The 235370-nt window shown below is 32.0% G+C and overlaps 5 protein-coding genes and 2 long non-coding RNA genes across 39 annotated transcripts; 3 read left to right on the forward strand and 4 right to left on the reverse strand.

Annotated features, from left to right (window-relative positions):
- Positions 1 to 9422: 9422 nt before the first annotated feature.
- LOC134706757 (uncharacterized) lies at positions 9423 to 31029 on the forward strand. Of its 4 annotated transcripts, none has more exons than XM_063565988.1 (3): positions 9423 to 9626; positions 26186 to 26302; positions 29759 to 31029. In XM_063565988.1, exon 3 carries the CDS (start codon positions 29776 to 29778, stop codon positions 30925 to 30927), a length of 1152 nt encoding a protein of 383 aa, XP_063422058.1. In that variant the 5' UTR covers positions 9423 to 9626; positions 26186 to 26302; positions 29759 to 29775; the 3' UTR covers positions 30928 to 31029. The 4 variants fall into 4 exon arrangements, with proteins under 4 accessions (XP_063422058.1, XP_063422060.1, XP_063422059.1 ...); XM_063565990.1 differs by lacking the exon at positions 9423 to 9626 and adding an exon at positions 19048 to 19157; XM_063565989.1 differs by lacking the exon at positions 9423 to 9626 and adding an exon at positions 22795 to 22905.
- A 9541-nt stretch (positions 31030 to 40570) lies between these two features.
- On the reverse strand, positions 40571 to 69805 carry LOC134706758 (uncharacterized). 21 transcript variants are annotated; one of them, XM_063565994.1, is made up of 12 exons: positions 69624 to 69805; positions 63992 to 64173; positions 59389 to 60744; positions 58908 to 58985; positions 57395 to 57442; positions 56866 to 56889; positions 55534 to 55572; positions 54702 to 55070; positions 54339 to 54419; positions 53333 to 53416; positions 50227 to 51009; positions 44418 to 45006 (listed from the first exon to the last, which is right to left on the reverse strand). In XM_063565994.1, exons 2-12 carry the CDS (start codon positions 64053 to 64055, stop codon positions 44990 to 44992), a joined length of 2943 nt encoding a protein of 980 aa, XP_063422064.1. In that variant the 5' UTR covers positions 64056 to 64173; positions 69624 to 69805; the 3' UTR covers positions 44418 to 44989. The 21 variants fall into 21 exon arrangements, with proteins under 21 accessions (XP_063422076.1, XP_063422075.1, XP_063422064.1 ...); XM_063565999.1 differs by lacking the exon at positions 69624 to 69805 and adding an exon at positions 67069 to 67234 and having other exon boundaries at positions 59509 to 60744; XM_063566015.1 differs by lacking the exons at positions 50227 to 51009; positions 69624 to 69805 and adding exons at positions 45684 to 45764; positions 67069 to 67234.
- A 2269-nt stretch (positions 69806 to 72074) lies between these two features.
- Positions 72075 to 72491, reverse strand: LOC134705665 (uncharacterized). Its single transcript, XM_063564385.1, has one exon. The coding sequence runs from the start codon at positions 72489 to 72491 to the stop codon at positions 72075 to 72077; it is 417 nt and encodes a 138-aa protein (XP_063420455.1).
- A 13724-nt stretch (positions 72492 to 86215) lies between these two features.
- LOC134706760 (collagen alpha-2(IV) chain-like) lies at positions 86216 to 111125 on the reverse strand. Of its 5 annotated transcripts, none has more exons than XM_063566017.1 (5): positions 111003 to 111125; positions 103106 to 103189; positions 100134 to 101900; positions 87501 to 87559; positions 86216 to 86667 (listed from the first exon to the last, which is right to left on the reverse strand). In XM_063566017.1, the coding sequence occupies exons 2-4, from the start codon at positions 103164 to 103166 to the stop codon at positions 87534 to 87536; spliced, it is 1854 nt and encodes a 617-aa protein (XP_063422087.1). In that variant the 5' UTR covers positions 103167 to 103189; positions 111003 to 111125; the 3' UTR covers positions 86216 to 86667; positions 87501 to 87533. The 5 variants fall into 5 exon arrangements, with proteins under 5 accessions (XP_063422087.1, XP_063422088.1, XP_063422089.1 ...); XM_063566018.1 differs by lacking the exon at positions 111003 to 111125 and adding an exon at positions 103288 to 103306; XM_063566019.1 differs by lacking the exon at positions 111003 to 111125 and having other exon boundaries at positions 100134 to 101768; positions 101805 to 101900; positions 103106 to 103280.
- Positions 111126 to 127711: 16586 nt separating this feature from the next.
- On the reverse strand, positions 127712 to 234763 carry LOC134706762 (hemicentin-1-like). 6 transcript variants are annotated; one of them, XM_063566024.1, is made up of 64 exons: positions 234719 to 234763; positions 225610 to 225784; positions 221732 to 221961; positions 219668 to 219790; positions 218911 to 219085; positions 217617 to 217841; positions 216749 to 216933; positions 216020 to 216237; positions 215212 to 215333; positions 214535 to 214718; positions 204487 to 204578; positions 203361 to 203627; positions 202850 to 202974; positions 201737 to 201881; positions 201313 to 201495; positions 200505 to 200600; positions 199800 to 200072; positions 199033 to 199320; positions 195671 to 195943; positions 194005 to 194280; positions 193287 to 193550; positions 189214 to 189501; positions 188335 to 188616; positions 187455 to 187736; positions 186687 to 186971; positions 186169 to 186423; positions 184489 to 184773; positions 183742 to 184020; positions 183182 to 183460; positions 182398 to 182682; positions 180088 to 180266; positions 179207 to 179312; positions 176946 to 177230; positions 176187 to 176459; positions 175757 to 175924; positions 174452 to 174580; positions 173499 to 173688; positions 171906 to 171988; positions 170331 to 170521; positions 169954 to 170035; positions 169380 to 169511; positions 168571 to 168702; positions 165301 to 165488; positions 164460 to 164541; positions 163569 to 163740; positions 162954 to 163051; positions 162192 to 162362; positions 161168 to 161332; positions 160679 to 160822; positions 160339 to 160476; positions 158932 to 159087; positions 158080 to 158283; positions 157198 to 157260; positions 154707 to 154826; positions 154217 to 154351; positions 153836 to 153961; positions 151889 to 152008; positions 141305 to 141436; positions 140467 to 140595; positions 138731 to 138853; positions 138344 to 138439; positions 133891 to 134013; positions 129850 to 129976; positions 127712 to 128444 (listed from the first exon to the last, which is right to left on the reverse strand). In XM_063566024.1, exons 2-64 carry the CDS (start codon positions 225722 to 225724, stop codon positions 128069 to 128071), a joined length of 11517 nt encoding a protein of 3838 aa, XP_063422094.1. In that variant the 5' UTR covers positions 225725 to 225784; positions 234719 to 234763; the 3' UTR covers positions 127712 to 128068. The 6 variants fall into 6 exon arrangements, 4 of the variants coding, with proteins under 4 accessions (XP_063422094.1, XP_063422091.1, XP_063422092.1 ...); XM_063566022.1 differs by lacking the exon at positions 234719 to 234763 and adding an exon at positions 227711 to 227787 and having other exon boundaries at positions 127713 to 128444; XM_063566021.1 differs by lacking the exon at positions 234719 to 234763 and having other exon boundaries at positions 225610 to 225903.
- Positions 144686 to 147398, forward strand: LOC134706763 (uncharacterized). Its single transcript, XR_010105658.1, has 3 exons — positions 144686 to 145208; positions 145952 to 146020; positions 146781 to 147398. It is a non-coding gene; the product is annotated as an uncharacterized LOC134706763 (long non-coding RNA).
- On the forward strand, positions 148108 to 150030 carry LOC134706764 (uncharacterized). The gene is made up of 3 exons (XR_010105659.1): positions 148108 to 148174; positions 148688 to 148756; positions 149518 to 150030. It is a non-coding gene; the product is annotated as an uncharacterized LOC134706764 (long non-coding RNA).
- Positions 234764 to 235370: the final 607 nt, after the last annotated feature.

The raw sequence follows: 235370 nt of genomic DNA on the forward strand, positions 1-235370 counted from the left end.
CTGTTAATAAAGGGGCACAATAAGTGTCCATGGGAATACCTACGACCTGTCTTGTGCCCCAGAATTTTCGTTTATTTTTATCATGTTGCTGTAGGGCTAGGGTACCTGATGAGGATAATGCCTAGGTAATAGAAAACCTAAACCGAAACACCAGGTGAAATAACATCATCAAATCAATTATTTCTTACCAATATCTATGCGTGTATATGCGTGTATGATTTTACTATTAAAGTAATAACAAATAGATACTTGCCTACATAGTTTGGTTCAAAAGGAAACAAATAGTAATATTGACCGACTATTTCAAATATTTAAATACATGAAAATAAACTATATATGTATTTAATGATACGATAGGTCACTGATTCTCTGAAGATATATACTGTTACAAAAATAGAGTGTGTCCTAGAGATAATATTGAGATGTTTGGATTGCTCAAGGACTCGTTCTTATTTCAACATCGCTGAAGATTTATATTGTCACAAGAAAAGGAGAATTGTGTCTTAGGAGTTGTATTGAGATATTTGGATTGGTTAAGGACTCGTTTTTGTTTAAACATTAAACTTTTAATGTAGATGAATTTAGTGTAGTATTTACGGCATACCACCACCACATTGTTGGCTGCTTTGTCGGCCTGTACAAATACAAACCGCTTTGAAAATTCTTGAAGTTTATTTCTTATTCTGGAAATAGGTGTATTATGTACTCTATTATTTACTTCTAAATCATTTTCAAAATGTGATATTCTCTTATCTATCACATTCATACATTTATTCAAATAAGAATCAAGAGAATTTTTATCAGATTTTTCCCAATTACACCATTTTTTTCAAAACGAGGAAAGGGTATCTTTGGTGACTTGACGACACTCTTTCCAATCTATTTAAGATGGAGGACGATATTTTGGTCCTTTTTTCAAAAAGTTTTTAACCTCTCTGTCCTGGACGATATTGAGGTCCCCTGTAATAACATGGCCATAGGGAACATATCTAAACTTCGACGATTCGCAGTTTCAAGTTAAGGGAGTATTACTATCTATATTCACGTCTGATGTAACCGACGTATTATCAAAATTAAACTTCGGCTGGGTTTTTTGTATGTGTATGAAATTATAGGTGGTTCTATATTATCAAAATAGGGAGATATACAGTTTTGAACGGTAGAGTCATTAAATATACTAGATAAGTTGATAAAATCAATACCTCTGCTAATATATTTAACTTTCAAAAAAAATGACGTTTATGATTTTCAGGGGAACAACGTATGGTGGGAAAAAGCTGTAATTATACGAGAATATTCATACAGTGGGCTGAAGAATGAGATGGTGTCACACTCTTTGAAAATATCGTGTAATTTACTAATGGGTATTTGCCCCAGTTTACATAATAATTGATGCCTACCATTATTTTTAAATATAGATAGAGATTATCAAGTGTATAGTTTATACGATGTTTAACCCGTTGATTTCGATTGATACGTTTCCCATGAGACCTATTATTTCGTTGTTTTTTATCAATAATATTCATGATATCAATAGAAGAATTAGTAGATATGTTTCCTTGTCCAAGTATATTGTCATTTAGACCCAGGGGATAAGCTGTTTGAAGTCCAAGATAGTTCGATAATTTTACGGGAATCTTTAAATTGTTTATGCGACTGCCCTTGTTGTTTCTGGACCGTTTCGAGCGGTTGAAATCTAATAAATTTAATATTGTGGTTGTGTTTCCCTAAATGTTGATAAATTATGCTTTTGAATTTTTTAGGTTTTCGGAAGCGGTATAGATGTTTTTGTGTTCGTTTAAAAAAAAATCCCGTCCTGTTTGTCCTACATATTGTATACCACACTTGGGCTTAGTTCATGTAACCAGATAAATGAGGCTTTGGGTTTTTCATGTAATGTCACAGGAAAAGGAAAGCGAAAAAGCTCTCCCGTTCACTGTTGACCTTAAAGTATTACCAGAAGATAATCTAGAACTGGTTTGTCATTTTCTGGCATTGCACGGAAATATTTTTGGATATCCACGTGCATTTTTATTGAATAATCTGGCTGCAGCAGAATTGCCACCTTTAACACAGTTATAAAACACTGCTAAATTTAGATGGGGAATTTCGATTGACGGCGGTTGAATTAATATTAGGAATAAGGTTTTTATAGCACGTGAATATCCTTGAGGGATTGGAGTTGAGTGTTATCTTACCATTTCGTAAAATCATGATTATTTAAAGGGTTATGAAAAGATAAAATGAGGCCGAAAGTCATATCATTAAATTAACAGTTACAGTAACGGAATATATAGTCTATATAAACGATTTATAAAACAGTCGAAGAATTCTAATAAAAACTATATTAAACAGCCCGACAAACAATGACGTCATGTATAACAAGACAAACATGAAACAAATATAGATTCGATAAAACAGTTATGTTCTTAATTCATGAAGTTCAAACGAACATGATAAACCTGAAAATCATAAACGACATTTTCTCAAATTAAAATATATAAATAGAGGTATTGATTTTATTAATTTGTCTAGCATTTTCAATGACGCTTCTGTCTATAGCTTAATACCTCCATATTTTGATAATATGGAACAACCCATTATTTCGTATTCTTATAAAAAAAACCGAGCAGAAATTTGATATTTAATTATACGTCAATAACAGCAGACGTCAATATAGAAAATAATGTTCCTTCCACTTGAGATTGCGAAACATCTAGTTTTAAATATGTTCCCTATGGTCATGTTGTGACAGGAGACCTCAACATCGTCGATGACCGTGAAGTCATAACTTTTCTAAAGAAAGGACCGAAATACCGTCCTCCATCTACAATAGATTGGAAACAGTGTCGTCAGGTCATTAAATACGCTCTGTCTGCCTACTGTAAAAATTGGTGCAAACGTGAAAAATCCGATAAAAAATCTTTAGACAGTTATTTGAATAAAATTATGAATACTGTTAATATTCGAATATCTCATTTAGAAAACAATTCTGAAATTAATAATAGGAACTATGATATACCCATTTCTAGAATAAAAAACAAACTCAAGGTACTCGCAGAGCGGTTTGTGTTCGTACCGGCAGACAAGGCAGCAAATAATGTAGTGGTGGTGTGACGCATATACTACACGAAAGTTCTTCAAAACGAAATTATCAATCCCTCTACATTCAGGTCAGTGCGCACCACAGAGAGTCAAATCGTTAACAAGCATACCACTGCCACTACCCAGCTTAAAGCATCTTCCGAACATTTGAAAGTCCCTACCATGTACTGGTTACCGAAATTACACAAAAACATTTAAATTCCGTTTCATCTCCGCTTCGAGTAAGTGTTCTACTACTAAATATATCAGTGCTTCTAACTACCTCCCATACTACTATTAAAGAACTGGTTATTAACTTTTGTAATAAAGCTTATGAAAATAATGGTATTAATTATTTTTGGAGTGTTAAAAATTCTTTAGAGGTTTTAGATAAAATACATGCTTTCAATGGTCCTTACAATTTTGTTGACAGTTAAGATTTTTCTACTCTGTACACTACACTTCCACACAATCTTATAAAGAAAAAGTTTTTGTATTTGATAAAATGGTCTTTCGAAAAATCTCATTGTAATTTTATTTGCTGTAACTCGTTTAAGGCCTTTTTCTGTAACGAAAAAGGAAAGTATGCTATATACACTTACTGGAAATGTGAGGATATGATTGAAGCTTTAAACTTTCTGCTAGATAACATTTATGTACGTTTCGGCGATAAAGTGTATCGTCAGGTAGTAGGTATTCCTATGGGCACCAACTGTGCCCCTTTAATAGCAGATTTATTTCTATATTGCTATGAATCTCAGTTTATGACCAAACTCAGTAAAGACCCATCATTGTTATATTTGGTTGATACTTTCAAAAATACCTACCGTTATCTGGATGATATATTTTCGTTCTCTAAATATACTTCAGAAATTTACCCAAACGAACTTACTTTAACTAAATCTAACATAAACAGCAGCAGTTGTCCTTTTCTAGATTTAGACATTTCAATTTCAAACGGGAAACTTCACACTAAAATTTACGACAAAAGACGATTTTTCATTTCCTATTGTTAATTTTCCTTTTTTAGACGGCGATGTGCCTTTGGCTCCATCATACGGCGTTTATATATCGCAACTCGTTCGGTTTGCCCGTGTGTGTTCTGATGTCATAGATTTTAACGAACGTAAGCAATGCATCACTGGTAAATTGTTGTGTCAGGGATTTCGATACCATAAATTACTTAAAACTTTTACTAAATTCTTTCATAGATACAAATATTTGGCTATACCTGTAGAAAGCTTATTAAAAATGGTATTTCACATCCTAAATTTTATGGTAATATTGTACTTAAAGCGAGGAAATCACTTTGTGATCCTTGTAAACTCATCGAACCTTTAAACAAACTTATAAGTAAGGGTTATCGTACCAATATTGTAATTAGATCTCTGAATATAGTTCACATTGGCACTAATATTGATTTTGTTATTAGCAAATTAAAACATTACTAAATTTCATTATCTTTTGAGGCGAGATGTATAGAGACACAGACACGTTAATTTTTATTTCTTTAGAAGTCGCTCTTCACTATCCTACTACCTGTCGATACATTTATTTCTGGCATTGCAAAAGTCATGTCTTCTTTGACTATTAATGACGTTAAAATACTAAATCCCTGGGATCTGTTTTAGTTGATTTTAGTCTCTGATGCATGATTTTTTTATTATTAATTGGTTTTGGCTTTTAACTGGCTGTCAGTAACTGCGAGTACTCTCAAATCGTATTTTCTTGTTAATTCGACCTGTTGATACTGTTTATAATGCTTTTTTGTTATTTTTTATTTATATGGATCTTGTCTGTACACCAGCTTTGATTATTTGTAATATCTTCAATTTTTCACTTATTCTTACTCCATTTGTATAAACTTATTATTTTTTTAAAACCGGTTTTTTTCTAAAGTGAATTTTGATTGGTTAAATATTTCTCAGTGATGTCCTGCCATGGCTTTGTTTGAATTTGTTTGTTAGCTTAAATTGTTGGTCATGAATGTTTGTTTCTAATATTTAATTAACTGTGCATTTGTATTCAGATATCGCAGATCAAATTTATTCGTTCATTGTGTAATCATACGTTTTTTGATTGAGTGTGTTAAGTCTGCCAATTGATATTTTATCGTGTGTTTTTCTATGTTGTGATGTTATGCTATTGTTTCAGAAAAAGGGAGAAGGTTTGGATCCATTAAAACGTTTAATCCCGCTGCAAATGTTTGCACCTGTCCTAAGTCAGGAATCTGATGTACAGTAATTGTCGTTTGTTTATGTACTATATACGTGTTTCTCGTTTCTCGTTTTGTTTATATAGATAAGACCGTTGGTTTTCCCGTTTGAATGGTTTTACACTAGTAATTTTGGGGCCCTTTATAGCTTGTTGTTCGGTGTGAGCCAAGGCTCCGTGTTGAAGGCCATTCTTTAACCTATAATGGTTTACTTTTTAAATAGTTACTTGGATGGAGAGTTGTCTCATTGGCACTCACACCACATCTTCCTTTATCTATAACATATTTATGTGCTAACTTGCTCTATTTTTCTTGTACAACTCTGCTCCTAATTTCTGATCTAAACAGACTCATATTGTATATATGTATATAAATAAGACAAGAATAGTTCTAATACTAACAGGCACGGTGACCATGTCTATTTATTCATCATAATTCACAATCAACTAGTATTCAACTTTCTATAAATGTCTTTTCATTTCATTTCATCAAATAATCATATCCTAAACATCTCTGCATAAACACTTCATCAAATCTATAAAATAAACATTTATACAAATCAGTATACTATATATACACATTTAAAACCAAAAAAAATGTCTGCAAGTCGAGTGGTCACCGCCCAGCCTTCGATAAACTTAAAAACCCGTTTTCTATCTATTATATACCTAACTAATTTCCAGAACTAGTTTATTCTATTGTTAAACAATAGACTTAAATAGATCCGAAAATTCATACGCATACCGCACATAAATTTATTTATGATGTAGTGAATTTATCTAGAAAATAACAAAAATCTTTTAACAAAAATTAGCACGTGCTCGATACAAAAAATATTTTTATAGTGTGTGATAACATTGTGTGAGGGAATTCGACGTTTGCTGTACCACTGTTCACTCCAGTGCAATTTATGACAATACCACTGCATCAATCAGAATTATTTTTTTTGCAGTGTTTTGAAAAATGATTTTGCTTTGTAGTCGCGTATTATTTGAGAAACAATCAATGTTTTAAAAAGGCGAATTTTTTGTATAAAGTCAATGATTATGTTGACTTTTGAAGGCCAAACTTTCTACAGCCTTAAATACGCTTATGAAAGATCCAAAAACTATACCAATACATAATGACATGTTTATGAAATTATAACAAATCTATTGGTTAACAAATTTTTATTCGTTATTGCAAAATAATGTACTTAAAATTTCTGACATTTTCTCCCTACCCAGTTTACCCCTATACATTTTTATGATGTGGACTGGTCATTGTTATTGAATCGTAGGCAATTTGATTGGATTAAGTTGTTATTAGCTTACCTTCAAACTTGTTTATGCTTTTCATACATGACTATGATTGATTAATTAAAACGAGCACGAATGTGTACGGTAATTAAAATGACCTTCAGACTGGACACTGGACGAGTCAATATTATGTTTTATCAATGAAAGTTAAGGTATGAAAGGTAAGAATTGCCACTTCTTCTATTTTCACAAAATTTTCGGAATATACAGTTAGAAGGTCATTTTATGAAAACCTATTGTGAAGATTAAAGAGAAAGTTTACAAATAATACGTTTTGTTCCATTAAACAAGTCATTTTCGTAAGAGAAATGACGAAATATATTTTACGCACGACTACGGCAGGTAAAAATATTATTTATCATAATAAAAAAAAGCATTTTTCAGTCTCATTGGAATATGTTGATTACAATTAATCCCAAACTTAAGAAGGAAGTAAATAAAGTCAAAATATATCCGATCTGCCTATTTCTGCATATCAAAAGTCAATACGATCGTTTTAAAGTCAATTTCGTCTTCCTCACACAATCTTGTTAGGCACTATAAAGTGTAGTGTATTAGGTTTTGGGACACATCCTAATTTATGACCTTTTCAAACTGGACCAGATCACTAATTTATCTCAACATAAAATTACTATAAACTGTTTAGACATGTGATTTCCATTCCATATGACATAAAATATAAGAAAATAAAATTGAAAGGTGTATAACCAAATGTAAAACACTGTCGTATTATGGACTATATTCGTAAGACAACGAAAGAAGGACGATAACTGTGTCCCGGACCTACTAAAAGGCTAATACAAGAAAATATAAGAACTCTTAGTAAAGCCATAGAAAGGGGACAGGATAAAAAAAAATACAGTATAAGAAATAGATCATTAATTATGATATATAGAATAACCATACATTGTCTTGAAATATCAATGTTATTTGTACAAATTTTAAATTTGAAGCGGACGACTTTAAACTTCCGCGAACCTGTATGTTTTATTGACGTCATAAATAAAACTCTACGGAAACCCATTGTCAACGTCATAAACAAAGTGATATACGGTCATGGACTGTATATGACATATGAATATACAGTCAATGCAATTTGACTGCTCAAATAGCACAGCTGCAGTATATAATAGAATAAGTAGACATGAGTGCAGAAATGGATACATTGATATTATTTTCATTTACGTTATAGCTTTTACTTTTTTTAAAGATTTTACTGTAAATTTTCAACATAGCTGTTTGTTTTCTTTCGCATAACATGCTTACAGGTTACATTGCAGAAGGAGAAACTTTTGTTGAAGTTGAAATCTTAAGAAAGATAACTCTAACCCTACCGAATTGCCCTTTGGTTACACCATTGACTTTTAAAAAAATGAGACGTTTCCTTTTGGTGAAAATGTTTATTATAAAACCAACATACACCTTCAAAATGATTAAAAATGTTTGTATCTATTAAAAATCAATAAATAGCACTGTGATAAATTCTAATAACAAATGGAAGGAATAATAGTCATATTTCAGATCTGAAAGAATAAAATTTATAGTTAATTCTGGCTATATCCAAGGGTTTAAGAAAACATTCAGGATATTTTATTAACATTTCATATTGTAAAGTGTATATAGTGTATCACAAAACATTCATATATAACATATGCCAGTGTTATTTTGTTATATTTTGATATATTTTCATGTTTTTTCTACTTAAATACACCAAATAACATAGTTTTGCATGGTGGTTTTTTTTTGTAATAACCCAGGAGCGTAACGAGGACGTAGTAGCAACGTGAAAGAAACTAATTATATCTTGGGTTTTTTAAACGGATACTGCGCTGGTATTTTAGGGTTATTGCATGAATATTGGGGAATATTATCCCCAGTAGAATTTTATATTTCACGAGCTTGCGAGTTTATTACACGTATATCAAATTTGTCCATCTGGTTTGTTACACGGGTCAGCCAATCTTGCTTGCTGAACAAATTTATCACTAGTACATCGTGTTTGTTACTAGGGAACAGCAGTAGTCATTCTTGGTTTTACTCGGATATTACATCAGTTGATCTTGTTTATTATACACGGATATTGCGTGACCATCTATCTTTTTTGTAACACTGATATCACACTAGTACTGTAACATATTGTTTGTTACATGAATATATTTTGTCTATATAGCGAAGCTATGAAATATAATGTAGATTTTATTGATTTGTCTGATGGTGATAAATTTGTTTATTTATTTAAAAACATTAATTGTTATGATGTGGTTTCCAAAACCTGCTTTGATATTTTTAAGTAGAAGAAATACCTTTTTATATTCTTAAAATGAAATTATTTTAATAATCGTATGTATTTTAACTAGTTTTATATAGAAATTGTTTTACAGTCTCTCATAATTCTTAATAGAATGGTACTTGTATTTTATATTTGTGTACTGTCTGTTTTATATTGTGTATATACTCTGTATGTACTCACGGTATATTTATGTATTGCAAGTAGCGAGACTGTAATAAAATATTGAATCTGATTCTGAATATGTATCACACTTGTCAATAGTGTTGGTTTCACGAATATATCAGAATAGTCCATTTCTTAGTTTTATACATATTTTTTTTTCAAATTCTGACCGAAAACAGTTATGTAACTTATTCATATCATATAGCTTTAGATGATTTAAAAGAGAAATACCATATTTTACAATGCACAACAAATTATAATCAAGGGCCGAAAGTGCGAGGTCTTTATATATAGCCATTCAATGTATTTAATGTCAGAACAAACTCGGATTTATATACTTACTTATACCACTAGCTCCCACTAGCTAGGATAATATCGATTCATAACCGGCAAGCTTTTTTAAAGCTTAAACTTGTTAAAAACAAACATTTCGATCGATTTATTGTGGTTTACTTCCCTTTCATGAAATGCATTCATGCATTAATACCGCTATTTTAAAACTATTTATAAAGAATGGGGTATTGTCCTTGTACAGGTTACAAGTCTCTTGGATAATATAACATTATAGTCTTACCAGGTACGTTTTTAAATCAATTTTTTTTCATAACATAACCATATATATTGAACCATTAATTTATACATTATAACAAGGATCGGATTTTTTTAATGTAACAAAGCATAAGTCAACTTACTAAAACGCTCTCGTAATACGGTAATACGATCATGTAGATTTTCTTCTTTACTATTAGTTTCTAGTGATCCTTCAGTTGTTGAAAATTATACACAAAAATAAACTACTATTCTATTTTGAAAGTTGTTGGGAGCTTGGTCAGTTTTATACAATTTATCGCCTTTTTTAATACATTAAAACTACTTGTGTCGTGTACTTATCATATGTTTGAGTCATATGTAGACCTTTGAATCTAAAATAAATATTATGTAATACAGTTCGAAGGGACTAGTCCCATAAAGAAATCCAAAGGTATCCATAAGAGTAGCTTACCAAACACGTTTGTCTTTCATCTTAAAATTTTATCGGTACCTTGAAATATTTTTGTTTTTCACTCCAAAAATTATACCATATTTTTATACACAGTTCTTATATTTCAGTTGGGTAAGTGGTCACGAACTGTTTCGGATTTAGATTTTTGATGTTATCTTTAAATAGAAAAAAACTAACATTGGAAAAATTAATCGTCACTAAGGGAAGGTTTTGGATTTTAGCAGGTTGTATGTAACCTGTAAAAGAACGTCATTAATTTTGTTGTTGTTTGTTCAGAATTACAGTGTATAACCAGAGACATATAATATATGTCTCTGGTATAACTAACAATTTCATTTTTAATTTTGGTTATATGTATAGCCTGAGGTTTTTAAATGATATACATGTATTTATAATCTTCCTCGTCGACTCTACCATTAAAACAATTTATAGTTGACCGATCAATGTGAAAGAGTTGTGGTCAATTCCCCTCAAGTGGCATTTATTTGTTTAACACAATGTCAACACCATCTACTTTTTAAACTACAGAATTGTGAAAACTAAGGATTACATTTTAAAATATCAATTAAATTTTTCAGAATTGAAATGAAAATGCAATACAACGCAATATTTAGCTATTAAAGGTTGGTTTAATTCATATCTGGAAAATAATATCAGAACGTTTGTATTTTTTAAGGTATGGGCAGGTCATGGCGGCTTTGCTGTCGTCCTTTATTTCAAACCCCTCCCTTCGCTTTCCTTCTCTCCTGTTTACTGTAATGACACGGAAAATTGCCAGTTAACCCATTTCCTTTAAATTATTTCATATCCCTGCAAAGTAAAAAAAAATTATATATATAAAATAAACCTTAGAAAGGGCCCAAAGTGAAATCATCATAAAAAATGGGGAAATTAACAATGGCGAAAGGAATTCGTCTCAATTGTCGTAAATTCTTGTACATTGACAATTTCTCATATAATTCAATACTGCAAAGTGACAAAAGACCTTCCATTTTTACAATGTTTGGATTATTTCTATAATACTGTGGTAAATATCTGTTTCTCAAATCTACTACCTCTGCATTTTTACAAATAAATAATACATGATACTCATCACCAATATCCTCTTTGCATAAATTACATTTTCTTTCTGATTTTGATATATTGTACCATCTACCAGTTTTTATAGGCAATCGTAAGTTTGCAGTTCTGAATTTTGAAATCCAAATTCTAGCTGAATCTGGTAAATTAATAAGGTATCTTTCTATTTCAAAACTCTTTTTGAACAGTGAATAAAATTGTCCACGTGATGTGGTGTGTAAATCACTATACCATTTTTGAATGGACTGGTCACAAAAAAATTGTTTTACTAAAGCCTTTTCGCATACAGCAAACTGGTTTAAAAAAAATAAAGCTCATGCCTAGCTCATTAAATATAGATTCTATGTGGTTTATTAGGGAACTATGGGAACTATATCTTTATTCTCAATAAACCATATTACATAGGTATAGAGAGGACAAATGAATTATGTACAATATTTACAACAAGACAGAACAAACAAAATAGTTGCTAATACAATATATGAAGTCCATTTCAGCCAGGAGAACATACAACTGTGTTAATAATCTTTATGAATTTACATTCTGATTTTTTTTTTGAAGACATAATCTGATTGTATTTGACAATATTTGCATTTTTTAAATAATAATTTGACAGACAATGTTTCCTGTTTTCTTCAAAGTATTTACTTTCTAATATATAATGCATTTCATCACCAATATCATTTTTATTACATAGAAGACAAATTCTATTGTTTCTTACTATATTGTTCCATCTAACCTGTTCAATAGGGAGCTTGTGATTTGTGGTCCCAAATCTACACAAATCAATAGACATTTTGTTCCCAAGAATTTCAAAATAACCTTCTTTTCCAAAAAAATCTTTAAAAAGTTTGTAATTTATTGCTTTTGGCGAACTTTCAAGTAAAGAATGCCAGACTTGTACATACTGATCTTTAAGTCTAAGTTTGATGAATGAAACTAACCACTTACAATTTATAAAAGATTGCGTTTCCCATACATTTGGAATACCACATTCGTTCAGAATAGACTTTATTCTGTTTAACCATGAAAAATTCACATTGTCATTAATAGATATGTGATAACACAATTTACATAAAATATATGATAGTTATCCACTTGAAATTCACACCATGATTGCTTTTAAACATAACATTAACTTGTAAAAAGTACTGCTAAGTTTATTTTCATTTCATACTAATTTACTCCAAACAGAAATCATCCTAAATTTGACCCGAATTTCGAGTGGATACCTCCCAAGTCCATAAATGATGCAGTTGAATTTCGAACTTTCAGAATTCTCTTATAGAATTTCAAGTGGATTTGTTCAATAATTTTAAGGTTTTCAAGGCCCCACACTTCTGAACCGTACAATACAATTGGTTAAATCATAGAATCAAACATTTTAAATTGTAAATCTATAGGTATTGGTTCATTACGAAATAGTTTGTAAATGCAATATAACGCTTTTTGCTTGCTCAACAAGTTTTGTCCTTGTGTTAATAAACGTTCCATTATATTTGAAAATAACACCTAGGTATGAATATGTATCAACAATTTCAAGGTTACAATCTTGCAAAAAAAAAAGTAAAAATAAAATTCTGTCTCGTTTTTCTTTTACATAAAATTATAACTTTAGTTTTATTAACATTAACCTGTAGTTTCCATATATCACAATATGACTGAAAAATGTCTAGAGCTCTTTGCATACCTTTCATACTTTCAGACAGAATGACAGTGTCATCTGCATTTAAAGTAACAAATAATTTATAAAAAAATGTGCAACTCACTTTCGAGCTTCTCTTTAATAATATTTAGAGGTTCACCGTCTAATTGGCTGAAATAACTTTCTAGATCATTAAGGAATATAGAAAAAAGAAACGGTGATAAATTTTCCCCCTGCCTTACACCAGTAAATATATATATCTTTATTCTCGTAAACCAAAGTACAATGGTACAGAGACATATACAAATAAATTAACATAGTATAAATTTTAAATACAAATGTAAAAATAGAGACATACAGTGATTACCCAGGAGATTCTAGGCATTTAATAATAATTCTTATAAACTTGCACAAATTATTTAGTTCAGACGGGTTGCTACTATTCATGAGACCTTGAAATTTTAGAATATTTGGTCTGTTTATAAAAGGTTTCTTTAGTAGCAATTGTCTACTATCGTCTATTGCTGAGCATTCTAAAATGTAATGGAACTCGTCGCCAATATCACCGTTATTGCACAAAGTACAAATACGATTTTCTCTCTGAATGTTTTGCCATCTACCAATTTCGATAGGAATTTTTGTGTTCAAAGTTCTAAATCTACAAAAAGAAGCAATGTTTTTGTCATCTAAAATATCAAAGTAAGTTTCGAAATTTAAACTATTTTTGAATAACTTATAATTTAGAGCTTTTGGAGAATTCTGTACAGTAGCATACCATGTCTGTCTGAACTGGTCAGTTAGTCTTAATTTAACAGTATCATACAACCAGTTTTTACTTATAAAATATTTAGTGTTCCATATATTTGATAGTCCACAATTATCAAGCACAGATTTTACATTCTTGAACCAAGCTATATTTCCATTATAACTACCAGTAACAAGATTGTATAGAATAACAGGAAGTTTCTTATTTTCCCCAGTTACAAGCTTTTCCCAATAACTTATAGTACGTAATTTAATAAAAATATCCAATGGGAATCGGCCAAGTTCCCCATATATCATAAAATCAGGCGTGGACTTTTTAAGATTAAGCAGTAATTTACAAAATTTTAGATGAACACGTTCTATAACAGAGGTGTTACCCATTCCCCAGACTTCACACCCGTATAATAATATAGGCTTAACTACTTTATCAAATAGTTCTAGCTGGCTTTTAATATCTAAATTATGTAATCTCCCCTTTTTCAGAATATCGTACATAGCCCTTGTTGCTTTATCAGCTTGTGCCTTTTTTGCTTTTGTGAAACTTCCTGTTCTAGAAAATAATACACCAAGATATGTAAATTCTTCAACAATTTCTAACACAATATCAGCATATTTAAAACTAACATTTTGTAGTGGTCTACCTTTAGAAAAAATTACTATTTTGCTTTTTGGGATATTGACTTTTAATTTCCATGTATCACAATACTCCTTTAAAGCGTCTAATTGTTTTTGTAGATCTGCTTGTGTTTCTGACATAAGTACAGTGTCGTCTGCGTACAATACAACAAACAGTTTTAAATACATATTTAGCTCATTCTCTATCTGATCTGATAAAGATTTCAAACCGCTTATATTTTTGTTCTGAAAAAAGCTTTCTAAATCATTTAGATAAATAGAAAAAAGTATGGGAGATAAATTTTCTCCCTGTCTTACACCTACATTACATGGAAAGTAGTCTGAATATTCTCCATCACTGAAAATTCGTGATTTCACATTTTTATACATATTAAATATAGTGTTATACATCTTCCCATTCACTGTATGTAAAATGAGTTTTGACCAAAGACCAGATCTCCAAACTGTATCAAAAGCTTTAGCAAAATCAATAAAAGCACAAAAAAGTTTTTTCTTTTTTTGTCTCAGTAATTCAAATAAAATATGCAGAGTAAATATGCTGTCTATAGTGGAATAACCCTTTCTGAAACCGAACTGGTTTTCATTTAACAACAAATATTCTTCCAAAAAATTACTCAATCTTAAATTCAAAATTGACGTAAAAAGTTTACCCATACAGCTTAATATAGTTATAGGTCTGTAGTTTTGGGGATCTGACTGGTCACCTTTGTTTTTATAAAAAGGTATAACATTACCAACAAGCCAAAGTTCAGGCACTTTTCCAGTATCAAATACAATATTGAACAGTTTAACATAGATTGGCATGAACATCTGAGAGGTGCTCTTAATATATTCATTTATGATGAAGTCATCGCCACAAGCTTTGCCATTTTTAAGATTTTTGATGCATTTAAAAATTTCATTTTCCGTAATAGAACTGTTTAATAACGAATTAAGTTCGTTATTTTCATCTATAATAGTTTCTTCACCAGCGTCAGGATCTGACGAATTTAAATTTTTGAAAAATTCAAAAAGTATATCAACAGGAATATTATTCCTTTTTTTCTCTTTATACGAGTTCAATATCTTCCAAAATTCTTTAGAATTACTATTTTTTAAAACATTCATCTTTTTTCTCATGGCTTTTTTATGCTTATTAATAGAAATGTTCATTTGCCTCTTATATTCACGTTCTGTATTCTTCATCTCCTCTCTTTGTAAACATGTTTTATTGCATTTATATCTTCTTTTTGCTATTCGAAAGCACCGCCTTTTTTCCCAACATATTTTGTCAAACCAAGGTTTAATAACTTTTTTTCGACATTTCTTTTCATGTCGTTTATATGTAAAAGATCCAAACACCTTTTCGGCTGAATCCAGCATTAAACCATTTACAGATTCAACTATTTTATTAATATTTTCTTGAGCCAGTATACTGGTATTCAACATAGTTAAATCATTATTTAATTGATCGATTTTATTTCTATCGATATTTCTCAAAAATTCGGCTTCTTTTTCACAATCCCATTTTTTGAAGCCCTTTCTTTCATGGCATGTAAAATCGTTTATTAAAATGTCATCGCATTCGACGATGTTATCAATCGAGTTGAAGACTAGCTTACAGTTCAGAGGCGAATGAACATCGGAAAAAAGAGCAGAAAAATCAAGTACAGACATATTTACAATACATGATAACAAATTATATGTACAAATAAAATAGTCAACCACACTTGACTGGCGACATGTAAATAAGCCTTCTTTATCACCTTCAACCCTACCGTTTAAAATAAACAGATTGTTATTTCTACACATTTCTAAAAGTAGATTGCCATAGTGGTTTTTTGTCTTGTCGCAACTATTTCTAAAACGTGACATATGAAACTTGTGTAAATTGTTTGAAAAATCAATATTAAAATTATCTGATGTGTCATGATTGGTATTTGTTATTTCATAGAAGTCTAAATTGGCAGCAGTTCTGCTGTTAAAATCACCAGTAAGCAAAATAGACTCATGGTTTGCTGAAAATTTTAGAAATTCTTGTTCAAGTATATTTATTGAATCTGGTACCTTATAGGTAGAATTTTCGGGTGGTATGTACACTGTACCAATCATAACATCTTGTTCTGTTTTTAAATAATTGGCTGAAATTTTAACCCAAAATACTAAATTACTATCTGTTTCTATTGTTTGCACATAATTTTCTAATTCATTTTTATATCCAAATGCAATACCACCTGATTTGACTTTTGATTTAGTTTTTCTATTTTTCAATTTAAAAGTATAACCTGGTATATCAACATTATCAAAATCATCAGTTTTTGTTTCTGTCAAGCAGATAAAGTCATAACATTTAATGAGTTCTATAAATTCGGGATATTGCATTCTGGTCATTATCCCACAACAATTTAGCGACAATATTTTTAAGTCTAATGAACTGTTGACATTTTTACAGATATTTTTGTCATAACTTGTTTTTCTGTTATTTGCACATCCTTGTTTCTTCAACATATTAAAATCTCCATTGGAATCCTAGCTGTCTGGGTTAGGAGTCGAAGATATGCGTCGACGTCGTTTCCGGTTTTGATGGTGGTCCGGTGTGCGCATTTGAGATGCGAGACTGTCAGTAGGTTCTATGTCCGAAATTTGGTCGTTATACATTTCACCATCCACGTACAAAATGTCTCTAACTAGCTTAACTGTGTGTCCTTCTATGCGTTTCTGTTTCATGACTGGGTATAGGCTTTTGCGTGCTTGTTCAATTATTTCAGGGAACTGTTGATTAACCCCAAACGGTTTTCCTTTAAGCCTGTATGTATTTGAGAGCGATCGTGCCAAATCTTTGTAATATAAGAATCTGGCCACAATCGGTCTAGGGCGTCCGCGTCTGCCTGGTTTGGCACCATATCCAAATCTGTGAACATTGCCGAATTCTATTCTGTGTGTTATATGTAGGAACTGTTGTATAAATGTTCTAATAACTTCTTCAGTGTTTTCTCCTTCGGTTTCCGTCAAACCAGTAAAAACCAAGTTATTCTTCATTGATCTGCATTGAAGGTCAATAACGGTGCTTTGTAGAATTTCATTTTCTTGTTTTGCGTTTTTGACGACTGCTTTAATTTCATTTCTCAGCTCCAAAGTGTTATCTGCAAGGTCATTTGCTACTTTACTAATGGATGATTTAGCCGATTTTACATCTTTTACGTTGTTTTCGTGATTTACCAGTAAGACAAGGGGAAAATTTAGACTGGTCACCATTATACTGAACGCAAGATTTAATATCATGGTACATGTTAAAGATAAGCTTAAAAAATAAACCTGTAATCTCACAATTTTGTAATTAATTTTTTCCATAGCCCCGATCGTCAGACAGTGCCAAACGCCTTCCGAAAGTCGACGAAAGAACAATAAAGCTTCTTGCCAAACGAAAAATATGATAACTCGATTAGAGTATGCAATACAAAAATGTTGTCAACTGTTGAATATCCTTTCCTGAAACCAGCTTGTTTTCCGAAAATAAGACTCAACTCTTTACCAAAAATATCTAATCTAGAATTTATAACAGACGTAAATAATTTGATTGCCCTGAAATAATCAGGGTCAGACGGGTTACCATTGTTTTTAAAAACAGGTTTTATAATTCCACTTGTTCAGCTTTCTGGACTTAAAGATCAGTATGTACAAGTCTGGCATTCTTTACTAGAAAACTCGCCAAAAGCACTAAATTACAAACTTTTTAAAGATTTTTTTGGAAAAGAAGATTATTTTGAAATTCTTGGGAACAAACTGTCTATTGATTTGTGTAGATTTAGGACCACAAATCACAAGCTCCCTATTGAACAGGGTAGATGGAACAATATAGTCAGAAACAATAGAATTTGTCTTCTATATAATAAAAATGATATTGGTGAATTGCATTATATATTAGAATGTAAATACTTTAAAGAAAACAGGAAACATTATCTGTCACATTATTATTTACAAAATGCAAATATTGTCAAATACAAACAGATTATGTCTTCAAAAAACAAATCAGTATTGATTAAATTATGTAAATTCATAAAGATTATTAACACAGGTGTATGTGCTCCTGGCTAAAATGGACTTCAGATATTTTATTAGCAACTATTTTGTTTGCTCTGTCTTGTTGTAAATATTGTACATAATTGCATGTCTTCTCTATACCTATGTATATGGTTCATTGAGAATAAAGATATATATGAATAATACCAGTATCTAACACTAAATTTAAAAGCTCACAATATATTGAAATTAACAATAGAGTTGAATTTTTCAAATATTCATTTAAAATTTTATCTGTACCTGGAGCTTTGTTATTTTTCAGCACCTTTATTGCATCAGATATTTCTAATTCTGTTATTTTCCATTTAACAACTCATCATATACAGGATTTTCACAAATACTATCAATATTCAAACTAAAATCTCCCTCATCATCTTTACTTGCATTTAAATTTTTAAAATATTCAAAAAAAGTGTCAATCTCTACCTGTGGGTTATCTTTTCTTTTACTTGAAAATTGTGAAGTGTATTCCAAAATGATTTTGTGTTGTTTTTGATAATGATCGAAGCTCGTTTGCGCAATTTTCTTGGTATTTTTTATAATTCTTATTAAGGAGTTGTTGGTATTCTTTAGCCTTCATATTCATCAGTGTTTTGTTATCAGTAGTATTATTTTTTTTGTATTTCCTTCTTGCTCTGTGAAAGTTTTAAACTCATCACACATAATCTTGCATTCTTTTTTAAACCATGGTTTGTTTTGAGTTGATCTTTGACGCTGTTTGCCCGCTGGTCCAAATGCAGTTGAAGCCGTATCTAAGAGAGTACATTTCCGAGTTCACTAATTAGGTCATTGAGTGACCTCTAGTGGTGTAACAGATTCCTTTTGAAATATTTCGAGGGTGTGTTTGATTAAATTCAATCATCCGTGTCATCGCTGAGTACCTGTGTAAACTCGTGTGCCTTGTTTGTGTTCCGTCGTACGTAAGTGTTGTTTTTCTTATTTTGTTGATCAGTGTAATTTGTGTGTGTAATTGCATAAAGAAAAATACATCTGATTATGAGCATCAGATAGTGTAGGATCAAAGTCAAATATTTCAAATTCCATAACTAGATCAAACATATCAGGTGACAAAATAAGGTAATCAACAATACTTGCGTCTTTACAAGTGTTTTTTTCCAATAAATTTATCCTAATGCAATCTATCATTTGCAAAACATAATGAACATCGTATTCATATGTCCTGTTCTTGAGTTAAAATCACCAACAAGAGCAATATTATTTATATCATGAGAATACTTCGAATTTTCAGGAGGGATGTAAATACATTCAAATAGAAATTTATTGCTCATCAAAGTTTTAGTACAATTTAAAAAAAAATCCACCCACTAAACAAATTCTGAGTCTGACTTAAAAAATTTCAGGCAGTCAGAAAGTGATTTTTTAAATACAACGACTACTCCCTGATTTTTCACAAATTGTGTTCGATTTTTTGCAAAGTAGCTGTAACCATCTGGTCGAACTCATCAATTTTAGTTTCAACAAATATCAGAATATCATAATTTTTAATTAATACATCAAAATCTGGATTTACTTGATATATATGTATTTGATACCACATACATTTAAAAAGGTTATTTTCAAGGTACTATGAATGTCAGTTAAATGACCGTAATCAATGTCTGATGCGTTGTCCTAATAATCTCCATCATTATTGGGTAACGGTTGACCTGGAATTGTAGGCGGGGGTTCACGATGGGCGTCAGGGTTGTATACTTCATTATCTACCAGGAGTTTATCGTACACTAGCTTTGCGTGTCGTCTTTTTTGTTTGTTTGTAATTATTTTATTTTTGATGATGAAACATGTGAAATTACATACTACAGTATTCGATACACCTTTTAAAAATAAAGTAATGCTTGATAAATCAATTAAGTCAGTCATATGGATATAATAAGATATAGATATTAATATTACAAAAAGATTTTGTTAATTAATCAAATAAATTAAACAAAAGCTGCTTCTAACAAATGCCATTTCTGATTCATTTTTAACCGGATTTTTGTGACAAAAATGTCGGTTATTGATTTGGGGATGTACGGCGGGCGGTCGGTCGGTCGGTCGGGCGGGCGGGCGGTCGGGCGGGCGGCAATCAAATGTTGTCCGTGCATTAACTCATGAACCGTTCAACCAAAGCTTTTTTTAAATTTTAATATGTTGTTACTGCCAACTACTTGGAGGTCAAGTTCAATAATGGCGATTTTGACTTTTACCGTTCAGGAGTTATGGTTCTTGAAAGATTGAAAAATGGAGTTTCCAGTCGTGTCCGTGCATCTACGCCAGAACTGTTTTACCAAAGCTTCCCAAATTTTAATATGTTGTTACTGATGACAAAATGGAGGTCAAGTTCAATAATGACAATTTTGACTTTTACCGTTCAGGAGTTATGGTTCTTGAAAGATTGAAAATTTGCGTTTCCATGCACGTTGTTGCATTTACTCATGAATCATTCAACCTAAAAGCTTTTCAAATTTTAATATGTTGATACTGATGACAATATGGAGGTAAAAGGAGTTTGTTCGATAAGGTCCTCAAATGGCCCCCTTTTTTAGCGTAAATTTCAAATTCGGATTTATTGACCAATATCACGATAAATTATAGCTAATACATTGACTAGATAGGATATAAGCCATTTTGTTGAAAATTTTACGTTTCTGCGTTTCTTTATCACGTCACAAGTTGTACTCATATTGATTTTTCACGAAAAAATCAATGGAAATGGGTTAATTTCCAAAGATTATTTGACAGGAAACATAGAGCGCATACGTCGACAACAAAGATATTTTAAAATAATGTTTGTGAAGACATTTAACATGTTTTATTTGAATATAAAGCTTGTCGACGCCTGCGCTCTATATTTCCTGGTCCTTAATTTGGTTGAAATCCAGCTGAGTTTGTCAAATTTCACCAAAATCCCCTATTTTGACCTTTTTGGGATGTAAAAATCAACATGTTAGAATTAAACTTTGACCAAAACAGCTCTGTTTAACTTTCTCACATATATTTAAGGCAACTTAAAACAATTATTATCTTGTAACCATGAACTTTATAATTGGGGCCAAATATGGCACTTACCGAACTTACTCCTTTGATATTGACGATTTTCACTTTCACCATTCATCAGTAATGGTTCTTTTGATATTGCCAAGACACAAATAAATGTTAATAAATTCGGTTTGCTGTCGTTGTGACAGCCTCTTGTTACTTTTTGTACAGGGTTTGCGTGTCGTCTTTGCCTTTTGAATTCCTTCATTCTCGGAATGAGTTTTTTACGCCTCTCATTTATTTCACGCGGGTATTGCTGGTGTATAGAAAATGGTGGTCTGTTCTCTGATTTACTCGCAGCTGCTCTGTTAACCCGGTCACGTTCACTGAATCTGGTAAAACGGGCAATAATGCTTCGTTCCTTGCCGTCAGACCGCTCACCAAGTCGGTGTACATTTTGGAATTGTATATCTCCAACATTAGGAATTTCCATTTCTTCTGTATTTTCCTCATAATCATCTTGATTTCGTATACCACCAAAAATTAAATTGAACTTCATGGAATGAGATTGTAATTCTAGAAATTTTTCTTTCAACTCAAAATTTTCACTTTCCAATTTCAGTCTGTTTGATCTTTCATGATTCCTCACTGCTCTATCTTCGATGTGATGATGCCTCGGATGATTTTCTTGTTTACTTATTGTTTGTGAGTGTTTTTGCTGAACATTTCTGATATCATTTATTTCATTACTCATTTTGGATATGTGATTTTCAAATTTCTCAGCAAACATGTCAAGCAGATATAATTTAGACAGTTTGTCGTTCAGTACGTGTTCTAGACGCTGTAATCTGTGTTTGTGTCGTTGATATTGCAGTATACCATTTGTGGTGTGATGTTCAGGATAGCGACATAAGGCCTTCAGTTTGAACGGATGATGGAACAGAGGGTTGTAAAAATTGCATCGGAACAGGTGCTGATTGTTGATAATTAATAGATGATTGAACTGGTAGGGGTGCTCTGCAGAACTGGCCTGATTCAATTTTGTTGAAGTTGGTTAGTCTGATTTGGACGGCATGTAAATGTCTGATTATTGTTCACATTGTTGTTTATAGGGACTGCAGTATATGATCCATGTAAAGATTCATGGGCTTGCGTCAAAACTTGAGATAAGTTCTTCTTGGGACCTGTTTTATAAGGTGGAGTCAGACCTGATTTCGTATTATTACTATTTTTTCGCTTCTTTCCTTCCATCAAATATCTTATCATTCGTTCAATTGTTCATTTAAGTTCATCATCAATACCAATTTGGTTAAGTTAAATACTTTTAGACACCTTTACTTGCATTTTTTCGGGAGCTATCCCAAAGTCAACTTGTTCTTTCCGCCATATTTGATTAATCTAATTAATTTACTCTACCAATGGTACAAACAAGTGTAAGTGAGTGATATGTGCCCAAAGCTCACAGATCTCTTGATTTATTTTAATAGATAATTCGTTTCATTGTCACTTCAATGTTTATATTATAAGTAATTAATGACATCCCTTTGATCTTTCATTAAGGGATTAGTCTTTAAGTTAGTGATGTAAAGACTTGTCTGACTTGGAAAATTTAAATACATTGTGTTTTAGACATTTGGTGACACAACGGTGCAAAGTAATGAAAGAACTTTTATAAGTTTATTAATTGTGAGTATGAATGTAAATTGTGTAATGTTTGAAGCAGAAATTCTCTTCTTCTTTAGTAATAGTTCAATTAATAATATGAGTTACTAAAACGAATTCCACTCTTAATGCCAAACACTGTACTTTTGATAAACTAAAATTTAAATGATATTTTTTTTATATGAATTTCCAAGAGTTTATATGATTTCCTTGGAAACGACTATTCTTGCTAATTGCAGATACAGTAATCTGAGTTTTGGTACTAGGCGCATTAGCTTAAAATTAAGGTTATATCTAATTTTGAAAGGTTTTCTTTCTTTTTTTGCATAGCTTTGATACTGCTTTTTTATACTTTGTAAGTTCTTTTTATTCACATAACTTGAACGGCACTAATGATACGGCATCAGTAAACTTAATCCACTTACTTGTTTAACCCCGCAACATTATTTATGTATGTGTCTGTCCCAAGTCAGGAGCCTGTAATTCAGTGGTTGTCGTTTGGTTATGTGTTACCATATTTTTTGTTTTTCGTTCATTGTTTTATATAAATAAGTCCGTTATTTTTCTCGTTTGAATTGTTTTACATTGTCTTTTGAGGTAATTTATATACTGAACGACTTTAGAAACGCAACACTTGTTAATTTTTTTTACCAAATCTTTTTTAATTCTCTTACAACTACTTTTCATGCTTATCATGCTTCTTTCTCCTTACAAAAAATCAAAATTTGACTTACCTGTGGTTATTGAACATACCGAATTTTTGAAGTCGCACAAATTTCTTAAAGCGAAATTTTGGTGCCATGAAAGATTGTTTCAGTTTTTTTGCTTTGGGAAACAGTTCTTTCAATCCTTTGCCTTACTTACTTTTTTTTAAAATGTTGCATTTCCATTTTGCCAAGTCTGAGAAATAAAAAAAAACCCAGAGAACTGAATTAGCCCTTAAGAATACTGCAAACATGAAAACATAAATGTGCTGAAACCATACCGTATGACTTCAGAAACTCGTTCTACTGTCCTTCCGACAACGATACAAGTAGACAAGATTTGTTGCTGGCCATCAATGAACAGATCAACGTGTAGTGACAATGAAAGATCAACAGAATTTGATTATCAACGTCATTTGCCAATCATGTTTACGGCCGCAACGTCAACTGCTAACAAAATTGCCGAGTGCCATTGAGTACAGATTCATGCCATAAATGTTTCCCATAAACTGAATTGCCAAAGAATTGACTTAAGGAAAACGTGTAAAGCCCTCAAGTTCCAACCGCATAATTGCCAAAACCAATTAATGGGTTGAACAAATGCAAAATCAGAAGATGTAAAACAGAACCCCAAAAATGTCAGACAAAATTAGTTGACCTTTCTGACAATAATTTTGGCGTTAGTAACAGGCAGTCATCGCTTTTGACGTTGACACATTCATTCAAAAATAACACAAAAATAATGTAGTGTTGCGTTTCTAAAGTCGTACAGTATATATTCAATTCAATTCAATGTTTTTTAAAGTCTCATCTCTCAACAAGTACAATCAATCTTTATACATTGTAAAATAACACTTTAGAGTTGTTCTATACACAATTATAAGAGACTATTAAAATGCATAGATATAATATGAAATAAAATACTGTTTACAATTATATACAAATTATCTACGACCTTTTTAAAATCAAATGACAGGTTTTTGGCACACATACGTATCATATTTACATCTGAGAATAAAAACACTTACTTTTGGTTATCATCTCAAGTATTAAATTTTTTCATTGACAGTTTCAGCAACATAATATAAATGGTTTCTAAAATCGTGATGAAGAGGACATTTTAATAAAACATGAGCTTCATCTTCAATGAAAACGTCACATATATGGCACACTGTTTTCTTGAATTATATTTTCATATCTCCTTGTTTTAATCCTTAGAGGAGCAACACCACATCTAAATTTGGCGAAAGCACTTCTGTAACTGAAGAGTAAAGCTATTTTACAGTATTTCTCTGGTTCAAATATCTGTCAATGTTGTGAAAATTTAGTAAGAGTCCAAGTAAATATGATAAGAAACGTTCAGTATGTTTTCACAAACGTATCTAAGGTAAGACAGAATTGGTACTACACAAGATGAGGTAATTTATATATTCAAACTGTTGATTTTTTGGTTTTTTTTAAGCCGTTCTAAATATAACTAGTCGTCGTCCTTCGTCCTCACACAAAAATCTCTGAAAATTCTATGGCAAATTAATTTCAAAACTTGACCAAAATCAGCATTAGGGTATTTACTTATAAATTGTGTAGATACGAAACCGCTTGTCATCCAACATGGCCGACGTGTCGCAAAAAACAATACAAAGCAACCTCTCCTCTTTTCAAGCCCTGTAAATTTCTATTAATTGATGAATAACTGAGTATCGATTGTTTCTCTGGAATCTTTAGAGTTATGTTCAATGAACCTTTATACTGACTTGTGATCGGCATTGATTTATTATTGGAAAGTGAAACATTCATGATCACCATGTTTGATTTGCAATATACATTTGTAATAGCTATACTAGAGTCTTTGAGCATGGATACTGGCACTGTTGCAGTAATTCATTGAAGACTCTATTTTGTGGAACTACAATATTTTCGGGACAAACGAGAAGGTATGATAAAAAAAACATTTGTTGGTCTCTGATATTGCAGAAGTAATAAAATTACTCAAGTCTTTTAAGAAAATTTATGTTATTATAATTTTATTGATAATTGAACAGGTAAAAAGTGTCTGGTAAAAACCGTCCGACTTGGATCATTAAATTGTAGGAGGTTTATCACCCAAATAGCTTACAATCCGAACACATTAGCGCAGAATAGTCATTTGTGATATACATATGTTGAATTTAACATATTTGGCTTTAAATTGTGTTTTACACGTTAATAATTTGGATAAAAAAGATACGAACCAACGCCTTATACAAAAACAAACATTTTACACACGTTATCATTTTTGTGATATACATCCTGTAGCAAATTGTGTTTTTTTGGTAAAGTATTGGCATAGCATATAATAATATTTGATGACGAAATCTCAAAATAAAAAAATTTTGTAGCTTCTCCGTCTGTCGTCTTAATTAATTGTGCCGTCCGTTCGATTACTTTCCATATAAACATCTCTGGTGATACCAATGACTTGAATGTTTTGTCCTTCCCGGTGGGCTGACCTCACAGAATCAATCGAAAAGAATTTTTTCGTGACCCGAATATTAGGAAATTGTTTTGTCTCATTATTTTCCGGTAACACTGATAAATCTTTTTTTTTATTATTATTTCAGTAATGACAAAAAAATCTAGTCAGCTGATGATGTAAAAGTGTCCTGGCGAAGGTAATGCTAAATATAGAGCATCGAAATTTGCAGGGTGATAATATCTTAATCAAGATTTACTATTAGGTGAGTATGCACTGTACATGCTATAGAAGTAACAAAAATAATATATAATTGTCATTTTTCAAATGCACTCAAAAAATAACAACAGACGAAACAAATAAAAATGTAGAACAAAAATGTATATATATATATATATACAACTCGTCTAACCATCAACCCAACAATGTTAGATCTGTAAATTTGCTTTCATATATATATATATATATATATATATAGCAAATAATAATAAAGCAAATAATATTAATAAGACTCCAATATTTGAACTCTAGTAAATTTAAGCAACGTGCCAATTTTGTCCCTAATTTGATACTGAAGTTGTTTGAAGCTGTTTGAAGAAATTTCATATTTAATAGAAACATTTGGGGTTTTTTATTCTTCAAAATTCCATATAGACAACACATACTTTTGGGACTAGTCTTTTTGCAAAGTAAAACAAAAACCATTCTCCATTTTATAGACATTTTCTATCATCAGTTATTGTTTTTAATGCAGTATGTTTAAAAAGAAGAAATCATTGTGACAGATAACATGTCTAAATAAATCGTATATCTTTATTTACCAAAGTCATAACAACTATTGGCATACAACATATAAACTACACAAAGTATACAGATTCAGATTCAGATTCAATATTTTATTATAGTCTCACCACATACAAACATAAAATGAGATTCACATACATAGATTTAAAACATTAAAACATTTGCATTGCATGTACCAATCTTTTAAGATATACTATATACCTATAAACATATTTTTACACATTTAGAATTAAAAATTCTGACACAATATACATTTTTACTAAAACAGGTTAAAATGTTCATTAAAATGTAAAGCTTCATGTATCATGATTTGTCTTAGATCCACATATAATGGGCATTTTAAAATTACATGCATTTCATCTTCAACAATAGAGCTACAGTTAAAACATGTCCTCTCATGGACTTCTTTCTTTTCATATCTTCCAGTTTCTAGTTTTAGTGGAGCTACCCCACATCTAAATTTAGCAAATGAACTTCTGTTCTTTAAAGATATAATATTTTGCAAATAATTTTCAGTACAATAGTTATTTTTAAACAATTTGTAAGTTCTTAATTTACTTCCCTCTGCATATGCAGCAACTCTTGTACACCAGTTTGATTTAAAATTATCAAATACATCCTCCTCAATTTGTTTAATACAATTTTTGTTTAATACATTTGATTCAAAATTACAATATTGCTCATAATTATACAATTTTAACATTTCTATAACTCTAAAACTCCAGTTTTTAATTCTGGTATTACACTTTCGTATAGACCACTTAAAAATTTTAAAATTTATCCTGTGTGGGTCCATTATGGAACACCTAGCCCAATGTCTCAAGACACTTGACCATTGTTTAACGCATGGAGGTTTCCAGCCCATATCACCAGCTATGGCATCATTTGGTGTGTATTTGCCAACACCCATGAAAAATCTCATGGCCCTGTTTTGGACTGCATTTATGCAGGAAAAGTCTCTTGTTCCCCAAATACCTGCGCCATAACTAATAACTGACCATACCATTGTATCATACAGTTTAGAAAAAAATTTGTGCTGGAAACCACCATGCATTTTACTCTTTACAATTAATAATCCTAATGCTCTACTTGCTGACTTCGCTACTGCCTTAGCCATTAACTGATAATCTAAATATTCAGTAAGTAATAAGCCTAAATATTGATAACATTTTACACATTCTATACTATTACCACCAATAGAAAAAATACATTTAGTTTGTAGAACAGCTGGATTTCTAAAATGCATGATCTTAGATTTATTTATATTAACTGTCAGCTCATTATTGAGACACCATGTATTAAGCACATTCAACATTTTTTGTAGATCTTCTTCATTCTCTGCCATTAAAATAACATCATCAGCATATAACAATATAGCTAATTTTTCATCATCTATGTTAATACCAATATTCAAAGCATTAATGTCATCAACCAAATTATTTATATATATATTAAACATTATAGATGATAAAACACAACCTTGTTTCAATCCAGAATCAACATTAAACCAGTCAGTCATATTACCATTAATACGTACACTACATTCTACATTAGAGTATAAAGCTTTTAAAGAATACATAAACTTTGAACTTATACCTAGATTTTCTAGTTTGTTGAACAAAAAAACTCTATTAATTGAGTCATATGCTTTCTTAAAGTCTATAAAAGCTACATATGTTGATAATTTACACTTTTTCCTGGTTTCTATTATTGATGTTATAGTGCTTATATGATCAATTGTACTTTTGCCTTTCATAAAACCGTTTTGCTCGTCGTTAATTATCTCCCTTTCATCTAACCATTTGACTAATCTTTCATTTAAAATACTACAATACATCTTGTATGTGAATGGAGCTAGAGTTATGCCCCTATAAGATAAGGGGTCTCTAGGATCTGATGTAGAACATTTTGGTATTGGGGTTATAATTCCCTTATTCCATATATTTGGTACATTACCAGAACTGAAACATAAGTTAAATAATTTATGTAAAATAGAAATAATAGAGATATTTTTACAAAACTCAGCTTGAATAAGGTCAATTCCTGCACTTTTACAATTTTTTGCATTCATTACAACTTTATGAACCTCATCAATAGTAATTTCCTTATCTAAATCAATACAAATAATATTTTCTTTAAGAATACAATTATCAACCTTATTATAATCTGCATTTACATTTGGGTTTAATAAACTGTGAAAACTGTTTTTCCATTTACTTAAAACAGTTTCTAAATTGTTAGATATAGTTCCATAGTTACATAGATAGCAGAAGGTAATGTGATAAACATATTACATCATGTTAGATCGTAATTTTTTGTGCACAAAATATGAATTTACCCAAATTACATAATTCTTTAAGATTATTAGAACTCATTAACTGTATATATTTATACATAGAAGGTTTTCTCCAATAATATGGTTTTATAAAATAAGATCTAATACCTTGATAAGTAGGACATTTCAAAATAAAATGCATCTCAACTTCAGTGTCGTTTTTACAAAAACTACATAGTCTATTACTTCTTGGAATTGCAGAATAGCGACCACATTCTATAGCTAAATCATGACTTCTTAATAAGCTGTAATAAATATATTAAGTGAGAAAAGTATAATAACTTCAAACCCTACATGAAGCAATTTTCGGCACTTTTAGAACACTCAGAAAATGCTAGACGGAGTCTTTTGTAAAAGCATGCCGTCTCCTGATTTGAAGTATATTAAGTATATATGGTTAAGAACGGTGTACTTCTATAGTAGATATCCACGGAGACGAGTGTTGTATATCTACTTTGTTTTCTGAAAACAATATAAGTATTTAAAAGAAAAAAGACTGAATGATTACATCATATGTTGGCATCAATAAGTATAGTTTCATGAAAAACGCATAATAATTCCAGTTAATTATATATTTTTCAGGAATAGTCTCGAAGAAAATGAATTTGAAATATAGGAATTTCTTACTCCTTTTTGGGTTGGCTATTATGATAATTACAATATATCGAGTATATAGTTCAAAACATAGCAGTGAAAATGTACAGTTTGTTGATGGTCAAGGAAATATAGTGCTCAATAAAAATCAAATGCAGGCGAGGTCAGGAAATTCACAGGGACCATTAAAAACTGACACAAAGCAGACTGGTAATAAGCAAAACAGTGTTCCAGCAAAGGCTGCTGATACATTACCCCCTCAACAAAATCAACCTCTTGACTATCACGAATCTATTCCTGTTATTCTCAGAGATTGTGGACAGCTATGTAACACTTCACGACATGGATTACCAGGACCATATTTTGATCATATAAAAGCTCCAATTGATTGTACAGCGTTATTTAAAAACGATTATATCGATAGAGGACACGGCCTAAAAGTAGCACCCAGAAACATTCCGAAGGAGTTATTGAATGATTATACAATGAATGGTCGAGTAAGGGTTTCTAATTATTATTTTAATCAACAGTATTTAGGGAAAAAGGCAGAGACATCATTGTGGTCTAAAGAAATGATAGACCTATGGGTAGCAAGAGCAAAGAATGCAACATTGCAGGGAACTTATTATGCTGGTGAAACAAATGCTTTACGAGATGGATTACGACACGCATCATTAATCAAAGATGGCCGAGTTCTAGTCATTGGATCGGAAAACCCTTGGGTCGAGGCGTGTGCATTAGAAGCAGGTGCACGAGAAGTAGTAACTTTAGAATATGGACGTATAACATCAACACATCCCCAAGTTAAAACTTTGGTGCCTTATGAGTTTCGTATGATGTATTTAAATGGCACTCTTGGAACATTTGATGCTATAGTTACCTTTAGTTCAGTAGAACATTCTGGACTTGGTAGGTATGGAGATGGATTAAATCCTTGGGGCGATATCATTGCAATAGCAAGAGCCTGGTGTGTGACAAAACCTAAAGGTTCACTAACGATAGGTGTAATGTATAACTTCAATAACGACATGTTACAATTCAACGCTCACCGATATTACGGGAAGATCAGGTATCCTTACCTAACAACTAACTGGAAACAAGTTTACAAAGGTAGAGGTATACAAAAAGTTCACGTGTTTGAGAAAGATGACATATAAAATTAACCTATGCATTAATAAATATAATTGATACTATTTTTACAAATTTGTATTTTCATAATTGTTTATTAAAGTAGTTACATGTTTTACGCATGCACAACACTTCGATTTAAGTGTTCTTGTAGATGGATTTCACATGTTGCAAACTAGAAATAATTTTAGGGGTTCAAAATAAACGCAAAAACGTTGAAAATGTACGTGACACGTATTCAACCCAGTTTATATCATGTGTAAATGTCCGGTCTACGACTATGAATCCCGGACTGTGACTTACCTTTTCGCATCATCCAGGTTCAATCCGCTTTTTCGTTGAGATTAGTTTTTTTTGTAGTATTTTGTGGAATGCCTATTCATCATTTTGTCTCGCCTGTAACAAAAATGTCAAGAAAGCTAAACAAAGCGATCCTAAATTGTATTGCTTATTTTCCTAAGGAAGTGATTCCTTTTGATACTTTTCCCCGTTTTAATAAATTTTTTAAATTGTATAAAATTGTTTTCTTTTGTCTAGGCAAGCTTTGCAGAGTTGATTATGTTTGATTTGTACCTAATTAGGTTGTTCTTATTTGTTAACACTTTCCAAATCATTCTGTCGCTTTTGGTGGTAAATTAAATTGTAACCTTAAGTTATTGCACTATTTTAGAGGAACATTAGCCCTCACAGTAAATTATCTGTTAAGGGTTTCACTGATATTGAGGAATAATGTCAATATTGTCCCTCACATAAGATCACATTGCACGATCTTGCGAATGGAAGCAAATATAACATATTGCAACTGGCGAGTGACAATATTCCTTAAAGTTAATGCATGAACCCTTTCATAATATACAATGTAGTACCAAGTATTTTTGCAACATTGATAATGCTTCGTCTGTTTCGTGTAGTTCGAGTCTGCGCAGTAAGGATACGGTGTCCATTCCAACCATCATTTTTTCTCTCACATTTATTTGCGCTCAAATGTTGTTTTAATCGAAACCTCTCTAGTGCGTGATTACCAATCTCTAGGGTGAAATATGGAGTGCAATATCAGTTATAAGTGCATATATAGAAAAAAAAAACATAATTCCGAGGAAAATTCATTAAATGGCAAAATCAAAAATTCAGTCACATCAAACGAATAGATAACTAATATTTCAGACTTGGTACATGCATTTTTTATGCAAACAATGGAGGATTAAAACCTGGTTTTATAACTAGCTAAACTTCTCACTTGTATGACAGTCACATAAAATTCCATTATATTATACTAATCGCTATAAAAGAAAACAAAGAAAAACGAAAAGGCATATCGACAAGCACTTGAGCAAAACAAGACAAGAATACAAACAAAAATACCACAACACAATAACATAATGAACGGGATGTTTAAGAACAGAGCCACGTCAAATGGATATCACCAAAAATAGATTCAATACTAGTAGTAAAAGTAACATTTAAAAAGATAAGATGAAAAGGATATGAAAACTGAGACGAACGAGACATAAAATGTTTGATGAACTAATTAAACCGTGACTCTTTTAAAGTAAGGAATCATTTTGTCTTATCAATAAAATCATCAAGCATATTTTCGGGTTTTTTTCTTCACATTTTTAATTAAATCCCTGCTATATAGTGTTATATAATCACATGATGCATACATGGACCTAGGTAAGAGCACACAATCTTATTGTATACCGGCTAGTGAAACAGTGAAACTACTTAGACCACTCGGTCACCAAGCTCCTCTTGAAAAACAAACATTTTATTGATTATAACATGCGAGTATACAATTTTTTATTAACCAATTCTTTTATAAGAATGAGAAGTAGTTGTATGATGGCAAATGAGACAACTATTCACCAGAGTTCCAATGACGTGGACGTACTCAATTATAGGTCACTATAAAACCTTCAACATGCTTTGTGGCTTTTGTTTTCATGTAAGTTAGTTTTATTTTATGCTTTGTAATTAATGTTTGAGTTAAGCCAATTGCAATAGGTTTCTACAATTTGTACTTGTGATGTACTACTGCACCACCACTGAACCAGATTATGGGAAGATTGAGCGCTAATAAGTATATCTTGCACCGCCAGATTTTCGATGTGCCTATCTGAACCTAGCAGAGTTGTAATTCAGTGGTTGTCGTTAGTAAATGTCTGTCATTACCTGTATATGTCTATCAATATTTGAAAATGAATAAATATCCCTTTTCAACTGAATTTCATAGTTTGTTCTAAAGTTGTTCCAGATAAAAGGTGGTGGGGTTGGCACCTTCAAACACATTTAATCTGATGTTCAGTAGTTGTCGTATGGTGATGTAATTCATATTAATTGTTTCTAGTTTCTCGTTTTTATATAGATTAAACCGTTTGGGGTTTTTCCATTTGAAATGATTTACACTATCATTTGAGAGGTCCTTTGCTTGCTGTGCAATGTGAGCCAAGTTGAAGGCCGTAAGTTGACCTATAATGGTTTACTTTTTAAAATCATGACTTTTATAGAGAATTGTCTCATTTGGCACTCATACTACACCTTCTTATCTCTATTAACCTCACTACATGCTACATGTGTATGTTGTATAACCGAATCTTGTAGATCAATGGTTGTCGTTTGTTTATGTCTGGCATTATTTTTTCGTTTTTTTTATTATAAACTAGCCCGTTAGGTTTTTCATATGAGTTGTTTAAATTTTGTTTTGTCTGAGCCATTGAAAGCCGACAATACGGTATGGATTTTTCTCATTGTTGAAGGCCGAACGATTAGCTTTGATTGTTTACATCAACTTCATGTGAGTTGTGGTGGATAGTTATCTTAATTGCAACCATCTTCTATTTTGATACTGTTATTTAGCTGTTGTCTTGGTTTCTGACTGTCATATTTGTTTTGTCATAATTCAGGCCGGTTGTTTTTAATGGATCACACACATTATGTCATTTCAGGAACTATAATAGTGGACTATACAGTATTGGTTTGCTCACCTTAAAAGACCGTACAGTGACCTGTAGTTGCTTAAATTCGCTTAGTTCAAATTGTTTGATAGTGTTCTAACTGTTTTCTCGGACCCATATTTGTTTCTTGTCTGTCTTGTTATATACGTCATTGTTTGCCGGGCTGTTCAATATAGTTTTTATAAGAATTCCTCGACTGTTTTATAAATTGTTTATATATATTCCGTTACTGTAACTCTTAATTCAATGTTATGACTTTCGGCCTCATTTTATCTTCTCATAACCCTTTAAATAATCATGATTTTACGAAATGGTAAGAAAACACTAAAATCAAATCCCTCAAAGATATTCACGTGCTATAAAAACCTTATTCCAAATATAAATTCAACCGCTGTCAATCGAAATTCCCCATCTAAATTTAGCAGTTTTTATAATTGTGTTAAAGGTGGCAATGCTGCTGCTACGGGTCGCCGAATGGGACTCATGTGGTTTTGTACTCAAAATTCAATTTTGTATGGACAAAAGTGACTTTTGTTCAACAAAAATGAGTTCAGTTTAACAAAATTTGTATCATACTACAAATTTAAAATTTTGTCATACAAAATTATCTATCAGCGGACAAAAGTCACTTTTGTCATGACAAAATTCATTTTTGTTACACAGACTTGACTTTTGTTACCTAATTTGAAAATGGGGCGACAAAAGTCAATTTTGTATTCAAATTAGTTCAGTTTGGTTTCTGTGAACTAATTTGCTTACAAAATTGACTTTTGTTACACAAAATTGACTTTTGTGAGACAAAATTGACTTTTGTGAGACAAAATTGACTTTTGTGAGACAAAATTGACTTTTGTGAGACAAAATTGACTTTTGTGAGACAAAATTGACAAAATTGACTTTTGTCTCAACAAAATTGACAAAATTGACTTTTGTCTCAACAAAATTGACAAAATTGACTTTTGTCTCAACAAAATTGACAAAATTGACTTTTGTGAGACAAAATTGACCAATGTGAGACAAAATTGACTTTTGTCTCAACAAAATTGAATTTTCTCTAAACAAAATTGACAAAATTGACTTTTGTCTCAACAAAATTGACAAAATTGACTTTTGTCTCAACAAAACTGACAAAATTGAATATTGAATTTTGTCTCACAAAAGTCAATTTTGTCTCACAAAAGTCAATTTTGTCTCACAAAATTGAATCTTACCTCACACAATTGACTTTTGTGATTTAATTTCCATATCAGGTAACAAAAGTCAATTTTGTATGCAAATATGTTTATATCAAATATGTTTATATTTGCATACCTTTTAGACAAAATTGACTTTTGTCATGACAAATATGAATTTTGTCTACAAAATGAATTTTGTCCTCACAAAATTGAAGTTCTCACAAAACAAGTCTGAAGCACATAGTTTTGTAAGACAAAAATGATTTTGTTATGACAGAATTGAATTTTGTACAAAACCACAAGAGTCCCATTCGGCGCCCCGTAGCTGCAGCCAGATTATTCAATAAAAATGCACGTGGATATCCACAAATATTTTCGTGCAATGCCAGAAAATGACAAACCTGTTCTAGATTATCTTCTGATAATACTATAAGGTCAACAGTGAACGGGAGAACTTTTTCGCTTTCTTTTTCCTGTGACATAACATGAAAACTCAAAGCCTCATTTATCTGGTTACATGAACTAAGCATAAGTGTGGTATACAATATGTAGGACAAACAGGACGGGAGTTTTTTAAACGACCACAGGAACATCTATACCGCTTCCGAAAACCTAAAAAATTCAAAAGCATAATTTATCAACATTAAGGTAAACACAACCACAATATTAAATTTATTAGATTCCAACCGCTCGAAACGGTCCAGAAACAACAAGGGCAGTCGGATAAACAATTTGAAGATTCCAATAAAATTATCGAACTGTCTTGGATTAAACGAATTCAAACAGATTATCCCCTGGGTTTAAATGACAACATACTTGGACAAGGGAACATATCTACTACTTCCTCTATTGATATCCTGAATATTATTGATAAAAACAACGAAATAATAGGTCTCACGGGAAACGTATTAATTGAAATCTACGAGTTAAACATCGTATAAATTATACACTTGATAATCTCCTAATCTATAATATTTAAAAATAATGGTAGGCATAAATTATTATGTAAACTGGGTCAAATACCCATTAGTAAATTACACGATACATTGTATTTTCAAAGAGTGTGACACCCTCTAATTCTTCAGCCCACTGTATGAATATTCTCGTATAATTACAGCTTTTTGCCACCATAGGCCGTTCCCACGTATCGAAAAACCTGGAGATCATAAACGTCATTTTTTTGGAAATTAAATATATTAGCAGAGGTATTGATTTTATCAACTTATCTAGTATATTTAATGCATGACTCTACCGTTCAAAACTTTATACTTTCCTATTTTGATAATATAGAACCACATATAATTTCATACACATAAAAAAAAACCAACAGCAGAAGTTTAATTTTTAATTATACGTCGGTTACATCAGACCTGAATATAGATAGTAATACTCCCTTAACTTGAAACTGTGAATCGTCGAAGTTTAGATATGTTCCCTATGGCCATGTTATTACAGGGGACCTCAATTTTGCCCAGGACAGAGAGGTTAAAGACTTAAAGGACCAAAATATCGTCCTCCATCTAAAATAGATTGGAAAGATTTTCGTCAAGTCACCAAAGGTGCTCTTTCCTCATTTTGTAAAACATGGTGTAAACGGGAAAAATCTGATAAAAAATCTCTTGATTCTTATTTAAATAAATGTATGAATGTGGTAAATAAGAGAATATCACATTTTGAAAATAATTTAGAAGTAAATAATAGAGTACATAATACATCTATTTACAGAATAAGAAATACACTTCAAATACTTTCAAAGCGGTTTGTGTTTGTACCGGGCGACAAAGCAGCCAACAATGTGGTGGTGGTATAACGTAAATACTACACGGACGTTCTTCAGATTGAAATTTTAAATCCATCTACATTCATTCAAGTCCATCCGCTCCACAGAGAGTCATATAGTGAACAAGCATATCACAACCACATCAAAGCTTAAGGCTTCTTCTGAAGATTTGAAGGTCCCTACTATGTATTGGCTACCTAAACTACACTACATATAAATATCGTTTCATCTCGGCCTCTAGTAAGTGTTCTACAACTAATCTGTCAGTGCTCTTTACTAGTTCATTAACCACTATTAAAGAGCTTATCATAAACTATTGTAATAAAATATATGAACATAGTGGTATAAACCATTTTTGGAGGGTAAAAAAATTCTTTGGATGTTTTAGATAAATTATGGGCTTTTGATGTTCCTTTTGAATCTGTTAATAGTTTTGATTTTTCTACTCTTTACACTACTCTTCCACACTTCCTCATTAAACAAAAGTTTTCCTATTTAATTAAATGGTCGTTTTGTAAATTTGAATGTAGATATATTTGCTGCAACTCATTTAAAGCCTTTTTATCTAATGAGAAAGATAAATATGCTAGATATACTTACTGGAGGTGTGATGAGATGATTGAAGCTGTTTGAATTTTCTTCTTGATAATATTTACGTACGTTTCGGCAACAAAGTGTATCGACAGGTTGTAGGTATCCCCATGGGCACTAATTGTGCCCCTTTAATAGCAGACTTGTTTTTGTACTGTTACGAATCACAGTTTATGACTGAACTCAGTAAAGACCCGTCGAAATTGCATTTAATTGATAAATTCAACAACACTTACCGTTATCTTGATGATATTTTTTAGTTAAATAACCAAGAAATTTTTTCAATATACTGCTGAAATTTACCCCAAGGAACTTACTTTAAATAAATCAAATTTATTCGGTAATAACTGTCCTTTTCTGGATTTAGATATTTCGGTTTTAAAAGGGAAACTACACACTAAAATTTACGACAAAATAGACGATTTTTCGTTCCCTATTGTTAATTTTCCATTTTTTCCTTTGGCACCATCTTACGGTGTTTATATTTCACAACTTGTTCGTTATGCCCATGTCTGTAGTGACGTTTTTGATTTTAACGAACGCAACCTATGCATTACTGGTAAATTATTTAACCAGGGATATCATTACCACAAATTACTTAAAACCTTTACTAAATTTGTCCATAGATATAAAGATTTGGTTTTGAAGTTTGGTTGTACCTGTAGAAAACTTATTTCAAACGAGATAGCACATTCTTATTTTTACGGAAATGTTGTTAACCGTGCCCGGAAATTTAGAATTGATCCATGTAAGCTTGTTGCTCCTTTAAATAAACTTATTCTAAAAGGTTACCTATTCAACACTGTAATAAGATCATTGAATATTGTTTTTATTGGTATAAATATTGATTTTGTTATCAGTAGATTAAAAGCTAACTAAATATTACTAGTATGTTATATACATATACATATTCATGGATCTACAATCTGTCGATACCTGTAACTTGGCATTGCACAAGGTCATGTTTTTCTCTGGCTGTTTATGACGTCTTCACACTAAATCCATTGGATGTTGGATGTGTACGGATTGATTGTTTAGTCTTAAATGTATGATTTTTTATAAGTTGTTAGTGGCTTTGAAATAGCTGTCAGATAACTGCGAGTACTCTCAGATCTGTTCATTGTGTCTTTTTGTGTCGGAATGTATAAGTAAGGGGGGGGGGATCCCGCTAACATGTTTAACCCCGCCACATTATTTATGTATGTGCCTGTCCCAAGTCAGCAGCCTGTAATTCAGTGGTTGTCGTATGTTTATGTGTTACATTTTTGTTTTTCGTTCATTTTTCTTTACATAAATAAGGCCGTTAGTTTTCTCGTTTGAATTGTTTTACATTGTCTTATCGGGGCCTTTTATAACTGACTATGCGGTATGGGCTTTGCTCATTGTTGAATGTCGTACGGTTACCTATAGTTGTTAGTGTTTGTGTCATTTTGGTCTTTCGTGGATAGTTGTCTCATTGGCGATAATACCACATCTTCTATTTTATATTACCAAATGTTTCTCTAGATCGTTCTTTTTACTCGATTGTTATTTCAATTTTGAATCACACAAAATGGCTCTCACTCACAATTATCCGTTACTCCAACATATTTAGTAATAAGTAAGGATTTCAAACAACTAATATCTTCTTTAAAAAGAAACCAATTTAAAAAAAGTAAACAAAAAGAAATCTTAATGTCGAGACAATGATTTAAACTTCAAATAAATCGGAGAAAAAATAATCATCTTGTAGATATTTTTATCTTTTGATGTTAAAAGACATCTACCTTTCTTTGATGATATTGTGTACGAGGGTGTTTGTCTGTAAAACTGTCAAAAGAAAGCGTGAGAAAAATTGTTTCAATATGTCCTTTGATGATTTTTTTTTTATACAAAAAAACATGTAAAAAATTGTATTTTTGTCTTCAACAGCAATATATGTCTAGCTGATTAACATTTTGACTTCATTGATGAATATAATTTGTTAAGTTATTATTTCAGAAAGGACGCCGAAGATACCAAAGGGACAATCAATAATCAAATTCCATGACATAACAGACTGGACAAGTACAACTGACCACATCAACCAACATCACACACGAGGGCGATGATAAACATAAACAATCAGCAAAAGACAAAAAAACAAACAGTAGTACAAACACCAAATCTTGAATTGGTTCAAAGGTAAGCAGACCCTGCTCCAATAGTAACACCTGACGTGTTAATCATGACAATTGCATGTAAATTAGAATTATATGATGTCTCAATTCAGGGCATAAGAACAAGATTGTGGCTACGACACGTTGAATGTATTCATGGTCAAGATTGACACAGATATTCCATTACAGTAAGCAAATTAATGATGCCCATAAATTGTTCCAACGATGATTTAACTTTCCCAATAAAGACTTCCGGTTCATATCTTCCTTGTTAATTTCATCAGTTTTGTGAAGCTTCAACATACTCTTGTCGAACAGTTCAGTTCTGATCAGTTAAGATACATTGTGTATGAGGCAGACGTAACTCTATCTGTGGTATCTTTTTTGTTTCAATAGTCGGGTCAACAAAGTAGATGTTACTCAAAATATGTAAAAGGCATAGTGAATGGAAGGTTTTACTTTTCTTATAAAAATAAGGGGATGTAGTATGTTTGCCCTTCCTTAGTCTGTTTTGCATAAATTGTTTTACTTTTCTGATAACAATAAGTGAATGTGGCATGTTTACCGTACCTTAGTCTGTTTTGTAGAAATGATCATGTTAATATTACAAAAAGGTAATACTAGTAGTTGTATACCGGTGTTCAAATTAAGTAAGTGTATATTGTTTTCAGATACATTTAAATTGAGAGTAAAGCATCAGACTAGCATGGAAACGTTAAACTAATTTCTTCACTTAACTTTTATCAGTAGTTGTATCTGTTGCTCCTCTTTTATTGTAAAGAACACGTTTTGTTTCTGAATGCTATTTTCAGTCAATTTGCAAGTAAATGCAGTCAATATATCCTTATAAATGGCAGTATTTTCACAAAATACGTTTTCTAAAATGCTGATTTATCTATGAAAATGAGTTTTTAGTTTAAACCAGTTTGCAAATGTCATTGTGGTAATTTGAAGTGGATTGGTTCGGAGAAATAATTTGATATTGAAAATATTTAAAAAAAAATTGTCTTGTACAAAAAAATAACTGCCGTTTTTTTTATTTCTGACTCCGCCTTTTTATTAAAAAAATGAAAATTTGACATGAGGTAAAAGGTTCAAATAAATCATACACAAATAATTATGAATTTTAAACATATCAGAGCTTGAACGAGTGACATTTTTTACCTTCCCTGACCAAGCACATACATAGCAAATACATGTTAAACAATATAAACTACAAACAAACGGTTGTACAAAAAATATCTATCCGGGTATATCAACCCTCGGATGTGAAATTCCCTCTCTGTACAAAACAAATACATATCATACAATAATACAATAACGTAATTATCTATACTATACAACAAAACAATTCAACAGCATTGTTTCATCTGTTATCAATGATTCTACCTTACAAATCTTACAGAAATGTTCAATGGTATAATACATGTTTTCCTATTGTGTGTCTAGCATTGCACTTTGAATAACTTCTGGGATCGACACTTATCTTCATCAAATACATGTTTAATCATCTTTATAAACATAGAAGTCTTTTCTTTTTACACAATATGACATTGTGAAATACTATGTCGATGTGGACAAATTTGATTTCTTCAGCTTTGTTATCTGAAAGATTATAAGAAATGGTTGAACAATTTAAATTTCAGATACATCGAATTAATGTTTTACAAAATGAAAACTTGTTTGGGTTAAATTTCTTTGCAATTTTCCATAATTTCAACAACTTTATCCCTCTTCGAGTTATTTTTTTCCTTTCTATTATTTTTAAGCGAACATGAATTTTCAAATGTTTGTCGACAAATAACATCGTTAACGAAACAGCATTCCAAATCAACCATTTACGAAACAACGAACTGTTGTGCTACTTTATCTCTTTTTCACTGTGTGCATGTAAGTAACGTATTCCACAAGAAACTTACTATCACACTGTCAAAATACATTTCTTTATTCATTACTTGCATATATTAAACATTAATTGCAAAATGTATCGTATTGATGCATCGAACCTTTATGCTTATTCTTTTTTTATATTTTTGTTGTTGTTAGAGCAAGTATGTTTCCATTATCATTTGTATTTTTGTATATAAGGTACCTTTTTTTCTTATGAAATATTACCTTCTGTAAAATTTCTATCTTGCTTGGTTTAACACAGCTGTAAAAAGAAAAATAATTCTTCAAACAGTTTCTACATGCTACATTTCTATAAAACATTCTTATTGCGTAGAACTTTACATATGAAATCATCCTACTGCATTGTTTGTTTACCTGAATTATGATGGTTTCTTTGTCATTGTCCCCTCATGGACCTTGATGTAGAATGAACACATAATGTTTTGTATTGTATCGGCAAAATGCATACTTTACGGTAACGGAATGAAATTAAGAATTTTATTTCAGAAAAAATGATTGACCAATTGATTTTTTGTATAAATCAACAGCTAGTGTTCATTATTCAGCTTCATTCCACTTCTTTTGAACTTATTTTAAATTTACCCATGAAAGTGTTTTGGAAATGGTATGTTGTATTCATAATGTCGTTTCGTTAAAATTTGTTACTTTTTGTTTTGTGTTATATAACATTATTTTAATAACATTGTCACCTTTTACGAACATTTAGGATGGCTATAACAATTGAACATGGCTGGATTTTCTTTCACGTTATTTTTCAGTTTCATCATTTACAGAACGCATTACACATAATGCTATCATTTAACTTAACAAAACTTTGAAGTAAAGAACGTACGATGTTAATTATCATTTTGTTTGTTGGCAGCATCATCATGTCTTTATTTAATCATATGTATATGTGATAGCACAAATCTTTCTGTTGTGAAATCGTTTCTGATATCAAAATTATTTTGTAGGAAAATATCATTGTAATAATTTAGCAATACAACTTACATCTTGGAATAGTTCTGGCAAAATTGACAAAATCTGCTGGCTGAGCGTTGTTATCTATCGGGACTATTGCTAAAACTGGCCTCCTGTTGCTTGAGGTCCTTCCTCCGGTTTGTTCAACATTCATAGGAACTATGGCAAAATTGGAATTCGATCTACCACCAGCTTCTGTTTGAATTTGTTCTGGTAATGTTGCAGCTGTTCCGTCTATACCAGATGCTTGTGTATTCATTGTTCTAGAACTCTCTGCTCTTGTATTCCTGATCTCATTATTTCTATTTCTCCTTGTATCCTGTGTACGAAAAGTATCCACAGCTTGTACTTCGGTTTGTGTTCTACCACCAATATTCATTTCAGCGTCTAGAAACTCGCCTCTACTTCTTCTAGTATTCTGTGTCCGAGATGTACCCCCAGCTTGTAATTCGATTTGTGTTCTACCACCAATATTCATTTCAGTGTCTCGAAACTCGCCTCTAGTTCTTCTAGTATTCTGTGTCCGAGATGTACCCCCAGCTTGTAATTCGATTTGTGTTCTACCACCAATATTCATTTCAGTGTCTCGAAACTCGCCTCTTGTTCTTCTAGTATTCTGTGTCCGAGATGTACTCACAGGTTGTAATTCGGTTTGTGTTCTACCACCAATATTCATTTCAGTGTCTCGAAACTCGCCTCTAGTTCTTCTAGTATTAGTTGTGATAGGTATTCTGCCTGCTCTACTGATTTGTCCTCTTGCTGATGGTGATCTGCCTTGCTGAGTCCTTATTCTTTGTATATCTTCCCTTGTTGGCATGCGTCTGATTTGACCCCTCACTGATAGTGGAAATTTTAAAAACAATGAAATTTGAAATTTATTTTAATTCTGTTATTTACAGGGTATTGTTTTTTTTCGTGTTTTTTTTGTCAGAGTGTTTTTTTAATTCAAATTATATTTCTATTTCTTTCTCTGTTTGTTTCGATATTTTTTTGCAGTTTTCTTATTTGTTCTTAAGTTATAACAAGACATATTTTGAACGACAAATAAACATTAAAGAGCACGTTTTACTATATTAATTTAGTTCTCGTTTACCATAAAAGAGGGACGAAATATTACAGAGGAATAATCTACTCATTAATCGAAAATTAACTGACAACGCCAGGGCTAAAATTAAAAAGGACAAACAAACAGACAAACAATAGTTCATCTCACACAACATAGAAAACAAATTATGTTGGTCATAAATGGTATCGTAGAGATTGGCTACAATTATTCGATTAAACCTGATGACGATTTCGACACCTTTTCATTTTCATAGTGTTTAATTTGCATAAATACCAGTATGATGTAAGCATCAGACGAGAAGAAAAACGAGATGCATCGGGAATTTCTCCAGCTGCGCAGCTAGAACAAATAAATCTTGATATTCACGCTTATAATTCAACTAAACTATGACTCCAGTTTGATGATTATAGTTTTTCATATCTTAAACAGAATAGCCGCATACATGTACTTGAATACCAGCACTCCTCAATTTAAATAGCTTAAAACAGGATACATGGTTGTTGTCTCTTTGACATATTCCCCATTTCCATTCTCAATTTTATATTCAACACAGTACCTTTTTGTAAGGACCTTATATCTTTTAACATACAACTGATAAAACAAAAATAAGAACATTTTGTATTCATGCTTTTAACAAAAATATGTGGTCATGTCTCGATGTAGCACCTTTGAGAGCATGCAATGCCTTAGATAATGTTAACATATAGGTTCATCAATGTCATCTTTTTCGCGCTTCAGACAAAATTACTCGAAGACAAAAATATCAATGTTAATATTATAGTCAAGTGTTTTATATTTTGGAGCTACAACGTTTAAGACCTTAACTATTCTTTAGGTTCTCGCACGGTTTATTAAGCAATATTTATTTATACATCTGAGAACACAGATATATCTTTATCGTCTGTAAATACTGATTCTTTAGGACAAGCAAAATCAAATACAAATGTATCTATAAATTTTTTATTACCCTTTCGTATACAATACACAACAACTAATAATAATATGCTAAATGTAAAGTCTACTCTAAAATTTCTCATCGTTAATAATTGTTTCATTTTACATGAATAATTTTTCCAAAAGCACCTGACAAATAAACAGTTATTGGTTTGATACTAAAAGTATCTCTAACATTAAAGGTGTCATACATATCCTTTTGCTCTACATCTATTTCTTTAATATTCCTTAAATAAGAAGAGCTATTTATTTCGGTTTTCCATTTCAAAGCATACCAAGACATCTTTGTTCGACAATTTTCCACTTTCAAGCATGACAAACAAGCATCCAATCTAACCATTTAGATTAAATGCAAGTTAGCATGTATAGTATGGATTTAAATCACATTATTGTATAGATATAAATATCATATCCCACATAGTATAATTGTCACTTATTGATTTTGTTTTCTTATATATAATGAGCATTTTGAAATGCAAGTTCATATTGTATATCAGATCAATGATGTTAAGATTCCGTCTTTATTAATGTTTCCCACAACAACCAAATACGTCACTTCCATCTAACCTTGATTGGCTCCTATAATTAAAAATTATCAAATATTAAAAGTTGAACTCTCTACTCTAACAGAACCAGAACTTTTATTTTTTAAGGATGTAGCTAGGTGAAATTTAAAAAAGAGCGTTATTAAAAGAACAAATTAAGCTAAAAATATTGACCATTTATGGAACTCCTTTTTGCGATATTTTCTTTAAAAACGGGAAAAGGTTGATTCGGACATTTACCTTATATTTAGTGTTGGCAATATTTGGGTCTCAAATTGTGAACATAATTATAGATTCAACTTGAATATTGGCAATTTTATTGAGGTATTGGTGGTCTTCTGTGAAAGGAAAAGTGGGTGATACGAGCCAGTATCGTAGAAGTTCGAACACACAACAAAAAACTCATAAACCTGACCTAAGTACATCCTTAAACTTATATTGTGACATTCTCAATGATAAAATGTACGCAAACAATATACTATGATAGTTACAGTTTCTAAACATTATATATATTTTTTTCTTTTATTTGTTCTATTGCGACAGTCTACAAATTCAAACACATTTTTTAAATTCTAATGTGAAATGTTTCGTACGAATAATAAACAGATTGCCTTGAAAAAGTAGTTAAAAAAACTATTGCACAACGAGATCTTATCAACAGAATCCAAACAAACAGTTAAACACGTCACTGGAAAAGAGAAGAACTCTTACCGGATGTTCCAAGCGATGGCATTGTGAACTGTGGATCTAGTCCAAGAAAACTTATCAGTTCATTTTCTAGACTAGGTGCACCTAGAAAGCAAGCCAAAGAAGATATTAAAAGCAACTAGAACTGGTTAAAAAGCATGTTTATTCAATGGAAATCTTTTTCGTGTTAAGTTGTTTCCTATACATTATCAACTTAGAAAAGAGAAAACAAATTATTTGTATTCAAATTAAAATTTAAGTACGAAAGTAGAAAAGTCTGATATGTCTTTGCCAAAATTATTTTGAACAAAATAAGTTATCCGTCTAAATTGTTACTTTCTGTAATTTCATTTCTTGGTTCGAATAAATTTTTCTTTTCTTTACAGATCCTGTATTAGAGTTTGTTTATCTGCTGCTATAGCAATCAAGTTTTATTCAAACAATTCTTCAAAAATAACGTGATCAGTATCGTGCAGTCTTTGTCTTTTTAGTTAGCATTTTTTTCATAATCATATTTTTTTAAATGACCGAAACAAAGTTAAACGTTACGCTTAAAGTGTCCTTTTTTAAATGAATATGTATAAAATCAAAATGACATTTTAGCAGTCAATTTTTATGTATTCAAAATCACACGTAAAACCTTCAGCTACACACGTAATTTTTGCACATTGTTTTTACTTTTTTGACATAATTGAATTCAAAATTGTTCAGTACATATTTTTCGACTTCATTAGTATTTCTAAAGACCATTCTTTTAACGTTACAACCTAGAAATACGGAAAATATTTACAAACATAGAGAAATATAAGCGATGTAAGTGAGTTTATAAACCTTCGAACATGTTAATTGAATTGCATCTAGTGTTTAGTTGAATGTATTCACTTCAAAAAGATTCCATGTTTATATAAACATTAATTGAGGATGACAAAGGATGGATAAGGGTAAAAAATCTACACGTGAATTTGATATCAAAACGTGTTATATAGGAAGTGGTAAAAATCACCGTCAATCTACACGTGAATGTTAAATTAGACGTGTTATATACATATGATTACATGGTAACTGGTAAAATTCGCTGGTCAACTTGACCGCCAGTCTTCACGTGAATGGTACATTAAGATGTGGTAAATAGGTTGTGGTAAAAATTTCTGAACAAATTGACCGCCAATCTCAACGTGAATGTTAAACTAAGACGTGTTATATATATAATTACATAGGTGGTGGTAAAAATCGCTGTTCAAATTGACCGCCAATCTACAAGTAAATGTAAGTGATACTGGGATTGTAAACTGTTAGTATCTTATTTGTCATATGGTGATTCTTTGGATCACTGGTCAAATGACCGCTTCGACCCCCCCCCTCCCCTCTCCCAAATTATGTACACATACGCAAGTTAATTGTTATAAACAATATGTTCTGTCTATTGCCAGAAGATACAACTTTCTCTTTTAAAATTCGTTTTTATACTTGTTCAAACCACAAAATACATGTCCCAATCTGTAACAATCATTCTTAACTATTATATTAACTTTTATTATAAAAAGAATGTACAGTGACACTCATATATTCAACATGTTTAGCTATCATTTAAAATATATCAAGTGCATGAAAAGGTAACAGTTTAAATTAGGAGTAAAATGCACAATGGAGAACTCTAATCGCAAAAGTGCTTCTATGAGGCAATTTTCAACTATAGTTATTGAAACTATTTAGACAATTTGTGGGTTTTTACTGGCTATTCTGCAATGAATAGTGATATATATATATATAAATATATATACCAAATTGAAGCAAATTGAGATGCAAACAAAACATTCAACGAAACAATTTTGACCCCCCCCCCCCCCCCCATACACACACACAAATCATAGCTTTAAACTATAAGCAAATTCAATGCTCCCATTATCATAACCATACTGAAAAAGTGTTCGTTCTGATAGATGACAGAACTAGATGTTAGAAAACTTAGAAATAGGGTTCAAACAAGACCCACTGTTGTTGTTATAGGCGGCATTGAAACGTTTTGCTTCCATGAATGGATTCGTATTCATCATTAAAATAAGCATAAACAAATATTTGATAATAATTACGTCATCTGGGCGATGGTTGCCTCATTGGTAATCATACCACATCTCCTTATTTTATATAAGTATTATTATTTTTTTGTAAATATGAAAAAACTAACTTACTGACGGATCGTAGATAATTGTAACTATGATTGATCGTTATCACATGTTAACTAGTTAATATTTTTTCATGTCAGATTTAAGTATCCCTAAGATCAATTGCTTTTTTTTGTTAACCACTCCCATGATCTATGTAAGCTGATCCAATAAAACCATTCATAGTAAACATATTGCAATGATGAGACGACCTATGCAATAAAGGTTTTGAGACGACCTATGTAATAAAGGTTTTGAGACGACTTATGCAATAAAGGTTTTGAGACGACCTATGTAATAAAGGTTTTGAAACGACTTATGCAATAAAGGTTTTGAGACGACCTATGCAATAAATGTTTTGAGACGACCTATGCAATAAAGGTTTTGAGACGAGCTATGCAATAAAGGTTTTGAGACGACCTATGCAATAAAGGTTTTGAGACTACCTATGCAATAAAGGTTTTGAGACGAGCTTTGCAATAAAGGTTTTGAGACGACTTATGCAATAAAGGTTTTGAGACGACTTATGCAATAAAGGTTTTGAGACGACCTATGCAATAAAGGTTTTGAGACGAGCTATGCAATAAAGGTTTTGAGACGACCTATGCAATAAAGGATATGAGACTACCTATGCAAAAAAGGTTTTGACACGACCTATGCAATAAAGGTTTTGAGACGACCTATGCAATAAAGGTTTTAAGACGACCTATCCAATAAAGGTTTTGAGACGACCTATGCAATAAAGGTTTTAAGACGACCTATCCAATAAAGGTTTTGAGACGACCTATGCAATAAAGGTTTTAAGACGACCTATCCAATAAAGGTTTTGAGACGACCTATGCAATAAAGGTTTAAAGACGACCTATTCAATAAAGGTTTTGAGACGACCTATGCAATAAAGGTTTTGAGACGACCTATCCAATAAAGGTTTTGAGACGACCTATGCAATAAAGGTTTTAAGACGACCTATGCAATAAAGGTTTTAAGACGACCTATGCAATAAAGGTTTTGAGACGACCTATGCAATAAAGGTTTTGAGACGACCTATGCAATAAAGGTTTTAAGTCGACCTATGCAATAAAGGTTTTGAGACGACCTATGCAATAAAGGTTTTGAGACGACCTATCTAATAAAGGTTTTGAGACGAGCTAATCAATTAAAATTTCGAAACGAGCTAAGCAGAGTAGTACAAACAAAGAAATAGATTTACCCTAGACCCAAAATTATCGGTTTAAAAAACACGCTAAAAATCCTGGAAACTCGTCGAGTAATAGCTTTGTATATTATAAAATACTCTTCGGGTTATAGTAAGTGATTCGGGTTATAATAAAATATGAAGGATGGTGCAGTTATATAGAAACAAATATAGAAACAATGCCGTCCATGACAGTAAGTATTTAGACAAAAAGCTTATCACAATGTTTGTACGATTCCATATATGAAGATAGTATTATAGAAAGATCAGAAATACAGCACGCATGCCTAATATAGACAACGGTTATTAAACACAGTACAGCAGACAGTTTTTAAGTAAAAGACAAGAAAAAGGTTGCACAAAATATAGATAACGGTTGCACAAAATATGAATAAAAATGGCAATGTTACGGGAAGGCAGAATATATAAAACGCTGTTGGTCACTAATGAAAGAAAATAGCAACTCAGAACAATATCATTTCTAAACAGAGGATAAATTTGTAGTAGAGGATATACAATTATTGTGATTTGTTAGTAAAACAAAAGATCAATTTCTATCTAGGTATTGAAATGCAATATCAGAACTATTTTAGCAATTTGTAAGCAAGCACGCCTTTTTGCAAGAATGAAATAGCTTTCTTCTAGTTCTCTACTTAAAATAAATTACTAACACCAACTTAGTGCCGGTATACCGTTTATAGGTTCCTCGTTGTTAATAGTACTTTTACTTACTACTAAATATTTGTTAAGATTTGTAATACGAGATAACAGATGTATCGTACTCTAATGTGTTGACGGGAAACGTCTAATTTAAACGTCTCATTTTTGTTATTTATTAATAAAAAAAAAAGTGTAACTTTTTTCCCTTTATAGCAATACCGATACATCTGTATCCATAAACATTTTTCTACATTCGAACCAGTTAATTAATATGTTTCTAAATATCTCACTTAAATTAGAAATACTCCTTTCGAAAAGAAAATTCACTTGCTTGGATACTTCAAATTTTTCCAAAGATATATTTAAAACTGGTTAGAACATAGTTTGTGTTAGTATTATAATAAATTACCAAACATATTAGCCCTTCCCGCACTACCACCCATATTAGACATCATCGGTAGACTTCCCGCATTTAAGCTAGCTGAAGGCAGACTCCTTCCTGAAGCGCTAGGAAATTGATTCATCGCTGAAAATGCGCTTGTACCCATACCGTTTCCTGTGGTCTGTGCTGTTGAAGCTGCGCCGTTTCTTCCCGTTGTAGAACCAGCGCCCTGTGTACCGAATTGCATTCCTTGTGTACCAAATGGGTTTGCTCCCTGTGTACCAAATGGGTTTGCTCCCTGTGAGCCGAATGGATCTCCTCCCTGTGAACCGAATGGATTTCCTCCCTGTGAACCAAATGACATTCCTGCGCCTGGATTTGATCCCATTCCCTGCATCATTGGAGAAAACATTCCACCGAGACCCCCTAAACCAGGCATCATCCCACCGGAACCAGCAGTGCCTCCATTAGTTCCCGATGAGGCTGAACTTGCTCCGGTTGTTCCTGTTGTCGAACCAGTTGTTGAAGCTCCATTTCCTTGTTGTCCCATACCAAAGCCATTCATTCCAGGTGGCATCCCTCCAAAACCTCCCGGCATCATTCCACCCATACCGCCCATACCTCCTGGTGGCATTCCACCCATACCGCCCATTCCTCCAGGTGGCATTCCACCCATACCGCCCATGCCACCAAGCGGCATTCCTCCCATACCGCCCATTCCTCCAGGTGGCATTCCACCCATACCCCCAGACATCATTGGAGGTAAAAACATTCCATTCATTGGGTTGTTTCCTCCAAAACCATTGGTTGACATACCGGCCGCACCTCCTTGTGTCGCTCCAGACAGACCATTCATACCTGAAGTCATTCCAGACTGGTCTGACGTGCCTTGTGTCATTCCAAACGAGCTTATATCTGGCATTCCAGACCATAGATCATTTGAACTCTGTGCTGAAAATATGTTAATTTAACCTTTTTTAGTTTTTTAGTAATACCATCAAGTTATGCAAAGGTATGAAACAATAATTTCGATACCCGGAGAAAGTCGTGTAGAATCGAAAGCTCTTCTAGAAGTATGCTCGCTTTGTTTTATAAATGCATTACACGACTAATAAGATATGCATATGTCTGTGACCATAATATTTCTTTGAATGTTAATCAAGTTAGAATATAGAGATTTTGTTAATTCCCTCAACCTACTAAAACGAAAAGATGAACAGAAGATGTAGTATGATTGCAAATGAAAAAACTTTTCACAATAGACCAAATGACACATAAATTAATAACTATGGTCACCAGAAAGTATTGCTGCTCACATCTTCTTCCTCTTTTATTGTTTAACGGTGAATTAATGTTATATATCAATATCGGACTAGAATCACGTTCATTGTTTGCATTTTTTGTTATTTATCTGGCCAACCATCTTATTTTATTTGATTCGAGTGCCACTGACATGGACGAAATATTTGCTTTGCTTATATAAAAAGTCAGGTACCGTTGATGTATAATACGGAAGCGTTTTAGCGCCACACATTTTTTTTTCCTATGTTTGCGTTGTAACGTTTGCGTTATAACGCAAACATAGGAAAACAAAAAAAAACAAAAATGTGTGGCGCTAATACGCTTCCGTAGTATAATCCAATTAAATAGTACTTCCCATATCATAATTAAAGAACGCAGTTATAAATTGCATCGTACTACATTGGCATTTAAAAAATTTCTAACATCTTGTACCTATTCCAAGAGCTTTATGGGTTAAATAGATCAAAATATATGTAGAATTTAAAACAAAAGGAAGGAAAACTTGACTGTCTTAATCTGAGAAGACCGATGAATTACTTATTTTCTTTTGAATAACGGAGCTATTTCTTTAATTCATCATCTTTTCAAACTATTTATCCATAAACAAATCTCAGTTGATAAAAAGACATCAAATTGTAAAATTTACCGCATATATACCAACACAAATGACGTCATAGTCAACATTATAAAAAAAAATGCCATCAAATACTTTAAGGGCAAATAGAATAATATTTCATTAATTTTCTTGCATGGTACATTGTGTTGTATGAAACTAACAGTTTTGCATATCTTATTTCCCCATTTTAAAAAGGGGTTCTGGGCGCATACGAAGTAATACAAATGATTGTTTTGCCCTCCTTGTTTGTGTTGATTATAATTTTGTCGGAAAGCCATGATTTATCAGTCAAAGGTTTCAAAAATGTTAATACAAGATATTATTAACTAAAATTTAAACAGGTAGTTATGTTGTGGTGATGGAGGGGTCCTATAAATGACAACATGGATGGGGGGCAGTAAAAACATGAAATTGTTTTAAAAAAATGGACATTAATGGTCAGGACCCGTTCACTGAACTTGAGTTGGTTGACTTTACAATACTAACACTACAGTTAATATACATCATTTGGTTCATGGTCATGTCAAGAATGTCTGTTAACTTCTCTCATCCCATATGGAAATTACTGATCCCATACAGATCACTAGCACAGTATGCAACTAAAACTGTATGTATAATGTAGAAATGTATTCTGAACGTTTTACGGATTTTAATCGATTTTGCTAAATTTGGAAGTTGGTGGCTCTTATTAGGCTGGAAACTAGGACGTATGGAACTATAGTATTGGAAGAGAAATGGGACAGCTCACCACAAGAGACCAAATGATTCAGATATTATTAACTAAAAGTCACCGTATGGCCCTCCACAATGAGTAAAATCATACCGCCTAGTCAGCTATAAAAGGCCTCAAAATGTCAAATGTAAAATAATGCGAATATTTTTTAATTACGTGCCTAAAAGCTGTTATTTTAGTCTGAGAAGATGACGAAAAGTTTTATCTTGTGAATAATATCTTAATTATGATGTATATGTTTATACTTTATATTTAATTTTAATGTATATATATATATGTTGTTTATGTAGTTATCGTCTCACATAAATCTGTACATTTAGGAGTTAGTACCGCATAAAAAATTGTGTCTTATGTTATTGTTTTTATATATTTGAATGCATAAGGTGAAAATACAATACTGAATTGATTAATCATATTCACAGGTAAGGATGAGTCGTAGTTTGGGACCACTAGTTCTTACCAGATATTGGTTATACTAACGCGTATTGATATAAATGAAAAGTTCAAGATTTAATATAAGATTGCCTTGCATTTCTTTAATGAGTTTCTTAAGCTTTCAAGCAACATAATTTATCACTCTATACATCATAATTATTATAAATTTGATCTAAAAGCTTAATTACCATTAGTTCCAGCTGTGTTCGATGTTCCGAGAGTTTGTGATGGTAATTGAGTTCCAGTTGACGATGAGGAACCGGTGCTACTCCCTAATATGAATATGTCATTTAAATATATAAATAAATATGCCCTGGTTTTCTAACAAAATTAGAAAGACGCTTATTAAAAGTCGACTAAAATCATGCAAAACCATGATTAAGATTTAAAACTTTATCTTTAAGCAGTTAATATTTTGAAATTAAAAAACATTTCTGAGATTATTTCCCATGAATTCCGAAAAGTTATAAATGAAAGTTTTGAATTACAAGATAGAGGCACACTGTATACAAGTATGAATAGAAACTGATGCAGATATTTCAAACAGCAAAAAGCAACCCTTTCCCGGTTTGCACCCAAAAGCACTGCACATATTGCTAGTTTAAGGCGAAACGTATCAAATTTGCGTGTAAGCACAAAACATATTGTATTATAAATCTCATAAGTTGTATAAGCAAAGCGCTATAAATTGTAACAAAATTCCTTATCATGTTAAACACAATGATTTTCAAAATAATTGTTGCTTCAAAGCAGTAGCTAATTCAAAAAGTCTAATACGTATCATATCCATAATGTTTATGCATCTACAAGTCTTATAACTATGAATGATCATGCTGAACTATATTCATATATTTTTTTCTTATGTCAGTCTGTCTTTTGCTCTATTTGTAAGCGTTACAGTCCGTTTTGTTTCAAAACAAATTATCCACTTGAGATTTTCAAAATCATATACTTTTTTATCGTTATTTTCTATAGATAAAATATGATAAACTTTGACTTCTGAGTCAATGGGCTTTGAAAGAAATAGAAAAGTTATTAAAAAGTAATGAACTGATTATATTTATCGAGAAATGAAAAATAGAAAAAAATCATTTAGGTGGAATTTGACTATCTGTCTGTCATCACTTCTGTGTGCGCTACATGCCCGTCCTAAAATACTCTACACTATATTCTACGAATTTAATGAAGACATACACTCTGCATCTTCTTGTGGGTTGTTGGATATTCGACTCCATTCAGTAAAGGTCCTACTCGACATATTTAAATCATTTCTCTCTGTCATAAAAACAAACTGCTGTCATTTTACTTCTTTCTTGTCAATATCAAAATCAAAAAGAAAACTTTACATTTTTGGCGAAATTTTAAACAATCAACTTTAGAAAAATAATTTGCATTATGATTCTTATTCGTTCTTTATTGAGTTTTTGTTAATGTTATAGTGTTAAAAAAAATAATAATGATTCTTATATGTTATTTTTTTTTTAAAGGAATAGTAATCTAAACACGATCAAATGTAAAACTTCAAAAACTACATTTGAAGAACAACTAAATCCTAACCTGGTGTCATCATCTGTGTAAACGTTCCCAATGCATTACTTGGTCCAAATCCATCGGAATTTGCATTCGATAACATATCGGCAGGTTCTCTTTGAACTATTCCAACATCTTGACCCAAAGCATTTTCTTGTTGTCTTCCTATTCCAAAATTCGAAGGATCAAATGAATCGCCTTGTGCACTTACGCTATTTGCAGGAAAAAACGAGGTCATGTCTGAATTGGAAGAAAGTCCACTATTTGCTGGCAAACCAAACTCTGAAAGCCCCATTATATTTTGAAGTCCTGTAGGTGCAGTATTATCTCCTTGCATCGCAATTCCCGCAGGAAAGATATCAGGTTGGCCAAAGTTAGCAAAATTTGCAAGGTCAACTTCAATGGAAGCATATGCATTATGAATTCAGAAGAAAAGTAAAGAAAAGCAAACAAGAGCCTTAGAATAAAAAAAAGCAGACAATAATGCATATCGGCTATACAAGCAAAAGAAGCTGGACATATAATAATCCAAGGACAAGAACATGAACATGAGTTCCATGATATAGATATATAAATAAATAGATAAAGGAAAAGCAAGGTAATGCAGAATAATGTATGTATTCAATCTTCATTTTAAAAGTTTGTACTATCAAAGCTCTCTCTAGTTGAAAAAAAAATGATCAGGAAAAATGTATATATATTGAATGTTTTTCTTCTCTAACTTGCTTTAATGATTTAATTTCTTCGCTGAAATGCTGTATTCAATAATTTCTTTGACAATTTGCTATATTGATTAAGAGGCAGTTCTAATTTTATGTTCTAGAAAGCAAGTTCTAGTCAACTACATAATAAGTCTAACCTGTACTCATTGAAAGTGAGTTTGTTGGAAAAAGAAATCCTGTAAGTATATATAATCATGAATAAAAGGCAATGATGTATATGTGTTAAGAGACACGATACGATTATTAAAGAGAAATATTGGAATCAACGCAGAGTTAGCGACAAAACCATGGCAAACTCTAAATCTGTTTGCAGAGGGATTTTCCGTTAAGAATTTCCTGGGAGATCTGTATTTTTGGTATTCTAATTTACCCCACTTGTGTAAATCATTTTTGAATGAATTAATCAAATTTATCAAAAAACTGTCATCAACACCAAGTTCACCAAATAACAAACTAAAAAGGCTTTGTTCGACATTGTTTCATTTTAGAATTTTTGTAAAACAAAACATTCCGCCTTATGGATATTGATTTGTGATAAATAATGATGTTTGGATAACGAACACATCCAACATCCATAAGGCATTTCTTAACTTTGGTATGAACAATGGCTTCATTGTATGACTAACTTATGTTTGAATCACGAACAATGTCTCAATGACTGAAATCACCAATCATGGGATCATTTTATTTGCTTCACATTGGCATCAAAAACAATGCGTTATGGATGACACTGTTGTTTATTATATCTGTTTGGGGTTTTCATTTGACCATCAAAGAATACTAATTCCAATATGGTTAATATTATTACTATCCGAACTTGCTGGAGGTTGTTGCAACGAACAACATTGGCTTGAAATGGAATGTCATTTATATATCATCATTCCTGGGCAATATGGTTTTATATATATCTGCATTCCTAGGCAATATGGTTTTATATATCAGCATTCCTGGGCAATATGTTTTATTTATCAGGAATGGTTGTCTTTATTGACATCATGATGAATTTGACTTTTAACTTCGACGTCAAAATAAATAAATTTTACACACTTATTGTCTTCGAAAATGTTCACAAAACAATAAGACTGCTTTTAAAACAATTTTTGTTTTATATCATAGTTGTTTGGACTATTATTTTAAAAGTATGTCGTTTTTTTGGGAAACAAAATATTTTATTAAGCTTGTTCCATATAGATTTTTTCCCTCAATTTTAAATTCGCCTATAAATTCAGATGACCAGTGATGAACCTATATGAAGGTAGGCATTAATACAAAGGTTTGCAGGATTTGCTATAATTCCAGAAACTTAGCAACTGTAGCAATTAAAAAGTTTCTTTTAAAGATGATATGTTGATCGAAAAAATCTGTTAACCTCTTTTTTTTAAGCTTTAGTTTCTGGAATCATATTAAAAGGTTATTCGAGAGTATTTGAGATGTTAGTAAGTGCATGCTGTGAAATTAAGTTCACTGACCTGTTCCGGTGCCAGCGCCTGTTCCTAAAAGATAAAATATATACATATATGAGAGTTGTATATTGGAACCTGCATGACTTAACAATTAAAAGAAATGCATGATGTATTATGATTGCAGTAAATATTTTTAGATTGATCGAATTCGTATACAGTTTAACCTGATATAAAGGTCATATAAATTATCTTGTCCGTTGTCCCAATGTTGTCTGCAATACATGTACATCTATGCATTTATGACCAAAATTGAAATGTCATCTGTATAATATTGTCAGTTTTTGAACCCAATGGCGACCTTTATATTATGGTTTGACTGTTTCAGAATTGTATTTTTTCTCATGCAAACAAAGAATGCTAATGATATATTGCACATGTTACATAAAGCATTGATGATGTCAAAGGGCAGGATAAAGAAGACCATTAATGGTACTAAACTATCAGTACATTTGCAGAAAGCAGAGATCGTTTTATTGAGTGTCATTCTACAAGATAGTTTACAGCTGATGTTACAGGCAGCAGTTTATATTCTTACGTGTTCTTAAAGCATTCCGCCGCCGTGTGGCTAAAACTCGTCTTCTATCTAGAAAATAAATGTGGCTATAAGCAACAAGCAAAGCAATGAATACATTTAGCAAAACAGTTAGGCGAATAAATTGAGAACTGTAAAATATAGGAAGGTACGCATGCGGGAAAAAATGATGACTAGTATGTTTGATAAGTAATAAGCCACTAAGTAAAGAAGCTACTCATGCATTACAATATTTTTTTTATTTTATTTATCCACATAAATTCTACGTTTAAAGTTTTATCTTTGAGCAAACTCTTAATAATTTCTTAACCATATTAACCGAACTTTACTTGAACATATTGTCGTAGAAAATAATTATTTCAAACTTTCGATTAGACTTTTTACAAAGGTTTCTATATGTCTTATAACAACGAACATTCATCTTTTAGATTTTGTTTCACATGAATGGTTTAATTGTAAATGTTTCGAGAAAAAAATAGGGAATAAAAAAGGATATAGGTTGGGAAACAAATACGACAAAGCGTTTTGAAAAAATAAAATTTTCGTTCCTGTATGCCACTTACAAAAAAAGTGTTTGTCCCGATAAGAAAATATCCCTACCTAAAATTGAATGGTCGTTGTCTAATAAAGCCATATATTAATTATTTGCTAACAAGAAACAACAAGGTTCATGTTTATTCGATTTCGAGAAGGAAATAATTTCACCGGTGTACGCATATATATAAATAAAATTGCTAATAAACAGAAATTCTTCTTCGTGCTTGCAAACAAAATTCGTATTTCAAAATATCCGAATAAGCACAAAAATAGTGATCCATATCAAAAGTTACAAGGGTTAGATCATTACATTGATTCAAAAAAAAATATAGCAAACAAAATGAGGTAACTTTCAGTTATAGACAGAATTACCATCAAGAGTGCATTAGTTTTAACATGTGATTCTCACAAAAACTATAAAGAAGCAAAATTGCACATTTTAAATATCTATATTCAAATGTATTGTGTTACCAACAAGCACTTTGAGCATTTATCACCTATTTTCTTTGGCGTTTAATGTTTTGTTTTAAATCTAAAATTCTTTAATTTTGCATCCATTCTCATTTATTGTATTTGTTCTTTCTCTTATCCATAAGATCCGACTGATTATTAAAAAAACTGTCACATTTTAAGCTTTGAGGTTTGAACATTAATAATTGCTGGGTATACATTCAAATCACAAAATAAAATGAGAAGTATAAACAATCTTTGAGTTGATACTTTCTACATGTTTTAAATTATAGGATTTATGGATGAATGGTGCTAAAAATGTGCCAGACGAAAGTCGACTAATGACAGTATGTATAAACAATTGTTATTATAAGATTTATCAATACTAATAAGAGAAAGAACATATCAAATAAGCAAACATAATTTTATATTTTAATTACTGAAAAAAATATTAAGCACCAGAAAAAGGGGGAAAACTGTTCTAAGCAGTTGTGATGTAACTATGCCTTTACCACCACCAATAGCCTACTTGTAAATTGCCTTGGGAATACTCTTGTTCTTTGCACTGTAACACCCTGCCTGGGATCTCTACCGCCTCGCCTGAGTGCTATAAATATAGTCTGATTATATAAAGCTACGTTACATAGACCTAACACATAAGCTATGATGATACACACATGCAACTAAACGAGGAACACATAAAATCAATGCGTATTAGTAGCTACAATATATAAAAAAAAACATAAAGCAACTTTGAATATAGTTTGCAGCATTAATTGCATTATTAAGCTAAACGTGTTAGAGTTGAGTTGACAAAAGCTTAACAAATATTTGAATGTATGAGATAATAAAGTATATTTTTTCCAGCTTAAATATGTAACAAAGCCTAAAGCTATATTTTTCAATATTCTTAATATTTCTAAATAAAAAAGTAAGTATCTCTTTATTCCTTTCTTCAAGTCTTAGCCATTTTACAACTATCAGCTTAGATGTAATTACTGACGACAAACCTGTTTGCCCTCTTCGTGTTGCAATAGCATTATTGGCTACATCATTTGTCAGGGGTCGTACTCTGTTACCCGTTACTGGGTCAATTAACGTGGAACCTTGACCTAATTCTGTAAACAGACCTGTTGATGGTAAAGTTCCCACATTAAGGCCATTTCCAAATCCAAGCCCTGCCCCAGCTCCGCCAGCATTTCCTAGTGCATTTCCACCTCCAAATTGCCCTGTGGTTGACCCACCTCCGAACTGTCCAAGTCCTGCCCCACCTCCAAACTGTCCTGTTGGTGTCGCACCTCCAAATTGTCCAAGACCTGCTCCACCTCCAAACTGTCCTGTAGGTGTTGCACCTCCAAATTGTCCAAGACCTGCCCCACCTCCAAACTGTCCTGTAGGTGTTGCACCTCCAAATTGTCCAAGACCTGCCCCGCCTCCAAACTGTCCTGCACCTGCTCCGCCTCCAAACTGTCCTGTTGGTGCCCCTCCACCAAATGGATTCATACCACCGCCAGCAGCACCAAATGGATTCATACCAGCGCCGCCACCACCAAATGGATTCATACCAGCGCCGCCACCGCCAAATGGATTCATACCAGCGCCGCCACCGCCAAATGGATTCATACCAGCGCCACCACCACCAAATGGATTCATATCAGGACCACCAAATTGTCCAAATGGCGGTGGAGGTCCATTCATTCCACCAAACGGTGGAAGTCCAAATTGTTGTCCACCAAAAGGTGAAGCATCTTGACCATTGCCAAACTGTCCAGCACCGCCACCTTGTTGTCCAAATGCATTTGCTCCACCACCTGTAGTGCTTGTTTGAGTGCTTGGTTGAGTGCCTGTTTGAGTGCCTGTTTGAGTGGTTGTTCCTGTTGTTCCTGGTGTTCCAGTTCCAAATGCTGTGCCAACTAATGAGTTTCCAGCTCCTCCATCTCCACCAAACGCTCCTAGTGTACCAGCTCCATTTCCAAATTGTCCTCCTTGTCCACCCGGTGGACCCCCAAATGGATTAAACTGGCCACCTGGTCTGCCGCCTGGACCTCCAAAGCCTCCGAACTGTCCACCTGGTCTACCACCAAATCCGGGTGGAGGGGCTCCAAAACCTGGAGGTCCACCAAATCCAAATGGGGAACCCGGAGGACCACCCGGACGACCCCCCGGAAATCCAAAACGTCCACCTGGACCGCCTCCGAATTGTGCACCTGGTGGTCCAAAACCCCCGAATGGTCCAGCACCACCTCCTCCTGGAAAACCTCTTTGTGTTCCCCCACCAGCACCTGCACCACCGAAGGTAGTTGTACCGCCGCCTCCTGGTCTTCCTCCGCCAAAACCTGTCGTTTGTCTTTGATTTTGTTGTTGGGCTGTAAAAAGAATTTACAAGATTATTTCAGTCATATTTTTTTCCATTTAACATATTTTTCGTTGTTTTTTTTTAATCCCTGTATATGCTTTAATTATTCTTTCTATTCGCATTGATTATTTTTTGTATTCCTTTTTATTATTCTTTCTATTCCTTTGACTATTCTTTGTATTTCTTTTGATTATTTTTTGTATTTCCCTTTTACCCGGATTATTCTTTGTATCACTTTGATTACTTTTTGCATTACTTTTTGTTCTTTATACATTTTTTCAGTTATACAGACATTGGGTCTGGTGAAAAATTACACAGTTATATACTTTAAACGCAGCTTAAACGGTATTTTTTACTTGATTCACAAAGGAAGTTTTAGCATCTTATAACCTTGACTTATTTGTAGCTCTCATGATTGACTTATTTGTAGCTATCATGATTGACTTATTTGCAGCTCTTATGATTGACTCTCTGTAGCTCTCATGATTGACTTGTTTGTAGCTCTCATGATTAACTTTTTTGTAGCTCTTATGATTGACTTATTTGTAGCTCTCATGATTAACTTATTTGCAGCTCTTATGATTGACTTATTTGTAGCTCTCATGATTGACTTATTTGTAGCTCTCATGATTAACTTATTTGTAGCTCGTGTGATTAACTTATTTTTAGCTCTCATGATTGACTTATTTGTAGCTCGTGTGATTAACTTATTTGTAGCTCTTATGATTAACTTATTTGCAGCTCTTATGATTGACTTAGTTGTAGCTCTCATGATTGACTTATTTGTAGCTCTCATGATTGACTTATTTGTAGCTCGTGTGATTAACTTATTTGTAGCTCTCATGATTAACTTATTTGTAGCTCGTGTGATTGACTTATTTATAGCTCGTGTGATTGACTTATTTGTAGCTCTCATGATTAACTTATTTGTAGCTCTCATGATTAACTTATTTGTAGCTCTCATGATTGACTTATTTGTAGCTCGTGTGATTAACTTATTTGTAGCTCTCATGATTGACTTATTTGTAGCTCGTGTGATTGACTTATTTATAGCTCTCATGATTGACTTATTTGTAGCTCTCATGATTGACTTATTTGTAGCTCGTGTGATTGACTTATTTGTAGCTCTCATGATTGACTTATTTGTAGCTCTCATGATTGACTTATTTGTAGCTCGTGTGATTAACTTATTTGTAGCTCTCATGATTGACTTATTTGTAGCTCGTGTGATTGACTTATTTATAGCTCGTGTGATTGACTTATTTGTAGCTCTCATGATTAACTTATTTGTAGCTATCATGTTTGACTTACTTGTAGCTCTTGTGGTTAACTTATGTGTAGCTCTCATGACTGCCTTATTTGTAACTCTTATGACTGCCTTATTTGTAGCTCTTATGGTTGACTTATTTGTAGCTCTCATGACTTATTTACAGGTTTTTTTTAATTATATTGTTGATAACGTGTTTTGCCTTACGGTTCACACTACTACACCACAGTGCAGTATAGGTCTTATTCTTCTGACTTATTTTATTGGGATTTTTTAACTTCTCTTGTATTCCTATTTACTTTTGGGTCCATGTAGATATTAATCCATAAAACATTTAAATTCTATAAATTAATTTTAGACATATTATCGAAAAATGTAATGAACTCCAGTCTTTGTTTAAAGTCTGAATTTATTAAAAGGATTTAAAAGGGTGGAAATATAAACATCAACATAGTGTGGCATTCATACTAAACAAAATCATGAAGATAAAACTGCTTCCGTATAATTCGTCATCTCATTCCTCCATAGTTTTTAATTGGTGGTCCCGAAAGGCCTTAGTTAGTCAAATATATTTCATTTAATTAATGAAATTAAATTTTGGCTGATTTATAATATTTTGCTCAAGTGTTATCATATATGAGGTTATTTCAAAAACAAATATTGTATGTTCAATATATGTGTATGGTATATTTTCGTGCCAAGGGATGTGTATTTTTCGACCCAAGGTCATACATTAACAGAGGAAGATCTCTACTGGTTTCGAGGTCACCATTTCAAACGTCAATGTCGTAGTTACCATAAAGTAGACAAAAATATTTCCGGGTACTAAATTAAATATATCATGTGTGAAAGCAACCTTAATTTGATATATTGTTACAGAGATTGATGAGAATATTCCTATTGATGTTGAGCTCAATATATTCACGGTCAAGGTCAACGATACTTAAACGACAGAAATGTGTGCAGGAAAGATGTTTCCAGATGCTAAATCAAATATTTCTATGTGGTTGTAAAGTGAATGAGATATATGATCATACAACTAGAGAATTAAGAAGGAGGGAGGCTCTTTTGATTTGAAGTCTAAGGTCAGTGTCAAACTTTCTAAAAAAAAAAACAGGAATATATTTGTATATATATACATTTGTAGTATGATGGAAAATATTAGATTCATATGAGCACGGCGTGTATGGGAGCTTGCTGATTAAGTATTTGCAAAATTTAAGCAAACTTGATAAGAGTTGAAAATGGAAAAGGTAAGAAAGGATTGTGAAAGTTGGATTTAATACTGCAAAGTCATCATTGCAGTATTTGCCTTATAGTGGTTATATGGATTGGGATATTTCATTAAAATAAACTTAATGGAGAGCTGCAATTAGTTCCACAAAATTAGATGAATTGCCATTCAGGTAATGCAATTTTTGACTGGTTAGCGCGAAGATGTTTGTTCGCATACCTTTGCGCAACACGAATCGGTGTGTTCGAATACCCAAGTGGCTGATATTAATATAAGTAATTAATGATTGCAATCAATATTCCGTTATTTTTTTTTTTATGGTAATGAGAAAACCAATATGTTAACCTGGCTGAAAAACATTTCATAACAGCCAACTTCTAAAATCAGGTTTTTTTTCAAATTCTTTCATTTAGAAACATAATAGTAATTTTTCTATATGATATAATAAAATTTGTCGATTACGGAACTTGAAGCAATAAACCTCTTATATATAACTTTTTTAGTATATTTTTTCAATATTTAAAATAATAATAACATTTCGACCAAGTATTCTAACACTTCATTATCATTTATCATTATTTATTATCATTAATTAGTACTCCCATATAACTTTTAGAAAATGACGACTACGGTATATTACAGATAGAGATATTTATGCATAACAATATCATGGCTTTGAAAAGAGCTTAAATCGTATCAAATGTGCTTATGCTAAAAAACTGTTCTAATACTAAATTGACTATTGTTAATATTTACCTGCTATAGAAACGATAAAACAGAGAAAAATTATGAATTTCATTTTCTTCAGATGTTGTACCATATGTTGTCAAGTTCTTGTCTTCTGATTGTCTTTCTTGTTGTTGCCACTTTTGGAATTAAAAATCCTGAACACTTTCTTGGTTTTAAAGTGGACAGCGGAACTTGTTATATGTAAAGTGCTGAAAGGAAAAGGTATTCAATCAAAGATTTCACAACGCACGAATCCCCTGTAATGTTCTGCCATTTAACGAATCGGTAGGTTTTGTAAAGTGTAAAATTAGTAATTCATCAAGTTTTTATCTAACTTAAATTTAGTTTTTCCTTTGTTCAAGTAATGCATCATGTATCACGAGACTTTGAAATACACGTCATCACCGTCTGCTGTCGATTTTACCGCAAATTAAGGCATAATCATTAATGGGGGACATGTAGGTTTATAAATACCGAATTCAATTTTTAACAATTTATTATATTCCAAATCAACCATATACTCAAAGAGCATTTTTTTTTTTAATTTTAGTTATAATTATATATGATGGTTGAAATTGTAGACGGCGTTTTACAAACGAATTACATTTACGATGTACTTCGGCCATCATGTTCAGGAGAAAATTTGCGTGTTATTTGAATTTCATGATACAATACTGGTATTTGATTTAGTTGTTTATGTGCATCTTGACGAAATAAAACTAAAAATAGCAAGTTACATATCATAAATCAATGACATTTTTTTCACACTAGGTATTTCAGGTTGGGAAAATATATTGCTTTAAAAAATGATAGAAAATCTTTCACACTAGACAAGAATATTATACTTTAAACGTTAAATATGATTCTGATACTTCCAATCACTTGTAATGTCAAAAACAGTTTTAAACTGAGATGGCGCTTTATTTATCCCCATTTCAACTGGGTTTTTTTCTCTATGCCAACTCAGTTTTGTTGATTCACTTTAAAAAAATAATTTCATCGGTTCATCTCCAGAAATTTGACATATTTATGATTTCAATCTTCTAGAATGATAACGAAAAATAACCTTACCGATTGAACTGTTTAGCTTTCGTTGAAAATTATATAAGTTTTTATTTCTATTTATTTTCTTTCAACTGAAATGCTGGTAGTTTCCCTGACGTGGAGTCGGTTGGTGCGGTTATATTCCGATAAGTAATTTCTAACAATCATATGACTAGGTATATTTACAGAAGACAGATTGTTCCATTCAAGTAAAAAACAACAAGACATAAATAAACAACTGTCATTTATGTCAATTCATATAAAATAAGTATAAATCATCTATTTGTATATTTACAAAGCTTGTTAAATAAATGCTTTATAGTAAAGTTTAAAGATTATAAAAACAAGAGGAAACCAATAAAAAGAAGGTACAAGAAGGTGTTTACTTTTGGTTAACAGCGTTTCACAGTGTAACAACAAAATGTATGTCATCTAGACAATATATGATTGATCTTTGTGGCAAAATCAAAATGTAACAATAGTTAAAACATTGTATGTATTCATATAATTTGAATTTATACTGTTTCAGAAAAGAACAAATAGTAAAGACTCCTCAAATATCTTCTAACAATACTGTGATTCTTTTATAAATGTAGATCGTTGTCTTTTTCTGAGCATTCCTTCTTGTCATGATGCAAACATAATTGTTTTCATAAAAAAAATATTTTACCAAGTATCATTCAATATACAACGGAAACATCTAAACCTTGAAATTTTAAACTTTTAAAAAACTTAGTGTCGTTAAGTATATTTAAAAATCTTTGAAGATGACTTTCTCAACAAGGTTCTGAATGGAAAAGCCAAAGACGAATTTCAAAAATTTAAGTACGTTACGTGTAATTAATTTGGCTGACCATAATGGAATATATGTGTCACAGATGACCGCGGATATATTCCATTCGTCAGGTCATTATTTGGTTTTTCTTTCCTCGATGGGGACATCACCAAATTTTCCTTGTCATGATAAACACGGTATGTGCTAAAAAGTAGACCACTGACCCTTCATGAGCACATGGGTATAATTGTAATTCTCATTTGGTTAATTTACTCAGACGTCACTGTTCTAACACCTCAACGTCACATTACACTCAAGCCTTCTTTAGTAAATTAATAAATTGTTTTGAGTGCAAAAATGTTATATTGTCGAATTATGTTACTTTTTATATATATTTATCCCTTTCGCGCGAAATAAAGATTTTGTATATCAATAAAAAGCTTTATTAATTTTAAATCATTGATACTTTCAACAAATATCACGTGATTTCAAGATGGAGAGTCCAGTGAATTCGCGACATGACCGAATTATTTTTAACTTACCAGTACTTATTACGAGATAAACAAATGTGTCCATATTGACTGAGTTTATCTTTCTTAGAGTATACAAAACATATGCCCTGTTACTTTTTAACTCGAAATTGAATGTTAAAGGCTACATTGTATTCGGGTCTTTTCAATGTGAAAGATTAAATTGCTTCATTATGATTAAACAGATATAACTCTGAAAACTTTTAACCAAATAGTGTTAGAATTATAAATTTACATATTTAAAACATAGCATAAAGCAATTTTTACTTCAACTTAAACACATCGCTTCTACTTTGTCACTTTTAAAGTAATTAGACAAGGCTGCCAAATGTTACATCTAATATTCGTATATTACAAGCACTTACACATCTTGATACAAACAAAACTGATTTTTTATTTAAATGAAGTGCTTTAAATATGCTGAATTAACTGAGATAGTTATATGACTAAACATTTTAAAACTTGTTGTGTAAAACACGTGATTTTTGTCCATTTAGAATTCTAACTGTTTAAAATCGACGATGGTCACATTTATCTTTATGGATCCAGCTTCCGAAAAAAATAATTGTAAAAAATACTATTTTAAAATTATTCAATTATTATTAAATAAAATAAAGGTAATTCAATTTAAAAAAATGTTGATTTTTTAGTGAATTAAAAAAATCAACAAATAAACACAAAAAAATCGAAATTATCAATAAAAAAATTAAAAAAGATACAAATATCAATAAGTAAGTATAAAATTAGCATCTTACTGTTTCGCACGAACTTCTTTGAGGACACCAGGGACACTTCTGTTTCAATAAGAGCTAGGAGGCATTATTGACAAAGTGCTATAAACACGACATATTGATTGGGCGAAGAATGCACATGTCAATATCATGTATCAAATGTAATTTACTTCTCCTTTTTATGTTGTAATGTCTTTTCTGACACTATTTATCAAGTTCATTTAAGGACATTTAAATTGCTGTTCTTGATAATAATTGCCGTTTGTGTATATGAATTATTGACTTTTTTTCTTTCTAAAGTAAAACAATTACATTATGATCTCTCAAAGCTTTCATATTTTTAATGTAAATCTTGTGTTTATATATGAGAACATTCCAAAATGAAATCACAAGGTATATAACAGATTACAGTACCATTTTTTAAGATGTTTATTCTGCTTATCTTAAATGTGTTAGGCATGCGAAATCGTTTTGAAAGATAAAAAAAGCACCTTAGTGTCATATTTTTTCATCATAATAATCTACATTAAAACGAGGGCTGACAGGGTTAAAACATATTTTCATATAGAGATATAATTGCAATGAGACAACACGCCACAAGACCCCAAATACAATAGAAGTTAACAACTATGGGTCACTGTACGGCCATCAACAATGACCAGAACCCATACTGCGTAATCAACGATAAAAGGCACATAAAAGACAAATGAAATTTAATTCAACGAGAAATATAACGGTCTTTTGTATAAAATATAATGAACGAAATACGAATATCATTGGATATATACCAACAAACGAGGACCTCTGAATCACGGACTCCTGACTTAGAACAAGCACATACTAAATGTAGCGGGGTTAAATATGTTAGAGGGCGCCTAACCCTCCCTTGACCTTGGACAGTGGTGTAACAGAACAACATCTCCTCCGTCTTTGAAACCCTCTGTTAAATAAGACTTCTGTTTGAGTGTAAGGTTGCCTTTTGCTGTTGATCTTTTATATTATTTAATTTAGAATCATATATTTAGTAAAAGATCAAAATTTCAGTATATCTTATGAGATTTCAAGTTTCCTGAATACATGTACATCTTTATTTCATAGGCGAGTTGTGTATTTCGTTCTCACGAAAACATATAAATATGTCACCAGTTACAGAATTTTATGATATGATTAACATAAAGAATGGTGTGGTCAATGACACTTTCATGGCTATACATGGTCATTTCTAACAACACTGTACAGTTTGATTATTGCCAATAAATATGTTGGGGGAATCAGAGCCTGCTTTTATCTTACAATAGACATTTTTTTGATAGGACGTACATTTAATTGCAATAGACAATTAAGCGCTAAAAGAGGGACGAAAGATACCAAAGGGACAGTCAAACTCATAAATCGGAAATAATCGGACAACGCCATGGCTAAAAATGAAAAAAGACAAACAGACAAACAATAGTACACATGACACAACAAAGAAATCAAAAGAATAAGCAACACGGACCCCACCAAAAACTAGGGGTGATCTAAGGTGCTCCGGAAGGGTACAGGATCCTGCTCCACATGTGGCACCCGTCGTGTTGCTTATGTGATAACAAATCCGGTAAATAGTCTAATTCGGTAGGTCATATTCATAAATGGGAAGGGGGTTGTAGTTACGACGTAAGGAACATATCCGATATTATTTGTGAAACGGTTGTGAAACGCTAACATTTGTACTTTTCTCCAATCATTTTAGTAACAGTTATCGTTAACTGGTAAAACTAAACATTGGATAAAAGTAGTACAAAGTAAGGTAAAAAAAAAAGATGTCAATTGACCATGGGGCTCTATCAAACTCTTTATAGGTAAACTACCAAAGAACATTTTAAAGTTTGTTCTACTTGTTGTAGGGATGTACAATGTTATAGTTGTGCCCATAGTCTAAGTTTTGGCCCTGTGATGTGTGTTATAACCTTAGCTATCTTACTATTTATAAATATTTATATTTTCACGTTAAAAGGAATTGACTGAAAATTTATGTATTTAATAAAAATCCTCCATCTAAAAATCATTTTAATCCAGTTGTTTGGGATTAGAATGTCCAATATTTCGAACTGTTAACTCAAATTACTAGCCGATTGTTTATTTTCTTTGATTATTCTTATTTCCAGTTTAATTGGTTTCTACTTAATTATGGTGGTTTTTATTCACAATATTCATTTTCCTGCTGTATCGGAGTTTCATTTTACGTATTATCGTTATATCTTTGCGTTCCGAAATCATAGTTCACCTTCAAGAAATTGTGTAAAGCAAATCGATCATGTTCGAAAAAGTGTCGTATACTATTTGAAATAATGAAGCAACGACGTGCAAACTAAATAGGAACATACACTAAACATTGTTTTCATTGAGGTCAAATTTTAAAGTTAAATTTTCGCGAAAATTCTAAATATTACAGCAGAAGGGCTGATAGAAAACGGAAAAACATCGAGGGACAAACTTAAAGTTTAATAGAACTTAAGGTATTCTCACAATTATCTTATTCATCCGAAGTTATGAAACCGTCCAAGTAATTTATCATTGTCAAAATTGCAAATACTTACGAAATATCAAAATTTAATATCCATTAATTGAAAAATGATTCCTATGGCACAGTGGAGAACAGGTTAGGGACAAAACACTACTATCATCCCTCTGGACATAGAGTACGTGTTTCTGTCGTTATTATTTATGTGATCCTAAACCTTAGATATTAAATAGAATTATGATGACAGACAGGGCTATTATATTGACGTCGAGTGTTTGAACAAACACACATTACAGTCTTTTAACGACAACCGTGCTACATATTACATCAACTATTTATTATTTAGACAACTATATAAAGAAATATGTGTGTACATTATATAATCATATTGTTTTATAAAACTTCACACCTACTTGGAAAAAAATTTCAGACTCATTTCTTCATCACAGAATTGGTGATTTCACTTTTTGAAATTCACTCACTTCTTCAGTATATGTTGTATTTTTTAGCTTTTGTTTCCAGCCTGACACATGCAACTTCTCAGCAGGGAATTGGCTTATTCCCCAATATTTTTTTTTATCAATATTACTTTATTGCGTCTGTGTTTCATCATTAACTGATAAAGAGCAAAAGATGCTTAGACAGCAAATCAGATATAAAAGGTACCATCCCTGATTCCTTTCCAAAAAATCGTGTTTCTTTAAAAAAAAAATGTTTTTAGTTCTTTTAGATTTGTTTTTGGGTATCATATAGTTTGAGTTTCGTTGTATTCCATTGTTTCGGTCATTTTTTTCTCAGTTATTGAATTGTTCTGTGCTGTTCTGGCTTAAATGTATATTGTTATGAAATGTATGTATGTATTTTGCGCCTTCCCTATACGGATGTATCTGCAATGAGTCAAGACATGTATTGTATGTATAAAGTTTTGACGCTGATTACCCTGGTCATTTCACTTTACTTCTAAAGATTGGTTTTCTTTAACTCACATCGATTGATAAGTAAAGGGCGTTTTTAACATTAGATAATTGTTTATGGAAAAATAACACCATTCATATAATTGTGTGAAAACAAATACGTATATATATTAAATGATGGCGTTCTCATTTATTATTCAAGCAATAAAACAATCCTTCAGTGACTTTTTATTGATAGAAGTAGTTCACCTTATTTCTCACAAACACAAAACAATACTTTATCGAATGGCTAATTGATACGGCACATAAAACACATACATTTCCGATACATATGTCACTTCATTTTCGGGGTCAGAGTGGGAAAAAGGAAAAAATAGTATGCCGCGAATTTTTCAGCGAGCAGTAAGACCAATTTGGTTGCTTCTTTTGAGGAATGCAAACGACAAATGCTCAGAGATAATATTACGGGAGTATGAATACTGTCTGATGGCTAAGTTTTGCCCTTATTTAAAATTCATAACTAGATCGTAGATGAAATGGCTATTATATCTATTATAAGATAAACGATTCAAAACGACGGAGATTAAGATTAAATCGGCAAATTGTGAAAAAAAAACATGAAAGAGAAACCGTGTCCTTTGTTGACCGCATTTAACTTGATCATTTTATTAACAGCCTAGAAAGTTACACCTACACAAGGACGTTCAAAAGAAATGGACAAAACAATGTTTTGAATAACATAATGCAGTTATAGTAAAAGCCTAGATATTGGAAAATTTACTTTTTCATTGATTATCTGAAATCATTAACCGACTAGATAACTTATGTTGGTAAATGTTTACTATGCATTGCATGCCGTTTTTTTCTCTATGTATTGAATTAAAGAAGATATGATGTCAATGAGACAGCAAATCGACGACAAAAATTGCCAAAAGACATCTACACATTCAGTCTTAAAATAAATAAAAAGAAAATACAAACAGAAAGAGCTGCTGACGATGTACTTGTCTTGTACCAGGCACATAAAAATATGGCGAGATTAAAAAGCCTATGTGATATCTCATTCCTCTAATACATCTTATTCATCAGTTGCTGACTAGTTCATACAAGAACATTCATCAAACACCAGTACTCGAAAAGCAAAGAACTATAACATAACGGTATGATCGGTAACAAAAATCCAAATTAAACGAAGAATATGACCGTATCTAAGAACTCTCGCAGTTACTAAAAAAATATCATAGTATAAAATGGCCAATAAGAATCATAGATCTTCTAGACAGTGACTTCCTATGTAACTGTACTCTTAAATTTTATACTGGATAGTAGTTCCCGATTGTTTATATTTGGCTTTCTCGGAACATAAAATAATCAATTCATCAAATGTAATTTGAGGGACGACCATTTTAATTTCTGGGGAGGCGCGGAGGATTTTGTTTGTGGTGGAATATTCATTTGATCTCTTGATAGGCCGAATTACTTAAGCATGCCAAGGCAAACACACATTTATTTTCGATTTTGAATGCAATTCTTCTTACCAATTTGCATAATGTGGTTTTGTCAGCATTAGGGATCTGGTTGACTGTTGTCTTATTGACAATCACAACCTTACCTTAATTCTCTCCGCGCCAGAAGTCGCATAAGGCCTCCACGCTGTTTTTCCACCCTTTTCTATCTTTTGCCGCTGTTCTGGCTACGTTCCAACTTGTCCATCCTTGTTGGTTCCTTTCTTTCTCTGTTGTTCTTCTCCATGTAGTTTTTGGCCTTCCTCTAATTCTTTTCCCTTCAGGTGCCCATTGTAGAGCTACATAGCTGTTGTTGTCTCTTTCACGTCTTAATGTATGTCCTATCCATGTCCACCGTCTCCTTCTGATTTCGCAACTGATGTTTCTGGTGTTAGCTATTTCATTTACTGTTTTGTTCGATGTTTTACTTTGCCATCTTATTTTTAGGATCTTTCTTAGGCATTGGTGTTCTACAGTATTTAGTTTCTTTTCTTCAATGTTTGTTAATTTCCAATCACAACACATCTTCTTTATTTCATATGGATAAAGGTAAACAGAAATATATGCCGAATCGTTCAAAAAATTGGACTTGACATACGACAATAATAACATACCAATCGTCATCTAGAAAAACATATACCTAAACGGCCAACCAAATCGTAGTAACGTCCGTCAAACTTCCGAAGGGTTTACTTCAGTTTAACCTTAAAGAACCCTTGGTTTAATAACTTCCTAATTGTGTAAGCAACAATCTTTTGTGAAGAAAATCATCGTGACTTACAAGAAAAAGCAAGCTCTGGAATTTTGTATTAAATATATTTTTAATATCACAAACTTCTTATTTCTTTCGATTTTTAAAATACTAATTGTGAATTAATTAATTCTCTAATCAACTAGTCATGTAACATTCGTTTCATCTATTAGTATTTTATTTATTCTTATTTTATGTCCTAATTCTGTGCGCCGTGATATGTAAATACATATTTTGTTTCTTGTATATAAATTGAAATTGTTTTTACAGAGCAGTCCTGATGCAGTAAATACAATTCCTTAAAAATATGGGCAAAGCAGAGGAGAGTTTTTAAGGGAATTATACCAAACTTTCTGTATAGTTCAGCTTCTTTGTCTTTTTTAACAGCAGTGGGTATTAATAAATTATGTTTCTTACCAAAAGCGCGACAACTCATTTTAAAATAAACATTACATACGTTCCTTACTAGAACCACCTAAAAGAAATTATTTTAGCAAATGTACAGTCACCACACATACATTTATACTGTGGTTTCACTGACCGGAAGATGTGCATTTGTCACTTTGATAGATACGTATTATGGATCGTCAGACTCGCAGTATTTCAAGATGAAACGCACAAAACGCTTAATCTGGCGAATAAAATGTGACTTTTATTAAATACATGTGCTAATTATGGCAATGCAATCGGAAAATTAAGTCGAATTTGTCTTGTGATAAAAAATAAATAAATACTAGAACAAGTACATGATACATGAAACTGCAAAATTATGACGACAGTTGAATTTTTTGTTTAGAAATTATACAGATGCTTGTTACAAAGTAAATATACGCATAACTTTGTCAGAGGCAAACTATTTGTTAATTATTCGACAAGAATTAATTTTCACATTGAAGGTCATAATCATGATACATCAAATTTAACAACAACAACAAAAATTATTTATATACTTGAATAACTATGTTTTACTATTAGGCACCAGTAAATACAAAGTCGATGTTCAAAAACAAATCGAAGAAAATATGTATGTAAACAATCGTGGTAGGAATATAGCCAAACAGCAAAGTTATAATCATCAGTAATAACTGAAACAACTGAAACAACTGAAACATCTTAACCCATCTTGGATTTTTGAATAAATAAGCATATTCACCTGCGGAAAAAGGGGTTTATCATATACTTAGACTTAATAACATATAATTTTTACTGTATGATAATAGCATTAGATTTACGTAAATTCCATATTTTTCGAATTGGTCCTTAGCGGGCTGATATGAAAAGTTTATCACATGGTTCGATTGTTATCACATGCCTTTCCGTAACGTTATCGCTCATGGCATTCCGGTGATACTCGGCATATTCCGGAAAATACACCCCAATGCTACGTTTTCAGTGAAAAACATTACAAAGTAGAGTACAAAACAATTATTTGGATACTGAAAAGCATATTGTGATAGATAATAATTATATATAAAAAAAAAAAAATATTAAAAAAATGCATTTTTTAAAAGTTTCAAACCTAATTTAGAAAGTCATTTTTCCGTTTATTATACTCTTTGAACTTGTATTTAAGAACCACGTAAAAGGATCAATATATGACTCTGTTATTTTTCTCTATTATTGAAGCATATGATAAAAAGATCATAACATGTCATTTTTCATATCGCATGTATTATCAGCCCTCGGTCAATACCAGACCTCTAGCCATGCGGCTCTTGGGCAGATATTGAACCTAGGGCTGATAATACATGCGATATAAAAAATGCCATGTAATAAGTTTAGATTATTACATGGCATTTTTCATATCAGACCCTTTATCGGCCCAAGGTTATGATATCAGCCCAAGAGCCGCAGGCTCGAGGGCTAATATCATGAACGAGGGCCGATAAAGGGTCTGATATGAAAAATGACATGTAATTATCTTTTTATCATATACTTTAGCAGAAGAAATACAGACAAGAACTATTAAAATTTAATTTTGTTTGCCTTTTGCACTTTCAGATAACATTTACAGACAACCAAAAACAAATCTTAACTTTAACTTATTGTTTTTATTGATATTACAAGCATTTTATTTATCTTGTCACAACAATTATCATGTCTTCAATTATATTATCACCTTATCTATGTCTTTCAAAACATGTTTAACTTAATTCATTTTTGCTCCTCAACCATTTTGTGAAAAGTCTTATCCCTTGCCGTTTTCAAACAAATTTCCGGAAATACACGAAGTTGCATGTGATAAACGTCACCGAAATTACCGGAAAGGCATGTGATAACATTCCGGAAGCAGTCAATAAAGGTACCTTTATCAGCCCGCTATGGAAATTCTTAGTAATCTGGCTAATAAACCTAGTAATCCTTTTATAACCTTTTGATATTTTCAAATGTTATTGAACTGTAAAATTTTAGTAATATTTTATACAAGTATATGATAATCTGATAATATTCAGCACGTAAAACGTCGCGTCCTTTTTTTTGACTTTGGTAAAAAAAAACGTTTGGTGTACATTTGGTTTGGTAAATAATTTCCATTACATACATTTCTCTCGGAATATGGAATAAAAAAAAATATTGTCACAGTAATTGTATTATATCTACAACATGGCCTCTGGTCAGGTGTAAAATATCACGCGAAGCACAACTCCTGGAATTTATTGACGATACCACAAAACAAATTTGAAAAACGGAAAACGATCAGATCTATTTTATATGACTTTTCAAACGCTTTTGGCTAGGTGCCCCACACTGTATACCTTCATAAACTACATCATTATCATGTAGTGATTGAAAGCAATACGCCAGACAAAGTATAAGTAGAACCTGGAGTAACACAAGAATCCGTCTATTTCTTTCTTTGTTTTAATATGCATGCGAGCTTCTAGAAGGGCTTCACTCAATGGTAAGACTGTGTTCATACTGTTGTCTATTTGACCAATTCAACCAACAACAACTGCCACCTTTATCAATTTATTAAAATTAAACTGGATTTGCATGATCTAACAGGCAATATGGGAACGACTTTGGAAGCTAGGGTTCCACCCTGAAAAAATGCAGCATCCTTATAGTCACAAAACGAAAATCAAGTGTCATTATAAGTTTCACGGCCATACTCCTAATCATATAACATCAACTAAATCAAGTGTCATTACAAGTTTCACGGCCATACTCCTAATCATATAACATCAACTAAATCAAGTGTCATTACAAGTTTCAAGGCCATACTCCTAATCATATAACATCAACCAAATACTTGGGGTTGCACCGTCGAGAAAGAACAGCACTTCAAAAACATTACCGGTAAAGCCAGTCGAATCCTATGTTACTAACACCGACACATATCCAAATTAGCTCAAAATCATTAAAGGGGATGCCTATGAAATAAGTAAGACCACAAATGGAATACGCCATGACAGTATGGAATCCGTACCAGTAAAACCAAATGCATAAAAATGAAGAAGTAAAAAAAAGTGATTCGTCCTGAACATGCATACCATAAATGGTAGTCGACGATTCTGATGTCATGCGGTATGAACTAGACGTCCTAAAAGGGCTATCATTTGTTAAAGCACCAATGATGGTAAGTATCCTTAACCTGTAATTTTCTGCACCCTTTTCCTTCCTTAATTCTTTTTGTATGTATTGGTCTCGTTGACAAGCATACTGCATCTTTATTCATGAAATACTTAGGTACCGACCTTTTAACTTATAAGGGAGTGGTATGTCTTTACGTTTTTTTCTAAAACAAAAATTGTGATCCCCAATTTGATGAAAAAAATGTTCTATTCAAGCAGATGACAAATAAATATATTCTGAATTCAGATTTCCCCCAAGTTACAAGTTTCACGGCCATACTCCTAATTATATAACATCAACTTAATACTTGGGTTGCACCGTCGCAAAAGGACAGCACTTAAAAAACACCACCGGTAAAGCCAGTCGAAACCTATGTTTCTTACACCGAAACATCAACATTAGCTCAAAATCATTAAAGAGCATGCCTATGAAATAACAGTTAGACTGTATATGGAATACACCACGGCAGTATGGGAACCGTACCAACAAAATCACATGCATAAAAATTAACAAGTAAAAAAAGTGTCTCGTCCTGAACATGCATACCATAATTGCTAGTCGCATATTTTTATACCATGCAGTATGTACTATAAGGATTGTAGGGTTTGTTTTTGTTTAAAATATTGAAAGTATCATTCACCTGTAATTTTTGACATCCTTTCCTTATTTTGGTCTTTTGTATGTATTTGTCTCGTTGACTATCAAACCGAATCTTTATTCATGACTTTCTTAGGTAACAACCTTTTAACTTATAAGGGAGTGGTATGTTTTTATGGGTTTTTTTCTAAAACAAAAATTCTGATCCCCAATTTGATGGAGAAAAAAAATTCTATTCAAGCAGATGACAAAAAAAATATATTCTGAATCCAGATATCCCCCATATCTTATAGTGCTAAATGGTTGCTCACTTATTTTAGCAAAAATATCAATTTTGCCGTAACTTTCTCGCTGCTTTTATGAGTTGTTATGCTTCTCCCAACAGAATACTAGTACTCAATGCCACAGTTTCATATTGGCCGATAGCGCGATGCATTGTCCATTTATCGTTTTGAAGGGGCATCATAAATAAGAAGAAATGAATATGGTATAGCAAATTTCCTCTGTATTTGTTTCATTGAAGGAGTCGAAATCAGAAATGTGTTCAAACTATCTCAAGTTGAATATTCTAGAAAATATTGATATACGTGTATACCAGTTTTGAATATTGTAAATTCACTTATATTGATATTATGCATCAATCTTCAGAAACAGTAAAATGACGTATTTTCGTGGATATATAATGTATTTCGTACTTTGTCAAAGTCTTGATTCCAACCTATAAAAAGGAGTAGTTCGCGTGTTACCTTTACCTAAGAAATTCACGATAATTAGTAGACCACGAATGATAATGATAATAGATTATATCCATTCAATCAAAATGTGTTCAGAGCGTTGTACATTGCTTGTGTAATTAAAGATTTGTCACACATTTTTATGTTTTTTATTAATTTAAAATCACCATTAGCCCACGCGAGTTGATATATATCTAAAAGACAGAACATAGTTTCACAAACGGTAGAAGTGTGGTTGTGATTAAGTATATTTCCCTTGTTGTACATTAATGGGATAAACACCCCAAAATTTCCATGATCCATCAATTTTTCTCTTTTAAGGCACCTGTTGGCACTTATAGCTTCATTATATGGCGAGAAGTACGTTATTATATTATAATCATACTAAAACCACACAAAAGGGAATAGTGTAAATTTTGATAAAGATTGGACAAGACATTTATTGAAAATATGTGAAATAAATTCGGAGTAATTAGCTGTGTATCTTTGTTTTCAAAAAAGTTCTTAACTTCCGATTGAGTTTAGTTGTCTTTAAGAAGTCCTTCTAATCTTATTCGTATAAATCATTTTAATAAATACTCACAGAAAATAGAAGAAAATCTGTCAATTCGATATCTTGATAATTGTTTACTGTGATATAAATGTACAAATGAATTTTAATAGTTTTTTTCTAATATTAAATTGTATGGTTATTTTCAAATACACGCTTTGTCTTACACGTTTAAGAAACAGACAATTTGTTTTGACTTTGTTTATACATGTTACGTGCTCTTTTACATGCACTAGGTATTCAAAATTCAAATAGAAAAGTGCACATTTTACTTTTCATCGCGATGTCAATTTTTGATTAAAAGTTTATAGACTTTTACGATTGTTCGCAAACAATTCTTCATATAACATGTAACAACTTTATGTATTTATATGTTGAGACGGATTAAGGCAAAGGACATTTGAATACCATTACAAAATACAATAAAGTAGTCGATGAAGAAGGCGTTATTATTTTGTTACTTCTTCCCATGTGGGGGGGGGGGGGGGGGGGGGGGGTGGATGAAACAGACACAAGCAAGTCTGCACCTGTAGAACATTTATTTCAATCAGCATACTAGAAACACATCCTAATTTTGACGGTTATGTCGTCTACCGGGCGGAATTTTTAAAACGATCCGGTAAAACATATATTCTTTAAGAGGGGCGAAAGATACCAGAGAAACCTCAAACTCATAGATCGAAAATAAACTGACAATGTCATGGCTTAAAAAAAAAAGACGAACAGACAAACAATAGTACACAGAAAACACAACATAGAAAACTAAAGACTCAAAGACTAAGCAACACGAACCCCAACAAAAACTGGGTGATCTCAGGTATATCTATTTTATCGGTCAAATAAACTTATTCCATAAAAACACAAATTCAACACTGTAATGAGATCTTTCAATATTGTTTTATATGGTATACATATTGATTTTGTTCTCAATAAATTAAAATCATACTGAATATTATAGTGATACATGCTATATATATATTATTTTGCACACTCACAGTACTTAAATCTGCCGATATATATAGTTTGGCATTGCACAATAATATGATTTCTCTAGCTTTTAAATCCGTTTGATGTTTGATGAGTTCGGATTGATATTTAAGTTTAAGATAGGTGCATTTTTTATCAGTTGTTATTGGCTATGAACTAGTTACCAGTAACTGCAAGTATTCTCAAACAAAACTTTGTGTCTTTTGTGTTGTAAAGGATGTTATTAGTAACATCAGAGACATATAATACATTGTATTATATGTCTCTGGTAACATAGTGTGCTAGTGCAGTATGTTGCATATGTGGTGAGAGCGAGTGTGTATTACAGTCCCTCCTAGAACTCTTTTTAGAATGAATCTTTTATAAATTGAATTTTTATTATTATATTGTGTTTTATATCCAATGTTTTAAAGGGGAGAAACTCTTATAAAGTTGTTGTTGTTGCTGTTGTTGTGTTTTTGTTGTTGTTATTGCATAGTTTACATGTTTGTAGTTTTCCTCCATTTTTCGTACATATTCCAAACAGCTAACAAACTTTTATGAATAGAGAAAGCTTATCATGCAACACCTCGATAAAGAATTAAAGTAATCAAAGTGTACCTGCAACATAATTAAGGTAATTTTGGAATGTGTACAACAGTTATTTCGAAAGTTTAACTAGTGTAATGCTTGATAAACAATAAAAAATGTTAAATAAAATTCGCAGACTAATACCATAGCATTTGATGTAAGACAATATACCTTTAAAGTACTGTTCAACAATTATATATAAAAATAAAATTTTTCATGTTTTTGAATCTTCACAAACAAAGGTCACAAACAACATAAACGAAGGCCACAGATCACCTTCCTTGTTTTAGATCGTGAATCATATTTCAAACAAATTTCATTTTGGTAATTATAGTAAACCGTCATGTCATGTACTGTACGCATGATTTGTTTTCTGTCCATTTATTTTAGATTTTTCTCAATAAAATAAAATTTATTTGAACATACAAAGTTTATAATGGATGTTACGTTTTCATGCACGCTTACCTCCATTTGTAACATTTACCTAGATTAGTCACTTCCCTCTCTGTTATATAGTTACTTATCAAATATAATTAATCACATCTCACTTGGTTTTTCGACTTATCATTTTTTTACTGAGAATATACTGTACCTGTAATTCGGCGGTTTTCGCTTGTTGCTGTGTTTCATATTTGTCTTCGTTCATTATTTTGTACATAATAAGGGTTAGTTTTGAATTGTTACAGGTTACATTTGCCCATACGGGGCATTTTATAGCTGATTATGCAGTATGTACCTTGTTCGTTGCTGCAGACCGTACAGTAACCCATAGTTGCTCATTTCTGTGTTATCTGGTCTATCGTGGAGAGTTTTCTCATTGACAATCGTACCACATTTTCTATATATATATAATCTGTTTCAAGTGAGCCGCTACAAGGCATCACTCGCACCTGCAAAGAGGAAAGGGATTACAATAAGTTACAATAACTTGTTTCCAAATCAACTATGAACGCGGTACTATCAATAGATATGTTTAAACTTAATGAGCCTGTATCTATATTGATTTACTCATTGCAGTTCTTCTACAACCATGTTTGCCTTTCTATAGGAATCAAACATTGATTTAAACAAGATATTTAGCATTCCTGTTGCATTGCGTTCAAATTGGCTTGTTTGATTTAGAAAATGCAAATAGTCTAACAACGGTCGAATGGACGGCCACTGAGGAAATAAGACATTTCAAAATAAGAATTCCCAATCCCCTAATCTTGTTCATCTGGAAACCTCGAAATTCACTTATTTATCATAAGTCGATGATTATATTATAATCACTAAAACGTTACTTGAGGAAAACACTCATTAACAGAAAAAAATGCATTTTTATACTGCATTGCTTGAGCATGACAACATGTATAAACCAGAAGTATACATGTATATAACTAAGAAAATGTGGTATGATTGACAATGAGTCGACTATCCACCAGATACAAAAACAACATAGATGCTAGCATTTATAGTTCATCGTATGCCTTCAACAAAGAACAAACCCAATGGCGCTGCAGTAAGCTATAAAAGTCCCCATAATGACAAGAAAAATCAATTGCTATTAAAACACAGCTTCATACGCCTACCACTGAAATTCAAGCTCCTGACTTGAGGCAGGCACATAAAGAATGTTGCGGGGTGAAACATAATTACGAGCGCTCTTCCTATCCCCTAACCCAGGGCAGTGATCTAACAGCACTAGGTACAGGAATACCTTTTTGGTTATTTTTTATCTTTAGATATAACATATTAAACCAAACAATATTCCAAGCTCTAACTACGGTGTTAAATTGATAAACCTTTAGAATAAATAAAGTTGAGACTGGAAATGGGGCATTTGTCAAAGAGACAACATAAAAACAAAGTGTAAAAAAATAGTTGGAAAAGGCTAGACTCAGCAATTCGACAAAGAGCACAAAACAGTAACAAAAAGACACAATGTACTTCTCTTTGATAACTTACAGTTGCAGAAATCTAGTTCAAAACCAATAACTAGTAATATGAATTACAACTTATAATATATAGAGAAATATAGGAAGGTGTGGTATGAGTGTCAACGAGACAACTGCCAATTTCCAAGTCACAAATTGTAAAAGTAACCCATTACAACTTTATGAACCATATCAACAAACGACAACAACTAAACATCAGGTTTCTGACTTAGGACAGGTGCAAATAAATGCAGCTGTTTCCAAGAGGTGATTTCTGTACATGAATACCTTTTTGGTTATTTTTTTATCTTTAGATATATCATATTAAACCAAACAATATTCCAAGCTCTAATTACGGTGTTAAATTGATAAACTTTTAGAATAAATAAAGTTGAGACTGGAAATGGGGCATGTGTCAAAGAGACAACAACCCGACAATACAGCAAACAACAGAAGGCCACCAATGGTTCTTATTTAAAGGATTGATGAACATGGTCGTATCTTAGTTTACGGGCTCTATACACAACATGACAGAAAATTAGGATACGGTATGCTGTTATTTGAGTCATTTCCCAAAGCCAAACTTCCAAACCAAATATTTGCATCTATCAAAAAATTAAGAAGTGTTAATTAAGTAATTTGCGGTTACGAAATCCCTGCCTTAGTAATTGACTTCAACATATTTTGAGACATCTTGATGTAACAAAAAAAAATCAAGTTTAAAATAACAGATCTTTACAAAATAATTTTACTATAATTGTTATTAAGATGAGGTCCAATGTTTTTCAGAGTTATAATTTCAAAGTTATGGAGCTTTAGTATTTTTTTAATAAATTACAATCAGGAATCGTAGTTACTCAAATTGAATAAAAATGTCACCCGTTATGGAATTGTTTCCCAGCGCTCGGAGTCTTAAAACAAACTATCTTTTTCCCCTGTTAAATTCCAACAAAATGCCACATAAAAAATACCGATTTCGATTCATAATTTATCTTTTTCTTTTTCTAATTCTATCAAGAAATGCCACTACAATTGTAATTGCATACTCCCACTAAGTTACTGATGTCAAGCTGGTAGTATTTTACTGATACATATGTTCAGTCACCATATCAAAACATATAATGCTAGTACACTCAAACATGCCTGTCATTTTGGTCTTTTGTGGATAGTTGTCTCATTGGTAATCATACCACATCTTCTTTTTGTCGAGCCTTCGACTTTAGTCGAAAAAGCGAGACTAAGCGATCCTACTTTCCGTCGGCGTCGGCGGCGTCGTCGGCGGCGTCCACAAATATTCACTCTGTGGTTAAAGTTTTTGAAATTTTAATAACTTTCTTAAACTATACTGGATTTCTACCAAACTTGGACAGAAGCTTGTTTATGATCATAAGATAGTATCCAGAAGTAAATTTTGTAAAAATAAAATTCCATTTTTTCCGTATTTTACTTATAAATGGACTTAGTTTTTTTTGCGGGAAAACATTACATTCACTCTGTGGTTAAAGTTTTTAGAATTTTAATAACTTTCTTAAACTATCCTTGGTTTGAACCAAATTTTGACAGAAGCTTGGTTATGATCATAAGATAGTATCCAGAAGTAAATTTTGTAAAAAAATAAATTCATTTTTTCCGTATTTTACTTTTAAATGGACTTAGTTTTTCTGCGGGGAAACATTACATTCACTCTGTGGTTAAAGTTTTTAAAATTTTAATAACTTTCTTAAACTATCCTGGGTTTGTACCAAACTTGGACAGAAGCTTATTTATGACCATAAGATAGTATCCAGAAGTAAATATTGTAAAAAGATAACTCCATTTTTTCTGTATTTTACTTTTAAATGGACTTAGATTTTCTTCCAGTTAACATTACATACAGTCGGCAGTTTAAGTTTTCAAAACATTAATTAGATTCATTAACTATCCTAGATTTTTACCAAACTTGGACAGAAGCTTCTTACAATCAAAAGATAGTATCAAGAGGATTTTTTTTATTGATTTTTTTCTTCATTTTTTGTTGAGCCTGCGATTTACAGCAAAAGTAGGCGAGACACTGGGTTCCGCGGAACCCTTACAAATTTTTTTTATACTTACCAGTCACCTCGTTGCAGCGGTCATCTGATTCAAACGATCACTTGCAGACCCTCATTCAATTTGAACGTTTTCTCTATATAATTAACTCATTTCAGAGGCCACATGTCTAACGCGGTCAGCGTTCACCTTATTTATGTACGAAACCTGTATTTTATGAAAAAGTCTAAAATGGTAGGATTTGACAAACAAGGCTTCACAGATTGGATCATATACCGGTATTGTTCAATTTAGAATGAAGTGATCAAAGGTTTCCCTTCGCTCTTTGCACTTGATTTTTATGTATTGGTCTCTGCTGTTTATCATTTGTCACCTAGCATCAAATTCAACCTACCTATTGTATTTATTGTTGATTTGATCTCGACCTGAACATCAATGAGCCAGATGTTTCTTTTTGTTTTCCGATACATATGAAATCTTTAAGACAACTACAAATGTACTCTCGGCACGGATTTGGTCATGGTATACGTATATCGGATTCAGTGTTCTGTGTTCATAATAATAATTCGGAATGGAATATTTTGCCTTTATAAAGACTCGGTACTTGGTGTTGTTTTGTTGTTGGGATGTACAAGTACCCGGTTACGTCCACGTGGTTTTGTTAGATGTATTACTATTTGTATCTATCTGATGAGTTAAGTCTTTTTCTAACTGAAATTTATAGTTCATTCTTATGTTGTTCTGTTACACCACTGTCTTAGGTTAGAGGAGGGTTGTAATACCGCTAACATGTTTAACTTCGCAACATTCTGTATGAATGTGCTTGCCCAAGCCATGAGCCTGTACATTTTTTTGTACATAAATTAGGTCGTTAGTTTTCTCGATTGAATTATTTTACATTTGTCTTTTTGAAGCCTCTTAAAGCTGACTATTCGGTTTGTGCATTGTTCATTGTTAAAGGCCATACGGTGCATGGGCAATAGTAACTTGTTAAGTTTTTGTGTCATTTTGTCTCTTGTCAAGAGTTGTCTCATTAATCTCCATCTCTTTTTATAAGGGGTGTAACATAAACGAGTTTGTTCTTCTATTACAGGGATGTTACTCCAAAGCCGAAATTTTGGTGATTTTTTTTTATTCAAACAATAAGTAGTTCGACAAGGAACTGAAAGTGAATTATTACTGGTGTACTGATAAATCACAATATTCGCTATATGACATGGAGTCTTTCAATTAATCAACTTATGAAAATAAATAGAAGCTTATCTTTCTGTTGATGGAGGGTCTACGGAAATAAACGCACTATGTAGTTTCCAACTTCTATCAAGTTTGACATAAGGATAACGGGCAACTGATTTTTAGTTAGTTCTTATGTTAAGAAGCTGTTACTGTACTCCACTATTTCATGTGAGAATGGAGTGTTGGTCACTCACAAACATGCTTAACCCCATTAGATTTATGTGCAAGTCCAAGTCAGGAGTCTGTAGTTCAGTAGCTGCAATCTAATCTTGTATGTCATATTTTAATTTCGTAAATTGATTTGTTTTCTATCGTGGCAGTTGATAGTCGACTATACTCCTTGAGTTTTTTCTAATTATTGAGGTTCCTCGGTTGCATCTAACTGCTTAGGCAAACTCCATTTAAGCTCTGGTGATTATGGTTGTTTCTTTGGTAATCATACCATGTACATGTTATAATGCGTTCTCTGTAATAGATGAGGTCATATGTCTTTTGGTCCATTTGGTTTATGCAATAACTTCATGTGACTATCTCGCCGACATACGTATATATGTTTTTGTTTTGAAATCATCAATATCAATTCTATAACGTTCTTCCTAGTTACATGTCTAATGAAGAACTTTGCGATTACTAGCTTCCTGTAACTCTTGAATGTTTCGAAATGGAAACTGACCATTTTGAGACCTTTCAAACCATAGGTGTTAAATTACTCTTCAAATTTGGAAAATTACTGAGAGATTCAGACAATTTTACATTCCACTAGCTACTGGTGCTTACTTTTCTATTTTAATTTATCTGAACCGAACATATATATTTCACTCTATTTGGATGCAATAACGAATACATACAAAGGCTCCTTCATATTTCTTTGTTTCTTATATAGATTACTTTTATGTGTATAGTCTTAAATACTCAAATACGAAGCAATATGTGCTGTAGTAAACAAAAGAACGCGTTTCTTGTGCTTAATTGTAGTCGTTTTTTTGTAATATTTTTATGTGAAAAAAATAAATTCACAAAAATACTGAATGAACTCCGAGGAAAATACAAAACGGAAAGTCCCTAATCAAAAGGCAAAATCAAAGGATAAAACACATCAAACGAATGAACAACTGTCATATTCCTGACTAGGAACAGTTATTTTCAAATGTAGAAAATGGTGGATTGGACCTGTTTGCATAGCTCTAAACCTCTCACTTGTACGACAGTCGCATCAAATTTAAAAATATTGATAATGATGAGCGAACAAACAAACAGACAGAATTTTGTGGAAATAAGAAAGTATAGTTTTACAGAATCATAACTATAATCACATGTATGTTTTATTGAACTGCTATTTACAAAGTATAAAGTTACAACAACAAAAACATTTCAATTTTCAATATAAAGTTTTCAGCGAAAAATTACTTTTTTTCAATTCTATGATTACCATTAAACGACATAATACGGAAACAAAGAGACATTATTACATGAGTTGTAGTTTACTTTTTTGGTGTATTAACTTGTATATACAATGTCAGACCATACAAGCTATCTCTTTAATTGATTTAGGAGAAGTAACTGCATAGTCAGATCATCTAAACTATAAAAACCTAAACGTCTATAATTAAAGCAAGTTCCATTCATTCCAGGAAAGTCGCCTTCCAAAACATCAATATAATAATTAAAGTATAACGAAGCTGTCTCTTGGTTTTGTAATTAGATTACTTTTTAATGGTTGACACATGAAAGCCCCTCTCATTTCAGTTTCGTCTTGCTGCAAAAAAATGTTGAAAAATAATTAGAAAATTACATTTTCCTAACATGTTAATTTTTTTTCTATTGCATAATATTCGTACTATGATGCACTCACTATTAACATAAAAACTTGTTTGATAGAATAAAAGTGTAGTAAACAAGGAAATAACAAATACATTTACGACATAGTTATGTTTTTAACATCGATAAGTTATGTTTAATACATCCGCTACATCTCTAATCATGCCCTTTATCATAACATTATTCCATTTGATCAGTGTATTCATAAAGAATTTGACCATTTTAGTTCAACTGCTTGTTCAACGGTGATACTACTATAACATCTTATGCTTGTGATTTTACGGAACGATCCTATTGATTTTAAAAAGAAGAAAACAGTAAAAGTTGAGAAAAAAACGTTCAGCTCAAACTCATTTGTGCAAAAGTTTACAAAATAAACAAATAAAACTCTGTCTAGTTTAGTCTTTATACCTTAGGAAATTGAACATTTATATACAAAAAATGTGTTTACAAATTGTTCAGGTAAATGCTTTCTTATTAAACACAAATAATTCTATGTTTGACACTTTCATTGGTTGAGAGTAGTCTGAGGGATCAAACGAACTCATAGTCAGATTGAGTTATTGATGTAAAATAACAGGAGGAATTGGGTATCCTTGTATGACTGCGTCGTTAACCTTGTATGCTGTTATACTATCAATGTTTTGTCGATTGTTTTCTACTTGTATCAAAATGAACAATTCCCACTTTTCATTTTAACAATTATGTACACCAAAACATGCTCTTATATCTCTTAATTTTTGAAGAAGTGTTTTTATTTGTGATACTTACGACGCAAAATTTAGTCTGTATACAGAAGCACTATCAACGAGTTCTTCTGGCTGGTGCTACTGTTAAATAGAATAAAGACAGTTTTAGATATGACAAGAATGGTTTACATATTTTAAGCACTATGGTTATATTTCTGATAAATACTAATTAAGATTTGTTTACTTTCTTTGTCGTTTGATAAGACAAAGGATGATTGAATAAGCAAAGTGCCTGAAAAATCAAAATTAATATCAATATATAATCAAACGTTTTAAACATTCTATAAATGAGTAATTGTATTTCCGTTGAGCTATGTGTTAATATTTCTAATCTCTAAAATATCACCAAAAAAAGACAGCATGCAACAAGCAAAAAGAACGTTTTGAAGTACATGTATTTGATGATTATTTTTTTAATGTTGGGAAAAGACTGACCCGGACATTTATCTTATATTTAGCATTGGCATTATTTGGATCTCTAATCATGAGACATTGAAAAAAAAAATTAAAATCTCCTTTAATTTTGGAATTGATCTTTGTATAACCCATTGAAGTCTTCTATGAAAAGAAAGATGCAAAATATGGTTTTATGTATCGTAGGAAAAATAACCAAATACTCCGAACATCTGACGAAAATTCCTAAACACAAACGTGAATTTAAAAAATAGTTCTTGTTGTGGTTGGGTTGGTTTAGTATAATATAACCATGAGATATATCGCGACATAACAGACATCTCAAATTTCTTTGAGTAAGAAATAGAATATATTAAGATAATCGCATAAACATAATATTTATTGTCTGAAAAATACATGAAGACTGTTTACTATATAGTGCAATATTTCAAGCCATTTAAAGAGTGAGACAACTTGAAGGTAGAGTTATTTTTCAAATCAGTCAATATATATCCGCGTCATACAATATAATTTTCTTTATATTAGATACAGAAAGATGTGGTGTGAGTGCCAACGAGACAACTCTCCATCCAAATCTATACTATTAAACGAGAAGACCTCATTTTTGGTGTCGCTTCTCTTCCTTCCACAATAAATCAATCATCATGCCTCTGTGTCCTATAGGTAACATGCATAGTCGCATTTGTCATCCATTTTTATGATTATTCAGATTGAGTTATTTTGGGAGAAAATCGACAAAAAAGGAGTCCGGATATGATTCCGTCATCGAACTAACTTTTAGTCATAGATTAGATTTCCGGTTTGAAAGATGCACAAATACAACCAATCGTATGATAGATAACTAAATATGAAAAATAAATAAGCCAATCAGAGAGTTCTCCATAGCATGGGGCTTAGATCGCATGAACCACAACTATTTTACCTCCTTATAGAGGACAATAATTATTTTTCGCGTTTATCTATATGTAAACTACGATTATGATACTTTAATATACAGAGACTCTCTGTATTCTGTCTACTGTTTTCTTTGAAATGTTTACTATTCAAGGGGTCATACCAGTTGTATATATATATATATATTAAAATAAGTAAAATATTTGACACAAGTACAACCAATCATATATATATGATGGATAACAAAAATAGAGAAAAAAAATAGCCATTCAGAGCGTTCTCAATATCATGGTGTTTAGATCGCAATAATCACAACTATTATACCTCCTTAGAGAGGACAATTATTTTTCGCGTTTCACATGACGGTGTTTAGATCGCAAGAACCACAACTATGATACCTCCTTAAAGAAGATAATTATTTTTCGCGTTATCTACAAGTAAACTACGATTATACTACTTTAATATATAGAGACTATCTGTATTCTGTCAGGGACTTTCTATGTTAGTATAGAATGTCGGCCCTGATTCTGTCTACTGTTTTCTTTGAACTGATAACTTAAGGGGTCATACCACTTGCATATATATTAAAAGAAGTAAAACATGCTTAACTTCATCTAAAACTACCTCGATCAAAAACTTTAACCTGAAGCGGGACATACATGGACGGACGGACGGACAGACTAGCCTGAAAACATAATGCCCGTAAATGGGACATAAAAATGTATTGTTGAAAGGGAAAATAGTGAGTTTGGCAAAAATGAAAGTAAGGTAGAGATTAAAAGTAGGCGAGCATTTTTCGGGGCGACGGGATCGTGTGTTTTTAAGCGCGGGATTTGGGGATTGATCTTGACTGGATCCGGGAATATATTTTCGATTTCGTGATTTCGGGGTATGCTTTTCTCTTAATTCTGCATCTCTGGATTTCATGGTTTTAAGCGCGTGATTTCGGGATCAGGAGCCCTCCGACCACTCCTCAAATTAGCCTTAGTCATTTATACATGATGCATATCCTACCATTGACTTCTTAATGAGGCTCTCAAAAGAAGAAAAAAACACTGACGGATTGTCCTAGGAGCATATTTTATTAGACTAATAATGGTCTATATATAAGCAGTTAGATTTATTTCATGTTTGAAACGGTGCAAATTGTTAATTTTATTTGACTTTTACCAAAAGCAGCATTGTAGCAAAGGAGAAGAATAATTGTGGTCTGAGACCAGACACACGTATTTATCTGAATTTAACAGATAGGAAACGAATATTGGACTTTTAAACAAGGGAGAAGGCTGTTGATATCTTTTATGAAATTTCCCATACATACTATCTTTTACAAAAATATCATCCTACAACAGTCCACAAAGCTGTACTATACCCGCGATTTCGCGGGTGTGTTCTAGTAATAATTTATAAAAGTAAACCATTATAGGTCAATGTACGGCCTTCAACACGGAGCCTTGGCTCACACCGAACAATAAGCTATAAAGGGCCCGAAATTACTAGTGTAAAACCATTCAAACGGGTAAACCAACGGTCTAATCTATATAAAAATGATCATTTTTTTAGACAACGAAGGCTACGAAGAGCAATAGACCACTTTCGAGTTCATCCGTCACCGGAAAAAAACTCGTCAATTATACGCGCCTTTATCACCGTCATTTGTGCGTTTAGGGGCGTCGTCACTTCCTTCCAATGTTGAGCGAGTGGTTGGAAAACTATAATTCTATATTGTACGAATTATTCGGCAAATTGAATTCTCAAAATTGACAATCAACACTGCTGTCATTAGGGAATTGCCAGTAAGTACCTACAGAGCAACCATTATTTCTAGTTTATCCTGCACAAAGACGATCACTTAGACGCTCGATGAACGTAAATAGTGCAGGGATACATGCGATCCCCTCTATCTGGTAAATGACGTCATAAAGGCGTGTATAATTGACGAGTTTTTGCTGGTGACGGATGAACTCGAAAGTGGTCTATTATGCTTTACGTTTATTTAATCCTTTCTCTTAATGTCATCACATTAATTGTGACATTTTATTTGTTTGTATTAATCATTTAATCATATATTTTGATATTAATCATTTCACTTCAGAATAGATATGTACATGTTAGCTATCAAATTATTGTCATAACAAATGGCCATTATATAATACAATGTGTTATTCAAAATTGACATAATATAATGTCTTATTGACGACAACGCCATTAGTCTTAATCATTGTAACTTAAAGAAGTTGTAATATTTGACGCATGCTCAATCTACCCGGGATTAATGGATACCTTATACAAAGAATGAATACATGACAACATTTTCTGTTACGTACATGTTTCGTTTGTCAGACGACATGTGAATGTAGACATTATATATTAGGTATAATGTTTTACAGGTGCCACTGTTAACACCAATTCATTTAATTTATTGTTTGCCATTAACAAAGGTTATTGTTTGACCATGTGTTATACATAAAATACGTGCTTAATTAGCTGGTGTTGGTCATCATTTTTCTGAAAAAATGTTATGCTCTGTTTTTTGGGGACAATAGCTTTGACTAGAAGTTAAGGTTTACAAGGTAATGAAAATTTGAAATAAATTCTGATTGATGCTTTACCATAAACTAGTATTCCCTAATCATGTTCAAATATTAAATATGTGCAAGATTGTTTTACGGAGAACCCCTATGTGAGAAAAAAAAGTTAGAAGTTGACAAGGGAAAATTCAAAACTCACATGTCGAAGAAAAACATGCAAAACCAGGATAATACGAGCCAGTCCAAAAACACTACAACAAACCACATAAAAAAACGGGAAAGGGGTCTCAGTGTGCAGTGAACCGTTGGTGGTCTGCTGTAAGACAGCATCTCTGCAATAATATAATATTCCCTATTTTATCCAGCGATAGTCTAAATGTGTTTAAAATTGTTCAACAGTTTATCATGTAGTTTTGTCTTTGATTTTCAGTGGTAATTATTGATACATATTCAGGACAGATAGAAATCAATACACTTTCAGTAAGTAGTTTCTGCAAAGTGGAATAAATGTGGGAAATTTAGACTAGCATTGAATAAGGATAGACAAATAGCCGTACAAAAACAGACCACTAACAGATCCGTCAAAGAGTTTTTACATATGCATCCATGCAGAGAGGAATCGTATGAAAGTGCTATACGCCTTTCAAAAATCTGTAGTACTGGAAATTTACTTTTAATATTTAATACTATTTGTTTACTTTAAAGCTATTGTAATATATAGGTACCTATATTTTTCAGTACTTGATTTGTACTTAAAATGTTGATATAGATATAATATCAACAGTGATCCAAATATTCCATGTTTGAAAATCATTACTTTAAAAGATTTGAAAAAGACAAACTTTCAAAATGCTAAAAATGTAACGGTGTTACCAAAAATCTGTAGTATTTAATTTTAAGTACAAATTAGGTACTGTAAAAACACAGGTACCTAAATATTACAATAATTCTATAGTAAAAAAATATAAATCAATATAAAAAGTATTTTTCCAGTACTACAACAAATTGGTACAGATAAAGTACCTATGCAACCGTAGCTGTGTAGCACTGTAACCTGGGGGTTGCAAAGTTTAAGACAGCTTTTAATCAGTAACGATCGTGTATTGTAAAAAAAGCTTTGTTGCATTTAAGAGTTACTTATCTATTGCCTTGCATTCATTTGTTTTCTTACTAAATATTTTCAGAAGCGATAATATATAAAAATGTACTATTATATAGGTTTACTAATATATGGAATAAAAATGAGAATGACAATGGAGAATGTGTCAAAGCGACAACAACCCGACCATAGAGCAAGAGTTTATAAATTCAGTAGTTAATAAAACAGTAAAGATTTGAGATTATGAAAATCAAACAGGTAATATACAGGAATAAATAAGTATAAATCTACTAGAGAAATCATAAAAAAAATCAGTTAGCACAGGTAATAACAAGTATGATTCCAGTGTAAACTATCATAAAGGATAAAAAAAAAAAAAGGTATTACAAAAATACCGAATTCAGAACTACATGAAAAATTTGAAAAGAGGAAGCTCATAACTAACTCATAAAAAAATGCTAGATGATTTGACATGAGATAAAACACTCATGAAATGATGCAGGATGTGACATGATATAACACTCATGAAATGATCCAGAATGTGACATGAGATAAAAAAAAAACAAAAAAACTCATGAAATAATCCAGGATGTGACATGAAATAACACATTCTTGAAATTAATCAGGATGTGACATGAGATAACTCACTCGTGAAATAATCTTGGATGTAACATGAGATACAAATGTTAGAAAATGCTCTATGATTTGATATGAGATAGCAAACCCAAGAAATGCTCAACGAAGTAACATGAGAAAACAAACTTATGAAATGGTCTAGGAAGTAACATAAGATGACAAACTTATGAAATGTTCTTGGATGTGACATGAGATAACAAACTTATGAAATGATCTAGGATGTGACATGAGATAACAAACTTATGAAATGATCTAGGATGTGACATGAAATAACAAACTTATGAAATGTTCTAGGATGTGACATGAGATGACAAACTTATGAAATGATCTAGGATGTGACATGAGATGACAAACTTATGAAATGATCTAGGATGTGACATGAGATAATAAACTTATGACATGTTCTAGGATGTGACATGAGATAAAAAAAACAAAAACGTATCAAATGTTCCAGGATGTGACATGAGATAACAAGCAAATGAAATGTTCCAGGCTGTGACATGAGATAACAAACGTATGAAATCTTTTAGGATGTGACATGAGATAACAAACGAATGAAATGTTCTAAGATGTGACAAGAGTTAACAAACTTATGAACTGATCTACACCCTTATGACATGTCCTAGGATGTGACATGGGATAAAAAACTTATAAAAATGTTCTAGGATTTGAGATGAGATAACAAACTTATGAAATGTTCTAGGATTTGACATGAGATAATAAACTTAAGAAATGTTCTTTGGTGTGACATTAGAAAAAAACGTATGAAATGTTCCAGGATGTGACATGAGATAACAAACGTATGAAATTTTCTAGAATGTGACATAAGACAAAATAATGTATGAAATGTTCTAGGATATGACACGAGATAACAAACTTGTGAAATGTTCTAGGATGTGACATGAGTTAACAAACGTATGAAATGTTCCAGGATGGGACATGAGATAATAAACTTATGAAATGTTCTAGGATATGACATGAGATAACAAACTTATGACATGTCCTAGGATGTGACATGAAATAACAAACGTATGAAAGGTTCTAGGATTTGGCATGAGATAACACACGTATGAAAGGTTTCAGGATTTGACATGAGATAATAAACTTATGACATGTTTCAGGACTTGACATGAGATAACACACTCTTGAATTGATCTACTATTTTTACATGTCGTAGAATGTGACATGGGATAACCAAAATATATAATATTCTAGGATTTGACATGAGATAACAAACTTATTAAATGTTCTAGGAAACGACATGAGATAACAAACTTTTGAAATGTTCTAGGGTGTGACATGAGATAACAAACGTATGAAATGTTCTAGGATGTGACATGAGATGACAAACTTATGAAATGATCTAGGATGTGACATGAGATGACAAACTTATGAAATGATCTAGGATGTGACATGAGATAATAAACTTATGACATGTTCTAGGATGTGACATGAGATAAAAAAAAAACGTATGAAATGTTCCAGGATGTGACATGAGATAACAAGCTAATGAAATGTTCCAGGCTGTGACATGAGATAACAAACGTATGAAATCTTTTAGGATGTGACATGAGATAACAAACGAATGAAATGTTCTAGGATGTGACATGAGATAACAAACTTATGAACTGATCTACACCCCTTTGACATGTCCTAGGATGTGACATGGGATAACAAACTTATAAAATGTTCTAGGATTTAACATGAGATAACAAACTTATGAAATGTTCTATGATGTGACATGAGATAATAAACTTAAGAAATGTTCTTTGGTGTGACATTAGAAAAAACCCGTATGAAATGTTCCAGGATGTGACATGAGATAACAAACTTATGAAATGTTCTAGGATGTGACATGAGATAATAAACATGAGATAACAAACTTATTAAATGTTCTAGGATGTGACATGAGATAATAAATTTAAGAAATGTTGTTTGGTGTGACATTAGAAAAAACCCGTATGAAATGTTCCAGGATGTGACATGAGATAACAAACTTATGAAATGTTCTAGGATGTGACATGAGATAATAAACTTAAGAAATGTTCTTTGGTGTGACATTAGAAAAAAACCTCGTATGAAATGTTCCAGGATGTGACATGAGATAACAAACGTATGAAATGTTCTAAGATATGACATGAGATAACAAACTTGTGAAATGTTCTAGGATGTGACATGAGATAACAAACGTATGAAATGTTCCAGGATGGGACATGAGATAATAAACTTATGAAATGTTCTAGGATATGACATGAGATAACAAACTTATGACATGTCCTAGGATGTGACATGAAATAACAAACGTATGAAAGGTTTCAGGATTTGACATGAGATAATAAACTTATGACATGTTCCAAGATTTGACATGAGATAACACACTCTTGAATTGATCTACTCTTTTTACATGTCATAGGATGTGACATGGGATAACAAAATATATAATATTCTAGGATTTGACATGAGATAACAAACTTATTAAATGTTCTAGGATACGACATGAGATAACAAACTTGTGAAATGTTCTAGATAGTGACATGAGATAACAAACGTATGAAAGGTTCAAGGATTTGACATGAGATAATAAACTTATAAAATGTTCTAGGATGTGACATGAGATAACAAACGTATGAAATGTTATAGGCTGTGACCAGATATAATAAACTTATGAAATGTTCTTGGATGTGACATGAGATAACACACTTCTGAAATGTTTTAGGATGTGGCATAGGCCAACAAACTTATGAAATGTTCTAGGTAGTGACATGAGACAACAAACGCAGATAACAAACGTATGAAAGGTTCCAGGATTTGACATGAGATAATAAAATTATGAAATGTTCTAGGATGTGACATGAGATAATAAACTTCTGACATGTCCTAGAATGTGACATGAGATAACAAACGTATGAAATGTTCTAGGCTGTGACAAGAGATAATAAACTTAAGAAATGTTCTTTGGTGTGACATTAGAAAAAAACCTCGTATGAAATGTTCCAGGATGTGACATGAGATAACAAACGTATGAAATGTTCTAAGATATGACATGAGATAAGAAACTTGTGAAATGTTCTAGGATGTGACATGAGATAACAAACGTATGAAATGTTCCAGGATGGGACATGAGATAATAAACTTATGAAATGTTCTAGGATATGACATGAGATAACAAACTTATGACATGTCCTAGGATGTGACATGAAATAACAAACGTATGAAAGGTTTCAGGATTTGACATGAGATAATAAACTTATGACATGTTCCAAGATTTGACATGAGATAACACACTCTTGAATTGATCTACTCTTTTTACATGTCGTAGGATGTGACATGGGATAACAAAATATATAATATTCTAGGATTTGACATGAGATAACAAACTTATTAAATGTTCTAGGATACGACATGAGATAACAAACTTGTGAAATGTTCTAGATAGTGACATGAGATAACAAACGTATGAAAGGTTCAAGGATTTGACATGAGATAATAAACTTATAAAATGTTCTAGGATGTGACATGAGATAACAAACGTATGAAATGTTATAGGCTGTGACCAGATATAATAAACTTATGAAATGTTCTTGGATGTGACATGAGATAACACACTTCTGAAATGTTTTAGGATGTGGCATAGGCCAACAAACTTATGAAATGTTCTAGGTAGTGACATGAGACAACAAACGCAGATAACAAACGTATGAAAGGTTCCAGGATTTGACATGAGATAATAAAACTATGAAATGTTCTAGGATGTGACATGAGATAATAAACTTCTGACATGTCCTAGAATGTGACATGAGATAACAAACGTATGAAATGTTCTAGGCTGTGACAAGAGATAATAAACTTATGAAATGTTCTTAGATGTGACATGAGATAACACACTTTTGAAATGTTCTAGGATGTGACATGAGACAACAAACTTATGAAATGTTCCAGGATGTGACATGAGACAACAAACGAATAAAATGTTCCAGGATGTGACATGAGATAACAAACTCATGAAATGATCTAGGATGTGACATAAAATAACAAACTTATGAAATGATCCAAGATGTGAAAGCTTCCATGTAACCTTAACACAAAGAAACAACAATTTATTAGCAGAATGTATACAATATGTGTTATTGTTGAATGAATGAATGATTATCATATTTGCAAGAGCACTTATATATAGGACATACTAACACATAGTATATAGTATACACAATGAGACACAAGACTGATAGCAGAGAACAATACAATGATGATATAACTAACCAATAATATCAGATCTAGCTTTGTATGCATTTTTCAAATACTTACAGAGCTCAATTGTAAGCGATCTACAATAAGCTTTTAACAAACAAGACAGTTTTTTTTCATAAATAAGACCATGAACAATAATAACGTGGCAAATTTAATCACTTTACCTAAATTTGAGTGTGCTAAATCATGTCAAACCTGGAGCATTTCATGAGTTTGTTTAAAGTTACATCCTCGAATATTTCAGAAGCCTCACTAAAAAAATGGCATTTGAAAACATCTTTAGAAAAAAGTAACGAATAGCGTAGTGCGAATCATTTCGATGACCACCAAAAAGTTGATTTGCTTTGCATATAGTAAAGAAATAACTTCAAATTTCATTAAACGTCTGAATCTCATTTGGGAAACGCCTTCCTATATGTTAACTTTAAATGGATGCATCCCTAACAAGGTTATTGTTCAATGTTGTAAGGAGTACTTAAGATCTGGAGATTTCCAACAAAAATGTCATGAAATCATGAATAACACAAAGGTTTATATGAAATTATGATATATTATGCAAAAAGTGTTAATACATTAGAATAAGTAATACATACAGACACATAAATGAGACAATAAACATGGATAACAGGCTTTAGTGGTGATTATACAGGTATAAGAAACGTCGTTGACATATAACTTGGAATTATTTTAATTTTTTTTAAATTATTTCAAGTTTCTTCTTTAATAAACATTAAAAAACAGAGAGAAGAGTATAACGTAGACAATAATTTATAACAGTAAGAATATCAATCCCATAAAAGATAGTGAAATTGTTCACGCGTAATAAATGATTCTAGAAGATACAACTTCGAAATGTCTATCTACAATGAAAACCTTCAAAATTCAACAAAGTTTATTGATTTTTTCAAAAACTTATATTGAGGTTTACAATACTAACGCCTCTTTATTAAAGGTGTATGTGAGTTTATTTTACTGCAGACCGTTCGATTTATACACGTACATGTTTTGATGTTTGTCATTGGACAGACAGTAACTGTTTCTAAATCTTTTATTTTACTCCTAATTATTGCAAATACATTAATTTGCAAACGTTTGAATTTCCTTTGAACATTAAATGCTCAACTTATAACAATACGGCTATCTTTAGATATCAAAACGGGATTGTTATGCTTTATTGTAAAATAGAAACACATTGCATGGTTGGTGATTTTTTGAAAATTATATTAGACTAAGTATAACCCTTTTACACAGCCAACTTGACAGCATTTATCACTAGCATAGAAATATATGTTAATAAAAGAAAGATTAAAAATTATAAGAGAGGAGCATTTTAACCATTTTGAAACGGCTATAAGACCTTAAACCAACTCAAATCATTCTATGTTATATTAGACATGCTGAGATCTCAAATAACTAGACTTTTCTACAACTGACTCGCATTAATGTATTAATAAGATAGAAGGGGTGTGTACACAAACGACAGAAATTTTTCAAGACAAAAAGTGTTATAAATAAATTGTCTTCCTGCATCAAAATGATTTATTTTCATATTTTATATGGTCCAATCATATACTGTAATTTGACATTCAAAATGACGAAAGACTCTCATACTACCTCATATAACAAGTTAAAGTATACGATATGGTGAGACATTTTGTATGCATTTATTATTTTTTAAACTGCATCTAAATATGTTATTGATTTTTGGGAGTTTTTAACGACCTTGACTGACTATACAGCCCTCGCACGGTCGGAGTTTAATATGTAAAAAAACATATGTTTAGCTTTGATACTAACAGAGATACAGTCATTTAAACATTTGTTAATCTATCGTTAGAAACAATTCCGTATAAAACTATATCATGATTATAAAAAAAAATATCTGAGGACGGAATTTTGTGGAAATAACATTACCCAATTACGATTATTTTGTTGTTATCCATTCGTTTGATGTGTTTGGACTTTTGATTTAGCCTTTTGATTTTGGACTTTCCCTTAGAAATGTTCCTCGGAGTTCATTTTTTTTTGTGTTTTTACTTTTTGCCCATTATATGTAAATTGGCTGTAATTTTGATTTTTATAAAATTTCCAAACTCATGGTGTTGCTCCTAATTAAGGAGGCTTATACTTAGAATACATGTTTGCATTAAAACTCGTTAAACGGCATCTGACTACCAACAAAACTATAATGGAGCTTCCAGACATACACACAAGGAACAAATTTGTAAAACAGATCGTAAAATGTCTAGATTTACGTAAACAATGGCGAAACAAATATTATTTATACTTTAAAATGCAAGATATCGAATTATTCCGTCCACTGAATTTTATTTCAAAATAATATGTTATTGCTATGAACGTTTTTATTTCAATGATTATATGAAATATCTCTCAAACTGTCTCAGTGGTAATCACAACTTCATTTCAAAATCGTAGTTTTTTTATGATTTTCCATACATATCCCAAACCTAAATTATTAAGTCAGCAAAAACAAATCTAGTTGACTCCCTAATATTTTCATGTCTTACATATCATTTATGTATAAAATTTTGTGGACGGAATTTCGACTTGATCTTTTGAAAGATATTCGGAACAAAATAAAGAAATGAAAAATTAGTTTGTAAGTAAAAATATGCGAATGAAGGGTTCCTGGACGTAATCATTCGAAGTTCATCAGAAACGAAATGCTTTTAAATGTTTTTGATGCAGTATATTTGCCGTATGTTATTTATAATGGCTTTTTAGGATTAAGAAAATGAAATATGATCACACATGCAATCTACACTATTTCTGTTACCATCTAATCTAGAATCTACAAGTTATCTACACTAACCCTTGTTAATAGGAGGGTCTATCAAATTCAATACAGTCCTACTATCACCGACTACCTGCACCTGTCCCTGACCTGGAAAACGTAATCCTTGTGAAGGCTGTCCCCATGAAGAAAATCCTTGACCAGTAAATCCACTGGATGGAGGCTGTTGTGGAGGTTGTGATCCAGATGTTTGTTGTCCTCCTGTCATTTGACCTGTTGGTCCAGACGGTGGCACAATTGAGTCGAGCTGACCTTGAGCTTCTAACTCACGACCTTTATTAGCCTGTGCTGCAGCTTGTTCATTGGTCATATTATTAACTAATTGTTGTGTAATTTTTTCTATATCTGTGTCGGATAAATCAACGCCTCTGTATAATATATTTCCATTTATATCAGATATTGTGATTATTTCCGAAACAGCTGTAGGAGGACCACCATTAGAACCACTCTGCATTACTGCAGCATCGGCTGGACTAATTGGTGGCGCTATTTCAACTTCGCCTGGTAAAAGTGAAGGCGCACCTGGAGGAATAAATACTCCCGACGATGGTCTACCAACCCCCAGAGGTCGTGTTATTGTTTGTGAAGGAAATGCTACAGGTTGAACTCCTGTCGGTTGTGCTATTGCACCTGTATTAGCAATATTAGCTGGTTGTGGTGCAAATGGCTGTTGACTTTGTGCTGGTCTAAAGGTTTGTGGTACTCCGAAAGTTTGAGCCGTTCCGAAATTTGTTGGTGTTCCAAAATTTTGTGGTGTTCCGATGTTTTGTGGTGTTCCGAAATTTTGAGGCGCTCCAATATTTTGTGGTGTTCCGAAATTTTGTGGTGTTCCAAAATTTTGTTGGTTACCAGATCCAAACATTTGTGGCGGTCTGAATGCTTGTTGTGTTCCAATTGTCTGTTGTGACTGTCTGTCTTGGGTTTGACCTTGCTGGGGATTAAAGGCTGTTGGAAATTGATTTGCTGCTGGTTGTGCGCGAGCTGTTTGAGAAGGGAATGTCATAGTTTGTTGGATCCCATTACCAAGGTTTTGTCCTGGCTGTATACTGCTCATGTCGATACTACCAATATTTTGAGGCATTACAGCCTGAGGTTGATTTCTAGGCCCTCTTTGTTGTTGACCTGGAGTACCTCTTTGTTGTTGACCTGGAATACCTCCTGGTAATCGTTGTCCGAAAGGCATACCACCTGGTCTCTGAAAATTAAAATTTGGGGGTTGTCCTTGTGCTCGGTTAAAACCGGGGAACGGGGGCATTCCAAATTGAGCTCTGCCTTGAGCTGTTGCACCTCCCGCAGTTGCAGCACCATTGGTCTGTGCACCTGCTCCAGCAAACCCCCCTGATGCAGGAGCAGGAGAAAGTTGTCTCGTCAATTCGTCTCCTGTTGCTCCCCCAAATCTGCCTGTAAACCCTTGCCTTCCTCCAGCCAACACATTATTAACACCATTAACTGCAGGAGCATTAAATGGAGTTCTTGGTAGCGCATTCCGAAGTTGCTGCGGTAACATATTTGATAACTGTCTAGTCAGTGGTTGAAATCCTGGAGGAGATGGAATGCCTCCATTTAGTCCAAATTGCATTCCTGGAAAACCAGATCTCTGACCATTTAAAAATCGTTGCATTCCTTGCATTCCTTGCATTCCTGGCATTCCTTGCATTCCTTGCATTCCTGGCATTCCTTGCATTCCTGGCATTCCTGGCATTCCTTGCATTCCTGGCATTCCTTGCATCCCAAATATATTACGTTGACCAAGCATATTTTGTCCAATAGCGGAGGGACGTTGACCTGCATAGTGAATAAAATTGTATTAAAGTAATATGAAATTTCAAATTAAAAAAAATGATGAACTAAATGGGCTAATTGTTATTAAATGAATGAACATATACTTTCTCTCAAGGAAATTCTATAATTTGTCTAAATTTTAAAAGAAATAGCTTTTTGTTTTGGTATCTTCTAGTAACAAATTCTTCGATATGTTTTTCGTATGCAGTGAACTTAGTGTGACCTTTCTCGTAAAAAAAACGGTGTTCGCAATACGCATGGATTTGTCATTGAAATAATTTGTTATCTTATTGTACATGTAATACACGTTAATATCCATGCTTCTTTGTTGATTGTTTACTAAGGTGACAATCGGTAACCTACTGCTTCAAAACACGACAATCAACTAGGTGCCATATTTTCACATTATACAAGACCAAGAGAATTTTTTTTACGTTAACAATTATAAAATCGTGCATAGAAGACTAAGTTTATGATAAAGACATAAGATATTATTTTATCTAACCAATTATAGGCCCTTGTCGAGCAAGTGAACATGAACATCATAATACAAATTCAATGATTATTATAGAACAAATGTATTGGTCAAGAATTTGATAAACATTATTTTTCATCATTCACTCGTTTCGTATGACTTTTAAGCGTTAGCTGTCTACTTGTTTTGAAAATAAATTGTAAATAATACCCGTTTATGTGATACGTACAAACATCCAATGGAAACATTGAATGATAGCGATCACTATCGACGTTCTCTGTTACAGAGCACTTGTACTCAATTTTGACTCCGTATGTATAACATTTTCTACTCTAATTCTGTAATTTGCTTCAATTTGTGAACTTTCATTATAATTTTGAGTTAATATTTTTATTTTGCAGTTATGTCAACGATAAAATAATACTTGTATATAAATGCACAAAATATTGGGTCTTAAACCCAGAATAGGAAGCATTATTTTATGTTTGTGTGTTTGTACTGGGACAAGTATCTTGTACAAGTCTGTATTTTTGTGTATATTGTTTTTTGACTATTTATTGAATAATTTACATTTTTCAATGCATTACATAAATAAACTTGTTTTAAAAAGACATCTATAATACCGATAACACCCGAAAGAGCTCCATATTGTGTTATAAAATCAAATAAACAAGATAGGTGCTTGTTTATATACTAGCAATTATATAATAGATATATACATAAAAAAACTTACCATTAGTAAATATTATGTTTAACAGTAATACTGTAATTCCAAATATATGTGAGAAAGCCATCTTTAACAGTTAATTGTAAAAATCTGCAAGAAACAAAAAAGTGTAAGTCGATCAGTAACTTCAATCATTTGACAACATGTTTGAATGGTTACGTTTGATTAGTATAAAGGCCTATAATTACCCGTCGTTTGTCAAACTAACTTGTACAATACTAAGACACGTCCCTTTAGGCAATACGCTTCTCTCATACATTTATATCAACCACTAAACTTTTCATGCAATTCATCTTATTTTTAAATTGATGATTTTTTTATTTTCAAATTCGTGTTTATTTCTTTTAGTCTGACATTTAACGTGATGCCATAAATCCTAAGGTTAAAATTAAACAATGTTTTAATTCAACTCTGTACAAGAAACAAATACAAACATTGTTTATAGTCAATTTCTCCTTCCAAATAATCTCTAATTAATTTGTTCAATATATCAAATTTCTAATTATATGAAAACAATCATAGTTTATATCGACTACGATTTGAGCTGCTGGTCGATGCTCAGTATGACGGGTACGTCCTTTAAAATAAATCGCCTATACGACTAGAATCGGTATATATAGATCGCCAATGGCAGTCAGCAGGGTTAAGAACATCAGTTGTTCGACCTGTTAGTCAAATGCGTTTTGTTTAAATATACTTTTTCACTCTTTTGGTCTTTTGGAAAATGTTGTTTGTGCTGTTTTTAGACCCTTCTACAACGAAATTTGTTTGACATGCACACGTATAAAAATTGCGGTTTTTATCCAACGCAGTCATAGGTTTGAACGTAGTTTTCAATTTAGACTCGTATTTAATTTTTAATATATAATTCTGTACACCGCTTGAAAAGAAACTTTTTTTTGTATATATATATATAGATATCAATAAAACATGGTTTCTTTATCAAATACATTTTTTATTAAATACTTTGGTTATGTTATATTTAATTGTTTTCAACATTTTTATTTCCACACTCTATAAAAAAAATAATCATTTGATTTTAATTTCAATCATCAAAGTTAAAATACATATTGTATGTGCATGTACCGAGGTGTATCTGATCACAGATTATGAAAGAAAAAACTTTCGCCTTAAATCGATTTAAAATGAATTAGATTAAATGAAAAAGTCACATTGACCAATAGTAAATACATGTAGAGCCAAACAATACCACTCACGCTGGATCTAGAAGTTTCGATCTTAACTTTTTAAAAGTAATTCCGTTTACTTTATATTTACATAGATTGTTGTGCATGTATTACTATAGTATATGGTGGTCACAAAAAAAAATGTTAAAGAAAAATATATCCAATTGTATGTAGAATTCATACACTCATTTATCATTGATACACTATATGTGAAGAAATCAGAAAAGAATGTTCGCAGTCACCATCTACCTAGTTGGTTTTGTGATAGCGTGCTTCGTCTTTATTGCGAGGAGTTATGCGCTTGTTCTGGGTTTAAAAAAAAACTGTATGGTCAAGTCAAAGATGTAAAACTGGCAGAAGTGCGTTATTTAATGAATATGAGCCGGGAAAAGGAGTAAGAGCAACGACCGGTCGCCTCTAAGTAGAATAAAAAAGTAGTACAAAACAAGTCAGATTCATACATTTCAAAAAAAATTATAACGGTTAATCTTGAATATGCATGTAAAATTCGTCTCGAGAGGCTAACCATCCAACATTCAATTGATCACCCAATACAAGCAATGATTTAGAACGTATATTACATATGTCTAATGTAACATCAGGCTAAATAATGTAATGGAAGCACACATCGTGAATTGACAGTTATAATGATTACTGACCCGAAGGTTAATTGATAAAGGGGAATTAGACACAAAGCTGACAAAAAAAAACAAGTTCCACTTTTAGGGGATTTTTTCAAACATTGTAAAAAGCGGAATGAAACTTATATTTCGCTATTATTTGTCGGTGTGATCAATTGTTTCTCAAAAACATCGATGATGTAAAATTGGCTTGCAAGTCAATATTCAAACCCTTTGAATCCGTATTCAGTAGCCAAACATTGAAAAGTGAAACAAGGCAGTAATCGGAAAGATCCCTTTATTTGACTGAGTCTGCCCGAGTACTTATATTTATATGTATATGTTAAACCTTTCTGAATTCTATGAAGACCATCACGGTTGTTAATTAGATGGCTTGTATTCTAAGATACACGCGAAATCTTTATAGATGCACTTTAGAAATTAGTCCATGAATTGTAATTTGTTTCTTTTGGACTTTTTGTAAATTGGAAATAAAGTTATTAGATTTTAAGTCGAATCAGTGAACATGAATCTGACAGCTAATGCCCCTTTCAACTATGACTTTATAGATGATCTATAAAATTGAGAATGGAAATGGGGAATGTGTCAAAGAGACAACAACCCGACCATAATAAAAAAACACAACAGCAGAAGGTCACCCACAGGTCTTCAATATAGCGAGAAATTCCCGCACCCGAAGGCATCCTTCAGCTGGCCCCTAAACAAATATATACTAGTTCAGTGATAATGAACGCCATACTAATTTCCAAATTGTACACAAGAAACTAAAATTTAAATAATACAAGACTAATAAAGGCCATAGGCTCCTGACTTGGGACAGGCGCAAAAATGCGGCGGGGTTAAACATGTTTGTGAGATCTCAACCCTCCCCCTATACTTCTAACCAGTGTAGAAAAGTAAAAGCATAACAATACGCACATTAAAATTCAGTTCAAGAGAAGTCCGAGTCTGATGTCAGAAGATGTAACCAAAGAAAATAAACAAAATGACAATAATACATAAATAACAACAGACTACTAGCAGTTAACTGACATGCCAGCTCCAGACTTCAATTAAACTGACTGAAAGATTATGATTTCATCATATGAACATCAGGCACAATCCTTCCCGTAAGGGGTTTAGTATCATACCATCATAACATATATGAGAAGAACATAACCCGTGTCATGCCAACAACTGTTTTTAGAATAAATGTGTTTAGTTCCGACGCAAAGACCTTATCAGTGACTCAATATTAACGCCAAAATATGCAATCTTTAATGACTTGACAACAGTATCGTAACTATATCCCTTCTTAATAAGTCTATTCAAAGGTTTTGTAAGTTTATGAGGCGAATACTGACACCTTTGTGCTTTATAAAGAATATTTCCATAAAAAATTGGATGTGAAATACCTGAACGTATAAAAAGTCTGCATGTTGAGCTATATTTACGAATGATGTCTTTATACCGATGATAAAATTTAGTAAATGTTTTGACTAGTTTGTGATATCGAAAACCCTGGTGTATATATGTTTTACGATTGAATTTAACATCACGTTAAAAGTTTAACAAATGTGTTAACGTGATTTCAAACCGGAAATAAAGAATAAAGAAGATAATTCTTATTTTAAAATGACCACATAAAGTCTTGTCACATGGACAATGGACTGCGGGCGAAATATTTTCATTTTTGATGTTACATTAATCATCCATTTCATAATTCTAAAACAAGCAAAATTACATTTAATTGCTTACATCCACTTCATTTTTAACTTTGATGGATATTTGTCTTTTTGAAAACTATACCTCATCCCCTTATTTTATTTAGGAGCTAACCTTAAGTATTCTTTTAAAGTTATTCTTATTAGTCTTCAATAGGTCATATATTGAAGCAGTAAAGGTTTGACTTTATAACTATTTGCCTATTAACTTTATTCTTTTTTTTTGTTTTGTTTTGTGCATACTTAATTGAGTATTCGTGCTCTAAAAAAAACCGAAACAACTAGATCTAACTGCGAGTCCAAATATTTCGGAATTAAATGTTTAACAAGTATTATGACAGACAACCATTAGATAACACGCTCCAGATTTAGCAAGAGAGGTGTAATGTAACAACACAGCAGTAAACGAACTATAAAACCAACAGTTGGTAAGGGACGACATCAAAAGTTCAATGTAGGATAAAAAAAAACTTAATTCACATAGTTTATTCACTTACCCCTCACCCCCTCTTAAAATAATTTAGGGAAAATTGATTTACCAATAGGGATACATGTAAAAATCGATTTTAGATAAACAAAACTTGCAGAATTTTAACCCCCTCCCCAACTATTTGATTTAAGTTTTTTTTTTATCCTACATCGATCTTTTGATGTCGTCCCTAATTGATGGCCTTATCCGTTCGATACTCAGCACTCACACATCAGCAAGCGGTGCATTGTAAGGGTCGCACGGTAAACAGTAGACGTTTAATTCATTCTTTTTCATCTTTTGATTTTTGGTGGATATTTGCCTCGTTTGGAATCATCACATTTGAGCATATATATGTTTTTATACTTATATATATTCTCATAAGGCAAGACTTGATATTACTTGTTTTAAGTGCATTACCGCCAAATTGTTGACTTATTATGATACATGTAGTTCTTATATACATATACATCACAGATGTCATTCGAATTTTAGTTGAGATAAATGTAAGATTATTTTCCTGAAAGTACAATAGAGTTTGTGTTACTTTTGGTCTAATCTATCGTTCTCGATCGCATGGGATTAGCCAAATGTTTAGCTTTTGTGTTTTAACCAGAGGTTTCCAGTCGCCTTACATGTTGTTACCCAACCTTGCACGCATAAATGTAAACCCTATCATCCACATAGTGGTAATCGGACACAGATGTTGCCCATCCTTCGTTACAAACTATAATTCATTACATGTAATTGATACTCAGGATTCGGATTCCTCCGCGTATTTCGTATCAGGATACCCGGTGTGAGAAGGGTGAAATAAAATATTTCAATAATACAACAAAATAACACAATAAAAAATCAACAGAAACATCTAAATAAAAAATACGATCTTTAACAATTGACAAGTGTCTATACCATATCTATTTAGTTGTAATTTCACAGAAAATACCAAAAGTCTGTCATTATCACACGTAATATTTTTTTTCAATAATCCACTAAGATTTTATAACCGAAGACAACAACTCAACTGTTCTTCCACAAAAACATGTGGTTTGATTACACGATATATTTTTTTTCAAATCTAACCATTGTTTTATATAATCGCGATCATTCGATACAATAACCTTATCAAAGATTTCATCAATATAGAAAGCTAGCTTTAAATAGATATCATCCGTCCTACATCCAAGTAGATTTCATACATCAACGTCATGAAGAGTTAGGAAAACACGGTTCTTATGCAATGCCTGAAGTAAAAACGTATAACTTCTTCAAGTGACTAGAACTTTTAATAAAGAAAACAAAATGAAGAACGTTAAATTTTGATAATGTTGAACCTATTAATCAATGATTTTTCGCATAATTGACAAGTAAAAATAACACTAAAATAACGCTTTATATATTTGAAGCATCCAACGAGCTGTTCTTGATTTACCGTTTCCCAGGCTGCTGAAATCCTTTTAAGGATATAAAATACGTAAACATCAAGGCACCCCTAAAGAACCTTATTGCTTAAAGGAAAGTCAAATCCGTATTAAGTCATATTTGTCAGAGATAGTTGAAACCTTAGTTTCTTTATACTGATTGTTTTAATGTCATTTGCAATCTTTCTTTTACTAAACAATGTTAATTCTGGATTGTGTACATTTGTATCTTTTTGTTCATGCGACATTAAAATGTTCGGTTTAGAACAAAAAATTACAACCACAGTGATGAATTCAGTTTTCCATTTGAAAACTTCACACTACTACATGAAGCAAAATTTCAACTTCGCCTGCATATCAACGATATAACTTCCAGTTGAAACGATATTCCAGAATAGGATTTGCTATCCTGATTTTTTAAATAGACAGTTATGGCTTACAAGGAATCAATTGGATCGTTAGCTTCAATTGATGAAGTTGGGGTCGTCCTTTCAAAAATTTAACGGACGGTAGCAAATATTGACTAGCTTTCATATATACTAGTATATGACGACGTATAAGTTCCATTTGTCGTAACCAAAATACCGTTCTTTTTTCTGGGATGAAATCTACCGAATTAGACTTATCACCGGGTATGTATGTTCATATTACATGTGGAGAAGGATCTGAAATCTACCGAATTAGACTTATCACCGGGTATGTATGTTCATATTACATGTGGAGCAGGATGTCAATTCTACCGAATTAGACTTATCACCGGGTATGTATGTTCATATTACATGTGGAGCAGGATCTGAAATCTACCGAACAAGACTTATCACCGGGTATGTATGTTCATATTACATGTGGAGAAGGATCTGAAATCTACCGAATTAGACTTATCACCGGGTATGTATGTTCATATTACATGTGGAGCAGGATGTGAATTCTACCGAATTAGACTTATCACCGGGTATGTATGTTCGTATTACATGTGGAGCAGGATCTGAAATCTACCGAATTAGACTTATCACCGGGTATGTATGTTCATATTACATGTGGAGCAGGATCTGAAATCTACCGAATTAGACTTATCACCAGGTTTGTTTGTTCATATTACATGTGGAGCAGGATCTGAAATCTACTGAATTAGACTTATCAACGGGTTTGTATGTTCATATAACATGTGGAACAGGATCTGAAATCTACTGAATTAGACTCACAGGTTTGTATGTTCATATAATATGTGGAGCAGGATCTGCTTACCCAATTGTGCAATTAAAATTTTTTCATCTTTTTGAATTCATGCATATGCTAGGTTTCTGTCGAAAATCATCAAACGCTCGATTCACCAAAAAAACAAAACACAATGTTATCTATAATATTTATGTTAGGAAGGAGACGTCGAAATTCAACAGTCCACCGTCATGACAAAATCATTAGACTGTCTTTATCATTTTACATCTTTGTAAAAATAATGAAATAATTAACTAATACTTAAGCTTTTTATTTTGAGAGAATCAGTAACAATGCGCGAATAGTACGCGGCATATGTCATGACTTTTGTGATCATTATTATTTAATATCATATTTCTATTCCCAAAATCAAGAACTGTTATTTTTTTACATTTGAAAACAACACACTGAATATAATTTAGAAATAGCGTCGGCGAACATTTGATTCCATTTTTTCCCACCTATTGTAACGTTTAAACATCTCTGAGATGATTGTTTTATCAGTAACTGCTGTTTAATACCACAAAATGCGAGACATACGAATCCATCAACACCTAAAGTACATGTTACACCTACAATATCAGATAGACAACCACACAAAATATCATTATACATGACGTAGCACTCGAAATCTAGTAATTTTCAGAGTACGAATCGTGCTGCTAATATCACAATTATGAATAAAAAGAAAATAACCCTAACATATACTACCTTTTTATAATTGAATTATGATGAAAAGAAATAAGAAGTATATTTTACCATTCATAAAACACCCCCTTTTCTCCGACATTGTTAAAATGTTGGTATAATTGTGATGTGTTTCTTTCTACTTCTATTCTGAGACTACTACGTTTATACTGACTGCATGTCAATGTATGACATATATCCTAATTATAACACATAGTTTATAGAAGTCTCAATTTCAGAGTTCATATATAATATCATGTTTATTTAAAAATAAAAAAAATAAAAACTTCCTTTAAGTCATATTTGTGAAACGCTAGAATGCGAGAAAAATTAAACAGAATGAACATAAAAGGTAATTGAAACACATCGAATGCCGAATGATATATTTCGATAGAAATTTTGCCATTAAATGAATGTGAATCATTGGTATTATATGTCTTCTATAAAATAATCAAAACATACATAAAAAAATTGAATTACTTTAAGGAATATTTTGAAAAAAAGTCTTATTTAACTCCATTCCTGTTGCCTGGTGTTTTTGTGTGTGTGTGAAATGTTTATAAATAGTTATCAAACTTACTGTAAAAATTGAACACATCAGTTTCTTGACCTGTTTTATATATGATCCATTTTTCTGAAAGGAAATAAAATTACGTAAATTGTTCCATGATATCCCTACGTATACCTACTCACTCAACTTCCGAATGCAAACACAGGTTTTTGGGGGTTTGATTGAGGGTAATTCTGGAATGTTAGCATGCTGGTGCTGACATTTACACCTGTAACTAATGCCTGAAATTTAATATCTATGCAATGACTGCAAGGTACAGGATTTTATGTGAGTTGTTGAAAAAGAAAAGAAAAAAGATAATTTTTAAACTTACAAATAACGGAATTTCAATAAATATTGTACACCATTATCATCAAGATTTTTTTTGACTTAATGAATAAACAATGAAGAATATATCCCATTTATGTTGATAAGCCTTTAAGACAATAAGTATCTTAACTATACAATAAATGAACATATCTACATATTTATGCAATCATTATTTACAAGTCCCCAAATATGTGCCTTCAAATAATAATAAAAAAACATGTATGATAACTGATAGATCATAATAAATATTTATTGTTCTTATATGTATTCGGATGGCCCTTGACCTTTGTATATATGTATATAACACCGATCATATACAATCAGAGTTAGGTTATGTGTTGTGTTATATACTGGTCATTCGTTGAGAAATATCTTGTCCGTTTACTATGGAAAAATCAGGTAGTATCCAATTCATTTTACAGAAAATTTAAGACATATAAATTGAGACTATTTCCAAAACTACTCGGAACTAGAACATATTGTAGGAAGTAATCAAAGTTTTTGTGGTTTAAAGTTATCGGTCTTTAAAAGTAGGTTATTTTCACGGTTTCCCACAATTGCCGTCATTTCCAAATAAATTTCGAGGTAAACAACTTAATAACTTAATTTTATTGCTAAATCATGCAAAAGCCATTGGCACATGTATTATAAAATATCCCCCTAATACATTGTACTGTGACAAATTGAGATTTATTTATAACAAGTCATTATGACAATGATCATGCTTACATTTCTATTATACATGTTACCACATTCCAACAACAGTTTTTCTATATTTAAGAGCTTAGTACGGATAGCGAAACTTCGCTTACGAAGAAGCTAAGGTTCTTATTGGTTAAATTGAACACACTCCTTAACAAGCGTTGCATACGCCATCAGGATGTGGTAGATCGTTTAGGAATATCTGTGTCGCAGTGACCTCGGATATGTTACAACTGTCGTAGCATCGCCGGTCATCTTGTTCAACACTCCAAATGTTCCATTTGTATTATTAAGAGGGACCTTGCTGATATCAGCCTTTGGTATGAACTTCATAACATTCGACGACAAGATACGGTGGTTCAAGGGTGCTTACATAGCAATGTTCAATAAAAATTACATTTTTTAAAGAGGGTGTCCATGGAAAAACCAGGCAGTTGATGGCACATGACATATTTTGTTTTCAAAATTTTTCATCTATTTCATATAACAAATTCATTCTTTCTCAAAGTTTTTTTTTATTAACTGCAACATATAAAGAGAAAAAAATATACATAGAAAGCACTGAAAATTTATTGAAATGGGGAGATAAATCTTCATTTTGTACAAAATTTTGTTGCATTGTTAGTGAACTTTAAAATCATTTTCTGAGCCATCCACTGTTGATTCAACATATATATATCGTTTGTATGATATAAACATTGCATTGAAACCAAAAATTTAGTGGGAAAAAATTATGTTGTGACACCCATATCATAGGTTTTGCATGATATTTACTTGGATAGCCTCTTAAAAAAGATCTAGACTCCTGTAAAAAAAATATAGATTAGCACTGATTTATATAAAATTTTATAAAATCTGCCAAGAATCGAACTCATAAAACCAGACAACGTAGCATCGCAGTTTACCTTATCTCGAAAGAGATATTTGATTTTAACGGTTGACCCATGAACCATGAATATGAGGTCAGGCAGACGTGTTCACTGTACACTATTTATATAGTCCAGCTTTATTTGTCTTATTACGTACATCAACGGAAAAAATACGAATTCCTCCATCTGACATTTATTCTTGCAATTATTCTAGAGGACAAATCTTAGCACTTATAATACTCACTGGAAAATTTATTGACGTATTAAATTGACAAAAAAAATATGTTTTGTGTTCAGTCATTATACCAAGGACAATAGATTTATCCTAGTTTGAAACTTTAGAATGTCTCACCTTTAAAATCAAATCTTTCAATTGGTCGACGCTCGTGTCTAACACGGCAAAGTGAAAGATCTGATTTAAATGAAATTGCACCTTTACCGACATCCGTCAAAATCATGAAGCATGCCTAAACTACAACGGCATGAAATCGAGATTGATGGAAGCAAATTCAATTGGACTTTAAAAAAATCAAGCACTTTCATTTACTTATTACCATTAGTACTGGTGTTGAGATGACAATTGTTAATGGGAAAGTACAGCACGAACATTGTGATTAAGATAATAACATAATAATGTTGACTGCTATTGGTATTTTACCTAAAATTCCACCTTATGTAATAATGCTGTATTTTGATTGGATGAGAGACATGGTATTTTTTACCAATTTCTATGAATTGAGATTTTCTTTACTCTGCCGGGGTATTTGTCATTAGGGAATTCCATGTGCCGGGGTATTTGCTAGCAAATACCATGGCAGATTGGGAATACCCTAGCAAATACCATGGCAGAAGCGGAATACCATGTCTAAAAATAACTCAATGCATTATTTCTATTCTAATATGACAAATTCATGGTCATTCTAAATATACGGTGCCAGATGAAATATTTTAGGATAAAAAGCATCATTATTGAATGACGTAAAAATTCCGCGAACCTGTACTTTTAATGACGTCATAAATAAAACTCTACGAATATGAATTGTCAACCGGCCACATAAAACTGGAATCCACTAGTATTACGTTTCACCCAAACTGATGAACTAAGTGTAGTAGTCAGCCGAGAACCAGCATATTATCATAAAAAGGTCAGCTAGTGACTATACATACAACTTATGATAAGAAATGATTTTACGGTCAATGCAATTTAACTGCGTAAATAGCACAGCTGCAGTGTATACAACCAATATACATTCAAGTAGAAATTCCATATGATACTTGATTATAATAAACTCACTAAGGTGGAACATTCGGTGGAATTAAACAATTATATCATGCTTACAAGGGGTATTTGCCAAAAATACCGGTTTCGAGGTAATCAAATTTCCCTCGCCTATCGGCTCTGGAAATTTGTACCTCTCAACCGGTATTTTTGGCAAATACCCCTTGTAAGCATGATATATTTGTATATTATGTCTGATTGCATTGTTCACACATCGTTGTCAATATAATGAAATTGTATGTGACTCATTCAAGTAAGAGGTTTAACTAGCTATAAAACCATGTTAATCCACCATTTTCTACATAAGAAAATGTCTGAATAAAGTCAGGAAAATGACAGTTGTTGTCAATTCGTTTGATGTGTTTGGGCCTTTGATTTTGCCAGTTGATTAGGGACTTTCCGTTTTGAATTTTCCTTGGAATTCAGTATTTTTGTAATTTTACCCTTTAAAGAAAAAACCCATACATTAATTCATTATTTAAATTATATGCGTAACAAGTCAACATAATCTCTTATGATTTGCATAACAAGCTAAACAAGGTTGAATATTTAGGAAAAAGTCAATGGTGTAAAAATTAAAATAACTTTGTCATTTTAACTCGGGATTTAATTTTGCACATGAAAAGTTTTTACAACAAAAAAGACAACGTTATATCAACCAAACCTGTAGGATCATCATTTATGTGATAAGAGTTTGTTGACATCTTTGGGATCAACTAGATTGGTATGACGAAGCGATAGTAAAAAAAAGTCAGTCTATTAAAAAAATACAATTAAATGTGTTATTGGTTGCATCGGTGTAGGAAAACCACGACCTTTGACAGGAAAACTAAAAAGCCTACTGAATTAGGATTTGAGTGAACATACCTGCAATATATGTGAGGGATTCGAACTCACAACTTCAGTTTTGGCGGGCTTGTGATTCAGTAGATGAACTGCTTACACAACTCTACCATCAAGGGAGTCAACTCCGATTAAAATGATGAAAAATAAAGACAGTACCATAAAGTAAGTCATCAACATATGATTAGAAACAGTCATAGCAAATATGAGAGCTTTCTGTCAAACGGCGCCAGAGAAGCTTTGATCACAAAGTCATAATGGTGGAAAAATATTATAAATCTTACTCCAGTAAAATTGTCAAATACAATGAAAGTATACTAAGATCAATAACTTACTATGGCTAACACTCCTATAAAATATTTGAGCTTTCATTCAAGCGGCGTCAGAGGGTGTTATTGTGGTAGGCAAAAAGCACACAAAAAAATCAATTCCCATAAGTTTCTGGTTTCATAAATTGGAGAAAGTTTAAGAGCATTCTGTCAAATGGTTTCAGAAGATTTGAGAAGATAGTTATCAAAGGTAACAGGCTTATAATAATTTGATACGTCAGACGCGCGTTTGTTCTACATAAGAATCATTATTGACCCTCAGATCAAAATATTTAGAACGCCAAACAAGTATAAAGTTGAAGAGCATTTGAGGATCCAAAATTCCCAAAGTTGTGCCAAATACGGCTAAAGAAATATATGAATGGGATAAGAAAATCCTTAGTATTTCGAATACTAGTAATTCATACTTTTGTAAACAGTAAATTTATAAATAAAGACAAAATAATAAATATTCATTTCAACACCGAAGTGTTTACTTCTGAGCTGGTGATACCCTCGGGGCCTAACGTCAACTAGCAGTACGTAGCATCGACTCAGTGGTATAAATAGTTGATGATGATGGAAGTTTTGGTACCGATAATGTTATTATCACTACCTTGTCTGGCTATACACCCATCGCACGGTTGGTGTAAATAGTTATCAAAGGTAACAAGCTTATAATTTGATACACCAGACGCGCGTTTCTCCTTCATTAGACTCACCAGTGACGCTCATATAAAAGTATTAAGACAGACAAACTAGTATAAAGTTGAAGAGCATTAAAGACCTAAAACTCAAAAAAGTTGTGCCAAATACGGCTAAAGTAATCTATGCCTGAGATAAGAAAATACTTAGTATTTTGAATAATTCATATCTTAAAAAATAGTAAATTTATAAAAATGACCATATAATTGATATTCATGTCAACACCATAGTGCTGACTACTGGGCTGGTGATACTGTCGGGGACAACACGTTCACGTAGTGGCATCGATCCAGCTGTGAAAATAGTTATCAAAGATACATCTTCAAAACATATAATTTCTCTTTTAACTACATCTGATAAAAAGGTAAGGTGTGTCATTAATGTATTACATAAAGCTACTTAACAGCATGTTACAGCAGTACTATTAAGAATTAGATGATTAAATGATCTAAAAAATAAAGTTTTCTGCTCATATTATGAGGCTAATTGGTTGTAGTAAAACAAGTCTTAGAACACTATAGTGAGATAAAGAGATAACCGGTCTCTCTTTAGAGAAAAAGGAATCTAAAAGAAAGTTAAGGGAACAGCACAGGTACGAATCTGCAATAGTAAAAAAACAAAAAAAAAACAAATACGATTCATCCACACAAAATATTCAAAAGACCAAATGTTCCCCCCAAATTATCCGTCGAAATGGGTCTTATACTGATACCCTGTAATTGAGAGATGCTTTATAAAAAAAAACGTTGCTGACACTGGCAAAATACTTTTTTTTAAATACAAGATTTTGCCGAACCAATGGAAAATATGAACATCGAAAATTTTCTAAATGGTAACATTCAGAAACTCACACGGCAACATAACCAGAAAGCAATAAACCAGAAAGCCATAAACCAGCTCAAAACTAAGAAAGCTGCTGACGAATACGACATAGCGACAGAACATTTACTACCCTCCTCTGGTGATAGTTAAGTAGAAATACTACCAAAAAAAATCCAATCTAAATCTATAAGAGGAAAAAAACTTCAATAATTGTCTAAAACTGAGACAGTTTCACTAATTTGGAAAAAAGGAAAAGCATTCTTTCTAGTCGAGCACTACCGTTATATAATCGTTACTTCAGTTGTCGAAAAAGAATACCAATATATTATTTTAGCCAACATTATGAAATCTGGTCGATGTATGTTACAATTTGAAATTTAAAAAATAAAATACTAAACTCTACTAGAAAACATATTACAGTACAAATGGTATAGAAAATTTGTTCCTGTAGCACCAAAAGTTATAGCATAGTTTATTACCGACTTTCAAAGGAACTTCTGTTTGGAGTCACATAAACACGTTGGCGTCAAGGAGGGTCATTTCTCTTCAAACATATATAAGACCTACATAAATCAACTGTTCCTAGATATGCAAAGACGAAATCTAGGAACGTATATAGGGAACATCTATGAATGATGTCCTACATGCGCTTATGCTGTTGGACTTCTTACAAGAAACGATAGACATTGTCCACCCAAAAGATCATCGATTTAACATCCATCCGCTGCACAGATACGAAATAAGTGTCATTTTCCAAGATATGTAAGATGTGACTCATCATTTGATGTTCATAAATTATTGCACGGAAACTATTGCGAGCCGCTCGTCCACCTTATTTCACCATTTTATGACTGTTAGTTTTACTTAAGAAAATGCAGTTAAATAATTTGAATTGCATCCTTTGAAACTCAAAATATTCGATATACTCATCATATATACCATATTTACGCCAGACGCGCCTTCCGTCTACAAAAGAGTCATCAGTGACGCTCGAATAAAAAAAAAATGTTAAAACGCCCAAATAAAGTACGAAGTCGAAGAGCATTGAACACAAATAAAATCCTAAAAGTTTTGCCAAATACAGCTAAGGTAATCTATTCCTGAGGTAGAAAAGCCTTAGTACTTCAAAAATTCAAAGTTTTGTTTATAGTTAAACTATAATTATGATCACATCAATGACGACTCAAGTCAACACTTTTAAGTACTAACTACTGGGCTGGTGATACCCTCGGGGAATTAAAACTCCACACGATATGAGGATTATTTTGAACTATGACTACTAAGTATTGAACAGTGGTATACTACTGTTGCCTTTATTTAGGAAACAGTATTGGTGACTAATGACCTCCTTCATAGATATTTTAACACACTGTCTTTATGGTATGTCTTGGTTTTAAGTTTCAAATGGCAAAAAAATGTCACAGAGGTCTCCAAAAACTGCAGAAATTTAAATATCGATAGAGTACAGAATCAATGATTCTAAATTCTACCATGTATAAAAACTTTTGTGGAAACAGTTTCTTGAGTTAAAATTATTAAGACTATTCGTTTTGTCTACATAATAGTTATCAAAGGTACCAGGATTATAATTTAGTACGCCAGACGCGCGTTTCGTCTACATAAGTCTCATCAAAATATTTATAAAGCCAAACAATTACAAAAAGACTCATCAGTAAAAGACTGTGTTACAAGAGGTACATGTGGTCAATAAAACTTATGCATAATATAAAAACGAGTTTATCTACCTGCCAACTTTTAAAATTATTAATGTTTTTACTTGGGTTGCGCATGGAATGACATTTTCAAGGGTATGCAATTTTAAAGAAATTTATGTCCTTAACTGTGTATCTTGATTTTACTTTGTTGTACACTGCTGATGAATTTTTCTGCGCATTTCTGTCTTTTCTGATTCTAAACCCTTCCAAGAGATAGAGTAGCAAAATAATTAATTACCTTCGTATAGACTAACCGTTGACATATGCTGATGCCTATCTGGTACTTGAAAAGAAAGACAACAATGTCAGCATACTTTAATTTATTATTGTTGCCTTTATTTATACTAATTATTTATCAGCCAAATCAGAAGTATTGGTAAAATCTGTAAGCACTGGAATGACCAGATTTTTTCTTGGTTTATAACTCCGCAAAGGAGTTGATTGTCAATTCTTTCATGTTTTTGTATTTAAAGATCATTGATTGCTGATCATATTACCTGGTTACAGTTTATCTCTATCTCTATCTAAGTTTTCAAGATAAAATAAACTCATCATAGATACCAGGACTAAATTTCATCAATGATTATTTTGGCTTTTCAATTTATTTAAATATTCTTTGAATCGTCCTATTTTCTTCAAAAGCAAAAAAAAAATCATTTTCTCCCATGTTCTATGTTTCTATGTATCTTGACATACAAGGAAATAAAATATAAAATTTATACTAGATACTCTGAAACTCATTTAGCCTAAGTTTGGCTGAAATTGATACAGCAGTTTCAAAGGAGAAGATTTTTTAAAGTAAGTCAACATGATGAACAAATTTTGAAAAAAGTCTTTAAAGGGCAATAACTCCTTAAGGGGTCAATTGACAATTTTGGTCAAATTAACTTATTTGTAGATCTTACTTTGCTTAACATTTTTGCTATAACAGTTTGTCTGTATCTTTAATAATATTCAAGATAATAACCAAAAACTGCAAAATTTCTTTAAAATCATCAATTCAGGGGCATTATACCTGAAAAACCAGTTACCCAATTCGGCTGAAAATTTCAGGACAGGTAGACCTTGACCTAATAAATACTTTAACTTCTTGTCTTATTTGCTCTAAATGCTGGAGTTTTTGAGATATAAGCCAAAAACTGCATTTTACCCTGTGTTCTATTTTTAGCCATGACGGCCATGTTTTTGATGAAATAGAAAATAAAACACAAACTTTATTTTATACACCCTACTGATCATTCAGTTGAAGTTTGGTTGAATTTGGTTGATTAGTTTTAGAGAAGATTTTTTAAAGTTGGCAAATATGATGAACAAATTGTGAAAAATTGTCATTAAAGGACAATAACCCCTTAAGGTCAAGTGACAGTAAATGGGCTATGTCACAGATTTCAGTAAAATTTTTCATACAACTCTGGCTCGATGAACTTCAACTAAAAATCGAAATAAAAATGCATTTATCTCAGTTATCATTTAAAATATTACTGATTGAATTCTTACAAAATTGGTGAGCATTTGTATAGAAAGCACATAAAATCGGCATAAAACCTTTTAAAATTTGTCTTAAAAATGCAAAATATCTAATCTACTCCATAGATTTTTCTTAAAAAACTATATGTTATTGATACATAAATTACCGTTATAATGATATAAAATGAAGATAGGGTCACCGACTTCGTTTTTACGGTAAACATCATTCAATGTTGTGTTCTTTGTGAAAAAATCCTATAAAACGTCGAAATAATCGTAACGTCGCCGTGTTGCCGGTCGTAAAACGTTGATTTTTGACGTTTTTCACTACCAACAAAGTGAAAGAAATATTTTTAGACAACAAACGAAGTCGGTGACCCTATCTTTATTTTGCATCATTATAACGGAATTTTATGTGTCAACAACATACAGTTTTTAAAGAAAAATCTATGGAGTAGAATAAAAGATTTGGCGATTTTAAGACAAATTTTGTATCTTTTTTCGCTGATTTTAAGTGCTTTCTATACAAATATTCACCCATATTAAAAGAAATCAATCTGCAATTTTTCAGATAATAAAAGAGATAAATGCATTATTTTTTCGATTGTCAGCTGTAGTTCACCGAGACAGATTGTATGCAAAATTTGAACAAAATCTGCGACATAGCCATTTACTGTTCCTTGACCTTAAGGGGTCAATTGACAATTTTGGTCATATTAAACTTATTTGTAGATCTTACTTTGCTGATCATTTTTGCTGTTTACAGTTTATCTTTATCTATAATAATATTCAAGATAATGACCAAAAACTGCAAAATTTCATTAAAATTACCAATTAAGTAGCAGCAACCCAACAATGGGTTGTTTGATTCATCTGATTTCAGGGCTGATAGATTTTGACCTAATGAACATTTCAACTCCATGTCAGATTTGCTCAAAATGCTTTCGTTTTTGAGATATAAGCCAAAAACTGCATTTTACCCCCATGTTCTATTTTAAGCCATGGCGGCCATGTTTTTTTCACAAAATGGAAAACAAAACACAATCTTCATTCTAGTTACCCTAAGGATCATTCAGCTAAAGTTTGGTTGTAATTGGTTCAGTAGTTTCAGAGGAGGAGATCTTTGAAATAGTTCACGATGACGACGACAACGACGACGGACGCCAAGTGATGGCAAAAGCTCACATTTCCTTTAAGGAAAGGTGAGCTAAAAAGTTAAAAAAAAAAAGGCCAAATAAAATACGAAGTTGAATAGCATTGAGGGCCAAAATTCCTAAATGGGATCACATAAAAAGTCCCTACTTTATCAGCAAAAAATCTTCATTGCTCGTGCTTTCTACAGGGTTTATCAAATGGTATTTGTGATATTGGCATTGCTGTAGATTTTGTATTGCTGATCATTTATTTTTTCTTTCTGCTGTCTAGTTTTTGAGATAATAGATCACCCCATGAACCATTGCAAAGGAAAAGTGGTCCTTAGGGAGTCATACAATAGTTATGGTGAAAATAACAAAAAGATGGTAGATCTTGACATGCTGATCCTTTAATATGCAAAGTGATGGCAAATGCTTCCATGGCTTTTTTAGCCAGGTGAGCAAAAATTTATTTAAGGCAGAAGATCCTTAAAGAGGTTGTCTTGCAATTTTAGCCATGTTGTCTGTTTGTATATCTTTGTCAGGTAGTTCTTTTAAATATTCAAAGTTTCTATCTACTTTTATTCTAGGAATTCATTCTAGGAATTCAATTAATAGCCAAAATGTATAATATTATGTCGGGGAAAAATAAGACAATTGCTATATATGACGCCCGACAAGCAAAAACGACCCTTATGGCAAAAATTATGAATTTTCAGATTTTTAATTAATTAAACAGAAAATATTTATGCCAACACAATGTAAAAAATTTAAAAACGATCGGTGAAAAATTAGTTTAGAAATTTCAATTTTGGTAACACATGAAATGTGTTCTAACGTAAAATTCAACGTAACGTTGAAATCATACACTTTGACGTCGATTTAAGTTTGCTGCAATTTGCTGCAATTTACTACTTTACTCTTCTCCTGGTGCTTGACAAAATGTAACCTGATATCACTTCCTAGCATATGGACGATTTTTGTAATACATGTATAGATGTTCCTACCTAACACGTGCATTTCTGGCTGCATGAATATCTACAGGATGAGCCAACTTATCGAACTATTATCAAGGACGATGCAGAGTATCTATTTCTTTTTATTTTGTGCATTTTTTTTGCAAAATTAATTTCTGATTTGTCATGAGCAACAATGAAATAATGGTACTTTATAATACCATAGAATAGGTTAAATCTGAACAGATAAAATTGGTTTCTAATCTATCCATTTTCTAAGTAGTTTCATCGTTCTCTTGCTTACAATGTTTACCGACTTATCTTAGTGATGATGATTTTTGGAAGAAATCTGTCACATGCGATACAGTATCACAGTTTGATCGTCAATATTATGTTTAGCTTGACAAAATCTACCAAACGTTTAGTATGACCAAAGGCTTATTTTCCGAATAGTGTCCAGTTACATGTAGCACACACAAAGCAAGATAGTCAGTCATATACCGATTTTTTTCTCCTACAATAACAGAACAATAAAGACTTTCATTTGTTGGATTTCAAATATAAAAGAATTCTTTTTTTTTAATAGAAATGTCAGTGTTATCTTTAATGTAATAAAAAAAAATCAACACTGAAGTGTGAACTCCTGATTCTTCCAGGACACTATTTGTTTTTCATAGGGTTCGTGCTGCTCAAACTTTAAATTTCTGTGTTATTTTTTGTATCACTCGCTTGATTTTTAGACATGGTCATCTGAGTTTTCTTTTTATGATTTATGATTTCAAGCGTGGTGTCTGTTTGTATTTGTTTGATATTAAGGATCAACTTGACTAATTTTTACTCTTATTCGATCTTTCAGATTGAATCAATTCATATTTCCAGTTAAAATAGTTCGGCCATTCAAAATCAAATTGACAATAAAATTAGAAATGAAATATAGATTAAAGGAGCTCAATGTGGGAATTTGTCGTGGAAGGTCAGTGTTTTTAACATTTAATCTATAGGAATGAAATGTATTTTGCCAATATGGCGTTTAATATACTGGTATTAATCTACAGCCGATTCTATTGAGTGTGAAGGCAAAGGTAATATATTGGTTAGCTTGATTCGTGACTAGCTTAACCGTGAAGTCATTTTTAGTTCAGGTAAACTACACTCCTTTAAATGTAAACTCATCCGACAGATAACCAATCTATTTGTCTGTTATAAGACCAGGCTACTCCGAAAGGATGGTCGTATACCTTAGCTAACCAAAGTTATTACCCATGCCTACACACTCAATGGCATCGGCTGTTATCAATTTAAGTGCTTCATATTTTTCATATCGGGGGTCTTTTGTAGCCGACGATACGGTATGTTTTTTCTCAATGTTAAAGGCATATCCGTACGACAGGGGACTATTATACTAGTATAAGAGTCCCACCTACGACATAAAAATATATAGATGCAAATATTATGTGCGGACAGCAAGGCGACCGGACATTTGTTCATTCTGTTCAGTGGACATATCTAGTCTTTAAATGCTCCGTGTTGAAGACCGTACTTTGACCTATAAGAGTTTACCTTTTTAAGTTATGACATGGATGGTGAGTTGTTTCATTGACACTTAAACTCATCTTCTCATATCTACCTCCAGTTCCTTTGTCTGAAATGCTGGTACATATGTATCAAAACCCGGCTGTTTTGATTCACAAGAAGATAACACAAGCTGAGGTTCAGCGTCATGTCTGTAACGAGGTACTGTATGTGGTAAACCATGGAGACTAGCCTAATTTTTTCAAATATTGTACCATATTTGAAAATTCCCTAAAACGTCTATTTAAATTTTGATATTTCCTTTGTATTGCTACTACTGTTGATGTGTTTAATCAAAGATTTTAAACGGGACTCTCGAATACTATAGATAATAGAAATACATCTCAACAAACTTGCCTGTCGTCAAAAGTTTATGTAAAATTTTGTTCGCTTTCGCTCTCCGTATCTAGGACGGGATTTATCTATGCCTTTTTATTTTAATTTACCCAATTAGAAACGTATCTTTGCCTTCTTTGGATAGTTTATTTCTACATGTATCGTTTAAATGAGAACTGCAGCTCTGTGTGCAATTTCGTCCGTTTCAGATATATTTCTTGCAATAAATGTATACGCATGTAAATGTTTACAAAACAAACTAAAACGCACGTTAAACTCAAAGTGATTTAAACGAAAAATAACATTTAAAAACTTTATTAAATAACATTAAAAATATATCTCGAGTGCGAAATTGCAATCTGTCCGTCTTTGTAATAAATATTAACTATTTTTATGTATTACTAATATTTTTACTATAATTATAATAAGTTTCGCTGGATATCCCTTATCAGAGAAATTCGATTCGAAGTGAACTTGAGAATTTCAATATTATGCAAAAGTAAAATAGATCGTTTTTTAACATCTAAAGTATGACATTTCAAGATTGAAAAAAATATGAAGAACAGCAAGATTATTTGATGTGATCTAAATATATGTTGTTGTTTTTTTTCAGCTTGTGCTGCCTCAATCATCTTTTTTGAAAATAAACGCACCATTGCACAATTGCATTTGTTTCTGTTTCTGATATTTACATGGCGTTTAAAAATTCCATTGAAAGTTTAATATCGGATTTTTAACCTTATCTATCCGTGAATTTAGAGATTTACACGACGGGTGATACAGTCAGTGACTTCTGATCATTAAGTCAAATACATCAGTTGCATATTTATTTCAACAAAGTTAACAACTGAATTTAAGTCAAACAATATCCCATATCTCGTTTTATTCACAATCAAAGAAAATTAAGACAAATGAAATTGAACTGTATCATTAAATAGTATACATATATTTGACAACATTGTAACAATGATTAACCAGCTTAAGCAATCTCGTATATGCATCCAAAATTGTTAATCATTTTTCGAATAAGCTCAAGCCTCTAGCATCTTTTATTTTCTAATGATTACTGTTGGTTTTTTTCCTTTCTTTGTTGTTTTGTTTCTTCATGGCCTACCACACAGATCATTTAAGAATAAAAGATTAAAAGATTTTTTTTTCGAATGGAAGCAGAACATCTATATTTTGTTCACTTTTAGAAAATGTAAAACAATAATTACGATAAAACTTGTCCTGAATAAAATTGAGAAAGAAAAATTAATGCAGAATCTGTCAAAAAGACAACATTCTAGACAAAGAATCGAATTGTAGGTTTATTATAGTTTTTGTGCCGTATGAGCCGAGTTAATTCCATCCCCTTTCCACTTAGAAGATGAGTGACCGGGACCTCTAAAGCCGAGTTTGCCGATTCTAGTAGGAGATTTAAGTAAACTTTAAACCGAAATATTTCGGTAAACAGGAAGTTGTTTGGTGGTAAATTTGAAAACGCATCGCACGATAAAACTGAATTATATAAATCCTGAAACCAAATTTCAGAAATCCTTGTAATGCGACGAAAATATTCATGGGACGAACGAACAGACTGAAGGATGGATTGACTTAAGAACAGACAGAGGTAAAACAGTATACCCCCACTTTTTTTCTTTAAGTGAGTGATATAATTATGAACTGATATTTGTTTCATACTTACAGTTTTAAAAGCATTGAAAATGTTTATGCCACACCTACGATGGTAGAGGGTCATTATGTTTTCTGGTCTGTGAGTCCGCCGCTCGTTCGTTCGTCGTACCGTTCGTTTGTCCGAGTTCAGGTTAAAGTTTTTGGTCAAGGTAGTTTTAAATGAAGTTTAAGTCCGATCAACTTGAAACTTAGTACACAGTCATGTTCCCTATGATATAATCTTTCTAATTTCAATGCCAAATTAGAGTTTTTACCCCATTTTCACGGTCAACTGAACAAGGAAAATTATAATGCGTGTGGGACATCCGTGTTCTTGGGACACATTCTTGTTTGAGATATTTTCTGATAAAATACTCATAGAATATTTTCATTTGAACAAATTGGTTTATTATTGTTTTATGTACAGTAGTAAATATTGCGGATTAAAGAGTGGCAAAAAAAAGACGAAACATTTCAGACAGACTTTCTTCTCTGTCGTACTTAATTTCTTGTAAGCAAACTCTCTCGTGTGATTAACCATGCAACATTTTCCGCATTTGGCATGCATAATGATGTTGTGACAAATATTCAATTATTTTCTTGGGTTCTTCATATAATAACTTGCCGTATTTTAAAAAAGTATAAAAGAAATTTAGCTGCGGTAAAAAACTTTTAGTGTTTTTTAGAAAATATTTAAGTGGGTTTTTTTTTCACACAACATTGGTATTATTTATATTTTGTAAAAGGTTAATACGTAACTCATCACATAGAGTGGTACTCTGTCATAATGAGACTTGCTGATGTGTGGGATTTTATTATTTTGTTTATAAATCATTCCTCTCAAGACAGTAAGAATATACAGCGTGTCAAAACAAGCATTTGAAAAGTTTTAATAGAAATTTATCACAAAATCAAATTTCAAATCGTAAATACGGCATACTTTTACAGAAGTATTTAAATGTATTAAAATAAGAATATACTATTCAGTCCACATGGATAACGCTATATTTAGAAAAAAATATCTCAATTTCAACGTGCAATTTATCGGTTTGTTCTACGTTACATTCTAGCGTTGACTACCGATAACGACGTCAAATGCGATAAGGGTGGTTTTTGCTTGACGGGCGTCATATACATAATTACCCATGCCTAATTTTCTCTTTTTCTATACAAACTTTTGAAATGATATTAGACTAAACTTATTTTTAACCTTTATGTCCTTTTCAAGCTGTGACTGCCATGGTTTTATAACAGATTTAACATAACATCGTGTAAACTGGTACTCATACTTGTATGATTGTGATAAGTTTGGTTGCAGTTGGTCTGGAAGTTTCAGATGAAAAGATGTTAGTAAATTCATCAGGAGACAGCAAATGACCACAACCAAATGAGAAGAAAACCATGCATTTGCCTTTTGTGTCAGGTGAGCTTAAAAAGCATAGACATAACTTTGAACATTTGTTATCTACTGTTGTTTTTATTTCTCTTAAGGGGGCTCGCGGGTCTAAATGATTTTTTTTATTTAATATAGGATTTCTCTTTATTTTTCTATAAATGAACTTTATCTTATACTTAATAGAAAAATGATATAAAAAAATGGGGTCACCGTTCATTTACGCTCACAATCTGCCTTCGAAAGAAGCATACATTTATGTTGATGTCCTTTTTTTCTGTTGAACTAATAGGAGAAAAAACGCTAATATCGAAATAAAAAAAGAACTAAATTACAGAAATCGCTCAAATTTTACAATTATTTAGTTTATGTACAGCTTATTTGAAAACAACATTAAAAAATATAGGTCACCGATAAGTTAAAAAAGATATTTCAATTTTAATGCCAAAAAATGGCATTTTTGAACCAAAGGGAGATAATTTGGAGCTTTTTACATGATATCTACATTTTAAAAGTCACCTGGGGTCAACACAAATTGATTTTTTGGAACGATTTTTGTACAAAATGATAAAGTTACAACTATTAAAGGCTATAAATAAAATTTGTATTGAAAAATTAATGTTTATTTTTTTTCTGAAAATCTTATACCCGCGAGCCTCCTTAATTCACCGAAACAGGTCTAATATTCCTATATTTTGTTTGTAATAAGAAACAAAGTATTTGAAAACAACATTAGTCAGTTTATATATAAATGCGTAATTTTATTACAATTGAGAATATCACATCTTTTATTATGAGAATCAAAAAAAGATGCAATTTTCCTCCCTAGTATAGTATAATTGCTGATACAAAACCAACTTTTTATCTAACAGTATTGATTGTCTGCTTTACTATGCTGTTAATTTCTGCGTGCATGATCATTATACATACATTTACATCACATACTTTCTAAGTTGTTTTGATTGTACACAAAAACTTTTTATAATCCTCATATTAACTATTACAAATACTTAATATGGATAAGCTGACACCGATATATGTATAATAAAAGTTGTCTGATATCTTAATGAGTTTCTATTGTCATCATGTGACCTGGCACTCACTTTGATCTTATAGGTTGTCCTTTCAACCAATGGTTGTAAAGTAAATACAATCCCACTCCCTCCATCTGGTCGTAAATGGAAATCTATTTTTGGATCGTTTTCAATGATTGTAAAGTTTGACAACAGTTTAACGTTTTGATGATCGTAAGCTGTAAGTCGTATAAGATCCTGATGTGCTAAAAACCCACTTGGTAGTGCCAATGTACGAAATTCTATAACATCAGCAAACTTGGCATATGGTGGACATGGTATGGTGGAATCAACACACTCTAACACGCAATGACTAAAAAATAAGATTGAATAAGTTTAGTGATCCTCATAATATTATTTATATAACCTTTCCAGACAATTTTGACAAATTCATGGGACAAGTATTTGCCTACTGTAATTCACATCCTGCTAATAAAATAAGACTGCTAGAAAACTTACCTTGAAAGCAGATATTGAACAGATATATTATGTTATGGAGGGATATTTGAAAAAAAATACCAGTCAAGGGAAAGTATGTCCCAAAATATATCTGTTTGATTACACCAAATAGATTTTGATTGAAACAGACGAAGAAAACATTGAGGACAAGTAGAGACTATCATAATACCTTGGGGGTTGTATTATGTACTTATACACATTAGCCTTGTCTTTATGTAATGTCATGGTACCTATGTGTAAACATCATTGTCATTACATCATTAAGTCATTCATTTATTTAAATCACTTTAAATACTCACCACATAACTCTTTGATATACAATCATAAGATTGGTGTCTTGCAGTAGGTGCTTTGTGTATATTGTTTTAATCTTATACTTATCCCTAGACTTATGCTAATTGCAACTGATTTTTACAGTTTGTTCATTATGTTGTGCTGTAATACCACTCTCCCATGTTAGGTGGAAGGTTGAGTACTCACAAACATATTAAACATGCAAAATCTTTACGAGTCTAATTCAAGTCAAGAGCCTGTAGTTCATTGTTTGTTGTTAAATTCATATTTGTTTTTTGTAAATTGTTTTGTTATAAATTAGGCAGCTGGTAGACTTTTTTGAATTGTTTCACATTTATCATGTTAGGGCCTTTTAAAGCCAACTATACAGTATAAAAATTCCTCATTGCTGAAGGCTGTGTGGTGGCTTATAACTTAAACCCACTTTATTACAATCTGTTTCTTACATGGTGAGAAAAAACTTCAAAAATAGAAGATTTACAATTTATAGTGCAATAATATTACGCCTATCTAGACAATTTGTCATATTTTTTTTACCCAGAACATCACTTTGAAATAAGTAAACTGTAAAAACATAGATGACTTCTCTTTTAATTATTTCACATCTTTAAAACAGAAATTTAAGTATCAAGAACATTTCAACAAATTAGGGAAATCTACAAATTGGTAATTAGACAAATGTTGGAGATTTCATATTACTGTTGATTCATTATAATTGGTTGGATATTAATTTTTGTGGAATAAGTGGGTACAGGGAAACCACAAATCCAAATGTTCAAGAAATTGCAAATTTGCTGTATAATTATATGCACTCTTTAGAAAACCATGAAATCAAATACAAAATACAAGTTTTCCTCAAGACACAAAAATTGGGATACACTAAAATAAATGAATCCACAGTATGAATCAAGTAATAACATTTGAAAGTAATTTTCTAACTTCTGTGATTATTGATACAAACTTACTTGGTTAAAGGATCTCGTCTGTAAGTTCTAGGACAAGGAGTATCTATGCATGAAAAATCTCCTCTCTGATTAAAACACATTCTCTCATCTCCACATTGTATGTTCTGTTCAATACATTCATTAATATCTATAATGAAAATATATAAAAGAATAGAGTTTGTCAGTAAAAAATAACTTAATTTCGTTTTTTAAAATTTTCTTGGAGAGTTGAAGACTGGAGAGCAATTTCTGATATATTAATATTTCCATATCTGATTCAATATGTTTGATGTAAAATTATTACCAAATTGTCCTCCACACCACTAATATTAACCTATGAAATGAATTTGATAAAAAAAAACTGGCAAAAATTGAACATGTCAGAGCACTTACAATGCAATGTTTTTTTATTAATTAATATCTTGAGGGGCAGAACTCTTCTAAAAGTAAGTCATCAGCACTGATTTCAAAGAGTTAAAACACATTGCTGATATAAACCTACAAATTGATCAAGTATGATAAAGTACAGTTTAGGTTTGAAGTAGGTTTTAGAAATAATGTAGTACTGTACACCTGAATACATTTTGTTTGTTTAAACAAGTGAATTCAAACAATTTTAATTAATATTTCTTTTTTTGTAGGAGAATGAGAAGAAAAAAATTACAATTCACCATTGGCATTGCATATCCTCACTAGAAGTCTTTCATCAATCAAAATAACTTTTTGGGGACAAATAAAAGTTTAAATGTGGTACATTTATGGTTTATTTAGAATTAAATGGTTCAAATCCTGTCTGATGTTGTGTATATATATATATATAGTTCATAGGGTGTTTGCTGATATATCATATGATGTATTCTATAGATTATATGAATGTATTCATGTTGTCTTTCTACATTTGGACATCAGTATTTCCTTCATCAAATCCAATGATAATTAAAAGCCATCCACAAATTGCTACACCCTCTATAAAAGTATTTTCACAGTATCACATATATAATACATTATATACATGAAAAGTTCACATTTTTTGTTATGTGAAACCCCAAAAATCACTCAGATCAAAAACTTTAGCAGTTGCACAATTTCATGTCCTGTACAAGAATATGAGAAATTCTAGCTAATTTCTAGCATGCCATTTCGATAGAAAGGTTAAGGGCATACGATACAGTTTTGATTCTGTATTTACAAGTTCATGAAAATTTGCATATAGGCTTTTTTTTACCCGATTAAATCAAATATGTAATAAAAAATATACCTTCATGTACTACTTTTTGAGTAAAATGAGGTCAAAATTTTGTAGATTTGCTCAAAAGTACGCAATTTTTTATTCAGAAATAACTCATATTTATCAATTGTTCATGAATTGAGAAAAAAGCGTAATCTTTTACTGCATGTTTATCAAAAAATTTTAAAATCCTCTATTTACAGTTTTATAAACAGTTTTATAAAATTTGGGTCACATAATCTCCCTGCAAAATGAAACAAATTGCCGTTTTGAAAAATAGGGGTCCATGAACTCGTTTTCAAATTAAATCAGTTTGAATGATAAAAATCAGTCAAAAAATGCATCTTTTTCCCAATATGTCACAGTTTGACGTCACGAATAATAACATTTTATGTTAGCAACGTCATTACCTCCCCTGTAACTGTATCGTATGCCCTTAACATAGGCTATGAAGCTAATTACAGAAGTGATTCCAATAACTAATAACTTCTATTGCACCAATTTTTAACTTTTGTGTACTCAATTGACTAGAAGATAAGAAGATAAATCTATGCCCTTACACTTCTTATAATCAAACTGTAACCCTTCAAGGAGCCTATCATTAAATTCTATTTTCATCATGTCATAAGATGCACTATAACTACTAGTCTACCTACTTCCATTCATATTTTTATTACAGTTCCAGTTCTTACTTGTAGAATATGAGTAATGGGACATTAAAATGTCTTGCCTGCAGCTATTTATGAATTATTTAAAAAGATAACGAATTTAGGAAGTACTTCATATAATTTTTTGGAGTTAAGACCTATTTCAAAGTATATAAAGGAATAGATTTATAATGTCACTTGTGTTGCACATATTTTGTCTTTCCAAGGGCAATAACTTTAAAAAAAAACAAAAAAAAACAACCTTTTTTTGTTATTTACATTATATTTGTAAGGAGCATAATTACTTTAATAAAAGAGCAGAGTTCCAATGTCCCCCTTGTTGCATATATTTTATTTGTCAAAGGCAAAAGGGATTGTTTTGTTTTTTTGTTTGTTTGTTATAAATATCTTAGAGAAATGAAGGCTTACAAGAAAATATAATGCAATGTCTGATATGATTAATATTTCTAAGGGGCATAACTCATTAAAAATATATGATGAGCACTTATTTTCAAAAGTGTGAAAGACATTGCTGATGTAAACCTATGGCAAGAATTGCATACATGATACCGTCAACATTCATGAAATTTTCAATATAATCAATGTTTCTAAGATGTTTCTCTCTTTTACAAACCATAGATCAGCACTGAATTTCAAACTTGTCCAAGACATTGGAAATACAAGAGTGCACACACTGAAATGTCTCACTTTCTTTACTAATCATTAATATTATGATGATAGTCCTAAATATAAAGCTGTATTACAACTGTCACATAAACATAAACATAAACCAAGAAAACTAAATATTGACCTTTGAACCATGAAAATGAGGTCAAGGTCAGATGAACCATGCCAGGCAGACATGCACAGCTAACAATTCTTCCAAACATCCAATATAGTTGACCTATTGCTTATAGTTTAAGAAAAACAAACTAAAACACAAAAACTTAACACAGAGCAATGAACCGTGAAAATGAGGTCAAGGTCAAATAAAACCTGCGCGACTGACATATAGAGATCATAAAATATTTCCATACACCAAATAAAGTTGACATATTGCATATAGTATTAGAAAAAAAGACCAAAACTCAAAAACTTAACTTTGACCATTGAACCATGAAAATGAGGTCAAGGTCAGATGACACCTGACAGCTAAACATGTACACCTTACAATCATTCCATACACCAAATATAGTAGACCTATTGCATACAGTATAAGAAAAACAGACCAAAACACAAAAACTTAACTATAACCACTGAACCATGAAAATGAGGTCAAGGTCAGAAGATACCTGCCAGTTGGATATGTACACCTTACAATGCTTCCATACACCAAATATACTAGACCTACTGCTTATAGTATCCACCAAAACTTAACCTTGTTCACTGATCCATGAAATGAGGTTGAGGTCAAGTGAAAACTGTCTGACGGGTATGAGGACCTTGCAAGGTACGCACATATCAAATATAGTTATTCTATTACTTATAAGAGAGAATTTAACATTACAAAAAATCTTAACTTTTTTTTCAAGTAGTCACTGAACCATGACAATGAGGTCAAGGACATTGGACATGTGAATGACAGAAACTTCATAACATGAGGCATCCACATACAAAGTATGAAGCATCCAGGTCTTCCACCTTCTAAAATATAAAGCTTTTAAGAAGTGAGCTTACACAGCCACCGCCGCCGTAGCCGCAGGATCACTATCCCTCTGTCGAGCTTTCTGCGAAAAAAGTCGCAGGCTGGACAATAAAACTATCTGGCAGAAATATAAAACAATCTGGCAGGAATTTTACATGTGAAAGCACCAACAAGACTAGCGGCCAGACATATGCCCTGTGCCCTGTACATCCATAGCAGCCCATTGCAAGGAGGACAATTAACCTGACCTATGCTGAGTTAATGATGCAAAAAAGATGTGTTGAAAGAAATGGGTCTGTCATTGTCAAACTTACCTGTACATTTTTGTTCACTCCTTGCTTCTTTATATCCTAGTGAACATTTACAATGAAAGCTTCCTACTGAACCTACCTGTACATTTTCTGCCATCCCTTGCTACTTTATATCCTAGTGAACATTTACAATGAAAGCTTCCTACTGAACCTACCTGTACATTTTCTGCCATCCCTTGCTACTTTATATCCTAGTGGACATTTACAATGAAAGCTTCCTACTGGACCTACCTGTACACTTTCGTCCATCCCTTGCTACTTTATATCCTAGTGGACATTTACAATGAAAGCTTCCTACAGTATTTGTACAGTTATGTTGACAAACGCCTACATCTTCCAAACATTCATTTATATCTATAAAAAAAAAGAGAGAAGATTTTGTTAATTTTATATGTTCATAGACCTGAATGCAAAGGTAAAATAATATTTTTGGAATATATAATAGAATTATGTTCCTTCCATTTACAGATTTGATTTGTGATAACAGTGTAAAACATACTGAGGATTCATTTATTTTTGTCGGAACCAATTTTTCGTGGATTAAGGGAAATGTGCATATTCTTGAATATTCAATTTTTGTGGTTTTTCTGAATTCTGTATACAAGCCTTTAGAAAATTCATCATTTGTGGAACATTTAATTAAGTGGTTTAACTGTACCCACGAAATCCATAAAAATAGGTATCCAACAAATAATAATGAATCCACAGTAATTGACTAATATGGGATTAAAAAATTTATACAAAATAAAACATGTAATTCTCCCATCATATAAGAGACATTCCTTCTATAATCAGTTGACTATCAGTTTGGGTATCAAGAAACTTTGGATCGATCTTGACATTCTGATCCTTTTTTTTTATCAACTGTAACAATTGTTAGGCTATTACTTGCATTGAACCCCTACGTTCTATTTATAGCTTTGATGACCACTTGGATAGATGATTATATTATCAGATACTTGTTTAAAACTATATACACTAAAAATCCTTGTGGCTAAGTTTTGTCTCAATTTGCCAACTTTTTTCACATGTTTCAGAGGAAATGAATTTGTAATAATAAACCTAAAGATCTAAAGTGACGAAAAAAGGTAATATAAAAAAGGGTTTATAGTATACAGATGGCTTTTTTTGGATATCAAATGTTTTTTCAGTCTCACATCACCATTTGTATATTAGTTTCTACTATCTCAAATCTCTTATATTGTAATTTTTCTTCTGAAAAATACAAGAGGCACCTCCGATGTTCCAAACAAATTGTCATTTAGGTAAGTTCTTGTAAATGTTTGTATCTAAAAGAAGCATTCTCACCTTAAATGATATTACTCAAATTAATAATCATGCAATTACTGGCATGCAAACATGCTAATTGTCTGGTCTCTTAAAATTGAAAAGAGTATCTTTCATTCCTCACCTAAATATAAATATAATAATTATTCACATATTATACAACATGTCAAATGTTCAGTAATTCATGCTTTTCGAATTCAGCATTCATTCTGTGTGAGTTTCGATAATATTTTACAGTTTTGCTCTATTAAGTACAAATAAGGATTAACAGTATTTATCTTTAAAACATTTAAAACATATTTAAACTGCCTGGTAAAGATATTATTTAACTAGAGGCTCTCAAGAGCCTGTATCGCTCACCTGATTCTACTTGGGTTTTTGAAATCATATAAAACAAGAATGTGTCCTCAGTACACGAATGCCCCACTCGCACTATCATTTTCTATGTTCAGTGGACCGTGAAATTGGGGTAAAATCTCTAATTTGGCATTAAAATTAGAAAGATCATATCATAGGGAACATGTGTACCAAGTTTGAAGTCGATTGGACTTCAACTTCATCAAAAACTACCTCGACCAAAAACTTTAACCTGAAGCGGGACAGACGGACGAACGGACGAACGAACGGACGCACAGACCAGAAAACATAATGCCCCTCTACTATCGTAGGTGGGGCATAAAAATATAAAATTTGGCTAAAAGTGACAACACAACCTCATTTATAAGGAAAGGAACATGTTTAATTTCATTCAAAAGTCCCCCACTGGCGGCCATCTTGGATGACGGATCGGCTACAAAGTAACAACACTTGGTCAGCACCTCATAAGGAACATTCATGCCATGTTTGGTTTTATTCCATTCAGTGGTTCTCTAAAAGAAGTTATTTGTATGCATTTCCCATAGGGTCCTATGTTAAACTAAGTCCCCTGCTGGCGGCCATCTTGGATGATGGATCAGCAACAAAGTAACAACACTTGGTCAGCACCTCATAAGGAACATTCATGCAATGTTTGGTTTTATTCCATTCAGTGGTTCTCTAAAAGAAGTCATTTGTATGCATTTCCCATAGGGTCCTATGTTAAACTAAGTCCCCCGCTGGCGGCAATCTTGGATAATGGATCGGCTACAAAGTAACAACACTTGGTCAGCACCACATTAGGAACATTCATGCCATGTTTGATTTCATTCCATTCAGTGGTTCTCTAAAAGAAGTCATTTGTATGCATTTCCCATAGGGTCCTATGTTAAACTAAGTCCCACGCTGGCGGCCATCTTGGATGATGGATCAGCAACAAAGTAACAACACTTGGTCAGCACCTCATAAGGAACATTCATGCCATGTTTGGTTTCATTCCATTCAGTGGTTCACTAGAAGAAGTGATTTGTATGCATTTCCAATAGGGTCCTATGTTAAACTAAGTCCCCCGCTGGCGGCCATCTTGGATAATGGATCAGCTACAAAGTAACAACACTTGGTCAGCACTCCATAAGGAACATTCATGCTATGTTTGGTTTAATTCCATTTAGTGGTTCTCTAGAAGAAGTCATTTGTATGCATTTCCCATAGGGTCCTATGTTAAACTAAGTCCGCCACTGGCGGCCATCTTGGATGATGGATCGGCTACAAAGTAACAACACTTGGTCAGCACCCCATAAGGAACATTCATGCTATGTTTGGTTTTATTCCATTCAGTGGTTCTCTAAAAGAAGTCATTTGTATGCATTTCCCATAGGGTCCTATGTTAAACTAAGTCCCCTGCTGGGGGCCATCTTTGATGATGGATCCGCTACAAAGTAACAACACTTGGTCAGCACCACATAAGGAACATTCATGCCATGTTTGGTTTCTTTCCATTCAGTGGTTCACTAGAAGAAGTCATTTGTATGCATTTCCAATAGGGTCCTATGTTAAACTAAGTCCCCTGCTGGCGGCCATCTTGGATGATGGATCAGCAACAAAGTAACAACACTTGGTCAGCACCTCATAAGGAACATTCATGCCATGTTTGGTTTCATTCCATTCAGTGGTTCTCTAAAAGAAGTCATTTGTATGCATTTCCCATAGGGTCCTATGTTAAACTAAGTCCCCTGCTGGGGGCCATCTTTGATGATGGATCGGCTACAAAGTAACAACACTTGGTCAGCACCACATAAGGAACATTCATGCCATGTTTGGTTTCATTCCATTCAGTGGTTCACTAGAAGAAGTCATTTGTATGCATTTCCAATAGGGTCCTATGTTAAACTAAGTCCCCCGCTGGCGGCCATCTTGGATAATGGATCGGCTACAAAGTAACAACAATTGGTCAGCACTCCATAAGGAACATTCATGCAATGTTTGGTTTCATTCCATTTAGTGGTTCTCTAAAAGAAGTCATTTGTATGCATTTCCCATAGGGTCCTATGTTAAACTAAGTCCCCCGCTGGCGGCCATCTTGGATGATGGATCGGCTACAAAGTAACAACACTTGGTCAGCACCCCATAAGGATAATTCATGCTATGTTTGGTTTTATTCCATTCAGTGGTTCTCTAAAAGAAGTCATTTGTATGCATTTCCCATAGGGTCCTATGTTAAACTAAGTCCACAGGTGGCGGCCATCTTGGATGATGGATCGGCAACAAAGTAACAACACTTGGTCAGCACCTCATAAGGAACATTCATGCCATGTTTGGTTTCATTCCATTCAGTGGTTCTCTAAAAGAAGTCATTTGTATGCTTTTCCCATAGCGTTCTATGTTAAACTAAGTCCCCAGCTGGCGGCCATCTTGGATGATGGATCGGCTACAAAGTAACAACACTTGGTCAGCACCTCATAAGGAACATTCATGCCATGTTTGGTTCCATTCCATTCAGTGGTTCTCTAGAAGAAGTTCAAAATGTAAATTGTTAACGACGACGACGACGGACGACGACGACGACGGACGACGGACGCCAAGTGTTGAGAAAAGCTCACTTGGCCCTTCGGGCCAGGTGAGCTAAAAATGATATTTCCTGAAATTCATGTTCATTAAGAAATAAAAAAAAAAATCTTTTACTTTTATGTTAAGTTTAGGAATGATTCATACTTTTGAAAATGAAAAAAAATTAAAACATTTTTTTGGGTGTAAAATGATATAACTGATGTGCAGTAACTTTGACATATGATATTACATTTGTAATATTTTCTTAATAGATCTATCCAATATGTCTTAGTATTCAATGGAAATAATTTCTATTTGACATCCTAGCTACATATGTGTAATAATAAAATAATATGCAAAAATGTGCTTATATCATCATGACACAAAAATAACAGCACACTGTGGAAGCAATTTTTACACAAAGCAAAAAATCACTTAAGTATTTCAGATTTTTTTTTAAAGAATGATGCGTAAAAAACATTGGTTGGTACATTACCAATACATTTATTCCATGTTGGGACATGTCTCATTCCTACAGGACAGGCTTGTCTCTTAAATCTAGACGGTTGGCTGGGTTCTAGGAACTCCAAGCCTAAAAATACACAAAATTTAGGTCTAACTGACAACTTGATCTATTTTCTGTATGTGAAGCATTGTAGACAAACTGGATTCCAAATTTTGAACAAGGTTGTTTAAATAAAAAAAAAAAATTCAATGTTAATAAAAAAAAACTTTCAGAAGTTATAGATAAACATATGTTATTACATATTCTTGAATTCGATAAACAGTACTTAGTTTAATTAAAATTTCATAAAAATAAAAATTTAAAATTTCAGACCTTAAGCTCTGTCCTATAAGTAATGGAATAATGTATTATATGTACCAGCACATGACTTTCGGTCAGCCAACTGTTTCTGACCAGGAGGACATATACACTCAAAGTCTCCATTTGTGTTCCAACAACGATATGAACAAATTCCTGGAAATTCTCTACATTCATCTATATCTTTAATTAAACAAATATATAAATGCTGAATATGCATTTTATCATGTCTGATTTAGCACAGTTATTTTATATCACCTGATATGAACACTCAAATTCAAAGAGTTAATGAATAAAGCAATGAAAGTATTTTTATATATGTTTGGTATTATTTCATTTAATACTATGGAAAAAAATGAACAAATATTTCATCGAATTTTTGTGTTCAGGAGTGAAACACAATTTTAAGACATCATAAATATTCAGGTAATCACAAAAATCATGATACTTTCAAATTACAGTCAAACCTGATTAAACAGGACCCATTCCGGCCAAAAATGAAAGTCACATATTTTTTCGATTCAAAGTCTTTGTTAAAATACCCTTTGTAAACCGGACCCTGTGTATTCCGAATTTCAGTCTAATTATGAAGTCCCAATACTCTTAATTACATTAATTATTACCTGTCAAAACAGGTTGGTCTAATTAATTTCAATGATGGATATGCAATCAAAATATATTTGATAATCAATTAGTCAGGTGTTAAACTGTGAACCTACAATCATACAGTAGCTGTATTATTTATTAAAACATTATAAACGTGTTAATTAAAAGAAAAAAACAGCCGAATATATCTCGAATTGAATTTATGTTTTAACTTGGATAAACAAATTTAAATTGTGGAATAAGAAATTCACATCGTGATTTCGAAATCCTGGGTTCCCTGTTGTGAACCCCTAAACAAATTACCTTGATAATGAAAAACACCCATATGACAACAATCAATGGATATTGTTCACTGTACAACAATGTTTTGAAAGTAATGAAATTCTGTTTGATAATATTCTGGCTTTTAATTGGCTATTCCAACAATCAGAGAGAACTTTTACATGCAAAATGTCATACGTCACAAGTCATTAACTTCCAGTCAAAAGGAAAACCTGAATAAACCTGCTCACTGTCCAAACTGGCCCTTTATCATAGTCCTGTAGGCGGCAGGTTTAAACAGGTTTTACTGTAAAAACGTTCATTAGTAAATATATATATATGTAATTGTAACTGTCTTATGATAACCATTGCATGCTTTTTGCAAAACTTGCATACATGTAATTAAGAGAGCACAAGTTGCTTAACTGAATATAACACAGTTTATAAGAGAAAGCACTTACAATACTTAAAGTTAACCAATTAACTGACCAATTATGAGAGCTTTCTTGTAAATTTTCTCAAAGGAGTTATGCTATAATAATAGTCAAAGTCCTGTAACACCTGTAAAAATGGTCAATTCAATATGATGGTATAATTTGATCAACTAAACATGATGGCAAATAATCCTACAAAATTTGATAGGTTTTTGTAAAATTGTCTCAAAGTTGTGTTGTAACATTACTCTAACAAATAGTCAAAGTCCTACAACTCTTGAAAATAATGGTCAAATGAAAAAAATCACTGTGATATGGTCAACAACATGTTATATTACTATGTTTAATGGTTCCTAATTTAACTATAAAGACCCTACCTAAACAAGGTTGACCTGGTCTTGTTGACCTGTATCCATGGGAGCTATAAAGAGCCTACCTAAACAAGGTTGACCTGGTCCCGTAGACCTGTATCCATGGATGCTAAAAACAGCCTACCTAAACAAGGTTGACCTGGTCCTGTAGACCTGTATCCATGCTGACACTGACAGTAGTAGCTCCCTTCAGTATTGATACATCTTTGGTTAGAGTAACATCTGTGTTGGTTTGTCAAACATTCATTTATATCTAAAATAAATTGACAACAATATCAATGGATCATGTGGCACATGTATGAGATAAGTTATAAATGTTGAAAATATAATTACTCCAATAATGTAAAATTAAAACTAGAGACCTTAAATAGAGCTTTCAGTATAAAAATAAGTAGATGTGATATGATTGGAAATAAGACAACATCCTTCTAAGACCAATGTTGTTGACATTATCAATTACAGGCTTTCAATACAGTTTTCAATACAGAGCAAAAGTCAACATCGCTTAGTAATGTATAAAAGGCACAAGTAACCAATGTAAAAAAAACACCAAAAAATAGAAAACCAAAAGCCTGAGTAATATACAAAGCAATACTTATATCTATTCCATTGATACCAGGCCCATCTCTTTGTGAGTAAACATATCAGGCAGATAAATTTAACATCATTTTCTTTTATTTTTATTTCAATTAACAAGTACAGTCCAGGCCCGAAGCCAGGAATTTCCAAGAGGGGGTTCGTTTGACTTTCAAACTCGACTTTAACAGTCACAACTCGAACAGAACATTGACTTTAACAGTGCTTATTTGTTTTCAAGGGGGGGGGGGGGGGGGGGGGGGGTTCAGGTATGCAGTCATCTCTGAAAAAAACCAATAAAAAATGTTCACCTTGATAAAACTTTCAATGACACCAATCCAATCCAAGAACACAGTGACTTTACTTTTTGAACTAATTTAAAATACCTATACAAGATCCATCTGCCTGCTGTTGAAGGCCAAGTGAACACCTGGTCTTGCATTGATAGCTTCCTCTGGTGTTGATACAATCCTGATCTATTCCACATTTATGTCGTTCCTCTCTGCATTCATCTACATCTTTTGTATAATATGGGATTTTTGTATTTCATGTTATAGATCTTTTTATATAACACTAGTTAAATAACCCAGCTTACCATAACTCAGCATAGTATATGAATATTTTATAATTAACATTGATAATATAAGTGTCCAGATATCAACAATAATAGCCTTTTTCATCTTTTGTCTATGATTTTTTCACAGTTTTTATATGGTCTCATATACTCTGTTATTAGTCATAATAAGTGAGAAACTTACATGAGAAAAAAGTATTATTTTTTCCCAGTGGTAAATGAACTAGAGGCTCTAAAGAGCCTGTGTCGCTCACCTTGGTCTATGTGAATATTAAACAAAAGAAGCAGATGGAAAATGTTAATAAAAATTTACAAATTTTATGAAAATTGTTAAAAATTGACTATAAAGACAATAACTCCTTAGGGGGTCAATTGGCCATTTCAGTCATGTTAACTTATTTGTAAATCTTACTTTGCTGAGCATTATTGCTGTTTACAGTTTATCTTTAACTATAATAATATTCAAGATAATAACCAAAAACAGCAAAATTTCCTTAAGATTACTGATTCAGGGGCAGCAACCCAACAACGGGCTGTCATATTCATCTAAAAATTGTACAGCAGATAGTTATTGATCAGATAAACAATTACACCCATTGTCAGATTTGCTCTAAATGCTTTGGTTTTTGAGTTATAAGCCAAAAACTGCATTTTACCTCTATGTTCTATTTTTTGCTGTGGCAGCCATTTTGATTTGATAGCCGGGTCACCGGACACATTTTTCAAACTAAATACCCCAAAGATGATTGTTGCCAAGTTTGGATTAATTTGGCCTAGTAGTTTCAGAGGAGAAGATTTTTGTAAAAGATAACTAAGATTTACGAAAAATGGTTAAAAATTTACTCTAAAGGGCAATAACTCCTAAAGGGGTCAACTGACCATTTCGGTCATGTTAACTTATTTGTAAATCTTACTTTGCTGAGCATTATTGCTGTTTACAGTTTATCTTTAACTATAATAATATTCAAGATAATAACCAAAAACAGCAAAATTTCCTTAAGATTACTGATTCAGGGGCAGCAACCCAACAACGGGCTGTCATATTCATCTAAAAATTGTACAGCAGATAGTTATTGATCAGATAAACAATTACACCCATTGTCAGATTTGCTCTAAATGCTTTGGTTTTTGAGTTATAAGCCAAAAACTGCATTTTACCTCTATGTTCTATTTTTTGCTGTGGCGGCCATTTTGATTTGATAGCCGGGTCACCGGACACATTTTTCAAACTAAATACCCCAAAGATGATTGTTGCCAAGTTTGGATTAATTTGGCCTAGTAGTTTCAGAGGAGAAGATTTTTGTAAAAGATAACTAAGATTTACGAAAAATGGTTAAAAATTTACTCTAAAGGGCAATAACTCCTAAAGGGGTCAACTGACCATTTCGGTCATGTTGACTTATTTGTAAAGCCTACTTTGCTGAACATTATTGCTGTTTACAGTTTATCTCTATCTATAATAATATTCAAGATAACCAAAAACAGCAAAATTTCCTTAAAATTACAAATTCAGGGGCAGCAACCCAAAAATGGGTTGTTTGATTTGTCTGAAAATTTCAGGGCAGATAGATCTTGACCTGATAAACAATTCTACCCCCATGTCAGATTAGCTCTAAATGCTTTGGTTTTTGAGTTATAAGCCAAAAACTGCATTTTACCCCCATGTTCTGTTTTTATCCACAGCAGCCATCTTGGTTGGTTGACCGGGTCACCCCACATATTTTTTAAACTAGATACCATAAAGATGATTGTTGCCAAGTTTGGATTAATTTGGCCAAGTAGAATCAGAGCAGAAGATTTTTGTAAAAGATAACTAAGATTTATGAAAAATGGTTAAAAATTGACTATAAAGGGCAATAACTCCTAAAGGGGTCAACTGACCATTTCGGTCATGTTGACTTATTTGTAAATCTTACTTTGCTGCACATTACTGCTGTTTGCAGTCTATCTTTATCTATAATAATATTCAAGATAATAACCAACCAGATGCTTCGCAGGGCGTAGCTTTATACGACCGCAGAGGTTGAACCCTGTATGGTTGGGGCAAGTATGGACACAACATTCAAGCTGGATTCAGCTTTAAATTTGGATTGTGATTAAATAGTTGACACAGCATAGGTTTCTGACACAGAATGAATGTGTTCTAATGAACTTAAAATTTTGGTTTTCTCTTACAGCAATTCACTATGCTGTTGAATATTAATCCTCTCAAAAAAATGTTTGAAGAAATTTTCTTTTTATTTATGAAATTTCAAATGAGAAAATTGAACCCAATTTTTTTAATCACATCCCCCTTTCCCTTATTCCAAAACTAATCTCAATTAAAATTTCTAATGGAGTTTGCAACAATAACTACTCATTTAAATACATCATAAAATATTAAGATGTAAAAAAAATGCTTGTTATCACTGAATGGTAAAGATTATTTTAATTTATCAGTTGGTAGTAAAAAGTGAATATACATTGTATATTGTATATAACAAAGATTTAAGTTGATTCTGGACAAAGAAAGATAACTCTAATTAAAAAAAATTCTTGCAATTGCACAATATTGTGCAATTAGATATTTCTTGCTTACTATTCTGGACAAAGAAAGATAACTCTAATTAAAAAAAAAATTGCTATTTCACAATATTGTGTAGTTAGATATTTCTTGCCATTGCGCAATACTGTGCAATTGAAAAGACTAGCTATTGCACAATACTTAATATAATAATTTTAGATCCTGATTTGGACCAACTTGAAAACTAAGTACATTTTTAGATTCAGCATATCAAAGAACCCAACCGATTCATTTTTTGTCAAAATCAAAGTAAGTTTAATTTTGGACCCTTTGGACCTTAATGTAGACCAAATTGAAAACGGGACCAAAAGTTAAGAATCTACATACACAGTAAGATTCCGCATATCAAAGAACCCCACTTATTGAATTTTTGATGAAATCAAACAAAGTTTAATTTTGGACCCTGATTTGGACCAACTTGAAAACTGGGCCAATAATCAAGAATCTAAGTACATTTTTAGATTCAGCATATCAAAGAACCCAACTGATTCATTTTTTGTCAAAATCAAAGTAAGTTTAATTTTGGACCCTTTGGACCTTAATGTAGACCAATTTGAAAACGGGACCAAAAGTTAAGAATCTACATACACAGTTAGATTCGGCATATCAAAGAACCCCAATATGGGACAACATCCCTAATGCGCCTTGAAATGAGGAACTCAAAAGTCACGTGTAAAGAAAAAATCTCTGTGTAGTGATATTGGACATGTTTCTATTTTTAGCAAATGACTGAACTTAACTATTTGTGGTGATTAGAAAAGTAGAGGAACATAGAATAAATGTGTAAAAACTATGGAGCTATTGAATGTGTTCAAAGTATTAAATTTTCAAAGAACTTATTGTGTTAAAAAGGGGATATTTTACCACAAGGAGCCGCATCACAGCAGGATGTTCGGGGTTTGCTAATTTACGGAAAAAGTAATCTCACTTCGTACCCCGAAAATTTAACCACATATGTGAAAATGTCACAGCTTCGAAACAAGCTATCATACATATCCAAGTTAACGACATGGACTGAGCTACCGGAAAAAACGTTACCATTACCGCCTATGTAAAAACAATTAAAGATTTTGACCCAAATTAGAAGCTCAATTCCAGAGGTTGTCAGACTGATTTATGGATGAATTCACCTTGTACACCACCGAAAATGATGGTAAGTAGTTTTTTATTTATACCTAGATATTATAAATTGTTTAAGATAAATGTTATTGATAAAGATCAGCAAAAACTCAAGAAAATTTTCACTTTTAAAATGCGTTACTAGCACGGGGCTGAACACTTGTTTTAGGCACAATCATAAATTTGTTTACTTCCGAGAGATCCGAAAGGAATGTGTTTACTACATTGAAAAGGAAAGAAATAACTTTTAAATATTATTAAATTGTAAGTAAACATGACACAATATAGTCTTTGTTATGTAATATCACTCTGGTCTACAGGAATACCTGATAATCAAGGGAGATAACACACTTCATACGAGTAATGTGAGATTCAATATCGCATGTGCCTTTATCCAATGATTTGACCCCTGGTCAGTAGATATCATATGCACAAAAACACAGACAAAAACAGTTACATGTTTTTAGAAAATCATGAATTATTATTTTAATGCACATGAGCAAAACAAAGGATATTGTCATTTCTCAGTGAAAAAGGGGGAGGGTCAAACCTTCTTGAAAACAATATTTCTGCACCTATTCAACTATTACGCTAGTTAGCTACTACCCATGGTTCTAATACAAAAGGTTTAAATGAAGGTGGCTAAGCCACAAGGGAGATGCTTTTGTCTTTCTTTGTGATTAAACTTTCAAGAATAGATTTTTCTCTCTCAATAATACTTATGTATTTAAATCAAATGATAACACAGCCTGAGTATTTTTTTGGGTCTTATTTCAGTTCCAGACATATCATTATTTTTCAACCTGAGATGGCAAACTAGAGGTTTTAAAAAGTCCTGAATAACTGGTAAGCATTTTGATTTATTAATCAAGCTCTAATTGTTTATTTCTGGTATTTATGCAATTGAAATTACAGTCGGAATGTTAAAAATATGCTAATATGAAAACTGTTGCTATGGTCATGGTATTAAATGAAAAGGCTTAGTTACAGATCGTTTGGACTCAATATTTCGAGTTAAATCTTGCGGCAACTGTTTCTCACGTAACACTGCAAACTATATTTAGCGCTATTTTGATCTGTCGTTATTTAATGACGCCATAATACATGTGATGTCACATAGTTTCCGTTAAGACCTCATGTGGATTTCTCACTGATAAAAGGTTTTCACTGAAAAACTTGTAAAAAACATTTTTTCTCAAATGGAATTATGTGAAAGGACAAGTTTTGAAAATTTGCACTATATTGCACTCTAATTATATGATACGGATGACTTTCCCAGTAGTTTAGAGCGGTTTCAACAGTATTAAATACAAGATTACCACTAGTAAGAATAATTATTTTGGTGGTTTCTTTTTATAAAACCTTCAGTTTTGCATAATTACTCTGTCAAAATGCACTTTAAGGCACAAGAAAATTTTATAGAATGCTTTATCAGGGTCTGTGTATTGTAATTAAAGGTTATAATCAGAAGTTTTGTCCTTGATTTGACTAGTGGAGGTAATCTGGAAGAAATTACTTATACATACTCATTGTATTCAAAATAAATGAATATAGCGACGAAAGTGTCATTGCCTTATAGTGCTAAAACAACTTTATTTCTTTTCAGAAATGGACAAAAATACAAAGATTTATTCAGAATATAATACCGATGAAGATCACATAAAAATATTTGGAAAAATCAGAAGTATGGATTACAATATGGGACAACATCCCTAATGCGCCTTGAAATGAGGAACTCAAAAGTCACGTGTAAAGAAAAAATCTCTGTGTAGTGATATTGGACATGTTTCTATTTTTAGCAAATGACTGAACTTAACTATTTGTGGTGATTAGAAAAGTAGAGGAACATAGAATAAATGTGTAAAAACTATGGAGCTATTGAATGTGTTCAAAGTATTAAATTTTCAAAGAACTTATTGTGTTAAAAAGGGGATATTTTACCACAAGGAGCCGCATCACAGCAGGATGTTCGGGGTTTGCTAATTTACGGAAAAAGTAATCTCACTTCGTACCCCGAAAATTTAACCACATATGTGAAAATGTCACAGCTTCGAAACAAGCTATCATACATATCCAAGTTAACGACATGGACTGAGCTACCGTAAAAAACGTTACCATTACCGCCTATGTAAAAACAATTAAAGATTTTGACCCAAATTAGAAGCTCAATTCCAGAGGTTGTCAGACTGATTTATGGATGAATTCACCTTGTACACCACCGAAAATGATGGTAAGTAGTTTTTTATTTATACCTAGATATTATAAATTGTTTAAGATAAATGTTATTGATAAAGATCAGCAAAAACTCAAGAAAATTTTCACTTTTAAAATGCGTTACTAGCACGGGGCTGAACACTTGTTTTAGGCACAATCATAAATTTGTTTATACTGCAATCAGCTATTTTACTATACAGATAAAGCTATACGTATAAACGTAAGCTTTATACGTCAATGACCCCAACTAACCTTTAAGCCCCGCCTCCTCATTGTATTTCAACAACAACGTCACGACACGACCATGACAACGTAAAGTAACAACGGTCAAACTTTTATAAATTTAAACTTTTATGTCTTAAAATTGGTTATTTATATACCATGGTTATCAAATGTTATCAATTAAGTTCATTTTCCCTTTCTAATTCCTTAATATGTCAATGTTTTATCGCCTGGACTACGCTCATAGGGAAATACCCCAAAATGGTACCCCAAGGGGAAAATTCCAAACACTTTTTTTAACAATTTTTGTTACCTATTTTTTTCGATTTCAGTATAAAGACAATATACGTAAAGTGTCTTGAAATATGAAATTTATTTGTATTCGGCACGAAACGGGAAAATGCTCGGTAGAACCTCGCATTTTCCCGTTTCTAAGCCTCATACAAATAAATTTCATATTTCAAGACACTATACGTATATTGTCTAATTACTTCCGAGAGATCCGAAAGGAATGTGTTTACTACATTGAAAAGGAAAGAAATAACTTTTAAATATTATTAAATTGTAAGTAAACATGACACAATATAGTCTTTGTTAAGTAATATCACTCTGGTCTACAGGAATACCTGATAATCAAGGGAGATAACACACTTCATACGAGTAATGTGAGATTCAATATCGCATGTGCCTTTATCCAATGATTTGACCCCTGGTCAGTAGATATCATATGCACAAAAACACAGACAAAAACAGTTACATGTTTTTAGAAAATCATGAATTATTATTTTAATGCACATGAGCAAAACAAAGGATATTGTCATTTCTCAGTGAAAAAGGGGGAGGGTCAAACCTTCTTGAAAACAATATTTCTGCACCTATTCAACTATTACGCTAGTTAGCTACTACCCATGGTTCTAATACAAAAGGTTTAAATGAAGGTGGCTAAGCCACAAGGGAGATGCTTTTGTCTTTCTTTGTGATTAAACTTTCAAGAATAGATTTTTCTCTCTCAATAATACTTATGTATTTAAATCAAATGATAACACAGCCTGAGTATTTTTTTGGGTCTTATTTCAGTTCCAGACATATCATTATTTTTCAACCTGAGATGGCAAACTAGAGGTTTTAAAAAGTCCTGAATAACTGGTAAGCATTTTGATTTATTTATCAAGCTCTAATTGTTTATTTCTGGTATTTATGCAATTGAAATTACAGTCGGAATGTTAAAAATATGCTAATATGAAAACTGTTGCTATGGTCATGGTATTAAATGAAAAGGCTTAGTTACAGATCGTTTGGACTCAATATTTCGAGTTAAATCTTGCGGCAACTGTTTCTCACGTAACACTGCAAACTATATTTAGCGCTATTTTGATCTGTCGTTATTTAATGACGCCATAATACATGTGATGTCACATAGTTTCCGTTAAGACCTCATGTGGATTTCTCACTGATAAAAGGTTTTCACTGAAAAACATGTAAAAAAACATTTTTTCTCAAATGGAATTATGTGAAAGGACAAGTTTTGAAAATTTGCACTATATTGCACTCTAATTATATGATACGGATGACTTTCCCAGTAGTTTAGAGCGGTTTCAACAGTATTAAATACAAGATTACCACTAGTAAGAATAATTATTTTGGTGGTTTCTTTTTATAAAACCTTCAGTTTTGCATAATTACTCTGTCAAAATGCACTTTAAGGCACAAGAAAATTTTATAGAATGCTTTATCAGGGTCTGTGTATTGTAATTAAAGGTTATAATCAGAAGTTTTGTCCTTGATTTGACTAGTGGAGGTAATCTGGAAGAAATTACTTATACATACTCATTGTATTCAAAATAAATGAATATAGCGACGAAAGTGTCATTGCCTTATAGTGCTAAAACAACTTTATTTCTTTTCAGAAATGGACAAAAATACAAAGATTTATTCAGAATATAATACCGATGAAGATCACATAAAAATATTTGGAAAAATCAGAAGTATGGATTACAATATGGGACAACATCCCTAATGCGCCTTGAAATGAGGAACTCAAAAGTCACGTGTAAAGAAAAAATCTCTGTGTAGTGATATTGGACATGTTTCTATTTTTAGCAAATGACTGAACTTAACTATTTGTGGTGATTAGGAAAGTAGAGGAACATAGAATAAATGTGTTAAAACTATGGAGCTATTGAATGTGTTCAAAGTATTAAATTTTCAAAGAACTTATTGTGTTAAAAAGGGGATATTTTACCACAAGGAGCCGCATCACAGCAGGATGTTCGGGGTTTGCTAATTTACGGAAAAAGTAATCTCACTTCGTACCCCGAAAATTTAACCACATATGTGAAAATGTCACAGCTTCGAAACAAGCTATCATACATATCCAAGTTAACGACATGGACTGAGCTACCGGAAAAAACGTTACCATTACCGCCTATGTAAAAACAATTAAAGATTTTGACCCAATTAATCAATTTTTGATGAAATCAAACAAAGTTTAATTTTTGACCCTGATTTGGACCAACTTGAAAACTGGGCCAATAATCAAGAATCTAAGTACATTTTTAGATTCAGCATATCAAAGAACCCAACCGATTCATTTTTTGTCAAAATCAAAGTAAGTTTAATTTTGGACCCTTTGGACCTTAATGTAGACCAATTTGAAAACGGGACCAAAAGTTAAGAATCTACATACACAGTTAGATTCGGCATATCAAAGAACCCCAATTAATCAATTTTGATGAAATCAAACAAAGTTTAATTTTGGACCCTTTGGGCCCCTTATTCCTAAACTGTTGGAACCAAAACTCCAAACAATCAATACCAACCTTCCTTTTATGGTCATAAACCTTGTGTTTAAATTTCATAGATTTCTATTTACTTATACTAACGTTATGGTGCGAAAACCAAGAATAATGCTTATTTGGGCCCTTTTTTGGCCCCTTATTCCTAAACTGTTGGGACCTTAACTCCCAAAATCAATACCAACCTTCTTTTTGTGGTCATAAACATTGTGTTTAAATTTCATAGATTTCTATTTACTTATACTAACGTTATTGTGTGAAAACCAAGAATAATGCTTATTTGGGCCCTTTTTTGGCCCCTTATTCCTAAAATGTTGGTACCAAAACTCCCAAAATCAATACCAACCTTCTTTTTGTGGTCATAAACATTGTGTTTAAATTTCATAGATTTCTATTTACTTATACTAACGTTATTGTGTGAAAACCAAGAATAATGCTTATTTGGGCCCTTTTTTGGCCCCTTATTCCTAAAATGTTGGTACCAAAACTCCCAAAATCAATACCAACCTTTCTTTTGTGGTCATAAACCTTGTGTTAAAATTTCATAGATTTCTATTCACTTTTACTTAAGTTAGAGTGCGAAAACTAAAAGTATTCGGACGCCGACGACGACAACGATGCCAACGACGCCAACGTGATAGAAATATACGACGAAAATTTTTTCAAATTTTGCGGTCGTATAAAAATAGTTAAATTACCTGAAAATTATAAATTCAGGGGCAGCAACCCTACAACGGGTTGTCCGATTCGTCTGAAAATTTCAGAGCAGATAGATCTTGACCTGATAAACAATTAGGTTGTTACCCCCATGTCAGATTTGCTCTAAATGCTTTGGTTTTTGAGTTATAAGCCAAAAACTGCATTTTACCCCTATGTTCTATTTTTAGCCGTGGGGGCCATCTTGGTTGGTTGACGGGGTCACGCCACACATTTTTTAAACTAGATACCCCAATGATGATTGTGGCCATGTTTGGTTTAATTTGGCCCAGTCGTTTCAGAGGAGAAGATTTTTGTAAAAGCTAACGACGACGGACGACGACGCCGGACGACAGACGACGACGGATGCCAAGTGATAGGAGAAGCTCACTTGGCCCTTTGATCTGAAGTATCTCTTAAGTTCTGGGTACCACTTATATAAATTATGCAATTAAAAGTATTTTGATATTTTTCAGCACAAGACATGTTAATGTATTGCTTTGATATGGAATGACTATTACTGTATACACCTTTTCACTAATACCGGTTGACCTGACCACTTGAACTTTTGACGCTTACAACAATCACTTTTCCATTGTGGCGTCAGATATTTTGTTTTATGATGTCAAAATTTTACCGGAACCTGTGTGATATCCAGTAATGGCGGACAGATAGCTATAAGGTGTATTAGAACTTAGACAAATTAGCAATGAATTCTTGAAATTGAAGAATGTAACATAGAAAACAGTTCTAGTCAGGCTCCTGACAAATCCTGCTGGACACATACCTTCACACAAATACTTTCTATAAAGTCTGAACCCTGCTGGACAAGCACATGTGTATGATCCTATGGTATTCCTACAGATATGGGAACATGATGACTGGCCTGTTCTACACTCATTAACATCTGTAATGGACAGAAATCAGACTATTGTTACTCAATAAACAATGAAATTAAACACATACTTGTGAAATGTACTGTATACGGAAACAACAACTTAACTATTTTGGTTACTATAAGTGGACATATTAGTTCAAAACTATGTGTTCATAAAAAACAATATAGTTCATGTTGATTATCCAAAAACATGCATGTAGACTTCAAAATTCCTTAATAAAGAAAATCCATGGAACACAGATGATGCCAACTATCCTCCACCTCCCCCATGAACTAAAGTTCAAGAATGGAAACAAATTTCTGGATGTATTTACTGACAGACATACAGATGATAACTTTAATAATTAATGCCCTTCCCACTGAGGCTGGAGCATACAAAAGCAACAGTGGCCAGTCTATCAGGAAATCAATCAATATCTCATACCACTATTGTAGTACATTTTATCAATTTCTTTAATATTCAGTTGGATAATCTTTTGAACTTGGTGCACTTTTACAATTTGCTGCAAACATTTCATAAATAACAAACATTACATTGTTGATATAAAAATATGAAAGTAAATAAAATTCTTAGTTTGTACATGTGTAGAAATATAAGGAATTACATATCTTATAATAAACTTTTACTTCCTGAACATAAAACATTAATTTACATACATTTTTTTCTTATCCGCTTGTTTTCATAACTGAACATGACTTTAAACATTGTTAAACAGGACCTATCAAAAATTAATTATATATTTTTTATTTTAACATCAAAAATGATTTTTGAACACGATAATGACTTATTATCTACTATTTAAAATATGTTCAAAATGTCAAATATATAAACCCATAGTAGCGTCTCACTAGGAAGTCCTGAGGTTCAAAGGGAATATGAAATCTTGTTCAAGGTTAGGTTGGATAGTCATAACCAATCAAAATGTGATTAAGCTATGAATATAAAAACAAATTGTTTAGAAAAAATAAAAAAGAATTCCAAACCTATCAAATTGCAGAATGGTGAATAAAAACACAAAATATATCTTACCTCCTGCGAAATAAAAAGTCTATATTTTCATTTTATATGCAATGCTTAAATGCCTGGGGAGATCACAGATCACTATCCCCTTTAGGTAAAGTCATCCATCCCAGTATAAACACTATCATGGGATCATTTGAGTAGGTGATATACAATTTATATTTCAAAAGTGATTTTTTGAATCATAAATAATAACCTCTGTGATCTGAGTGCTTGCTCATTCTCATTATATCTTAATTGCTTTACTAAGACATTTATGTTCTTTAAATAGAATGATCAACCTGGAAAAATTGACCAAAAACTTAAACCTGAACTTTGCACTATCATTTTCTATGTTAGTGGACCAGGATACCAGGATTAAAATGTTGTATTTTCCACAGATACTCATTCTGTCTACAAGAGACTTATTATTGACGCTTAAATAAAAAAATAAAAATACAATATTAAGTCAATGTAAAAAAAAATATAAACATTTTTGAATGAGGCTGAAAAACAAGAGAAGGGCAAGGTTCTACAGAGCCCTTCTGCAGTTTTGCGACATACAAAAAAGTTTATATTTTTCTGACATTGACCTAATATTGTTTTTAGAATCCAACTTAAATTAATACATTGATAGCTATTTAAATTGTAAAATCAGTTTCAAACGTATTTTTATCCTTTCATGTCCTTGATAATGGAAAAAGCGATTTAACCATGATGAAATTGACATTGCAAAAAATATAGCTGTGTTTTTATATTCAAAAAATAAACACAACTAGTTGCAGTATAAAAAGTAATAAAGGCCAAAATTATTCCTGCATTTTGATAGAGTATACCTGTGCATCTACCACTGTTATCAGTTCTAAGTTGAAATCCATCACTACATGTACAGGTATAACCTCCAGGTATATTCTGACAGTTATGTCCACATACTTCTGGGGACTCTCTACATTCATCTTTGTCTGAAAAGAATTAATAGGTAATCATTTCAAAAAACTGTTAAGTGATTACAATGTCCAATCAAAATTCAATAGTATTGAATCATTTCAAATGATAAACCAGTTGTTTTTATACCTTTAAGTCTTATAATTTGCAATATTTATTTAGGATGCGATTCTAAATATATATTTTCTAATAGGCATAGCCATTATAATTTTTAGATGATTTGAAAATTGCAGAAATTGTATTATGTTTTCTTCTGATATTAACAGACATACCAATACATTTTTGTCCATCACCAGATCGTCTGTAACCATCTTTACACATGACAGCACAAATAAATGATCCGTCAATGTTGATACATTCATTGTCAAGGTCACAGCCTGCATTGTTGTTATCACATTCATTTATATCTGTAGTTAAAGAACACACAATGCTTTATCAAGTTTGAATGAATATTATAATCGAGATTATCATTTACTAGTAATTTTTTGGGCCCTTTATAGCTTACTGTTCGCTGTGAGCAAAAACTCAGTGTTGAAGACTGTACTTTGACCTATAATAGTAACTTTTATAAATTGTGACTTGGATGGAGAGTTGTCTCATTGGCACCCATACCACATCTTCTAATATCTACATAGTAAACACAGATAAATTCTATGTATAATATGATCAATTATTATAGCAAATGTGCTGTATCAGCCATCTATGATGATATCTATATAAGTTACGATTGCAAAGACTTACTTAAACAATAATACTACTAACCTTTACAAGTATGACCATTCCTCTCCAATGAATAACCAGGATTACATGAACAAGAGAAACTTCCTGGAGAATTATGACAATAATGGGAACATGGATTTATGGTCAAACATTCATCTTCATCTGAAACGCATAATTAACTCATCAACAACTTTAATGAGACATAATATTGCTATCACAAATAAACATAAACAAGTTTTTTTTAAATACAAGGTTAAAAATGTCTTTCATGCAAAATATAACAAACATGTTAAATTTAGTCAAATGTGTAATATTGCACCACAATGGAAAGGTGGTAATGTGGCTGCTGTGAAAATTTTGACATAATACTTAATTTTATTGACATGATTTTAGGAGTCACAACGAATACAAGAAACACTAATTTTCAATTCATTAATTCAAAATTTCAAGTGGCACTTAACACAATCATTGCATGACTATATAGTCTGAAGATGTTAGGCCAAAATAAAAATATGGTTTGTTTCCCCTCGCCCGACCGACTCAGAGAAATCCCGCCGACTCAAAAGTTTTTATTCCGTTTTTTTGCAACATTTTTTTTTATATCCGGAAATTTTTCGGGGTTGTTTCCGGTGCCGATGATCATTTTATGGTGACCTAAAATCAGCGGTATTGTTTTTGAATTTCAAACATCCTGTATTATTTTGTACACATTCCGCTCACGTGATCGACTGGTTTATTTATCCGCGAAATCGTTAATTCACCCAACGATGTCAAATATCGTAGGGACCAGTTCAATAAATGATCAAAATGGCGCCATTTGAAAAACTTTTACTGCCAAATTAACATTTCCTTCCTCCAATTTTTCGCTTTTAAAAGATACCGAACTTAAGAAAGGAATGGACAGAGACATTTAATGCATGTCTCAGGTGCTGAAAAGTTCATTTCTAAAAAATATAAGGGAAGTGTTACCCTCTTCTCTGACAACGTGGTCCCGACCATTGATTGAACCATCTATGACTATATCATTACTTTTTCGCTTTTACTACCGAACTGTCAAACCTGCATTGTTTGAAGGAGGCAACCCTGTTATCAATGGATTCATTATAAGCCCGTATATTACGATTACTTGACTCCATCCGTGGCTCTTTTTCAAATGGATAAGGGAATAAGACAAAACGAAAATTTTGTGTAGATATATATGAAATATCGATATTTGTCAACCAATCATCAATATATATTGTTTAAATATTGCTTGAAATTTAATGTAAACAGAGGATGGCTTGGATTAGGAATAGTATTTAATGCTAAAAAGGCCACACATGTAAACAGGAAGTTATGTCAGCCAGTAAGGGAGATAATTTGAGAGGGAAAGACCTAAAAGAAGTATTGTCAAATCTTGAAAAAACAAAAAGAAAATGTACAACACTACCTTTTTGAATGTGACCTGTAATCAGATGCCAGAGACAAATTATTTCATCAAATATACTTCAAAACAGGACACATTCCAACAGATCTAGATAATTTATTAACAATCAATTTGCCAAATGCAGAAAATATCAATCAACTATTAGTGGAGTACATAGAGGAAACAAACCGTTTTAGTGGATAATTTGATACAAATTTCTTTAAATTTTTTATATTTTTAATTTTTCATGCCATTTCAATAACCTAATAAACCATTTTTTAAATTTATTTCACTTCATACAATAATTCTATAATATTTTTAAAAGGCCACCTACAATATATAAGTACAAAGGAGAAACTACATTAGTGATAATTATTTTACAAGACGCGACAAAGTTACTGAGAATTGTGGAAAATCACGCGCTTACCACAGCGCTGCCGCTATCCAAAAATCCTGGGGAGAACACTGGAATCTGTTTCTCAAATGTAGACAATATATGCATCTTTTCCAATGATCTCCAAAAAGATGTTTTCTTTCTATGTAAAGACATTGGGCATGGTTGTCGTTGTTTTAGATGTCACAATAAGAAATTCAGAGGAAAGCAAGAAAATTTGATTTTTATTAATATTGGTGATTTCCTCAATGTCAGAAGCAAAATCTGAGTCCTGAGCTGTCAGAGGGTAAATTGTTTAATGGAACATTCTTCAGGTTGAACAACTACAGTACATGCATATATATATTTAAAACAGTTTGCTACTTAGTAGTCAGACTCACTGTCAAAGAGGGAAGAAAATCAGTCATGAACAATTCTGAGATACAAATCCAAATAAAATAAAATAAAATAAATGTCAAGTTGACACCTGACACAGAGAGCTACAAACATTTAGATAATTTAACACGTACATTTAAGTTGCTACAGATGGCTATATATGCCAGACATACACATAATCGATTTGTTTTGCTCTGTTGGATATAAAAAAAAATATCAAGATATAAAAAAAAAAAAAAAAACCCTACCTACCTACCCACCTCCAAAAATGTGGGTAGGGGTTTGGGGAAACATACATTCTTTTAATTGTGGCCTTATATGCAATAACCTTTCTGATAGTAAACTTTTAGATGACAAACCTGTACAGAATGATCCTCCATTGTCTAATAGGAAACCTTTAGGACACTGGTTACTTTGTGTGTCTGTAAGAAAAGAGGAATTTTACAAAAATATGGATATAAATAAACATTCCATTTTTTCTACATCAAATTCTCAATGAAAACCTGATCTGTGAAAAACACTGTGGATATATGATGATCATATATAAGATAGGGGAAAATCTGTTATACTAGCAATAAACAAGTTGTCATAGAAATAGTATTTTAACTGCTGTTCCTCATAATGGACATCGGTAAACCCTGTACAAGAATGATAGGTTATACATAGCTATATGTGTTTCTGTTTAATTGGTCTGATAGGTTATACATAGCTATATGTGTTTCTGTTTAATTGGTCTGATAGGTTATAAATAGCTATATGTGTTTCTGTTTAATTGGTCTGATAGGTTATACATAGCTATATGTGTTTCTGTTTAATTGGTCTGATAGGTTATACATAGCTATATGTGTTTCTGTTTAATTGGTCTGATAGGGAGTTTCAAAACATCTTAAAACATGTGACAAAGTGAGATAGGAATAAGCTATTTGTTTAATTTAGGCACAACTGTTTATAAAGTCATTATTGTTAACTTTTGAATGTATTTCCTCTTCTATATTGTTGTGATATCAATCATAAAAACTTGGAAATAAGACCCTAATATCCTCTTTGCATGCTAGGAAGTTGAAAAGAATAAACAGCTGCGTCGTGAGTGCATGATACACGTCCCATTGCTTTTTCAAAGAGTAAAGTTCAAACACTTCTCAATGTCTTTTTTTGTGTGGAGTGGTAAAATAAACTATTCTTTATCATACATTAACAGTAAAATATATGTTGCCCTAAGTATTAAATATTACATGTGATACCTGGTGATATCTGTGAGGTAAATGTAAACATCAGATGTTGTCTATCCGGGTCCATTTTGATATTGATATCTTTGGTAGTTAGTTTCTGTACTAAGTATGGCATGACACCATGTGACTGGTCATATGATATGGTATGATTCCAGGCATAAGGTAGCATGTGACCATTTACTCTCATCAGCCTTGAAGAATGGGAATACAGACTGGCTGGAAAATATTATAAAAGTTATTATATATACTTGCTTATAAAGAGGGTTTGATAATGCCTCCTTTGGGAATCTATATATGTAAATAAAAAAACATGGAGAATTCCCTTCAGCATAAACTCATGTAAGTTAATTCACATACTCCTACAAGTTACATTAATACAAAGCTGTATCTATATACACTATATAATAATGTTACAACACAAATTTAACCCTTCTTTAAATATCTTTTTCTTAATTTGATTTCCTTAAAAAAATAGTCTATCCAGTATATCTTTAGAAGATAAAAGGCATATTTAAAAAATACAAAGAAGAGTCTGGATTGCATAGTCGGTAAAAAAGATTCCATGTCAATATTTTAACAGCTATCTTTCTATCAGCTATGTTTGCTTATCTACAAAAGTTTTCAGTGATGTTTTTGTACATCTTGTATTGATAAATGATTTTTACTGTTTACAGATTTATCATTATAATTATCTGTTAATGTTTCTGACAACAAAACCCAATGAGATAATGGCAGTTCATATGGCCTTTTAAAACAAGATGAGCAATAGGCTACATAATATCAAAAGATAAACAAAATCTTCAGCACTAGAAATATGTTTCCATGAATATTTATTTATATTTATTCTACAGGGAGATAACTCACTTGGTCCTGTCTGTATATAATCTTCTGTATATGGGTACAGATAAACCTCACTATCTACAGGCAGTTCAGGCACAGATCCACTGACTATAATGTCAAACTGTAAGACGCCATTTCTATCTACCCCAGTCACATAATGATTCATCTTTAATATTTCACCTATAATTCACAATTATCATATATAGCAATATAATGCTTAAGGTGTAACACCACTAATTCAGGCCCGGCCAGAAAGCACATACCAGAAAGTAGTACATATTTAACGCAAAATAGTTCCTACGCATGAGTGTAACTTTGAAAATATGTAGGATATTTAGGTATTTTTGGCATCAAATGAAAGCTGAAGGATTGGTGATCATTGTAGAATACTTTTGGACTTTTAATTTTAAATATTTAAAAAACTGCAGCAAATTTTAAAAAGAGGGTACTTTGGTCTGTTTGTCAGATCTGAAGTACCTGTTTTGGTACATCCGAAATTTCTGGGAACCAGTTCTTTCTTATATGCCATGTAAGGTATGTTGATTTTTTCAGTAGAAGACACCATAAAGTATTGCTTTGACATGCAATGATTGCCACTTCATTTGAACTTAAAATGAAAGAGGTGTGCCTGGTTGAAATGGAGGAATTTAACATAGAAAGTAATGGGACCATGAATTAGTGGTTTACTTCCTTAAATAGGATGTTTTCAAAAAGTAAAACACACAACTTTATCGACCTATAAGTAATGATAATAATAATTGATATATATTGAACCCACCAAATATTTATATTGCAGAAACATATCCTCTTTATTTACCTATCACTAAATTCATTACAAAACATAGCAAACAGTGGTTCTCTAATGCTAATTTCAGAATTATGTCATGACAAAAGCAGCAATACAAGAATATAATACACTATAAGCAGATATGGTGGTACATTTGTAATGATTGCAAATATGACAACTATCCCCAAAAGGACTTAACAAAAATGATGTAAACAATAACAGTTCACAATGCAACCCTTCAATAATGAGCAAAACCAATATTGTATAGTAAGCTATCCTACGGGTGCAGGAGTTTCTCCATACATTGAAGACCCATTGGTGGCCTTTGGCTGTTGTCTGCTCTATGGTCGGGTTGTTGTCCCTTTGACACATTCCCCATTTCCTTTCTCAATTTTATGAGGAACTGGAAACAAAATGTGAAAAACACAACATAGAAAACTAACAATCTGATTTAAGCTAATGACATTATCCAAAACAATAATTACAGACAGCAACCAAAAACATAATGTTCATGATAAATGAAGATATATGTATGACATTTATGGTAAATAGATGGGAATCTGAACTGTCATTACAAATGATATGAGGTGTGGAGGCATGCCTCTTTATTGATATCTCACAAAATGAGTGTCAGACATACTAACCTGTTGCAAACTGTACTTGAGTTTCTCTGTTATATTTTCCATCTGTCAATCGGAAGCCATTACTGGCACCTCCTACTTCCTGTGACAGGGTCCAGTATATTGGATTCAGTACTGATATTAAGTGTTGAAAATGACCCGCTGTCAAAATATAATAATAGTAATTAAAAAAGTAAACATGACATATAAGAATATGATATCAAATGTTTCTTATTTGCGTTACATTAAGATCCCCCAAATGTTTCTTATGAACAAAATCCTCAGTATGTATCACCCAATTCTATAACTATATTAGATAAGAAAAGAAAAAGTATCAAACTGATTTCATTAAATGTATACATACATATTTGTGGAGGTATATTGTCTATTGTAGCATTGATATAAGTTCCATCAGTTGTAGGTATGGCTGAAGCTGATAGCCTGCCCTCAGTTAGATCTATATTGTTTATATAACCAACCAGATTACCTTCTCCTTTCCGTGGGATTCCTAACAAAAGATGAAACAAATATCTTTTATTCACCAAAATATGTCTATGTCAGACTCTTACTGAAGTTTATACATAATACATAATATATAATAATACATAATCAAGTTTTGGTCAGTTCAAAAATATGTTGGAAGATGATGTCATTTTAAATGTCAAATGGTAAAATTAATTTGCAATTCTAAGTCTAGTTCTTAACTTTAGAAATTAAGATTTCTATGAAGTATTTCTGTTATGAATACAAAACAAATGTATTAAGTGTCAACAGCAAATCTTTAGGGTCAATGAATCGAGGTATCATCTGCAGAAAGTATTTCTTTTGACATTTTACATAATTTTAGACTTACTATAGCATGGTTGAATACTGCACTTTACAACCTGATCTCTATCTCCAACACATGGCAGTCCTCCAAATAATGGAATGTTACAGACACGATGTCTATCCTGAACTCCCTCGTCACATGTAGTGGAACATTCTGACCATAAACCCCACTCACTCCAATCTCCTGGTACTATAAACAACAGAAGTTTATATACAGAATAACACTAAATTGAAATTATGTTGTGCAACTGTAAAATATATATGAGATACATAGCTCAAGAATGTAAGTGACATCAACCAATTTTAAACTTGATCTGTATTGTCTTTAAGTATCATAAAGTTTAGACAAAGAAAAGTTAAATTGTCAAATCAGCAAATGTTTCCATTTTTCCATCTATAAAGGGAGATAACTCAAAGTGAATATGACACTACCCAAATAGGAACTTGATCTGTGTTTGGTGATGACAATATCATTATGTCTACCTTTTATACAATTTGGTTGAGGTAAACTAATATAGGTATGTTCAAATGTACATGGGTAAATTTAATGAGCTCTGTTGCAGAATGGGCATTGAAAAACAAGCTGTGATGATATCAGTTTCTCATTTACTATGCCAGTGAGCAATATTTTTTTACAATTTGATGAGTAAGGACTGTTCTTACATGGACATTATCAAACAAAACACGTCCTAGAATATACTTACATAACATAAATCAGGCTTTGAATTTATCTTGTTTGTATTGTTTTACATTTGTCATTTCTGTGCCATTTATAGCTGACAATGTGGTACATGTATTGGTCATTGTTGAAGGCTGTACAGTGACCTATAGATGTTAACTTCTATGTCATTTTGACTCTGGTGGAGTGTTGTCTCATTGGAAATTATATGCCATCTCCTCATTTTTATTAGGGTCCATAACAAAATCTACAACCATATGACTAGAAAGGATTGCCATGTTTCTCCATTGTTTCTTACCTGGACATTCTGTAACTACACATGTCCTATTATCTAGGGAAGGTCCCTGACAATATCTCCACTGTTTCTTACCTGGACATTCTGTAACTACACATGTCCTATTATCTAGGGAAGGTCCCTGACAATATCTCCCACCATTTGTTGGTGGAGGACTGTTACACTCTCTGGTCCTTAGCTGGTTTCCTGTTCCACAACTTTTACTACAGGAATTCCAATCTGACCAATCAGAATATTGACCATGCACTGCAAAAAATATCAATTTAAATGTTAAAACATGTTGCCTTTAAAAGACATAAATCAAAACACCATTGAAAGAATCAAATTTAAAGTCGAGAAGTTTATACTTTAAATATTAGATGTGGCAAACAAAAGTAGAATTTGTATGTCTTTTGATCTACTATGTCATCAATAGAGTCAGCAGCAGGAACCAGTAGAAATGAAGAATGGTAAATTTCAGATGTATTTCATAGAGAAAAATATAGACAGTGGCTTTATGTCCAACTGAATTCATTTTTTTATATTTAAATATGTAACATGAAAGCTGACATAATGCTAATCTTAACCATCTTACTTGATATTTGGACAACATATATTTCCAAGGCTTGAATTTAGCAATTTTGGTATAAAAAGAGATGCATAACAATGAAAACACTCATTTGGAAAATCCTATGAAGAAATGCTTCCAGATATATCAATCTTATTCATTTTGGGTTCCCAACTTAACTTTTCTAAATTACAGTTGCATACTGTTCCTCTTGTTGATAATGAAATACAATTGTTTATTTTTTGGGATTAAAATGGGTTCAATAAGCTATGAAATGCCTAGTTTCTTACCCATAACTGTCAAAGCTGCCTCTATTAGTGTCCTTCCCAATGAATTACTGGCTTTACATCTATACACTCCTGTATCAGACAACTGAGCTGTAAATATTCTGTAAAATCAAACTTTATAGTTAGAACAGATTTATGAATAGAGATATAACGATAATGTAGCTTACTAAAGTTTTCAGTCTACAATATATAATTTTTCAAAATGTTAGTGCACATAACTTACTATGATGAACAATATTCTGTTATTGGTTTTCAGATTTCTCCATAAAATGAATGTTCTTGTCCATTTTTCTGTATAAAGCAATGAATGGAATGTATATAAATAGATGATTAAGTTTCTATGGTTCTAAGACAAAGGAACACTATTTTTCTTACTTTAATATCTGTTTAGAAGGGGGGGGGGGTTTACATGAAACATCTGGGTTTGAATTATGTAAAGCAGTTTATATTATACATTCAGAGTCCTTTAAAAATGTTTGAAAGAAATTAAATATGTCATCAAAAACATAGATGTGTTCTATAATGAATAGATACCCTCAGAAAATTGATTCGGAATAATTTTAAAAAGATTTGTCTGTCATTAAAATGGACATATTGATTCTGCAATAAATAAATTACCTCAAAGAATTATTGGGAAGAATGGTTATTCTGCCTCCTGGGACAATCTCTGTCCATCCTCTTTGCCAGGTTACACTAGGTTGGGGTTCCCCTTCAGCCACACAGTCCATTGTCATAACATCTCCTTCTAACACAGTTGTATTGGTAGGTTCTATCTTAAACTTTGGTGGTTCTGTTATAGAAATAAAGAATAAATGAGACAAACCAAATAACATGCAGTAGCAAACATAAAAGTCACTGGTACTTTCAGATGAACAGATGCCAAAATTTAATTAAAACAAGAATGTGTCCATAGTACACGGATGCCGCACTCACACTATAATTTTCCATGTTCAGATGACCGTCTAATTGGGGTCAAAACTTTAATTTGAAATTAAAATTAATAAGATCATATCATAGGAAACATGTGTACGGTACTAAGTTTCAAGTGGATGTGACTTTAACTTCATCAAAAACTACCTTGACCAAAAACTTTAACCTGAACTTTGCACTTTCATTTTCTATGTTCAGTGAACCATGAAATTGGGGTAAAAACTATAATTTGGCATTAAAATTAGAAAGACCATATCATGGGGAACATGTGTACTAAGTTTCAAGTGGATTGGACTTCAACTTCATCAAAAACTACCTTGACCAAAAACTTTAACCTGAAGTGGGATGAACGAAAGGACGAACGAACGAATGAACCAACAGATGAAAGGAGGCACAGACCAGAAAACATAATGCCCCTCTACTATTGTAGGTGGGGCATAAAAATAATTTGTTTTTAGGATTTATCCACACAGCTTGTTTTATTATAAAATCTATTCGATCTTAAGTGATGTGCAATTCTATCTGTGTGCTTTAACTTCAGTTTCTATAATTAAAATATAAACTGCTAAATATTCTCACCATGAACTGAGAGTGTTGCCACTCCTTCAGATGACCCAGCCTCATTTGTAGCTACACATTTATAATCACCAGCATCAGAACTCTAAAAGAAATGTGAGTAAAATCCCTTTAATCTGACCTAACCACAAAGTTTAACATGTAAACTATGCAAAATTGTATAAGTCAATGAACAATACTCCAAGGAAAAATAAGATGTGAAAAATCTAATTCACCTGAATGATTATTGTGTGTTAAATACTACTTTCAGCACTATTGTCTATAATGTGGTGGCCAGTTTTTCCTTCTTGAAGAAGCAGGAGTTCCTGTAGAGAACTAATCTTTGGCAAAAAAACTAGCCATGAACTACTCAGACCAGTAAGCCACAGATCTAGAGGACCCCTAATTCAACTGCATACCAAATATTGTTCACTAAATATTAAAGATTCATTTTAAACTGATCTTATCAAAATGTTAAATATGTTAAAGTTAGATGTATGATTACATTAGGTAAATCAACTTTTAATATCTCATTTGTAATGGTCTGAATATCAATTTCACTTAAGTATTCTTGTTTTAAGGTTTAAAAGTCAATAGACCATGACTAAGGGGAGTGGGCCGAATTAGTCTTCATGAAAATGAGATATGCCAATCTCTGCAACTACAAGTGCATACCAAATACCATCGACTTTCTACATAATGGGATCAAAATGTATTGACATCAACATTCTTTGTTGATTATGCTTTGTTGGATATTTTAAAATGGACACATCAGAGAGCAAAAACAGGATACTATATTAGTTAACATATACTAAACTATTCAATTCTAAAAAGATTGTTTTTTAAGTAAGAAAACTATTATTACTGTAGAATCAAAGATGACCAGGGATCCATTTGCTAACTGTTGTATTCTATCCCCAAGTTGTATTGAACGTCCATTCTTTGTCCAATAGATATCTGGTAAAGGGTCACCTCCAACAGAACAGGATAATATAACCGTCTCTGCTACTGTTACAACTCTTTCACTGTCAGGAACAATAACTCTGGGTGGTACTGTAAAAAAAATATATAAATGAGCAGGACAAATTTCTTCCCCTGATATTTTATTTTTATTATAGCAAAGTCAAGCGTTGTTAATAATCTAACACTAAATCTATTCAGAAAAAAATAAAGTAAAAGACACACAATGTCATTATGTAAAGATTCTTTTAACATTTTATTGATATCTATTCAGAGTACATTGTTTTACTGCATCTTCAGATACAATATACATATCACTTTTGAACATAATGAAAAGTCAAGGATTTTTAATAGGTAAACAATAATATAAAACACTAGGATAAAACAAGAATGTGTCCAAAGTACACGAATGGTCCACTTGTACTATCATTTTCTATGTTCAGTGGACAGTGAAATTAAGGGAAAAATCTAATTTAGCAATAAAATTGCAAAGATCATATCATAGGGAACATGTGTTCTAAGTTTCAAGTTTGCATCAAGAACCATCTTGACCATAAACTTTAACCTGATGGGAGACAGAGGGAGGGAATGCAAAATGAATGGACTCGCAGACCAGAAAACATAATGTCCCTCTACTATCTTAGGTGGGGCATAAAAATCAATACAGATCAGGCGCAGATCCAGAGGGGGGTTCCAGGGTTGGAACATCCCTTTTTTGGACGATCAATGCATTTGAACGGGGACATGTAATTGGAATCCCCCTCCCCTTGTCCTGGGTTAGGAACCCCCTCTTTTTAAAATGTCTGGATCTGCCTCTGCAGATGGACCAAGCCAATATATAATTAGGAATTTATTAAAGATTCTAACATGACGTCCTTCAAACGCTTCGAGTACACACCCGTGGTAAATTATGAATATATTGCATTGGCTGTTCCGATCGTACTCCCACTTCATATGTATTTTTATGAATGAAGTACCCGACGTCATAAAATGATGACGGTATAATTTAAGCATTTTACAGGAAAATACACGCTTTTGGTACCGAAACGTACATAAACGATGCTAAAATGTGGTATAAGCCCATTTTGTTATACATAGAAGACATATAAGTACATTATCATGAAAATTCATCCAAATCTATCTAAATAAGTTTGGTGAATAGTTTGAGCATGTCACTTATTCTGTTTGCTCTGTTCTTTTACGCCAATCAAAAAGTGCGTTAATTTATGGGAACGGCAAATAATGGCCTCTACCTAGAGCGCTTTGATCCAAAACAATTGCCTTATTTGTCCTATTAGAATCGAAATAATTCATGGGGGCTTGAAAATATCTAGATTTTACCACGGGTTGTCCCTTTATGCCGATATTTTACCCACCTGCCTATATAAGCTATTGAATCACAAAGTCCTAAAGTGAATGAGAAGAAGAAATACAACAGCAAGATTGCAAACTGATCATTATAGTAAAAAGTAAAAATAATGGTTTCTTTCATATTTGAAGCTTTCAAATGATGAGCAAATTCTAAAGTGGTGTATGCTTATATGGAAAATCAGCATTTTTATTCTTTTTATAGCTCTTCAGAAAATTGATAAGAAACTAGGGTAGCATTACAGATTCATTTAATGGTCAAATTTGTAGTTTATTTTACTTATTCTGACTAGATATACAATATGATTTATTACTTAATGATGAAGGATAGCATTTTTAACTCAGCTCTAGATTAATGATGTATTGCTGCTTAATGTTGATTATAAAACTATATCAAAATTATAGAAAATTTCATCTGCTCTAACTCAAAATATAGACAATTTTATGTTAAGAGGGTCTTGAAATCTTTTGACAGCTTCCAAAGTGCTAATTTTTAGCCTTTTTCAGCTGGACCTTATTACTACTTTTATTAAAAATTCATGACTCAAATTTTTTTACAGTGTCATTTCACCCCCCTTCTTGCTATTTAAGGCATTAAACATGGCGAAATTAATTTGGAAGGGGTATACAAAAAAAGTGGCAAGTAAAACACTGTCCCCAATGGACTATATTTGTAGACAACGAGAATCAAAGGATGATAACTGTGTACTCAAATCAAACCTTTATACCCAAGTCGTATCCATTCCAGCTGGATTCCTGACAATACATGTGTACAAACCTTTCATAACTACTAATACTGAAGCTGTATCCATTCCAGCTGGATTCCTGACAATACATGTGTACAAACCTTTCATTACTACTGATACTGAAGCTGTGTCCATTCCAGCAGGATTTCTGACAATACAAGTGTACAAACCTTTCATAACTACTAATACTGAAGCTGTATCCATTCCAGTTGGATTCCTGACAATACATGTGTACAAACCATTCATGACTACTGATACTGAAGCTGTGTCCATTCCAGCTGGATTCCTGACAATACATGTGTACAAACCTTTCATGACTACTTATACTGAAGCTGTGTCCATTCCAGCTGGATTCCTGACAATACATGTGTACAAACCTTTCATGACTATTGATACTGAAGCTGTGTCCATTCCAGCTGGATTCCTGACAATACATGTGTACAAACCTTTCATTACTACTGATACTGAAGCTGTATCCATTCCAGCTAGATTCCTGACAATACATGTGTACAAACCTTTCATGACTACTGATACTGAAGCTGTATCCATTCCAGCTGGATTCTTAGCAATACATGTGTACAAACCTTTCATGACTATTGATACTGAAGCTGTATCCATTCCAGCTGGATCCTTGACAATACATGTGTACAAACCTTTCATGACTATTGATACTGAAGCTGTATCCATTCCAGCTGGATCCTTGACAATACATGTGTACAAACCTTTCATGACTACTGATACTGAAGCTGTATCCATTCCAGCTGGATTCTTAGCAATACATGTGTACAAACCTTGCATGACTATTGATACTGAAGCTGTATCCATTCCAGCTGGATCCTTGACAATACATGTGTACAAACCTTTCATGACTACTGACACTGAAGCTGTATTCATTCCAGCTGGATTCCTGACAATACATGTGTATAAACCTTTCATGACTTGTGATACTGAATCCATTCCAGCTGGATTCCTGACAATACATGTGTACAAACCTTTCATGACTACTGACACTGATACTGAATCCATTCCAGCTGGATTCCTGACAATACATGTGTACAAACCTTTCATGACTACTGACACTGAAGCTGTATCCATTCCAGCTGGATTCTTAGCAATACATGTGTACATTCCTGCATCACGTTCAATAGCATTCCTGATAATAAGTCTACTCCTTCCATGATAACTGGCTCTATCTACAAATAGAATTGTAAGATTTAAATATTCAACATAATTGGATTGAAGATGTATATAGGAGCTTGCACAATTATGTTTAGTAAGTGTTTCAGCAGATACAGGATCTTTGTTAGAATCTAAAGGTTTTCAAAAATAATTTGTCAAAATAAAGTAGACAACAAATGATGAGAAAAGCTCACCTGGCCCTTTTGGGCGAGGTGAGCTAAAAAGTATGGGTCACATAGGTTAATTACAAGCTGCTAAGTTGTGCAAATTAATTTGTACATGTTGAGCATGGAAAAATAATTTCGTCTGATAGAAAGAAATTGAAGTATAGAATTTTGAGATTGATTGCTTGCTGCTTTTTTACTATGCCAGATGGTAGAAGATACATAATCTACAATAAGACATTGTGTGATGCTTTTTATGTTAAACAAAACAAGACAATTATCCATTTTATGATGCTGCAGTCAAGGATATTGTTGATAAATTCTGTGGTGTTTATTTTTCATTTCACAATAACCTTCTCACTTCATGCAACAATTATGGTGCAAAATGCTTTGAATAGCGATGCAATTTTCTGTGTCTACTTGTTTCAAGTGATAGTGCACAAACTTACATACAAGTGTAAATACCTCTATCTACAAGTCTGTAGTCTAATCAAAATATTTTATATATTTACAAAAACGAAACTTACTTTGGACTGGTTCCCCATTCCTTGTCCATGTTATAGTAGGTACTGGGATTCCAGTAGCACCACATTTCAAGATAAATCTTCCATTCAAAATTACTTCCTTGTTTAGAGGTGACTGTCGGATTGATGGAGGAACTATAAGCAATGAGAAAACAGGTGGATTAATTTAAAATACAGTGGTTGAAACTGCAAAAAAAGGTTATACAAGGTTTCTATGTAGTAGAAAAAGGTCCCTGCCACTATGTAACAGTACACTCAAAGGCTTAAGAGATTGATTGATTGATTGTTGGTTGCAAAGACTCAAGAGAAGAATAGGGACAACAAAAAGCTTTCAAAAAGTGATTTAAACATCTAGTTTTATTAAATGCCTTAAATTCTGCTCAATCTTAGAATTGTCTTACAGAAATAATAAAAAGCAACCGTCTCTTTTATTGTCGATAAAATTTCAAAGAAGTTTCAATCCTTTAATTCTCAACAATAAAATATGTTAAAATTTAATTAAAATTCTCAATTTTTAAATTACTAGATGATAATTCACCTTGTACTCTGAAGTAATTGGTCATATATAATAATTTACCTTGTACTCTAAGCGTTCTGTCGTACAAATCACGTCCTGCAACATTTCTGGCCATACATGTGTAACTTCCTGTATCACCTGCCTTTAATAAAACTAGATATTTAAAAAAAATTGAAAACAAAAGTGTACATTAGCTGCTATACTGATTTAATTTAATGTTGAAAATATTTCTTTTAACTGCAATATAAATACTTGTCCACTACTAATTACAAGTGTCTCATTGTGATCCACTGTGTATCTCTTTTGCATGGAATAAAAATTATCTGTTCACTTGATTACAAGTGTCTCATTGGGATCTACTATGTATTTTGTATTTTCTTTGATATATAAATACCAGTTTATCATACCATTTTCACATATTGTTGGGATATAATTACCTGTAGATCTTTAATTACAAGTGTCCCATTGATATCAACAGTGTATTTTGTATTGTCTAAGATAATCTGTCTAGAATCCTTCAACCATGTTATCACTGGTGGTGGTATACCGCTAGTGTCACATGGTATGTTGTATGACTCTCCAACTGTAGATGTTAGAAGGCTGCTATCTCTGTTGATAGTAGGAGGTACTGAAACCAAATTTTTAAAGATCTTAACAGACTCCAAAAGATTGATAAATCAAAGTAAAACAGTATTAAGACAATGTTACAAAATGTCCGAAAGATAACCCAAATAAGATGTGGTAAAATGATTGCCAGTAAGATGTATTTAGCATTCAATTCACTTATGACAAGTTATGCACTGGCTGAGGGAAAATTAGCTATAACTATTTATGAAGTGAAGTGTGTTATCCATAATGATAATCTATTATAAAGTAAAATGTATAATCTAATCGATTGAAAAAGGAAAAAAGATAGCCTCTCCTTAATCAGTGAGAGGTAAAATGATGTATAAATTAATGTTACAGTAAAACCTGTATAAACCGGCCGGCTACGGGACTATGAAAAAAGGGCCGGTTTAGACAGTGAGCCGGTTTATTCAGGTTTCCGTTTTGACCGGAAGTTCATGACTTGAGACGTCCGACATTTTGCATGTAAAAGTTTTCTCTGATCATAAATTATATCTGATAAATTAAAATACTTTCACTTCGTTTTCATTGTTTGCATTTGCATCATAATGCTCGCGTTGTTTGGATTGTGAGACGAGAGTTTCGTTTTCTTCCCATGATCAATAATTTGAAATGTTGGAATGGTCGATTAAAAAGCCAGATATTATCAAACGTAATTTCATCACTTTCGAAACGTTGTTGTACAGTGTACAATATCCATTGATTGTTGTCATCCGGGTATTTTTCATTATCAAGGTCATTTGTTTAGGGGTTCACAACAGGGAACCCATGATTTCGAAATCACGATGTGAATTTCTTACTCCGCGATTTTAATTGGTTTATCCAAGTTAAAACGTAAGTTCAATCCGAATTATATTCAGTGTGTTTTTTCGTTTACTTGTTTATAATGTTTTAATAAATAATACAGCTCACTACTACAACGAATGTAGGTTCACAGTTTGACACTTGACTAATTGATAATCAATTATGTTTTAATTGCATATCGATCATTGAAATTTATTAGACAAACCGGTTTTGACAGGTAATAATTAATGTAATTAAGAGTATTGGGACTTCATAATTAGACCGGAATTCGGAATACACAAGGTCCGGTTTACAAAGGGTATTTTAACAAAGACTGTATGGAAAAATATGGGACATTTATTTTCGGCCGGAATGAACAGGAATCCGGTTTATTCAGGGTCCGGTTTAATCAGGTTTGACTGTATATGTAAAAGCCAATGTTTATTTGATCCATCTTGTATTGAATCTATTAAGGCTAATCCTAAAGTTTATCTAAGCCCTTTGTTTAAATAAATTAGATTTAAACAATAATAAATCTGAATTGAAAATACTGTTTTGTGGATGGACAATTGTAATATGAGCAAGTAAATTTACAATAGTACCTTGAACTACCAATTCCATCTGTAAACTGTCTTCTCCGGCTTTGTTCACAGCTTTACAGGTGTAAGTTCCTGCATCTTCCGGTCTAAAAACAAAATTAACATATTTTAATTTCAACCCTTTTATTTAATTTGATGAATTCCTGTCTTTTAAAAATCTGAATATATATGCCTTTGGCACAAGATAATAAAGGGCTGCATCAAATACCCCCCCCCCCCCTAATAAATAAAAATGCACAAAAAAATTGGCACTATTAAGGCTACCTCAAATTTAACTACGTTTGTTGTCTTAATTTTTCATCCATACATCCCATACTTTCTGAGTACCAAGTACCTTTTATATTTATAAAGGCATATACATTATATAAAAGTTAAAGATGAGATAAAATAGACTAAGTTATTCTAAATATTACAGAATCACATCATTTTATGCTGATAACAAAGATAGCCTATGTCAATAGATATAAACAATTTATCAAAGTTGCATAACATTTTGTGAAAGTGTTAGTTATTGTCCCAAAATTGGAAAATCCCCCCTTTTTTAAGCATAAAAATTCATAAGACGGAAATGTAAAATCTGAAATTTATAAAAATTAAAAGGGAGCTTACATCAATAGATATAAACAATTCACCAAAGTTTCATGGACATTGGTGAAAGCCTTTTTGAGTTATTGTCCGAAGTGTTAAAAATCCCCCTTTTTTTATGAATAAAGCCCCATAAATCCAAAAATTAAAATCTGAAATTTATAAAAATTGAAAGGGAGCTTACATCAATAGATATAAACAATTCACCAAAGTTTCATGGACATTGGTAAGCCTTTTTGAGTTGTGGTCCGAAGTGGTGAAAACCCCCCTTTTGTATGAATAAAGCACCATAAATCCAAAACTTAAAATCTGAAATTAAAAAAAAAATGAAACGGATTTTACGTCAATAGATATAAACAATTCACTAAAGTTTCATGGAAATTGGTGAAAGTGTTTTTGAGTTATTGTCCGAAGTGCGGACAGACAGACGGACAACGGTATACCATAATTCGCCCCATCTTAAAGACTTTATATCATAAAATAATGATATTGAAGTTGTAATTCTGATCTTGGATCTTATAAAATCTCGTTATTGTTATTGCTAGGAGTCCTGCTGATCTTGCCATTCTACAAGGAAAGTCATTGATCTGACCACTCTATAACAGTAGACGTCAGCGGTATAAATGTCCTTAATTGGAACACAATAAATCTAGTCATCATAATCTGAGAAGCAATGGTAGACAGCAATCAAAATGTATAGATTAGTCGGAGGCAAATAATATGCATATTCAGGCCAATGTGATATGAATATGAACCATGCTTTGTACAAGACCAATAAGCTTGACTGGATATTGAATGTTTTATTAGTTCACAGTAACAGTTTGCAATCATTGTGCTGACCAGTTTTTGAACTAACTCCTAAATGCCAACTGCTTATAAGCAGTGAAGCTACAAGTACAAATTTTAGTCTTTGGTTTGTCTGGTCTGATGATCAAAGCCACAACCTGTCCCACTGGAATCAACCACTCTACCATGAGACGACAGAGGTTAATGCCATGTTAATGACCTTACCTAGAATATGGTATAGCTAGTTGACCTGATCTCAGCACTCTATAATGGTAATCAGCATTAGATATTTCAATACCATCTTTCTCCCATGTTATCTTTGGTTCTGGAGTACCAATATTATTACACAGTAAAACAATATCTCGACCTTGTGCTACTGTGAATACTGTCCTACTGGATGATATCTTTGGAGGCACTAAAAGATAATCAGGATGAAATAATATGCACAGATACAAACTTATAGTGGATACATGTGATAATTATACATCATCTATGGTTCTTAAAAGACGAGAAAGATCTTTGAGGTAGACCATTGGTAATCTGTTTATGGCTATATTCCTAGAAATGTCAATGACATAGGCTTAAAGATTATATATCTCTTTTAACTCTACTAAGAAAATCCACTATCACTGATGTAGATATTGAAAATTTGCAATAGAAAGATCAAGGCAAATAGTAATCAGTTACTAAGCATGCATTAAACTTCTTTTAAATTAAACTAGTGGAAAATTCAACAAATTACTCAACGAGATCTTTTTTATCTTTTTTAAAAACAATATTTGTATTTCAATAAATTAACAGTACTTAAATTTGCAATACCAATTACCACATAACTAGTTGATAGATATATAAGTTAAGACTTGATCAACTGTGAACATCTTGTAACATGTAAAATTATTGCCATACTGTTGAATGAAAAGAACTTTTTTATTGATTAAAAGATTTCATACAAGGTTGGCACTGGTGTTCTTATCCTGTTAACTTTAACAAACACCTAATGAGTTTTAAACTTAAAAAATTATGTCACTTGATAATTTTGGATTTTGCTATGATAAAAGGTGAATTTACAGGGCACAATATTATTAAGTTTTCCTTTGTATATTTTTTTTCTGCAATTATGTCTTCTTCATACATCTTTCCCTTATCCACCCACATTGAACCTTTGTATATGTACCTACCTGATACTTGTAACCTGACTTGACCAATAGCTGTGCCAGCATTGTTACGTGCTATACATATGTATATTCCTGAGTCACTGACATCAGTCTTCAACATTCTCAGGGTGGAATTATCTATTATCTGGTAATCTAAAATCATATCCATGTATAAGTTTAACGTGTAGAAAAGCCTTGTCATTTTAACATCAAGATGGCTATTTTACATTGCTACAGTCAAACTACTATGTTATACCATGCTGATTATTCTGAAACCTGAAATTTTTTTATCACAAAAGTGACATCACAAGAAACATATTTTTTTTTAAATATTTGAGCAGAAAGAAAGTGTAGTGTATCCATTTAATATACTTTTAATCATATTCTTATATTCTGACAGTTAAAATTCTGTGATTCTGGAAAGATAAAGATATATAAGAAATAATTTTGTTTAAAATCAAATGGTGTCTTGTGTTTACCATCTCCAACAATAGTGTAAATTATTCAGTAAACTGATCCAAGAAAACTCAAGTACAACATGTGAAAAAAATAACTTAAATCTGACTATTTTTAAGACACCCTGGGAAGACACACCAGGGTTTTTTTTCAAATTAAAAGGAAATTTCATTTTATCAATACCAAAAAATGTGAAGTTTTGATGAAATCCAATCCTGCATGGCTGGAATAAGAGTACAACTTGTGATACATTGCCTATAATTAAATGCAAAAAAAATGGTAAAACTTGTCATTTAAGGCAGTGATATTGTTGGCTTTTTTCAAAACTACCTCTACCCTTTTTTTATTAGGAAAATATGCATCATTTTCTTCAAATTGGGAAATTTAAAATAAGCCATGAATTTGATTGAAACTTCAATTTACAGACCCATTTTCAAGAGTCAAACCCTGCTTTAAAATAAGACCCCACTTTGTCAGTGATGATACATAAATAGACACTCAAATGTGTACATATAGTCATTTTAGGCAAGAAAATTGTTTAAATGAGTGTTTTTCAGTCTTTATTCATGCACAATTCCTGCTGAAACTGCACTGTTTGGGAAAAAAGTTGTCCCTTTGGGAATAATTTTAAACCATTTTTTTTTCAAATTGGGATTCTTCTCCAGAGGAAAAAGCCTTTATTCTCCACTAATTCAAGGCAAACAATATCACTGTAAGGAAATAACTCATGTAAAATGTTGTCTGATAATTTAAGCATAACAGGACAGAAGGGAGATCTCAAGGTGACAGGGTCATCAAAATCATCCATGTGTTATGTGTTTATAGTCCTAATTTGTTAAATTATCCAGACCATACAGCAAGAGATATGCATACTAGGATTAGATGACTGGATAGTCTCTGGATACTCTGCAAGTATGGAAGCTCCTTTCTGCCACATTATTCTTGGTGGGGGGTAAGCTTCTACATCACAAGGTAGTTCTACACTTTGTCCAACCACAACAGATAATTCAATAGGATCCTGATTTCTCATCTTTGGCGTTACTGAAGATAAACAAAATCAATAGATTATTCATTTAACGTTAATATATTCATACGAATCAATGACTAATCTATATCTAATATAAAATTATTTGAAATTGGTAAAAATTGGAGGACTATCAACCATTACTTTTATTCTATTTCCATTTCTTTGTTAGCCAAATATTGCAATTTGGAATTTGTAGCTATACGTTGACATAAAAAAAACTTCAATAAATTAATGAAGAACTTTTAAAATTGTTATTAATTAGCCTTAATAGCTTACCCTGTACAGCCAGACTGACATGTCTCGTAGCATTCCCAGCTGGGTTAGAAGCATGACAGGTATAATCTCCAGCATCCTCTAATTGGACTGATACAAATTCTATAGTTCCTTGCTCCTGCATGGTATGACGTAATCCAGTAGTGGGGAATGGTTGACCATTCTTTTCCCATGTAATAACTGGTTTGGGTAGGCCATCTGATTCACAAGGCAACCTTACTCTTGTGTCAACAACACTGGCAACATGTCTTTGTCCTTCTCTAATGGTAGGTGGCACTGAAAAAGCATATACATATCTGATACATCATTTTATAAATTACAGCAAGGTGCATTGAAATCACTGAAATGTTGACCGATCTAGTCTACATTAAATTTGGAAAAAATGCACAGGATGGATATGCCTCTTATTCCTTTAAATTAAGAATATTCGCTTGTCATGTTTTGGAACTATTGTCTGATTTTTGAAATCCTCTGGTTTTGGCCATTTGAATGACTTGGAAAGTTTTGCCCACTAACCCCCAATTTTCTTTTTATCTATCTTTTACGTATATAATTAAAAGCCATCTGTAAAAGTCTTATAAAATCTTTGTTAATTTTTAATAGTTTTTGAAACTTTAAACTTGTCAATGATAAAGCTATGAAAAGTCAAGAGAACATTTTCCAGCCACAATTTTAATGGCTAATATCTCGAAAATTAGCACACAGACATACATCATTACTTATGTTCCCTGCAACATTACTGACAATATATCTGCAACAAACCTTGAACTTCAACCTGGTAATCCAGACTTGTGTTTCCTGCTTCATTACTGATGATACAACTATAGAATCCTGCATCATACAACTGGGTATTAATAAACAAAAGTTGTCTCCCATTATTCAAGATCCTGTGAGATGGAGAACCATATTCTGGTATGACATCCCCACGATATTTCCATGTTATTTTTGGAGGTGGAACACCACTGGCAGGACAATCCAGGACATGTTGATGATTTATTGTTACTTCCTGCTTCTGTATAGAATCAGAACCATTCACTTTTGGTGGAACTGTAATATCAAACATATTCCATGTATTTGTATTATCCGTCACACAACATACTTCCTATTTTTAGGTTCATGCATCAGGAATATATATATTGTAAGTTGAGAAATCCTCATCAAAATAAAAGAAGTGTCTGAGGACACAAATCTAACCGCTCAAGCTATGCAATGTTCCAAGTTAAAAGGGGCATAACTATAGAACATATAGAACAGTAAATGTTGCACTGCCCAAATTTGAACTCTGCCTACATAGTAGTTCTTAGCATGGTGTATAAATTTTAAAAATTAGAATGAATCAAACTTAAAAGTAAGAGCCCCCATTGCCTAGAGTGGGGTGCTCATTTTCGCCACATCTTTCCATGTTTTCTACAGTTTATGTTCAGGTCTATGTGTTTTTGAAGTAAACTGATAATTCTTTATGAAGATAACTTCAAATGCAAAACATTCCCAAGCTTGAAAACGTGTTTGTTTGAAAATAATCATCTGTAAAGTTAGATTAAAGGGTGTTTGAAATTTCCTAAAGTTTTGTCAATGGGGGACACATATTCACCGTTTTTACACATCTATTTAAAACCAAATAACTGCAGCTTTATATAATATTTATAAAATAAATTTCATTATAGATGAACAGCAGACATTTCAAAGGTGTAAAAAACAGAAGTTTAGGCCAATCCGTCAAAAATTACTAAAGAAAAAATCTTTGAAAATCCTGTTTTTCATTCAGGAAATTGACCGAAAATCTTTGTCCGTTTTTCGGATCTTTTGCAATAAGTGCCTTAATTTAGTTTAGGTTTAAAAAATAATCATATTTGTTATAAAATTATAATTTATCAACATATTTCTTCAATTTCAGCCATCCTTTGAAGTGTTTACACCTCAAAATCATAAAACGGCAAAATTGTGTCCCCGGCGAATATGGGCCCCCCACTCTACAGCAGTAGCATAAAAAGTTAGATAAAACTTTCTCAGGAAATTTATTTATTATTCTTGTTTTTAGTGTGTTACTCATCTGGAATAGTTAGAAAACAAGCAGAGTTATTTGCTTTACATGTTGTTTTGAGGTTAATACTCTATAAGAACTGCTCAATAAAAGTGCGTACAAAGTGTTGTCTCAAAATGGAATCAGCCTTTTTCCCATAAAATTTATGCTCTACATGTATTGAGTTTATTACTAAATAAGAAAATTTCAATCACAGTATGACTTTATAAAATCAACTAAGTTATTTGCTTTACTCGAGTCTTGTGGTGAGTTCAATACTCACCAAGAATGCTAAGTTCAAAGTATTTCTCTGATAAACCAGCTGAGTTAGCTGCTCTATTTGAGTCTAATTTTGAGTTCAATACTCATAAAGACAGCAAGATAAAATTATTTCTTGGATATACCAGCAGAGTAGTTGCTCTACTTGATTTTAATGCTGAGTACAACACTCAAAAAGGACAGTTATATCAAAATATTTCTCTGAAATACCAGTTATTTGACTCTATTCGATTTTAATGCTGAGTTCAATACTTACTGAGAACAGTTAGATCAAAGTATTTCTCTGAGTTCAGTACTCACCAAGAACAGTAAGATCAAAGTATTTTTCTGAGTTCAGTACTCACCAAGAACAGATAGATCGAAGTATTTTTCTGAGTTCAGTACTCACCAAGAACAGATAGATCGAAGTATTTTTCTGAGTTCAGTACTCACCAAGAACAGATAGATCAAAGTATTTCACTGAGTTCTATACTCTTAGATCAGTACTCACCAAGAACAGATAGATCGAAGTATTTTTCTGAGTTCAGTACTCACCAAGAACAGATAGATCGAAGTATTTTTCTGAGTTCAGTACTCACCAAGAACAGTAAGATCAAAGTATTTTTCTGAGTTCAGTACTCACCAAGAACAGATAGATCGAAGTATTTTTCTGAGTTCAGTACTCACCAAGAACAGATAGATCAAAGTATTTCACTGAGTTCTATACTCTGAGATCAATACTCACCAAGAACAGTTAGATCAAAGTATTTTTCTGCTATACCAGCTGAGTTATTTGCTCTACATGTATATCTTCCTTTGTCATCAACTTGACTACCAATAAACTGAAGAACCTGTTAAAACAAAACATCCAAGTAAACTTTTAAATATAATTTAACACTAATGTATTACTGCAATCACAATATCAGAACATTTTTTTTTTCAAATATTAAAGTTTCCCTGCAGGTGCAGTCATCCCATTACTTGACAATGGAAAACCCAAAATAAATACCATAAATTCATGCACATGTGTATGACTTTCTCATAGCTTAAGAGTTTCAAGGAGTTTTTTTCATTACTGCATTATTCATGGGGTACTATTTTTTTAAGGATTGTGTGGGATAAAGGTCAACGAAGGTATCTTATGTGTTTCCTAAAATACAAATTTCCTGGGTAAGGCTATTCATGGAATTTCAGTGTTACAGAGAACACAAATGTCCTTAATAAGCTTGTATGGTTTGTACTGAATTGCATAATGTTTATCAATCTTCTGGCTTTTAAGAGAAGTATTCACTCTCATAATATATGTAAATTCAATATTGGATGTCATTTTTCTAAATAAAAAAAAATGTTTATATATTCTTTTTTCTTTTGCTTCTTTATCGTAAAGTGACTGTTATGTTTCAGCTGGTTTCCCCTAATCAATTGACACTTTTACCCTACAAACCATTCATGCACATTTGCCAAAATAATCTGTCAGGTAAATCGTGACTTCAAAATTAAAACCTGTAAATTTTCTGCAATCTTTTGTTGGCCTTAATTTTCAAATTTTTACATCCACCAACATATTATAAAAGAATGATTTTACCCCAAAATAAACATTGATGGAAAAGAAACTGACAGAAATACCTGCCCTTCTGTCATTATCCTGATGTGTGGGCTTTCAGACAGATCTAGTGGTTTATAATCCTTCAGCCATGTGACATCTGGTCTTGGTATACCATTGACAAGACATTGTAAGTTTACAGGATTCCTGACAATGACTGATGACTTTGTTACTGTTCTCTGTCCATCCATTACTGGGGGTACTGTTCGATAATAAAGTATCTATTTAATAAGGGGGCTTAACCATTAGATATCTAATTATGAGCACAGGTAGTGTTCAGTTTTTTTTCTATTATGGTGACTTGAGAAACGCCGGTATCACTCAGATTACATTTCTACCTTGACAGGTAAGTTTGTATTTAGCCTATAAAATACTTATTTAGCCTTGAGAATTGAAAGGTCAGTTTATCCCATTCATACAATAGAAGTTTACCTATGAGGGTCAGATTGGGGTTTACAGAATAGAGAATACATGTAATAGCAACAAAAAAATAGAGAAACGAGAAAATGAAAAATAAAATATAGAGAATTCTGCGTTGCAAAAGTATGGGGAATAAATGCGCAAAATAACTTGAAAAGGTAACTTTAGTAACTGTAATGCAATGCTGTTTATAATATAATGATCAATGTACATAATTGATAAATAATCTTGTAACAGAAAGACTATATAGTAAAATCATTTTCATGAACATTTTACAGAATGAGAGTTATTTTTAAGGCTATTAAACATATTAAAATGAAAATGCCATAAAAATTTAAAGAATACAGATATTAAAAAAAAACCTTACAGGTCCTCATGTCATTTACATTGTCAATATATAGGACACATCTAGTCAAACTGGTTTTAAACTAAACATCTAGTAAAACTGGTTTGATATAACTGATAGTTTCTTGCCCTAGTTGTATATTTCACAGTGACCTTATGTGTTTGTGCTAAGAGTACATTGTAATGTCATATTTATTGATTTTCTGTTGGGACATGACCTACATTGTCAACATGAAAAACAGTGGCTTGAGATTTCAACTGATATTAGTATAATAAACAATGATAAATTAATATTTGGAATTTTATATCCTGGTTGATGATGTTTTTTGGGACCAAGATGTTTTCTTCATTCTAGTTTATCTTATGATTTTTTAACCTTCAACATTGTTCAATGCACATTTAAAGATAGAAAAAATTATCAGGTCTCATTTAAAATATTTTGCAACTGAATAATAATATGTCAGATTTGGTGTAAACTAAAAACAAGACAGTGCAATAGATAACCTGCAAGCATAGTCTATTTCTATAACAGTCAAGCAGATACTTTTTTTTATATCTAAAAAAAACTACCATGTAAAGAAATATGCAATTTAAAGGCCTTAAAAAAAACCTAAAATGCAACATTAACAGATTTTTAACAATTAAATCAAGATGCACAGTTTTAAGTATTGGTCAGAATATAGGGTTCTTTTGTACTTTAACAATATCACAATAACAATAAAGTGACCTTAATTTTGGACAAGGTAAATGGCATGAAGCCAAATTTATCAACTTCAGATCTATTGTATGAATGGGAAACTGACCTTTCAATTCTCAAGGCTAAATAAGTATTTCATAGGCTAAATACAAACTTACCAGTCAAGGTAGAATTGTAATCTGAGTGATACCGGAGTTTTTCAAGTCACCATAAATAGGTAGAAGAAGAATATTTCAGAGGTGGTTGCTGCACATCATATTTCTTTTTAATTTATTGTTTTGTACATAAATTAGACTATTAAGTTTTTTTGTTTTACATTTTTCATTTTAGGGCCTTTTAAAGCTTACTACGTAAGATGTATGTTTTACTCATTATTGAAGGCCAGACAATGCCTTTAAGTTTTTAATTTCTACATCATTTGGTCTCTGGTGGAGAGTTGTCTCATTGGTAATCAAACCATATCTTCTTGTGTATCATCAAATGCTTATATGTATCATCATCATCATAACCTTGGGAAATAAGGTACGGTGCATTGCTAGGATCAAAATCCTAATTTAAATTCCTACCTTTGCTCTGATCAGTATTTTAATTCATTTTAATTATAAATAAAAAAAATGTTTTATAAAACAATTGCTTTTAAAAATACAAAGTTTCATTAAGTTACCAAATACATTTTCCTTTTATTTTATGTGTTCATGGTTAAGATAAATTTTAAGTGTCATCTAATTAATATTAAATTCTATTTAGATGCCAGCTGAGCACCACCTTCTGGTGGCATTTGGCTGATGTCTGCTCTTTGGTCTGGTTATTGTCTCTTTGACATAATCTCCATTTCCATTCTCAATTTTATTACAAATGAATAATGATCTACCTCTGACTTCTAGGTTGAAATGCTGTTTGTCCGATCCAGCCACATTGGTAGCTTTACATGTATATTTCCCAGCATCCTCCACTTTGGCATTACTGACCACTAACCTCAGGTCTTGATTCAGCACCTTTAAATCGTGTAACAGAGAGTCAAATAGTGGTATCTTGTCTTTTGACCAAATAATGGAAGGTGTAGGAGACCCTGACACAGGACATTCTATAAATACTGTCTGGTTCTCTATGATGGAGAACTCTGTCTGTAGATTACCTCTATCTATTGCAGCTGGCACTGTAAAGATTTACCTATATGTATTTACATCTTGCACTGTGTAACAAAATATATTCAAGACACTGTTACAAAAAGTAAACTAATCTTTATTTAATATTGATAAATAAAATCAATTAACTTAAAATAGTTAAATAATGTCTAAAGACCATTAGTTTATTGTTACTATCTTTATATGCAAGCAGCTTGAGTAGCAAATAGTTCACAGGAAGTGGAAACTGAAAGTTCAATCAGTTAACTGGACACATCCTGTCTTTTTTTACCATGTCTAGATCTGGGACAATGTGGGATATATATACAGTGGACTTCTACAGTAAAATGTCAATCAGGACTACATTGCTAATTTTCAACTTCAAAAAGTTGATTCAAATGTAACAGACTTTTCAATAGATTTTTAATTTTCCACATGGTAAACCCAGTTTGATGTTTTGATAAATAAATCAAATTTATCTAATGTATGAGAACTTCAGCATTAGGCTAATCATCATGTAGAAATACTTACACTGCACAGTCAGTCTAAAGTCTTTATTTAGACTTCCTGCTTCGTTCACTGCCTGACATGTATAAGTGCCACTGTCACCAATTTGAGCTTTTGTAATCTTCACTTGTCTATTATCACGAAGTAGCTGATGCCTTTCACTCTCCACCAATGGGATGTCGTTTACCAACCATGTGACATCAGGTAATGGTACACCCTCTATAGGACAGTCTAACAGTACAGTACGGTTCACACGTACTTTAGGGCTATAGATGACATTGGACTCATCAATGGTAGGTGGAACTGTAAGGAATCATATATATATATATTAACTTGTACTTGTTAATACAAAATGGTATTATTCAGACTCAAGCATAATTTTATTTAATGATCATACATTCTCTTCACTTGATTTACCATTTTTTTCCTTTAACTTTAAAGCTGAGTTTATTAAATAAGAAAATAACTATTTCATATATGATCATATCTTTTGTATTTGCATTTCTTAAATACTTTCTTTCATCTTATTAGCATATTTATTGAAGATTAAAGTGGAAAAATATAGTTTATCCTGTAATTAATACCAAGCACAAGCAGAGTCATGTCTTGTTCTGATTTCCCTGCAGTATTTGTTGCTGTACATGTATAGTTCCCTGAGTCTTCCACTCTAGTATTTATAATCTTAAGTTTTCTCCCATTGTCCTCTGTTAGTATATTGTTATTGTTAACCAGTAACCAGCCATTTTTAAACCATTCAATAACAGGAACAGGGGTACCAGATGCAGGACAATTCAGTACTGTTGTATCACCTGATATTACTTTGGTAATGTCATTATTAGCTGAATCATCAATAAACGGAGGTACTGAAAGTACAGATATTTAAATGTTATGAGTTTATCACTAAAACTTTAAAATTCAATAAAAAAACAAATACTTATTTGATGAGAACTTTTTTTCATTTTTGTTGAGGTTTGTCTAAAATGAAAAACATAGGCAAAATGTTTTAGTGAGGCAAGGTTAATGATTCTTTTTTTTTTTAGTGGTCTTTGAATGCACTTATTGGGTGTTTTTTTGATGGCACATAATCAACAAATTTCAAAGATTTGTGTACAAAAAAACAACAACCTCTAAACATTATCAAAATTGAGAGGCAGTAGGCCAAATCCAGACACATCCATCACCTCATTTTTTTATAATCTCTTCTTCTCTTTCTTTTTCACTAACAAGACTGTCTAAAATCTTAGGTTTATAAATTATAGTAACCAAACCATTATCATACTTACTAAAAACCAAATCATTTACTTACCTATAAAAAATATCCATTAACATACCTAATACATCCAGATCATATTCCTGTTCAACACTTCCAGCTTCATTCACAGCCAAGCATTTATATACACCATCATCCTTAAATTGAACTTCTTTAAAATAGAGTTGTCTCCCCCTAGACTTCAATTCAAGGTTGGAATCTGATGTGAAGTCAATTATTTGTCCATTTTTATACCATGTGATATCAGGTGGTGGTCTACCTCTTGCAGGACAATTCAGTGTATGAGGGTCACCTGTCACTACTTCAGGATTCTTATCAATTCCTTCGTCATCAATATTAGGTGGAACTGCAATAGTGTTATTACTTTAGAAATGACATTATTCTTAACTTCAGTTCAAGACTCTTTCTTAAATTGATTTTACAATTTTTTTAAGAATGTATTGGGTATCTATGTTTATGATGTTCAAATGATGATGAAAATACATTGTTTTGTACGTATGTGTAACATACATTTATTTTGGGTAAAATGGAAAACCCACAGTATGTACAAGATCTTATTAGTGCAAGGAGACATCTAAAATTCACGTTTTATTATAAAATCATTCCTCCATGTACTTTTGTTTAATGCTTCCGATGATTACAATCTACATCAAATGTCTAATGTAAAAACAACATGAAATAGCAATACAGTGTAATACCACCATTGGTTTTCCACTATTAGTCTTTGATAATTTAGCACTTTTAAAAAAAATGTGCAGAATTCATCTTTCTCTTAAATAAAGAAAAAATAGGCATGAGTAAAGCTTTATCATGTCCAATACTATAAACAAAAATTTCCCATCATATTTCATTGTATAAAATAAAATAACCATCGCTGGAATTTAACCAATCAAATTTGCATACCTTTTTTCCCAGTCAAGCTTTAGTAAACATGTGACCTCAAGTTTCCACAGTATTCTATAGAAACACCAAATAAACAAATAATGGTGCTTTGAAACACCCAAGATATAGGTTTATGACTCAGAATTTTTTTACTGCAATGAAATGTAGGATTTATTTCCTACAACTGTAAAATTCAAGGGAATTTTTTTCCCCCGGACCTTTTACCTATGCAACCAGATGTGTCATACTATCATTTGGTGGTATTACACCTTTTAAAACATCCAATGTTCAAGCTTTTTGTAGGCTACAGAACGAAACCAAAAAGATTTTTTTCAGGCTAAAAATTAAGTTTTTCATATATCATTGGTCCAAATTTTACTGGGTAGAGGATAATCAATATTGATGTTTGATAATAATTGGATGTGATCAAAGGCTCATTGTTGAAGGTTGTATTTTGACCTAAAATTGTTTACTTTTTACACATTGTGGCTTGGATAGTGAGTTGTCTCATTGGCACTCATACCACATCTTCTCATTTTTATTAAACATCATTCTTAACCACATGTTTATTCTGGCTGGAAAGTTTCAAATTTTCTAGGGATTTTGTTCTCTATAAACAACATTCTTTATTCTATGAACATGCAAGACATATATTAAGGTACTAGTTTAATCCTATCCACCCTGATGGAATATTTTTGTATGAAATAAATGCCATCAGTGTAAAAACAGAAACATATTTATAAAAGAATTAAACCTTTGTGTTTCATTTCTAGTAAAAGATACAACTTTAGTCAGTGAAGTGTTTTCCAAGGAGTACATGTATATTTAAAAGTTTCATACATTTTTTTAAAATACTAACCTTGAACTTTAACATTAAATTCGACCTCTGACTGTCCAGCCTCATTTTGAACTACACACTTGTACATGCCTGCATCTCTAACATCAACAACATCAATGGTTAGCTGCTCAGTATCCTCTGACAACACACTACCATCCTTATACCAAGTAATATTAGGTATAGGTATGCCTACACCAGGACATATCAAGGTCAGAGGGTCACCAGATATAACTTTGGGTCTGGTGTCAATCCCTGTCATATTGACTCTGGCAGATACTGTCATAATATAGCAAAATGATAACACTATTTGATCTTTTTTCTTGATAAAGAATAACAACAGCACTTAATAATTACTTTTTTAAGAAAGAGCAAAGAAGTGCAGGTTTAAATTACTGAACAGGTGAACTGTTTATCTTGTATTCAATTCAGAGAAATCTATAATTTTTGTAACTACACTCACCTTTCTTTTGATTTTTAAAAGACAATTAAATATGGAGACAATTTACAAACTCTTAATATTTTATGTTGTAAGAACTTACACAAAACTTTGACACTGAAATCTATATGATCATCCCCAGCTTTGTTTGAAGCTTGACATCTAAATACAGCTGTGTCTCTTTCACTTGAAGACAAAATATATAATTCCCTCCCCTCAGAGTTGACCTGATATGACTGACTATTTGTAAAGTTGATGGCTTGGCCATTTTTATACCATGTGATAGCAGGCAGGGGATTTCCCTGTACAGGACAGGCAAGAGTAAATGGGTTATTCAGTATCACTTTATGGTTCCTCTCCAATCTGTCCTTGATAATCTGTGAAGGCACTGCAAAAAATATATATTAATGTTAAATGCTGTTTTGTAAGTTAAATAAGTAATGGATTAATTTAAATGATCAACAGAAGATGTAAACAAATCCACATATATATGGGAAGAGTCTACTAGAGCGCTTCTAATTAGGTATTATTCTTTTCTTTATTGCATAGTAAATTTGTCTCGTAAAAAATCTATATTTTAAGTTAATTTTACCTTGACCTCACACCTTAAAACTAATGACTAAAATCTCTTTTTTTTTATCTTGTATTGCCGGAAAAAAAAATCTGTTTAAAGTTTCTCTCTATCTTATAAGTTTTTTCCTCAAACATAAAAAAGTGTAAAACAAGAATCATTTATATGCAATAAATCCTAAAAGAAGACAAGTGACAATTTCACCTACACGGACTTATTTTCAGATTTTGTCAAGAAAAAGCACTAGAACACAAAAAAAAGGTTATAATTAGGAAATAAGATATTTGTATATCATCTTACATAACACATTGACATCAAAATTCTTTTCACTCTGCCCAGCCATGTTTTCAGCTTTACAGATATATCTCTTGGCATCTGTTTCCTGTATATTACTGATCTCTAATGTCCATCCATCCTCCAAGAGGGACAACCTCTCAGTGTTATTTCTTATAGCTTTATTATTTATAAACCATGTTATTTTGGGTGGAGGAATACCATTGGCAGGACATCTCATTCTTAATGATTTTCCATGTATGACTTCTGGTCTTTCTACTTCTCTTGGGTTCTCAATAGTTGGAGGAACTGAAACATTATTAATATCTTATTACTTCACATGTTCCTATGTAAAAGTATCAAGCTAACACTGTAAGACAGACAGGTATGGGTCTAAACGACGTCTTTGGATGCACTCTGTCACAATAGCCAAAATTGTCATCAGAATCAAAGTCATTACATATGGTAAATACCAAAATGAAATTTCATTTTCTTTCACCTGTACGAAATGAATTCAAAATATAATTTCCCATAGCGTTTCTTTCTTATCTTTTGCCTCACAAACGTTCTTTTAAAAAATTTTAAAGAATAAATCACACTTTAACAGACCTCCACATGAACATCTCTTATCTTGCTTGGTTTCAATTGGTTCAGCCATTTTTATCTTCATGTTTTATTATTACTTTCAGTAATAGGGTTGCCATGTTCAATCAGTTCATCACACATTTATATTTTCACTAAACTTTGTGGATGCTAGCAAAGCCAAGTTTTGTTTCAATAAGCTGTTCAATTTTGGAGCATACAATTTCTGAAAAAGTCTACACAACAAATGAGTAAAAGCTCACACTAGTTCACTGACCAAACTAAGCTGAATATGTATTCTACAATTAATTAACATTGATCCTACCATTAACTTTTACAATAAAAGTTTTTTCTTCCTTCCCAGCTGTATTCTCTCCAACACACTTGTAACTCCCAGAGTCGTCTACCTTTGTTTCTGTCACAGTGAGTCTCCTTCCATTTGTTGAAATAGTCACATGACTACTGGTTGAAATAACCTCCCCATCTTTGTACCATGTGATATTGGGTGTTGGAACACCACTAATTGGACAATTTATGACCAATGGTGTGTTCTGTATGGGTGTCATGTGATCAGGTGATGCTGCTGTGGTGTCAACATATGGTGGAACTGCCAAAAAACAATAAAATATACTTTAACTTGACTGAAATGATGTCAATTTTTCTCAAATTTGAAGACATTCAGCTATATTGCTAAACTTCACTAACCTTAAATTGAAAACAACAATTTGAATTTTCCCTATTGAAACTTCACTATACATATTCAGTAAACGAAAGTTGATTACCAATTGATGAAGACATACATGGCACAGTAAAGAATGTTCAATTGAAGCTTGATTCCAAAATTTTTGTGAAGTCTGATTTGTAGTATGAGAAAATTGTGAAGGCAAAGTTCATACATGGTCATGTAAGAATATATAAAATCATTACATTGTTTTTATTTGATACTGTTATTTCTCAGTCAAATAAAAACTGTTTATTTCGCATGTGAAAAAAATTCTGTTACTCTTCTGGTGTCCGATACAACAATATCATCATTGAGAGCTTGTTTATCTCTCTGCTGTATAAACTATTTAAATATCTCATACCTCTTATTGATAAAATTTCTGACAGTATACTGGTAAAAGATAAAGTGTAAATTCTTGTCTTCCAGTTCCTGGTAATTATATCCTTAATTGATGATTTTATTAACCAAAACATATATTACCATGAACATTGAGGTCAAAGGTTACATCTGTCTCTCCTGCTACATTTCTAGCTACACATTTAAATCTTCCATCATCCCTAATCCTTGTATCGGTTATGGTCAACATCAAACCATCATCTGATATAGTATAATAATCCTCATCAATCTGTTGGCCATCTTTGTACCACGTGATTGAAGGAAGGGGATCTCCTTCCACAGGACAGGTCAAGGTTATATTATCATGAAGTATAACATTTGGATTTCTACTATCTGGACCATGTGAATCACTATCTATTATGTTTGGCTTTACTGAAATAATGAAATATTGTATTAATTCTACTGAATGAAGGAAATAATTGAAAGTGGGACACTGAGGTAAGAGTCCAGGAGTTAATTTTTTTTTCATTGCATCAATGTTTCATTGAGAGACAAAAAATAAAATTCAGTAACTTGCAAAGGGGGGGGGGGGGGGGGCAAGGGGGGTCCCCCAGGGCTTCCAAAACGGTCATATATTCCGGTTATTTGTATAATGTCCGGTAAAAGACCGGCTGGGAAAAGCATGAAACGGTCATATACTTTTTAGTTTTCAAGGCTTTTTCGGTCATTTTAATATAATTCACGATCTTTTTGACCCAACATTTTGCCTTTAACAGCCATACATTTCCGGTCATAAAAGTGACATGTTGATTAATTACTATCAAAACAACCCTTACTTCAATACTTTCTAATTTTAATCACGGCTAATTAGTTGTTGGACAGCTGAAAACTACCTGTTCAGGTGACAGGTAAACTAATTTTAGTACCGGACATCGTATAAATTAATCTGTCCATTCACAATTACTTTCGTACATTTCAGCGGTTTGTATCTAATTGATTTAGTCCAAAAAGATCAAATTTATAATAAATTCATTTATAAACTTGATTTCTTGAAACATTTAAAAAGGTTTTACATGAAAAAATCGTCAGAACTACGTTGTATGAACAAGAACATGTGTGCGCATGTGCAGAGGTGGGAAATTCAATTATGCATCCTACATTTCTTCAAAATTCTAAAACTATCATTGATACCTGTACCTAATGTTCATTTCAAGTATTTTGTTGAAGAAATAACGTGGAAAGAGCTTCTTTGCTCAGTCGTGCTATGTAAACGTACACGGATTTTACGTATCCGTTTATGGTCCATGTTTTACCATTGTCAAGTCAACATCCGGTTTTGAAAAATGTGACTTTAAAAACGAAAATAAAGTTCTTGACAACGTCATTATGCACAATTAAAGAGTCTAATGCAGATATGAGCACGCTGATGTGCACACTTTGAATGATGCAATGCCCATTTTAACAGTTTATGTCAGAACATCAAATTCATATCAAAGTAAAGTTTAATATCGTTTTTAATCTAATGTCAATCATTGGGATGGCCATCTGATTACCATAATTGCCTTTTGTGACTTAGTCTTGGGGATTAAAATTCGGATCAGATATAAAATGTCCGGCTGGCTCAGAAAAATTTTGGAAGCCCTGGGGTCCCCATAACAGCAAAACAGTGAATTGATTTGGTGAAAAACTGATAACAAGGAATTGAAAGGGGATAATAACAGATAACATTAAATGAAATATGAAAATAAAAGGGAGACGGATTTATATAAGTTCTTCTTGTTTCCGAATCCCTGTATTTATATTTTATTATTATATTTCATGCACCTTTTGAATAAAATATTGTTTAAACTAAAATAAATCTGTCCAGGACCAATCCAGAAGATGGCTCGTAGATCTTATTATTTAACTTGTGGTATGGACCTAGAAAATTGTTCTTCGTCACGTAAACAAAACGCTTAGGCCGTTGAGGCAGTTCTGCTTTCGGTTGGTTTTGTTTCTGTAACTTGTACAATAAGTTATAATATGCATGTTGAATTTTTCTGAACGAAATATACTAGTTTCTGTTTTTGATATAGGGATATTTTTAATCTAGGGCATTTGAGGGCTCAATTTTTAATGATTTAGGTTTTTTTGACAAAAAGCAATATATATACTTTACAAGTATTAAAAAAACAACATTGATGCACAATATTTCTTTTTATTTAATGACCTCATGATAAAACTTACTTATAAAATACAAAAATACCAAGATCAGTGGTGACAGGACATGTAACTGAAACACGCATGCCAGTTATGGTTGTTCTGATAATAGAAATTGACTCAAGTTAGAAATTGGATCTAGTGAAAATATGGATGACACCAAAAGAAACACCAATTATGTATCTTTTGTGAAATTTTAGATTATGGAAAAGTTAGGTACAGCATTGGAGAAGCTGTAGGATTTTAAAAAGGGTATTTGTCGAAAAATTAAACTGAAGACACATCTGTATTTGCATCAATGGTTTCTGAGCTTCTTTTTTCGCCATGTGAAGCAGTTAAAAAGCTTTTAAAAATATGTAGGTCTGGGTTCTCTTTTGTGTAAAGGAAAAGAGAGGGAGTTGCACCTATTATATAAATGCTAAAAGAAAAAATTCCCAAAGCCATAACTCAAACCCACACCACTTAGTAACGTAAAAAAATTCAAAAGAGAAAACTAACTGTCTAATTTATCCACAAAATAGTGAACGAGAAAACTTAGTAACACAGTTAAAAACTACAACCACTGAATCCGGGCTCCTGACTTGAAAATAGGCACATACAGAATGTGACTGGGTCAACTTTAGCATACTAGTTGGTGCCCAATCCTCCCCTAATCAGGGACAGTGGTGTAAAAGCTAGTACAACATAAAGATGAATATTATGTGGTCATTGAATAGAAAAAATCTATAGGGTGTACCAATGCTTTTTTTATAACAAAATCCATACTATAAGTTATTGCACAAGTAATAAGTAAATTATAATTTGTATAAAATGCTAAATGTTCCCAGACAATGGAATTTATTACAAAGGATAATAATTATATATACTGGAATGGTCCTGGGTCCAATTGATTTTATATGTTTTTGTGATGTATGATACTGAGATTCTTCTTCAAATACAGGGCTACCCGATATCACCAGTAGAAAGACCCCAATAGATATACGTTGTAAGAAGATGTGGTAAGCGTGCCAATGAGACTATTATCCATTCAAATCACAATTTTCAATTATCTTCAATTTCTACGGTAGATTGGCTGTCAAAATGCTAACATTCAAATTTTCAATAACAGTTAACAGCAAATAGATTCTCACAATAACAGATAACAAAATAGAAAAAAGTCCTATAACAGCTAACAAAGAATTAGACAATAACAGCTAACAGGAAATACATTTTTAGAATAACAGATAACAAAGAATTAAAATGCCCCATAACAGCATAACAGTTAAACCCCTTGCCCCCCTCTTGCAATACTATTAAAATTCCAACAAACCATGCCAATAGTATCCTCATCAAATTATTCAAAACATTGATAATTCATTCATACACAAACAAATCTCATTTATTTTCTGAATTGTGAAATTTTTAACTACTGTAAATTCAGAAATTAATGCTAGGTTTTTATTATTGCAAAAAAAAGCGACAGAGTTGTAAACGCAATAATATTTAAACTCGCATTTTGAAATATTTTATATGAACAGGATTTTTCTCAAAATCGTAAAAATTAAAATCCCATTCAAGTCTTAACTGACTTGCAATAATAAATGCACGCAATAATTTCTGAATTAACAGTATTCATGTAATGCTATGTCATTTTGAGACAACTGAACAGACATGACTATACAACAAGAAGTACTGCTAATTGAAAATAATAACCACTACACCACATAAAGAAAGAACAGTTGAAAGTTGCAGATTCAGAATGGGATGGAAGGAAAAATGGATGAATGGACTCCCTTTCCTCTGTGTAACTCCTTCTTCAGAAAGTAAGAAGTTTATCAGGCATATGTCCCATTAAACATAAAAAAGGATGTGTCATTGGGAGATAGATGCCCCCCTCCCCTTTATATGCACATCAATAAAGGGGCATTACTCAATATGGTGAAAGTGGTGCAACCAAAACTAAAATTAATCTACATTTAGTGATAATAAGCATTGTGTATAAGTTTAATACTATTTGACATAAAAAGAATATTTCATACCATGTACATCTAAAGTGACATTTCTTTCAACAGAACCAGCCTGATTTGTAGCCCGACAGCTGTATGATCCTTCATCAGATGATTTGACCATTTCTATATTGAGAGATCCATCTGATAAGATGACTGGATCTGTGATAGGTATGTTATCTTTGTACCAGGTAATGGTGGGTATAGGGGTACCAACAGCAGGACAGACTAATGTCACTGATTCTCCTTCAACTACTTTTGTTGTAGCAGGTAAATCTTGTGGTAGTTCTGGAGGAGCTACAAAAGAGAGACTCATATTGTTAACAATTTATTCTAAAAGCAATACCCCTCCTTAATTTAGTGAATATCTGATAACTGATGAATGCCTATTAAACATGTCAACCCTTTTTGGTCCAATCAGTAAAAACATTTTGTGAGATGCCTGTAAATTGTGTTTTTTCTTCTCAGAAATTGTAATCCTTCATAAAATTTTACTATGATCATCTATGTCTTAACTACTAGACCAATTGTGACAAATTAATGATTTGATTTAAATACTTCAACTAGATACCAAGAGAAGTAGAATAAAGTGATAAATGTACCTCTAAGGTACATGAACAAAGTGTTATGTGTACTTCTATGGGAAGTGAATGAACTGTTTCGCATACCTCGAGATCTAGCTTATGTGTAACAAAATGAATTTAACAGCTCGTCATAAAAATCTTGCTGTGATACATGCTTAAGCTCATACCATGAACATTTAAATCAAACTCTTTAGAGACATCCCCTGCCACATTCTCTGCCTGACAAACAAAATGGCCGCCATCTTGTACTCCTACATCATGTATTGTCAGGGATCCAGATCCTATCAGCTGATATTTATAAGATTCCACATCTATTATGACACCATCTTTTCTCCATGTGACTGTTGGCATTGGTTCACCTTCCATTTCACAGTTCAGATTCACAGAAACACCTTTGGTAACTGTCAGTTGTGATGGATCTCCACTAGCAATTGTTGGAGGTGCTGAAATAAAAAATTGAAAAGAAAAAAATCATTTCACATCTCAACATAAATTGAATTGCCAACCTGACAGTAAACCGGTTTTCTGTATTTTTGACGGTATTTTCAGTCTTTATAGATCTGGCAGGCTTCAAAATGTCCGACTTAAATAGATAATAAATGACATTAGTAAAAGCAACATTATAATCAAACTTTGGTTTTGGTGCACAAGTCCCAAATGTTATGGCAGACAACTAAAGGAAGAACCTGGAGTAAATTTTGACAATGGAGCAGGGGTATAATTATGAAAGAGATTTCAAAACCTTACTCATAGACCTAAAACAAACAAAAATCTATGAGGCATCACTGAAGTCTGATAAAGAGTGGTGTACCTGTTTTTTATTGTTTTCTTAAACAGCAGTATTCAACAAACACCTATTTTAGCTAGCTTCCTTAATTGATGATGTGAAACAGAGCAAGCATATTTTTTTATCTGCCAGGGATCATTTTAACATACATTTTTCACTTATTCTTACTACATTTGTATAGACTTCAAGATTATAATTATTTTTTTTTAAACCGTTTTTTTTCTAAAGTGAATATTGATCAATATTTTCGAAGGGTTAAATATTTCTCAGTGATGTCCTGCCATGGCTTTGTTTGAATTTGTTTGTTAGTTTTTTGGTGATGAATGTTTGTCTCTCATATTTAATTAACTGTGCATTTGTATTCAGATATCGCAGATCAAATTTATTCGTTCATTTTGTAATCATACTTTTTTCAATTGAGTTAAGTCTGCCAATTTATATTTTATCGTGTGTTTTTCTATGTTGTGATGTTATGCTATTGTTTCAAAAAAAGGGAGAAGGTTTGGATCCATTAAAACGTTTTATCCCGCTGCAAATGTTTGCACCTGTCCTAAGTCAGGAATCTGATGTACAGTAGTTGTCGTTTGTTTATGTAATATATACGTGTTTCTCGTTTCCTGTTTTGTTTATATAGATTAGACCGTTGGTTTTCCCTTTTGAATGGTTTTACACTAGTAATTTTCGGGCCCTTTATAGCTTGTTGTTCGTTGTGAGCCAAGGCTCCGTGTTGAAGGCCGTACTTTAATCTATAATGGTTTACTTTTTAAATTGTTATTTGGATGGAGAGTTGCCTCATTGGCACTCACACCACATCTTCCTATATCTAGATAGATGGATAATATGGTATTGCAAAATGTGATATTCAATCATACACACATTAAATTATACACAAATTGTTGGAATATAAATAATCTATTTGTACTTGAATCGAAAAAGAAACAAAGAATACAAAGCAATCATAAAGTGTATGAAATAGATATTAACCTAGCATTTAATATATAGTTTGTCTTGTTTACTGTAGTGTACGGTAATAGGTAACAACTCACTGTGTACAGAAACTGTTATAACTTTAGTTGTCTCCCCTGCCTCATTATCAGCTACACATTCATAAATTGCTTTATCACTTGTCTTTACTCTCGATATAGTCAGTCCAAATTCATCAAAAACAAATCTACCAGATTTAGGGTTAAAGGTCTTGAAGTTTTTCCTCCAATGGACAGTAGGATCTGGTATCCCATTGACAGTACAACTTAATGTCACCGTATCACCCTTTAATACAGTCTGTTCAACATTCTGTTCTCCTTCTATAGTTGGTGGAACTGTAATTAAAATAGAATTACTGTTTTTGGTCCTGTATAGCTTGCATTTTTTAAACCAAAATATGTTGTTTGTACAAAGGGTGTGGATTATACACAACTATAGACATATTTTTCTTTATTATTTTTCATTCAAGACATTAACATACAGTACATACAAAAATTAAAACAAAAATTAAAATATGTTAAACATATATGAATGAAATATTTTGATACTGTATACATGAATTCTAACCCCAATCTCCTCATGCAAATGAATGTCTAGTGAACAACACCAATGTGCTCTAAGTATGTTAAGGGCAAACTATACAGTTTTGATCCCGTATAGTTTGATGAAAATTTCCATATAGGCTATTTTTTCCCTGATTAAATCAAATATGTAAAAAAAATTATACCTTTATGTGCTACTTTTTGAGTTAAATGAGGTCGAAATTTTGTATATTTGCTAAAAAGTCAGATTTGTGGCCGTATTTTCCCTTTCGAAAGAAAACCATAACTTTTTTGTTTTAAAAGATAAACACAAATTGTTTTTTGTTAAATAATCAGTAATTTCTGTATTTCATATGTATCATAAAAACTTATGCATTTTTCATTCAGAAATAACTCATATTTATCAAATGATCACAAATTGAGAAAAAAACTTTATTTTTTGCTGTATATTAATACATTAAAAAAATTGCACTTTGTACAGTTTTATAAAATTTGGTTCACATAATCTCCCTGCAAAATGAAACAAAATGTCATTTTAAAAAATAGGGGTCCATGCACTCTTTTTCAATTTAAATCAGTTTAAATGATAAAATTCAGTTGAAAAATGCATCTTTTCCCCGTATGTAACAGTGTGACGTCGCAAATATAACATTTTATGTTAGCAACGTCATAACCTCCCCTGTAACTGTATCATTTGCCCTTAGCATTTTCATTTTTAAGCATGATTTGGGAATAAATTGTAAAATTGCCATGAACCCTAATAGTCAACCAGGACACCATCAGTTAACAGTTTTTGTCACCTGGACTTTTATAAATATTGCATTATTTGGGAATAAGTTATCTTTCTATTACTGTGGATTCATTTTTTTTCGTGGGTACCAATTTTCGTGGTTTGAAGAAAATTTGCATATTCGTGGATATTTAATTCGTGATTTTGCAAAAGTCTGCAGACATTCCTTTAGGAAATTTGTAATCATTGAATATTTGAATTCGTGGTTCTTCTGTACCCACAAAATCCACGATAATTAGTATCCAATGAATATTAATGAATTCACAGTATATAGTTTTAAACCTTTAGTTTTTTTTTTATCTGATGAAGACAAAGAAATACCAAATTTTGAGGTTTTTAAATGCATTGAAGCATCAAATGGTTATCAGACACAATCTCATTTCTTTATCAATATTTATGATGTCCTCAATTTATGAAAACTTCTGTTTTAGACAAATTTTAAATAATTTCAAAGCTTACTTAAAGCAGAATTTCCTTGATTCAAATTAACAAGACTCCTTAAGGGCATACGATACATTTTGATCCTGTATTTACAAGTTCGTGAAAATTTGCATATAGGCTATTTTTTACCTGATTCAATCAAATATGTAATAAAAAATATATCTTCATGTGCTACTTTTTGAGTAAAATGAGGTCGAAATTTTGTATATTTGTTCAAAATTCAGATTTGTGGCCGTAATTTCTTTTTCGAAAGAAAGACACAACTTTTTTGTTATAAAAGATAAACACAAATTGTTTTTTGTTAAATAATCAGTAATTTCTGTATTTTATAAGTATCCTAAAAAATTATGCATTTTTTAAATCAGAAATAACTCATATTTATCAAATATTCATGAATTGAGGAAAATACGTAATTTTTTACTACCTGTTTATAAAATTTTTAAAAATCCTCTATTTACAGTTTTAAAAAAGTTGGGTCACATAATCTCCCTGCAAAATGAAACAAATTGCTGTTTTGAAAAATAGGGGTCCATGAACGCGTTTTCAAATTAAATCAGTTTGAATGATAAAAATCAGCCGAAAAATGCATCTTTTCCCGATATGTCACAGTTTGACGTCGCGAAAATAACATTTTATGTTAGCAACGTCATTACCTCCCCCTGTAACTGTATCTTATGCCGGGCATACACTACAGTTTTGAACCTGTATTTACAAGTTGATGAAAATTTGCATATGGGCTATTTTTTACCTGATTAAATCAATTATGTAATAAAATTTATACCTTCATGTACTACTTTTTGAGTAAAATGAGGTGGAAATTTTGTATATTTGCTCAAAATTCAGATTTGTGTCAGTATTTTCATTTTCGAAAGGAAGACATTACTTTTTTGTTTTAAAAGATAAACACAAATTGTTTTTGTAAAATAATTGGAAATTTCTGTATTTTATATTAAAAAGTATCATTAAAATTTATGCAATTTTTATTCAGAAAAAACTCATATTTATCAAATGTTCATGAATAGAGGAAAAAATGTCATTTTTTGCTTCATGTTTATCAAAATTAAAAAAAATTGTGCTATTTACAGTTTTATAAAATTTGGGTCACATAATCTCCTTGTAAAACGAAACAAAATGCCGTTTAAAAAAATAGGGGTTCATGCACTCGTTTTCAAATCAAATCAGTTTAAATGATAAAAATCAATCGAAAAATGCATCTTTTCCCGATATGTCATAGTTTGACGTTATGAAAATAACATTTTGTGTTAGCAATGTCATTACCTCCCCTGTAACTGTATCGTATGCCCTTAACCTTTTAAATCAAAGGATATCATCCTCTTTAGAAGAGTGTAAATAATAATGCCAACAGAATTCATGATAAATACAGATTTGTGGAATGATGGTTAATTTTTTTATTTATTAGTGACTGGATTAATTCTTAAAATGGTGTCCATGAACACTTTCAAACAGTTCCTGAAAATCATATTCGATAAAAAAAAAACTGAATTTCTGATGGTAATTGGTACTAGACAAAGAATACTAATTTTCATTACTTGCACCTTTTAGCATAAGATTTGAATAGATCTTTCCCTTGTAGACCCTTTGATGCAGAAAACCAATGCAAGTTGAACAAGCACAATGTATATGTAATAACCTCTAACAAAGAGAGAAACCGTTTTATCTATATCCCCCACAACATTTGATGCACGACATCTGTATTGTCCAGTATCTGTTGAGTCAGAGCTAAATATTTCTAAACTTCCATCCTGGGTGATAAAGTAGTGTAAGTCTGTCATGGAGATCGGAATTTCATCTTTGAACCAAACTATATCAGGAAGAGGGTCTCCTTCCACTTCACAAGGGAGGACAACTCCAGAACCAAGGTTTACTGTAAAATTTGTTTGCTGATTCTCTGGACTTGCAGTGTTTAACTTTGGAGGCACTGTAATGACAATAGATATAAATATAAAGGATAAGCTTGCAACATTGATCTATAAATTTCATTCTTCACAAATGTGAACAACTCAATCAAAATTAAAGTGATAAATGTTATAAAAAAAAGGGCACAGTATAACATCAGTTCAAATCATGGAAAAAAGTACATGGCATAGCCTAAGAAGTGGCCTTTTGGTTAATTGCATGATAAATAATCAGCAGCTAGATATGCTTGAGTTTAAACTGATGAGATTGTTTACAGTAAACTGCAATTTGTTAAGTATATTTTTCTTGAATGAATTATTATTATTGTTATTTTTCGTATTCATTTTTGTGTTGTTTGTTTGCATAAAGTTTTAAAACAGTTTCTTTCGAGTTTATTTGATAGGATGTTGATTAATAACCTTTGTTTGAATATCTGAAGCTACACTACAAATATACCACTTAACAAAATCTTAACCTAATTAAGGACAATACATTACCTACCTTGCACGTTAATGGACACAACTGATGTGGAATTACCAGCAACATTAGTAGCTAAACAAGTATATACTCCTTCATGCTCCTCCTGTACGTTTGTTATCACTACTTTACTGGCTGATTCTAACACAAAATGGCTGTCCTTGATAACCTCTTGACCTCTGGCCAACCAATGAACAGTAGGTTTAGGATTTCCTTGTACCAGAACACAGTCCAAGGTTATATTTTTGCCTTTGATCACATCAATGTATGGAACAGTGTATGCAATCACAGGTCTCACTAAATAAAATACACAATATATACACATAAAGATGTGTAAATGATTGAACAGTGTATGCAATCACAGGTCTCACTGAATGATATACACATGCACTTAATAAATAAACCTGTGGATCAAATGGTAAATCATTCCAACATAACATTTAATATAAATTTCAGAGTTCCTGCGAAAAATATGAAGAAAATTTCAATACTTCCCAAGATTGATTATTTGTTGTGTATTTGAAGTTCCTTGAATTTCATAGAACGGACAGCTGAAAACATTCGATAAATTTATAGAGGTAAACAAGTACTTGACTTGATACTGGCACAAAATGGTGAAGGATAAACCAGTTTTACATGCACTCAAATCCCTCCTTTGACAATTCAAACATTTTCCAGTAAAATCTGTTGTCTTTTCTAATAGGCAAGTCATAATATCCTCCTACTCACATATTCCAGTAACAGTTAGGTATGCCGTATGGTCTCTTGTCCCAAACCTATTTTTGACAACACAAGTGTACCGCCCTTCATCTTCTGGTTTAACTCCTGTTAAAATATATAAACAATAATAGCATAAATCTAATTACTTATAATAACTATTAAACATGTCTTTAAACTTCAAAAAAATGGAGCTTACTCATGTCTTAAAACTTCAATAAATGAAGCTTACTGAACAAATACAGATGTCTAAAGGATTGATTGACATATTGCTTGATGTCACATCAGGAATTATACAAAGAAGAATAGTAAATCAATCTCTATAAACATGCTTAACAAGAAACTAATTAATCTGCCATGACTTACAAAGCCTTGAGTGACATTTCTGATACAACCCTTGAAGGGAGTGTGATCCAATCTCTGATGGTTATTTGGAAGAAATAATATTTCCAGTAATCACTTGGTGATGCTGAAATTCGGACATGCACTTTTTTTTACTTGGAGAAATAAGCATTTGCCACAAAAATTATAATAACATTCATTCACTCCTGTCAACAGTAACATTTTAAAAGTTTTGTCAATGAATAAGATATTTCTGCTTAAACTTCAATTTAACCTGTTTTAACTACAGTGTAACCTGCATAATGCTACACCTGAGTAATCCTAAAGCCTGCTTTAACTGACACATTTTCATGCTCTTAAATGTGCCTATCCTTGCAAAACAATGTTTGAGTATTCCGACACCCTGCTTAATCCGACCTTTTTTCTAGTCCCCCAGTGTGATGGATTACACAGGTTATACTGTACCATTATGTTTTACCTTGTATAAACAATTCTCCTCCTGCTAGCTGCATTAATCTTCCTTCTTCAACATTGACAGGTTTTCCATTGGTCAGCCATGTTATGGTAGGCCGAGGTTGTCCTGAGGCTCTACATGTCAATGTAGCATTGGTTCCTATGTCAGCTCCAGTGTTAAGAGGTGGTCCAGTTATTCTAGCTTCAGCTATGAAACAAGGAAATACAAACCAAATTTAAGATTTTATATAATTATGTTGCATTATGGTTTCTACTGATGCTTAATCTGAGTTATAGTAAAATCACATGTTTGAATGAATAAATTGAATAAATTAACCATGCCTTTTAATATAGCAGCTTTCTTTATGCAGTAGATGTATACCATAACTAGAGGATTTAATGAGCATGTATAGTTTACTGACATATACTGGTTTATGACAGACACTTACATCCGACAGTTAGTTGAGTTGTTACAGATGTAGACCCAGCACTGTTACTAGCTACACAGCGATAAATCCCAGCATCTTGTTCCTGTGTGCCAAAGATTGTCAACTGTCCATCTTTTGATAACTTAACATAGGACAAAGCTGTTATCTGAAATAAATCACTAGAATCAGATTAGACAATAACAAAATTACCCACATCTTGTATCTGCATTTATCAGATGATGACTATCAGAACTAAACGTAATAATTAAATAGAACTGTATGTGAACACTCACAAAAAGATACTAATGCCCTTAAATACCTTTGTATATTTAAGGGGCATTAGCTGTCAAATTCACTGATCACTGATTTGACTAAAATTCTCATATTGGATTTATAACCTACTAAAATGAATATTCAAATCATGAACAATTTTTGGTGCATAGACTAGATAATAAGTATCAACATTTCCTGTGAATTTAGTCTAGAAATCACCTAATAAACCATTGACCTAACCTTCGAAGACTGCTAATAGTTATATAACTCAATAAAAACATAAAAATAGATATAAATAGAAAGCGAACACATGCAAGTCACTTTCATTGTTGATATTATTTTCCTTTACACCTAGTGTATGCATAACCCATCTTTAGCGAAAGGGTTTAATTGAAGGTTAAAACTTGCAAGTGGATAATTCATCAGCAATGTTTCTTAAAATTGAGAATGGAAATGGGGAATGTGTCAAAGAGACAACAACCTGAAAATAGAGCAGACAACAACAGCTTATTTTGACAAAATTGAACCATAGTGGCTGCATTAATTATTTCAATATTTCACCTTCATTAATGATTAAACAAAACAAAAATTATATTTTAATATTTTTCTGATAAGTGAATTAATTTCTTACAATCAACTCAACTATTTTACACTGACAGCAGCAATAACAGGCGAGACAGGGTTGACTAAGACTAGACTAAAGATGCATAAATATGTATAGCCTCCAGGTGCGTGAATTTCTCGCTACATTGAAGACCTGTTGGTGACCTTCTGCTGTTGTGTTTTTTTATTTTGGTCGGGTTGTTGTCTCTTTGACACATTCCCCATTTCCATTCTCAATTTTATTTTTATAATAAATACCTCTACATCGCCCCTGTTCCAGGTGACCATAGGTGGTGGGATTCCTTTGGATGAACACTTTAGAATAGCTGGGTCACCAGCAGATACAATTAATTCTTTTTCATAAACTGTAATCTCTGGTTTCTCTGTAAAAATCATATCCATGTTAAAATTAGTAACAAACCTACATGGTTTCAGTAATTACTGAAATGGATCATTATAAGTATTTATATTTTATTTTTCTTCTCTTATTTATTTAGATCCCTATTCTGTGAAGTGAAAAACTCATGTGATTTTCACTGTTTTGTACTTGTGAATCTTATAAACCAAATAATATGGTGAAAATAATACCTTTAAAATTTATTTTCTAAAAGATCATACTTTTATCACCCAACAAATACAAGTGCTTTAGTTCTGTTCAATAAAGTATCTTAATATACAGCATCCTTTGTTCTGATTCTTGAACTTAAAAAAGATATATATATATTTAAGACCTATGAATTGAGTAATTTTATGTGTTTGCTGTTCATACCAATATAACTAAGTTGAGCTATGGCCACACTTTCTCCAGCTGTATTCCTAGCTAAACATTGGTAGCTTCCCTTATCTTCTCTCACCAATTTCTCGATTGATAATACATTCCCTGATATCTTAATTCTGTTGTTAGGGATCAAAAGTTCACCATCTCGTAACCAATAGTAACTTGGAGCAGGGTTACCATTGGCAATACACATGAATGATACTTTTCTACCAACTTTGAAATCCTGTTCTGTTGGATCTACAGTTACTTCAGGTGGCACTGAAAAAACATTGAAAGATCTTATATAAATAACTGCATTAATATATTAATATTCATTAGGCAAATATTTCAGGGGTGGCCTTTTTGCAAGGCCAAATTTCTGTCCCTATCCAACATTTTCGTATATACCCATTTTCCAGTGGCAGTCCAACATTTAAAAATGTTATCAGAATGTTATACAGAACCAACCTATTGTTTTTAATGTTAATTTGTGCTTATCCCTAACATATTTGAAATATTTGCCGTTGGATATTAGGGAAACAACAAATAATCAATCCTTATTGAAATATTTATATTTGAATTTCTGTTCATTATTGACCTACTTATATTTTGAAATCTGTTCATTAATTATACGTTTATATTTAAGCATCTGTTCATTATTAACATCTGTATACTTAGACATATGTTCATTGTTAACCAGTTTATATTTTGGCATCTGTTACTTATTGAAATAATCACATTTGGATTTCTGTTCATTTAATATTGACCTAGCTGTTTATATTTGGGTTCATTTAATGAAATGTTTATATTCAGATGTCTGTTTTAATTGTTGACTTGCTCATACTATGGATGTCCTTTCAATATTTAGATATAGAAATAATATGTGGTATAATTGCCAATGAGACATCTCTTCACCAGAGATCAATGACACAGAATTTAGAAACTTTAGATCACTGTATTACTTTCAACCTATTTCCCATAGTCAGTTGCCCGAAATGACAAATGTAAAACAACTTAAACAACTATAACTGTATAACTATTATTGACATGTTATATTTGGATGACTGTTAGTTAATCACATGTTTATATTTGGATTAAAACAAGCCCTAAAATCAGTCTATTGGACATGTGCACCTACCTTGTACATTAAGAAAGACACTCTGTTTTGTAAATCCACCTTCATTCCCTACTCTACAGACATATTTTCCATCATCTGATGGCTTAACATCCCTGTAAAGACAACCAACACACATATATACTAGATAGGTATGTCAACTGTACCTAGATATCACAAACTTCATGTATTATTCAGATAAATCAAACAAAACAGCTAAAAACCTAGCATCTAGCTGCTCATTTATTGGGGCTACAGCACCTTGGATTTGTTGCTTGTTGTATGCATTCTAACTTTGAAAGGTCCTTCTAAATAAAGGACAAAATGCTCTTTCATTTAATAAATTTCAGTATAATATGCATGTGGTATGTCTATATTCATGATATTCATTGACCTGAAAAAATTTTGGTGTTAAAGTTACTGTGATGTTTTACATAACACTAGTAAATCAAAGAGCAGAATGCTCTGAGGGATACGATTGCCATAGTTTTCATTGACACATTTATAGCAGTTCTGCCAAATTTTCATTAAACAAATGCATAAGATTTGGCCAAAATTCAAAAGATCAAAGAGGAAAGAAATAGATCCAAGAATACTGTTGCAAAAAAAGCATGAACATGCGCGAGTCTCAAGCATTTTTGGCCGGTAACCCTGGTACAGCTGGATAGTATAAATTCTCTAAACTAATTCAACTGCACATGCAAAATGTAACAATCTGAATAGTCACTCAACTTAAAGAATAGCCAATCCCCGTTACAAGTGTATGAGCCATGTACTTATTGTGTTTTATCGAATTATAGTTATCCTGTACCATTGTAAACTCGTACCATTAAAAAAAAATCAAACTCGTACCATTGCTAACTCGTACCAACTTATTTAAATGCATTCAAATGGTGTTAAATGATGAATATACATGATATACGTTACTTTCACCCAATACCTCTTAAGTCTGTAAAATGTATATAATTTGAAAGTACAATGACCAATTTGTAGCTTATGTTCCTTGTATATTGGATAGAAAATACTGTGGCAGATGTAGATAATTAAGGTATATATACAGTTTCACCCGAAGAAAATTTTTCATGAATAATAAAATCTTAGCAGTTAGTCAAAATGATTGCCAAAATTATTTTTACTGTCTATAAATAAATGTAACAATGAAATTTAACTGATTCCTGTTAAGGGGGTCCGCATTTTCCCCGCAAAAAAAGCACATGGCTTTCAACAATTGTAAACATAGCATTCAATTTGTGATCATGGATTACAGCTTTAATTAACTTAAATTGGATATATACATATTCAACATGTTCAATTTTAATAAGGTACAGTTAAAGCAATGTTTTAACTTTCCTCTGGATTAAGTTCTACAGTGGCGGATCCAGAACTTTTCCTTAGGGGGAGCCCGCTCCAGTCATGCTTCAATGATTCCCTTTATTATCAACCAAATTTTTTCCACAAAAAAAAGGGGGGGGCTAGATCCGCCTTTGTTCTAGTTTGAAAGATCAGTTAAAACATTAATGCTTTAAACATTCTTTATTTTTGTCTAAGTTTTCATTTAACTCCTGTGTAAAATTCAAGTAATTCAACTTTATTTCTATTAAGTTTACAAACAGAAACCCATAAAACATCATATTTTTTATATATTTTTCTGAATGTTACGACTTCCCAGTAGTACAAGTTAACTTTTTTGTTTCCAATGCCGTGGTACGAGTTAACTTGCTTCCGTATCTTATCACCGTAATTCTAGGAGGAACCATAAACTGGACCCCTATCATATTGTGTTCACTTATCGCTACACTGACCTTCGGTGCGAAGCTATATATAGTCTATAGAACGGCGGACCAGTTTAGGAGGAACCCCATTTCTTACTCTTTAATTATTGAAGTTCCTTTGGGTCTGAGGGCATGACTCCTTTCCGTACACACTCCTCTGTTTACATTGAGATCGTTCTTAATATAATACGACGTTTACCGGCATTAACTAGTTAATTCTTCTTGACGAATACTTCGAAAAGGGAGACAACTCGAAACGATAACATGGAAGATTCCATTTTCTGCTGAAGGGGTGTTATAGGTAATTTTTACGATGAAACATTTATTTTAATTTAAATTATGCATGTGATTTAAAATTATGCAACAACAATAGCCCTCCATATGCAGACAGACATAGAAAGAATCCCATGAGTTTCAAATTAATCAATGTAGCGGGGAATCACTCAATCTGATACCCCTTGAAATCAAGAAAACCACACATCACTAATTAGCGACAAAAAGCGTCAAGAAGCGATAAGAAGAAAAATAATAAGTGACAAAAAGCAACAAGAATACATTTTGTTATCACATACATTAAAATATTTTTTAGGATTATATTGAAAAATGAAGAAATAAAAAAAAATCGATGAAGAGATTGTGTACTTTTTATTATCATATTGATAGATGTAGAAATTAAACATGTGTAAGAGCAAAGGAAATGTAAACGCTATAAAATGAAAATAAAAACAAAGATTTGTCACCTTCCTTTTGAAGGATTTAATAAAACAAAAACATGAAATATTATTTCCTTCCTAACTGTACAATTATTTTTTTCCTGATAGGACCAACATTAGCTGTGGCTTCACTCTAAGGTAATACACAATTAAGAGCAACAAATGAGATTAACTAGGTGTGTGTCCTTTGTTTTATTGCAACAATAACATCCATTAACACCTTCATCAATTACACGCACCAGAATATAAAATTATTGTACCGAATAGTGAACACCTGTTGAAAACTCAAGATTGTCATCATTTTCCTTTAATCTTCAATCTGTATGCATAAACATGATAAATATCGTTAAATGAGACAATACACTAAATAAAATGATGAAAAATATTCACATTTTAATTATGTTTTCCTCTTGTTTGATTTCAGTTCTTAATTTGTATTTCACAATTTGTGTATGAATTTTCTGGACAACTATGCACAAATAATGCATTTTGCAAGCTAATTATATATTGTACAAAAATGGTTTTAAAAACAAATAAAAAGACAAAATATACTTCCTGTGATACCTTATAAAATATCATGTAAATAAATGTAGCAACTGAATTAGATTTACAAATTTCATTTCCCCCCTATCAAAATTAATTTTCCTGTCGTTGAAATTGTTTTCTTTTGCATATTTTTTAAATATTTATTTCGAATAAGTAATATAAATAAAAAAATGTTTTCTTGTCGCTAAAAAGTTTCTTGTTGCTAATATTATTCTTCTTGTCGCTTCTTGACGCTTTTTGTCTCTACAATTCTTTTTGTCTCTAATTAGTGAGACCACGCATGGACATTAATACATAAACAAACCGCGACTTGCGATTTGGAACAAGAACGTTTATTAAATGATATGATGAATGGTTCTCCATTTCTTTATGAGAGTACAGTATCAAATATCAGTTTCATAACGGTAAAATATAGAAATACTCCACTTCAGTTCTTGCGAGTGACAGAAATAGAATTATCGATCGGCTTTCAGAGAACTCTCGCAAGTTATCAAAATTTGGGAATTCCCTCTGACGTGTTTCTAAATTTATAAAAACACTAAATATAAATACTGTTTAATTCTGATTTTCCGTGTTGTTAAAAACACGCATATAAGTCAAGGAAAATATCATACATGAAGATTATGAGTAAAACATTACAGGAAAGTTGTTTATGTTCAACTGTTTTGCTTGTTTTTACCTTTTAAAGCAAGACAATCATAAGAATCTGAGATGTTGCCGAATGTTTAGAATAAAACGAATGACGTGAGGGAGTGTGTCATAGGGTCAATGGTAAAAGTCTACAGATTGCTTGACAGCAATCGTATCCCAAAAAGTTACTGTGATGTTTTACATAACACTAGTAAAAACATTACTGTGATGTTTTACATAACACTGACTAGTAAAAACGTTACTGTGATGTTTTACATAACACTAGTAAAAAAGTTACTGTGATGTTTTACATAACACTAGTAAAAACGTTACTGTGATGTTTTACATAACACTAGTAAAAAAGTTACTGTGATGTTTAACATAACACTAGTAAAAAAGTTACTGTGATGTTTTACATAACACTAGTAAAGACGTTACTGTGATGTTTTACATAACACTAGTAAAAACGTTACTGTGATGTTTTACATAACACTAGTAAAAAAGTTACTGTGATGTTTTACATAACACTAGTAAAAAAGTTACTGTGATGTTTTACATAACACTAGTAAAAAAGTTACTGTGATGTTTTACATAACACTAGTAAAAACATTACTGTGATGTTTTACATAACACTGACTAGTAAAAACATTACTGTGATGTTTTACATAACACTAGTAAAAAAGTTACTGTGATGTTTTACATAACACTAGTAAAAACGTTACTGTGATGTTTTACATAACACTAGTAAAAACGTTACTGTGATGTTTTACATAACACTAGTAAAAACGTTACTGTGATGTTTTACATAACACTAGTAAAAAAGTTACTGTGATGTTTTACATAACACTACTAAAAACGTTACTGTGATGTTTTACATAACACTAGTAAAAAAGTTACTGTGATGTTTTATATAACACTAGTAAAAACGTTACTGTGATGTTTTACATAATACTAGTAAAAAAGTTACTGTGATGTTTTACATAACACTAGTAAAAACGTTACTGTGATGTTTTACATAACACTAGTAAAAACGTTACTGTGATGTTTTACATAACACTACTAATCAAAGAGCTGAAAGCTCTGAAGAAAAATGACGCCACTGTCTCTAATATTGGGATAGTTTTTATGCAAGTCTTGATTTTCACATACCGTAATTTGTTTAACAATGCAACATGTCTCGTAAGCATATAATTGATATTTGTATATGTGTGTGTGTGAAGTGAAGGTGCCAACTGGCTGGGTTTTTTTTAAGACAAATGAATAGGTCAAGACTACCTGAATTGTACAAATAAATCCCGTGGAAAGGCTTCTATATTTCTCACTGGTACATAGGCTGAATCCGGGTCCATTGGCGCCCATTCACGTTTGCGCCAACTCATGTTCGCCCCCTTTCACTTTCACACCCTACATGTTCGCAACTAATCTTAATTGGTTTTGTGTTTAATAACTCTGTAAGCAAGTGTTTTCTTATAAGTATAATTGTTGTCATTGTCTCAAAATAAAGTGAGACAGCATTTTTTTTTTGTGTTGAATAAATTTTAATCATGTTTTGGATAGCGTATTGTTAAAGATAATAATAATCCTTTCTAAATAAAGTGGTATTTTGTCAACGTTTTATTTAGTGTTGAATAACTCTTAATCATGTTTTGGTTAGTGTATTGCTATACTTTGTTTCATTGACCTCTTTCATAATGAAGTGAGATTCTGACTATTTTTTTTTCTGTGTGTTGAATAAATTTTATCATGTTTTGGTTATAATAGTGGATTGCTATATTTTGGTTCCTATATTTTATTGTTTCGTTGTTTCAGATCAAAGGGCTTAAAAACAATTATCTTTTGTGTTTTTCCTTTTAAATCTTCAATGTTTTACTCATACCAAGCTATAAATACATTCAGTATTTACACCAAACCAATTTAAAACAACAATCATGATTTTCCAATTATTCAACTTGAATTTGAATTAAAATTGGGCGCGAATGAGTAGAGTGCGAAGGAACCTTGGGTGTGAACGTGCGAGGTGCGAAAGTGTATTGGGCGCAAACAGACCTGATACCACATAGTCTGAACCCCCTTCTCCCACAAAATATGAAGTAAATTAAAAACAAATTGTTCAGAGAACAATTGAAGTCTTTCCACTAGAAAAGATCTGTTTTTATATTGAAATATGAAAAATCAGTTTAAAATGTTAGTTCCTATGGCTTTATGACGTCCTATTAACCTATGACCTCAATTTCAAGGTCACAAACCATGGACCTTGAATCAAAATATCCTAGGTCTTTAATATGTTTGGTTAATGAGTACTACCACTTGATGCGTAATTTTAAATGTAAGATGGACAAAAACTCCCTTTTATTGTATGCGCAGCCTTTCAACCAAAATATACAAGTAAGGACATGTCGCAACTAATAATTTATGAAAAATTATTTGTCAAAATGTCATACAGTATTTGAAAAGAAGTGAAAATAAGCCAAAATCAAAATTTATAATATGACCTTGACCTTTGACATTGACCTCATTTTCATTTTTAGTACCAATGACCTCATGAAGACCTTAGGTCTCTATCAGTTATGGTTTACCAGTTGAAAATGCATATCACTTGAATCAAATGAAAAAGGGGGAATAACTCTCATATGGAGTCCCCATAGAGCTATGGTTCAAAAGAATATTCTTATCCTAAATATGTAACGAGCAATTTGGTAAAATAAAATCTTTTACAGTTACGAAGGAGAGGTGGCTACAAGAAAAACAGTGTTTGGGGAGATAACTCTTACAACATAATGTATTTTGTTATAATTACATTTGATATATGTTTCATTATAATACTTTATTCTGATTGGCTAACTGCACATCACATGTTATTCCTCAAGCAATTGCATCACTCAATAAAACTTTTCATTCATGATAACACGTGGTCCCACAATAAAGTGCACAGATGAATTGAATAAAAAAGTTATAAAATTCGTGTTTTCATGATCCTAGCTAAAAAAAGTAATTATAAGTATTGAATGTTTCTTTTTGTAACCTCATAGGGTTGCAAAAGTGTTGACCGTGTGCACATTTTTAGAATGAAGCGCTTACGCTTACGCGCTTCATACAAAAAGTACTTCGGTCAACGCTTTACACCTCAATGAATTTACAAAAAAAAAGCATTCAATACTTAAATGCAGTTGTAAATTTTTAAAGCAAAAAGAGTTAATACTAACTTTCACTTTTTTTGGATGTTCATGTACATTTTGTATGTATTTATTTTTCTCAACTACATGAATTTTTTGGTGTATTTTTAATGATATATATGAGTAGTCCAAATAATTATTACGTCTGGCAAGTCTTTTTAAATTTTATTCTGGGACACCTTCCTATGACCACAAGGCTATGTTAATTTTTTTCTGGGACGCCTTCTTAGGAAGCCTTCCTACGAACGTTTTAGGAAGGCGTCCCAGAAAAAAATAAAATAGCCTTGTCAGACGTCATTATTATTTGGACTAATACATGAGATATTGGATATTTTTATGCATTATTTAACCAGTTGAGTCTTTTACAGGATTGTTTGTTAAATGCTGTTTAAACATTACTGGAAAAAAAAACACCTTAAATTTGCTAATTATTTGGCATGAAAGTTTGATTTATTGAAAGGGACTCATAGTTTTCCATTTAATTTTAATAATTGTCTAATGGTTAAAACAATAGCTTCGTTGTTTACTTTTAATAGTTTTATACACAACAACATATTCACTTTGGTTTCGTTGTTTACCTAATATTCACTATGTACTTGGTAACAGTTATTAATTAATTGAATAGAAAATATTATAATAAATATTATTGGAAGCTGAATTGACGTCAAATAGGTGCCGATTTGACTAGATGCCAATTTAACCAGGTGCCGACTTGACTTGTACGTTTCAATTCCTCTGCGATCGTTTGCGGTATTTTCTTGAGAAAACATATTTTCCATCATCAAAGAGAAGAAGAAACTGCTTGAAATGATTCCCGAACGCTTCGTGATTGTTAAAATAAGTTTAATTCACTCAAAAAACAATTTTAAAACTTGCGATGTTTAAACAGGAAGTTTCAAAAGCACGTGTAAAAGAAGAAATTAACCGGTGAGAGTGGAAATCCGTACATAACATATATCACTATAGTACGACTTTTAAAGCAAAACAGTTTCATCCTTTTGTAAAACAGTCTTAAATATACCTATCACATTAATGTTGAAGGGTCTTAAGCTTATTCAAACCATATAAGTCGGTATGAAACACCAAAACGGAATGATAATAACCGATTACGTTTTGTAGTTTACAAAATTCTGGACTGGTTCCTGTCAAACTACAACACTTTGTTCGACTGTAGTGGAATACAAACAGAAACCAGTTAGTTTGTAAACTGGTTCCTGGCTGATTACTACACAATGCTCATGCATAATGATAACACAAGCACATTCCAGTTTGTATTGAAATTAGTAAATACGAAACCAAGCGCGGTAGGCAGAGAAATCAGGTCGGCAGTTATGGAACAATGACTGCGTCATTTTCCAAAAACGTTACTGTGATGTTTTACACAACACTAGTAAAAACGTTACTGTGATGTTTTACACAACACTAGTAAAAACGTTACTGTGATGTTTTACACAACACTAGTAAAAACGTTACTGTGATGTTTTACATAATACTAGTAAAAACGTTACTGTGATGTTTTACACAACACTAGTAAAAACGTTACTGTGATGTTTTACACAAAACTAGTAAAAAAGTTACTGTGATGTTTTACATAACACTAGTAAAAACGTTACTGTGATGTTTTACACAACACTAGTAAAAACGTTACTGTGATGTTTTACATAACACTAGTAAAAACGTTACTGTGATGTTTTACATAACACTAGTAAAAACGTTACTGTGATGTTTTACACAACACTAGTAAAAACGTTACTGTGATGTTTTACACAACACTAGTAAAAACGTTACTGTGATGTTTTATATAACACTAGTAAAAACGTTACTGTGATGTTTTACATAACACTAGTAAAATAGTTACTGTGATGTTTTACATAACACTAGTAAAAACGTTACTGTGATGTTTTATATAACACTAGTAAAAACGTTACTGTGATGTTTTATATAACACTAGTAAAGACGTTACTGTGATGTTTTACATAACACTAGTAAAGACGTTACTGTGATGTTTTACATAATACTAGTAAAAAAGTTACTGTGATGTTTTACATAACACTAGTAAAAAAGTTACTGTGATGTTTTACATAATACTAGTAAAAACGTAACTGTGATGTTTTACATAACACTACTAAAAACGTTACTGTGATGTTTTACATAACACTAGTAAAAACGTTACTGTGATGTTTTACATAACACTAGTAAAAACGTTACTGTGATGTTTTACATAACACTAGTAAAAAAGTTACTGTGATGTTTTACATAATACTAGTAAAAAAGTTACTGTGATGTTTTACATAACACTAGTAACAACGTTACTGTGATGTTTTACATAACACTAGTAAAAACGTTACTGTGATGTTTTACATAATACTAGTAAAAAAGTTACTGTGATGTTTTACATAACACTAGTAACAACGTTACTGTGATGTTTTACATAACACTAGTAAAAAAGTTACTGTGATGTTTTACATAACACTAGTAAAAACGTTACTGTGATGTTTTACATAACACTAGTAAAAAAGTTACTGTGATGTTTTACATAACACTAGTAAAGACGTTACTGTGATGTTTTACATAACACTAGTAAAAACGTTACTGTGATGTTTTACATAACACTAGTAAAAACGTTACTGTGATGTTTTACATAACACTAGTAAAAACGTTACTGTGATGTTTTACATAACACTAGTAAAAACGTTACTGTGATGTTTTACATAACACTAGTAAAAAAGTTACTGTGATGTTTTAAATAACACTAGTAAAAAAGTTACTGTGATGTTTTACATAACACTAGTAAAAACGTTACTGTGATGTTTTATATAACACTAGTAAAAAAGTTACTGTGATGTTTTACATAACACTAGTAAAAACGTTACTGTGATGTTTTACATAACACTAGTTTTACATAACACTAGTAAAAACGTTACTGTGATGTTTTACATAACACTAGTAAAAACGTTACTGTGATGTTTTACATAACACTAGTAAAAAAAATACTGTGATGTTTTACATAACACTAGTAAATATCAACTCCATTTTACCCTAGCCTAGAAACATGATATCAAGACAGAAATAACCTACTTTTAACTGCTGACAATTGACAGAAACAAAGAGAGCACTACAGTGAGTGAACAAGATTATCTGTTTTTGTAAAATCATTTTTAATACTTGGTTTTTATTCATGTAACAGAATTCCTACAATGAACATATGATAACTCTAATCAAGTATTATATGTATTACCTTATTATGAGTGAACCATTGTCCAGAATGCTAAACTTTTTACTGGATTTGATCCTCGAATTTCTGCCTACTTTGTACCAAGATATATTAAAGGCCACAGTACTATGCACAGAACATGTAAGTATACCATTCTCTCCTGGTATTACTGAGGCATTCTTAGGTGGAGTTATGATGGGTGGTGGCTCTGAAAAAGACCAAAACATAGATTAAACTGTTATAATGAACCACTAACTCATACAACTGTGGCATTCTAAGGTTTTTAAATGCTGAATTGTGGCAATCAAAACAAAGACCACATGATATATCACAGCTATAATGTATGGATGTAGCATGAACCTCCTATTACTGTGGAATTCCAAGGTGTAATGTTGGTTAACTGTGGCTATGAACACATTGATCAAAGATATAATGCTAAATAGAATTTGCAGGAATGATGTTCACTAAAACCAAAGTTTTTGACGGAAATGCATCGAACTCGAAAGTTGTCTATTGGAGGACAGTTGAACAGAGAATAAAATATCAAGAATTTGTGATGTCATTTAAGTGCATCAAAAATGATATAAAATAAAATCTTTTTAGCAAGTTTAATTATGTTTCAGATTAAAATCCATAATCCTTGAAAAATTCTGTTAAAGAATCAAAGTAACCTCATACACAGAAAATTATGATCTACTTACCACTGACATCTAAAAATGTTTGTGTAGCTCTCCATCCTGCTTTATTTGTAGCATTACACAAGTACAGTCCCTCTGACTTCTCTGTGGCATTAGGTACCTCAAAAGTAACATTACTGGAACCTCTGTAACAAGAATTATAAACACTTTATATATTACACAAGTACAGTCCTTCTGACTTCTCTGTAGCATTAGGTTTCTCCAAAGTAGCATTACTGGAACCTCTGTAACAAGGATTATATTTTTACTTTATATATTACACAAGTACAGTCCTTCTGACTTCTCTGTAGCATTAGGTACATCCAAAGTTACATTGCTGGAACCTCTGTTACAACGATTATATTCATGCAAAAATTTTTTTTTTTTTTGGGGGGGGGGGCTTTGGTAGCAGAGTGGTCCAAGCAGTAACAACTGTATTACTAGTCTGTGAACACTGAGGTTATAAGTTTGAATCCAAACCATTCGACTAAAAAGCGCATAAGAGTTAAAAGTGGTATTTAAACATCTAACCCATATCACTCATACTCTATTTTTTCTCAAAATCAATGTTATTTATTTTGTTTTTTAAGAATTGTATGTGACAATTATACTTTAGTTGTACAAATTGTGTCATAAATACAGTTAATCTAATCATGCACTTGAAGCATCACTGTGATATTGGAAAAAAAACACTTTTACCCGGTACTATGATTTTTTGTTGAGTTTAAAAAACAATTATCATGTCAGAAATTTTTCTTTTATCTTGATTTTAATCCTTTTATATATACCACAATACCACAATATTACATATATAGAAACTTAGAAATTTTACCTATGCTCCTGTAAATTGCCAAGTAACTTCCCACCTCTTGACCATTGAACTAAGAAAGGTACTTCACTGATAACTTCACAAGTTAAGAAAGCTGTAGCTTCATAGTAGCCCCTGGTCATGTCTGACATATGAACCACTGGTCTAGTGGCCTCTCTAGCACTGATGGCAGTTGGTGTTAGTCTCTGTAAGGTATTTCCTTCATCATCTACACCAGTTACCTATAACATGTTTTATTACAACAGTCAGTCAGTGTTTATAATATACAACATTTAACTGATACATTTATACTGTGAACTTTCTTTTTTTCAGAATTTGTGATAATACGAAGAATGGGTGAATAAAAAACCACACCCTGCTTGCACTATTTAATTTTCATGTTCAGTGAACCTAACAATTTGGGTAGACAGAAACTTCAGAAATCTTTATTTTATATATTGACAATAACTTCATAACACTCATGAAGAATTGGCAACATATTTTAATTTTTGAAAAAAAATTATTAGACTGTATGTCAATATCAACTGCAAAAAAAATATTTTTAAAGTCCATTTATCAGTAAAATACAGCTAAATGCAAAAAACAAAAAATATCTTTGCTACTGTCCGCTGATCATCAAACACTTACATTCATTTAAAAATAACAAAAAAACAGAATTTCAGAAAATGAACACCCCCTTATCACTATTTTTAAAAAAAAAAAAATTTTTACGTTTAAATATTACCAACAAACCTTGATGTAGAAGAACGTATATGGAGGAATTAATGGAGAAACAGTGTATATATTGTCCTTTAAAGGATTCCTTATCAATGGATATTCTGCTAACACCTCGCCCTGAAGATCTATAAACTCCATTCTATACAGGCCTGCAGGTGGATCTATGTCTGTTGTGTTCACTATGGTGCTGGATTCTATTCCTACAAATAGATTTATCCTCCTTTTCATGTCATGTTCAAATTTGAAAATTCTGTACAGCTATATAGTTTTTAAAAGAAGATTTTCACCGCCAATGTCAATGAACTTATAGCTCAATTTTACTAGCACTGTCAGTACAGAGTATGAAATACAATCTAGGTTGAAAAGAAGCAAAATAAGTGTGTGTAATTGTGTTTGCACTTTGCTAGCTTTTTATGTTATCTAGACTATCTTTTCCATGTTTAATATAAGATTAAGCATACTATGGACTCATTTATTTCTTGGGTACCAATTACAGTGTCTCATGCTTTTCAGGAACCTTTTCCTAAAATCTGCATACAAGCCAATAGAAATTGTGCACTTTGTTAGATGTTTAATTTGAGGTTCTCCTTTCCACAAAATCCACAAATATTGGTATTCCATGATTAATAATGAATCCACAGTTGTCCTCATCCAGATCAACTAAGATTTCCAGACATGCACATAAATTAGGCTATTATTTTTCTCATTTGATTTGTTTTACATTTGTCATTTCTGGGTCTTTTATAATTTCCTATGCAGTATGGGTTTTCTCATAAGTGAAGGTCTTAGTGTGACCTATAGTTACTAATGTCAATGTCATTGGTCTTTTGTGGAGATTTGTCTCATTAGCAATCATACCACATCTTCTTTATTTTATATTTACCTTTGAGTGGCCTCAATGTTGTTGAAGAAGTGTCATGAGAAGTGCTACGAGAGAAACTTGGAAAGAAGTTTGAAGAGCTCAGTCCACGAACTCGGACTGTATGAGAACTGTTACTGGATACCTGCAACTTCCATTTCCCTGGTATAGGGTCTCTTACATTCTGGATTTTCACCTTTTTCAAATCCAGTAAGTTTCTCAAACCATCCAGTTCAGTATACTCATTTTCTGAAGTGTAAAAGCTGGTAAATTGAATATTTTTTATAAGAAATCTCAATCCTAATTTTAAAACAAATGTTTGTCAAAGCAGATTAAGTTAAAACCAACTGTCAATAAGATACAATTATTGTCATAAATAAAACTCTAAAGAGCCCCTCCCCTGTCACTCAACTTCAACTTTAACAATTGCCACTTTTTTTGTAAAAATCATCATCAAAGGGGAGTAACAGTTTTAAAAGTTAACTGACAATTTCGGCTATACTGACTTATTTTTAAATCTTATCCTCCTGATCATTTTTTTCGTTTTTTTTAATTTCTATTTATGCATTATAGTTAACAAGACAAAAAACTCATAAAAACACCCATAAATCGTAATTAAAGGGCAATAACTTCAAGGTGTTGCCTAACAATTTCGATTATAATGACTCAATTGTAGTTCTTGTCGTGCTGATCACTTTAATATTATAAAGTTTCTTCCTATCTATTATAAATTTTAGGGCAATAACTCCTATTTGAAGTCATCTGAAAGTTTTAGAATTTATAAACATAATGCAGGTCTCAACATTGTGAACGTTTTGATTCATCAGATTTTCTCTTTTTTTAACAGTTTTCAAGATTATACCTGAACATTGTGATTTACCCCCAATGGTCTATTTTCATCCATGTCGACCATGTTGGTTGGTAGATGGGTTCTTTAGACATATTTTTTTAACTAGATACCACAATGATGAATGTTACCAATTTGGTTTCAATTGGCCCAGTAGTTTCAGAGAAAAGAGTTGTGTCACCCCTTACCTTGATTAGGAGCCCAGATTTTATATCAGGAGTGATATCCTTACCTTGACGATTGAAGTGTTTAAGGACATTTATTGGCTTTCTAGGCCTCGTATAGTCAGAGACCAGATTTTATATCTGGTGTGACATGTCACTGACACCCTTCACCTTAATTAGGAGCCCAGAGTTTTACATCTGGTGTGACACCCCTTACCTTGGTTAGGAGCCCAGTTTTATATCTGGTGTGACACCCCTTTCCTTGATTGGGAGCCCAGAGTTTTAAATGTTATGCGACACCCCTTACCTTGATTGGGAGCCCAGAGTTTTATATCTGGTGCAACACCACTGACAGACACTGTCAACTCCTTTAGTGTATTATCCACAGGAATAAAGTATGTATTGACATCTTTCTTTGGAGAATCCACTGACATCAGGTTTACTTTCTGAGCTTGGACTGTCAGCGTAACAAAGTCAAGTACCTGTAAAATAGAAAAATATCAATAAATAACAAGCATTCTTAAAATATTGAAAACAATGTCCTCTACCTGTTGCAATCTTCACTTATGAGGACTTTTCACTTAAACAGAACAGGCATTTGTAGTGGTGAATCTAAAGTGGCAAATACTGGCAACTACAGGACCAACTAACTAAACCATTTTGAAACTCACATTCAATCTATAACCTCTTTAAATATAGGAAAATTACAATGTCTTTGTGACAATGTATGGAGACAAGAACATATAGCATCTTCAAATTATAGCATCACATAAATTATTATAGCATCATGGGAAATAATCATAGTGTCTGGCTGCTAAAGCCTGGGTAGATTACTGATACATCTGTAGGTGAAGTCACTTATAATTCCAGTGTCATTATTATTTTTGTTATAAAATTCAGAAATAGTTTTAATCATGTTTTTCCAGATGGTTTCAAAGTAATAAGTAATGTAAATATTATGTTCATTTAAATCTGAGATGTCCATTTACATGTGTGCAAATATACATTTGATATCACTCAAATCTATAACATTTGTTTTTATATCATTTTCTAATATTTTTTACCTGATTGACCTGATCCTTTTTCAGTAAGAAGACTTGTCCAGAACTAGTAGATGCAATCTTCTCGTAAGCCAGAAACCCATCAGAGGAATGGTTACCACAATCGCCAGTCATAACAAATACAATCTGAAATAGGAATACCATACTGAATAAAAAGTACCATGCCTACCACAATCACCAGTCATAACAAATACAATCTGAAATAGGAACACCATACTGAATAAAACTAGAGGCTCTTAAGAGCCTGTGTCGCTCACCTTGGTCTATGTGCATATTAAACAATGGACACTGATAAATTCATAACAAAATTGTGTTTTGATGATGGTGATGTGTTTATAGATCTTACTTTACTGAACATTCTTGTTGCTACAATTATCTCTATCTATAATGAACTTGGCCCAGTAATTATAGTTGAAAATATTTTCTAAAAATCTACAAAAATTTATGAAAAATGGTTAAAAATTGTCATGATAAAGGGCAATAACTCCTAAAGGGGTCAACTGACCATATCTAACATTTCACTTATTTGTAGCCTTATTTTTCTGAATATTATTGCTGTTTACAGTTTATCTCTATCTATAATATTATTCAAGATTATAACCAAAACAGCAAAATTTCCTTAAAATTACAAATTCAGGGGCAGCAACCCAACAATGAGTTGTTCGATTCATCTGAAATTTGCAGGGCAGATAGATCTTGACCTGATTAACAATTAAACCACTTGCCAGATTTGATCTTAATGCTTTGGTTTTTGAGTTATAAGCAAAAAACTGTTTTTTACCCCAATGTTCTTTTTTTAGCCATGGCGGCCATCTTGGTTAGCTGACTGGGTCACCGGACACAATTTTTAATTTAGATACTCCAATGCTGATTGTGGTCAAGTTAAGTTTAATTTGGCCAGGTAGTTTCAGAGAAGAAGACTTTTGACAAAGATTACTAAGATTTATGAAAAATAGTTAAAAATTGACTATAAAGGGCAGTAACTCCAAAAGGGGTCAACTGACCATATCGGTCGTGTTCACTTATTTGTAGATCTTATTTTGCTGAACATTATTGCTGTTTACAGTTTATCTCTATCTATAATTTTATTCAAGGTATTAACCAAAAACAGCAAAATTTCAATAAAATTACAAATTCAGGGGCAGCAACCCAACAACGGGTTGTTCGATTCATCTGAAATTTGCAGGGCAGATAGATCTTGACCTGATTAACAATTTAACCACTGGCCAGATTTGATCTAAATGCTTTGGTTTTTGAGTTATAAGCCAAAAACTGCATTTTAACCCAATGTTCTATTTTTAGCCATGGTGGCCATCTTGGTTGGTTGACCGGGTCACCCAACACAATTTTAATCTAAATACCCCAATGATGATTGTGGTCAAGTTTGGTTTAATTTGGCCCAGTAATTTCAGAGGAGAAGATTTTTGTAAAAGCTAACGTTTTCGGGCCAGGTGAGCTAAAAAGTAACATACTTAGAAACATCAGTAAAAATCTGAAGTTTTATATGCATGTATTTATACTTCTGCTGTCCATATATTATGAAATAATGTCAAGGTCAATACATGTTTACTGAAGTTGAATGTCCTAGTATAAAAAAATTAACTGATCATTATAATGGGTAAGTAATTCAAAATTTCACAACATGCTACATAGAGCCAAACTACCTAAACTGTCCCATAAGAAAAATGAAATAACCCTCATAAAGATATAAAATTTGTTCATTTGGCTCAATGTTTTTTTTCAAATTTTTGTTAGGCTTATTACTTGCTTTTGTTGGTTTTTCTCTTCTGAATTTATTCACTTTTTGTCATGCCAGAGCTTTCTATTGCTCATTCTAAAAGGCAGAAGAGTGCCGCATAGTTGTAAATACATCTTGGTCCTTCAAAATAGATTCAACAGTGGTTTTAATACTTTGCATCCTAGACCAAACATTTAGAAATTTTACAACAGAACAAAACCTTTATTAATCCATCCTGGACTTTTTTTAATTAAATTCAACACTCTCCAAAATAGTTGTCATTTATATTCAGTAAAACTAAAGTTTCATAATTATGTTCTATTTCCAACCTGGCTTTGTTTCTGTTGTATCAATGACAATACATCTTCTGTGAGTACATGATCTTTAGAGCGTGCATCAGTAAACACATAGATGAATGAGTTGGGCAGAGCAGTATCTAAGGCTTCCTTAATAGCACCAATACTCATCTCTGGGCAATCACCTCCACCATGGACATATAGATCTTGTAATTCTAGGATGAATTCATCTGGATCTCTCGTAACAATAACTGGACCAATATCTGAAAAAGAAAAACTTGCTTTAAAAGTAAATAAAGATGATCTTGTAAATTATAAATACTAATAATTTGATTCTGTTACTATATATATATATTTCTTTATTCCTTAACTATTCTGTCAAAAGCAGCTATAATTTTTCTGTACTGTGCATGAATTCCTAATCATTCCTCAAATTCAAATTTTTTGGTGAAATAAGGGGTGACTAAGAAATACCTTCAAATAAGCAAACTTTTCTCCAACAAAGAATATAAATACTAAAAAATATAAAGGAATTCATAGTTGAATATCAACCAGTTGAGTGAATCTCCTCATGCAGCATACTTAAGAATAAGGATTCAACTGCCTGAACTTCTTAAGACACATACATGTAATGATTAGCACACAGTCTTAAGGCAAAAGTGTTCCCGTTTGAAATACCCTAACATAAAACATAATAAAAATTCAACTTAATGTTTTTAAAAGCTTTAATTTTTATAAAAAAAATAAAAAAATCTGCAGTTTTAGAAAAGAATATGAACAAGAATGTGTCCTTAGTACACTGTTGCCCCACTCGCACTATTATTCTCTATGTAAAGTGGACCATGAAATTTGGGGCTAAACTCTAATTTGGTATTAAAACTAGAAAGATCCTATCATAAGGAACATGTGAACTAAGTTTCAAGTTGAACAGACTTCAAACTTCATCAAAAACTACCTTGACCAAAATCTTTTAACTGAAGCCTGATAGACTAACAGACAAAAGAGAGACAGACAAACAAACTGAGGAAAGGAATAAAATTATTCCATTTATAGCCATAACAAACAGTACACATTTGTAAGTTTAGCATGAAATATTTCATTAAAATCAAACCACAAATAAGTTTTTGACAATGTTTTTGACCTACACTTGACCAGAACAATTGAACCGTGATGATTCTTTTAAAAAGCCAAGAACCTGTAGTTCAGTGGTAACAGTTGTAGTTGGGTGCAGTCAGTCATAATTAAGTCTAACATAACGTAGTAATTCTCATCATTGTACAATGACCTCTTGTTGTTTACATTCTCGATTCTTGGCCCTAACATCTCTCCTTGATTATACCAAGGATTTGTATAGTATTGTCTTAATATACAAATCCTTGATTATACACATCATTTAAACTTAGATGATGAAGTATCAAAGAGTACTTCTAAAGTTTATTAATTGTTATAAACAACAAATAAACATGTACTTAAAAGAGAATATTATCTGGTGAATTATCCTAAACAAAATAATTATAACATGTTTTTCTTCAGTTGATATTAAACTACCATTCATATCAAAGCGTGGAACCTTTAGAAAAGCCTTTCTGTCTATTCTTTGTTTAAGTTACCAGTTCTTCCAGTTTTCCTTCCTTACATTTATGCATATCTGACATAGGACAATATCTAACAAGTATAAATTATGGAATCACACCTGATATTGGACATTAATATATAACAAGTTCGCTTAATCTACTTCATTACTAAATATTTTTTCTGAAAAGGCAATGGATCATTAAGAGTAAAAAATTACAATCTATATTCAATAATATAAAAAAAGAACTCAAACAAACAAACATTTGCTTTTTATTTCTACACAAATCTGCTACACATCCAGTAAGTGTTAAAGTACAGTGACCCCTTATTGCTTACTTCTATTTCATTTGATCTGTTTAAGAGTTGTCTCAGTGGCAATTATACCACTTCTTAATAATTTCATATTGACAGATGAATGCAAAGACCAGAAAGCGCATTGAAATAACTAAAGTTTGTTTTAAAATGAGAATATTTATTATTTTGCATAAGAAAGTTATGTTTATGTGAAATGATTTGAGAATTGCTTACGTACATAGAATAAGCAGGATACAGGAATCTGATAAAACAGTAAGCGGTATCTGGGATCAGAACCCCGCAATGAGACCCCTCCCCCCGCCAAATAACATATTTTGAAATAGAATATATATGCCTATTTAATGATTTACAAAAGATTTTTATTTTCCTTAGAAGCATTTGCACTGCTATTGAAATTGAAATTGAACAGGGGAAGTAATTCAAATAAAGGTCAGCAAATTTAAAATATTTAAGCATTATGCTGCATAATATTGATAATCAATAAGGGTAGATAAGCAAAATATTGCTGATTTGTTATTTCAATATCATTGATATTTTATCTGAAACCAAGAAAACAAAAATATGAGTCTAGAAATTCACCATGTGCATATCAGACAAGGACACAGATGGATTCATGACAAAATTGTGTTTGTAGATATTACTTTAAAGAAGTTTTTTGATGCTTACAATTATCTCTATCTATAATGAACTTGGCCCAGTAGTTTCAGTGTAAATTATTTTGTAGAAATTTACAAAATTAATGAAAATTGTTAAAAATTGATTATAAAGGACGAAAAAAAATTCAAATTTTGCGGTCATATAATAAAACCTCAAGGGGTCAATTGACCATTTTGGTCATGCTGACTCATTTGTTGGTCTTACTTTGCTGTACATTATTGGTGTTTACAGTTTATCTTTATCTATAACAATATTTAAGATAATAACCAAAAGCTGAAATTTTTTCTTAAAATTACCAAATAAGGGGCAGCAACCCAACAACTGGTTGGCCGATTTGTCTGAAAATTTCAGGACAGATAGATCTTGACCTAATAAATAATTTTACCCACGTCAAATTTGCTCTATATGCTTTGATTTTTAGATATTAGCCAAAATCTACATTTTACCCCCTATGTTCTATTTTAGCCATGGCACCCATCTTGGTTGGTTGGCTGGGTCACCAGACAAATTTTTTTATAACTAGATACCCCAATGATGATTGTGGCCAAGTTTGGTTAAATTTGGCCCAGTAGTTTCAGAGGAGAAGATTTTTGGTAAAATTTAATGATGCCAAACAGGGGGGGACACCGGACGCGAAGTGATGAGAAAAGCTCACCTGGCCCAAAGGGAGCTAAAGGTGAGCTAAAAATGACAAGTATAAGAATACTTTTGTCAATTGATCAACTGCAATTTAAAATAAGATACAACAGATTTGATTCTTGGATCATCTGAAAGACTTTATGAATTTAAATATTTTATAAATTTAATTTATAAAATTTATAATTCATCAATATGAACGATCTCTTTATTAACTAAAGAAACTGGTCAAGATAAGTTCAATTCAAGGGAAGATAATTATTTGAAGGAATGGGAGGCAATAAATGAATGAAAATATTTATCTTCTCTAAAAAATAAGTTGAAGGTCAAGAAAAGAAGGGGATGTATAAATATTTATATCTCAAGAAAATTGCCATAGATATATTTCATGCCAACCTTTGGATACAAAATGCTGTAAATTCAATGTACTAAAATTATACATGTTATTTGTAACCTTAAATCCTGACTGAACTGACCTACAAAACATAATTGTTGTTCTCAATCTCAAAATATTTTTTTCCATTTTCCATTTTAAATAGTGAAGCATTAATCAGTCAAATTCAATGATCATTACTAAAGACTGATCTTGCATCCTGACCTTGACCGATTCACCCAAAGGTACAGCATATGATGATAAAATGATGGTCATGAAAATGTTGTAAACAGTATGAATGAACATGGAAGTAAATTTGTGTATCCTAGTCCTGGTGACTATATTAATTACTCACCTGGATCATGGAAGGGTACCAGTATATAGTTATACAATGGGTTAATGGTTCTAGCCAATGTCATTGCCATTATTTTTTCCGCTCCCTCAATAACTTGAACCAGATCATCATACATGGATCCAGTGATATCAAAAACAAAAGCCAGGGATGCTGCTCCAACAGGGATGTCTTCATTCTGAGAATACACAATTTCAAATGTCAAAGCAAAAATAATCCAACATGAAATACAGGTAGCAAATTTAATTTTCATTTTAATTGTTAGCTATGCTTTTTCTCTGAAATGAATCTCTATTTCTATCCAAGATATGTTGTCACAGAGTAGTATATGAAAAATGAGTTAGTATCATTGTTAGCCGTATCAGTTTGTAACAATCTTTTTTAATTTATTCCACATCAACAGTGTTTTTCATCATCACAATGTCACAATATTTCAACACTTCTTTACCCCCACTTGAAAGTACTTTTGAAGTATGTGTACATCATGTTGATTGTAAGAGGTTTATTTTAGTGAATTCTACTGACCCTCTTCAATAGGGCAATAAAACAGTAGGTTTTAATCTGATAATTTCCACAGCTGGCTTTACTGACTGCATGTAAACATGCTTGTTATTACTTACAAGTGCACAATTTATTTTAATAAAACTAACAAATAATTGGTTTTTAAAAATGACTGCCAACAATACTATTCATTCTTAAATGACAAAATGCAAAAGACAAAATTATGTACATCTAAATATGGGCCCTTAAATTAGGAATAAAGATACATGTATTTGTTGATTAATTTGTAAATTTTCATTTGAAATTGTATTTGCCCAATCTAAGTATGCATACCAAGAGTCCATTATTTTGTTTTATTAACATGCTAATAGAAACTGTGTCTGTTTCAGAAATTGTGTTCATGTTCAAAAAATGTGCTGGCTATCATATGGAAAGTTTTAAAAACTAGAAAGTATTAGGCAAACCATATGAAATGCCATGTAGTAAATATGTCATACATAATGCTTTCATACTATGTGAATGAACATGTAACATAACATAATTTTACTCTACCAAACAGACTTTACCCATTCCAGACAGACATCAAACAAAGTTGACCTATTGCATATAATATTTGAGAAACATAATACAACATAATAACTGATCATTGACCAATGAACCTTGAAAATGATGTCCCAGTCATCAGTAAACCAGTGACGGGCGACCAGTGACAGATAGAAATTGACAGAATATATAACCTAGATGTATAGTATGAAATTTTATGAAAATGTCATTTTAAAGGTCATTTATTCTGTATATCGAGATGGCTTGTCATGAAATTTTGTTTTTATGCGTGAAAGGGAGGTTATAAATAATCATTTTATATTTTGGATAATGATATCATTTGTTTGATTTGTTGATGCAGCAATTTATGTGTAAATTTATGGCTATGCCTTTTAAATAATTAAAATGATAAATATAATTTTTTTTCAAATACAGAAATGATCACAATTTCCTTACAGGGAATTTCTAATGGAAGAAACAATTAATTCAAGAAATCTATTCATGGACAGTATTTCATAGTCATGATAGTAAAAAAAGTAATACGTTGTCCAAAAGTTGGTGACAAAATTTTCTGGTCAAGGACATATCTTCATACTGAAATGTTAATTTTTAATTGTAGATGGACAGTAGACAATATTTCTTGGGACATTCTTTTGTTACAATCATATATACATGTATTATGTCTAAGATATTCTGCATTGGTTTTTTTTGTTTTTTATATGTTCAACTATCTGACTATTCTAAGTCTAGGGCAGGAATGCCCATTATTGTTAGGTCATTTTCTGCAACCATTAGCTCATATAAAACATTTAAAGTTTAATCTCGTTTCGTCAGACACTGAGAGAGATCTCAAAATATTTATGGACAGAATTTTAAGCGATTCATCAAAATAAGTCATTTTTTGTATTGTCATATAGTGGGGAGCTCATTTTCACCTGGGACACAATTTTCTTCAAACATGGAAAGTTATGGTGAAAATGGGCACCCCACTCTAAGGAAAATTAACATTTTATCCTCAGTCACAAATAATTTCTGTTATCAGTTTAGCAAGACTTTTTACCTGTATCCGTCATGAAAGTACCACAATTATGACCTGCTTCAATGCCAATGGCTCATAAGCATTATTGACATGTAGCAGGGCCGTAGCGTAATGGAGGCAAATGAGGCAAATGCCTCACTTTTGAATCGACGATCAAACTTTAGAAGTGTCAATTTTTTTTAATTTCATGTATTTTACATTATCAATATGGGAGTTTCAAGTTTCAAACTATCTACCGGCACACTACATACAGTGTTTCCAATCTGCAGCAGCGATTCTGAATATAATATTTTACATGCATAGCGGTGACGGTAACAAAAATAAGTGTCCCGATTACAAATCAAAATACAAAATTGAAACAAATCTTATTTATGTCGTTACAAAACTGGTTCTTTAAAGAGAAAAAAGATGAAAGGGGAAACTCATGAGTATAAACACCCCGAAAAGTATGCTAGCTTATAACTTTCTTGGTTTATTTTTGAATCTACCAATGTTTACACACTGAACAACAAACATGCCGCAAATGCAAATCGATAAAATATTTCATTGACCAAAAATATAATGATTGTTTATAATTATAATTTAAACAAAATCATGAAGTGCCTTTTATATGGAAGTCTTTAATGTATAAGGCAATTCATGATTTTTATTTATCTCTAAAGGGAAATTTCCGCGATTTTTTACTTATCATCTAATTATGTTCATCTTAACATAAAAAACACATTTGCAAAGTTTTAAATTTATATTCCTTCTAATAACGGAGAAAATCAAGTATTTGTAACTTTTTTGGTTGAATTCTCGAGTGGGTCGTGACGTATTAGCCCGATTTATTTAATTCTGGGAAAAAATAAAATCTGTTTAACTCTTATAGCTTATCGACAATATATGTTATTAAAAGCGCACAGCTGACGAATGGTCGTAGTTATTAACCACAATATAATAATGAACGAAAATGAATATGCATATACCGTTTTGTATTGATTGAATTAAACTCCTATAAAATTATCTCTAGTAAATGTTTTTGAATAAATTTAATTAATTATTGTTGAGATTTTATTCATAAAATATTTATTGAACATTTTTACTGATATTGAACTGAAAATATTTCAGTTCTATTTACCTTTATTGTTTTGATAATCATTTCAATGCAACTAATGTGTGAGCAGAGTGTGTATATTATTTTGTAAAGGTCACTGTATATTTCTCGGCTTGAGGTCAATTCGTTTACCTTGTAGCTATTTAGCCGCAGGTGTGAGTTCAAGCGTATACAGGTATAAATGTTGTTATTTGGAAAGGATAAACAGAAAGGATTAGAAAGAGTATGATGTCACTATGTTAATACACTAAGATTAAATACACGATGAGAATAAAGATTCAATAATTAAATTGTGTAAATTAATTGAAAATAAAATTCAGATTCGTAAATCCGAAAATGTATAAAAATAAAAGGAAACAATTTTTGATTACTTTCTTAACGGCAATTGGCGTAAAGATTCAAATATGAAGCAAAAAATAGTAGTTTTAATCTTTAATAAAAACTAAATGCAATATTACCCAATTTGATATACCATTGTACATCTGTTTGATATCATTGACTTTACCGGAATTTCTTAACTTGTATTCAAATCTGGCTGTGTTTAAATGCTAATAAAACTATTGCAAATTTAAAGTTTTTAACATTTTATTCTTACATAATTAAATTCATTTGACAATCATTTACACAAACTTTTTGTGAAAAATTAAAGGCATTATTTTTTTTTAAGGATTTTTGAGGATTTTATTTTTAATTCTATGATAATATTTGTGCAATGTTGAACATGACAGCCGTCATTAATCCAAATAAGTAATACAGTAGTTGTAATAAAAGTTATATTTTAGTCATGCATAACTGATATTGACGAATTTAGAATAGTTCGTCCATACATCGTTGTTCTTGAAACAATCATTATTAGTATAAATGTAAGTTTCCTGACGTATAAGAGCCATTGAGGATAAGCTCCAGAGAAAGCAGACTAGTAGCGTTTCGTTTGCTTGTTTGTTGGGAAAGGAGAGGAAATGCAACCGCTTGTACAGATAAACAACAGAATTACCATACAAGCATTTATAGTCAACACAATCAGAAACAGTTCCCATCGTTAACTAAATTCCTTCATGATTATATCTTGCCATACGTTTATATTGGTTTGTAAGGTGATTACTCAAAATCGTTATATGAAAATCCTGTTTGTGAGATGTATATTCATTTCAATACAGAAATTTCGTCTATATATTTCACAAGTGTATAACACAGAGAAGCTCTGAAGGTCCATTACTCCCATTTTGTTTGGGTGTGAACCATCGATGTTGACAGCAATATCAAAGAATAAGATGATGATGGTAGAGACAGAGACATATATACACATATATAATGTGTATATATGTCTCTGGTAGAAAGAACTATGGGCGTCATGTGGCAAATATTACATGCATATCGGACAATGAGTTGTCAATCTGTATGAAAAGATTTCCAATACAACCATATTATTGAGAAGGAATGTTTACATGCTATACTTGTGTACTAATATTACAGGGTTCTTGTGGCGTTCACCTTAGACACACATCTTTTTAACGATGTTTAAAAAAAAGACAGAACCAATTTAATGTCATATTTCCCTATTTTTTTAAATATAACTAAAAGTCTTTCATCTGAAAAGAACATCTCTATTTAGCGGACAAGTAATTTATTCTTTTTTCTGTTATTGAATACCAAGATGAAAAAAAAAATCCCGAAATTAATTTGAAACTTTGATACTCAAAAGTTTCCCAGCAAAATATTCACATCCCTTCGGGATAATTAGTGTTCGTCCAGTGGCATATATAACAATTGTGATGACGAATTCCATCCTTTATTCGAGAACAATCTTATTGGAATATAAATCGGTGATTTTACTATGTCCACAACTTCAATGAACCAAAGCAAAAGTTATACATCGACCTGTATTTAAATTAAATTTGTTCTCTTCTTCTTCTGGTATATAAAAGTCTATCGACATTCGATGATTACATACTGTTGGCATACGTGGACTAGTCTATTTACAACACTTTTACACCTATTTATTCAAAATATATGTTTTTTTCTTATGTTCAATGTATTCATGTATATATTTTAAATTGCGCTATAGTTCCCTAACTTTCTATCCAGTCGTATAAACCAATCGTTGGCAAGTGCGTACATTTTTTAAATCAATATTTCTGGTATGTTCCAATCTGTCCTTCACTTTTGACAATGAGTATATATATATTACATTTTCCCAAATTCATCCTTGGAAAAAATATTTAAATAGATTTTAATTTCATCAAATCTTATTTTTTGGGTATTATTTATATTTTTATAAATAATATTCTTTACACCAGAAATGTTATAAAAATTTATAAACAAGCGTATGAGTTTGGTTATGACAAGTAAGACAGAGTTGTATATTATACAAGTTCAAAATGGAAAGTTAAATGTTATCAGCCGTGTACACTGATCAATACCTCCAGAAGTGAAACGATGCGTGAACTTGCAAGCCCGACAGGAAATCACTTGAATACCTGGACGTGTCACCTCACACCCCTCACAATACCTTTGGAAGTAATACCTTTAGCCATGCTGGTGATCAGAAGAGGGAAGGTCAAAATCTACTTGAAAACAGTTTATTACTTTAAAGAATTATGAACAAATTAGATTTTCGAAAACAATTTTTCACGGAACACTTATTTATGAATTCAATTTTGACTTTTCACCCAATTCCAATATCAAGTTTAAAAACAACAGACCATGGTAATTTAAAGAATATTTTCTGTATCAAGTTAGTTAGTCGGATAAAACAACCGTACGATTGACAAGATATCGACACGCAATTACAACTACATCGGTTACTGTAGTTTTGTTTCTTTGTGGTTTATAGACATATCATTTCATTAATCGGGAAAGAAGACAAAATGGCGGAAGGCAGGGAATTGATACTCTAAATTTAAAATCGATGGTGATCGCTTATCTAGTGGAATAAAACTTTAATATCTATGAATTTGAGCAATTTTATACAGAATGAACATAATATCAATTTTTGATTTTTTTGCAAAGTTTCCCTTTAATAAAAGTATGAAATATATTTTTGGTATTGTTTGAAAATATTTTGTTGCTGTTGGAAATAAATATATATATATACATCAGAACGTGTGTTGAAGCTTTTTGATAGTACAGGTCATAGGAGAATTGGAAAGTTTTGTTTGACCAACAGAGTTGAAACTTGTTTTGTTACTAACTAGGCTAGCTTATAAAAAAAAACGCATTTCTGTTGTAAATTTGTAGGTTTTTTATTATAGATAGTAATGCTGAAATAAGCTTCTTCCGTTTCATGCATCCGAACCCCCCTAAAAAAAGGGCCCAAATTTTTTTTCGAAATGTCTCACTTCAGAAGAACATGCGCTACGGCCTTGCATGTAGTCTAAATAATTATGAAGTCTTGAAAGGCTATTTCATTTTTTGCATTGACACCTTCACAGTCCATTAAAGCAACAAATAAAATGGTCTTTCATAATATCATTTGGACTAGGTTTTCAACATGTTGCATCTGTGTATTTGTTTGAACTCAGCTCTGCTAGTCTGGAAGCAGTGGTAATTCCAGGGGGTCTGGTAGTTGGACCCTTTAAACATGTCCAAGCAGTTCAAGTATTAGCACTATCATTTGCAGGTGTTGGAAGGTATCAGGTCTATTCTCGCCGAATACACTTTCACACCCTACACGTTCGCACCTCTCTTCTTCTTTATAATTCTTTCCTCCACTATCTGGAGTACCACTACTTTTGTAGTGTAGCACGAATAAGCAACTAATTACTGTATACTGTAAGCAACTGTGTGCATGTGCAGGAATATTGTACAGTGAATATATGATCGTTGCACAAACCAGTATTATTTCGCCTAAAATATATTGTTCTAGATACTGGTATAAAGAATATCAACACAGCCTGGCGTACCCACCACCAATTTACAACTCAACAGCAGTTGGTCTTATCCAAAATGAGCTAAGGCTGCGATCCCAGCCAGTGCTCAATTCAAACATAAACTTTAAAATAACTTGATGTTAAATCATTTTTGTAGACGTGCAGGAAACTGTTCCATCACCATACTATATACATTTGTGCTCCATATAAATCACACATGTTATGTCAATTATACACTAATCAATGTATATTACTTTAAAAGTTCATGCACTGTGGCATATCCAGGTGTAATGATAAGTCGTTATACTAAGGCTATTTTTTTCTTATTTTTCTGTAGACTTAGCTTTAATTTTTTATAACCATGCATTGGCAAGCTTGATAACTCGTAATTGTTTGTCAGTAACTAAATGTACAATGATGTCCCATACGGAACCTTCTGACCTTGTTTGTTTACATAAAAATTTCAATGGCGTCAAAATCACGTGATGTCAGTTCGTTATGTCCAATCAAATTGCTCTACTGTCAATTAGGGGATTTTTCAGTCTACAGCAATTACGTTATTTCTTTCTGGGATATTGCTTCAAAATAGTTTGCAATAGTTCTGGGTTTTATTCAACAGGAAAACTCTTTTTTTGCCACCCCTTTTGACATCAAGGGAATTTTGTATGAATATTTACATACAGTCATGATGGTCAGAATATCGATCTTTTTATAATGAATAAAAAGAAAATTCTATGAAAAATAAATGTAAATGGTTTCTTATTAACCAACTCTATACGCCTGTTCAAAATTATGGCATGGGCATCGTTTTTTCATATAGTTTTCCTTTCATTTTGGTTGAGCTTTTTTCGCGGGAAAATCGAGAAAGAGGTAAGGAGCATGTCATTTTTAAATTCCTAAAAATACGTTTTGCTTGACCTATATTGCCTGTCACAAGATTGATGACGCTGAATGGAATGTACACAAAGCAATGGAGGCCGGAAATGGGATTTTGTGAAGTTCTAGAATGTTTTTAAATATTCGGAAGTTGGGATTGAAACGGGCATTAGAAAATTGGCATTTTTTGGCAATAATTGAGAACAACAATGAAAACTTACCTTTAGAAATGTTTTTTTTATTCAAAAGTGCAGAAAAAACGTATTTTGCACTGTTTTTCTACACCAGAAGTACCGTAGTGACGTCAATGCGGAGTTTCCCTGTATGTTAAGTTCAAACACAAATACCTAACGAACTGACAAGATGAACGATCTTAGACTACGGTAGGATATACTAAAATCTAAAAACACTTCGTGTACCACCAAATTATCAATGTTACTGTGACAGTTTGTAACTCAGCACATAACTCAACTTTGTATTGTTCATTCACCTAATCGCTATTTATTCCATTCCGGATAAGTTCTAAAATTACACAACTTTTTCATCCAGTTGAAGCTATCTGGGTCCCTGTTTGAACAATTCACCATGCATGATACTTTTTAATGAGACCTGTTTAAACTACCGTAAATACTTCAAACAAAATATTTTTTTACTTCAATTTTAATTTTGTAAAAAGTGGATCATACTATATCAAAGTTTCTTGATGATCACTTTCAAAAGTTTTTCCTCCCTCAGCTCACTGCTGATGACCTCCATTTTCGGTCCGCGTGACCTAAACAGGAAGTTGTGTTGTCACGGAATAGAAGTTCCTTCATAATATAAGTTCCAAATGGAAAAACTATTCTGGAATATTATTTCCACAGGAATAAATATTACAGTAGATGTTCCTAACGGAATAAATAGTATAGAATATTTGTTCCAACGGGTACAGGTATTATGACATTGTTTATAATAAAGTTTCCACTGGAACTTCTGTTAGGTGGAACAAATATACGTTGACAGTAATAATGACTGTTTTTTTTCAGGAATGGACTAAATAGCGATAACTAAACCAATATGCACATTTTTATTGGTACTTCACTCAGGTTTCCTTACACTGCACCAGTAGCCTTATATCTCCTACTTCACTAAAAAAAACACACAAGAAGTTAAGTTAGGGAGGAAATAAGTAGCTTACATAATATTTACTTTATCACCTCTCACGTTTGCAACCAAGGTCCGTTCGCACCCAATCTTAATTTTCCCGCCGGTAACCTTTAGGATAGGGGATGAAATGAGTTCTTCTCCTTCATCTTTTTCCGTAAAAGAAAACTGACTTTACTTTCCGGCGCATTCGTCGATTATCAAATGGTTATAGATTAGTAGAAAGTATCAATCATGAATGATTTGTATACATGATAGTATTCAAAATATAGATTATTATGAACTTGAAGATTTATTATCATTGATCTATTTTTAGTAAAAAAAAAAAAAAAAAAAAAAAAAAATATTTTTTTTATATAGAAGTTCTGAACCTATTTGATATACCAATAACTTTATCACAAACCGCCAAATCCCTTATTATTTGTATTTTACAAAAAAAAAATATTTTATTTTTTTATTCTAGTCAAGGATTTGTAAAGTGACACTATACAAACCCTTGTTCAGCTTCTAACGTTAGTTCAACTTCTGGAGTCACGATCTGCCAGTTACATAGGTGTCACTGCTGGTGTCAGAGTAAGACAACTTATGATATAATAGTATATGTATTACTTTATGGCCCTTTATGTATTTGCTGCCTGGACTGATGGATGGACAGAGGAAATAGACAGACGGGCGGATGGAATGCAAACCTAAAACA

This window comes from Mytilus trossulus, chromosome 2, assembly GCF_036588685.1.
Source record: "Mytilus trossulus isolate FHL-02 chromosome 2, PNRI_Mtr1.1.1.hap1, whole genome shotgun sequence".
NCBI classification, from domain to species: Eukaryota; Metazoa; Mollusca; class Bivalvia; order Mytilida; family Mytilidae; genus Mytilus; species Mytilus trossulus.

Excerpts from the sequence above, each read along its gene's own strand:
- LOC134706757 (XM_063565988.1), top strand. The coding sequence starts at position 29,776 with ATGAATTTGAAATATAGGAATTTCTTACTCCTTTTTGGGTTGGCTATT.
- LOC134706758 (XM_063565994.1), bottom strand. The coding sequence starts at position 64,055 with ATGGTACAACATCTGAAGAAAATGAAATTCATAATTTTTCTCTGTTTT. Across the intron at positions 60,745-63,991 it reads TTTTATCGTTTCTATAGCAG|CCCAACAACAAAATCAAAGA; the intron begins GTAAATATTAAC and ends TTCTTTTTACAG. Across the intron at positions 57,443-58,907 it reads ATTCCCAAGGCAATTTACAA|ATAGAAGACGAGTTTTAGCC; the intron begins GTAGGCTATTGG and ends TTTATTTTCTAG.
- LOC134705665 (XM_063564385.1), bottom strand. The coding sequence starts at position 72,491 with ATGTGTTGTGATTGGAAATTAACAAACATTGAAGAAAAGAAACTAAAT.
- LOC134706760 (XM_063566017.1), bottom strand. The coding sequence starts at position 103,166 with ATGGCTTTCTCACATATATTTGGAATTACAGTATTACTGTTAAACATA. Across the intron at positions 101,901-103,105 it reads AAACATAATATTTACTAATG|GTCAACGTCCCTCCGCTATT; the intron begins GTAAGTTTTTTT and ends TTCACTATGCAG. Across the intron at positions 87,560-100,133 it reads AGACCCTCCTATTAACAAGG|TAGCACCAGCCAGAAGAACT; the intron begins GTTAGTGTAGAT and ends TCTATTTAACAG.
- LOC134706762 (XM_063566021.1), bottom strand. The coding sequence starts at position 225,859 with ATGAAAATTAAATTTGCTACCTGTATTTCATGTTGGATTATTTTTGCT. Across the intron at positions 216,934-217,616 it reads AACATTGAGGCCACTCAAAG|GAATAGAATCCAGCACCATA; the intron begins GTAAATATAAAA and ends ATCTATTTGTAG. Across the intron at positions 157,261-158,079 it reads TACCTCACAGATATCACCAG|ACACACAAAGTAACCAGTGT; the intron begins GTATCACATGTA and ends CTTTTCTTACAG.